Consider the following 270,920-nt stretch of genomic DNA (forward strand, 5'->3'; position numbering starts at 1 on the left):
ATTACCTTGTCACATTGTACATTTTCTTCTTTAACTACATATTTTAAGCAAAAAGACCAAACAAATGTTTGACTAATTGATTGCTCAAACATAGATAATAACATACAGTTGTGGAACAAATTATCAGACCATAAAAGTCATCAGAAACAATGGTTATGCAATCAAGTACTAACTCCTGTGTGTATCATGTGACTAAAACAGACAGAAAAGAAAACATGGAATGCCTAAAAGCACTGTTTTTGTCAGTACAATGCCATAGATATTGATATAAGAACTGAAGTGATTTTGGTTATTATCAAAAAAACATGGAAAATGGATAGATATCAGCTCTGAAATTAAACTCTTATGAGCTATTTTTGTTGTTATCATTATATTTGTCCAAACAAATGTACCTGAAGTTGTACCAGACATTAAAATGAACAAGAAACTGAAGAAAACAAGGGTGGTCTGATAATTTTTTCCGTGACTGTAGGTGCCTAAAGTTCAAGTAAATTTAATTATGCATGCATATGTTTAATTTAATGATGTGATGTTTCATAAAGCTGGCAGGCCAAACCTAAGAGAGAATACCTGAGAACTGTTAAATGAATACATTGTCAATATGTGCAAGGTAATATATAATCTCCTCACAAGACAGACCTGCATGCCTCTTGTTATGACTGTGTTTTCTTACACAGTACTGTACCTGCAATCACTGCAGGACATTACAATTTGTTATTATCCCTAAAAAAAAAAAAAAAAAAAATCATACAATTTTCCCCCTGTAAAGCAATGACTCTCATTCAAGAGTGCATTTACAGATGACTTAAAAATATGATATCAAATTATATTATAATATCATAATCATTATTATTTATATTAGATTAGCCTATATTATTATTATTATTATTATTATTATTATTATTATTATTATTACTACCCTTTTTAGCAGATAAAAACAACCAAGCATTTTTTTTTTTTGTCTGTTGGTTTGTTTATGTTATATTTAATTGCTGTTGTTTACTTTATTTAATAGTTTATTTTATTGTGTATTCATTTTGTATTGCCTTAAAGGATGTATGTGTGTATGTATGTATGTATGTATTTATTTATTTTTCTGTATGTCAATATAGGTGTGTATGTATGTGTATGTGAAAATGATAAGTGGAGTTAACTATTCACAAAAGATCCAAGGGAATTTAATATTAATACATTATGCTAACAGGAAGCTAAAGGATAGACTGTCATGTGGAGAAGGGGTGGGATTAAATAAGTTATACTTCCTCCTTGTCATACATGCAAATGAAGTAATATTTGTTTTCATATATATGTATAAATTGTTCATGTTTTCTTGCAATCTGTTTTATTTCTAAGGACTGAAGTACTATTACTTTCTTTCAAAGAGGCCGGTTTGTTTGCTGAAATTAAAGGCATTCCTGTGACGTGGCTTCAGTGTTTTCAGAGCCGAGTAGATAAAACAGTAACTGAGGTAGAGTAACGGTTCTCACTATTGTTATGACGGAGATGAAGATGGACCTATGTTAGAGTGAGGAGCAGCTGAAACACTGAACAGTTCTGGACCTGAAGAAAAAGACAAAAAAAAGAGAAATGGTTACCGCTGCACTAGGCCACATCACTTTGGATCATATGACATAGGTTTGTTTGCCAACACTCTAAGGCTCTCTGTTCAGTTACACACGGTGGATATTTTAAAGCAATAAAAATTCAATATTTATTCAACATTTATCCAAACCTAAATGCACTATTTTTATATAGACTTGAGTTCATAAATATACATACTGTTACATATTGTTAATATTGTGTCTATTCATATTTTACTTTTAGTTCTATTGTCATTTTACCAAATAGTAAAATAATATTTTCTTATCTCATTTTTAATTTTTTTTTTTTTTTTTTTTTTTTTTTAACAATTTTATAGTGACTCTATCCTTATTTTCTGATGTATTGTTTGTTTATTTTTATCAATATTGTTGCAATGTGTTGTGCAGATTACTGTCATAGCAGAAGTGGTCACACCCTATTCCAACAAACCTGTTTTTCATTTTGTTACTTCAATAATAGTTTAAGGTGATCTGTTGTTGCATTGCCTTAGTTGTACTGATGTATTGCTCCCATTCTTTTCCCTATTGGATATATTTTTGTTTCATATATGCTTCATGTCTCTTATTGTTTTTCAGTAATCACATCTTTTTTTACCTGAGTTTATGTCTATATATTTTTTACACATTAATAAATAACTTGTGTTTTGTAAATACTGGTGCATTATGCCTTTTCCTTGCTTGGAAATATCTTACATCATATCATAAAAATAACGTTTTTTCAAATACTACCACCTCAGTAGTAGATTGAGTCAGATTTAATCATTCATTATTTATTTTGTCTTCAGTTTATCCATCATTTAAGTTTATTTCATGAGAAGAAGTTAGTACTGGACTCACAAATCATACATTTCTGGCAAAGAGTGTTTTTGTGTTTTTGTGTGTGTGTGTGTATGTGTTCAAATTCTCTTAAATCTTTAGTTCATGACAGTGATTTTTTTTTCCTGTGGGCGAATTAGGTGATTACCTGTGTACATGCCTGAACTTTGAACATTTACCTGAGTGTGTGTGTGTGTGTGTGTGTGTGTGTGTGTTTACTCACCTGTTCACCTCAGACTAGCTGCAACCAATAAAGTTGTTCACCTACCTGTCCAAAAACTCTTCCTCTTGACATATTTAATCCAGAGCATCAAAGTCCATATTATTTTATAACAGTAAATCCAGTTGACCTTTCCTCGCATTGATGGATGTAACGAAAAAAGGAAAAGGAATGTTGTGACGTCTTATTGTTGCAGTACGGACCTTTTTGAGTGCGGACCAGACGGACCAATGAGATGTGTGTACGCAACACAGCTGTTGTCTAGACACGAACTGTCTGATGTTTTGTTGAATCAAGGTTCCTGTGCCTGAGAGTAATGTTTATGCGTCCACTTTGTATCTTCAGGAAAAAAAAAAACGAGCAGAAATAACTTCATTTTGACTGACACTGCGTAGCTGCGCATGCGCATCCTGATAGAACTGGGTAAGGTTTATGTGCCAACACCACTGACGCAGATTTACTGTTTTATTTCTTAATATTATTTTAGCTGTCACCTTATGGTTTTTGTGCTTTGTCAATTTAAATATATGAATGTGCTGTTTTTCGTGGGTTTTGTATAGTGTTGTAGTTTGTTTTTTATGCTAGCTCAGAGCCGCATTAGCATCAGCCTGTGGATCTAATGGAACTGTGGAGATGTTTACAGTTTCCCTCTGACTTTCCCTGTTTATGACTTTTCATCGGTATTTGTTGTCGTGGGACTAAGCCTCTGTTCCTCTACATTTGAATTGCTTTGTCCTGTGCATTAATGCATGTATATCTCCAACCCAATGAAATTACAGACTATTTATTTTTAATAATTAATTTTAATTAATTTTCGAATCTGACGCTTTTGCTTTTTCAGTGTGTATTATTATTTTTTCCTTCCTTGACTTTTCATTTCTATATTATGTTGTGCAAAGAAGTCACTTTGTAGCGCTCAGGAAGATTGTACCTTTGCCATATTTGGAATAAATAATTAAAAAAAATAATAATAATATGAAGAACAACGAAGGCTATAACAATATGTGTAACATTTGCTGCAGTGGTGTCACATTAGTCTGTCAGTAGTGACCATGTATGACCATAAACACTAAAGGAAAAAAAATCTAATGGAAATGAAATATCACAGGAAGACTGACAATAAGGAAAGAAAGACCGAACAATAAGGAAAGAAAATGAACCAGACCTTCATAGATGGAAATAAAATGATTCCCCGTATTTCCCCCAAGAGAATTCATCCAGGTTGTGGTGAAAAATATGACATGTATAAAGACTAAACAAACCAGCATATACAAGAAAATTATAAAATAATCCATTGGTTGATTAACTTTTGGCACATTTCAATGTGAAAACTCCAAATAAAAAAAAGTGGTCTGCTGTATGAAGGCTTAAAGCAGCATATTATTTATCTAACGTCATTGTTTCTAAAGCTGCTTCTTCTGTCAGTAGTTTAATGTTGGATTTGTCTCACAGGAAGTTTGTGTTTGTTGACGCTGCAGAAGAACACCAGCTGAGACATGACTTCAACACAAAAGGTGACTTTAACATGTTTACCTCCGCCAAGGAGGTTATGTTTTTGCCAGCGTTGGTTTGTCTGTCTGTCTGTCTGTCTGTGTGCAAAATAACTCAAAAAGTTATGGACGGATTTGGATGAAAATTTCAGGAAATGTTGATACTGGCACAAGGAACAAAGGATTACATTTTGGTGGTGATCAGGTGTGGGAGGTGGGGGCACGGGGGGGCCCACTGATCGGCCTTGGTGGAGGTCTGTGCTCTCTGAGTGGTTCTAGTTTCAGTATGTATTCATTTGTTGTTCTTGGCCTAAAGGCTGTTCTTGTTTATATTGGCTGGTGTTGGTCAGTGTGGCTTCCAAGGATTGGTGATCTGTCCTCAAAGTCCTGATTGGAAAGAGATACAACTAGAAATGGTTTTGAATTTTTACCTCATGGTGGCAGCAGTGTAAGCACTGAAATGATCTTAAGACCTCTGTTATCTGGGGCAGTTTGTCCTGGTAGGGTCTCTGTAGGCAAATTAGTCTTAAATGAAGGGTCGGATTAAGACTGATTCAGAACATGAGAGCAAAATCAAGGGACCAGTTAACCTCACCCAGGTTAGGGAGACCTGGGCTGTACCTTGGAGGCACGCCCAGGGGAGGGGCTTATTCGTAAAGGCTTTATGTTTGAATTGGGACGTGACTGATTCATGAAGTATTTGTATTATTTCATAAATAAGACCAGAATTTTCAACTGTCTTGAAATACTTTCAGAATGTATCTTTGAATATATCTCATTTAATATTATTATCATCTTCTACACATAATATCATAATATCATATATGAATATCAGCAGTTTTATGTCCTTGACTGATTTCTCTGTGGGGCTTTAAGGCATAAAAAATGGTTGAAGCAAAACATTTGAGCGTATATTTCAATGTTTAATATGAAGTTGTTAAATATGGTTGGTTGTTACTGATTCTTTGTCTTGTAATGCTGTTTCTCTGTGTCTTTGCAGAAAGCTCACTGCTGTGAGTTCTGTGAAAAAGAGTTCAAAACAGCTTTTAATTTGAAGACTCATCAGAGAGTTCACACTGGAGAGAGGCCGTTCAGCTGTGAGTTCTGTGAGAAAGCTTATAAAACCAAAGAAAACCTAACCATTCATCAGAGAGTTCACACCGGAGAGAAACCATATTCATGTGAGCAGTGCGGGAAGACATTCTCTCAGCTGTCTAACCTCAAGACTCACCGGCTCATTCACACCGGAGTGAAGCAGCATCACTGTAATGACTGTGGGAAACGCTTCACCCTGAGGCAAAACCTAGTTGCCCATCAACGTATTCACACTGGAGAGAAACCGTACAGCTGTGAGTACTGTGGGAAGAGGTTCATCCACTTGCGTGCCTACATAAACCACCGAAATGTCCACACCCAAGAAACAAACTTCCTCTGTGAGCTTTGTGGAAAGATGTTAAAGTCCTACAGTGCACTTCATTACCATGAACGCATCCACACTGGGGACAAACGCTATAAGTGCAAGTATTGTGATAAAGCCTTTATCTCTTCAACAACCCTGTCCAATCATGAGCGCATCCACACTGGAGAAAAGCCGTACTGGTGTGACTGCTGTAAGAAAAATTTCACATGGTCTGATCAGTTGAAGAAGCACAAGTGTGTGACTTGACATGGTTATCCACTCTATATTTACTGGCAGAGGACCATGTTAGATCAGTCTCCCTCCCATGGTTTTAGAATGCATGCACAGAATTCTTGCAGCTTGATTTTCTAATCACAATATAAAATACAGTTTTACAGCTGCTAGTACTTTCAAGTAATTGTAACATTTATTATTTCCTTATATCTCAATGTGGAGTGGCAGTAAAAGATGTGAGGGGGCGTGTTTAAAGCAGCTGATTGACACAGTCATGGCTTTGGGAGGAGCAGAAGAATTTGAAAAGCTTCCACTGTTTTACTGTAGGTGTCATCGTTTCTTCTACAAAATTCAACCGTGCTGCTTGTTCCAGGGGAAAGGGACTCCACTAACAACAAGACTGAGAAAAATATGAACTACCTAATGTTATCTGATGAGGACAGTAAAGTGGCAGAGGCCCCCCAGGTGCTCCAACGCCCTTAAAACAGTTACTCCTATGTTGTGTTTTGGAGCTCTGGGGCACCACTACCAGTTGTGAACCACATGAAAGGTAAACGTTGTGGGCCCGTCACTGCATCAGTGTTAAAGTTGATGCAGCTGAAACATATTAATCACTGCAGTATTTGTCCAATGGAAGGACTTTATGTATTTTCTTAGTTAAACCCAGGTATGGTTTATACTTTGGCTGCGTATGTAAATATACTGTGAATAGATCCTGTGGGAAGAACTGTCATCATCTTTTTAACTGAGTCAACACCGACCGGAGCAGACTATGGCATCTCCTCCACAGAACAAATCAGTCCATGTCTTTTTTGGGGAGAAGTGTGTGAGCCAGGACACAGACAGTATATGTACCAGCACTGATGAAGATGAGGTGGCATCTAAAGGGGAGTATTTAAAGTGGATACTGGTCTACTGGTAGCACATACAGAGGAACAACCATTGTAAATATCATCAAAAACATGATGGTATGACACTACCTCTGTGTACTCAGAAGGTCCAAGGGAGATGGTTTTCACAGCAGGAGGTATAGTGACTGAAAAGGTGCTTTACTGTCACCTGTTATGTTTTTCTGGACTAAAAAGACAAAGCAAACAGACTCTTATCATGAGATTTCAGTTTTCTGCAGCCATCACAGGCCAGGGTGAGCTGGGTGTTTTGTGGCTGGAGTCTCTATCATCAAAACTAATATTTATCACAAATTGAAAGTTTATTTAATAAATGGAGAGTAAACTGTTTTTGTCTGTTTCTTTTTTTCTAATCCAAAAATGACTTGGCTCATGACTCAGAACTTGTGATATCATCTCATAGGTGAGTTTTGTGACCTGTGATACTAACAGTTTGGTTTTTCTAACCCTTAAAGACCCAAACATCTATTAGCAACGAAAACCATGTACTGATGTAACTGTTTAATACCTGTGGATCCACTAATCCTATCAACCCATGTCAATAATTGGTGTAAAATGCAGGTTTTCATCTTTTCATGGTCATCAGATATGATCTATTTGGACTTTCAGAGGCTCTGTAGTTACCATGGAAACAGCGTCATCTTCTACAACATTGATTCACCAGTAAAACCCATGGAGTTGGATCAGTGACAGTGGATGGACACTGGGTTTACGTTCAATTAAAGACAGATTTGCTGAAAAAGTCTCTTTTTCTTCTGGACCTTATATGTGCAAATGTTGTGACGTAACTGGTTAAAGACATAACAAATTAAGAAGGAATTAAAACAGGTTGTAGAAATCCACTTGATTTTTGTCCAAATGAATATAAAGATAGCTTTGGAACACCTGGAGGGTTCAAATTCAAACTGTATGAACTATTAGGATCCAAATACACAAATAAATGAACCAAGACTAATAAAAGTGGGTTTAGGGAAATATGACCCTTTTAAGACTTACTTATTCAGACAGGCTTACTCAGTTCCATAGTTTCACTTTTATCTGCTGCCATTTTTATGTACTTGTTTGTTTTATGTATGTGTATAAATTTAATTGTGTCTATTTTAACAATTTTGTACAGTGACCTATAGTGTCCTAAAAGTTGCCTATAAATAACATTTATTATTATTATTATTATTATTATTATTATTATTATTATTATTATTATTATTATTATTATTATTATGTTTGTACCTGACATGTTTCCGTAGCTCACCGCAACACCCGTTTCTAACGCTGCGCATGCGCATCATTGAGGCTATAATGTATGTGGAAACAGGACGAAAATGGAATACTTTATTTGTAAATCTTATGATCGCAGATCTCTGACCTGTATAGTTCTGCATATAGTGTTCATTTAACTCCGTTACTCTGCTGGTTTGCGTCATTTTCCGTCGTGTTTTGGACGCTCTGATGCTCAGTCCAGTTTGGGTTGACTGCAGCCTCCTACTGTTGTGTTACTGGTGCAGGTCTACAGGAGACACCTGAGCAGAAGAGGACACAAGACAAGTGTTGTGTGTATTCTGTTGTCCTCTAAAGGTAAGAAACTCTTTGTGTTCCTAATGACGTGATATTATTATTTATGGGTTTAATGTTTCACATTGTCCAGCAGATGGCAGTGTTTCACCCTTTGTGTTTGTATTTACAGTCATGGAAAAAATTATTAGACCATCAAAAGTCATCAAAAACAATGGTTATGCAATCAAGTACTAACTCCTGTGTGTGTCATGTGACTAAAACAGACAGAAAAGAAAACATGGAATGTGTAAAAGCACTGTTTTTGTCAGTACAATGCCATAGATACTGATCTAAGAACTGAAGTGATTTTGGTTATTACACTGGTCAACAACAAATTTATTGTTTAAGTTTTTTGAGCTGATTTAGGATAATTTTGGTGCTGAATCCAAAAATCACATTCATTTTGCTCAATCAGGTCAGCTTTCTGAACTATGCTACATATTGGCTTTTTAACATTTTTGCTTACATTTATGGGCATTTTCACATCATATGATACAAAATTCTTTCATATTTCTTGCAATAAACGAGTTCTGAAGATTTTACTTTTGCCAATTTATGATTAATGGTTTTTTTAATATTACAGGTGAATGAAATGGCTTCGACTAGAAGATCTTGCAAAAATAAGCCTGACGTATTCTGCTACAGTTTGTAACACTTAATAAATACATCCTGTTAGAAAATGATTTTTTTTCTCTTAAAACCTATTTTGGGTGAGAACTATATAAAAAATCAACTGATAAAGTCACAAAATTGTAATCAATTTTGTGAGAAGATCCAATTTTTCAAAATCAAATTAGCAAAAAAACCTGACCTGATTGAGAAAAACAGCTGTCATTTTTGGATTTAGCGGTGCAAAATGGTCCTAATTCAATTGAAAAAACCTAGACAACTTGCAAAACACATTTTTTGTAACCCAGTGTAATCAAGAAAACCATGAAAAATGGATAGATATCAGCTCTGAAATTAAACTCTTATGAGCGATTTTTGTTATCATTATATTTGTCCAAACAAATGTACCTTTAGTTGTACCAGGGATTAAAATGAACAACAAATTGAAAAAACAAGGGTGGTCTAATAATTTTTATCTCGACTGTATATTTTAAGTACTGCACTCATCATCTGGTATTTTATACTAGGGTTCAGTCAATCCATGTCAAGAGTCTTGTTTAGGCTACTGTCATGGGAATGAAGGTCACACTAAAGACTAGAGAAATAACATTTTTAACAAACTATCCGTATCTGCAGAACTTGGTTGTGATGGCAGCTAGTGGTTACTATTTCTCAACTGAAATGACTGATTTTAAGGGAAAACAATAGGTCAAAAACAGTCACTCTACACCTAGATATTTACAGGTAGTCATCAAAAACAATGGTTATGCAATCCAGTACTAACTCCTGTGTGTTTCATGTGACTAAAACAGACAGAAAAGAAAGCATGGAATGCCTAAATGCACTGTTTTTGGCAGTACGATGCCATAGATGTTGATGTAAGAACTAAAGTGATTACCTCCGCCAAGGAGGTTATGTTTTTGCCAGGGTTTGTTTGTTTGTTTGTCTGTCTGTCTGTTAGTGTGCAACATAACTCAAAAAGTTATGGACAGATTTGGGTGAAATTTTCAGGGTTTGTTGGAAGTGGGATAAGGAAGAAATGATTAAATTTTGGTGGTGATCGGGGGCGGGGGGGCCCACGGGGGGGGGCCACTGATCAGCCTTGGCGGAGGTCTGCGCTCTCCAAGTGCTTCTAGTTTATTTATTTATTTATTTTTTTACCTTTATTTAGCCAGGAAGTCCCATTAAGATTAGCAATCTCTTTTGCAAGGAAGACCTGGCCAAGGTAGCAGCCATACAAAGTCCAAACAACATAAAACACATGCATGATACACAATTAACAATAAAACACAATAACAACTATTCAACCATAATGGCATCAAGAAAAACAGTGACATTCTTCCTTCACTGCTTTCTCCATGATACTTTTAAAATCATTAACAGAAATGAATATATGTAGTTTTTTTTTTTTTTAATAGTTTTTTGAAGATTATTCCAAGACCATGGTGCATGGTAAGAAAATTTTGGTTTTTATCAAGAAAACCATGGAAAATGGATAGATATCAGCTCTGAAATTAAACTACTATGAGCTATTTTTGTTGTTATTATTATATTTGTCCAAACAAATGTACCTTTAGTTGTACCAGGCATTAAAATGAACAAGAAACTGAAGAAAACAAGGGTGGTCTAATAATTTTTTCTGTGACTGTATGTGATTCAGTTTTGTAGTGGTGCATGCAGAATGTGTTTCTAATGATGGATTTTCCTCTCACAGGTGTTGTGTGTTTGTAGCCTCAGAGGAAGCATCAGTGTCTGACCAAGAAACATGACGTCAACTCAAAAGGTGACTTTATCATGTTCTCACTCTGTTTATGGGTGTGGCCAAGCAGAAGTGAACACCAGGGTCAGTTTCTTGTTTCTCTAAAACAATATTTTTGATTACTCAGCATGAAAGATACATATACCTCTAGTTTCTAAAACTGTGTTTATTTAGTTTGTATCTAAATTACAACTGGATGTAGAAGAAAATATATGAGGATACAGTGTAAATTAACCCATAAAAACCAAAAGAGCCACTGGAAACCAAAAGCATCTACTGATCTAAAATGTTTAATAACTTCTGAACTTCTAATTCTATCAATACATGTAAATAATTGGTGTAAAATACAGTTTGTCATCTTTTCATGGTCCCATTTGGATGTTCAGAGGCTCCATAGTTACCATGGAAACACTGTCATCTTCCACAACATTGATTCACCACTAAAACCCATGGAGTTGGATCAATGACAGTGGATGGTAATGCTTGGTTTTACATTCAGTTATTGATGTCTTTCTGAAAAAGTCCCCTTTTCTTCAGTTTCCTGTGTTTCTGACAGAGTAACCTTTGAATTTACATGATCAATAAATCAAATATCGGAAAACAGATGATTTTCACTGAAAAAAAAGGCAAAATACAGAGGATAATATTGTAATAAATGATGATAAATCACTTAAAAAAGGTTAAATCTACAGAAAAAAATCTTTTGGGAACAATCACAAAAGTAGCACTGGGTCTTTATGGGTTAAGAACAGTAAAAGTTGTAAATGTATTCAGAATAAATGAAGAATGCAAATAGCAATGTGTAAATAAATATGTTCAAAATATATGCCCATGTCTAATCTTACATTTCATAATCAAGTACTATAATGATTTTGATTTGATTTATAATGAAAAACAGCAGAAAGATGTGTATTAAATATAGTAATGAAACATATGTGGCCTAAGACTGATAATTTTATCAGTGTCTTAATAAAACCTTTGATTATTATTATTCTGGTGCATCACACTGAACAAACGCCTCACTGTTACTTTTTTGGATTCTCATTCTGTTTCCATGAATTAATGTCTTTTAAAACTAAAATAAAATGATATCAGTTTCATTTTTTGATATAATACTCTCATTTATTAAGAAAAGTGTGGTATGCTAAATATTTGCACTTTTTGTATTTTTTCTAAACCTTAAATAACTGCTGTATGTTTTTCCTCACTCCATTACTTCGTCACTGATGACAAATTTATGTTTTTATTCAATATTTAGTTATTATTCCTTAATGGTATGTTTAAGTGCTTACTTAGACCTACAATTTGAGCTATTATGGTTGCTGCAAAATTAATTTTTAAAAACAGATATGGAATGACAGTGCTTTCTCACTGCGTTACTCGCTTGGCCACACCCATTTATAACCATTTGTCTTTCCAGGACTGAAGTCTGTCCTGACGGGATTCTGATGCTTTTCCTTCTTCTGTCCCATGGACAGCTGTGGTTGGAGACATTGTGTTTTCATCTTATCAATCTGTTTGTCCCCTTCCTGTGATTGTGATATTTCAACACCTTGAGGAAAACTCTTCAGATTTGGCATAAACACTCTATAATAAAAAGTATCTCAGATGAATATGATCCTCTAACTCTGTTTCTGTTGGGGGGGTTTTCTGTGGAAATCTTGTGACTTGTCATAATTCAGTTAACTCCATCCTCATTATTTGTTAATACGTCCATAAAAGGTCACATTCAGTTTTGAAATCTAATTTATTTGTATTTTATTTTTCTGTGTTTTACAAGCAAGACAGTGTCAGTCCTGCTCTCATTCAAACTATATTTGAGTAACATCTTGATGATGATTTTTTTTTTTTTTTTTTTTTAATACAAGGCAAATTTCTGAAGGATTGATAACACAGTGAAAGCAGATAAATGAAGTCTAAATACAGTAATTAACCAATATCACATTATTAAATGGTAACTAACATTATTTTATCATCATTATCATTGGATTTATTTTCCCACACACTTTCACATCCACTAGATCAGTCTTTCCCAAATGGGGGTACATGCTTGGAAGAAGCCCAGGGGTACTTGCAATTTTTTTTGGAGAAATACATTAAATAAATCAGCATGTACTGAATAGAAAATAGATATTGAGAATTAATGCTGAAATACAAAGCCCAATAGATACATTTATACAATAAAATTAACACTCCTAGTTTTATTGTCTATCATTTTGTTTCAGCTTTGGTAACATTTTAAGAATATTTGTATTTTATATTATTCAAGATGAGTTTATATGACTAATGTAGTAATGACAGGTTCATTTATTCATTAATGACCAATTAATACATTTTTCTTATCAATGAAAGAGGGCACTATTCAGTTTATATTTTGCACCTTTGACTAAGGAGTACATTGTTCCAAATTTTTTCAATCAATTGGGGGTACTGGGCTAAAAAAGTACCTTTCAGGGGTTACTCCACTGTAAAAAGTTTGAGAACCACTGCACTAAATGATCTTGACAAACAAGTAAAGTCAGTTTTCTCTTGACTCAGTCATTTTAATATCAAAATATGTGTCTTTTGGAAAATGGATTTAGTATCTCCTTGAGTAACTATACTCACTGATAATCAATAAAAAACAAATCTGTAAATAAAGTTCTGTTCTCCCATTGGACAGCTAAGGGGCAGAGGAGAAACCATGTGACTCTGAAACAGGAAGTGACTCTTCAGTGAACTTTCTTCTTTCTCTCAACAGTCTTTGGTTTACAAGCTAATGTTAAGCCAGTTGTAGCAAAATTTAGTTTGATCTCTAGCATTAGCCACATGTGACTCAGATACTGATGTTGGTTACTTTTTTGGGGGGAGCAAATTTGTTTATGACAGAAATATAAAAATGGATGCATTTATTACTGTAAAATGGAACAGAGATGAATAATAATGAGGATGATGATGGTTTGATGACATTTTACATCCAAAAGGTAACTTCTGAGTGACATCCTGACGTTCTATCAAAGCTCTGTAGCCTACATAGAATAGAATAGAATAGAATAGAATAGAATAGAATAGAATAGAATAGAATAGAATAGGCTTTTTTGTTATTACACAGGTTGTGCAATGGAAGTGAAGGTGGTCTCTGCCAGCGACAGTGCACTTTACAACTAAATACAACACAACAAAACACAGACATGTATTAAAAATATATAAAACTGCAAGAGAAATATGTGCAAATTAGAGATATACAACAAGGTTAAATAGTCCCTAAAAATTAAGTTGAAAGAATATTTAAATGTCTCTAATATTTTGTTGTTAATGGGGTGTTTTCTGTTTCTTGTGTATGTTCTGGTGTATTCTAGCTGATTTTTTTCCCCTCTCACATTGTTTTCCTTTATTATTTTTGTATTACTTTACAGAAAACTCAGTGCTGTGACGACTGTGGCAAAGAGTTTGTTGCATTGAATAAATTAAAGATTCATCAGAGAGTTCACACTGGAGAAAGACCATTCAGCTGCCAGTTTTGTGACAAAAAATACATCACAAACGCACATCTAAAGAACCACCAGAGAGTTCACACTGGAGAAAGACCATATGACTGCGAATTCTGTGACAAAAAATTCAAAAGATCAGGACAACTAAAGATTCATCGGAGAATTCACACGGATGAGAAACGGTTTACGTGTGAACACTGTGGAAAAAAATTTGTTACTAAAGGAAATCTAGACGTTCATCTGAGAGTTCACACCGGAGAAAGACCATACGGCTGTGAGGAGTGTGGGAAAACCTTTGTCACATTAATTAGCTATCAGCGACACCATGACACCCACACTGGAGCGAGGCCTTTCAAATGTGACCAGTGTGGGAAAACGTTCTCAGTGTTACCCAACCTGAAGAAGCACCAGCTCATCCACACTGCACCCAAACAACTCTGCTGTCGTGACTGTGGGAAACGGTTCACGCTTCCGGAAAACCTAAGAGTTCACAAACGTATCCACACCGGAGAGAAGCCGTTCACATGCGAGTACTGTGGGACCAGTTTTGCCCGGCAGAGTACCTACAAAATGCACAGGAACGTCCACACCAGAGAAACCACGTACACCTGTAAGCTCTGTGGGAAGGTGTTGGGATCCTACAGCGGACTGAGGATTCATGAACGCATCCACGCCGGAGACAAACGCTACAAGTGCCAGTACTGTGACAAAGCCTTCATCAGATCCACAGACGTCTCTAAACACGAGCGTGTCCACACTGGACACAAACCGTACTGGTGCGACCGCTGCAAGAGGAACTTTGCCAGATCTTATGATGTCAAGTATCACAGGTGTGTGTGAGGGGAAAGGCCTTTGTGTGTGTCTCATCACTTTAATGCAGGGGTCTCAAACATGCGGCTTGGGGGCCAAATGCAGCCTGCCTAAGGTTCCAATCCGGCCCATGGGATGAATTTGTAAAGTGCAAAAATTCCACAGTCAAGGCTGTTGAAATCATTTTAGTTTGTTCCACATACAGACCAATATGATCTACAGTAAAATAATAGCATCATAACCTACAAAAAATAATGACTGCATATTTTCTTCTTGGTTTGATGTGAAAAAAATAATATTACATTATACCTATAAATAATGACAACTTCATAGTGCAAAAAATAGCATTAAATTATGAAAATATTCACATTTACAAACTATCCTGTCACAATAAAATGTGAATAACCTGAACAAATATGAACAACCTGAAATGTCTAAAAAAAATTTAAAAGATTTTCTGCCTGTTCCTCAGTGTTTAGTGTCTTTGTAGATCTGATCCATAATGCACATGTAGAAATGATAAATTGAGGCACAATGTTGTTAAAATTGCACTTATTTTTCTTGAGAAATTTCAGTTTTTTCAGGTTATTACCTCAGGAGGTTATGTTTTTGCTGGTGTTGGTTTGTCTGTCTGTTTGTCTGTCCATGTGCAAGATAACTCAAAAAGTTATGGATGGATTTGGATGAAAATTTCAGGAAATGTTGATACTGGCACAAGGAACAAATTATTAAATTTTGGTGGTAATTGGGGGGGGGGGGGACTGATCTGCCTTAGTGAAGGTCTGTGCTCTCTGAGTGTTTTTCTAGTTCACATCTTTTTTGTTTGGATCATTTATTAAAGTATTTTCATAATTTAATGGGGATTTTTTTTCACTAAAATAAAGACAAAAAATTGGAGTTGTCATTATTTATAGGTTGTTATTATGCAATTATTTTACTGGTACGGCCCACTAGAGATCAAATCGGGCTGAATGTGGAACCTGACAGAAAATGAGTTTGAGACCCCTGCTTTAATGGATGATTCCTGCCTAAGCGTCCGTACGGTCCTTTTCTAATTAGGGGTTTTCAACAGTCACAGTGTGTGACACGGATCTGTTAACCCATAAAGACCAAAAGCATCCACTGATCTGAAAATGTTTAATACCTGCTGATCCACTAATCCTACCAGTACATGTAAATAATTGGTGTAAAATGCAGTTTGTCATCTTCTCACGGTCATCAGATATGACCCATTTGGATGTTCAGAGGCTCTATAGTTACCGTGGAAACACCATCATCTTCTACAACATTGATTCGCCAATAAAACCCATAGAGTTGGATCAATGACAGTGGATGGACACACTTGTTTTATGTTCAGTTATTGATATATTTTGCTGAAAAAGTCACTTTATCTTCATGATATAAATAACTTTGAATTTACTCAGAGTTTTCATGAACATCTACATGATCTGTGAATTAAATATAGGAAAATACATGATTTACAACAAAAAATGCAAAATACAGAGGATAATATTATCCCCAAAAATGGTGATAAATCAGTTAAGAAAGGTAGAAATAGAGAAAAATTCATTTGGGAACTGCCACAGAAGAAGCACTGTGTCTTAATGGGTTAATAACAAACCAGTAATCTATCAAATTTGATCTATATTTAGCATAAGGTGGAACCTCCTCCACTTCATCTGCTTTTACCTTTGTGTTTCTTCTCTGCTGCTTTTCTCTTTTCTCTGTTTTTGATATAATAACTGTCACCTTTACTCTGAGCTTTAATGAACATCTACATGATCAGTGAATTAAATATATATTAAAATGGTGGTCTGGATGCACGAGATTAGTCTCCCAATAGAAGTGGGTGGTACTTTCACTGGAGGAGAACTCAACTAATTCATAGTCCATGTATGACTTCTATCAGTGATCAATCAGAACTATAGTCATATCTGTAACCATTTACATGTTATAAACCATCAAAATATGGACCACTAGAAGGAAAGGCACATTTTTTATATTAAAAAATTCAATTTTTCAAAATTGTGAACAAACTTTGTAGACATTGTCCCAAAGAAGATACATAGAAAATTTGAAATGAATCCAACCCGTAGTTTTGTCAGAGATGTTTGAAGACGTTTGCTGTTTTTTTTAAAGGTTATACTATCTGCTCTGAAAAACTCTAGTGTATGAGTTTAATTTATTTATATGTTTTAGATCATGACTAAGGCGTATATTTCCATGAGGTGTTTGTGTTGAAGTTCAGACATATATTAGCTTTAGTTCAGTTATTGGGTCTCCCTTGTCTTCTGTGTAAATAATAAGCATGGTGATGTCATAAAGGTGAGACAAAGCACATTTGTTAGTCCATTAAGTCTGTTGAAACACAAAAACCTGTGTATGACCCACTGGACTGATACTGGTAACACAAATTAGCAATAGATTTTTTGTAGTACACAATAGTACCATTATGTCCGGTGACTGAAACAGTGGATGTATTACCATTAAAAAAAAAAAAAAAAGTGAATTTGACACAAAGTTGAAAAGTTGCAAAAAATTATAAATCATGCGTTTCCATAAACTGGGTTGGACAGTGCACTTTAGGCAGAGTCGTGTCCTCAGTAGGTGACGCAGTGGACTATGTCACACATGGATGTAATAAAGTTGAAGAAGCAGAGCTGTCTGTTTTCCACCTAAAATACCTGGGATGTTTTTTTTTCATGGACGAAGCAGAGGAATCCTTTTGTCTTAATATGACAGGTGATCAATAGGGTGTCAGAAAATATCAGTTCTGCAATATACTGCGATACTTCATTTCATGATACTGTACTGATGTTAAAAAGTACTGTACTGATATTTTTAGGTATTTATTCAAATGCAGATATGGCTCTTTTTTTTGGTTTATATTCTATTATTATTATTGTTTGACAGTTTTTATTAAATAATGGTTATTTGAAACATCCTAAAAGCACTTTTTTACTGTCTGAAAGGCAGATATTAGTTCCTTTGTTGGGATTGCACTAAATAATGTTATTTACTGTATGAACTAACAGAATATGAACATTAGAGCAGGATCTTAAATTACTGTCTGTAAAGTTTCATGTTTATACAGAGGACAATCTTGTGATATAAATTAGATCCTGTTCTGAATAAATAAAAATTTGTTTAGTATTTGTGCATACTTCTGGTGTCATTCAATTCTTCCAGCAAATAATCTTTTACGAAAAGACCCCCACCCCCGACAAAAAAAAAAAAATCACTAACAGTATCATGACATATATTGCGATCCTAGTATTGTGATTTGTATCGTATCACCAGATTCTTGCCCATACACACCCATAATGATCAATCATGTTAATGTTTGATCAGAATTGGTCAGAATTTACTTTGTAAGATGTTCATTTCTTCCATATGCATTTACTCATATAAAAAGTGGCAAAAAACCCCACCTTAAGCCAGTGAAAAAACTATTCCAAATGTTCCAAATATTTTCCAGTTCAACTTGTAAAAACACACATTAAATACTTTTGGAAATGCACCAAGTGAAATAAAATGTGAATACCTTTTCTCTGATCTATGACTTATATTTGTAAATAAATACACTTAAATATAGACTAAAACTCAAACATTTCAACGTCCAATAAGAAATGTCCAAACCATAAGAACTCTATAGAGTCCTGTCGTGTTTTTCATCCTTTTATTGCCATCATGTTATCTGCAGGTACAGCCTGAGATTGGTTCCTGATACATCAAAAACAACAGACAACACAGCCAATCAGAGGAGAGCGAGGCTGCCATGTGACCATGTCCTTGTCCGTCTGTGTTCGAGTCCCGACACCAGCAGCCCACCTCCTCTTTCCAAACAAGGAAACTAAACGGCTGATTAGAAAGAAAACAAGACTAGATTATGATTATTAATGAACGAACACACACACACCCATAGACGTCCAACACACACGCACACACACACACACACAAACACACACACAGACACACAAATAGGCAGTTGCATGAGGGCACAGAAGCTCCCTTTAGCAGCATCCAAGAGAACCCAACATTAATGACGTATTATAGCTTTAGAATAATAATGATAGTAGTAATGATGACACAATATGACAAAGCAAAGGTCAAAGGTCATGTAGGCGGGGTTAGGATACTCAAACATGAAGCAAAAGAATAAACACACAAGAAAAACAACTGATCAGAGGCCCGAGCTGGAAATGAAAAGAAAAAAAAAAAATTCAAGGAAACATTTTTAAAAACCTTTAAAAAAAAAAAAAAAAAATTCCCATAAAGCCCGGCGTTGGCAGCAGGGTCATCAAGATTGTCCTGTGATTGGACGAGAGCAGAGCAGAGGAAGATGTCATGCTTCTCAGACCAATCACTATCTGTTTTGTCATCATCACCATCGGGGCGGAGTCCTCAGGGGAGCTGAGGCAGCGCTCCCATCGGGTGCTTCGCCTGTTTTCATTCTCTTCAAAGGACATTAAGTCACAGAGCACAAGACGCTCCACTCGTCATCTCCCACAATGCCTCAACGTGGATAGACCGGCTTTAAGGCAGTGAACGTTCTCCCAGCTCCCTCCTGGCAGTAAACATCTCATATAAAGTTTGCTGCATTCATGCAACACAGGAAACTGGAATTTGCAGCTTTGTTTCATTTGTCTCATCAGTGAAAACAAAAGCAACAACAAAAAAAAACTGTTCAAATATTGACCTTTTCATCAGGGGTGTAACAGTACTGGTGGTCAGCCTGAACAATTCAGTACACAATGGTTTGGTAAAATACGCAACGTTTTGGTTCACTTTAGAAAACAGTCATGTCTGCATAGTGAGATACTGAGATGTTCCAGAGCAGGGGTCTGTAACCCATGGCTCCTGGGCCAAATGATGCTCTTTAGCCTCTGTCTATGCCCCCCCGGTCAAAAAACATAAGGAACATTTTGAAATGAACTGAATGAGTCATTACTTTTTAACACTGTTACAGGCCTAAAACTACTCTAACCTTGTCTATCTGCACAATGTGCAGACTATCCATGGAATAAAATATTTTTTTGACAACATATAAACCAAAATGTTTTACTTTCTTGCCAAATTCAATACAAGACACTTAATTCGCATTTGTTCGTAGTTTGTAAGTAAGGCACTATACATGAAAGTTGAGCTTTTTCCCCATTACGTAACACAATTATGTTTTGGAAATAGTGTCCATCATTTAAAAACTTGTACAAATCTTGAATGTTTCTTTTCATGTAGTTGCATAATTTCATAAATGCACCAGACATTGCATTATTGTAATGGAAATACAAAGTTAAATAGCAAATTAATCACAAATAGGCATCAGCAGAGCAGCCACCTCATGGTAAAATGTAGATGGGTGTAAGTATTTTTTTCCATGTCTCGTCAGATTTCCTTCTTCTTTTTCGAGACAAAAATGGCTCTTTAGGTTGTAAAGCTTGCAGACCACTGTTCTATAGTATAGGCTCCACCCACATCATCCTGAAATGAATGCTAATGGGATTAGTCTTAAACTCCGAACCTACATGGGAAAAGTTTCCTATTTAAACTGCACTGTTGCAAAAGAGTCGACTTTAACCAAACCACACTCTTCTCCTAAACTCCACCAAATACGCAGATGCTTCAATCTGATTATAATGTAATTGTGTAGGCCGTGTTCCGCCAAGAATTTGAAATAAATTCTTTCAAATATTCTTGAATTCTTAAATTCAAATACTTAACTGCCTTTTGTTTTGTACTTTATAGTGTTTTTTCAACTAAACCAAACTGCAAAATACCAAGTTCTAAAAATCACAGCCCTGATCTCCTTCGCCAATACACTTCTCCATCTCTGGACCTTTTTACTCTTTTTCTAATCAAAATACTATATGTATATAGCATTATATATTCTACTCTTTTTTCCTCCCCTTTAAGCTTTTCTGTCAGAGCGCTTAAGGCTAACTCATAGATAACCAGTACCAATGCATTAACTCATACTACCTTTTTCTTCTTTACTTGAAAGAACATGCATAAACTCTACTTTTTAAACTACAGGTCTTCTATAGTCAAACTGGACTGTTCTGCTTATATTGTTCATATCAACTGTGAACACTGTTTACTGTTACACCCCTCCTACACAATTAAAGTAGCTTTAAATATATCAAATGCATCAGCAGGTAGGTTGGTCATTATTGCTCAGTAAAAGCTGTAATTTCCAATTTCCTGGTGTCTCACAAAGTTCGCATCATGTCAGTTAATTCATCCCTTCTACCGTATGTAGAGTCAGGAGAAAGACACCCAAAAATATGTTGTAGTGTTTTAAACTAAATCTTACTGTATCTCTGCTCTCTTTATTACGCCTTCTCTTATCCATCATCTCACCATTTTACTACATTTCCCATGATTCCTTGTATACACAGCCCTACATATCCCATAATCCATCGCATTCCTTGTCATCTACATTTCCCATTTCTATTGAAAAAGTCCAATATGTCAAAAGAGACATCACATGTCATGTTATCACTTACACTTCCCACGATTGCCAAAGATGGTGAAGTCACCATGGTTTCATATGTCGCAGCCTGTTTTCTAAGAACTTCATAAAAATGTCAAGACAAATAACACTTCAAATATACACACACAGCGTTTAAAAAGATTCAGCTCGGTTCAACGTGCCTTCTCCTCCTCCGCAGTCTGTCTGTACAGCAGTGTGTCCTGCAGGGGGCGCCACACAGCAGCTTTCTTTGGTTCGTAGCATCAGAGAGACACTCAGGTCACATGAGAGAAATTGGATGTATGAGCTTCTCATCAAACAATCTTATGGAAAGATGAACACCAGCTTATTATTTAAAGCCTCTGGAAATTTGTTAAGTACAGTATTTCATGAAGCATCCACCAAATACTTCATATTTTGTTAGCTACTAATGTTAGCAACACCATCCCTTGGGCCAACCATGCCAAACTTAGTTAGATCATCTTAGATATTTGATAATCTAAAATAATGTACTTACTATCTGTAGTCAGCAACGTAAATTGTCAATCTTTGATTTAAAAAGAGTGGATAGAACACTAGTTAGCTAGCTAGCAGCCAGTGGCAAACAATAAAACCCATGATCATAAAATTTACTCAAACTTAAATGACCATGTTTTGAATTATCAGTTTCCAGAGGTTTTAATGGTGTGTTACAACGGCAAAATTATTTAGACGTGATTCTTTCATGAATGACAGTGACGGTCAGTATTGATTGTTTCTTTAAACTGGAATAGTGAATTAGATAAGTACAAAATCATTTATTTAAAAAATAGTCACTGTAATGCATGAATAAGAAACTGATCCAAATACTTTTGATCACATGTGCAGTTAATTCAAAAGTTATACCAAAGAATTAATCACATTTAATGATGAGTGAAAAGGGTTGCAGAACTTAACTAAAAATGTAAAATACCAAACTACAGTTGGTGCAAAAACATGTTCGCCTGAACTCATACACATCGCAATTCTCATGCAACCTCAATGTTAGGCTAGGCTAATACTTGTTCTCTTTAGTCCTGTGTAGCACTTCACCACGTAAACACCAAAAAGCGCAATAACCAGCCCCTGCTCAGGCTATGTGGCTAGCTTAAGCTAAACCAGGCTAATTAGCCTGTTGCTAAAACTTCAGTCTGATTCCAAACAAACATCCTGCCCATAACAAACAAGCTTGCATCCTTCACTTCAGGTAAAAATACACCATAAAGAATAAACAGGAGCTTATGCTAATCATAGCTAGCACTGGAAGCTAACACTGCGTCTTAATCATGACTGACATCAGCAAATCAATAAAACCACTTGAACATAATCATAGCAGAATAACTTCGATCCTGTCAACAGCCAATTCATGGCTGAAAAATAAAAATTAAAAAAAAAAAGTTTGTTAAAACAGTGTTGCAATGGCAACAGCTAACCCGCGCTAAAGTAACGGTTGGTACTAGATTGGATTGGCAAGACGCTCTACTGTAACTGACTGTCACGCTGTTAGCTGTGTACCTGACCATACACACACAAAGAAAGAATCCCCCTGTAAGCAAAGAGGATCAGTGATTGGTTGTTAGATACATCCATTCAAGTGTTTACGTGGCTGGGAAAAGAGCTGAAATCTGCCAGGTTTGGTTGCAGCAATTTGGTTGCCAAGCAGTTAGCATGCTAGTAGTATTAACACATATTTCAATGAGTAGCAGACAATGAACAAATCACAGCTAGTCCTTGAAACAACCAGTTACAGCAGAGAAGAACGTCGCTCTGGCCAATCCAATTTAAGGACAACCATGAGCAAGCCAACACGCATACACACACACACACAGCAGGACTGAGGTTACAGATGTGTGTGATGGCTGACTAATGAAAAAGTGCTGAAACAGACACACACAGCCTTTTCTCTACAGCATTGACGAAACCCCGGGTCCTCCAGCCAATCAGAAACATCCATGTGGCAGACACTCAGGGGTCAGTTGGGGGTCTCCATGTTGGTACTGGTGTTATTGTTGTTGTTGTTGTTTTTGAGGTCCGGTGCACTGAACTGCCGCCTCATCCTGGGTGGGGTGGTAAAGCCCCACCCCCCCAGTGGTGGCGGCCCCGCCCCCAGCAGCATGCCGGCAGGAGGGGGCGGGGCTCCAGAGCGTGGCAGGCTGTGGTAGTTGGGGTGAGGTCCTGGCTGGAATGGTGCATTATGGGGGTTGTAGTAGGGGTGGTGGTGGTACTGATGTTGCTGCCGTTGGTTACCATAGTGAAAACCTGCTTCTCTGTCTCTGTCCCTCCCCCCTCCTCCTCCTCCACCTCTTCCTCCTCCTCTCTCCCCCCCTGGCCCAGGCGACACCCCCCTCCTCTGTCTTGGTCGCCCCTGGTGACCACCGTTGCCATTGTGATGCTGCTGGTCAGCATCGTAGTTACTGTTACCATGGGTGGAGCTGTCCAGAGAGTTGCGTCTATAGCGGTGTTGCTGGTGATTTTGGTTGCCACCCTGGTGATGGTGGTACTGAAATCCACCCTGGTTACCTTGGTTACGCTGTTGCCAATTGCGATGGGGGCTTGGTGTTCGCATGCGGGGGGGCGGAACCTGGAAAGGGAGGGGTAGCAGAGCAGCAGCAGGAGGAGGAGGAGGAGGAGAGGGAGAGCATTTCCCCTCCACAGCTGCTCCTCCCTCCTCCCTTTGCTGACTTGCTCCCTCTCCTCCCTCACCCAGACCCAGAGCCTGTAGAGCGGCACTGGCTGGTCCCCATGACAATCGGTGGGCGGGGTTACTCTTGAAGGGGAACTTCAATTTACACTCCTGAGGTGGGATGAAGCGGCCGGTCCCAGGGAGATGGATGGGAACAGTTGGGGTGTTCTGAGCTGCAACACAAGACGGCACTCATCAGACAATCAACCACAGAAAGTTGGGGTTAAGGAAGCAGTGAATTTGATCAAATCTGACTGTGTTTACCCACAGACCTTTTTTCACAGCCAACCTTCTGACTTGTTAAGGTAGAAAACACACATCTGTAACTGATATAAAAATAACTGCATCCCATTACGTTTTGTATATTTCACACTTAGGTTTCAGATTTAAGTCCTCATGAAAATGGTATTTGTTTTTGCATGTTTACACGTTTCCAGTAAGAACAGAATTCTAGAAAGGCTGCCTTTGGCCCTGATTGGTCTGTTCCTCTGTGGAGTTTGTCACTGCCTGATCTGCACCAGAAATTTGATTTGTTCTTTACGTGTGAAAAAAGATTTAATTACTGAAAATCACCATCTGGTTTTAACAGTTATGAAAAAGAAGATTCATATTGTTTCTTCCCAAATAAGAGCACATTTTTCTAACTACTATTAGTGCTATTAAATATTAGCTTCACACCACAAATGTTTTCTCATTAGTCCCAAATCTTTCTAAAATAACCATTCAAAAAATTTTTTTTTCCTATGTACTGGTGTATACAATAAGTGATGCATAGCACACTTGTGTATATAACAACACTTTGCCATGAAATTTGATTTCATGGGTCTTTCACTGAATATTAAAGTGTGTACATTTGCTGTTCAATAGTACTGACTGAATATGTAAAATAATTCACAGATACAAGTGAAAAACCCAAAAGAAGTTTTTAATAAGTTTCTAACAGTAAGGAAATATCTCCTTCTCACCTATAGGACATTTGTACAGATGTGTTGTCATTGGCTGGATTATGTGATCCAATGCGTCACTCTCACCTTGGTTCTGGTTCTGCCCCCGGAGCTTCTTGGTGATGTTCTGCTGTTGCAGGTTCAAGATCCTCTGCTGTTCTTGTTTGAGCCAGCGGAGGCGCCCTCTCCTGAACGCTGGGTCCTCGTCCATCAACCGCTGAACTCTGACCTCTGGCACATCCGTTTCCCCGGCCCCGATCTCCTCTCTCTGTGGAGATTCGCCTTCACCGTTCACGTCGTCGTCCTGAACAAATGAGATGAGCGGATATGAACCTGAGTTATTGATGAAGTTATTGTTGTGTAGGAAAAGTGGAAAAATGAACAATGTTGAATTAAATAAAAATGTAAATGTGGCTCTACAAAACTGTGTCTAAACTAAAATAAACTGTAAATATTGAGAATATGTACTCCCTACATCTTTATTTGTATTTTTTTTATACATAAGCCAGAGCTTTGGGTGTCCAGTTTTTTCTGGTTAATGGGACTCTAACACATTACTTATAGGTGTCCTTTCTGAATTTTTGTCAACTGTTCTACTGTAAAATAAACATCTAGGCCCTTCTGGGTGTCATTTTTGTGTTGTTGAGCTAAATAATCAGTAATTCCTGTTGATATATTAGCTATTGGCCAATATCAAAGGAAGATTTTATTGTTATTAATAGTTTGTAAAATATTCTATAAATGTTGTTTAGAGTTCAACCAGTAGTGGATTTTTAAAGGCTGATAAAATATCAGCAGATTCAATAATAATAGACAATAATCATATTATCACCCAGTATTTGAGTCAGGTTTGGCTGATACCAACAGTTTGCAAAATGTCCTATCAACCTTTTTAAATCTTACCTCTCAAAAAATCCCCCACATTACAAAAAAGATTCAAAATAACATTGTTAAAAAATAAATAAATCTAAGTATCATTAAAGACAAACTAAATACAAAAAGGACACTATCAAAATAGCTTTAGCTAATCTAAAACTAATGTAAACATCTAAACAAAACAAAAATGAACCCATAAACATGTTAGACACACACAAGCTACAAGCTGGAGTGGGTCATGTGATCAACACACCTGAACAGGTATGATGCTCTCCATCTTTATCATCCTGTCTCTCAGAGCTTTGATCTCCTCATCTTTCATGTTGTTCTGCAGCTTCACCTCCTGAACAGAACACATTTTAACATCAGCAAAGACTAAGACACACAGTTAAAAATAATTCTGTTACAGACTAAATAATAATTCCAATCAACAATATGTTTACTGAACGTTATGTGGTACACATGTACAAAACCACTTCACTAAAAACAGAAGAAAAAGTTGAAGGTCCAGTGTGTAAGATTTAGATGGACACGAGAATCCAATCACAGAATTCCATCTCCTAAATCCCTGTAAATATAACACACTGGACCTTTAATACACGATGCAGGAATGAATTGGGACAAATACAAACTAACGAAGCAAAAAACAAAGACTCATTAAAAATATAAACTAGTGGATATGTCATGACAAAGTGCTGATTTGAACTCACCTCTAAAATATCTGTCAGTTTATCAATATGTGCCTTCAGGTCATACACCTTTCCTTTCTCCCCTCCCTCACTGGGCTCTCCCCCTCCTCCCCCATCCTCGGCCGGGGGGCTCCTCTCCTCTCCAATGCCCACGGTGTCACACACGTCCTGGGCCACGGCCTTCCAGCTCTCTCTCTCGTTGTTGTCTTTCTTAGCGTACATGCGGCACAGCTCCTTCATCTTGACGATGGACAGCGCCTCGATCTCCTGACGTGAATGACGGAAATCTCCCAGAGCCACCTGAAGGGGATGTTCAAAATCAAATTCAGACTTTCACTTTGAATTATAATGATTTCACAATGTATATAGCTTGGATACTTCTCTGTAGCTGTTGCAATACTTTTATTAGTGCCCCAGTCTCTGAGTGGTGGCTGAAATGTCAACTCAAAAAAGCAGCAGAACAGTAGTTCACAGCTCTTACAGAAGACAATTAGGCCCAATCCCAGTTCTCATTTTCACCCCTACCCCTTGGCCCTTGCACTTGGCACTACCCCTTGAAACAGAGTGTCAAGGGGTAGGTCTCGAAGGGTTGCCCCATTTTATAGGGGAATATTTCGACCCCTTTTACATCATCAGCAGTCATCAATGCCGCTATAAACAGATGCGACAATTTTGTTTGCGAAAGAATTCACCATGCTGTTAGCAGCTGTAACCGTCTGTCGCATGGGCTTTGGGCATCTTTTTGCGGCTATCAACCGCAAACCGCAGAATTGCGGTCTACAATAAATTGCAAGGGCATTAAATGGACGATCAAATGATTAAGTTATTTATGAAGAAAATATGTACATTTGTGTGTTTCTTTCGTCACACTGCTGCACTTTTTTTTTGCTGTGTTTACCTCCATCTTGCCGATGATCCGAACAGAATTAAGGGAAATTTCTCATACCCCTCTGTTTGTAGTGGGGTTCTGAAATATCTCTGTTTCAAAGACAAGACAACCTTCCCAATTTCACTCATTGAGAATCGGGACACCCCTACCCCTTCACTTGAACACACAAAAGGGAGGGGTAGGGCCAAGGGGTGAATTGGGATTGGGCTTTAAACTAGACATGGCACAAAGTAAAGCCATACAGTTGTGTTTGATAGAACATGAATGATCAGTAATTGCATTCACTGATCACACTCCCTCCACAAAGCATCATTTCTAGTCTGAAAACACAGTCCAGAAAGGAGGTAGAATTCTTGTTTCCTGTCAGACCACTTGAACTACAATAGGGTTAGACAGATTATAATGTAATTTCTTCCTAATGATGCCAAAAAACTATCAAACACCATAGTTTTAAGTGGCACCATATTACAGAACTGCAAACCTGCATGGCCAATCAGTCTGGAACATACTGGTAGTATAGAAAAAGGCTTTTGGCCCCAACCCTATGTATGTATGTGTATTTTCTGTGAGACCTCGTAGCAGATCTCTTTGACCGCTTGCATGCGGAGGTCTTCCATGGTGACCCGTTTGGGGTCTTTGCTGATTCTCCTTCTCTGTGGGATCTGGTAGACTCGAAGAGGCTCCCTCCTCTTTCCGCTGCTGGGTAGACCACATCGCTTCACTATGGACTGAACCTGCACACAGACACACAAGTCAGAGGGAGATCGGTATTTACCTTCACATGCACAACTTAGTACAGCTACAGTTGAATCTACAGTTGCAGCTCGACTAAACCATTTAATTGGACTCTGTCCCAGTTAACATGTACAGGAGTGTGAGTGATTTATTGTTGAAATTATGTCGCCTCTGCAATGATAGGTGGTGATATGCACTCTTCCAGCTTATTAACCTACACCATCACAGACCACACAACAGTCAACAGCAAGCTAGCAACCCAGCGATAAACGGGAAAAACAATGGATAATATCGCAAATTTTGTACATAGCATACTTTTTGTCCACTCTACTATTTGTGCAGATGAGCACAGAACTGTTTCTGGTTGGTTTACATGCAGGAGTAGATCAACTTTCAGTCACATTATTTGGATGCTTTAGTCTAACTTTTAAAATTTTCAGTTGAGCTAACATGTTTTCAGGAAATTTTAAATTCCAGACTAACACAATAATTTGGTTTTCTGAGTGTCATGTACTCATACTGAGTGTCAGACAAGTGAAACAGAGAGACAGACTTGGACAGATGAAAGACAGATTATGACAAGTCTCCTTAATATCTTAAAATATGCTTAATTTCCAAAAACACAGTGCTCTCTGGAATGACACTTTAGATTTTAATAGAATATTTTTGAAGTTCAAAGTATATTCCTATAAGTAGGACAAATACACAGAGACAAAGTAAATGTTCGATATTTATCAGACAGACAGACGTGCATACCTTGTTGGCAGGTAATTTCTCTCTGAGAGATGAGATGAGCCTCCAGCTCTCCTCACAGGAGCGTTTGTCCGAGTCATCACCACTGTCGCTGTCTGCATACTGAACACACACGATACAACACACATGAGTTGGAATAAAATATTAAGGTGAACAAAAGGCAAAAAAAAAAAAACTAATTTAAACAGAGCACTCCAGAATATTGAAGGTAAAAATCTAAAAAAGAAAAAAAAGTCACACAATGTACAGCTATGTCATTGTGGCTCTTTAACACTTTATGTCCGAAAGTAGAGTAGAAAGAAGCTGAGCTTATATTGTCCTACCTCAATTTTACATGACTTGGCAAATCAGCTAATGTATAGAGTCCATAATAAAGAATAGATCAGTTATGAAATTATTTAAAAAAGAGAGCAAATTCTAACATACCATCAATAACTATTACTGTTGTACTGTTCATGTTGACAGCAACATTGTTAGTCACACTCAGACGTATTTAGAGACTGTTTTCCTATTTAAACCCTTTTCATACCATTGGACCAATGAATCTATGTGTTGTGCATGATTGAGTCTTTTATTTGTATCATCTTCAGAGTAACAGAGTATGTAATGAAGTAGCATGTATGTAATGAACGACAAACACAGATGAAACACACGTACCAGTCTGTGCTGCTCCAGCAGTAGGTCGGCTTCCTCCTTCTCCTTCTTGTACTGAGTCTCCATGTCCTGCAGTCTGAAACACACAGCAGCCGGTCCATCAACTAATCCCTTACATAAACACCGGCATCTTAAAACTCAAATAAACACATGTAGTTTTCCCCAGACACTAAGTGTTTTTTCTTGTTAAGTCAGACTGTTAAACAATTTACTTTTCCACTCCTGCATGGATTATTACTTACTCCTGCAAATGTGGACAAGAACAAGACAGCTAGTTTTTTTGTGAAACATATCAAACAAATCCTACCAGTACTACATGATGTACACAGCTCAATAATTACATATTAATACATTGAAATTCCACTACTTCAGCTGGTATTTTGCATGTATATTAACAGGAACAAATCCCTCCAGAAATTCAGTTTTTGTTTTGGGATAGTTGTTTTTTTTTTTGTTTGTTTGTTTTTTATTGAGATTGTCTTCTATTAACCAAGAAAACAAGTTACAAACAAATGAGAAGGTGAGAGTTTATATGTATATAAAAAATACACAATACACACACACACACACAAAATAAATATTATTACTGAACAAAACACAATCAAATAAATAAGAAAATAAATCAGTTTGTGTCATCCATCCAACCATCAACATATCTATTATCATTCTCAAGAAAATTATAGAAAATGGTCCACATTCTTGAAACTTGTCAAGTCTATTCTTTGTTGCATTATTTGGGACTGTTGCATTTTTAAAACTTTTTGTTGTTAAATTAATGGAGGATGGCATGAACCTCCTATGCCCATATAAACACTTCCATGCACACTGACCCACCTCTTCTCCATCTCCAGTTTGATGTCAATGCCTTGCTTCTCCAGCAGCTCTTTTTGGGCGTAGTTCCAGTCCTCTGGCTCCCCCTGCTGCTCAGCTGTCACACTGCGCTCCCTCTCCAGCCTTGCCTGCTCGGGGTGGTTAAACCGAAACACATGATTCTTCCCCATCACGATGCGGTTACCTAGAGGTGACAACAGACACAGTTAGTGACTCAGAAACTGTCAAAGTGTATGAGTCAGGCAGGTTGATGGGTTGGTTCCACTGAGCACCTTGTTTTAAAACAACAGCTTCGGTGATCTGCTTTCCATTAACGTAGGTCTCGGCTCCAATCAATGGCTCCAAAGTGACGACAACTGCACAAACACAAACACAAAGAAAGAGAATGTGTAAAAAAAACTTCAATCCCATGTTCAGTCAGGACAGGTGAGAAGATGCATATTATGTCCACTTGGAAGGGTATTTCATCATATTGAGATTTCTCTTCCTGTTTTTCCCTCATAAATAAAAAGGTAAATAAACAAGGGTACCCTTACTTAAATGACTTTTAATTAGGCCATTATTAAATTGTTAAAATGGTGAATCAACAGGCTATCACAACATGATCAACTAGAAAAGCACTCGAAGAGCACAGACCTCCACCAAGGCAGATCAGTGCCCCCCCCCACCAAAATTTAATCATTTGTTCCTTGTGCCAGTATCAATATTTCCTGAAATTTTCATCCAAATCCGTCCATAACTTTTTGAGGTATCTTGCACACAGACAGACAAACAGACAAACAAACCAACGCCAGCAAAAACATAACCTCCTTGGCGGAAGTAATAAGTTACTACCACCATCAGCATCATAATACTCAACTTTGTTTTTTTGTCTAAAAATCAAGAGATTTGTAATGTAAGTCAGACTGTGATTGTCCAATAAACTATACGAAATTATATATCTTTGAAGTTACTCAGTAAACAATTAGCTGCCTAATGATTATCATGCACTGTATGTGTGTTAGCACGATTAGTTTGTGCAATGACAATGAATGCAAATCATATCAAAAGCAAAAGATGTAACTCTGCTATGTTTCATAACCAGTTTGTGAACATAGATAATAACTTATGTTGGCATAGCGGTTAGCATGCCATCAGTTATTGCACTAGGCCAAATGGATACTTTCTTACCATGTCTAGTGTTAAGCTGCCAAAATACTACAAGATGGAGACGTAAATATATGTTTGTATAATAACAGCGAATGCATAATGTGAATGTAATTTGAGTTACACAACCAACAACCAGTTTGGTCACAGTGTTGTGTTCTGCCAAGTTGTGCACTTTGTAACTCAAAAATGGAGTTCTACTCTTGTGTAAGTATCATTCCAGCAGTACTTTTGCTGGTTATTGATGGTAATAATCTCATCAAGAAATGGTTTAAGATGCTGATTAATAAAGTAAGCCAAGTTTTACTGAAGAGGTGAGATTTAACAGATCACACAGGTGCATTAGTAACTTGATCTTGCCAAATAATGAGCCTGAATTAATTTAAGGAAACTGCTTAAACATATTTATGAATAACTTAAAAAAGTATCCAATTACAGCCCAATTATAAATCATTAATAAAGGTACCCTTGGCGTAAAATGACCTCATATGGTAGTGTTTTTGGTGCATTCCACCTGCTGCAGAGAGGAATAATATTAGTGTTTCAGCTTTTCTTTCAATGGAACAGAATATTAAATATGTCCAATTAAGGTTTTTGGTGGAGACTTACTTACATTAAACCATTGTGCTACTGTTTTTTGTATTTTTTTTACCTTTTTTTTGTTATTTTGGCACAGTTGCGATAAATAACAAAAATGATAATAGGAAAAGGGTGTACAGGTAAAAGCCAGTGCTGAATGTCACTTCACAAGATGTAAAATGTCTCCTGTTATGTGTTTACAGTGAGATGTAGCCACCAAAAATGATCAAAAGGAAATCAAAAACACAACACTGTCTCATTCCTGCTGAATTCCTTCGGACTCTTGTTTTGTTTGTACAGAAATAATTTGTGGCAGCACTGCAGAACAGTACGAGTTCAAGAACAGACCGTCTGGACAATAAAAAAAAACAAAAAACTGAGGATATTCGACATGAAGGACAACAAATGGGGAGGAGGCACAGGAAACATGGGTGGGTATATGAAGGTGGTGTTACCGTGGTAATTACTGATTCTTACACAAAAACTATACCTGATAGATTTCCTGGCAGCTTTTAGAAACACACAGAGAGAAAGAGAATCACTGAACAGCAGTTTGACCACCAGACGGTGATCTCAACACGCTCATTACAGCTGAGGACGGTTGCGCTATTTTCACAAAAGCAGCAATATAGACGATTAAAAATGTCATTATGAAGTAGAGTGTAGGGTTTAAAGGCAAAACTAACAATGAAGCAACAATATTAAGTGTAGACACATTTGACCTGAATATATTTATAAAACTACTACGGAGTATTGGAAAAAGATACACTATTAAGTGGTAATAACCTGTGGTAAAAGGAAAAGGTTCCTTTAATCTGATGCATAAACGTTTGATTTAAAGTAATATGTGTGTTCTTACACAGATCTGTAGCACTTATGGCTGTGCAGTATGTCAAATTATTAAGTATTTGCTGTATGTCAATATGAAAGATGCTTCAAAATATCATGAAGTAAAATAAATACTAGCTGCGTTTCCATGGGCAGGATTTGTTCAACTTGACTGAAATCATTGTGATTAGAGATTCTGAGAGAACACTTTGCATGGATACAGGATAAAAAGATCAGAGACCTGTATCAAAGCACACTGAGCTTTAACTCTGGGTTTTGGATGCCATGAGGGTAGTCTACTTTTTACCATCGAACACTGACAGACAGACAGATGTCTCACCTTCTCCTTGTTCGTTGACCTCACTGACAAACACACAGTGAATCTCTTTAATGAAGTGACCAGACAGTTTAATGTCCACATCCTGCTGTCCAACCCTGATGCATAGAAGACAAACAAAGGTTTTAATATTGTGCCCATTCAGTGATGCATCCTCCAGTGAATATAAAGGGATCGCTCTCACCTGGTGAATCCCTCTTTGATGTAGTAAAGCAGACACTCGGACATCAGAGGGTCTTCGTTCAAGTTGACCAGGTGAGGTGTCTGCACATTCACACACATGGTCACACACATAAACAGAAACTGAAGCAGCAGTATTGAACTTAACAAATCATTTGGATTTTGACATGACATCACTCCAAAAAAACTGGCATAAGTGAATATCAGAAGTCTGAAAGGAAATTAACTCAACTATAAATTATTGCAGCAAGTTTGAGCTGACTGTAATAACAATGTTTGATATTTGCTTTTTTTTTTTCAGTGGGGCTTCACATCCACAGATCCACTTCAGGTGAGCCACCACTCAGGACAATGGAAGCATCAGAGATCACCACATTTACAAAACTGGAGGAAATAGTCATACTAAAGCGTTAAAATGCTCCTAAGCGAAATGTGTAAAATAATTGTTTTTTCAAATGCGGTATACATAATTGTCATTTTCCTTTGTTGATGAGTACAAAAAGTAACATCTATTTCTGTTTCCAAATTTTAACTGACGTTACAGTCTGTTACCTTCAATAAAATGATATTAAGGTAAGGAAAAGCATGCCATAACATACTGCTGTTTTTGAGTCTTTAGCATGTTTCTAGCTTCACCAAATAAAAATTATACATTTTAAGCCTGTTATTACATTCTCTAAATTTAAGTCAGGCTGATGAAAATGAAACACCTGTGCAATAATCCTGGTTTTACACCAATACTTCACCAAAACAACAGACTAAAACACAAGATTAGAGATCTTGTGTTATGTCACAGTTAACTATAGTTTTGCTTCATTATGAAAATTTTTAGGGATGAATTTAGACAATGTAACGAGGGACAAGGAGCAGCCAGTAGTAAACATACTGAAAACATGGATGATGATGAGCTTTACTGGTCAGTAAAGAAGCATATTTTTAATGATGTTCAAAAATCGATGGTGCCATAAGAGAATGGAGGTTCAGTAGCCAGCTCTATCTTAGGCTAGTGTCTACATTTTGACACTATTCTATCACAACAGAGACACAGGCTCTTAACACGAGGATGAGACTCACTCCTTTAGGAGAGAAGACGCCCAGCGTTCCTCCATCTTCTTTAATGGACACGCCCATCTCTGCCAAAATGGCCTCTCTGAACACGAGACAGTGACAAAAACAGAGAAAGATATCAGTAAATGTACATGCATTGAAAAAAATTAAAAAGATATCAGATAAATAAGTGCTTTGGGAAGAACCAATAACAGAACCAATACCAGTGATTGTAAAATAGAAGGCTGACAGTCAGAACACCAAGAATGCTTTGATAAAGCGCTTTAATACTTTTTCTACCGTGTGAATTTGAGATATGTTGCCCCTCATTAAATTACGAACAAACTCAAATACAGCACTAAAGAATGTCTGCATCATAATTCTAGAGATCTTTTTCCTGAGTGCACACTAAAACTAAATTAAACATGTGAAAAAGTAAGCAGAACTTACCAATACCCCCACTCCGCCACACAACACACTGCCCCTCCTGCTAACTGATACCCTGGCTAGGCAGGGATTAACTTTGAATTTTAAATTAAATATAATTATAAACTACATTAAACTAAATTACTGTCATTTTTGGGTAGTTCAGTCAAACCAAGACAAACATTATTCTGCCCAAGTCTTAACTTTCAATCTGATCGCACTTTGTTGGACAAAATAGGTTGGACAAAAATTTACCAAAAAATAAATAAATAAATAAATAAATAAATCAAAAAATTTAAATTTAGCCATTAAACTTGGCACTGCACCTCTCCTGGTGGTAAAGAAAATATGTGTCAAATTTGAAAAGAATCGCGGAATAGTCTTTGAGAAATCGGTTGGATAAAAACCTCGTCCGGAAAGACCAGTGAAAGTCCTAGTTTAACCGTATAACCCATTGTTGTTGATGTTACCTCTCCAAACGAATAGATTCAGTCTTCCTCAATTTCTCCTCCCATGTCTCATTCAGTTCTGCAATGATCTTCTCAGTCTCCTACAAAAACAAAAGGGGTAACACGAAATCAACACTTTCTGCTCTGTGAGGGAATGTTCGTCATTGAAATCAGGCTGTGATTGTACCATCAGTCGCTCTGCTGCCTCCTCTTTACTGATGGTCTCTGTGGAAACAGGCTCCTCCCCTTCCTCTCCATCCTCGAGCATGTGGTCAGAGTTAGCAGATACGTCACCTGAAGACGTCGGCTCTGAACCTGCTGGTCAGAAAGTGACCATAATGAGAGCAGTTTGTTTGTGAAATGGCTGATAAAAATAAATAATAATAAAAAATGTGGAGAAATTCTATTGTTCATGTTAAACTTTTTGAAAAGGTGTGTTTTTAGTTTGTGTTTGTTTAAATCGACTCATAAATAAACTTGTTAAATATAAGAGGATACTGTAATGAAAAGGCCCTGAAAGACATCAGTCAAAATGAGGACTAGCCGAAGGGGAAGAATGTCCTCAGTACCCGTCTAAAACTCTGAAACACATGCAGATGTTACCTGGAGAGGCGGAGCCACTGTTTGTTGGTACCCCATTGGCTGTGATCTGCTGTGGGGAGGAGGACACCCCAGTGACACCAGTGGACCCAGTGCTGCTGTTGGCTGTTACCGGCAGTGAGTGGAGAAACAAGAGTCAGGTTTCACTTCTAACAGGCAGGAATCTTGGCAATGCTCGTTATGTAAAAACGGCTTGTAAATATCTGCACACACACTCACACAAACACACTCACCCAGCTGTTGCTGTTGTCTGCAAATACCCCCCCCTTAAACGGATGGGCAGTACATTCACATGCCATACATAGCAAATTCATTTAAACACACACCAGATATACACAAATACACAACACTCATTTCAGTTCAACACTCCTGATCTCTATTAAGAGTTCATACAATTGTGTAGCTGAAGTACACATAAAATTGTTAGCAAACACACAAAAGTCCACAATAGTGCGTACAAATTATTTCATTAAAGGCACTGTAATGCCTTTCAACTTTCAGTTCTTGTCAATGTAAGTTCTTTGGTCAACATCAGCTAAGGTGCTAACAGCAGATAATGTTAGCTATCAAAGTAACAGTAGCTATCATTAGCTTGAAGGCCAGCAGTAACTTCCCAAATTTACAAAAAGTTGAAATCATTATGAAACTTAAAATATTCAAAGCTTTTGAAAAAACATTCAGCTTGTGAGTTGATCAGTTTGTCAATTAACTTAATGTAAAATGTAGCAAATATTTTTCCATTAGGACCATGTATTGGACATATGTATATATTGATTACTCTAAAAATTATTATATTAATCTTTTATTTCACCGCTAGAAAAATGAAAGATAATTAATTCTAGAACATATTTTTCATTTCAAAATACTGGTAAAAGGAAGCAGTCAAACTTATATAATATATGCATTTACATAGAAATGCACACAGTGGTACATAAATGTGTAAATACCAGAGTTGTCGAGCAGCTCCTGAAGGCCCTGAGAGAAGAGCAAGTTTCTCAGCCGTTCTACCTCGTGTTTCAGCTCTCGGATCAGTTTAGCATTAGGATCTTCATTGATCACTGCATTGCAGCGGATCTGTTTGGCGCGGTCAGCATACCTGTAAACCATATGAGACTGGATTAGATTAGATTAAACCGGGTAGATCGCAGCCTTACATCACATCTGCTTGAAAGCCTTACTTAAGAAACATATGTTGAAGTAAATTTGTCTGCATTAAAAGATCAGGCTTAGTTTGATAAAGTGACATAAATGACTCATATTTTGGTTCCACCCTACTGAATTTTACTCCAGTGAACGTCAGTGTCTGACCTCAGAGTGCTCAGTGTTTCTTCATAGTTGATGTCAGCAGGACTAAGGGCAGCGATCATGGCTGTTCGAGAGTTTCCCCCTGAAATAAAATGCACACTTAATTTATAGTGATTACTTTCTGCCACTTTGGTGTTCCTCTTCGTCATGAATTTAGCTCTGATATAAAAAGATCAAATATTAATAGTACAGTTATGTAGCAGTGGCATACAGTACTGTGTCTTAGGAACCATGTACACAACATTAACAAAGAAACGGTTTCCACAGAACAAGGTATTAAGTATTGTGTCACATTCTTCCATATGTTACACCATAAACTCATTTGGACAGCATACAGTCGTGGAAAAAATTATTAGACCATCAAAAGTCATCAAAAACAATGGTTATGCAATCAAGCACTAACTCCCGTGTGTAACAGGTGACTAAAACAGAGAGAAAAGAAAACATGGAATACCTAAAAGCACTGTTTTTGGCAGTACGATGCCATAGCTACTGATGTAGGAACTGAAGTGATTTTGATTATTATCAAGAAAACCATGGAAAATGGATAGATATCAGCTCTGAAATTAAACTACTATGAGCCATTTTTGTTATCATTATATTTGTCCAAACAAATGTACCTTTAGTTGTACCAGGCATTAAAAATGAACAAAAAATTGAAGAGAACAAGGGTGGTCTAATAATTTTTTCCGCAACTGTATATGTTAAGTACTCCACTCATCATCTGGTATTTTATACTAGGGTTCAGTCAATCCATGTCAAGAGTCTTGTTTAGGCTACTGTCATGGGAATGAAGGTCACACTAAAGACTAGAGAAAAAACTTGTTTAGTAAACTATCAGTATCTGCAGAACTTGGTTGTGATGGCAGCTAGTGGCTACTGTTTCTCAACTGAAATGACTGATTTTGAGGGATAACAATAGGTCAAAAACAGTCACTCTACACCTAGATTTTTACATGTAGTTTGACATTTATGTCCAGATTTAATATGCTCATAGAAGCCATTAGGTTTTGTGTTTATGTGCTTTTAATACAGTGTAAAAATGTTATCTTAATAAAGAGCCTAAGAAATAAACATGTATGCAGGTTTTTTAAAAAACAAACAAAACACAAAGTTACTGGTGTCCTTAGGTTTTTGCACAGTCCTATATTGTATTACAATTCCAGAGAAATGACCCTTTGGTTTCAGCACTTACCCAGATTTTCCTTCAGTAGCCAGGTGAGGACAGAGTCTCTGTAAGGTATAAAATCACTTTTCCTCTTCTTATTGCTCTGCTGTGAAACACAATTGTATTATGTCCTCTTTTGAACACCTGGAATGTTGCAGTATAATTAATAAAACATGTTTTTCTTGTGTTGACTTACCATTTCAGCCAGAGCTGATATCACCTTCCCCAGCGTGGTGAGAGACTTGTTGATGTTTGCTCCTTCCTGTACAGCAGATGTCCGATAAATAAACAGACTGACAGACAGTAAACAGTGCCTGTAGATTTGTCAAAACTTGCTTCTGTCTAAACAACTCAAAACTGTCCTATACAATGCCTCTTTACAATTTCTGTTACTTAAGTATTTAAATATTTATAGCAATATATCATGTCATGTGACCTCTGACCTTGAGCCGGGTGCCCTTCGCTCCAGAGGAATCGGCGCGCTCGCTTCCAGCCAAGTCAACCAGACTGATCTTACTGACCTGAGGAAACACATTTTATTTATTTATTTTTTACATCTGTTATACATCATACAGCAAGTCAGTGCTGGTCATGGGTCTCAGCTAATAATACAAAGAGTAATGATGCATTAATACACGCTGTCTAGTCACTTACTATGGTTCAGTTAACCCAGACCCTCCTAATCCAGCTCTGGTCTATCAGAAACTCAACAAATCCTGAAATCTTTGCCCAGAGCTTCTCCACTGGCAAAACACTAAATATTTCCCTACACCACTGAGTTAAAAGATTAGTTCTTTTTCCACAACTCTTGTTCAATAATGAGAATTTACACATTTAAGGCAATTTCACACTAAAAAGTGTGTATACATTTGGTGCACTGCAGTTTTGGACTGCAAAACTTTGTACACTATTCCTACATCCTACCATCATCTACATGTGCTGCGACTCCTTGTATTACACATAAAATATCACGAAAATTGGAAGTGAACTTCAGAAAATTCATGAAGAGGATACTGAAAATTATGTGCTATTCCATGAATATATTAGTACATGATGCTATAGTCTATTTTATACATGGCTATAATAAACGCAGCAGAGCATTGTTTATCTGGAAAGACACTGGAGGATCAGTCAGTGTTCACAAGGTCACAATTAAAATTTAAAAAACGAAAAAACAAAACAAAAACCAAATTAAACTTTGTTTCATTTATGTGCATTGAGTCTTCTGTGAATGAGGCAAGCCTATGTAAAAACATTATCTTGCAAAATTGTTTCCATTTTCGTCATCATTTTCTAACCTGAAACTTCCAAATGCAAAACACTCCTACTAATTGTACTAACCAATTAGAAGGTGTGTTTTGCATTTTGAATGGACACGTATCAGACTTTGGCATGCTGTTAATTTGGCTCATTGTCAACCTCTTCCATTTGTTTTTTCTTTTCTTGTACACTGACAGCAATAGCCTTTGGTACAGGGGTCTTGGGAGGGTTTTATATTCTCAAACTGGTTCAGATCAAACTAATAAATCTGGGAACATGGGAAAGTGTTCTAAGACACTGTTTTTCCCATCAGCCCAGTAAAAAAACTGACTTAAATCTTAACAAATCCTGAGATCCAAATGTGTGTGTCTCCCACCTTTTAATTTACATAACAGTCCTAGCTCTCATAATCTGTTTTCTGCATAACATAAGACATTCAGTCTTGTGTGTTTGCTTGACATTTGTCGAAGATGTAAGTTAGAAAATTTTGAGCAGGTTTTCATCTTTAAACTCAAAAAACTTAATTTGGAAAAAGGGGACCTGATAAAAACTGGAAGAATACTTGACCTTTTAAATACAGTTGGATTTCTGAGCCCCCAGAATGACAGTGAGGTCTACATTACTCACCTTCTCAGTGTCCAGGCCTGTCAGCTGGTCTCGTCGTTTCTGTGTGAAGACAATGGTGAAAACGGCGTGTGACCTGGATGAGGTTTCATTCATGTTTGTAGCTGCAACTGTCCTGTAATAAATAGACAGACAGATGGAAAAAAATCAATCATGGAAGCTGGTAAAAAATATCTAAATACAATAAGCTGTATTAATCCTACGGGGGACAATTTACAAATAAAGTTAGATATGATTGTTGAATCTGTACAATCTGTAAAATCCATATATTGATAAAAAGGTTTACCAATAGTAAAAGGATATCTATGGAGCAATTGAAAGTTGAACTGGAGCAGGAATTAATTTGAGTTAATTTTACACACAGCTAAACCTTTAAAAATGTTCTTGGATGGTTAAATCAAAAGCAACTGGAGTTTGATCTTGGCTTGAAGATGTTTCACCTCTCATCAAGGGGGCTTCATCAGTTCTAAAGACTGCTGGCGTTGAGCCGGGTATTGATCCTCTCCCTATATAAATACCTTGAGAGGTCACATGAGACCTGTTGTGTGTGTTGAGTGCCAACGATTTAACCGTTCAATGATTACCATGACCTGGATGACTGAGAATCTACACAAATGTCTTAAATGTTCTAATAGCAACTGTGAGAATTCACTTGTGATCACATGTTCACTAGAAGAAATTGAGTGCGAGTCTATGGCAGCCTGGACCTCTGGAATCAGCATCAATTGGCCAACCATGATATTACATTTTAATATATATATTCAGCTTCAGTTCTTTCTCCCTGCTTCGATCTGATTGACTAGACCAGCGGTGGGCAACCTGTGGCTCTGGGGCCACATTTGACTCTTGGGGCCATTTCTAGTGGCTCCATGTGGCTTTGTCAAAAAAAAATATGGAAATGAACAACACTAAGCCTTTTTTTTATTGTATTTTTATACATTTTTCTATTTTTGTTGGAGCCATAAAGTCATTCTGATGTTATGCAGTTGGAAAAATATAAGCTATACTCCAACTGAATTAAAAAAAAAAAATAGAAGCAGTAGTAATAGCAGTAAAAGTAGAGTACTTTTTATTTTCTGACTGACTGTATTCATCTGTATTTCCTTTGCAAAGAAAGCCTTCACACGCCAGTAAATTTTTGCTGCACAACACAATAACGACAAGTGTTGCCATTTTCTTTAGTGTAGTTCTGCAATTTCTTTGCAGTTCTGAAAATGCAACAAAACTTTGATTTATTCTCAACATATTCCATACAAACTAGGGATGCACCGATCGGACTTTTTCAGTTCCGATGCCGACGCTGGGGCCTTGTGTATCGGTCGATACCCAGTAATGATACGTTATCTTCGTTGATTTAGTCTCTGTCGAGCATCTACCATTGTTAGCTGTGTACTACCTGGAGCAGCGGCGGCTCCTTTTGATCCACTGAGCTGCTGGAATTCTTTGTGCTCCTTTGCGTGATGCTTCTGCAGGTGCTTAATTCAATTTGTTCGTGTTGTATTTGGCAGTGCTACCACCACCCGTGGCAACATTCATTTTACAAGCATTACAAACTGCCGATAAGTTAAATTGGTGTGGTAAGGCTGAAATACCTCCAAATCACAGACCCCTTAATTAGCTCCATGTTGTCTGTCTGTGTTTGCAACAACTCCACTCAACTCTCAGCATGCATAACATAGCTTGTGTTGTGAAACTTTAAAGGGGAAGGATCGGTCTTAAGGATCAGTTGCTTTTATAGATCCCCGATCCAGCTAAAACACTGATATCAGGGCCAATATCTGATCCTAATATCGGATCAGTGCAACCTTAAAACAAACTAATCCTTGAGAGCTTCTTAAACAGTCACCACTTTGAGGTACAACATATGGGGATATGTTTTGGTTCAAGACAATTTTGTTTTCCCATTTCTGTCCTAAAATGTCTCTTTAGACGGTAACGGTCGCTGACCCATAAACTAGACTGACCGAGCTTTGTTTCCTGCATCCATCAGGTCTCTGATATCAATGAATCCTGTCACAGCCAGTTTGGAAAGATCCTCCACATAGGGTCCAAGGATGGGATGCTCGCGAACTCGCAGGGTACCCTGAGACTTTGGGTTCAACAGATCCCGAACTCGCTCGCAGTAAATCTCCATGTAAGACACCTAGAGGTGGAGTAGACAGCATTCAGCGAATCTTTGGCTGGCTCTTGTACTGAATAAAATACATTGTATAAAAAGGACTGAAGTGAGCTGTACCTCCACAGAGTAGTTGAGGTCAGGGTCTGTGTTTTCTCCCGTTCGCTGAAACAAGTCTTCACACAGCTGAAAATACACAGATCATTACTCACCACAGACAGTTGTGAAACATTACAGAGTCATGTGAAAAAGCAAATCTTTAGCTACTGCACCTGTGGTATAATGCCTTCCTGTCCTGGCTCCTGTTTGCCCATCATGGTGTAGCTCTTTCCTGCTCCCGTTTGACCATATGCAAAAATACATACATTGTATCCTACAAAAATGAATTCATATCATGTTAGAGGGACTTCCATTCATTAAATATATTTATTTTTTGTTTGATACTGAAAGCTGTTTAGAATATTTGATAAGGACTAAATTGGGTTACTTATTTCATTGTACTTGACTTCATAAGTAAACAAACCTAATGTCCACTTGTTTACTTGTTAGAGTAAACAAGTGGAAAATATAAAGAAATGCATATATACTTAGAACAGGATGATTAAGCCGAAACTGTAATCATGTTAGAATTTTCAGTCAATATCAAGTTTAAAGGCTGAATTTTGGTCCCAGATTATGAATTTTGGCATGAAATACAAAGAAAAAAGGCATCACAATCCAGCATAAAAGACAGGTTATTAGTGGCTTTAAAGTTTTTTTTCTGGTCAGAACACAAAAAACACTTTACACCTCAGCACAGATACATTATCCACACGGTCAGGATGGAGGTTTACCTTCGAAGGCATGCAGCAGCATCTCTTCTCCAATGTCTTTATACACCTGCTTCTGCGATGCAAAGCTGGGGTCATCAGCCTGCACACAAACACAACATCTTAACACCAGGCTGTCGACATTCACACAGTGTTTTCATGTGTGTCTTTGTGTGACAATACCGTTGTGTGTGACCAGTAGGAATAGTCAAAGGTGAAGTTCTTGGCTCCATCTTTGTTCTGTTGTTTAGGGTTGGAGATACCTGCAGAAAGATGATCAGAGAGGAGGATTATCACACCGAGTTATGAGACATTATACAGCCGAATGTATGTAGACAAGCCTGAATGAATTTTGAAAAAATGATTAAAAATGACATTTTTATTCTAACTGTTGTTGTGTTGTAATAATTTGATAAAATGCCTAATGAGGTTTGAACACAGTATGTAATAAAGGTTCTGTAATATCTGTAACGACATTATGTATTAGATTATGAAGATTATGACAAAGTGTAGGACTTGTAATCTTTTATCTTGAAATGTAATAGCACAGTACATTATGTAAAAAAACAAAAAATAGATGTCTTCATGTCAGACCAGTGTTACAGCTAAGTTTGTTCTGAGTCTAAAAATCACAAGAAAAACAGATACAAGATAAGCCTTTTAATCACCAATACAGCTAAACTCAAGACATTCAAGTTAAAAGTTGACCTAGAAATACTCATCCCTACTTCATGTCACTGTTGTGGTCTTCTAACAAGGCTATCCACATAGAACATCTTATTCAAGATGCAGGTGCTAGAGCTGCTAAAAGTGTGTCTCATATTTGAAATAACCATTAATATCCATTTTAATCCATTATAAATTGTGGGGAAGCTTTTTACTGGGTTCAGACTGTCCATTGTTATAAAAACAAAACCATTATTTACAACGTACAATGAAACTAAAATTTTCGAAATTTTGTCATGTTATGACATAATGTATTTTTATCTGGCTGAATGGGACCAAATCCCTGTAATCGGGTTCAATTTCATAAAAGCAGCCAGTAGACATGAAGAATGTCATTAATTCTGTGCTTTGAAAAGACGTATTGATCAATCACAGATCACAGGTTATTTTTGTTCAATTTATTTATTTATTTATTTATTTTTTTGTATTTTGCTCATCACCAAATGCATGGCATGGAGCACAAACATGTCATAACAGAAAAAATAATATACATTCAATAAAAAAAAAAAAAAAAAAAAAAAAAAAAATCATTGAAAAACAGTTAAAACCCTTTTCAAAAAGGTGCTTAATTTATGGATTGTTTTTGGTTGTTTGGAAGAAGCATTACAAGTTTATACATTGATGAATACTTTTGATTAGCCCAAGTACTATAATGGTTCTGAATGGAAATACATCCCTGCAGCCATGTTTAACATCTGGACCAAAACAGAAGCCGGAGGTGTGAAAGCGTGTTTGAGATGTTTCAGTCTACGTATGTAAACATCCAGGCCTAAATGTGAGCAAAACTCCCCAAAGATACCCACCTTGAAACACATGATGCATGAATGCATTTTTGACAAGCTCACAATATAAATATCTGTGGAGGAGTGACACTAAAAACAGTCCTGCTGCTGCACAGCATGGCTATGAATAACCTGTGTATTTAAATGGCAGCAAGGTCAAAAGGTCACATGACTGGTAGTGGCATTCTGGGATTGCTCCAGCCAGTCACATTAACTTGTAGGGCAGTAGGAAGTGTGTGTCAGTGCCCAAGGTGCACCCCAAATCTGATTACACTACTGTCCATCACTAGTTAAAAAAAAAAAAAATAAATAAATAAAATTATCATCATCTTTGGTTTTAGCGGTGATGAAACTATTATAGAAGATTATTCCTTAACAAATAAAAACATTTTTCGTTTTTTTCCTTTAATGTCCCCCAACTGGTAATAAGGGCCGTTAGCCACAAGCTAACTGTTCTGTGTGTGTGTGTTTTTGAGCATCTTACACGTGGTGTTTCCTTGCATTTGGATGACACACTTGGCACTGCGTCCAACCTCTCGGGAGTTGAACGGCCGCACTCGGACCGCCACCTTCACCGATGCCCCCGCCATAGCTCAGCTCTGCCCACCCCACCTAAGGACAAGTGATTAGAGAGCACGCTCAGAAATACACACAGACGTCAACATAACATATCATCCAAACATCATGAATAACAAACTAACATGACATGTAATCATTGATAATAATATACATTTAATTAAATCATATTAGTAAATTATCAATAAATTCATCAATCATACTTTTAGTGTTTTTTTTTTATTTTATTATTTTTATATTAATTCAAATATTTACAACTGATTACTCTTGTGCTGCTCACTTTTTAATCAGATATTTTTTTGTTTTTATTCACTTAAACATTCTTTCATTGTGTATATTTTATGGTTCAGAGGTTTATTATATACGATTTGTTCCACTTTAACTCCCCCCCTTTTTCTCCCATCTTTCCTGACCAAACATTTTTCTCCTCCTCTTTTTCCACCGCTCCTCCTTGCTTTTTTTTTATGAGTTTTCTGTCCAACATTCCCGCTCTTTTTTTTTCTTCCTCTTTCCACTGTACCTTTTTTCTTTCCCTGTTTGGTGATGTTTTCTCCCTTCCTACTCTTTTTGACTCTCTTTTTTTCCCTCACATTATCTTCTTCAACATTCTTTTTTTTTTCTTCTGCTTTGCTCTCGTCTGCCTTCCCCCTTTTTATTCATCCTCTCTTCTCTTCCACTCTTATGACTTGTTATCTCTCTGTTCTTTACCTTTTAAAACATTTTTTCTTTTTTCCCTCCTCTGCTTTTATCTTTTGCCCTTCTTTTCTGGTCAGGACTCACTCTCCCTCACCTTTTCCTTCCGCTTCATTCTTTCCTCTTCCCCTCTGACTACTCTTCTCTTCACATTCCTGTCCACTGTTATAGCTTTCATCCTGCTTGCCATGGTAACAACGCCCATCTTGTATTTCCTTCCATCTTTTGTTTTTTGTTTGGGTTTTCTAAACTTTACTTTTTCTTCCACTATTGTGTCTTTATGTCAAACGCCCCTCCCTCAGGCTGCTGTGCACTATAAGCCTGTTCTTCTTACTTCACAATGTTAAACTGTACATTATCAGCAGCTGCGTGTCCATCGTTTAGGGGCCAGTCTTGGATTTGCAGAGTTAGAGATATTTTTGGGAAACACATTAAGCCAATGAAAGTCCTGACAAAGACAACGAGACTGAGTGTGTGTCTATGGTTCTGCTCTGTAATTAAGCAGACAGCCTGTAATAAACACACATAACTTAAATTCCACCACACACAGTTTACAGTCACTAGTTCTTAGAGTTTATATACTTTCTGTCAGGGGTCATCGGCTGCTTTTCTAACTTTTTGACTTGGTGGCCGAGACAATTGCAGGGTTTCCATTACATGTATTTTGTAACTGACCCTAAATTGCAAGATTATTTAGCTTCAGGATTTTAGGAAATCTCATGAAGATGCAATTACATAATTGCGCAGAGGGCTTTACTTTGAAATCATGGACACAACAAGTGAAGACATAGTAACATTCTGCCAAGATGAAAGGGCAAGACAGAAAAAGAGACCTCAGCATCTTGATGAGCATTGTCTTGTTTGTAGTTCTGACTAAAAACGTTGATGAGTCAGCGATATTTTCTCATATTCTATCAGTGCATCCAATTGTTGCAAAATTCAGTGTATTTAAGCTTGTTTTTAGCTTCCCTCTGTAACAATTTGCTCATGTCTTAGCTTGTCATCTGCTTCTCACAGTAAATTTCATGAAAAGGTTTGGCATTTTCAGGTCGTTTGTAGCTTTTCTCTAAGCTGAGTTTTAGGTTGTTTTGGCTTATTTCAGCGGCAGCAATGTTTTCAAAAACGCTGATAGCACATCCTATAAAGACCTTTTATTGTTAAAAACACTTACATGTTGCAAACACTAGAGATTACACAGTAAAAGCTTGTTGGTTTCATTACATGTGGACATTTCTGACCATACACAATGAGTGCATTGCATGTGGTCACTGGTGCATAACAAAGGCAATATGTCAGAAATCTGGGTCCGATTCCAGACTCAGTCATTTCCTGCATTTTATCCTCCCTCTCTCTCTCCTGCCCTTCCTGTCCGTCTATACTTTGTGGCTATCCTACATAAAGCACTTCAAAAACGTTCACCATCACTGCTTGCTTAAATACAGGCAAACTGTTTAGGTGCAATTTAAATATGAAAAAGACAAAGAACATTAAATGCAACAGTAATCTGAATTTATTTGAACTGGTTAGCTTTGTGGGATGATGTGAAAAATATAAGTACATGAAAGCAGAACCAGGGTATTTCAATATTGTAATCAATTGTACAGAACTACTGACTAAACATAGTGCAGACCAACATCATGTTTACAGCTTTAAGGAGTGACGTTTTTCTTTCTTTTTTTTTTTTTTTTTTAATGGAATTATGCTTTTTGAAACATTTCCCTGTGGTCTACATAAACTGTAAATGCTATGCTTGGATCTGAATTCGTCATTAATTAAACTCCACAGGTCCATCTTCATCCCTATTTTTGAGTAATGACACGAAAAAGGTCGTTTTGAGTGCTGGCCCTTTAAATACACATGACCCCACCCCCTTCAGGTTGTTGACCATGCTGCTCTGTCCTGTTCAGCCACTGGAGTTCATTCATACAACCAACAACTGAACATTTTAGGTGATCAGCTCAAAGTTTGAACATATTTTCAGTATGGACTACAACCGCTGCTGCTGACAAACAATTATGGCATACTTGGATAAATGTTTGTCGGAAGTCTTGACCTTTTATGAGCAAATGTCGTGATGTAACTAGTTATAAAATGTAACGAATTAAGAAAGAATTAAAACAGGTTGTAGAAATCCACTCGGTTTTTGCCGGAATAAATATAAAGATAGCTTTGCAGCACCTGGAGGGTTCAAATTCAAACGTTACAAACTATTAGGGTCCAAATACACAAATAAATGACCCAAAGACTAATAAAAGTGGGTTTAGCAAAATATGAGCCCTTCAAAGTTTGTTGGAGTGGATTACATGTTTCTGTGTGACAACAATTAATTAAGTGGTCAGTTATTTATTGCTGCACAATCATATTTACTGAGCTGCTGCTTCTTTGCAAGTGAGAACATCAAGCAGCAAAGAAGAGCTGCAGTATGTTCACAAGAAGCTTTTTAAGAAACTATGAATGGAAGATTAAAAATCTCAACAACTCTAGACTCATGTTTCGATGTGCTTATTTAAGAATATGATAAAATGAGAAATAAATAGACTGCATTAAGTAATTTTTGGGCAAAAAAAGTGGTAAACTGTTGAAAATGGTCATGCATTAAATCAAACTTAATCTCAAGTGTCTATTCCTGATCTGCTTGGTTTGTACATGACACCTCATCACAGCTATTTAAAATAGATCTTACAGCTGATGGAATGGGTCTAAAATGTGGGGATTTTATGGTCCAAGTCTGGTGTTACAAATCAAGTAATGATCCACACTACTACAGTCATCCTGCTCACACCACAACCATGTATGTTAGGACATTTGCGTAACTTCACCAGGGGTTGGTCAAAGAAAACTATTTTCCTCTTTGTATGTGTGGTCACAAAGAACATAAATTTAATTGGATTTAATTAAATACACCATTGACCCACTCAGACCGGATCAGTGAATCAACAGACAAGGAGGAGATGGCGGGGTCACTGTTTGAAGTAAAGATAAGAACACAGAATATATCGAAACATGGGGGCGAGTGGGAAAAGGACTGTGTCATAGCAGTGATCATTTTCAGACCAAAGCTAATCACCGTCCTGATGATGTCAGTTCGGCTCCACATTCAAACTGTTAGTTATCTGTCTCAAAGCTCAAAGCACAGTGGAAAAAGTGATTTAAAGGACAGTAATGGTCTGTTTTTATTGAACTATTTGGTAAAATCTGGAGATTGTTTCAACATTGAAAAACTGAGCTCTGGTAATATTTTTTAAAAGGACATGAAAGAGCTTTCTTTATAGTCTGGCTTTTAATTTAGTTTGGCTTTATAGTTCATAGAAATTTAGCATTTTAGTCCCAGTTCAATAATTTTTTACTCCTGATGTTTGTGTTTTTTATATTATTAAAGGTTCTATTTTGCTTCAAGCTCAGTTTTTAGCACAGTTTTTGCACTTAATTTTACCTCATGTATTTCACTCAATTATTGTATATATTTTATTAATGATCTTTAAATATTTTTTTTGACTTTATTGAACTGTATCTTATTTGTTACTGACTTTAACTTTTTTAGTTCCTTTACTGTATAATTTTTATTTTATTGATTTTCATCATCGTTTACTTTACTAAATTGCACGTATTAAATTTTCCTTATTTATAGTTTTTTGTTGTTTTTTGAAAACGAAATTGATGTTTATTTATTGATTTTTTAAATATATTTCCATTTCTTCTATTGACTTGAATCATATTTATTTAGTTTTATTTATTTCAGCCTTTAATTGTTTTGTTGTAATTGTATATTTATTTATTTCAGCCTTTAATTGTTTTGTTGTAATCGTATGAAAAGTTCTACTGTACATAACTCACACTGGCATTAGAAACTGTATGACTCATTAGTTTGTTCTGAATGTGATCAACTGAGTTTTAAGTATTTTTTGGTTCCCAGTTTGTGATAATATGTTTACTTCCTTTGACTGAGTGACAAAACAGAGTGGGCACTCCCAGGATGTTCATGCAAAGCTACACAAATGCAGCAGTGCAGTGTGATGCGATCCTCAGGTGTGGTTTATGTGCTGCCTGTCAGATAATCATCAGTTTCTCGAAAGGATAATTACATGTCGCTTCATCGTCCAGATGCTATCTCAGTCATCTGATCCTCTGACATTCTTGGCTCATCTTTGATCTCATCTGCTTTTCTATTCATCTCCACGTTAGCAGGTAACAAAATATGTGCATTAGCAGCAACTTTGGTTCTTTGCATTTAAAGAAACAACATCTCTGCCATAGTAGGTCAATCAGTCAAGTTTGTATTTAGCTTCATTGGTAGCTTATTGCAGGCATCATGAATAAAGAGACAAGTTATAGAAGCTAATAAAGGTAGGATGAAACAATGCATGCATGACATCAAATGTAGAAAACCATGTGTCTTCATACATTACATTTGGACAGTGTTTTAACAATCTGGGTATAAACCATGGAGGAAAATGAAAATATAGCTGATTTTACCTGTAGTGCTAAGTGCTTTTTGGTTTGTTTTACAGCTTAATTTTTACTACAGAATTGTTTTTCCCTTTTAGCTTTAACTGTAACAGAAGGTGGAGGCACACAGGATTGACTGGGGAAAAGCCCTGGGCTGCTCTTTAAACATTCCATGTCACCTTGTGTCATTTTAAGGAGCAGATGAAACAGACGATGTTCTCAAACTCTCAGCAGATTCATGTTCAGGCCTGCAGCTCAGAAGAGCGCTTAGTTAGGACTGTTTGCACACAGGTCAATGGCATCCGACAGTGTTGGGTTAGAAGTAGAATTTAGTTAGTTTAATAAAAAAAATACTAGTATCACACTGTGAGAAAAATTAAATACACGTTCTGTATTGAAACTTTACCTCTGTAGAGTATGTAAATATATAGGTAAAGTCTGAAAAATCAAAGTAGTCAAAGAAAAATGTGTGACTGAGTACAGGGACATTAACTGTATTTGAGTTTAAAAGGAGCTGTAGGACACACTGACGTAACTGTCCTAGTCTGTTATCGTCTTTGTATGTCATGTCATGTGACTGCTCTTTGTCTCAAAATGTCAATATTCTTGCCTTAAGATGTCACTGTTATCAAAACGTCATCCTCTATGCTAAATGTCATCCTGTTTCTAAGCTGTTATCACAGTCATGTGTCTAATGCATCTGATAGAGTAACTTTGGGGTATAAAGGTGTCTTCCTTTGTACGGTTGACAGATCTCTCACACCCCGACTGTCCTTGATTGCTGTGTGAGCTCTTATCTGTACACAAATAAGGCCTTGAAATAAGCGCAGACACTAATATCACAGACACTGATGAAGAAGGACTAGTAGAATAAGGAAGAGGAGGTGAAGAAGATGAGGAAGAGGGAGGAGGTGGAGGAAATGGGGAAGTGGAAGTAGGAGGAAAAGTAGAAGGAGCTGGGGGGAAGAACAATAAGAAACTAGAAGAGAAGAATTAGAGGGAAAAGGAGGAGGTGGAAGTGGAGAACTGGAAAGAAGGAAGGGGAGTAGAAAAAGGAGTAGGTGGTGGAGAAATAGAAAAAGGAGATGGAAGACAGGAGGAAGAGGGAGAAGTAGAAAAAGAAGGTAAGTGAAGAAGTGGCAGATGTTGAAGGAGGAGGAGGAGGAGAGAAAGAAGAAGAAGAAGACACAGCTCATCTTCATATCTGAGAAGGTGGAATCATGACATGTTTTAACATGAAAAATAACAGTGGTATATAGTGGTAACTTGTATTTTAATTATTTTTATGCAAAAAATCTTTATACGTAAAGGAGCGAAAGATGTTAGACAAATACACTGGAGTACAAAGTACAATATCTGCCTCCGAGATGTGGTGGAAGTAAGAAGTCCATGTACATCAAATGTGTACTTTAGTACAGTGACAGTACTTAAATACATACCACTGCTGGTTGTGTTTGCTCTGTCAACATAGGAACACAGCAAACAGAAACAAGATGGAGGACACAGATACTGGACTCTAATCTTATTTTGTGTGTGTGTGTGTGTGTGTGTGTGTGTGTGTGTGTGTGTGTGTGTGTGTGTGTGTGTGTGTGTGTCTGTCTGTCTGTCTGTCTGTCTGTCTAGGTGAACAACCAGCCTACATACCACAGAGCACGGGCAGAAAGGCTGACATCACAGCACAGGCATGCCACACACACATATACAGACACACACACACAGACACACACAGACAGACAGATGGAGTGCTGTACAGTGTGTCTGGTTGAACAGGCCCGGCTGGTCCTGACGCTACCGTTAGCTAAACTAACCAGCTGTTTAAACAGACTCACAGACGCAGACCAGGTTCACGTTCAAAGAAAAAAGGCTTGGTTTAAAAAAAAAAAAAAAAAAAAAAACACGTGAGGAAAGTTCAGTCCAAACCAGCAGTAACAGTTATCTCAGCTCCACGCACACACAACCACAAATCTGCACAGCACACTAGTCGAGTTTCCATCCAGATGTTTTTATCTGCATTTTCACTTTGACTGTCTTTACAATGGCCGCTACAGTGAGCACACCCCTACATCTACAGGAGTCTGCCATGTAGAATATGATTAACTCGGATTTAAAGGTTTCATACAGACCCTACTGTTAGTAATGAGGCTTTCCATTTTTGTAATTACTTAAACTGTGGCAGCCCACACCCACAGCCTAAACTTCCGGTTACATGAAGTACTGAAAACATATTTACACTTCTCATAATAACAAAGATCTCTTTCAGCAAAGTGTAAAACCAGGATTACTGTGCATTAGATAACGCTGCAGCAAACTCATCATCTGAATTCATTTCACTTTTCAAGACTTCCCAGTTTCAGCAAAACATTACATTAACAAGAAAAGCACTCGGAGAGCGCAGACCTCCGCCAGGACAGATCTGCCCCCCTGATCACCACCAAAATTTAATAATTTCTTCCTTGTGCCAGTATCAACATTTCCTGAAAATTTAATGAAAATCCGTCCATAACTTTTTGAGTCATCTTGCTAACAAACAAACACGCAAACAAACAAACAAACACGCAAACACACAAAGAAAAGTGATCATAATACCTCCTGGCGGAGGTAACAAACTCCTGCAGATCAACACAAAAGTAACCTCACATGGTGAAAGACATAAAAAACATAACGTGCCAGCAATGTTGCAAAATAAACACATGAACAAGATAGAAAAAAAAGAGACAAAAATGACAAATGATGTAAGAGCAGGAACACAATACAAGAGACTTTACGAGCCAATAGTGACACTATAGACATAAGGCAGTGATGACGCAGCAAGACAAAAACAATGTGAAAGACACACAAAGACAATTACAACATAAAGACATAAAAACCAGACAAGACAATAGTGACATTAAAGGTGTGAGACAAAAACGACACAAAAAATGTAACAAGACAATACACTGTTAAAGACACAACAACAAATGAACATAAAAGATGTAAAAAGCTGGAAACAAGACATAAGATAAAGAACATGATGGAAGAGACTAACAAGACAATAATGTAAGATATAAGACAAGGGTGAGGTCAAGAGCGTCACAGATGGACAGCCCACTACTTTTTGATTCATAACTTTTGAACCAGACAAGTTTATTACACATAATTGGACAGGTCTAAATGCCATCTTAAACAAACTCAAAGGGCAAAATTTAGTTTCAAATATTTTTAAATGAAAAATATCAAAAACTACTGTGTCACGGATGGACAAAAAATTAACATCTATTTTTTTGCAAAAATTACAAAGTTTTTCAATAACATTATAACATTATATTCAAACGTATTTTGCATAGATTCATTTTGCATTGTATTTATATTGTATTTTGCATTTATTAATTTTAAACACTGTATGTTTAGAATATGACATAAATAACATAACAGTCAAATATCAATGTATTTGGAATAAATTTAGTTTATTTATGAGAGTTTATAAAATAAACCCAGAATGATGGCACAAAACTTTGTCACTTTCCAAACATTCACATTCCTAAAACTCCTCAAATTCTTTTTTCAATTTTTTTCTCATTTCAAAATACATTTTCCTGAAAATTTAAGTAATTACATACCCAAAAATGTAAGTTTGGTGTAGATTATTGTGATTTAATTTTTCTGACAAGATGTTAACATTCCCTTGACTTCGCCCAGAAACGATCAGGAGAAAACAATGTAATAGACACTGCGAGACGCAAATTATATAAGACATAAAAAAATGATACGAGACAGCAGACAAAAACAAGGTAGAAGCTGCGAGACAATGAAAACAATGACAAAATGACAAAATGTCTGACATGACAAGATGAAATAGAAGCAACACATGCAATAAGAGTAGATGTAGGACAAACAGCATCATAACATTTTAAGTTCTGTTGCTAACTCTGACGACTGATTTACTCACTGGAGTGAAGTAAACGTTCATTATTTACAGACTATTGTTTTTGATCAGATGTTAAATTTTGAGCAGTTTATTAATATTCATATTATGTTAATATGACGTGATCTTCAGGTTATTTTCACTCACACAGATGCTAGAAATATCCTTTAAAGGCACACTGACACTGATATACTTTGAGGACATTTAAAAATCTGGACTTTTTCACTTCTGCTGTGGTAAAAAAGTCCAATCAGTACTTCCACTTTTACCACAGTCTGTTTTCACACATCTGTGCTTCTACCGAGTAAAACAATGTGTGGAATTTTGACACCTCTGCATATATCACTATCTCTTACTGTATTGTTATTGATGAGGAGTGAACACGTCTGATCTGATCATAGTTATGTGGATTAACTCCCACAGGGGCTTAGTTCACATGTGGAGGCCTCAGTGGAGGAATGCGATAATGAATGGTCTTCATACCACGCACACACACCATATGGTAATGTACACAACGTCACACACACACAGCTAAAGATAGCCATCGGTTCGACTCGACGCCCACTTTGTAAAGAACATTTCACTTGGACTGTTTGACTCGCACTGACAGATGAACGCTTCCTTCATTACAATGAGTGGGTGCTGCCTTCAGGCTCAGTCAGAAATAAAAACACACATTGCCAACACCTAAGGAACTAATTGCCATGGCTCAGCACAAATATTTCATAAATTACATGCAACTCAACTTCACCACAGCTTCTAAGATGAATTTCAGAAAAACTGACCAGCTTCACATACTCATATTTCTACAGAAGTTACAACAGCTGAAAAACACTAAGCTGATGCTACAGAATGTACTTCAGAGAAACAGTCTGAGGTGTTTTCTCCATGGCAACAGCAGCTGAGGCTCATGGGTACTGTAGTTTACAGAGCTGCAGTGTAATTACAGGGTTCCTGCACATTTGACATTTCTAAATTCCATACATTTTCCAGACCCTAATTTCAAGATGTCTTGGTAAAAAAATTACAACCAGCCAACCGGTCTTTATATTTGGGATTTATGAGCCAGTCGTCAGGGAATTTACATCTGCACATTATGAGTTCTGCCAGTGATCATACAGGGCATGTTGAATAGCTTGAACAGTGTGTGGACATCACCTGTCCAGCAGCAGTGAAACTTGACGACACCTGGGCAGGCCTTAAAATGGGTTGCAGGAGGACAAGAGCAGAAGGCTGGGCATTCAACTTGTCAGTCTGCCCAAATATTTTCTGGGATGCATAGCCTACTGTATGTGCTCTCACACAAACATTTTAGCTGCACTAGCAAGCGCTTTAAAAAAAACAGATCGATCGATCCATGTCTTTTTTTTTTTTTTTAGATATTCATAACTTCATGTTTTAGAAAATAGAACAGTGGTAACAGTCTTGGAAACATGAATATTTGTCCATACATTTGTTTCCATCTTCCATACTTTTCCAGACCGGGAAATTCCATACTTTCCATAATTGTGTAGGAATCCTGTAATTAGAAACATTCAGACTGTGTACAGTCTGGGGGCACCTGTGACCGAGAAGGTTGGAGAATCAGCTTGTGACCGAAGGGTCACAGTTTGATTCCCTGGACTGGCAGAGAAATTGTTGGCTGACATGCCCTTGTGCAAGGCACTTAACCCTCATTTGCTCCCCTAACACCTGACACGGCAGCCCACTGCTCCTATTCTACAGTGTGTGATGTGTTCTAGCATGTTTTAGCAAGTGATGGGTTAAATGCAGAGGATCAGTTTCAGTGTGTGTTGCATGTCTGCATGTAAAACTAAACTGACAAATAATTGATCTCAGTCTAAACTCCTAGAACTTTAAACTCTCGGAACCTCATTTCCTCAGTAACAGTCTCAGTAGAACTTTTTCTGTTACAGTGGTCAGGGGTTAATATGATGATTCTGACCTGAAATTAGTGACTTCTGGGAAAAATAGCAGTCTCTAGGTATTTCTTCCTTTTACTTAGACATTTGTTTCAATAGTTGTAACACAGTCAGAAGTAATACATATAGTATACTGGCAATTTTTTAAGGAAGGCGGTAATATCTTTCCAATATCTTTTATCTTTCTTTTATCAATTAGTCATCTGTCTAGGAACTACTGCTAATTTCTTAGCATGTTAAGTCCACTACTGGTTGTCTTCTAAGTCTAAACATTAAATGAACACTTACAAAAAAAAAAAACTCCAACTACTAAAACTACTCAGTAAAACTACAACTACTTTGCACAAATAAAACTAACTCAAGCTAAAGTGAAAGACTAAATATAAGGAATAATAAACATTTTAACACAATAAGACCTCTAATTCCACATAGTTTCATATCAGAGTCCGTGTGAAAAACAACTGGTCAGAACAGATGGCACAGTTGGAGACGTCTCACCTTCTGGATGCTAACTCAGGTGTCTGCTGAACAGCACTAATGCTAATAAATTCACACAAACATACACAGTAATCATGAAATAATAATGACGGGTCCACTCTTGGTGTTGGCTAATAACGCCAGAGCAGAATCCAAACAACATGTGGCTAAAAATACTCAACACACACACACACATAGATAGCTGAGATGCCTTTAGCCACACAGGCTAACTTTAGAGAGAGAGAGAGAGAGAGAGAGAGAGAGAGAGAGAGAGAGAGAGAGACATTCAAAGTGTGTAGAGCTGAACTGGACTGTCATTACACTCACTTTGTATTTATCAGAGGAATTACATGTCTTAAGTGGGATTAGAAAGGAGCGAAGAGTCTTCATCAGCTCGATGAAACTAAAAACTTTAGCATTTCCAGGTACATTTTCTAAAAGCAAAATAACACTTGGTATGCTCTTGTTCAAACCAGATCAAATCAAAGTTCATCTATATAGCACTTTACAACAACATAAGAAGCCCAAAGTGCTTTACATCTAAAAGCATGATTAAATTATAAGATTATTTTCAAGATTATTAATTATAAAAATATCTTGTTTTCCCTCTTATTTAATGTACAGTTTGGAACTTCTTTTTTAGTTTGGAACTTTTTGTCCTTTCCAAGTCAACCGTCACTCATAATGTCCTGTCAGATATTCAGATCTGATTACTATTTTACTGCTCCCTTGGGCAACTCCTTTGTCATTTTTTTGTACATTTTCACATAGATGTCTTAATAATACCAGCGGTCTTGTGTACAATGTAACACTCTGGTCTGAAAGTCATTGTGCTATTGTAGCACAAATACTACAATATCTATGAGTCTCAGTCTCTGCTGCTGCAGCGATGGCACCCAGGATTAAAGCTGGACACAATGTAAAAAGCTGTGTAATTGTTTGTTCAATTACAACTGAACTGTGCAGAAACAGAGCATGTATTTAGCCATTTTGGGTTTAAAGTGCATCTCAAAAAGCACTATAAATTTAATATTTTTCTTCTAATATGTTTATCTATCCTTTCAGCTAAAGTCAAGATCTTATATTGATAGTTTATTATATGTTCCATGGTCAGATCAGCTAAACCTCTGCCGTTCCTCCCACCACTGAAAGAGCAAATTAAAGTGAACAGTAATTCAAACACAGCTGTTGTCCCAGCCTTGTAACTAAATACAGACAAAATGATGACAATGTCAAACTTTAATTTGACTATCTCACAATATGGAGCTACTATGACCTTCATCTATTACACAACCTACCGGAACATACCATGAAGCGATCCATGGACCAACAAGACAGGTGTGTTTAAGTAGTTAAAACTGTCTTCAAGTATTGTTTGTAAAATTACCATCCCAGGTTGCCTTCTTTTACCAAAGTCTAGACCAGATCCTCATTCTACTCTACTATTGTACAGTGTGCCCAAAGCAACATTAGCTTAGCCTAACTGTTTACAACTACATCAACATGAAAGAAACCTACGCTGGTGACATTTAATTCTTAAACTTTGACTTGTACCTTGGCTTGAGATTCAGTAGATTTTATTATTGTACAGTCTGCATGTGTGTTGTCTCCAAGTTTGTTAGACCCATGTTACTGTCAAACTTTTAAGACCACTCAGATATCAGAGTCTGTGGGAGCCTTTAGTTGTGACTGAGAAAGAAACCAATTGCTGGTCAGTATTAAGTACATTAGCATAACTGATTTGTGGTCACTTCTAAATGCAAACTGTTGTGTAATAACGCAGCAAATTAGATAGTTCAATGAGCAGTTTACAGCATTATTGGAAATTACTCTAGGTGCAGCAGCTGAAAATAGTTTTTAATAATTGTTGATTGTTTTATCAGTTAATCAGCTACTTATTTACTTGATAGAATGGCAGAAAATGATGGAAAATGTCAGTATGAATGTATCCAAAAGCTCAAAATGACATCCTCAATATGACTTGTGTGGTTCACAAGCAACTTATAACAATCAGAACACTTAGATTTTTATTCTTAATAGAAGAGTCAAACCAACTGATTGTCAAAAGAAGAATTGATTAATTCATTAGCACATAATCAAAGCTTAGGCTAAGTTATGCAAACTGTAAGTCAAATCTAAGTTCTGTGTGTGCTGGGCCTAACTGAAAAGCATTTTCTGTTGAACCTTTTAAACTTTAAAGAACATCAATATTTTACACTTATCCCACAACTGAATAAAATCTGCACCAGATGTCCTAAATAAAGTGTAGGACTCAACATGTCATGCCAAGTTTGAAAAGTATTATCAGGATTTGAAAGGATATTTGGAGATCTGACAAATTAGCCTGTGTGCTATTTTATTTAGCTTGTTTAATGAAAAGCTTGTTTAATGAAAAAAAAATGACTGGTTAAAGAAGTTTGTGATCAAGTCCTATATAAGAGTAAGAAAGACAAAAACACACTAACTCTGTCAGCTTGAAAAACACCGGTGTCATTTTCCCCAGGTGAGCTTCTATAAAGGGCGTTTTCACTCTTTTTTCACTTTTATTTACTTTATAAACTTTACATGAATGAACTCTATACCTTCAAACCTTCAAAATATCGTCTTAAAATGATCTGAAAGGTGTTTCCTTTGTTTTAATGATGTTATTGATTAGTTTTCTCATGTTAACCTGTCAGTAAAACACAAAAATAAGGATCAAATTCATCTGTCATGGTTTGTGCTTGAATGCTGGGAATCACAGACTAATCCTGTCGTAAACGTCATTTAAGTGTATACTGTACCAATCTGGGGTTGTTATTATTGTTATATAATGGTACCGGGATGACTCACCTCTACTGGACCGGAGGAAACGGGGAGTCTCGTGGAAGCCACGCGCTGATACGTTCACACAGTCTCCATCTCTCCGTTCACAAAACAGAACAAAACAAACAAATTAATAATAAACCAACTGCCGGTGTGTCCGCCCGTGAACCAGCCGTGGTGCTGGTCGTGGGACCGGTCCGGGCCTGTCGGTACCGGGACACACACACACACACAGACGGACAGAGTCACAAAGTTGGGTGGGGGCGCTGCTGCTGTTTCACACGCGCACACAAGAAAAGTTCAAACGTTAGCTAAAGTCGGTTCCTCCGGTGTAACGGCGGGTCTTTGTCAACTGTACTCGGAGCTGACGCCGGTAAAAGTGACGTCAGACAGGAAAAAAAGTGGGGAAAAAAGTTGGATCCAAATGAAGGAAAGTTGAGGCCCGCAGCTGGCGGGGCGGCGAATCACGGCAGGTCCGGCTGCTAGTGGCTACTACACGGTAATCCGGTGTCTGTCCGGCCCGGTGTCCACTTCTTTTGATCCTGTCCGGGCTGGGCTGGGGGGAAGTTTAACGGTAAACCGGGAAAGCTTTGACGGAAAGTGTAGTTTTAAAAAGGAAAAAAGTGGAGGGGGGGGAGAGTGGCAGAGGCTGGCCGGTGGCCTGGCCGCGCGGCGGTGTGTGTGCGTGTGATTGCGGGCGCGTTCCCGTGACGGAAGAGTGCAGGCTCCCATGGAGTCAGATCAGCCAACCAGTCAGCCGCGAGCCCCGGGACTGTGGGCCGCTCCGCCCCGCCCAGCTCTGCTCTGAGCCGGGCCTCCCCCTCTGTGACAGAGGTCTCACTCTGACACCAGCAAGACACAACTAATGTAAAACCAATGTCTGATTGCAACACACCAAAAATATTTTGGCCCGAATAGTAAGTTTACACTTATTCCTGACAGGCTTCTCTAGTGTAGGTGCGTTTAAGAAGTTTCATTAACAAAACTATTGAAGGATTATGTCATGAAGTCCTCTGGTTCTTATTTACAATGTCCAGCCTGTTTGCCAAGTATAACTATTCCTGATGTTAGCATGAACTCAGATTAGATCATATGGTTTTTCAGATCAGGCAGTACTTAATTGGTCTGTTTAGACATGGCCTCAAGTTGGCATAATTGTTAGCAAATGCAACTGTATCTGTATTCTGTTGGGTTTCTGTAAATTGACTTAGAGTCTGGTTTTGACCAACTCTATATATAAAATGTCAAGAGATAACTTTTTTTGTGATCTGGCGCTATATAAATAAAAATTGATTGATTGAGTGATTTAATTGGTTTTCCCCTGTAAGTCGCTTTGGAAAAAAGCGTCTGCCAAATGCGTAAACATAAACATAAACATATTTTATAATATGGCCAAGTGGCCTCTGTGTGTGTGTGTGTGTGTGTGTGTGTGTGTATGTGTGTGTGTCCAGGGATTCACACAAAATCTGTACAGAGCTGACTGCTGCAGTTTGTCATATTTATGTATTTTTGGTCAAGGAAGACAATAGCGAAAACGGCAAGTTGATAGGACCAATATTTTGGGAGATATTAGTAATTTTGGAATACAATAGCTTTACAATCATATTGCTATGGCCAGAACACTTCGGTGGTGACTGCAGGACAAATGTTGTATAGCATGCAGAAATACACAACAGCATAAAAACTGACACATCTGGAACCCATGGATCCCCATGGGTCAACACTCTAGTTTGTTATTATTTATAAGTGGCTTAAATTTCTTAGTGAGTTTTAATTTTACAGTGCCAGTCAGTGTTTTTGGTGTTTTCAATAAGGGAGCATTAGCTTGGCAAGTATCACCCCTCACTCTTCTGCATTCTCTTATCTGAATATGGACTTTTATTTCTAAAAAAAAAAAGAAAGAAATTAGAATGCTGAATGCCATTTATACTTTAGTGAAGTTAAAGCACCCAGTTACATTTTACCATTGAGGGATCATGTTATATAGTAAAGAAAATATAAGTCCTGTATTCACCAAATCATTACAATAAAATGGATTTTTAATACTTTTGAAGATACTGAAAGAGCTTCAACTGTAAATATTTGAGTGATTATTTGTGCACAAATTATTAATTTACAAAGTAATTTCAAAGTTGTGATGAATGCTAATTGTTTCAATTAGTTGTCAGTTTTCGTGGTTCAAGTATATTTGTAGTTTATTTGTTTTATTACAAGTCTTTGCCTGCTTAAAATGAGTCATAGACAAGACAGAATTTCTAACTACTAATTATACACAAATAATCTTCGCACATGTCTTGGTAATGCAGAGTGAGATATCGCCAGTTCAATTCTTCTGGATCATCTTCTCGTACACAAAAGATCTTTGTCGACATGCGACTTTCCATTGGGACTGGGGACACGCGCACGCGGAACGTTAAAGGAGCAGTCCGTCACTTTTCAGTTTGGACAAGTGAGACACTCGGCTGATGTCACTTCCCCCTCCAATCAGAGCCTGATGTGCTCATCTGAGGAGCCAATAGGAAGGCAGATAGACAGACAGCTTCACAGCACATTCACCTGTATGTGAATGTGCCATGTGTCAGGAAATTTACACTCAAAACAGTAAAAATGACTGAAATACTTCTGTTGTCATGATAAATGTCTGAGCTTTAACCTCCTCATAACTCACAGAAAAGTTATGCATGATGGTGACTGCAGCACTGTTCATATTTTAAAGGGCTGTGTTCAGACAAAACCAGATTTATTGCATTCATTTTCTGATGTTTTATACCATGTTCCATTCCATACATATCAGATATTTCTAATGTGCGGCTTCTTGTCATGTTGACAGGTCACAATAAATCATGACTTTAACCTTTAGAACCCATTTAGTTCAGTTTTTTGTGTGTCATAGAGTGTGTCCGATTCAGATTAATTTTATTTATTTATTTTAACCCTTTCATGCATGACGTGCTCATTTGTGGACATATAGGCCCTGTCCATACGAAGACAGTTTTGGTGACCCTTTTGCCGCATTGTTCGGCATTGTTCCTAGAGGGCTGCAGCTACCAGCAGGTGGACACAAGGTGGTTGCCTTCAGTACTCTTTTGGCACGCTGCCTTATTCTTACAAGGTGGAAGGAACCTGCTCCACCTTCTGTTGGACATTGGGTCACAGAAGTGATCTGCAATCTTAAACTTGAAAAAATCCGATACACATTGTGTGGATCTGAACAGAAGTTTCATAAAGTGTGGAAATCTTTCTTAAAGGTGCGGGAGACTTTCATGACCAATTTTTCATCAAATCTGTAAAACCTCAGTCATATCCTCAGTATCATGAATCTGTAAGTCTTTGTGTGATTACTCACCTGAATCTCTTGCATTACGGTGAACAATTTCTTAGTGCCATCCACCATAAACAAACCATGTGTTTACAAACAGAGCCGGGAGGGAACTCGGGCATCTTCGGAATTTTGTCGCAACGTGCATTGTGGGAAAGGGAGGTTCACACAGCTGCCTGCAGCGGCAGCGGCAGTGCAACCATATGACATTATATGAATGAAACAAACACAACATGAAAACGTCTGAAACGCGGAAACGGCTGGAGGAATATGCATAGAGGGAGGGGAGCTCCTGCCGTTTCCGTGTTGTGTCTGTTCTAGCTGCCTCTGTCAGGCGGCTGCGCGAGCATCCATTTCCCACAATGCATGTCGCGACAAAATTCCGAAGATGCCCAAGTGACCTCCCTGCTCTGATTATAACACATGGTTTATTTCTGGTGGATGGCACTAAGAAACTGTTCACCGTAATGCAAGAGATCCAGGTGAGTAATGACAGAAAGACTGACAGATCCGTGATACTGAGGATATGACTGAGGTTTGACAGATTTGATGAAAAATTGGTCATGGAAGTCTCCCACACCTTTAATCTTTTTTGACAATCCTACGATGCATGTACAAGGCCCTTAACACCGTGTGTATGTAACACTCTGGTATGTAATTTTATTTTTATCCACAGTGCCATATTGTATATCGTCGGCTTCCTGATAAAACCTGCTAAGTGACATTTTTGGTTGGGAATAAAAACCTGCTATCTCCCCTATTAAAGCTTCAAATTTCACTCTCCTGTGAAAGTTGTTTGACTTCCATCATAAGTACCAACATTAAAGGAACAGATTTTTTTTGTCATATTTCACAGTTTCCTGTTATATAAACAGTTTTTTTCTTTCTCCTGTAAAATTTACCAAAAGTCACATAGCAGGTTTTATCAGGAAGCCGACGATATGCACATAGATCTGGTGACGGCAAGGGGTTTGGGAGGGTTAAGTAGGTTTTGTTTGATTTTTTTTTTTCTTTTTTTTATGTGTGTGAATACCTGTGTGTATTCTGTATTTTGAAATTTAATAAACATATCTAAACAGAAGACGGTTTCAGTCGTATCTGCAAAAGTTTTGTATCGGATAGACATTTTGTCCACATGAAACCGGCATTTTCAGTCTCTGAAACCACAACTTTTTGAAACTGAGTCCCAAAGTGGATACATTTGAGAATGCCAGTTTCACATCTTCATCTGTGCGACCAAACTGCAACTTTTCTAAAACGATGATGTCATAGCCCCACCTCTATAACCTTTCACCCCTGAAGCAAGACACCACTTCACAACAACAACAACAACAACAATGGCGGACAATGTAGTGGTGCTCACGCTATAACAGCTATTGAGCTTATTGGAAATACTAAATCAAAATCTTCAGCTACTCTTTCATTACAATGAGTAACAAACAATCATAGCAACAATATTCACAACATGCTCTTGGATCTACTGTGGAGAGTGGCAACCAGAAGGACAACATGCTCCACATCTTCTTCTTTGTTTCGTATGAGAGCCTTACAACACCACATACAGGCCTGGCATTTGTATTACATCATTTTCAGTCATTTGCAGTGGGTTCATATGGAACCAGATATTCCTTGAAACGATTCTGTGTTTATGGTGCACTTTTTTGAAAACGACAAAGAAAAAGATCAGATAAGAAAAGACGTTTTGTGTGGACATGAGCTGATCTTAACTGTTTAATACTTGTTGATCCACTAATTCTATCAATCCATGTCAATAATTGGTGTAAAATACAGTTTGTCGTCTTTTCATGGTCATCAGATATGACCCATTTGGATGTTCAGAGGCTCCATAGTTACCATGGAAACACCATCATCTTCTACAACATTGATTCACCCGTAAAACCCAAGGAGTTGGATCAATGACAGTGGATGGAGACACTAGGTTTATGCTCAGTTAATAATACAATTTACTGAAAAAGGCCCTTTTAATTAAGTTTTCTCTCCTTCTGATATAATAACCCTTAACTTTAATCTGAGCTTTAATGAACATCTTCATGATTAGGAAATGAAATATTGGAAAATACCTGATTTTCACGTAAAAATGCAAAATATAGGTGATATTATTATAATAAATGGTGAGAAATCACGTAAGAAAGCTTAAATAGAAAGAAAAAAATCATCTGTGAACTGTCCCAAAAATACCACTGGGTCTTTGTGGGTTAAAATGAATAACCATCATCCAAATGTAAGACAACACATAAATAATCATTATGTCTGCTAGGGAGATGTAACAAAGGTCTGGAATCTTAAATATAATGCTTTTCCAGAATCCTTATGCAACATTCTGAACATTACTTTCATACTTCGAAAATACGACTCAGTTATTTTTAGAACTAATTTGAGAGCTTTTTAAGAGTAACAGTGAAACTGACATTTTGGCTTTTGGATATACTGCAGTGATTACAGTCTGTGATGTCAGTGGATATGGTACAAGTGGTGGCAGCCACACTAACGTACCTCACTGATGAATGGCAAATAGACAAAGGTAAGATGAGAATGATTTAGCTCAGTCTACTGGAAAAAGTGATCCAAACATCAAATATGGGACAGAACTAAAATACATGATTTAGTGCAAGCAGATATGTTTAAAAAAAAAAAAAAAAAAAAAAAAAAAAAGGAGATATAACATTCATATGATCTGATGAAATCATTAACATGTGGAATGAGGAAATTTTAACATTTTACTGGAAAAACCATGCAATTTTGTCAGAGGTATCACATTATTAAAGTGTTTCAGTCCATCGATTGATCCATTAATGAATCAGTAATTTCAGTTCTAAAGCTGTCAGATAAAGTGAACAAGTGGTGCCAGGTACAACAAACCCCGCCCCTTGCATGTCTATGCATATGGTGATGTCAGCATATCAATTGCCTCTATATATGTGGCAAGTTTGAAGTAAATTTAAACAAAACTGATGTTTTTACAGACATTTGAAATGTTGGCCATTATAAGTAAATGGGAGAACAAAAAAGACTATAAAAATTCATAACAAATTTGAACTTTGACCTATGTTTTCTAAAATGTAATGACATGTATTCTGGGTCACCAGCAATCTATAACCAAATTTGGTATGAATTCAATAAACAGTTTTGCTGCTACAGATTTTTGAAATTCTATTCATTTTAAGTGAATGGGTAAAAAAAAAAGATTTTAAAAATTCATTAAAAACATTTGAACTTTGACCCACTTTTCCCAAAACTGAATCAGATCTCTTCTAGGTCACTGGCAATCTATAAACCCAATTTGGTCTGAATTAAAGAAATGGTCCAGTAAAAGTCCCAACAGCTCAAGGTGACTTTTCAATTACAGTTCTTGACTAAATGCATTCACTCTCCAGCCTGAGAAAAGACATGTAAGTGGCAAACCAAAGTAAACCATCCATCCACAGGAGATATTAGAGCCCAAACAATGGCCTCTGAACAATAAATAAAACACCAATAATCACACTTAAACAGGAAACATCTGGTCATTTTGACAGAAGCCTAATTCACAATAATAGCATGAAATGAAATCTAGTGAAAAATATGGATTTTACAATAAAAAAAAAAATATTCAGAAAAAATCTCATTAAGGTATGTGTAAAAAGATACAGTCAAGGAAAAAATTATTAGACCACCCTTGTTTTCTTCAGTTTCTTGTTCATTTTAATGCCTGGTACAACTAAAGGTATATTTGTTTAGACAAATATAATGAGAACAACAAAAATAGCTCGTAAGAGTCTAATTTCAGAGCTGATATCTATCCATTTTCCATGTTTTCCTGATAATAACCAAAATCAATTAAGTTCTTACATCACTGTACTGCCAAAAACAGTGCTTTTAGGCATTCCATGTTTTCTTGTCTGTCTGTTTTAGTCACATGATACACACAGGAGTTAGTACTTGATTGCATAACCATTGTTTTTGATGTCATTTGATGGTCTAATAATTTTTTTCCGTGACTGTATGTGATCAGTGGTTGCATAAAAAATATGAACAAACTGACATATGTTGTTACAGTAAAAAACAAACAAACAAAAAAACAATTAAGATGCATTTAAAAAAGTTTATCAGTTCTCAAATCTTGTAAGAGTCAGCCACAAGTTTGCTGTAACATTCTTGTGGTTGATGCTTCCTCCCCAGCAGACAGTAGCATAGAGGAGTTCACTGGATACAGCTGAGTGATAAAACATGTGCAGCATCTTAAAGCAGAAGTTCCTGAACCTTCATAGGAAAAATAGCTGACTTTTTTAGATAGAGCGTATTTTCAGTTTATTGTTTTGGATTTGATTTGAAGTTAGAATTGTCTTAATATTATATTAATTTGTGGTGAGGTTCAGTTCACTTTGCACACAAACATCTACTTCAAATGTACCATCAAGACCTTTAAATTTAATCAAGAAATCAAAAAATGTAGTTCTGTTTTTTTTTTGTTTTGTTTTTTTGTTTTTTTTTACATTTCTGCACTTCTACTGGTGGAAACTAGTGTGGATTTCTTACACCTCTGTGCTGTTATCCTGCTGTTAATGTCTTAAAGCAGGGGTGTAACCAGCCCACCAAAGGGTCCATTCTGGCCCATGGGATGAATATGCAGAGTGTAAAAATTACACTGCAGATATTCACAGTCAAGGGTGTCGAACTCATTTTAGTTCATCAAGTAAAATAATAGTATAATAACCAATAGATAATGACAACTCCAAATTTTCTTCCTGGTTTAATGTGAAAAAATAACATTAGGCAATAAAAACATTTGCATAAACAAATTATACTTTAACAATAAAATGTGAATAACCAGAACAAATATGAACAACCTGGAATGTCTTAAGAAAAATAAGCACAATTTTAACAATATTATACCTGTTACTAAATGTTTTGGGGAATTTGTAGGTCCACGGTGATCTGTAAGTTGTACTACTACTACTACTAATAATAATAATAATAATATGAGATGTAATATTGTTGAAATTGTTCTTATTTTGGTTCCAAACTCCAAAATTTTAACAATATTTGACCTGTTACCAAATGTTTATGTAACATTGTGTATAACGCACATGTATAAATGACAAGTTCAGGCATAATATTGTTAAAATTACACTTCTTTTTCTTTTCATTTCACATTTCAGTTTTTTTAAGGTTATTCACATCTTTTATGTAAGAGATAGTTGGTAAGTGTAAATGTTTTCATAATTTAATGTTTTTTTATTGTACTGAAGCAAAGGGAAAATGGAGTTGTCATTATTTATAGGTTATTATGTTTTGTTTATATTTTTTTTTTTTTTTACATTTCCAGCCTGCTTGAGATCATATTGGGCTGAATGTGGAACCTGAACTAAAATGAGTTTGACAGCCCGGTGTTACAGAGAAAATCACATTTATTTTCAAAGCTGCTGCTCCCCCTGGTGTACATAGCCACCCATTACAGTCTGACATTGGTGACAATGGCCACTTAATTAAACATGATAAAGACAAGTTTCAGAAAATATAAAAATGAACATCAACTGCTTTGTCCTCTTCTGGTATAGATTGTTTTTTTTGTTTGTTTGTTTTGTTTTTTTACTCCCATTTCACTTTAAATATTAATGCTCAGAACAACACACAACTGTCTCACATACAGCAGGAAGACTGACTTGTGCTAACAAATGTTTGTTTGTTTTTTGGCTGAACTTTCTGTGACCACATACTCCATGTGCAGTGTAGTGGTCCCCGGAGAAGTGGGTATACTCTCAATTTTTGCCTTCTTTTTTTTTTCCCAGTGGTCCAGAAAAACGGTGACATATAAAGACTCCTCTATTTACTTTACCCAAAAATCTGTCAGTAGTCTTTGTTTACTATTATAAATTTACCATGACTTGATCAGGAGCAGTTTGTAGGTTTTACTGGTCACACAAGCAGCTGCATGAATGTAAATGTATTCAACATGAGGCAAACATAGAATAACATTAGCTTTTCATACACGCTAACCCACTCACACAGTTTAACTAATGGTGACAAAATCTCTTCTCTAAATGTGCAGTCATGTGGCCAGCAGTTTAACCCTTTCATGCATAGTGGTCACTACAGTGGACAGTTACTCTACAGCTTTACTCTTGTATATTCATGGGTTTTGTTGTTTTAGTTCCATATCAGCCAACACAGTGGACACTTATGCATCATCTCATAAACTGCAGTTCATACCATTATTGTAACTCTGCTGTTCTTGATTGGTTCTTGAGTGGAAATCAATTGTTAATATTTATTTTTTGCATATTATCTCCATGAAGTGAGTAATAACTAGTATTAGAATATGTTAAAATGTGAGGAAAACATCAGATTAGCTGCATTAAACATGGTTTCATTTCACTGTTTTCATATCACTTTATGATATTGGGTTTTAAATACATGTTTCTTTGCTTCAAGGATAAAATTCATGGTGTCGCTTTGTGGACATTTTTGTTACTCCATGAAAAACAGGTTGATTAAAAAAAAAAAAATTCAGTCACATTTTTTTTTTTTTTTTATGCCTAAAGAGGAATAAAAACACTCGGGATAAAAAGTCTTGATTAAGGTTCTCATAATTCATGCACGAAAGGGTTAAAACAGTGACTCATTTGGAAACAACCTTAAGACTTACCTCAGAAATATGTGTGTGCAGTGACCTGTCAATCAACTGGGGTGGTACTGGCACCTGAGGTGACTAATCAGGTTCCAGAGGTGTTCAGCGTTAATTAGCAATAATTTCCTCAGCATGACATGCCCTACTCTACCTCTGATTGGCTCATCAGTCCTCATGCCTAAAGGTAACCAATCTAAGCAGTGAAGGCAATGAATACTAGCCAATTAGAGGCAGAGTAGGGCGGGTCATGGCTTCACCATCCTGGGGAAAACATGGGCAATTTGGCTCAGATACGACTGAATGGTGCGCATCAGGGGGATTTAGAAGTGGGTATACCCAGTACTGACTGGAAAATAAGTGGGTACGCTCCAAATACCCCCATATACCCTGGACTACACCTCTGTCCATGTGGATCTGGTTGTCAAGTATAATTTTTACCTGCACTTTCCTCAAATAAAGTAATGCTGATATTGTCAGAAAAATCAAATCAGATCACATTATTTAAAGGATATTTTGGATGGAAATAGTTGCATATTATCACCGCTGCTTGATTGCAAGTTCTATGACAGATTTAACACCTTTATTTAGCATGTTGTACAGTAATAAGGTAGAAAGTTATGGATATTTTAATAGCTTTGAGAGGAGTTTTACAGTTTGGCTGGAAATATACTGCATAAAATATGACAGAGAAGAAAATGCAGAAAGGAATGAGAGACAATAATAAACACATACATATACAAGTGTGTATATCAAGGCCAAAACTGACTGAACATCTGTATCCCTGGTGTGAAAGAAAGAAAGAAAGAAAGAAAGAAAGAAAGAAAGAAAGAAAGAAAGAAAGAAAGAAAGAAAGAAAGAAAGAAAGAAAGAAAGAAAGAAAGAAAGAAAAACTGAAGGAAGGCAGGCAGATGATTGGAAGGATGGTCGGTAGGAAGACAAGAAACAAGAAAAAAGAAGGAAAGACAAATGGAACAAAAGTTTAGAAAGGAAGGAAAGAATGAAGGAAGGAATAGTGAAGGAAATAGGAGTAGGATGTATAGAAGGAAGGAAGGAGAGAAAAGAAAACAGAAGAAATGACTCACACATACTGACAATGACGATAAGTTTGAGGTTCAGATATTTCCTCAAACAGCGGTACAAACTCAGCACCTGTGATAAACAAACACAATAAATAGCAATAAAACTACCAGCATAAACCTCACAGATCTGTGCAAAAACGGATAAAAACAAGTGACTGGAGGAGAAAATGTTTTCTGAGGAATTTCTGTAGAAAACATTTCTTCTGAAAATGACAAGCACTGGTAAAGATATTTATAACAGCACAAAATAATAAAGATAGATAGATAGAGGGAAGGAAAGGTCCGTTTATGTTCAGTAATTTCCCTTAATGGTAATAGAAACTCAACATCTGTGATAAACTGACAAACCCTACTGGAGAATTTGCATAAACAGCGCAACATTTCTACAGAAACCATAAAAAAGGGAAAAAACAAACAACAAAAACTGTTAGAGGAGAAAATGTTCCCAGTGGGATTTTATAAGAAAACGTTCCCCAAATGACCTAAACTGGTCAAGTAATTTATTACAGAACAAACAAATGAAGATTTTTCAGTGGAAGCTCAGAGCCTGTTTACACTGAATCATTCACACTCATAGATACAGTCACATTCAGATGTGAACCAACAGTGTGTACATGTGTCATTCTTCTGCAGACGCTGGCAGGAAGTCATTCATATTTGGAATAATATAGATTTACACAACAGTGCTTATGTTAGTGTCAAATAAAAATGCTCCTGTGCAGGGGTGCAGATAGGATTTTAGAACTGGGGGGGACCAAGCTGTAAATATTTGTGTGTGTGTGTGTGTGTGTGTGTGTGTGTGTGTGTGTGTGTGTGTGTGTGTGTGTGTGAGAGAGAGAGAGAGAGAGAGATTGACAGATGGATTAGTGCAGCGTCTGCAGTGATGCAGATGTTGTATCAGTCTGTTGTGGTGAAGACGGAGCTGAGCCAAAAGGTGAAGCTCTCGATTTACCGGTCAGACTTCATTCCTACTCTCACCTATGGTCATGAGCGTTGGGTCATGACTGAAAGGACAAGATCCTGGACACAAGCGGTTGAAATGAGTTTCCTCCGTATGGTGGCTGGTCGCACCCTTAGGGATAGGGGGAGGAGCTCAGTCACCAAGGAGCCTTCTGCTCCTGCACATCCAGAGGGGCCAGCTGAGGAGGCTAGAGCTAGAAGAGCTGGAGGAGGTGTCAGATAGACAGACAGACAGACAGACAGACAGACAGACAGATAGATAAATAGATAGATAGGCTTGACACCATGAAACGGAAAAAAGAAAGGAAGGTAAGCAGGTGAAAGAAGTACATGCAAGAAAGGAAAGAAGATAGAAGGGAAGAAAACAGTGAAGGAAAAATGGAGGCAAATAAGTAAAGAAAGAAAGGGGAAACCAGAAGAAAAGAAGACTGTCAGAAAACTGAAAACTGACACCAAAAGAGGAAAGAAAAGGTCCGTTTATGTTCCATGATTTCCCTAAATGGTAATAGAAACTGAACATCTGTGGTAAACTGACAAACCCAACTGGAGAATTTGCATAAATAGCAAAACATCTCTACAGAAACACACACAAAAAAGGGAACAAACAAACAAACAAACAAAAAAACTGTTAGAGGAGAAAATGTTCCCAGTGGGATTTTATTAGAAAATTTTTCCCAATTGACCAAAACTGGTCAAGTTATTTATTAAAGACAAAAAAATGAAGATTTTTCAGTGGAAGCTCAGAGCCTGTTTACACTGAATCATTCACACTCATAGATACAGTCACATTCAGATGTGAACCAACAGTGTGTACATGTGTCATTCTTCTGCAGACGCTGGCAGGAAGTCATTCATATGTGGAATAATATGGATTTACACAACAGTGCTTATGTTAGTGTCAAATAAAAATGCTCCTGTGTAGCTTTTTACAGTGGCTTTTTAGATTTCCTATGTTGTTTTTTTACCAGAGTTAAATTTGTCTTTGTTTTTATAATGGTTGTATTTTTTTTGTATTTAGCCAACTCTGCATCTTTTGTCATCACTTTTTTACTCCCCCCCCAATTGTTTTATGATTTGTGTACGGCACTTTGGCCAACTATTAAGTTTTTAAAGTGCTTTATGAATAAATTGATATGGCATGGCACGGTATCTTATGGTATGGTGCAGTAAGGTATATAACAAATAGTGATAAATCGCTTAAGAAAAGTTAAATACAGAGAAAAATGATTTGGGAACTGCCACAAAAGTAGTACTGGGTCTTTATGGGTGAATCTTTATTATTATTACCATTATTATTATTATTATTAGTAGTAGTAGTAGTAGTAGTAGTATTTAATAATAAGTATCAGTCATAGTATAGTATAGATATGCTTAGACCAGGAAGGTTATTATTGTTATTAATTATATAAGGAGAAGAGGTGGGAGTTTATAAGTTATACTTCTTCTCACTCCTTTTCGAATATGTCTTATATGTCTTATGTTTAAGTGTTTTGTTTATTTTCTTCTGTTTTGACATTCATATTTGAAATAAATACATCAACCAACCAACCAACCAACCAACCAACCAACCAACCAATCTTTAACATACAAACTAGATAATACAACTAAAATTAGAAATGGCTGTACTCATCACTGTCGGGCAGAAACCTCTTATGTCCAAAACGGTTATTTTTCAGGAAACTGAAAAAACGATGTATATTCTAAATACATCAGTGGAGTTAAGAGGTGTAGTCACAAGCTGTTTTCAACACTTTTCATTGGTTAAATATTCCTAAAACCAGGCCCACATGAAGAATCACTATATTATATTATAACCTTTATTTAACTAGGAAAAAAAAGTTCATTGAGATTAAAAATCTCTTTTTTAAGAGTGTCCTGGCCAAGACAGCAGCAGCAGAAGTTACACAAAATGGAAATCACAGCCATACATCCACACTAAAAATATACAAAAACAAAATGAAAGTCAGTACTAAAAACAAACGTAAAACTCATAAGAACATACTTATAAAACATAAAAAACAGTATTCCTCAAAAGCATCTCTAAGCCACACCCAATTCAATCAATTAGAAAAACATCTGCACCCACATTTGTCCTTTTCCCATTGATTTAAAATGACTTTGTATTAAAAGAGACCAGTTCCATTAGTTTAATGTCCTTCTGTAAGTGGTTCCAGGCAGTGGGAGCAGAACACTTAAAAGCTTTCTTTTCCAGTTCTGTTCTGACTTTTGGAACCCGTAAAGAGAACAGATTTTATGACAAAAAAAAAGACCAAAAATGGACTTACAAGGTTTCCGCCCAACAGGGACTATATAATAGTATATACAGTATGTCAAATCTAAATTCCACTTTACTGACATGACAAATACAAATATTCAAACAGCAAAAGTTTAACATACAAATACAAAGTCAGAACAAAATGCAAACTTATAATCTTTAACACAATAAAAAAAGGAAAAAAGTTACACAACAAATAGAACCTTCAGTAGGCATTTCTTCTTCTTTCAAAAATAATATCAAATTACTATGGAAGAGGCATAAAAAACTGAATTAAGACAGTTAAATATTTAAATATGTTAAAGTGTGAAAAAAAAAAAAAAAGGGTCATTATGTTTTGTTGCGTTCACAAGCAAAACCTGCCTGTGACACCATGTTCACACTGGTTCTGCTCTGGAGCCACTGTGGTCTCAGTCAACAGATTCCAGAGGTGGTTAGTCCCCTCTCTCATTTCTGTTTTAACCCATAAAGACCCACTGCTACTTTTATGGCAGTTCTCACATGATCTATTCTCCATTTAACCTTTAAGTGATTTATGATCATTTATATGATCATTTATCTTCTGTATTTTGTTTTTTTTTTTCAGTGTAAATCATGTATTTTCCTATATTTAATTCAATGATCATGTAGATTTTCATTAAACCTCAGATTAAATTGTGAATTACTTGGGTAACCTACCACACGAGATGAGGAAATCTGACCGACATCTTTTGTTAATATTATTAGCAGGGGCAAAAAAAGCTACAACTCAAAAAAGGTTGTGCAAAGATCCCCCATCACTTCTGGACTGGACAACGGTTGTGAATGAAATTTATGACATGGAAAGGCTGAGCTTCTCATTAAGACTCACTACTGATAAGTGTAAAAAATACTGGGAAAAATGGAATGTGTATGTAAATCAAAGAAATCCTTGAACCTTTACAATCTTATCCTAATTTGTCCTGAACCTGTCTGTATTTTGTTTGTCTGGAGATTGAACCGGGATGCTCTAATTGTTGAAGTCTGTCTTTTGTTTTTTTTTGTTTATTTTGTCTATTATAAAATATGGAGACAAAAATAAAGTATATAAAAAAATTCCTCTGATTAAAGTTGAGGCTTATTATATCAGAAATGGAGAAAACTGAAGAAAAAGTGACTTTTTCATTAAAATATATAATTTACTGAACATAAACCCAGTGTGTCCATCCACTGTCATTGATCCAACTCCATGGGTTTTACTGGTGAATCATTGTTGTAAAACAGGAGTGCCCAATCCTATCCTGCATGTTTTAGACGTATCCCTCTTCCAACACACCTGATTTAAATGATTAGCCTATCATCGAGCTCTGCAGAAGCCTGACAACGACCATCATGTGTGCTGGAAGAGGGAAACATCTGAAACATGCAGGATAGTAGATCTCGAGAACCAGGGGTGGGCACCCCTGTTGTAGAAAATGATGATGTTTCCATGGTAACTACAGAGCCTCTGAACGTCCAAATGGGTCAAATCTGATGACCATGAAAAGATGAACAACTGTATTTTACACCAATTATTTACATGGATTGATCAGATTAGTGGATCAATAGGTATTAAACAGTTTACATCAGTAGATGCTTTTGGTTACCAGTGGTTGTTTGGGTTTTCGTGGGTTATAAGTATCTGAGCTGATTCTGGAACAGTCCCTCGCAGCTAAATGTAAAGGTCTTATATGCCCAGATAAAAGACCACAGGTTCAAAACACAAGCCAAAAACTTGTTGATCTACTGCAGGGGTGGCCAACCCTGGTCCTGCATGTTTTAGACGTACCCCTCTTCTAACACACCTGATTTAAATGATAAGCCTGTCATTGAGCTCTGCAGAAGGCTGATAATGACTGTCAAGTGTGCTGGAAGAGGGAAACATGCATCTAAAACATGCAGGATAGTGGCTCTCCAGGACCAGGGTTGGCCACCCCTGATCTACTGTAATGTCATGCTGTAGAATTTAAACCAAAATGAAAATGTAAATGAACATAATTTTTCCTAAGATGAATTTTGACCCAAGGTAGATTCCATGACACTGGTTTGGGTTCAGATCATCATCCTTCTGAATAATTTGTTGTTAATAAGTTCTATGATTTGACTTTTAGGGTGCTTTCACACAGTGTACTCGAGTCCGTACCGTACTTTGATACGTTCACACCTTTCCCGCAGATGTTGCATTCACAAACGTGTACCGCATCCAATGCCTGAGTACGAGTGGGTGTTACAGGACTTCTGTAACTTCTTGTTTGTAATCTCCGACTCATCCTACAAGAATTCTGTTGTGTTTTCAATGAGTTTAGCGTCTGTGCTAATGCTAGCATGCTAAGTTAGCCGCAATGCTACCCGCTGGTTGATGCCATTCATTGTGTGTGTTATCAGGAGATGCAATGTTTGTTTTAAGAAAACATGAGCATTTTACCATGTTTGTTTTTTTTATACAGAATGTATTGAAAGTATTTTATGTCTGTAACAAATTTCAATAATTTTTTCTTAACCAATTAATGAATTATCTTAACCAACTGGATGAATTTCAAACATACTCATTAACATTTTTGAAGACGTGAAATAGTTCAATTTTTTTTTTTTTTTTTTTAAATAAAAAGATGCAACCAAATTAACTACACTGTTGGAAAGTTGGAATAATTTTATTTTCAAACACATTTCTCTTTTTATTCCTATTTACATCAATAATGTGGATAATTAATTTCAGATATGTTCCACTTTCATAATATTTACAATATTCCCATAAAACATATATTTTCTTCTTTTCACATTTGAATTGGAGTAGGCAGAAGTATAACTTATATGTTATATGTTCCTACCCCATTCCTGTCACACACAACTCAATTTAACAATTTCTTTACCCATTCTTCCACTATTTACATAATATACATTTTTATCTAATGTTCTTTTTTATCTATACAGCAAAAAAAAAAAAAAAAAAAAAAGACAGAACAAAGCACAACAATATTTCTGGCTTTACACACATCAGTAATCACCTTTGACCTGCTGCAGTGATTACATCCTGAATCCCAGTTACACTTTAACTATCAAGAATAAATCGCATTGTCACAATTATTTCTTGACAAGAGATAAAAATAATTAATTCCAACTTTGTGAAACCATGGAAATACACAAACTGTGCAAAAATGACCTTTGTATGTGCAAATTTCAAATGGTTTTAGTGTTAACTGGGAAAGGAGACATGGTGAAAATTAGAATATTGTTTTTGCATTTATAAATAAATAATACATCTCAACCAGTTGAAGTTAATCTAGACCCCAACACAGCAAAGCCTTGGTTGGTTCTGTCAAAAGAAGGTAGTCATGGGTATGGACTGCCCGTACTCCAGCACGGTACGATGCTATGTGAATGTGATCCAACGTCTTTTTTTTCCCCCAACTTTATTAAGCAAAATCTGGCCATACATTGTAAAGATTTCCATAGTGAAACATTTTCCCAGACCGAGCATCAATATCAACCTTTTACTGAACAGTATTTGAATAGAACATTATATAAAATAAATAAATAAATAAACAATAAAATAAAATAAATAACAAAAAGGAAGTCAGAGGTCTAATCAGGCATCAATACATTCAAACAAGTTTGTTATTTTATTTATATAAATTGAGAACAGTGGATGCTCTTCATAAATCTACATCTGTGGATAAATTGTTTAGCAATAATAATTAAAGTGTTGTACATAATTTCCCATTTTTTGTTTTTCATTATCACTCCAAATGTAATGTCTTTATACTCCAGTTTGGGCGATTGAATGTCCTTTTCAGATGTCCAGTCTTGAGATGCCGTCCAAAATGTCCTGGTGTATGTGCAGTCAAAAAACAAATGTCCTAAAGTCTCAATTTCAAATTCACAAAAAACACAATTATTTTTCTCAATATTAAATCTTTGTCTCAGAAACTCATTACAAGGGTAGATATCATTTAAAGTTTAAAAATGTGTTTCATTTGCTTTCGGGGATATGGGTAGAGTCAGGTATTTGGTCCTAATCCTGATTATAATTTCTTTAGGATAATCTTTTGACACATTTTTCTGTTTTAATGGTAAGGGGAAAAGATTAGATGTGAAGGCACCACGCATGAATTTGTTCAAACATTTTTTTCCCATAAAATTAATATCATCTATAAAGAGTAAGAAGATCCTGGGTATTCTGTTATCATAAAGCAACACTCCTTTGACCAAATCACTTTGATCACCTCTGAGTATTGTTGTTTACTTACTTTATATTAAATTTATGAACAAAAACATCATATTCAAGAAAATTCTCTCTGGAATCCAATAAATGCAAAATCGACCAAATACCTGCCTCCACCCAGTCATTATAAAACAATGATTTTCTTCTGGACAAGATACATCTGTTTTTCCAGATAGGAGCAGAATGTGGGGTAAAGTTTTGATTATAAATTGGTTTCCAATACAGGAGGACCTGTTGAACTGGTAGCTTGGTGATACAACAACCACATCTTAACAGAAAATCTGTTCCACCACATTTCTCAAATATTTTAGAGGGAATATGAAACCAAAAATCATCCAAATTTTAAAAAAATTGTTACAACCATTTGATCATGCCGTTCATTGCTTCATAGTCAATTACATTTAGACCTCCTTCATCTAACGATTTTACCACATCTCCTTTTCTCAAATAATGATGTTTATTTCTCCAAATAAAATTCGAATTTGTTTGATTAATTGATTTAATTCAGTGATCAGGAACGGGTAAAGAGAAAGCTGGATATGTAAATATAGAAAGTGCTTCAATTTTAGCGACCAAAATCCATCCAAAAATTGACATATCTCTTTGTAACCAGGAGTTGAGTGTAGATTTACTTTTCTTTATGATGGACATAATATTTAATTCTTCTGTGGTTTTATAATCCTTTGTAGAATGGCCAAGTATTGTCTGTGAACAGAACAGTCACTCGGTTGATGACGTAAGGGTTGGTCTTCTTCTGACTTCCGCGTTTGTTGGATAGCAACAGAATTCCTTCCACACCTCCACCTCCTGTTTCGACCCTGTAACACCCATTCGTATTTGGGCATGAGCTGCGGTACACGCTTGTGAATGCAACATCTGCAGGAAAGGTGTGAACGTATCCAAGTACGGTACAGACTCGAGTATGTTGTGTGAAAGCGCCCTAAGGCAGTGGTTTCCAACCTGTTTTGGCTCGTGACCCCATTTTAACATCACAAATTTCTGACGACCCCAGACATTCAAAACAGAAACTTTTTTTTTTGCTCAAATTAATTTGTTTTTGATCATGTAATAGTTTGCTATACTATGTTGCAAATAAATGTTAATTTCAGATGACATTTAGGCTATATAATGCAGAAAAGCCAGGTGTAGATTACTGCACAAAGTGAGAATTTTATTTTCCTTGGTCAGGATATGTACAGTCAGTCCAACTTGGATTCACAAGGCTGACGATTAATACTGAACAAACAAGAACTCAAACTATGAATTATGAAAGAGCTGCAGCATCTGAAACTCACCACAATGAACATTTGAAAGATAAACAGTACCACAGTGCTTCAGTTTCAGCTTCAGAGTTTGTCATGTCTTTTATGGATTGTGATTGTCTCTGTCAACTTACCATACATTTTTTATTAGTACGTTTTTATTTTTATCGATTGCTAGAATTTCAGGTGACCCCATTTAAATTCCAGGCTACCTCATGTGGGGTCCCGACCCCAAGGTTGAAAAACACTGGTCTAAGGCATTATTAATCAATTTTCAGTAATATTTTATTTGGTACATGGTCAACTGCGCTTGCGTTACAACACACTTTTCACCCTTAATTTAACTGCTCAAATGAAAAAAAACCCAAAAAAAACAGCAAGACCGCAAGACCTTAAGGAATGAAAAATGCTTCTGTAAAGTTCTATTTCCTGTTGGTGTTCAGCCAATGGGTGCAGACAGCAGAAGACAGTCCACTGGTCACATGGACGTATGCTCATTACTGACCCTAACCCTGCTTTACAGAAGCTAGTTAACATGACCCCTGTGATCAGCACTGACAACGTAAGATAACGTTTCTATGACTAGTTAGAATTCTTCATGAACTGCAGATTTGTCTGCCAGCGTCCTCGGCCATGCCCCCTGTTTGAACACAGAAAATGTTGATAAAATGCAAGTGCTCCTGCTGGGATTCAAACATCGTAGACTGTAGTGTTACTTAAAGAGCTATCTGTCCACACGTACCTTCAGGGCACAAATGTATGCGTCCCAAGGCTCTCCTGTCACTTGTATTGGGGGAGGGGGGGTGTATTTGACTTTGGGGGGGTTGGGTTCTGCTGCACATGCCCCAGTTTTTTTGATGAAACTCAATGTATGTAACTCAAAAGTAATAGGTACAGAGGTCATGTAATCCATTACAATTCTTCATTCATTTTCTGAACCCGCTTTGTCCTCATTAGGGTCACGGGGGTCTCTGGAGCCTATCCCAGCTACTTATGGGTGAAGGCGGGGTACACCCTGTACGAGTCACCAGTTCATCGCAGGGCTGACGTACAGAGACAAACAATCACTCTCCCATTAACACCTATGAGCAATTTAGATGAACCCATTAACCTATCAGTGCATGAGTGTTGGGAGGGAGCCGGAGTATCTGGAGAGAACCTACGCAAACACAGGAGAACATGCAGACTCCACACAGAGAGGTCCCACCCCCATCGACTGGTGTTGGAATCAAGGCATGAGTGCTATCCACTGCACCACCATTACAATTCTGAGACAGTAAAATTGTAAGTTAAGGAATAACTTTTAAATAACAGTAACAAGAAATCTGTAATGGATTACAGTTTGAAAGTAACTTGCACAACACTGGCTAAAAGCAGCAAAACGTTAATAGAAGTGTTGTTTATTATTCGTGATGAATCCCTCGTTGCTCTCCACCATGTTGAAAAGTTCAAAGGTTATTTTTGTGGATCAAAATTTTTTCCCAGTTCTCCAGTGGAAAAACACAACATGAGGAGGCGTTCATGTGCAGTTTTCGTAATTGTAACTAGTATTTACCATGACTGCCACAGCAGGTGAAGGCAGGGTCAGGTGGTGTTCCTTCTTCTCAACCGTGTGAGTCCGGACCTGAACGATCCCCTGTTGGACAGCAGGGATGAGTGTGCGTCCCTCATGTTGTCCCTGAACGACCTGGTGGAGTAGTAGTACAGGAGAGGGTTCACCACGCTGTTGCACGCCGCCAAACACAACGTCACCACCACTGCCCGCTGCAGCGCCACCGTCACCACGCAGCCCCACCGACCGCAAACAGCGTGCAGGTGCAGAGACCGGATCACATGATAGGGCAGGAAGGAGACCAGGAAGGTGGCTGTCACCATGGTAACCAGGTGCACTGAGCGCCGCCTGTTGCGATGGCGAGTTTTGTTGGCTGAGCTGCATTGGAGGCCGGCGGGGGCTGTCAGCAGCTGGATGATTCTGCTGTAACAGACGATGAGGATGAGGAAGGGGAGGAGGAAGCCCAGGACCAGGGCCACGTAGTTTAAGATCAGGACATGTTTCCAAGAGGAGGGGCTGGAAGGTTCAAAGCAACGAGGAGACCCGTCCCTGAAAAACACACCACAAAGAACTTCAAAACCATCATCATCATGTTATTCTGTTGCTTTTTTCGTTTCTTTTTTTGTTTTTACACTTGTTCTTTGCCACCGGTTATTTTGATGTTGGACTATTCTGTTCTTCAGTTCACTGACCAGTTCTATTGTTGTTACTGTTTTGTTTTTACCTGTTGTTTATTTCTGTTTCAGTGTTTATGTCAGTGTTTGTTTGAGTATAACTTTAATATTTAATACGATCACTCCTCATGTTCCTGTTCCTGGACTGTAGGACACACACACACACACACACGCACACACACACACACACACACACACACACACACACACACACTGTTCACACTGCACTTGTACCCTTTGCACAGACTTACCTTTTGCACAGACTCATTCATTGCACAGACTCTGTAAACACTCTCTTGCACTGACTCTTTGAGGACATTTAAAGTTTTTTTTTTACTATTGTGTTTTTACTATTGTTGTTTTTAAGTTTGTGATACTGCTGGAACCTGAAAATTTCCCTATGGGATGATTAAAGAAAGAAAGAAAGAAAGAAAGACAGAAAGAAAGAAAGGAAGGAAGAAAAAAGTAAGTAAGTAAGTAAGTAAGTATCTATCTATCTATCTATCTATCTATCTATCTATCTATCTATCTATCTATCTATCTATCTATCTATCTATCTATCTATCTATCTATCTATCTATCTATCTATCTATCTATCTATCTATCTATCTATCTATCTATCTATCTATCTATCTATCTATCTATCTAAGTTTGTGCTGTTATAAATATCTTTACCAGTGTTTGTCATTTTCACAGGAAATGTTTTCTACAGAAATTCCGCAAAAAATATTTTCTCCTCCAGTGACTCATTTTTACCCGCTTCTGCAGAGATCTGCTAGGTTTACTCACTTTACTGGTAGTTTTATTGCTATTTGCTGTGTTTGTCTATCACAGGTGCTGAGTTTGTACGGCCATTTGAGGAAATATCTGAACCTCAAACTTTCACAACGAAATTCTCATGCACTTATAAAAGACGGTACTTCTTGAGTAAAAAAAAAAAAAAAAAAAAAAAAGGAAATATACAATGCAAAATATTTTTGAATAGTAAAAGCATTAAAAAACAGTAAAAAAGACACACTCCACCTCTCTAACATTCTGTCAAGTCACTCATTCACACATTCATACCTAGTTAAAGTGCAGAGGCCAGAGAGTGGTAAATATAGTAGTTATTGCACACTGATAAAGTAATAAAATCCAACCAGTAGGGGGACTTGATCTAAGCTTTTAAACTCTTTTAGATCAAAAGTGTCAAGTAACTCTAGTGGCACCAGTCCATGTTTATTGGAGGCCAAACTGCTGAACAGGACAGGTTTAAAAAAACAAAACAAAAAACCATCATCATCAGTATGGAGCACTTTTTAGGACAGGGGTAATAATAATAATAACAATAATGGAATAGATTTATATAGCGCTTTTCTATGAGTGCATACTCAAAGCGCATACAGAGGATCCATTATTCATTCACTCACACATTCACACTCTGGTGGTGGCAAACTACATATGTAGCCACAGCTGCCCTGGGGCAGACTGTCGGAAGCGTGGCTGCCAATTCGTGCCTACGCGCATACACATTCATACACCGGCAGTAACAGCAACTGGAGGCAAGGAGGGTGAAGTGTCTTGCCCAAGGACACAACAGCACATGACTGGGACAGAGCGGGATTCAAACCACCAACCCTTGGATGATCCGCTCTACCATCTGAGCCATGGCCACCCCAAAATTGTCAAAGTGTCAAACTTAATAGTCCGATGAGGTTCATACTGTCAGCTGGAACTTCTAGAGATTTCTTTTTCTTATTTGAAAATTTGAAAATTATCTTGGTAAGATTTCTTGAAATAAGATTTTCAAGATCTATTGTCTAATAATAAGTTCTTTTATCTCACTTACAAGTTACTCTTTAGGTGATTATGTCTTATTTTAAGTGTGATGAGATATTTTGACTAGAAATTAAAAAATACACTTAGTAAGATTTTGATTTTTGCAGTGAACCCACTATAAATGTCATTCACAGACTGTCTTTTGGCTTTTATAGTGTGACTTCAGTTCAGAGTCCGGACATTTTCCACCTTTACTGCATTAAAGAAGTTGAAGCCAGTACTTCTACTTCAGCCTTTTTTTTTTTTTTTTTTTTTTTTTAACACTTGTGTATATGGACCTCCTTCATGTATCCAAGCAGCTGTGTATGGACTGGGTAATATCACAGAACAGATATCTAATCCCATGGTTCGATCAATACTTTACTGAATAAATACTGTACTGTTGCTGAACGAATTTTCCATTACACCCCACGATTTGCTAAACAAATCACGTATTCAAATAAACAAGGTATTGAATGTTTGAACAACAGCAGCAGAGCAGTGCATGATGGTACTCAGAGGGTGGAGACCAACTACATATATGGTCAGTCACTGAGCTACATCAAGATATGTAGAAAAAATATTTCTCAAAACAAAACGTATTATCGGCTGCCTGTTTTTCATCACAACCGGACATTTACACTAGGTAAATCATGTAAGGCTACTGCGAACACTGTTGGTAACACACACGACTGTAACACAACGCTGAATGTATTCATATTTCACTCACATGGTCCTTCATAATGTTTAGAGAATCCTTCAGTAACATACACACACTGTGACGGCAGGAAAGTGTTGGGTTAGTCAGCTGCTGTGTTTGTTCCCCCAGAATTCCTTCTGATTTTCCAGTAAACACCACACTCCTCTGCATCTGTTAATTATTCATCAAAATCCTAATTTCTGTTTGACTTTTCAATTTAATTAAAAAGGAATGCTGACGAGTGGATTACACAGAATTATTATTAGGATACTGAGTCAGTGATTTATGAAGATATTCAATAGGCCAATTTTAACCCATAAAGACCCAAATATACACTAGCATCTACTGATAGAAAATGTTTAAGAACTTTAGAACCACTAATTCTATCAATACATATAGATAATTGGTGTAAAATACAGATATTCATCTTTTCATGGTCATCAGATATGACCCATTTGGATGTTCTGTGGCTCCATAGTTACCGTGGAAACATCATCATCTTCTACAGCATTAATTCACCAGTAAAACCCATGGAGTTGGATCAATGACAGTGGATGGAGACACTTTGTTTATGTTCAGTTAATGATAGATTTTACAGAAAAAGTCACTTTTTCTTAAGTTTTCTCTGTTTTTGATATAATAACCATCAACTTTAATCTGAGCTTTTATGAATACCTAAATGATCAGTGAATTAAATATAGGAAAATAAATGATTTTCCTGTTAACATTGTTCTACTACACAAGGAGTTGGAGAAGGAGGATTAAGGTTTAAAAACAAACCAAAACAAAACAAAACAAAACATAACTACACCATGTAAAGGAGCTTTGAAAATTAAAATAAACGCTTGAGTTTATTAAAATAAATTAAATAATTGTTTTCAGTGCTTCATTGTGGATATTTGAACATGTCAGGATCTGTGCCTGTGTGACTCTTTGCTCCTCCCTCTTGGTCATGGTCTGTGCCTGTGTGACCCTCAGTTCCTCCGTCTCTTAATAATCATCATCAGACTCACCTGCTGGCGCTGCGTGGCTGCAGCCAATTACCTTTAGCCTATTTAAGGCTTTGGTTTGCAGCCATGCAGCGCTGGTCCATTTTTCCTCTTCACTCTTTTTCATAACCCGGACATTATCCATTTGCATCTACGGACTCTGACTCTGGTTTTGTGTGTTTTTTTGTCTTCCTTTATGGACTCTGTTCTTGGTTGTGTGCTTTCCGTTGTTTAGTTTTTATTTTTGTTTAATAAACTTGTGTTTTTTTTTCCCTTCAGTACCGAGCATTTGAGTCCTCTCTTTTCCCCCCGTCGTGACAAAACATTTGTATCCCCAAGTATAAAATGATTTCTGGAGATATTTATTAAAAATTTCAGGGATAAGAGAAAACTCAATTGAATTCCAACTCGAGTTCAATACAAAAATGACTTAAATCAATAAGATTAATAACAAGTGGTGCCAGGCACAACAAACCCCTGCCCCTCGCACGTACTGTAGCATATTTTGGCATCGACCCACTACTTCATCCATATTCAATATTTGTTAAATATAAAAATGATATACGTACTAAGTTTGAAATAAATTGAATCAAAATTGAAGTTTTTATAGACATTTGAAATTTTGCCCATTATAAGTAAATGGGAAACAAACAGATTAAAAAATTTAACAAAAAATTTCAAAAACAAGCTGTCACTTAGAAATTCAGAGTGATATCTAAAATCAATCTTTATATCTCTGCAATGTTTTTTAAGTAAACTGAGTAAAAAATGTACATTTTTCTAGTGATTTTGAAATTTTGTCCGTTATAAGTAAAAGGGGGAAAAAAAAGATTTTAAAACTTCCTAAAACATTTGAATTTTGACCTACCTTTCCCAAAACATAATGACCTATATAATGGGTCACTGTCAATCTATAACCCAGTTTGGTTTGAACTGAACCAATACTTTTGCTGCTACAGTCTTAACAAAGAAAGAAAGAAAGAAACAAACAAACAAACAAACAAACAAACCGAACCAAAAATAATACCCCTTGCCTTCCCCTTCGGGGGGCGGGGTAATAAATAACTGTTCAAAACATAAACACACCAGCCATGTGACTGACCTGGTCGTCACCCCTTGGGACAGGAAGGGGGCAGAGGACATGCCCACAAACAGCCACAGCCCCACACACACCAGTATGGTCCGAGTGGGCGTGGCCAAGGAGCGGTGACGGAGCGGCTGGGCCACGGCCATCCAACGGAGGACGCTCAGCAGGGTGAGGAAGAGGATGCTGAGGGGAGGAAGAGGAAGTTAAATTCATTTTAGCAGTAGCCTTTGGGCCAGTTGATTTTATTTGTACTTCTTTTATTAATTTTCCTTTTCATCCTTATGTCTTTTGCCTGTACATAAATATTTAATGTATGGTTTTAGAACTGGAGTTTTACTATATGTTTTATGTCTGTTTTTAGTGCAGATTTATAGCTGTAATTTCTATTTTCTGTCATTTCTGCTGCTGCTGTCTTGGCCAGGACACTCTTACAAAAGACATTTTTAATCTCAACAAGTCTTTCTTCCTGGTTAAATAAAGGTTAAATTTTTTAAAAAAGTAGACGTGGCTGTGACGTGACTATGTTAAAAGCCATCGAGTACTTTTAAGACCTAGACAAATGTTTACACATACAGTTGTGTTTGGTAACAGTAAGACCACCGATGGCCTTCGCAGAATAGCTTTCAGGGATATACTTTACCACCAAATTAATCCTAACATTGGCTTCTAAAAAGCTCACAAACAGACTGGGTATTGTAATGAAGCACCACACAAAATCAGCCTACTATCACCTTAAGAACATCTGAAGGATAAAAGATCTGTTGTCTCAGCAGGACCTGGAAAAACTAGTCCGTGCATTCATCTTCAGTCAGCTTGGTTACTGTAACAGTGTTTTGACAGGTCGACCTAAAAAATAAATTTGACAGCTGCAGCTCATCCAGAACTCTGCTGCTAGAGTCCTCACTAAGACCAAAAAAGTGGACCACATTAGTCCAATTCTGAGGTCCTTCCACTGGACCACATTAGTCCACCTCTGAGGTCCTTCCACTGGACCACATTAGTCCACCTCTGAGGTCCTTCCACTGGCTACCTGTCCGTCGGAGGATAGACTTTAAAGTTCTGTTGCTGGTCTATAAAGCTCTGAATGGTTTAGGACCAAAATCCATCAGTGACCTCCTGACCCAGTATGAACCCACCAGACCCCTCAGGTCATCTGGATCCGGTCTGTTGTCAGTTCCCAGAGTCAGAAGCAGACACAGAGAAGCTGCGTTCAGCTTCTATGTTCCACATGTCTGGAACAAACTCCCAGAAAACCTCAGATGAGCTGAAACACTCAGTTTATTTAAATCCAGGTTACAGACTCACCTGTTCTCAGCTGCATTTGAATAGAGTTTGTATTCATCAGTTCAGCTCTGCATTGTTCCTTTTAAGCTTAAAGTTTTTATCTCTTTTATCTTTTTATCTGTTTTATCTGTTTTATCTGTTTTGTTTTTTTTCATTTGTTTTTCCTCATGCCATACTTCTTATTGCTTCCCTGCTGTAACGCTTTTAATGTTTTATGAGAAGCACTTTGAATTATCTTGTACATGAAAGGCCTTACATAAATAAACCTGCCTTGCCTTGCCTTACCTTTAAACTTCAGCACTGGCTTTGACTTTTAGTCTCAGTTTTTGGTCCAAATATGGGCTTCTGACTCCAGACAACCAAGATGGCAAGGGTCAAAATGAAAGGCTTTACCACAACAGTCCATGAGCCAGTGATCACTGCGGCTCTATCCACTTCTTATCTACAGTCTATCAAAGCTTTTTTTAGAAGGAGGCTGTGTGTGTTTTACCTGGTGTACAGGTTCACATAGAAGCCATAGACACACAGACGGCACAGCCAGTCGGGGAAGTCCCAAACACCATCCTTGAAATAATAAGCCAATCGCAGTGGCAGAGTGAGGGAGAAGCTGCCGTCCGATAGGGCGAGGTTCATCATGACAATGCAGGAGGCGGAGTTTCTGAACAGGAAACATCAACAAGGATTTTATGTTCTGGCAACAAGATAAAGCAACTCAAACAGGGACAATATTTTAAGTGTTATCTTAATTGTGAATTCAACAGTTAAGACTTCAGACTTCAGACTTGCTTTATTGTCATTCAATAAATGCACCATCAGTACTTTATTGAACGAAATATCGGTGCTTTGCTCACCACAGTTTCAGTTTATAAACAAAATAAATAAATAAAAACACACCTTGCGAAATATAAAGTAGCGTAAAATACTGTAATCATTTTAAATATATATGTTTAAAAAAAATTTTAAAGACTAAAAACTAAAGTGCATAGTGCAAAAAAGTGCTTCAAATTATTGCACTAATAGGGCAGCAGCAGATTTGGAACAGGTCCTGTTTTCCTAGGCTGTTCAACTGTCTTGATGCATTTGTCGTTGATAATGTAAATATTTTACAGTTGTGCAATGTGTTCAGATAGATTATCTCAGTAATAAAATAACAAATGATACAATTAAGGACTGTTTTGGCTATCAAATTTGAATACACAGTCATAAATTATAGGTTAACTATCTTTCTCTGGAAACAGTTCAGCCGACATACTGTTCCAGGAAACTAAATTTAAAACTGTAAAGCATGTGAGTGGACCCAGAATAGACTTGACGTCCATGCAGTGACGCATTACAGCTGGAAAATAAACAGGTTTTTCTGTGAGATGCTGAAGACACATTGCAAGCATCACCTAGAATGTTTCCCATATTACTTAGTTTACTCATCCAATTTCACATAAAGAAACTACATGGCACCGTGTTAGGAAAGTTAGAGAAAGGGTTGAGTGAACAGGTACCAATGGAAAGAAGGAGGGAAAAAATGCAACAATATACAAAGCATGAAACAGAACACAGGTCTCCAGTGTTTTACAAACGTTGGTGTTCCACTTTGAACACCTCTTCATTTTAGACATCATATAATTTGTCATTATAACTGCATAATTACCTCTGCCAAGGAGGTTATGTTTTCATCGGGGTTTGTCTGTCTGTTAGCAAGATAACTCAAAACGTTACAGACGGATTTGGGTGAAATTTTCAGGAAATGTTGATACTGGCACAAGGAACAAATGATTAAATTTTGGTGGTGATTCAGGGGGGTTGGGGTGGGGGTGGGGGGGTGACAATGACAGATTTTTACTTCCGCCAAGTGTAACAGCGGAGGTTACGTTTTCATCATGGTTTGTCTGTTACCAAGACAACTCAAAAAGTTATGGAAGGATTTTGATGAAATTTTCAGGAAATGTTGATACTGGCACAAGGAACAAATGATTAAATTTTGGTGATAATTGAGGGGGGGGACTGATCTGCCTTGGTGGAGGTCTGTGCTCTCCGAGTGCTTTTCTAGTTTGTCAGTCTGTTAGCGAGAGAACTCAAAAAGTTATGGAAGGATTTTGATGAAATTTTCAGGAAATGTTGATACTGGCACAAGAAATAAATAATTACATTTTGGTGGTGATGGGGGGGGGGTGTCTATGCTCTCCAAGTGCTTTTCTAGATTTTAATAACACAACTTTTTTGCACACTTATTTATGTGTATTTCTTTAATTATCATATTGATAATATATTGTCTAGTACATATGGTACAAATTGCTGTTGTAATTGTGTCTTAATAGAGTGTGTTAATATTACAGCTATTTGGTATATATAAATATAAATATGCAGTATATATAAATATGCGGCCCCTCATCTCGATGAATTACGACCACCCATTTCTTCTTCTCAACTACCTGCCTGTTCCACCTCATCCACCTCATCCACCTTCTCTCATGTGTTTTCTTTTCTGTATCTGTCTCTACCTTTTTGCTTGAGTATTTGTTTTTTGTTTGCCTTTTTGTATTAACTCTGTGTCTGTTTCCACCCCGTTTGTTGTGTGTTTGTCCCTTGGCTGCTTATTGTAAAGCGTCTTTGAGTACTTAGAAAAGCGCTATGTAAAACCAATGTAGTATTATTGTTTTTATTATTATTATTATTATTATTATTATTATTATTATTATTATTATTATTATTATAAATATTATTATTAACTAAATTTGAAGGAAAACCATGGAAACTTAAATGTAGTTGCCTTTTTTTATTCGATGTACATTGGGACACACAGCAGTGACACTTCGACGTGGCCTCAGCTATTGTTGACAAGTAAACCAGAGGAAACGATACACAAAATCAGCAATTTCAAACTGTTTCCGGGTCATGCGTGAAAAACCCCTATTAACCTTAACCTTGAACTTTCACTGCTTTCCTGTATATTTAATATTGATGATAAAGGCTAGCTCTGTTGCATTCACAGTGTGATATCCTTTTTGACATATATTTCTGTAAATTAGCTGACTTCAAAGTGAGTTCAAGTAAAGATCTGACTTTGATAGACATTCACGTTTGTGTGATTGCGTGTTCAGACCTGCGACCGCGGCTGCTTTGCAGGAAGAAGACCACCAGGGCCCCGATGTTGCAGATGAACGCCACAGGGAACACCAGCATGTAAGTGAAGGTGTAGGCGCGATACTTAAATGCATCATCGTCATGGAAACACTTCAGTAGATCTGAGGTATTGATGCTGAGGACAATGGAAGGGGTTGACTGATGTACTGCAAAGTCCAGATAAACATAGAGTTAGGTCACAAAGAGCTGTTGTTTGTGTTTCTTATTGTTCTACTGGAAATACTGGAGTTTGTAATGTTGTTGCCTATAAACTTTTAAGATTAAAATGACACCTATAGGCAAATTAGCCTAAATCTGAAAATGTATTTTATGTATCAACTATTCTATTCTATTCTATTCTATTCTATTCTATTCTATTCTATTCTATTCTATTCTACAAAGACACACTGAAGAAATGTTTGTGTACTCAGAGCTTAGATCTCTGAGTGAACATAAACACACCACAGACTAAAACCTAAAAACAAGGAAATGTGTGTGTGTGTGTGTGTGTGTGTGTGTGTGTGTGTGTGTGTGTGTGTGTGTGTGTGTGTGTGTGTGTGTGGTATGTAAACCAGGGTCTTCTGCTTTTAAACAAATCCATTGCCATCTGAAATGACCTGAGCAGCAGCAGCGGGTTATTTATGACCGATGAAAACAAAGAGCTCATCTGTTCCTGAACTGACTGCACATTTAAATAGAGGCTGGTCATCTAGATAAGCATTTCATAAAAAAAAATAAAAAAAAATACAGTGTATGTGGAGTAGTTGAACATATAACCAACCAAAACAAACGATAATAATAATGTATTGGATTTATGTAGCAGTCAAAGCACTTGATACTAAATCCGTTATCATTCACATACTGGTGGTGGTGGTTTGCTTCATCTGTTACCACAGCTGCCCTGGGGCATCGGCCCCTCCAAACACCACCAAATGTTCATACACTTCGCCCACATGTGGGCGAAGTGTCTTGCCCAAGGACACTACGGTGCATGACTGGGACAGAGGGGGTTTCGAACTGCAAACCCAGTGATTATTGGACCATCTGCTCTACCTCCTGTGCCACAAACACCACAATGACGACTCATAACTTTCAATTTCTGTCAAACTTTACTCTCATTTATGTCTTTAATAAATGAAGGAAACTAATACATTGACCCGTGGGGATCCACAGGTTCTAGATGTGGTAGTTTTTATGCTGTTGTGTATTCATGCATGCTGTACAGCATTTGGCTGGCAGTCAACACCAAAGTGTTCTGACCATAGCAACGTGATTGTAAAGCTATTGTATTCCAAAATTACTAATATCTCCCAAAATATTGGTCCTATCAACGTGACATTTTTGCTAGTCTGTTCCTCGACCAAAATTACATACGTATGACAAACTGCAGCAGTCAGCTCTGTACGGATTTTGTGTGAATCCCCGGACACACACACACACACACACGTACACAGAGGCCACTTGGCTTTTATAATATAGATTAAGTGAAGACAGGGTGTCATGATGTTAAGTTAGAATAATTTGTTGACTGATTGTTTAAAATAGTAGTTATTGTGGACCCATGGAAATGTGTTATTTTTATGGTTTTAGGATAACGACAACAGGAAAATCCAAAAATTAACGCAATTTGCTCTGAGGCAAAGCTGAGCATAAATTTAGAAAAGTCATTCTTTTCTTCATTTCAATGTCCACAACTGAAGTAACTTGATTTGGCTTAAGCACGCACGCTGATGACTGGCCAACAAAAATGTGTTTCTCAGGCTTAACCAGTTTCCTTGAATCTACTTTCTTTGTTCCGTGTAGGAGGGTGTTTCAAATCTTTGTGAGATTAGGTTCCGATGCCACAGTGTAAAAATAGTAACAGGTGAAAGTCCTGCATTCAAAAAGTAAAACTATGAAAGCAGGAAAAAGGAAGTTCTAGAGTGAATCATTTCAGACTAATCTGTGTTAGTGGATCACTGATGTATTACGGGTTCATATTTAAAGGGTACCTGTAGTGAATTTTCAGTGCTAGCTATTTCAAAAGATCACGTATAATCTTAGCGGTTCCGTTGGGTAACTTATGTTATCGCCTGTTGTGAAGTACATGTGAGTACTAAGTTCCTGCTCCGACAGTCAGGCATGGTCAGCGACAGGCTGTTCCAGCACCGGTAGTGACGCAGGCTTGTATTATACAGTTACCTGGGCTGTGATGGACTGGTCACTGACCCCATGACACCAGTCTAAGATGACACATTATCGGCCAGTGCTGGGTCATGTCTCTAGGACAATGGTGGAGGACTAATCTAATTGCTAGCCATAGTTTGCTTCTTGGACACGTGCTTTCCATTCAATCTTGCTCACTGACTGCTGCTTGTTTACTTGCTCGTTATCGCCCAGAATCAATGATGGTACATCTTTTATGTCTGGCAATGGCTGCTCCCCATAGGTTCTGCCCCCGCCCCTAATTCACGTAATAAAAAGGTCCGGTGTGGTGCATTTGTGGTGACTTTTTTTACCTCGCCCCCCCGACAGGAGAGGCAAGGGGTGTTGTTTTTGGTTTGGTTTTGTAAGGCTAATTCGTGTTCATCAATTGGAAGCTCCAAAGACGAGTTCAGGATGCACTTGGTCTCAGTTTCAGAATTTATTCTCATCACGTGTGAAATATAAAAGCCAGTGCTGGTCTCTCTGGACAAGAGCCCCGAATACCAGGTGTGGTTGACAATTATCTTCTTGGGTGACTCCACCCCAAACAATGGGTTGGACTTCGCAACGTCATCTGACTCTGTCTTCTGATTGGACCTCACCTATTGACATGACTTGCCAACTGTCAGTTCACGTCTTGTCGCTGGGATGCGCTACGCAAAGTGTCATGACTGTTGTTTTAGACGTGAATCTATTGGAATGCGAGGTCCTAGCTTCTGTAGACACAGCGTCTGCCTCAGTGAGCAGAACCGACCCTGAATCTTATTAGTACTGGTGTCCATGAGTTTACTGGGAGATGAGCTTCATCAGTGGAGAAATATGTGTCATTTTAGAGCAGTTCAGAGCAAGATCATAATTATTCTGTAATTATTCTTCAGTTTATTTGTTTCTATGTTTGTTTGTTTGTTAACACTTTTGCAGCATAACTATTGGTTGGATTCATACCAAATTGAGTTTGTAGATTGCCAGTGACCCCATTTACTTATAAACTTCAAATCGCTATAAGAATGTAAATTTTGACTCAATTTACTTAAAATGTTGCAGAAATATAGAGATTCATTTTAGACATCACTCTGCAAAAATATTTAAGTGATAGCTTGTTTTTGAATTTTTTTGTAAAATTTTTTTTTTCTTCTCACATTTACTTCAAATGGCCAAAATTTCAAATGTCTATAAAAACATACATTTTGCTTCAATTTACTTCAAACTTGGCACATAATTAATTTTTATATTAAACCCATAAAGACCCAAAATGCCACAAGTGACACAAACCTTCTACTGATCTAAACCGTTTAATACCTGTTGATCCACTAATCCTATCAATACATGTAAATAATTGGTTTAAAATGCAGTTTTTCTTCTTTTCATGGTCATCAGATATGACCCATTTGGACGTTCAGAGGCTCTGTAGTTACCATGGAAACACCGTCATCTTCTACAACATTGATTCACCAGTAAAACCCATGGAGTTGGATCAATGACAGTGGATGGAAACACTGGGTTTATGTTCAATTAATAAGAGATTTTGTTGAAAAAGTCATTTTGTCTTCAGTTTTCTCTGTTTTTGATATAATAACCCTCAACTTTTACCTGAGCTTTCATGAACATCTACATGATCAGTCAAATATTTATGTGTATCAATATTTTATGCTTCCTTGAATTTTCATTTCTATATTATGTTGTGCAAAGAAGTCAGTTAGTAGCAATCAGGAAGCTTGTAGCATTTCCATATTCGAAATAAATCAATGAAAAAATAAATAAATTAATAAATACAGGAAAATATATGATTATCACAAAAAAAGGCACAAATACAGAGCATAATATTGTAATAAATGATGATAAATCACTTAAGAAAGGTTAAAATAAAGAGAAAACTTCATTTGGGAACTGGCACAAAAATAGCACTAGGTCTTTATGGGTTAAACAAATATTGATATGCGTGAAAGAGTGGCTCGATGCCAAAATAAGCCACAATATGTGCGAGGGGCGGGGTTTGTTGTGTCTGGCACCACATGTTTTTACTGAATTTGCACCTCTGTTGCTTATAACACACAGAGCACACATAATACTGTACAGTAAGCATGACTGGTGGAGTTCCTTGGAATTACTGTGCATGTTTTTGAGTAGTTTCATCTATAATAACACATCATCTGTTTGTTGTATGGACTGTTAAAAATGTAGTTCAGTAAAAAGTGCATCATTTGTCTTCTAAATGTAGTAAAGTAGAGGAAACTGGGTCAGGTGGGGTCATGTGTGGGTTCACTCCTGGTACTCCAACTCCCTCCCACCATCTAAAAACATGCATCTTAATACATTAATCAGTCAGTCTAAAGCCCCCATAGGTGCGAAGGGTTGTTTGTCTGTATATGTCAGATGAACTGGTGACATGTCCAGGGTGTACTCCACCTTCCCCAGTCGGCAGCTGGGGTAGGCTCCAGCATCCCTGCAACCCCCTCGAGGACTAAGTAATTTGGAAAATGACACATCGGTCTGACCCTGACCCACTACAGTCCACTGTAAACAATGACACAGGGCTGTAAACCAGTCACTGATTTGTAGATCCACCCTCAGCCACTTATTCTTGTCTCAATATTGATGCTTAGGACATTTTAGCTCCAATAAGCCCAGTGTTTGGCTTATAAGTGTAATAAAAGCCTCTGATCCTCCATTACAGTACACAATGGTAAGATTTATCACTAATGTGAGACTAAAGCCTTGTCCGCATTAACCCTTTCATGCATAGGTCACTACAGTGGACAGTTCTTCTCCAGCTGTTCTCTTGTATATTAATGAGTTTTGTTGTTTTAGTTCCATATCAGCCAACACAGTGGACACTTATGCACCATCCCATACACTGACGTTCATACTATTACTGTAACTGTGCTGTTCTTGATAAACCTGATCTGCAGTGACATGTTTGAGTGTAAATCAATTGTTATTTGTTAGACAAAAAGTTTTTTTTTTTGCATCTTATCTCCATGAAGTGAGTAATTAATAGCATTAGAATATATTAAAATGTGAGAAGACATCAGATTAGCAGCATTAAAAATGTTTTTATTTCATTGTTTTCATATCACTTTCTGATATTTGGTTTTAAACACGTGTTTCTTTACTTCAAAAATTAAATGCATGGATAATTTTGTAACTTCATAGAAAAAAAACTCAATCACATTGTTTTTTTCATGGCTAAGGAGGAACAAAAACACTCCAAAAATAAATCTTGACTCAGGTTCTCACAATTCATGCATGAAAGGGTTAATACAGATATTTTCCTAAACTGATATACTGCATATTTAGTTTTGAGTAAAGTCTACACAACAGTCACTTTACAAACTCCCTCTGTACACACAGTCATGCTAAAACAGCTCTTTAACCCACAAAGACCCAGTGCTACTTTTGTGGCTATTTCAAAAATTAACATTTTCTTCTATTTGACCATTTTTAAGCGTTTTATCACCATTTATTATAATATTATCCACTGCATTTACATGTACATTTATACATGCGTTAAGACATTAGAGTATTAGGGAGAAATCTAGGTGTGTTAGTTAGTTAGTGTTAGATTTTTCTAATCAGAGGTCAACTGCTGTTAGCCAATAAAACATATCAGATTATATTGTTTACATGATAACTTGAATACTCTGATAACTCCAGTAATCGGATAATGATTAGAGTATGTGTGTCAGTGTGTCTACAAATCATATGTTGTTGTTTTTTTTGTCTTTCATTATTGTCGTTACGTCTTTTACATCTTCTTATGTCTTGTTGGATCTTTCATTGACATAACTTTCATCTTCTTGAATCTGTTACCTCATTTTTGCTTGTTCCATCTATCGCATGTGGATGGAATAGGAACAGCTGTAGTTTTTATGTCCACAGTTTTTTATTGATTTTTAATAAGAGAAGTAAATATTTTCTAACGCAACTCTGTTACGTCCAATGGATTAATAGTTATTGCAGGAATCAAAGAAGTTTAAATAACTTCTCTTAAGGTTAGTTTGTAATTTATTATTATTGTTGTTATTATGATTTTTTTTTTACATTTATTGCTCAAATGTCAAACTGGAGCTGAAGCAAAAATTCTTTGCAATCTTATTCCCACATAAATTTTTGTGATAATGTACAAACACTTGAGTACAATGTGACATGACTGAGTGATGTTTATAATGTTGCTCATGTGGGAGCTTGGTCTTCACTTGTGTTTGACCCCTTTGGTTTAAACTTTGAATGTACAAGAGGAGAACGCCACTTTCACCATGAAATAACACGTTTCAAAACACTCAAGGAAATACAGTGAATCCTCACTGTGCTCCAAAGCGTCACAATGTGAGTTTTCTGCAACCTGAGGAGGGTTTGATTATTTGAAATTTTTTTTTATTATTATTATTATACTGTTTATTTTCAAGGTGCAACAATTAATCTTTTGCCAGATTTGGTAAATTAACCCTTTCATACATGAATTATGAGAACGTTAGTCAAGATTTTTTCCTGAGTGTTTTTATTCCTCTTTAGACATGAAAAAAACAATGACATTGAAATTTTTTTATGAACCTATTTCTCATGGAGTTACAAAAATGTCCACTCAGCTGGACAGCATGCGTTTAATTTTTGAAGCAAAGAAACATGTATTTAAAACCCATCATCAGAAAGTGATAAACTGCGTGGAAACTATGAAATAAAAACATTTTTAATGCAGCTTTTTTCTCACATTTTAGCATACTTTAGCAGTAGTTATTACTCAATTCATGAATATACAAAAAAAAAAAAAAAAAAAAAAACAACTTTTTGTTTAAGAAAACTGTTAATTACAGTCTAATAACATTTAGCAACTGATTTACACTAAAACATGCAACTGCAGATCAGGTTTATCAAGAACAGCAAAGTTACAGTAATTGTATACATTGCAGTGCAAGGGATGATGCAGTGTTTACTGTGTTGGCTGATATGGAACTAAAACAACAAAACCCATGACTATGCTAGAGAACAGCTGTAGAATAACCGTCCACTGTAGTGACCAGTATGCATGAAAGGGTTAAAGTCACATCACCAAATATAGAGTTTTTCATTGGACAGAAAAGTAAAGATTCACTGTTAAAGCCTTGTATTAGAAAAAATTCAGAAGTAGCGTTTTAGTTCTGAGCAAAACAGAACACAGAGAAACCACAAGACTCTGTTTCATGGTAAGGCAAAGCTGTCTACAAAACCTGGACAGACCTGAATAAAGACTTTAATTATCAGGTTGTTACTCACTGTTCATTCTGTCAGAGCTTCATCTCATTAGCAGCAGGTCGGTCGCTCATCTGTCTGTTACTGCTGTCGTTCTGTAATAAAATTCTCTCCACAACGAGTGTCTGTGGGTGTGTCATACGAACACTATGAATTCCATGGAAGCACACACACACACACACACACACACGCACGCACGGACGGACACACGCACGCACGCACACCAGATCCAGGCATACAGCCAAAACACTCAACAGTGTTTTTTTTTTAATGAGGTCAAATACTAAAACACACACACACATACACACACACACACACACACACACACACACACACACACATACACACACACTCAACATTAACCCATACAGACCCAAACAGCCACTGGCGACTCAAATTATCTACTGATGTAAAATGTTTAATACATGTTGATCCACTAATCCTATCAATACCTGTAAATAATTTGTATAAAATGCTTTTATGGTCATCGGATGAAAAGCTGGGCATTTGGACGTTCAGAGGCTCTGTAGTGAACGTGGGAACACCGTCATCTTCCACAGCATTGATTCACCAGCAAAACCCATGGGGTTTGATCAGTGACAGTGATTAGGGACGCTTGTTTTTACCTTCAGTTAATGATAAATTTTACTGGAAAAGTAATTTTTTCTTAAGTTTTTTTTTTTGTTTTTGATATAATAACCTTCAAATGTTATATCAGAATGATGATTAAAGTACATGATCTGTAAATTAAATATAGGAAAATACCAGATTTTCACCGGAAAAACTGCAAAATACAAAGGATAATATTAAAATGAATGGTGATAAATCACTTAAGAAAGGTAGAATAGAAAGATGAACTCATTTGGGAACTGACACAAAAGTAGCTCTGGTTCTTTATGGGTTAAAATCTCTAAAACCTTCATGTTTAGCCGTTCATTAACCAGAAGGTACATCTTAAAACAGAAAGAAAATGGATGTCTTCAGATTCTTCCCGTCAGTAAAAGTACCACTAACACACAATAAATACCAAAGAAGTGAGACTCAAAACTCTAAAAGCACCAGCATAATACCAGTATAATACTAGCATGAGCACTGACTCTGCAATATAAAGTGTATTTTTAGTATAAACACTACAAATTTTGAATCAAAACAAATAAATAAAAAAAGCAGCACAGCACTGACTTGTATCTGTCAGTTCTTTTTCGTTCTTTCACAACAGCTTTTTTATTATATGCCAATATCACAACTATATCCCATCTACATACACAAACAAAAATAAAAATGTATATGTAAACAAAACATGACAATAGTTTCATTTAACCCCATTATTTTCCCTGTACAATAGATCTTCATTTACCTCTGTGATCATTTTCAGGATGTTTTACTGCAGACTTCTGAACAGTTAAATACTACATTCATACCAAAATAAGAGGGAATTTTGATTGTAGCCATACACCACAGCATTAGAGAAACATTCTGGCCATTGGACAAAAGTCAGTGATGAGTCCACATGTAAACTGTTTTAGTCTGCTAGTGATTATCGCACTAGATTAACCTACAAAACATGATGACAAAGTAAAGACGGACACAAAACAATTTCAGTCCAGAATCTAAGGTTTGGTGCAGCCCAAATACAAAGTAAGGTCCCCGATATTTCCAAAGTTAACTGTTCGTCATGTTACACTAATATTAATGACGACTATTACTATGATTCAAACTACTGTTAACCCTTTCATGCATAGTGGTCACTACAGTGGACAGCTGTTCAAAGGTGTTCTCTTATGGATTTTGTTGTTTTTGTTCTGTAGCAGCCAACACATTGGACGCTTATGCATCATCCCATACACTGTAATTTATACCATTACTGTAAATTTGCTTTTCTAGATAAACCTGATCTGCAGTTACATGTTTGAGTGTAAAAAATTGGTCATTTTTATTAGATTGTAAAGTTTTGGGGTTTTTTTGCATATTATCTCCATGCAGGTATGTTAAAATGTGAGAAAACATCAGATTAGCAGCATTAAACGTGTTTTTATTTCCTAGTTTTGACGCAGTATATTAGTAAATACATGTTTCTTTGCTTCTGAATTTAAACACATGGTGTCCAGCTGAGTGGACATTTTTGGAACTCCATGAAAATTAGGTTCATAAAACTTTTCAATTTTTTTCATGCCTAAAGAGGAATAGAAACACTCAGGAAAAAAAACTCTTAATTAAGGTTCTCATAATTCATGCATGAAAGGGTTAAAGGAGTGATATTTTGCCTTTTTAAATGGAATTTTGCATTTCAAACATGTCCCTGTGGTCTCCATAAACTGTAAATGTTCTGCTTGGGTCTGAATTCTTCATTCATTCAACTCCACAGGTTCATCTTCAACCCTGTTTCTGAGTAATGACACCAGAAAGGTGGTTTTGAGCGCTGGCCCTTTAAATGCACATGAGCCACTTCAGGCCCCGCCCCCTCCAGGTTGTTGGCTGTGCTGCTCTGTCCTATTCAACCAACAACAGAACATTTTAGGTAATCAGCTCGAATTTGGACATATTTTCAGTTTTTACTACAACCGCTGCTGCTGACAAACAATTATGTCGTACTCAGAGAAATGTTTGTCAGAAGTCTTGATCTTATATGTGCAAATGTCATGATGTAACTAGCTATAAAACATAACAAATTAAGAAGGAATTAAAACAGGATGTAGAAATCCACTTGATTGTGGCAAAATGAATATAAAGATAGCTTTGCAGCACCTGGAGGGTTGAAATTCAAACTGTATGAACTATTAGGGTCCAAATACACAAATAAATGAACCAAAGACTAATAAAAGTGGGTTTAGACAAATATGAGCCCTTTAAAGTATTTTAAATAAACAACCAATTACAGGGAGTTTTATCATGATTTAAATGTTCATGCACCCCCCAAGATGAATTACGATAATATTGGTAAGGCTCTGTTCCATGTATTATGTATTATGTATTACAGTGCCTCTTTGGCTTCAGTTTCCCAACTCACTATCTGCATCGTTTATTCAAATCTCCAAAATGTGTTCATGCATGTGAGAATGAGTTATAAATGAGAACTCTGGTCAAGTTTTTCTTACAGCAGTCACAACAGACCCTTTTTTTCCTAGTGGAGTGTTACTAGATAAACACTAATTACTGTATTTGGACTCAGTGTTCATTACAGTTAGTCAAAACTACACTCTCAGGATTGTCATTAAATGTGTCTTTTCTTAATTATGTCCTTCTAACTCAGGGCTCTCAAACTCATTCTAGTTCAGGTTCCACATTCAGCCCAATTTGATCTGCAGTAAAATAATAACAGAATAACCTACAAATAATGACAACTCCAAATTTTTGTCTTTGTTATAGTGCAAAACCCCCCATTAAATTATGGAAATACTCACTTTTATAAACTATCCAAACAAAAAAAAGATGTGAATAACCTGAAAAAAATGAAATTTCTTGAGAAAAATAAGTGCAATTTTAACAATATTCTGCCTCAACTTATCATTTCTGCATGTGCATTATGGATCAGATCTACAAAGACACTGAACACTGAGGAACAGGCAGAAAAGAGTTCAAATTGTGCTGAATTTTCTTTAGACATTTCAGGTTGTTCATATTTGTTCCGGTTATTCACATTTGATTGTTTCAGGATAGTTTGTAAATGTAAATATTTTCATAATTTAATGCTATTTTTTGAGTCATTCTTTTTTGTCGGTTATTCTGCTGTTAATATTTGACTGTAGATCATATTGGTCTGTATGTGGAACCTGAACTAAAATGAGTTCCACAGCCTTGACTGTGGAATTTTTGCACTTTGCAAATTTATCCCAGGGGCCGGATTGGAATCTTTAGCGTGACGCATTTGGCCCCCGGGACGCATGTTTGACACCCCTGTTCTAACTGATCATGCTTGTTCTGATGATGGATGCAACTCGCAAAGACAACCATCCTCAACTTAGATCCTGGACACTATTTCAAAGTAAGAAGGTATTTTACAGCCAAGTATTGCATTTACCAGTTGCAAATCTCTTATCTAGGAATCAAGCACAATTTTAACTTAAGCTTGAACATTGTCCATCTGGCAGTGCTAGTCTGGTATGGATGAGCTCATGTCTTGATAGATGTGATGCTGTGAAAAACACTCTGTCACAAAGTTTACACTGGAATGATTTCTCTCCGGTGTGCGTACGTTGGTGGACTTTAAGGCTTTCCGGCCGAGTGAACGATTTCTTGCAGTTATTACATTCATATAGTTTATCTCGTGTGTGCGTGACTTTGTGTCTCTTGAGATAAGCCATCTTACAAAATTTTTTCCCACACTCCTCGCAACTGATCAGTTTCTGTTTGGTGTGGATAAACCGTTCTCTGGTGTGAATTCGCTCATGTCTCAAGCGATCCGATGATGTCGTAAAGGATTTGCCACAGTGTCTGCATTGGAATGGTTTCTCTCCTGTGTGGGACCGTTGGTGGACCTTAAGGCTTCCTCGTAGGTAGAACGACTTCCCACAGTCACTACAACGATGCTGCTTCTCTCCTGTGTGAATGAGCTGATGCTTTTTCAAAAGAGCTTTAAGAGAGAATCTTTTCCCACACTGCTGACAGCCAAACAGTTTCTCTCCAGTGTGAGTATGCTGGTGGCTCTTGAGATAAGATGCAGTAAAGAATTTTTTCCCACACTGCTCACAGCTGTATGGTTTCTCTCCGGTGTGGAATCGTTGGTGTTGTCGATATGCACTGACTACTTTAAATTCTTTACCACACAATTCACAAGTATATGGTGTCTCTCCTGTGTGGGTACGTTTGTGGACCTTAAGGCTTCCTCTCCGGGTGAATGATTTCCCACAGTCAGTACAACAATGCTGTTTCTCTGATGTGTGAGTAAGTTTGTGACTCTTAAGGTGAGCCATGTCAGAGAATGTTTGTCCGCACTGTTTACAGATGACTGGCTTGTTTTCTGTGTCAGTGTGTTGCTGACCCTTAGATAATTCAGAAGAACTTACCACCTTCCCACAATTCTCACTGGAGACTGTTTCTTTGATGTGGGTTTTTCTGTGGATTTTAAAAGAAGGAAGGTGCCTGAACATTTTACCACAATACTCACAGCTGTACGGTTTTTCCCCAGTGTGCACAAATTGATGCCGTTGATAGCTGCATTTCCTGGTGAATGTCTTCCCACACTGCTCACACTTAAATGGTTTCTCTCCCGTGTGGCTCCATTGGTGGGCGATTAGACATCCTCGCCGGGCAAAACGTTTCCCACACTCCGTACAGTGATGCTGCTTCTCTCCTGTATGAGTGATCTGGTGAGTCCTGAGGTTTGTCAATCGAAGGAATGCTTTCCCACATTGTTCACAGCTATATGGCCTGTCTTTAGTGTGAATGTGCAGGTGTTTGCGATAGTTATCTACTGCTGTGAATGTTTTACCACACTGCTCACAGCTGAACGGCCTATGTCCAGTGTGGATGACCTGGTGTTTGCGAAAGTCAGTTACTCTGGAAAATCCTCTCCCGCACTGCTCACAATTAAACGGTTTTTCTTCACTGTGGATCAGTTGGTGTTTGCGAAGGTCAGTTACTCTGGCAAATCTTCTCCCACACTGCTCACAGCTAAACGGCTTCTCTCCAGTGTGGATGACCTTGTGCACTCGAAGGGTGTCTGCTCTTTTGAAGGATTTCCCACACTGCTCACAAGTGTGGGGTTTCTCCTCGTCATTGGCAGGGGCACCAACATGAATCTTGTGAATCAGGAGGCTTGAACTCTGTAAAAAAAAAAAAAAAAAAAGTGAATAAATGTAATTAACTTTAAATCCTGACATGGCTCACTGCCCTTAATACTCTGAAAGCCAAAACCTCAAAAAATGTACTGTGTTGCATTTGGAGCTGTGATCTGCTCTGTTCTGTTTAATTATTTTGTTAAAAAAAAATTTAAAAACAGCATAATGTTCATAAAAAAAACACAATTTAATTTGTCAACACCAAAATAAAACAAAATACTGAACACCAGTTCTGTCTTTCCTTGATTTTTCATTCTGGTTTTGGAAATTCACATAGAAAAAAGTTTTTTATATTTTATTTTGAAAACAAATAAAAGAATCATACTTGATATATGTTAACAGCATATTATTAATATGTTGTCACCTGAAGGCCTGAAGGTCCAGCTGATTGTCCTTCAACCTGCCCTTCAGCATCAGGACTGGATTTCTCTGTTTCTCCATCCTGTGTGTAATAAAATTATGCAATTATGAATGTTTATTTGAAAAAAAACAACAACTTACAAACATACAGTTAATATGGTCTCATTTATTCTTCTAATTATTACCTGAAACTGATCTAATGGAACAAATACTTCATCATTTATTTCCGACATAAAAGTCAAACTAAATAAGATGAGTTTTATGCTGTGTTCAGACTGCAGGTAAAAGTGGCCCAAATGCAACTTTTTGCCCATATGTTACCTATATTTCATTTTTTATGACAGTCTAAACAGCAAAAATCAGATTTTTTTTCAAACCCAGACCCATGGTCATGTCACATTTCATCCAACTTTTATGTAAATGCAATGTGACAGATGTCATAATTCTGTGCTGGAGGAGGCGGGACCTCTTGATACTTATATTTACTTCCATAAACACAGTGTGTTTGTGTGCGACATGATGTCTTCTTCTGTGTATGCGGGTCGCTTCAGGGTCGTAGACTGCTCACACATAAGTCTGATGGCAGTTGCATTTGAATTAAAATATGAACAACCATACAAAAAAACCTGATTTCCGGAAGAAGTCAGAGATAAGTTTTCAGACCTGCAGTGTGAACATAGTGTTAAAGACCATCCAGAGACTAAATTAAACACTAATGCCTACTAGTATTTGTATAATGCAGAATTAGGAGCTCACCTGAAACTCTGAAGATGAATAGTCTGTTTCTTCATCCTCCTCCTTTACTTCAGTCTTCTCCGGTGTCTCCTGTATAAAAAATATTCTAATTATCTACTGAAATTTGTCTAATAATTTGATATAGCCACTAGTTGTTTAGACTTATGTCTCAGATAACAGAAGCCAAGGCTAGTGGACCTATTCAACTAAAAATGAAACACTGGACACTATTACTGTATTATGTTCAATTTTTCTCTTAGGAAAAACGTGGCACTTTAATAAAGCATATTATTCACTGAATTGTAGACAAACTAGACTGTCAGCTCGGTCTATGTAGCCAACTAGACAGATGTTGCCATTTGTATTCATCCATGGTGTGGGTCATTATTAAAAGTGTTTATATTCTGTATACTTTAGTTAAATACTTTTTGACTCATGTAAATGACCCCGTCACTCAGACCCTCCCAAAGGCAGCCTCTGTATGTTATATTAACACTTATACCCAGACACGGGAGCCTTGTCCAGCTTTCAGAAGTGGAGGCTTAAGTGAAGTGTTTGGAGATCATCGTAAAAAATGCATTATGTATTTACTCACTTTATGCGTAGTGGTAATCAGTGTTTGCTCTTCGTCATCTATCACTTGATTGTCACTGTGATTGATTATCACTTGATTGTTGTATGTTTAAATTGAGAATGCCTGAGAAAACCTGTGAATAATAGCCCTACAATATCAAACATTCATAAACTAAATACCAATTAAATATGTGATGTAAGACCATAGACTGTACATAAATGGCGGACAAATCCTCTGTGATACCATTGGTTTGTGAACTGCAATTTTGAAGCCTAAAGATGTTAATTATAGCTATGACACTGGGTGGAGCTGGAGAGGAGTGAGGGATGAAACTTAACTGAAAACACCCACCACTTCCAATAATAGTCAGTCAGTTCAGCTCATTAATAAATGTTAACACATACAGTTGTGTTTGATAACAGTAATTATGAAAGCTGTAAAATGTACAAAAACACTATTAACAGCTACTTGAGATAGTCAGCAGGATACTGGGCAGACCCTATAATTCAGTACATATTAGTGTTAGTATCAGCTAATGCAGCTGAGACCCTGGCTACAATAATTAACTATCAGTAAACTTCATGACAGAATCCTCTGATGGTCTTGTTAATGAAACTCATTAAACATAACTATGGCAGAGCTGCCAGTAAAGAAGAATAGGTTTTATTCAATAAACAGGAGCTCTGAATGTCTGATTCAGGAACCAAGTTAATACTAGTAAAACATAAACACTAGAAATGACACTGGTGGCACTAACCTGTCAATCACAGCTGCCACTCCTATAAATATGCATGCATTTGTGTCTTAATGTCATTTAATCAGGTAAATTATATAAAAATTCACCACCTGTACAGTGGTCATCATGAGATAAATGAATTACAGACCCAAACTATTTTTGTACCAGGCTGTAAATATGTTTATTGCTGCTGTAAGGTCAGTCATTTTAACATAAGGGTCTAAAGGTACTGACTCCATTTTGGAGGGAGCCCCCAGTGGACACTGAAGTTACTGCAGATTTTGATACTCCCATATTGGTTTCGTACACAGTTGTTTAGTAAACAATGGAAGTATTTATTCAGCCTCAAATGATAGAACACCACCATAGAGATAACATGAACACATTATAATGTTCAACCAACGACTATGTGCTAATCAGCTGATGTTAGTGTCATAAGGTAGAGTTTTTGTTAACACTACTGTGGAGATAGCTCCGTTTGTTGTTTTTGTTTACTTTTCTCTAATTGATAATTGCTATTGAAAGCTTCCAATTGTTTCTTTTGGAATATTACTTGAAAAAAACAGGGAGTAACATGCTGAGGGGTAAAGCTTGAAAAGGGATTATGACTCTAATTAGGGAGGGCAGGACAAAATGACAACTGTAAAATGAGCATGACTATAAACAGCTTCTGTCAATCAGAGTTTTTTTTTCCTTCCATCAGCCTCCATTATATCAACACTTATATAAAGCACCTTGATGTACCTTGTTCCTAGTCATCATGCACAAACTGGGTAAATAAAGACACTGGTGTTCTACCTCATAAATAAAAACCACAGACTGATTCATAAATAGGTTTTGTTTTGATAATGGCTTACGTGACTATAATTCAAACTAAGGAGCTCACCTGAAACCCAGAAGATGAACAAAACGTGTCCTCATCCTCCTGCTTTACTTTAACCTGGTGCACACAAAATTATTCATTAATGGTGACATTTCAATTGTATTTAAACACTAAAACTCATCTCCTAACCTGCTCTACCTGCAGATCATCCCGACCACTCACCTACAGATGGCAAGGTTAGTTTTCTAGTGAAAGTTAAGATACAACACTGAACAAAATTCATGTGTTTTCTGATTTTTAAAAGACATGGTAGTGTAATAAGGCTTGGCATCTGAATTTACAATAAAAACACTCTGCATTAGTGAAATACAAACTGCAAAGTGGTTCCTCACCTATATCTGTACATGATTATACAAAAGAAATGCATGGAATTCATAACTTCAATACTTTGATATAACTTTAATAACTTTCTAATACCTCAGTCTTAGGAACAAATACAGCAGGTCAGCAGGTGTATGTCCGATAAAGAAAAACAAGAGGAATCAAGATTTGTGGGATAATCTTCCTCCTGTTTGTGTTACTGCTGATGTTCTCACAAATATCCCATGTAATTCACCTACACAACAGCAGGTAGTGCTGTTAGGTTCAAGATGAACTCACCTCTGACAAATACTGCTTTTAGTTTAAGGCTCATTTATGCTTGCTTTACGTACATAAATTGATACGTCCATTTCTAACGTTGTCATGCATCACTGCCTTCATACATGTGTGCGTCCAGTGGGTTGGAATGACAGTTTCTCAATCAATCCACCAGAAGGCAATGTAGAGTTCAGAGCACCCTTTGGATTACACCTTCAAGTTCAGAGGTCAGCTTCAAACAACAACAAAGGTGGACGCGACAGAGGAGCTAGTTTTCATGCACATCCTCAGAAAGAGGTAAAAAAGGAGGTAACAAAGGCAGCGGTGGTCCATGCAGCCATTAAACACATCCCTCCTCTGCTTAACTATCTCTGTGATGCAGATCAGTCCCAGTCAGAAGCTGAACGGTACATCAGTCCAGTGCTGATGGAAACTGAGGGTTCACCTGTTGAATGGAGACAGGTAGTCCAGGGAGACACCAACTTTCTGGACACTCTGTGTGTAAGTGTGGTTCGAACAACACCTGATGGCATCGCTGTTAGAGAAGCCTTCAAAGACTACTTTCTGACTGATGAGGGGAGGTTTGCTTGGCAGGATGTTGTCATCCAACGACGAAAAAGTACCAGTGAAGCCTTGGCAGCTCGGTACATGATGAACCAACATGTGTCTTTCCTTTTATTTAGTAGTAATGTTTTTAGTGTGCTCCCTGGACCTTTCTTTTGATACAGAATTTTTCATTTCCATTAAGAGAATATTGGAAATTGAACATTAGGATTGTTTGTGGAATGACACAACTGGAAGGTTCATATTGACAGTGATTTGATATAAATAGTAAGTAGTGTTTAATGGTTACAATAGCTAAGCATGGTTATGTCATAGTCAGTGGTTATTATATAACACTGGTCAACAACAAATTTATTGCTTAAGTTTTTTGAGCTGATTTAGGATCATTTTGGTGTGCTGAATCCAAAAATCACATTAATTTTGCTCAATCAGGTCAACTTTCTGAACTATGCTACATATTGGCTTTTTAACATTTTTGCTTACATTTATGGGCATTTTCACATCTTACGATACAAAATTCTTTCATATTTCTTGCAATAAACGAGTTCTGAAGATTTTACTTTTGCCAATTTATGATTGTTTTTTTTTTTTTAATATTACAGGTGAATGAAATGGCTTTGACTAGAAGATCTTGCAAAAATAAGCCTGACGTATTCTGCTACATCTGCGGTGAATACACCATTGTACCTAACAGGAATCCTGTTAGAAAATGATTTTTTTTCTCTTAAAACCTATTTTGGGTGAGAACTATATAAAAATCAACTGATAAAGTTACAAAAATGTAATCAATTTTGTAAGAAGATCAAATTTTTCAAAATCAAATTAGCAAAAAAACCTGACCTGATTGAGAAAAACAGATGTCATTTTTGGATTTAGCGGTGCAAAATAGTCCTAATTCAGTTGAAAAAACCTAGACAACTTGCAAAACACATTTTTTTGTAACCCAGTGTAATCATTACGCCTTTTGTTTTTATGTGTGGTGTACTACAGGACTTGTGCAACCTTGAAAGTAGTACAAATGTGCAGAGTGTTTTTGAAGACTTTTATTCTAATAAAGAACTTATCAAATAATGATTATCAAACTGCATTTCACTTATAAGAGGCCATCAGACCCTGGATATCCTTCATCAGGATTTTAGCCTCTGCTTCAGGAAGCACTTGCAGAAAACTGTCCAGGTAGTTAGTGAAAGAGGTGTACAGGTCTGTTCTTTTTGTCTGTCCCCCTTCTCTTATCTCTGCTGGTCGCTGTAGGATTGCTGCATCCACTGGATTGGACTCCTGGCAGCGCTTCCTCCTCCCCTTCTGTGGCGGTGGTGTTGATGCCCTAGATGGGCCAGGGGGAAGGGACGACACATCGGATGCTGTGTCTTCTTGGGCAGTGGAGGCAATCGGGCCCAGCGCCTCTGTCTCATCACCAGGATCTTCATTTGATGGCTAGGAATAACAAGCCAAGTGCAAAGGGTTGGCAGTGTGAATACATGGGAAAATTTCTCACAAAGTCGTTGAGAACACCACTAATCATTAATCATCTACTGGGTCAACACAGTATAGCAAAACACTAGTGGAAGAAATAGTGCTATGTTAATTAAGAAACTCACTATATCTGGCTTTGGATAGTTGGTAGCTGTCGGTCGGTGGTAAACCTAACTCTTGAGCCACCGCAGACACCAAAGGATTGGTGGATCGGTTGTGCCATCAGCAGTGTTGCCACTCCACTCATGATTTTGTTGTGCGCACAAACGAACCGGTCTCGCACAGACCTCCACTTCTCCTTCACCGCCTTCCAGCTCACACCCAACTCACGACCGATCTCCTCCCAACTGTTCTGTTAGAGCTGTCGGTCTCGATGCCCTGGAGCGCCGACGTCATATATGTGCTGGTATCCTCTCACACAGCCTCTCTTCGAAAAGTTGTGCCATTCTGCATTCAGGTGCTGGTCTGTATTTAAGGTTTGAACACACCACGATTTCCAGCTACGCACCAATGCCACTGCGGTTCCCAGTGGTACTGCTCCATTTTGTCCGTCTGGGTACGCATCCGCAAGTTCCCAGAAAGCAGACAGAATTACACATGCCATGTATGCACGGGATGGACAGAACACACTGTCTGTATCCATCTGTGTCTTTAACAGGGAGCATAAATGAGCCCTTAAGGTTTTGTCAGACAGTACACAGATGAAATGTATCCAACTACTTTACGTTAGTGTAAGCTTAAAAATGTTTAAATTATTATTTTTTGGCTAAAATTGTAGTTGGGCATGTTTCAACTTTTTTGCACTCATTAACACATTACATTGTTGTTATAATTGATTATTGAGAATTTGTTCATTTATAGCTGTCGAGACAACTACTAGCACTGCCCAGCCAAAAGAAGCCTTAAACTGTGATTACAGTACACATTCGCCATTGTGATCATTTATGCCACACAACACTTATTGAATGTCACAATAAATGTCACATTTCTATCCATAGTTGCATTAACTTTATTGGACCCCACCTCTCAAAAAATATGAGGAAATTCACACTTTCAAACCTTTAACAGTACTGGAGGATAGTAGAAGAAAAGGGAGGGAATTTTTTCATTGCTTTGCTGCAAATCAAGTTATGAAATTACCATATATGGTTCTTTTCCTTTTGCCTTTTGTTCTTTTTCTTTGCCAAAACATGTATATACATTTTAAAACATAGAGCCATAGTTAAAGGAATATTTATTAACACTTAAAAATGTGTCAAAATACAAAAATACTTTTGTCTTCAATATTGAACACATATCAAACTTAAGAACAGTCCAAACCTTTGGCCAACTGATTCATGAATGATTGAAATAAAAAATGAAAGACTGAACGAATATTAAATATATAATGTGAGTCCAACCCAGTACAGTCACTTAGATAATGGCTTCATGGTACTTGATGAAGCAATTGCGCACACCATTGAGGCACAGGTGGACCTTGCAGACCCTGCAGATTACATTTGACCTCAAGATGTGACCCTTCTTGCTGCAGTACTTACAGGTCTGGCGGGATGTGTAGACAGGGGCATGGAACAGGGACACGTCAAACCGCACACAGTCATCTGGAATGTGACTGCGGTGTCCTCTGATAGGTGTGGGGACATCGACAAGGGGGTTGATGCCTTGAGAGATCGAGGCCCCTCGAGGCCGTGACACAAGTGGCTTCTGGCTGCTGGCAGCCCTGAACACTTCAATCCTGAAATTTTTTAGTGACATGGCATCCATAGCAAGAGCCTTGCAGTCCCGCTTATACATTATCCAGGCATTTGTGAGGCTGACATCAATTGCAAATGCAAACAGCTGCATGTACCACCTTTTGGATTTCATAGGGGTACGGAAGAGATGGACCAGCATATCGCTCTTCTCAATTCCACTCATGTTGACACTGTAGCTTTTGATAACAGCAGGGCAACTCACTTCCTCTTTTCTCTTGGTGTCACTGCAGTAAAAGCAGACTGAGGACAGTGGCTGCACCCCCATGTCTGTTGAGAGCACAGTGACAATTTTGTTGTCCTTCCACCGAAGAGCAAGGATCCCATCATCACTGGTGACATAGTCAAAGGTTCCACAAGGCACTGCCTTCATCTCCATCTCCTCAATGGACTGGAGAGGAACCATACCTACTCTGTTATTGCTAGCTGTCCCTGTGTACCTGCAGTTCCTGTCCTTTAGGTACCGCACCAGCTCCAGGCTGGTGAAGAAGTTACCTGCAAAGATGGCAGAGATGCTGGGGGTAGACATTGTCTTGGCTAGGGCAGCAACTATCTGACTAGGTGCATCCATGGCTTCTTGTTCAGGCGTTATAGGGACATCGTGGGCTTCCAGTGTAGTCTTCCCCTGGTATAGCACTATGTCATGAATGAAGCCATCCTGAGAAGCCCTGGCAAACAACTTGATTCCCCTTTTGTCCAGCTTGTTCTTGATGTACTGCCTTAGGTTGCCTGTCGTCTTGTCTTTGTAGGCAACCATGATCTCATCCACAGATTGCTTTGGGGTCTGTGGCTCACTCCGGAATGCTCTATTCAAGAAGTTGAACAGCGGACGGATCTTGAAGAATCGGTCAATGGTGCCAGGGACCTGAGTGTTGTCGTTGAAGTGGACAATCCTGTTCATCAGCCTGAACCTCTTAGATGACATGAGGTTTGCAATTTGAGGGACCCGTGTGACTACTGCCCAGTAGTCATCAATGGAGGGGAGCTCAGCAATCCCCATGTAGATTAGGATTGCCACAAAGTGCATCATCTCCTCTTCAGTGGTAGTGAAGGTAGTATTGACGTCCCTTTGGCTTGCATATAAGTTGGTTTGGTATGTTATGTGGCTTATGACTTGGGGGCTGAAGTACCTCCTGAAGTAATGGAATGGAGTCCCTACAAAGTCTGGGGGGAAGTGAAGGTACTCAGGTAGAGATGGGTTGTCCAGGTCAATCTTCTTCCAAGTGGTTTGCCTGGCTGCTAACTTTCTCTTCTTGGTGGATGTCATAGGATGTGGCACTGGCTGGTCTTTGTCCTCATTGTTGTTTTCGATGTCATCGTCTTCCTCATCCTCAAGCACCTCCACTGCAGGCTGCATGCGCTTCCTCTTGGCAGAGATACCCTCATCACCTGGTTGTGGAGTGTACAGGTCATAGGTGGATGAGAAGAACTCGGGGTGTGGGTCTGGGTCTGCCATGTTGTCCTCTTCCTCCTCAGGGTCCTCGTCGTCACTGATAGCCGGGTGGGCAGGCACAACAACAGTCCCCCTCTTTGCATAGAATAACCGAGCAGAAAGCTGCAAAAGAAATGCTAGTAAATGTTTGTGTCAGGCCCATTTTGATTCATTTGTGAAGGAAAACAGTAACAGTGAAGTTATTTTCTACTGAAAACAAAGAGTCTTAAAATGTGCTTTAAAAAAATATATATTTGAATGAAAAGGAAAATTACAAATACTGAATTGATAGCAATTTTTAGAACAAGTGCGGCTCATGGTCAAAATAAACACCAATATATGTTGGTTTAAGTATAAAGAAAACTTATACGGTTATTTAAGTCACCATTTATTGATCAACATTTACATTATTACAAATGATTAATCTTCAATTGGATCACTGTACAATACAAAACCAGTGTCAACATCCAGTGCACTATAGAGTACCATGATCCCACGTCATTATGTGTTATATAAAAAAAACATTTCCTGAGAAACACTTGTCAAAATGTGCCAAAAATGGTGCACTCTGGCTGGTAAAAAAAAATCTAGCTATGTCTATTGCATGACCATAAGTAGACCTGCCTTAGTCTTAGGTGAATGGGGTAAATGATCAGTTATGATGTCACTTTGAGTTAATGCAAAAATGCCAAAGTGACACTCATATCAACATTTAGCACAAGTATTTAACTGTAAAATATGTGGCTTTCATCAACTAATTATTGTTACATACAATGTTAGAAGGGAAGCTGTAGAATAACATATGGAAGCATAACTACATTTTACAAGTTATCAAGTTATGGAGCGAGACTGACAGTTGAGATGCTCTGGGTCATTGTTGATTGGTCAGACTGAAAAATGTCACTTTCTCTGACAAAGCCTGATTTTTGCTGATTAGCTGCGATTCCTTGCCTGACAGAGGGGTATTTTTTCACTGGGATTTAAATAGGGATAACTATCATTAACTACTACTCTGCTTGTAGATACTATATTTTATCTGTATTCTTAATAATTCTTTTTTCAGGTTAAGGTTCATTTAGACCACGAATGAGAACAAAAGTATTTAATTTCTCTCCCTGATGACTGAAGCCACTCACTCCTCATGTGGGTTGGCTCAGTCGTCCCCAGGCCTCCTCCTGAGGCTGAAAAAACTCTGATTTGATCAGCTTCAGTGTTGGAATAATTTTTCTTTAATTTGGTTGCTTGATGCTTAATTCCAATCCTGATGGTTTACATTCTTTGATACACTTTCCTACACAATGTTTTTTTTCTTCTATTACATAAACCGGTGTAAAGACCACCAAATAAAATATTTTGTCTTGCTTCCACCTCTGATACAAGAACATCGATTTCACAAACAAAATCTTTGACATTGCTGAAGTATTTGTCACCGTTATTTGGATAGAAAGGTGAAACATGCCACTTTTCTACTCATTTGCATAGTTCTTCATGGGAGGAAACAGTATAGTCCAGGTGGGATGTGCAGCTACACTCAATTCAAGGGTCAATCAGGATATGTCAAGTAAATATGCGCAGGACCAAGAAAATGCACCGATTCATGCATCTGAAAATTTCTGGCAGTCTCTACTTTCCAAGTTTCAGGCATGCACCATCTTTCACTATGAAAACTTCTAAGTATATGAGGCCCCATCTCTCTTAATCCACCTGCTCTGATCTCTGAAACACGGACAACCGATCAGATTACGCCCTGACCATTTAAGATTGAATTCATGAACAGATCCATAGTGGAAAAAAATGCCATTCACTTTTAATCTCCAGAGTGGACTCTAGCATATCATCCATTTAATATTAGCACATTAAACATACAATAGCAGCCTTTTATACATAACACTCACAAGGCAGATCAACTAACGTTATCTGCTTAGCAGTCAAACTGTGCACTTCTCTGCCTGTACTTGGCAGACTCTCTCTGTTTTGTAATGGATCGCTCCTTTTCCCACCCAAATATGGAAAAGATTTGTTGCTCTGTGTCCAAAAGTGAAGTGTCCACTTTCCCATGTAGTTTTCATTGAACACCGGCCACTTTCCCCTGGATGTCTGTGCATTTGAGCTGCTCGGACCTGCAGTAAGAGAGAGACGACCCGCCTCTCATAGTGCTGGTTCTGGCTCCGTTCTGGAGTCTCACAACCTTGGTGTGTTCTGGTGAACCAGCCCACATTCACACCACTTTAAGCAGAACCAAAGTGGAAGGACTTTATTCTGTCTTTCTCCACTTTCTTCCTTTCCTTCCCGCTTGCCTTCACAACCTAGAATATGACACGCCCACTGATGTCACAGTTCGCAAGGAAGAACTAACTTTTTTTTTGGTTCCAGTGAGAACCAACTTTTCAGGTTCCGAACGAATTTTTATCCAGTGTGAATGTGGTGGCTGGTTCTGGATCAAAAACCGCACAAATAAATTACAGATGAATGTAATGGAGAAACTGTAATGGAGAAACTCTACAACAGTCAGGGTTTAAGAACTTGTTGCAGCTGAAACATATTAATCACTGTAGTTAAATTTGCTTTGTTAAATTTAAGAGGCATTTTTTTGGCCAGGCAGTGTATACTTGAGAATTAGAAACTCACCTCAAACCATGAAGATGAAAAGTCTTTTTCCTCATCCTCGTGCTTGACTTCAACCTGCAGCTGTGTTTCCTAAACATATAATAATTCATTAATGGAGACATTTTGATAATTATTGTAGCAGTGTTTAATAAAGCATCAGAATCACATTAGAACTTTAGTAGAGGAATGATAAATAGTTATAAAAACATAGTAGGAACATGTTAAAGTCACCTTTTATGCATGGTTGTATCTCTCCTACATTTTATAGGAAGTGAGAAAATAGTGATTGAAATAGAAAACAGCTCATGAGTCTACCTCTACCTCAGATTGCCATGACATTTTAGGAAAATTTCTAAAGCCTATGATCATGAGTAACAATCATCTTTTTAAACTTGACATTTTCTTAAACTTTAATGCTAATTCACCCTATAATTATTCTGAAAGAGGGGCTCACCTGAAAGCCTGAAGAGTTTGTTTCCTCCTCATCCTCCTGCTTTACTTCAACCTTTAACTCTGTATCCTGTACACAAAATAATTCATTAGTGCTGACTTTTTCCAGAGATTTACACAGGAATACATTTCACAATGTCACCTATCCACACACAACCCTTTACTAACAACATGACCTACAAATGTCGCATCACAGTAAGAACGTCCTGGCTGCAATCCAAAGACATTCCATGGGTTCTCTCAGAAATGAGGCTCCATCACCCTCTCGAGTATAAAGCGGTTCGAAAATTAATTAGCTTGCTACTTTATGTGCTTAAACACTAGAAACTCTTACTGAAGTCTGTTTAGTAATAGGTCCTGTAATAAAACATATTATTTACTTGGAAATGCTAAAAAAAAAAGTATGAGCTAATTACATTAGCAAATTTTTTGTATGAAAATTCTGGGTAAAAATCTTGGTTAAATAATGTTTTTCAGATGTAACTGTGCAGTGAGTATGTAATTTAGTCTAAATCAATATGTGCAACTTGACTAATCAGCCATGGGAGCTGCATATATAGTTAATGTATAGATAAAACTGCAGTTTTGTTTCATTTGTTAAGAATGAAAGATGTTCACACTGTCAATGTTGTGTTTTTATTTTCTGCCTTTTGGTTATTTTTGCAACCTCCTATTCAATCAGCTGGAGAAAATATATAGAAAATATAAATATAGACTCAAAGTTGTTGAATATTATTTGTCCCGTCTATCTCCTGTAGCAGATTATGGGCTTTTCCAGGTTTTATTAATAGTTATTTGATCTCTCATTCTCTAAAACCCCATTACATTGACTCTTATCCCATCTGACATACAGTATGGTACTGAGTCTTCCTATTTAACAACCATTCTCATAATATAAGAGCTGAGGAAACAAAGATGGTGGTGAGCTCTGTTCCAAATACAATAACGACCATAATTCTGAATTATGACCTCACCTCATACATGGAATACGTCCAGTCCGTTTCCTGTTCTTCTTGTTTTATTTCAGCATTCAGCTGTGTTTCCTGTGAATATAAATATGATTAAATTAAGTATCAATGGTAATATTTTCAATACACTTAATCAGTGAATAGCTTCTCATTATATGATTTTTCTACACATAAATATTTTCTCCTGATGCTAATCGGTATTTACCTAAACTAGACTAACAATATTGTGGTGAGGGGTGATGGCAGGGTAGTATGGATAACTTGGTTTAAACATAAAGTAAAGCATCACTTTATTCACATCCTATGTGTGCCAAGACGGGGCATGTCTTCAGGCCAGCAGTCAGCGTTACAGTTTTACTAATCTAACATCAAGGTAAATAAAGTAATAAACTGATTAGAAGGTTACCTGACACCATGAAGATGAACAGTCTGATTCCCCATCCTCCTGCTTTACGTTAACCTGTAGATGTGCTTCCTGTACACAAAATAACTCATTAAAACAGATATTTTTTCAATCAACATTCTTTTTCTTGTTTTTACAACACAAGTCTGACATTTAGTCCATTATATAGACAAAAAAGGAAGAACATTTCTGTTATATTAGCCATCATAAAGTGTTTTTACACGTCCCCAGGCACTTCCGTCATGTGTTAAATCTGTTCCTGTTAGGAAATGGGCCATTTTCTCTACAGGAAGAGTTGTAGATAGCTCATCTGCTTACTCTTGGTTTTCTGATGTTTCTATTACTCTTTTGCCAATAATAACCTTAAATCTACAAATATTTAATCTTCAAATTAGCTGGGAATAAACAGAATTATTAACAGAGACAATTTGATGAATATGACCAAGTGCAGTATTAAAAGAAACTGCAGGAGTGCCGTGCACAAATGATAAGTAGGTGGAATATGCTGATGTCACCTTTTGTGTTGAAGTCATGTTTTTTGGTCAGACAGCTGATGTTCTTCTATGACTTCAACAACCACACACCTGGAAGACAAAACCAGCATTAAGCTACTGACAGAAGAAGTAGTGACATATAATTCAGTTGACTTGTAATAGGGCTAAGTGATCTGAATTACAACAGTACAGCAAGTTTTCCCCAAGTTTTCACGTGGTATGATGGCTTTTTGTTGTTATCATTATCGGAGAAGAAACGCTACATTTTTGCATCATTTCTATATTGCGCCGTTAGTTTGAACAGGTAAACACTAGTCAACACCAACATCTGTGATGCTGCAGTAGTTCTTGCCAACTACCTAGACAGTGGGAGTTGCAAAGGAGTTTTAAAAATGAACCGAAAGAGTTTGTGCGCTCCAATGTAACTCTGAGGTACCCAGAGTTAAGGCAGACTAAAATCAAATGCTTAAGTAATGCAAAAATGCAGAAAGACTGAAAGAATCCCTATAAACATACACTTGCCTAGCAACATTAATGCTACAATCCCATAATGCACCACTGTTTGTAAGACACAGAAATTACCCATGTCCTGGCAATTTAAAATAAATGGCAGAAATGTTTAAACAGAGTTATTTGACACAATGACCCAATTCTGACAAGATATATAATAAAAACTAAGAATCTACATGGTGGAAAAACTCCAACATAAAAGTCTCAAATATATGATGAAGTGACTTTACCTTTAAGTTCTACAGTTTTTGTTCAGTGATGTAAGTGGTGAATGTTTACACATTCCAACCATCACACCTCAGATATTTAGGAATGAAGCTAGTGCAGAAGAGACGCATGTGAGACTTTTCTTCTGGTATTTCTCTGCAGTGATGCAAACATTTGATTTTTACAATGGATTGTGCTCAAGTCAAATCAATCAGTCTCTGTCAAATGAAGGAACACTGCGGTCAGGCTCCAGAAAGAAAGCCATTTGGAGATCTAAATGTAATGCCTTTACTTTAGAGGATATACAGAGGTAAAGATACATTTTAAAGGTTAACTTCTTTCATTAAAAATTTGGTCTCTGTATTTGACCCATTCTTCTATAGCACCTAGCATTAGCACATATCACAGAGGAACCAAGGGAAACCTGCACAGTGAGACAAAAAGCTAACTGAGAATCTAAACAAGAACCTTCTAGCTGTAAGATAAAAGTGCTGACCACTACAGTAACACACTGCTTTCTTTTCATTTTCACTCTGCTTGTTATCAAATATCCTGAACTCAAATGTCATATCTCATGAAAAATATAATACATTTTGCCAAACCATCTTTCCTCTACTTAAATAATACATCCTACCTCTGTCCATCACTCTCCTTCTTCGCTGCCAAAACCCTCATTCATAATTGCATCCCTTCCAGAGTCATCCACTATAAAATTATTCTTTATGGTTCATCATCCATGGACCTGAATAAGCTCCAGTACATCCAGAACTAGAACCTAATAGCCTGCATCCACTCTCATGTCCACATCACCCCTATCCTCCAAAATCTCAAAATCCTCCTTCTTACAAACAAAGCCCTCCGTAACTAAAACCCTTGCCCTCCATCATCACCAGACTCCCTCCCATAGCCTCTACTTTTCTGAATTGTGTCTTCTGTCTTCACCATCAAAGCCCGAGTACTGAACCCAGGGAGACCGAATCTTCTCCATAGCTGCCGCTTCTTTCTGGAACCAACTCTTACAACACATCTGTGATTGGTCTAATATGGCTTTATCATTCTGCAAAAGCCAACTTGTCATGGCTGATTTTAAACTGTTTGATGATTGTGTGCAAGGTGGGATGCTCATGAGTGTGAGTAACATTGAGTGTCTTTACTGTGATTGTTGTGTGACTGTCTTTTAACTTGCTCTATATTTAATGAATGTTGTTCATCCTTACAGCTAATGATATTGTTATAATGTTCTGTGATTGTTTTATCCTATGTAGAATATTTATAAAAATCAAAAAGTATCACTATTACTATCATTCTTTTTCTTACTGTTGTCTTAGATGCTTATCTAACTTTATTTTGAAAACTATTTGTAGATGCACCTAAGTTGTCACTGGAAAGTGGTAGAATAAAGTGGGGGAATCTGCACGTTTCCAAGCATTTATCACAAATGTCAGCATGTAGTTGGGCCTTTCCTGTTATACAGTGATGCTTTGACTTCATAACTGTCAGTGGGGAAAGTTTTTGCTATTTATAAGAATAATGACAATGGTTTAACTTTAAAAAAGGTTAACTGGCTTTATTATCCTTGTAGGGACATAATAATACTGAATGCACAGATCCTTTAAAAGGTGTCTAAAATACAAAATACAACTTTAACGTTTATTATCTCTGTTTAAATGTATACTTTAGGCAATTTGTTAAACACAGGTGGCTGGTTTTTGAAGACAAAGCCACTTCGTAAATCATAGAGATGTGAGGGGCAGCTAGCTTGACCACAGTAACTAGCCTAGTCAGTGATTTGCTAACTTCTATACTGAGGACATTCCGGCTGAGTTAGACTCCCGGGGTCGTTTCACACATCATGCAGCTGTCACATATTCAACAACCACATTGTTAAACCTATGATAAAAGTTGTAGTATTAGTCCTAAATAAGATGGCAGCGATATGGAGAGTAGCTAACGTCAGACGACAGCATAGTTGGCAGCGCGTGCTTCAACGTCAGCCTCCTTTGGTGCTAAACTTCGGACACCGGTTGAGCTACTTAAGTAACACTTTATAAAACAGACTTGAACAGATTCGAGCTTTAAAACTCACCTAAGTGTTACACCTTGGTGAAGTCAGACTGCTGTCCCTTAGTTACTCTTCCTCAGCCTGTTTTCTTCTTCCTCTTTTTCGAATGCATTTCCGCCTGTGGCCGCTTTCCGTCAGCTGAGGATCATGGGTAATGTAGTGTCTCTTCGTTGCTACAGCGAGAATGTAGCAAAGGGTCAAGGTTAGTGCAGATATACTCTATAAGGCAATACAGGAGAAGAAGAAAGAACCTGTGTGTGTGTGTGTCTGTGTGTGTGTGTGTGTCTGTGTGTGTGTGTGTGTGTGTGTGTGTGTGAGGGAGTGCGAGGGCAAGTCTGTGTGTGGAGTTAAAAAACGAGCTCACAAACGAAAATAGTCATTAAACTTGGTGTTAATATTAATGTTTCTCTGATGTGTTAGATAGAAAGCAACCCAAGTTTGGCTGACCTGTGTTTCTGTCTGTGTGTGTCTGTGCTCCGCTCTGATTGGCTGGCGTTCTGTGACGCTGCGCTCTCATTGGCTGGCGTTCTGTGACGCTGCACTCTCATTGGCTGGCGTTCTGTGATGCTGCGCTCTGATTGGCTGACGTTCTGTGACGCTGCGCTCTGATTGGCTGACGTTCTGTGACGCTGCGCTCTCCTTGGCTGACGTTCTGTGACGCTGCGCTCTCATTGGCTGACATTCTGTGACGCTGCGCTCTGATTGGCTGATGCTGCTCTGTGATGCTGCGCTCTGATTGGCTGATGCTCTGTGACGCTGTGCTCTGATTGGCTGACATTCTGTGACGCTGCGCTCTCATTGGCTGACGTGCTGTGACGCTGCGCTCTGATTGGCTGACGTTCTGTGTCGCTCCGCTCTGATTGGCTAATGTTCTGTGACGCTGCGCTCGCATTGGCTGACGTTCTGTGACGCTGCGCTCTCATTGGCTGGCGTTCTGTGACGCTGCGCTCTGATTGACTGACGTTCTGTGACGCTGCGCTCTCATTGGCTGGTGTTCTGTGACGCTGCGCTCTCATTGGCTGATGTTCTGTGGCACTCCGCTCTGATTGGCTGGCGTTCTGTGACGCTGTGCTCTCATTGGCTGACGTTCTGTGACGCTGCGCTCTGATTGGCTGGCATTGTGTGACGCTGCGCTCTGATTGGCTGACGTTCTGTGACACTGCGCTCTCATTGGCTGGCATTCTGTGATGCTGCACTCTCATTGGCTGGTGTTCTGTGACGCTGCGCTCTCATTGGCTGGCGTTCTGTGACGCTGCGCTCTGATTGGCTGACGTTCTGTGACGCTGCGCTCTGATTGGCTGACGTTCTGTGACGCTCCGCTCTGATTGGCTGACGTTCTGTGACGCTGCGCTCTCATTGGCTGACGTTCTGTGATGCTGCGCTCTGATTGGCTGACGTTCTGTGACGCTGCGCTCTCATTGGCTGACATTCTGTGACGCTGCACTCTGATTGGCTGACGTTCTGTGACGCTGCGCGCTCATTGGCTGAGGTTCTGTGACCTTACCCTCTTATTTGCTTTCGTTCTGTGACGCTGTGCTCTGATTGGCTGATGTTCTGTGATGCTGCACGCTCATTGGCTTGCATTCTGTGACGCTCCGCTCTCATTGGCTGATGTTCCGTGACACTGCGCTTTCATTGGGTGATGTTCTGTGACGCTGCGTTCTCATTGGCTGGCGTTCCGTGACGCTGCGTTCTCATTGGCTGGCGTTCTGTGACAGTGTGCTCCCATTGGCTGGCGTTCTTTGACGCTCCGCTCTGATTGGTTGATGTTCTGTGACGTTGCGCTCTAATTGGCTGATGTTCTGTGACGCTGCGCTCTCATTGGCTGACGTTCTGTGACACTCCGCTCTGATTGGTCAATGTTCTGTGACACTGTGCTCTAATTGGCTGGTGTTCTGTGACACTGCGCTCTCATTGGCTGACGTTCTGTGATGCTCCACTCTCATTGGCTGACGGTCTGTGACGCTCCACTGTCATTGGCTGGCGTTCTGTGACACTGCACTCTCATTGGCTGATGTTATGTGACGCTCCGCTCTCATTGGCTGCTCAAAACAAAAAAATGAATGAATGAAAAAAGCCTGTTTTGTTTAAATACATTGCTTCCTGGTGCTTTTTAAGGCTAAAAACTCAAAAAAGACTCTTCTAGGTAATTTGCAAATGCCCATGTTCCTGTAGATTTAATTAAAGAAGCCTCAAATCATCACAACTTTCACCGCAATTTTTTGGAAAAGCTGCCGCAAAATCAGGCATTTTAGGCCACAACAATCAAAAAACAAAAATAGTGCGAAATCCTGGAGGGACTGATTGAGGTTAGATACAGCAGAGAATGTTTTCCCACACTGGTCTCAGTCGAATGGCCTCTCTCCAGTGTAAACATTCTGGTGTTGTTGACACACATCTTTTCTTGTGAATGTTTTGTCACATTTCTCACATGTGTACGACTTCTCTCCAGTGTGAACTCTCTGGTGAACTTTTAGATTGGCTGCAGTTGCATATGTTTTGTCACAGAACTCACACATGTATGGTTTGTCTCCAGTATGGTTGCATTGGTGTGTAAAAACTCTGAAGGTTGATGAAAAGGGCTGATTTGAGTTGTAATAATTAGAACTTCTTCACTGGCATACGGTCAGATATGATAACTGGTCAGGGATTGAGTTTCATGCTTTATTCTCTCTTCAGGTTGATTATATACAGGTGAACAGTTGATGACATGGGTAGGATGATTTTAAGCTTAAACAAAGGGAAACAGTAAGTATTACAAAAACAATTCCAAACACTTTCAAAGATATTCAATTAACTATAACACAAAATACAACTCACTCAAGGTATGCATCCATCCAGTCTATGCATTTAAGTCTCTGTCTTCTCCAGGCCGCATGCTCTCAGTCTAACAAAGGGGAAAGAGCATGGTCTGGGCCTGGTCCTTCCTCTTAAATGGTTGGGTGTGGCCTGATAGGTGAGGCGAGGTCCTGCCCCTCCCCAACCAGGAAGTGGAGTTTTTAACAGGTGTCATTGATGATCACTTGATCTTGCAAATATTTTCCCACACCACTTATTACCTCCGCCAAGGAGGTTATGTTTTTGCCAGGGTTTGTTTATTTGTTTGTTTGTTTGTTTGTTTGTCTGTCCGTTAGTGTGCAACATAACTCAAAAAGTTATGGACAGATTTGGATGAAATTTTCAGGGTTTGTTGGAAATGGGATAAGGAAGAAATGATTAAATTTTGGTGGTGATCGGGGGTGGGGGGGCCCACGGGGGCGGCCACTGATCAGCCTTGGCGGAGGTCTGCGCTCTCCGAGTGCTTCTAGTATTAGTATGTTTTTTCCTCAGTATGAATTCTCTGATAAGCTGTTGGAGGTCCTATTGCTGTTTATGATTTCTCACAGTACTTGGATTTGAATGGCCTGTCTGTAATGTGAACCATCTGATGAATCTTTAATCAATACACAGAAATGAACTCTTTGTCACAGTCCTCACATTGATATGGTTTCTCTCCTGTGTGAATTGTTTTATAACTCTTTTACTGACTTCCTGAAATGAACTGTTTGTCACAGTCCACACATAAGGTTTCTCTCCAGTGTGAACCATCTGAGGAATCCCTAAATTTGCTTTAGTTACAAATTTCTTGCCACAGAGCTCACAGCTGACTGGCCTTTCTCTGGTATGAACTCTCTAGTGAGTCTTTAATAGCCTCGCTGATTTTAACTCTTTGTCACAGCCGTCACATGAAAACGGTCTCTCTCCAGTGTGAACTCTGTGATGAATACCCAAGTCTCTTTTTGTTGCAATTTTTTGTCACAAAGGGTTAGTGAGCCATAATCTGGTTCAGCTCAGGATTTTTGGTATCATGACGGTGGTTTACTTCTTATTTACTTCTTACTTAAATCACCTTGCTAATTTATCCTGCAAATCTAACCTGCTACCTGGTGGATCAAAAACTGACCAATCAGTTCTCCTATAAAGTTCCAACACACTTCAATGAGTGGATTACAAAGAAAAGTAAAGGGAAAACAAAGTGGGAGGTCTGTATGGAAGGAGAATTCCAGACCAGAAGAAGAAAATGAGTCCAGTCCATCCTGAACAAATGGCTTTATTAAGACCCAAATTCACAAAAACAGTGTGAATCTAATGCTGCTGATATAACATGGTGGTTTCAAATACACTACAGCCCATAAAGTTGGAATCATTTTGTTTTCAGACACATTCCTTTTTTATTCTTATTTATACCCATTAGTATTCACCTTGACCATGTGACATGATTACATACCAAGTCCCAGTTACACTTTATCGATCAAGAATAAATCGCATTTCACAATCATTTGAGAAGAGGTAAAAGGTATTTTATTCCAACTTTATAAGCAACAGTGTTCAAAAGAATATAAAATGTTACATTCAGCTTATACAGAGATAAATAATATACATAACCTGTTTTTGTACATATGTTTAAAAATGCTATTGTTATCACTAGAACATTTTCCTACATTAATAGTGAGTAGTTGAAAACCTGCAAGTTTTAAAATAAACCTTTCAAGGCTTTTTATGCCACTTCTGGATTACAAATGTATTTTTTCCCACATTTTGCTTTTAAGGCAAAGTGTTCAACTGCAAATTTGTCACATTATTATTACACTGGTCAACAACAAATTTATTGTTTAAGTTTTTTGAGCTGATTTAGGATCATTTTGGTGTGCTGAATCCAAAAATCACATTAATTTTGCTCAATCAGGTCAGCTTTCTGAACTATGCTACATATTGGCTTTTTAACATTTTTGCTTACATTTATGGGCATTTTCACATCATATGATACAAAATTCTTTCATATTTCTTGCAATAAACGAGTTCTGAAGATTTTACTTTTGCCAATTTATGATTAATGGTTTTTTTAATATTACAGGTGAATGAAATGGCTTCGACTAGAAGATCTTGCAAAAATAAGCCTGACGTATTCTGCTACATCTGCGGTGAATACACCATTGTACCTAACAGGAATCAAGTCACAAGTTTCATAAAGTGTGCTTACCAATCTTATTTTTGTATTAATTATTATATTTTGTGAGAAGATCAAATTTTTCAAAATCAAATTAGCAAAAAAAACCTGACCTGATTGAGAAAAACAGATGTCATTTTTGGATTTATTGGTGCACAATGGTCCTAATTCAGTTAAAAAAACCTAGACAACTTGCAAAAAACATTTTTTGTAACCCAGTGTTATTATTCCAATTTCCATTCAGAATAGTGTTTGGTCAACTTATATTTTAAGGCTATTCACTCATTTGGGGTGCAAGAAAATGATGATGCACTCATGGAATGTAATATCACTTTTTCCAAAACTGTACAATACTGCACTGATTAGAAAAAATACTGTCAAGATTTTATATGCAAAGGTTTGCTTTGTTGTTTAAACTCGGGCAGCTACATAATAATGTTGTAATTTATCTTCAGCCAGTTTAAGCTGACACAGGATTTAGTGAAAAGAGGCTAACGTTAGCATAACAGACTTAGCCATCTGTTAAGTTTACACAGCAGTTACTGAATGCTGAAAAGCATTTGACCAATTTTATTTTCCACAAGAAAGAAGGCAATCTGAAGATAAACATGAGCTTTACCCTTTGCAAAATGTTTCAAAATATTCCCACAGAACCCAATTCTGAGAGCAGTTAGCAAGTCACTGCTGTGATGCTGTCGTGTTACTAATGGAAAAGCAAAGCGTTAACATTAGACAAGTGAAACAGTTCACATATTTTCAGATAGATAATGGGTAAAGGAATAAAGTGGCTGCCTGCATTAACATGGCCAATCACTGATAACTGTTATCAACTTGGTTTGCTGTTTCTATGATGCGAATGCAAACCATGTGCCTACTAACATATCACAGCACAACTGGTCTAAGCATCAAACCACAAATTCAAGCCTGTATTTGTTTAATGAACTACCACAACACATAATCTGAGCCCACACTCACATTACTATATTTCCACACAATTATCCAAATGAAAATTTTCTGAATAGTCCTCCTTCTTTTATTTAGAAATATGTAGTTACATCAGTGTAAGTAATAGAGGAGAAAAGAAACATTTGTTTACATTCTGTTGTTTTTCATAACAGCCACCAAAGTATCCACGCATATAAGGGTTTGCTCCTTAACTTATTATATTATTATAATAATAGTTTATTACTATTATTATTGTTATTATTATTATATTATCCAATTGAAATACATCAATTTTCAGACAATATCATATTATATGTAATTTTGAACACTATATTTATAGTTACCAGTTTCTAGCCAATACACAGCCCTATTACACATTCCGCTGGATGATGTGTTTCCTTTTATCATGTAGGTTTTGCTTTAGTTCTCAATGATCTTCCATTAGTAGCTGTTGCTCTTTGGCTGTTAAGGAAATCAGCACCCATCTTTCCAGTTCAGCATCAGTAAAGCTGTGATCATACAAAGCTTTGTCATAGCTGCAAAAGTGCTTTTATTTGAATTATTTACACTGTTAACCTTTGCCCTACCTCCTCTTCTTGGCTTCACCAACATGGAAAGTCTTAAATCAGGATATACTAACTGGACTAGGTCAACCATTACTATAACTGTCATCCTGGATGTCTGAACTGTGCTACTGTGAAATATCCTGATGTCAAACACAGGAATAAATATCTACTATCAGGTAAAAACAGCGATATATCACCATGTATCAGAATCTCTTTCAAACACACACTTGTGGCTTTTCCATTGGTTACACCATGTGAAGTTTTTCTTGCAGCGATCACACCAGTAAGGTTTGTGTCCAGTGTGTACACGTTGGTGGACGATCAGGTTTATCCGCTGAGTGAAACATTTCCCACAATCATTGCAGTAATGCTGTTTCTCTCCAGTGTGAATAAGCAGGTGGTGTTTGTAATTTTGTAATCTGTCAAATGCTTTCCCACACTGCTCACACTGGTAGGGTTTCTCTCCAGTGTGAACTCTCTGATGAACCACTAGATGACTTTTATAATTAAAGGTTTTCCCACAGTATTCACAACTATATGGTTTCTCTCCAGTGTGGATTCGTCGGTGGGCAGAGAGGTCGACCCGCTGGGCAAAACATTTCCCACATTCATTACAGCGATGCGGCTTCTCTCCAGTGTGAATGAGCCGGTGCCGAATGAGATTAGCTAGCCGAGAGAATCTATTCCCACATTGCTCACAAATGTAAGGTTTCTCTCCAGTGTGTGTGCGCTGATGTTGACGAATGTTTTCTGCCGATGTGAATGTTTTCCCACACTCGCTGCAGAGATGTTGCTTCTCTCCTGTGTGAATGAGCTGATGTCGCTTAAGGGCACACAGCCGAGTAAATGTTTTCTCACACTGTTCACAAGTGAATGGTTTTTCACCAGTGTGAACCCTCCGATGGACCTTCAATTGCTCTTTTGTCGTATACTTTTTGTCACAGAACTCACAGCCAAAGAGTTTCTCTCCAATATGACGAACACTCTGATGGATCTTTAATTTATACGCTGTGCTGAACACTTTGTCACAGTCCTCACAGGCGAAAGGTTTCTCTCCAGTATGAGCTCTGTGGTGAGACCTTAGTTGTCCCTTTGTTGTATATTTTTTGTCACAAAGCTCACAGCTGAATGGCCTTTCTCCAGTGTGAACTCTGCGATGAATCTTCAATTGATGTGCTGTACTGAATTCTCTGCCACAGAACTCACACGGATATGGTTTCTCTCCAGTGTGAATTCTCTGATGAACCTTCAGTTGTCCTTTTGTTATACATTTCTTCTCACAGAATGCACAGCTGAACGGCCTCTCTCCAGTGTGAACTCTCTGGTGGATCTTTAATTTATTTGGTGCATGGAACTCTTTGCCACAGTCATCACAGCAGTGAGCTTTCTGCACAGATACAGACAAACAATATTAGAAAAAAAAGACAAAAATCCAAAACAGTGAGCAAAATATAAAACAACTTGACATGAAACTATTGAAATAGATCAGGTTAATGTTAATGCTAATATTCATTCAGTACTGCTGTTGGAAACCCATAACAAAATACCAAGTACCTGTGTATGAAATTAAAATAAGATAAGATAAAAACAATATGACCACAAGTTAGTTATATTCATGACTCCTGTATCATGTTTTTAAGAAGAGCTGCTGACTTTGCCACGCAGCCACTTTGAAAATTTTACCATTGATGAAAAATTAAGTCATGTAAGTGAGAAAAAAACCGAAGATGTGTACATGCCCTTAGCCCTAGATACCTGCCAGTACCTGTACATGTATAACCTCTGCTGCAGCCGTCAGGTTTAAAAAGGCTTTCACCTATGTACATTTTATTCAAACAGACCAATAGCGTTGTAGGGATCATGATTCCCAACAGGTCTTCTACTGCAGTTTGGCTTTAATGTAATTTCTATTTATGTGTTTATTATGTACATGGACTAAGACAATGGGCAATTATTCAAAGTGCAGTGAATGAGAGAATGATGTCCTTCTACTGTTATTGCTTTTAACTTTTTTTTTTAATGGATTCATGGACTCATATTGGAGTGGTACTAAGACAGTGGAGTGCAGTTAGAAAACCCACAGAGAACATTTTAAAGTCACCTTTTGTGTTGAAGTCATATTTCTTGGTGAAACAGCTGATGTTCCTCTGTGACGTCAACAAACACACACCTCCTGTGAGATGAATTCAGTATTAAAGCAATGAAAGAAGAAGCAGCAGCTTTAGAAATAATCACACTAGAAAGACACAACGCTGCTTTATGGGTTAGGGTTAAGACATGACAGACCTGCTGGCTCTGTATGAATCATCGTGTAAAAACTTTATGAATTCTCTAGAATAATTAGGACACAAAGAGCAGGAAATAATATGCTATACAGCTCTGGAAAAAAAATCAGAGACCACTGCATTTTCCTCTGAAATCAGCATGCGTGCATGTATGACAGACAATTCCATTCCTGTGTCTGTTGATATTCCAACACAAACACACCTTATTCTACTGAATAAACACTTGATCCATGTCTTATTTAAGAAGGAGAAGTATAAAAACCACTACTGTGTCCATCACTATCTTCTACCGCAAAAGTAACTAGAATCCAAAAATAACTATTGAAAACTACTGGACTCCTGCTCTGACAATGTTCCTAAACTCTGAGGACTGGCTCTTCTATCAGGACAATGCTCCTGGTCTCAGCTTGGTCAATAAAGGTGTGGATGAGGGACCACCAGATGAAGACCCTGTCATGGCCAGTCCAATCTCCAGACCTGAACCCACTTTGAAAACTTCTGGAGGAACATGGATGGTCACAAGCCATCAAACATTGCTGAGCTTCTTGAATTTCTATGGCAGGAGCTGCATAAAGTCATCCAACAGCGATGGTTTAGAGCCAAGACATGTGAAAGCTGTCACTGAAAATCTGGGTTATTCCACCAAATACTGATGTCTGAACTTTTCCCAAGTTACATTAGTATTGTGTTGTTTAGAAATGAATATGAACTGGTTTTCTTTGTATTATTTAAGGTCTGAAAATACTTGCATTTTTTTTTTTACTTTGACCATGTGTCATAACACGGTGGTGCAGTGGATAGCACTTGTGCCTCACAGCAAGACAGTCCTGGGTTCGATTCGATGGTGGGACTTTTCTGCGTGTTTGCGTGGGTTCTCTCCGGGTACTCCAGCTTCCTCCCACCATCCAAAGACATGCACTAATCAGCTAATCTAAATTATCCATAGGCGTGAATGTGAGACTGATTGTTAGTACCTATATGTCAGCCTTGTGATGAACCGACAACATGTCCAGGGTGAACCCTGCCTTCGCCCATAAGTAGCTGGGATCGGCTCCAGTGGCCCTAGAGAGGATAAAGCAGGTTCAGAAAATGAATGTTCTGCAAATGCATGCCCTAAATAACAATATTTTTATTTGGAATTTGGAAGAAACGTTGTCGGTAGTTTAGAGAATGAAATAAAAATGTTCATGTTACTCAAACACATACCTATAAATGGTCAAATCAGAGAAAGTGTTCATTTTGCAGTTGTACCTTATTTTTTTCCAGAGCTGTATTTGTTCATGTATGCATGTCAACAGGACAGAGCTCGGATTCTTATTTGTGGTGTTTATTGACCAAAACCTCACAGACAATCCACTGAGTCTCATTTATAGTAAGAAATAAGATGCAAAGAGTGTCTGATATAAACAACATGAAGAAGTGAACACTGTCTAAACCACACAAACAAATGTAGTTCAGCCATTTACAACCACCCACTGCATATGAACCACATATATATGCATTACATTGTAAATCCTGCACACAGTCCGCAGACTGCTGTAAATATGTGCACATCTGGGCTAACTCTGCATTAGCCCTTCTACACAGGAGGCTCCGCAGCTAATAATGGCGCTGAGCTAACTATAAAAAACAGCCACTAAAACATCTACAGAAGTCTAAAACAAAGGACTACCTGCTCAGCCACATGGTTGAGTCAACACTCAACAACACAGATAAAGATGACAAGTGAAATAACAGTATTAATAAAGAAAACAGTGCATTATCAGCAGCAGCGTTTGCACACAGAACGTACCCTCAGTGATGCGCATGCGCAGCTGTACCGCGCTGGTCCAAAACAAGCGATTTCAGCTTGTTGCGTTTTTTTTTTTTTTTTTTTTTTACTGACGGAACAAAGTGGACACAGACTTACTGTCATTTCAAGAAAAATGAGTTGAATTGAACAGAATACGGGCCCAGCACAGACACGCGCTGCCACCGGTCCGCACTCAAACCTGTCCGTGTTGAAAAAATGTCTCTTCAACAATTCCCTTATTTTCCTTCACAGTTAAATCCTTCTATGAAACTTCAGCTGGATTTACAGTTTCTGTGTGAACCCTCTGAATACTGGCACTATCCATATGTAAAACATATAAAACTACACCATTGGATCACAGTTCAGACGTAATAAAAATATAAAACAAACAAACAAAAAAACATATACATTTGTTTTCCTTTCTCTCTATCATTTCTTAAAATTTTCCATTTTCAGTTTTTACTATATATAACCTCTCCTCAGTCATTCATCACTAATATTGTAATGTTATACTTTGCCTTTTTCTGTGAAAATCATGTATTTTCCTGTATTTGATCTCTTATCCTGTAAATCTTATTAGCTCAAAACAGAGAAACCAAAGTTAATTTTCCAACAACATACATCACAACTGAACATTAAAAATAAGTGTCTGCAACCACTGCATGTCAGACTGCATGGGTTTTACTGATGAATCAAACATGCAGAAGACGACAGTGTTTCCATGTTCACCACAAAGCCTCTGAACGTTCAAGGAAGACTCCTCTGACGCTGCTGAAAAGTGTTTTTTTGTTTGTTTGTTTTTTTTATTGATTGATTGAAAGCTTTATTTTGAACATGTGGACAGTGAAATCAAAACAAAAATCAACCAACAAAATATCAGTAATGGCACATAAAAGGTTGATAAGTAAGGAAAAGAAAAATAAATAAATAAATAAAATTAAATTATAAATGCTCGAAAAGTTAAAAGGTTAAAAAGTTATCAAAGATCTATAGATTTTAGATCAATATGGGCTGTTCCTTGTGACAAAATAAATCTGAGAATTTGAGTATCAATAAAGGAAGCCTGATGACTGCAACAGCTAACTATCCTGTTAACACCATGTCTACTCATGTATAGTCACATTATGGCATTTGATTCTTTTGAAAAAGTTGGCATTGTAGGTTACATAACAAAATTCCATTGGAGCATTCCAGTTAGTGGCATAGAAAAGATTCATACATTATTACATGTATATAAAAAATATTTATCCATGTTTACATATTAATAAATACAACAAGTTCAAACACATCTCTGAGCAGTTCAAACTGTTGTTGAACCAAAGTTTCTGATTTAGGAACAGATCTGTTTTTTTGTTTTTGTTTTGTTTTTTTGCAGATTGTTGTGTAGAAGTTAATACAAAACAGAACTATAATGATGTGACCCTCAACATCTGGATGTTCATGGAGTTAAATCCTAGTGTCTGTTAAGTAGAAGCTGTTCAGTTCTGCTTTTTGTGTGTTTCAATACTGTGGACATATTTCCTGCATATTTCTTGTTGGAAATAAAGATGTTTGATATAATGTAAGATGATGACTCACATAACTATAAAACATAAGCCTTATCATCTGTGGATGTTTTCAGTTACTCCAGCATGTGGATAAATAAAACCAAATGAATATAACAATTATAATCATCTGAATACATTACTTCCTAAGTAGGTACTTAGTGGGGAAATTACATGATCTATTATGGAAACTATGAGGTTATTTTGACAGAGGGTTCATTCATGTGTGTCTTCAGGGAAGTACCAAGGCCTCTATCAAGTGAATCTCTTGTTATTTATACAAAATACCCATTGTACCCTTTCTATAGATGCTATAAGTCATGGTAACATTGTGCAGAACTACTGTATCTCCCAGACAGACCACACTTTGTTTTTCCACAAGTACACTCTCACCCGTAAAGTTGGAATAATTTTGTTTTCAGACACATTCCTCTTTTCATTCCTATTAATACACATCAGTAATCACCTTCAAGCGCGTGCAATGATAACATACTGAGTCCCAGTTATGCTTAATCTATCAAGAACAAATCACACTGTCACAATCATGTTATGAGAAGAGATTTTATTCCATCTATATGAGCAACAGTGTTTAAGAGCGATCCCCACAAAGGCAGTCCTTGGAGTTTTAACTTGTCAATCATTAATTATTCAACAATTCAAGGATTTTTATTGTCATACCAGCACACATTTACACGAGATGCCACAAAATTTGGCACTCGAGGTCCCAGATTTAGCCCAACAAGATCTATATATAAACATGTTCATAAAAAAGACTTTTGTATACAAATAAGAAATAAAGATTAAAAAAAAAAAAGACCTATGTATAAAAACACTTGTGTGTGTGCCAAATGCGAAGGGTGGAAATCTGATTAAGTACTGGACTTAATATTGTGTGGTAGAGTGTAAAGTGTTCATCATGCAGGGATGAGGGGTGGTGGTGGTGGTGGGGGGTGATGGTGTCAGGGGCTACAGGGGCTATTAGCTCTTATCATTATTGTAAGAATAAATTGCTTGATTTTTATTCACTTCCTATTTAAAGTGACATTTTTCCGAGCAGCAGTTTTACTGTACTAGCACACGGACCCATGTGGATCCACAGGTTCTAGATGTGGTAGATTTTTTGCTGTTGTGTATTCGTGCATGCTGTACCGCATTTGTCCAGCAGTCACCGCCAAAACATCCTAGCCATGGCAACGTGATTGTAAGGCTATTGTATTCAAAAATTACTAATGTCTCCCAAAACACTGGTCCTATTAACTTGTCATTTTCGCTAGTCTGTTCCTTGACCAAAAATATAAAAGTACGACAAACTGCAGCAGTCAGCTCTATATGGATTTAGTGTGAATCTCCAAACACACACACAAGGAGGCCACTTGGCTTTTAAAATATAGATGGCTTATAACATTTACATATTTATTTAATATGTGAAATGATATTATTTATTAATCTTGTATTGATTGGGACCAAATTGAATGATCAGGCCACTTGACGTTACTGTCCATTCTATGGTATTTATAATTAAAAGTAGTATTACTATTTCCTTTGTGGTTTTTCTTCCCTGTTGGTGTTTAATCATCCAACCCTGCCCTTTAACAGAATGTGTCAGATGTGGCTATAAGGTCATTCCCACCTCCTCACTGAGATGAAAGTTTTAGTGTTTTTGTTTTTTTCTTGCTCTGAGAATGTTCCTATACATGTCCAATGCCACGACTGCTCTTTCTAGGTTAAATCAGGGGCTTTTGTTTAGTTTGGTGTGTCCACAGAAAACACCACACTATCAAGTGGAGCTCACTTACAAATAATGCTTAATTATTAATATAGAAATACTTGTTGCTTCTGACGCTGCTTCGAAGTGAATGTGTCAGTGCATATGAAATGATGTGGTTTATTTCAAATTTTATTACGAAAAGCAGTTGTGATCATTTTTTCACTCTTGTTTATATGAAATATAAACGTGTCTATGTCGTGATTTAATGTTTCAGAAGAATGAATCAAATGATAGAGTCATAGATAGAAGATAGAAGAATGATAGAACTCACAGAAGTGGCTCGAAGGCAGAGATTTCAGTGCAGACCAACAAAGTCTTTATTAACGCCACAAAAAGCATACATGTAGACGAACACACAGACCCATTATGGCAGCATGGTATAGTCTAAAAAGCAGTAGCATGTGGTGGTCATGGCAGCCCCTACATATCCTACCACTGTTGAACCTTCCACCATCATCATCATAATAAAGGGAGCGTTTTCAACATCTATGAGGCCATTATCACACAACACTATAACAAAATACATTTAATACAATAACCAATAAATAGTGGACAAATACTTAAATATCCAGTACCCCCAAATAAAATGAATAATATCAGCAATCATACTATCAGCAACACAAATACAACCTCCACCCATTCGTCTTCATCTCAGTGTTCTCTCCTGGAATCTATGAACTGGGTTCAAGAAGCCAAGAGTGAACTCATTCTGACACAAGACTAATGAGACACAAGAGAACAAGGTACAACCCCACGTCCAAAAAAGGTGGGACATTGTATAAAGTGTAAATAAAATCAGAATGCAATGATTTGTAAATCTAAAAATAGACTTTATTCAAAATGGACCTTATAAAAGACATCAATTGTTAAACTGAGAAAATGCCATTTTTAAGAAAAATGTAAAAATTAGGATCATTTTGAATTTGATAACAGCAACACGTGTCCAAAATGTGTATAGGTAACATGACTGGGTATAAAAAGAGCAACTTAAGTAGTAAAAAGTAAAGAAAAAGACTGTAAATCTGTATTGGATGCCTGTGATCTGCAGCACTGCAGTAAAACCAGACATGATTCTGTGTTGGAAGTCTCTGCGTGGACAGAACTCATTGTCTGTGAACATAGTTTACTGTGCCATCAACACATGCAGGTTAAAGCTCTATCCTGTAAAGAAGAAACCATATTTGAACATGATCCTGAAAGGCTGCCTCCTCTTCTGGTCCAAAGTCATTTAAAACAGTAAAACATTGATGGTGATCAATGACAAAATCCTATATCATCTACAATCCTATTTTAGGTAAGAATGGGACAATATTCAGTCCCATTACAAACAAACGTAGTTTACCACCACCAGGGTGTGAATGTGAGAGCGAATGAATAATGGATCAATAATGTAAAGTGCTTTGGGTACCTTGAAAAGTGCTATAAAAATCTAATCCATTATTATTATTATTATTATTATTATTATTATTATTAGAATGGGACAATATTCCTCTCCCAAAACTCCAGTGACTGAACTGGTGTTAAAGGTAAACATGGGCTTGTCCAAACTTTTTCAACAAGAGTTGCTGCCATCAAATTCAAAAGTACCTTTTTTTTGTTAAAATGGTACATTTTATTAGCCTGGCCAGCCATCCGGTTTTCTCAGTGTATTCAATTCTGAGAAACCAGCCTGGAATTGGGCCGATCGCTGTGAAATATGCACAATCTATTCTATACCGAACCAATCACAAGTCTGGGGGGGTGGGTGTTTCGCAATGCGTCATATGCACCAACTTCTTTTTGTTGCAAGTCAAAGTCAGTTCCAAGTCCACAGATCTCGTCACAACTGTTGTCGGATAAGGACTGAATTCCAGGTTACACCCTGTATTCTTAAATTTCTCTGAAAAAAGCATCCCATCCGTCTTATCTGTGATTGCTTTACTCAGCGCCTGTTAGTCCTGCCTTCATATTTGGATTTAAGCCCCGCAATTCCAGACGAATTTCTCATTGAGAAAGACGGATGGCTGGCCAGGCGAACATTTTGTGGGTTAAAGCATTTGAAACATTTTCTGTGTTCCACTATGAATATGAGTTTAGAAGATATGCAGATCATTACATTATCTACACAGTGTCCAAACTCTACTGGAACTGAGGTTCTAAGACACTTCATCATCCTTTGGTCTGCACCAACTAACTCAATCATACACATTTTAATTATGCAAATGACTTGACTCATTTCTTACTCATGGGTTTGACCCTATCCAGTAGCGGCTGAGAAGCAATGGCCCACAAAGCACATCAATAAAAATATGAACCATGTCTATGCTAATAAAATCACATATCAACACTGCCTTCAAAACAGTAATAGGTCCTTCATAACCGCTTTACAAATAAATAATTTATTCTGTTCATCTGCAGCAACTTCATTAAGACTCAAATTCATGGAAAAAAATTACAATTTAATGGTGCTGATGAAACAAATAAGATAGTTTTTAAGTGCTTTTTGAAGGTGTTGTCACACCTGGAAACATTAAAGTCAAACAAATTACTGATTAATTTTACCTGTACTTCAACACTGTTTGAGTTTTAGAGAAATCCTTCAGGCTGAAATAACACCAGCCATTTACTCAGAAGTTATTCATTATTTATAGTGTTCTGTGCACATTCTGCGTGTGATTTTAAAACCTGCAAATGTGAGCTGCTTTATGGTAGAATAAACGAATGAAAAACAAATGATAGACTAAATGACGAGTCCAGACTATGAAGAATTCCTTTAAGTCTATGAGCTGCTGTTCTGATGTGCAACGGACAGTGAGTCTAATTTATGTAGGTGCTTTAGAATGACTTCAGAGAATGAAAACATCTTTGGTTCGTTAAACTATAAATCTCTCAGATATATTAGGGACATATTGTATGTGAGTAATACAAAACACTACAGCGTCACACATGTATGTACAGATAGGAAAATGTTAACTAATGTTTACTTTATCATTTAATGTAGAAATAGTGCAATAATAAATAATAATTAAGTGGTGCACAAATGCATGTTCTATCGGAACAAAAAATTCCATCAAACATGTCCTTCAGAAAAAAAGGTATTTTGATTCAGATCATAGATTGAGATTCTAACTCTAAAGATCACCATTTGATCTTTTGGCCAGACCACTCCCCCATGTAACTAGAACCAGGTAGACCTCTCAACTGAAAATCTTTGCACTTATGGTTTTTGCTACAGTTACATACGTGGTGATTTCTCAGTCACATATGTAAATAATTCCGCTAGAATCATTCACCCACACAGTAACAAAGGTGATAATGTGTTGGTGAAACTTTGTAAAGGAAAAGTAAAACTTAAATATAAATTAATGTCCTTTTACAGAAATATTCCAATCTTCTGGACTTAGTTTTAGAGTTCAAAAAAGTTTTTGTGGTTTGCGGTTACAGCATCTGCTGTTTAAAGAGCTTTGCTGAAAATCAGCAGAGGATTTTCTGTCAATAGCAGAAACTTGACAAATCTTTGACTTGAACAAGTGTCGTGGTGCACTTCTGCTTCGCAGCTAGAGGGTTTCATGTTTGATGGCCAGGTGGACTTTTAGTCCTCTGGTTTCCTCCACCATCAAAAACATGTAAATATAGGTTGGTTCCATTGACCAAGGTAATGATGAAGATGTGGCTTTGGTCCGAGTGCTTTCAGAGACAGCTCAGTGCTCTTAATGTGCTGGATGCTCTGCACGTTACCCAAGTTAGGATGGGCAAAAGGTGGAGAATTCCCCTATGGGAATAAGTGAGTTAAACTTAACTGTATATTCTGAGTCAGAACTGCTTTACTTTCTCACAAGCTTCCAGTTTTAGTTACTACTCATCTGATGTAACAGCATGTGACATACGGTTCAGTCAAACTGTGAATCTGTGATTGGTGTTATTGATGGTCTTTTGTAAAACACTGAATGCTGTGGCTTCACTTTTGTTAATGGGAAATAAAGCTGCTGAAATCACGGTTGTGGATCTGAATCCTCTTGTGAAGTGCTGAGACATGGAATGGACTCTTGTGTGACTCCTACACACTTGTGTGTCTTCACCTGATATGCCCAGGTGAAGTTCTTCTTGCACTGTTCACACCAGTAGGGTTTCTCTCCAGTGTGCACACGCTCATGAGCAGAGAGATGAGATGATGTAACAAATGCTTTGTCACAGTATTGACACTTGTACCGTTTTTCACCGGTGTGAATGCGCTCATGAATCTTTAGCCCATCGTAAGAACTTAACAGCTTCCCACAAAATCTACAGGAAAACACATCTTTTCTGATGTGGATGTTTCTGTGAACTTTGTAGTTACTCCCATTTGCAAAAGTCTTCCCACAGTACTCACAGGTGTATGGTTTCTCTCCAGTATGGATACGTTGGTGAATAACTAGACTTTTCCGCACTGTGAAGCATTTCCCACAATCACCACAGCGATGTTGCTTCTCTCCACTGTGAATGAGCTTGTGGTGACGGAAGGAAGTTAAATTGGAAAATGTTTTCCCACACAGGTCACAGGTGAACGGCTTATCTCCGGTGTGGACACGCTGGTGGTTTTTATAGTAATCTGATCTGTGGAATGTCTTCCCACACGTCTCACAAGTGTAGGGTTTCTCTCCAGTGTGAATTCTCTGATGGACTGTTAGGTGGGTTTTCGTTAAATACTTTTTCCCACACAGCTCACAGTTAAAAGGTTTGTCTCCTCTGTGGATTCGTTGGTGGACAATGAGGTTTACCCGCTGGATGAATCGTCTCCCACAGTCACTGCATTCATGCTGTTTCTCTCCAGTGTGAATGAGCCGGTGTCGCTTGAGGTGAGATGATGCTGTGAATGTTTTATCACACTGTTCACAGGAGAAGACAGTTTCTTTAGTGTGGGTGTTTACATGGCTTTTGTAGGCACTTCGGTCAGAGAATTTCTTCTCACAATGCTCACAGCTGAAGGGTTTATCTCCAGTGTGGATGCGTTGGTGGGAAACTAGGTGCTCCTGTCGACTAAAACGTTTTCCACACTCACTACAGCAGTGATGCTTCTTTCCTGTGTGAATGAGCTGGTGACGACTGAGATGAAACAACTTCACAAATGCCTTCCCACACTGCTCACAGCTGAATGGCCTGTCTCCAGTGTGGATGCGCATGTGGCTTTTATAGTTATCGGACCTGTCAAATGTTTTCCCACACTGCTCACATGTATATGGCTTTTCACCAGTGTGAACTCTCAAATGAACTGTTAGATGGGATTGTGATTTATAGGTTTTGCTACACTGACCGCAGCTGAACGGCCTTTTTCCAGCTTGAATTTTCTCATGAGTCGTTAATTGAGTTGCTGTACTGAACTCTTTGTCGCTCTCCTCACATTGGTTAGTTTCCTGCAGATTCAGAGAGACAAATAAAAACATAATCCAGGCCACAAAATCCACAACTAGCAATAAAAATATGTAATATTTTACATCAACAATTTACAATTAAATATTTTTTCAACTCTCTTGACATGACAAATTTGGACAAATTTTCACATGTTCTTGGAAATAGCACATCAGAGATATCCTTCCATACATTCACATTTATTTTGTTTCCTAACTGGTGTCGTTTCATCTGCAGGAATGACACAGATAGAAATACATAGTGAGAACATGTTAAAGTCACCTTTTCTGTTGATGCCATGTTTCGTGGTCAGACAGCTGATGTTCCTCTGTGATGTCAACACACACCTTCTGTAACACAAAGCCAGCATTAAACTACGGACATAATGAAAAACTTTAGAAGCAACAACACAAGAAAGACACACTACTGCTTAATGCCTTCATAAATGTTGAAGAAGAAAATTGAACAAATTATTATTATTACTCATGAACTTACATTACATTTTACTTTTATAGTGTTGTTGTTAAAATTATATATATATATATATATATATATATATATATATATATATATATATATATATATATATATATATATATATACCATTATATTCTAATATTCTAACATGATAAGTAACTTATTATTTATAATTATTACTACTTTGCTACTTGTTGTTTCTGCTAGTATTTTCTGATGTGCAATGGCAATTTTTCCACTACTGTTGTTTTTTTTTTTTTCTTTTTGCTATTTTCTTGTGCTATTTCTTGTGTGTATATTTGATGTTTGTGCTGCTATTGGAACCTCAATTTCCTGAGGGCTCTGCCCAAAGGATCAGTGCAGTTAAATCTAATCTAATCTAATCTAATCTAACAGTCCAAATGTCCTCTAGACATAAAAACTACAAAATATGACAACAAAATATGACAGTATATTACAAACTATATGAAAATGTGAACAGTGTCAAATTCACAGACAGAATTAAACCATCATTAGAAAATCATATATAGCATACTTCTGTAATAATAATAATAATAATAATAATAATAATAATAATAATAATAATAATAACTGACAAAGTTCCTGGCTAGGATCTCCTTCAGCTGTCAGACAGAGAGGCCCTTGATGTCACTCAGGTTGGAAATGTCTGACAGAGATGCTCTGGCCCGGCGACTTTGGCCAGCTGTAAAGTTCTTAAAGTGCATTATAAATAAAGTTGGTATGGTATGGTATGGTATGGTATGGTATGGTATGGTATGGTATGGTATAGTATGGTATGGTATGGTATGGTATGGTATGGTACGATACGGTATAACAACAACAACCAATTTTCAGAGAAATTTTGGCTCTGTCAGTCATTATATTTATATTACAAATAACATTATAAGGAAATGTTGGTTCTTTCCTTTTCCTACTAAACTAATAACAAGATAACTTTGACCCCTCTTAACTTAACCATAACCCTTAAAAAGACCAGGGACTAAGTCAAAGACTGCCATCTGGTGGACAATTTCAAAATGTGCATGGTGGCAGTGTGGTATAAATATACAGTACATCACAAAACATTACTAGGTCAGTGTTCGAGAAAGGAAACCCCGACTAACCCTAAACTCTGAATTATAGTTTATATGAGAAATAAGAGATATAATATAATATAGAAATCAACTCAGTCTATTCACTCTGAGTCACCACATGCCTGGTGAATTTAATACGCCAGCAAAGTTTAGAGATGATGATTCACCATGGCAACCAGTCATGTCAAAACAACACAGGTAAAAAAATATGTACAAAAAGTCCACATTAAGTCCATTCATATCAAAAAATATGTGAAAAATACTTTACTTTAAAGCATCAGTATATTGACATTAATAACTTTTTAACACTGGTCTTTTGTCCTTCATCCCAGAATTACTTGCCTATTATATTTTATAATTTTACAGGATCAAAACACACCAAAATGTACCAATAATTTACAGATTTATAGAATTAGGCTACACAGGAAAAATTACTGAGCATTTTATCCAGTGTCAAAAGTATTTTCCTCAAAAAGAGTAAATTTGGCTCCGTATTGAGTTTGAAGACCTCCACCCGAAGAGTATCTTTAACTCTTTTTAGAGAGGGACCAAATGTTATGTGAGTAGAGTAAAATTTTCTTCAATTTTAGTAAATTTTACTCAAATTTACCAAATTTCCCATGACGAAACAATATGATTTGACTCATTTCACAAAGTATTCTAAATTTATGAACATAGTAAATTGACAAAAAATTCAGATACTTAATTTCAGTGCAAAAAAATTCAGTGCTAGAAATTCAATGGCTTTTATAATTCAAAATCTGATGAGACTGATTTATTTCCATACACATGCACATTAGAATGTTATCCACTTACAGTCGGATGGTGTCAGTAATCCAATAACTGCTTACACACAGTATTTTTCGATGTACCGTTACCCACCCACCCATCCCTCTCAAACCAGCCTTAATGGGACCAGTAGGACACAGGTGTTAAACATGTGGCCCAGGGGCCAAATCTGGCCTGCCAAAAGTTCCATTCCAGCCCGCAGGATGAAAGTGCAAAAATTAATCTGAACAGTCAAGGTTGTCCCAATCATTTGGGTTCAGGTTCCACATACAGACATGTGATCTACAGTAAAAAATAACAACACAATAACCCATAAATAATAACAACTACAAATTTTCTTTGCGAAAAATTAAAGTGAAAAAAATAAAATTACACTGTGAAAATATTTACATTTACAAAGCTATTTTTTCACAATAAAATGCAAATAAATACATAAATATAAACAAAGATGAACAACTCAAAATGTGCAATTTTAATAATATTCTGCCTGTTACTAAATGTTTGGTGCATTTATGAATCCACTGTGATCTGTAAATTGGCTTAGGGTCTGGTTTTGACCAACTCTACATATAAAGTGTCATGAGATAACTTTTTTGTTGTGATCTGGTGCTATATAAATGAAATTTGATTGATTGAGTGATTTGATTGGTTTTCCCCTGTAAGTCGCTTTGGAAAAAAACGTCTGCCAAATGCATAAACATAAACATAATAATAAGAGATGGAATATTGTAGAAATTGTTCAAATTTTAGCTCCAAACTCCAAAATTTTAACAATATTCTGCCTGTTACCAAATGTTTATGTAACATTGTGTATAAAGAATAAGTCGAGGCATAATCTTGTTAAAATTGCACAAATTCTTCAAATGAATTTTTTTTTTTTCCAGGTTATTCACATCTTTTTTTTGTAAAATGTAAATATTTTCATAATTCAATTGGGGGTTTTTTGTACTAAAACAAAATGAAAAACTTGGGTTTGTCATTATTTATAGGTTATTAAGTCATTATTTTACTGGTCTGGCCCGCTTGAGATCAAACTGGGCTAAATATGGTCCCTGAACCAAACTGAGTTTGACGGCCCTGCAGCAGGACATCAGCAGATGACCCAGGTCACGTCACGGACCGCGGTATGACTGACATTCGGACCTATTTCCACCGTCACCGTGATCCTCCTCTACTCCAGAGTCATGAAGGTGTGTGGATAACGGATGCATCTGTGCTTTAGATATGAGGCTGAATGAATGAAGCGGCCAATCACAGAGCTCCTTCAGGCTACAGGAGGGAGGAGACACACACACACACATACACACACACACACACACACACACACATAAAACTAGGGTTTGATGAAGAAAAGCAGCAGACAGCAGGTTAGATTACAGCCGCTGTAACTGTGTTAAACTCAGCTCTTGTTGTGAATCACAACCCCACAGTTAGCCTCATTTCGGGCTGAACCCACTCACATATTCCACCAAAACCCGCTTTCTGGAAAAAGGGGCCCAGTTAACAAAGACCACATACCTGGAGAAGACAATAAAATAAACGCAGCACTTGTCTTCTGCTCCTTTGTGCACATGTGGCTCCTATAAAAATCTAATTTATGCAAAGCTACATTAGCCACACAACACAAAGAAGCTGCTGTGCTGAAAGATGGCGCTGGGCTATCATAATAACCTCTGTAGCATAAAGAAGAAGCAGAGCAGTGCGCATGCGCAGCTGAGCCTGTCCTACGTCGGGTTGGCTCTGTGTACGTAACGGGAGTCCGTACACAGCGGACTAATGTCGGGGACTATTTCATGTTTAAGACAGTATATTTCTAGCCGTATCATGTTTAATTCAGTCTCCTGTAAGTGAGAGTGAAGCTTATTTGTTCCAGTTTGTATCGTCAGTAAAAACACAACAAGCGGACACGACTCCTTTTGGACCGGTACGGTGCGAATGCGCATGCGCACCGCTGATAGTAAGTAGTATGTGGAAACGATGCTGGCGTTAATTTACCGTTTTCTTGTTAATACAGTGTTTTCTGTTGTCACCTGAATGTGTGTTGTTCCTTGCAAATGTAACCATATTACAGTGCTTATTTAGCATTGTTCTGGGGTTTTCTATATGTGTTAAATGTGTTCTTTAACTTAACTCAACGCCAGTTATAGCATAAACCTGCCTGTGTTGTGTTCCTAATGCTGCTGTTTCACACTATAACTTGGATTTTGTTCACGTAGCATCCAGGGGATTACTATATACTTGTTCAGAGCAGTCTACTGTTTTGTTTGTTGTTTCTTTTTGATATTTCTAATGTTTTCATATGCTGTTATTGGCTATAAATTGTTATATGGGTGTGACAGTGTTGACCTCTTCATGTAATTTATTTATTTATTTAGAACATGCAAAGAAGCAAAGCAAAATGAGACAGAAACAAAATAGCATTTAAATAAACAGAATCTATTTATTTTTATTTTATTTATTTATTTATTTGTACCAGACATGTAAATAGTTACAGTCCATAGAGTATAATGAGCATTAAAAAAATAATAAAAAGGGTTATAAATGTAAAAAACAACACGCATGCACACACCCTATCTTCAATAACGAGTATAAAGATGCTGGTGCCAGTATTTAACAAGTGTAGAATCAGCATAAAAGTCAGAGTTAACAATTGTAAAAAATCACAACATTTCTAGAATGACTTAAACGCTGTATAAAATTTAAAATTGCTTTCTGTTACATCTCATAATAAAACAGAACATACCACTAGCGCCACAGCTACGATAAAAACCATGTATAATACAGAATGCATTGTTAAAAGCAACTCAGACTGAGTGAGCAGTGCAACGTTTAAAATTAACCTATAAGTAACAGAGATAAATATTCGAGCAAAAAGATATGAACAATTTATTCTTAACGGTAGTGGAACAAAAATAACACCTGCGAGAGATAAAATTACTCCTGCCATAATCATTATCATGACTAAGATTATCAGATACAATATGTCCAAGGTACTTGTAGGTTTTGACATATTCTAATGGAAGGTTATCTTCAAGTACGTGCAAGTCTGAATTTTGCATGGTCGAAAAGGAGTAGGAAGAAGTATAAACTTACATGTTGTTTACATGTTGTTTATAACAGATCCTCATCGTTCCTAGTTGCTGCTGTAAATCAGGCTCAGAATGTCTGAGTGAATGGTTGGTCCTAGGCTTGTTAAGCTTCTATTAATAAACACTGCAAATGAGAATCTCAGCTGTGCTCTGTAGTACTGTGTCTTTATTTAATGTCATTTTTTCTAAAGCTGGTTCTTCTGTCTATAATTTAATGCTGCATTCGTTTCACAGAAGGTGAGTGTGTGTGTGTGTGTGTGTGTGTGTGTGTGTTGAGGAAAATCAGCATCTCAGAAGAGCATCAGCTGTCTGACCAAGAAACATGGATTCCACACAAAAGGTAATTTTAAAATGTTCTCACTGTGTATTACTAATTACTAGTTATCATTCATGAACTAAAGTCTGTTTTGATTGAATTCTGGTACTTTTATAAATGCTGCAAAAATGGAGCATCATAAAATGTTTTAAGCGGTAGATGGATACAAACCCAGCTGGTCCAAAAACACTGTCAATGCAACAATCAACCAGCAGATCCCTTGTAAATTTGATGGATGTAAAAATATGTGAAAAAATATAAATAAAATTATGTAGGGTATGTAAGGACATTTTTCTCAAAAACAAAACAAAACAAAAAAATAACAGCCACAAAAAATAAGACCCTGAATAAAAGTTCAGTAAAAAAAGTCACTATGAATAATGTATAAATAATGTGTTTGACACAGGCCATTCATCCACCCATTTCCTTTACTGATTATATTTATTTTATAACCTGAAAAACAAAATCCATTAGGCTCAAAAAGGAAATAATAGGATAAGATGATAACAAAAAGACCTGTGTGTGTGTGTGTGTGTCAAACATTTTGATTATACTTATATATTTAGGTAGAATTATGTTAATGACTTCCATTAGCATACTAACTTTAACATGCTACTGAAAAACAAGAGTGACACCATAGACTTAATATGCAGCTGAAGAGTAAGAAACAGTGTCCTGTTACCACGGTAACGCTCACACCTGCATCATACGATCGCTTGAAAGAAGAGAACATGAAAAGCTGCTGATTGAGATTCACATATGGGATTAAATTACAGTCTAACAACTTTGGATATTTCTTGTTTTTCCCCCTCTGTGCATAGAGGCCCAGTTAAGGCTTGGTTAGGTTGGTGGACATGCACATGGACAGGTGTGGACATCATGGACACTACAGACACTGTTTGGTCTTACATGTCTGTGTTTGCTACTGTCCATATTTTACCTTTTGACCTATAAGAGTCAGTTTTAAGAGTCTTGCACATAATGACTTTTGCAAAATATTCTATTTTTGGATGTTACTGCAAGAAAGATGAAATTGTTAATGCTGTTTACGGCCAATAAAATTACACTAACATTCCAATTTACACATAGATATTTACCCTCATTAAAAATAGTGTAAGTTTTCCAGTGATGAAAGACGTTCCACTGTGTGAACTTAGCTTACCCCTTTCATTCCTTCAAACATACCACTGAAAAGGTCAGTTTTTTGATATTAGCTTAGATCCAAAATCCTGTTGATACCTCCCATTATAATGTTAACTTTGTATTTTAGCTGGACTTGTAGTGTTGTAGATTTAGCTGTAGATAATTTATAAATTAATTCTCATTAGAGATATTAACTGTCATGTAATGCTTAGTATTACTACTGATAATATATAATATATGATATAATTACTAATAACTGTCAAATAATGCTCTGTATGTGTTAATGTTAAGAAATCATAAATATAAAAGAGGAAGTATTTTAAAGTATGTCAGCCCTTCATCACATTGTCTTTGAATGAGCTCAGATTCAATGCACAAATTTATGAAAAAAAACTTTAATATAACACAACCGTTAAGTAACGGCCACTGCCATCGATGAAAAGACGTCTTATGTGTTGATGCTGATACTGGTCAATATCAGCAAATACTGACTGATATAATGTCTGGCCAATATATTGGTCCATCCCTAGTTTTAGTCTCTACAGTACTTTTAGGTTGTCGTATATTTTGCTGGTTGTCAAGTTCGTACATGTACTGTGTCGTTTTCACCTCTCTCATGTTGTTCTCTGTATTCATGCAGGATGTTCAATGCCATGAGGCCTGTGTCACAGAGTTCACTACAGAGAGTCAACGACAGATTCATCGGAGACTTCACATTGACAGGCCGTTCAGCTGCGATCAATGTGAGAAAAAATATACAACAAAGGGACAGCTAAGGGTTCATCGTAGAATTCACACAGGAGAAAAACCATTTACATGTGAACACTGTTGGAAAACATTCATAGCAGCAAGTGACTTTAAGAAACACAAGCGCATCCACACTGGAGACAAACCGTTCGAATGCAAGGACTGTGGGAAAACATTCTCTGATTTATCGAATCTGAGTCGACACAAGCTCATTCACACCGGAGAAAGACGGCATCGTTGTAGTGAGTGTGGGAAACGTTTCATGCTGCGGGAACATCTGATCGTACACCAGCGTATCCACACCGGAGAGAAACCGTTCAGTTGTGAGCAGTGTGGGAGGAGCTTCAGCAACCTGAGCAACTACAGAACCCACAAGAACGTCCATACTAAAGACACAACCTTCCCCTGTAAGCAGTGTGGGAAGATGCTGAGCTCCTACAAAGCACTGCAGAATCATGACCGCATCCACACCGGACACAAACCGTACTGGTGTGACCGCTGTAAGAGGAACTTCGCCTGGTCTCATCAGGTGAAGAATCACAGGTGTGTGTGAGATGACTTTACATGGTGATTCATCTGTATGTTTACATGACACCAGCTGTTTTCTTTATTTAACCTCAGGTCAAATTGTTTGACATTAGCTGTAAAATATGTGGATATGCAGTTGGGATAAACAGAAGGGATGGACACACGACAATGAAATTATGTCAATCTGCAAAAGTTTAATGTCGTTTTGGCCTTTCGTCCACATGACACCGGCATTGTCGGTGCCCTGAAATGGTATTTTTGGAGAAAAAAAATCTCACAACGCCGACCTCACATTGCCGTATGGATAGGCAAAACACCACTTTTTGGGAATGACGACACCATAGTACCACGTGAGCAGAAGAAGCAAACCCCGGACATAACCTCATGCACATGCTCACTGTATTCTTCTGTGATTTGAGTGTGTCCTGCAGCTCTGTCTGTGTTTGTGTATAGCACCACATGTAGATGTGGCATATGTATTACACTGTTTTAACCCAGTTTTCCCGTTTCCACCTGGATGCTGATATTTCTTGAAAGGATACGTGTATGGACGCGAAACTTTTAGAATCCATAAAAGAAAAATACCACGAGTGTTGTCGTCTGGATGTAGCCACAGTCAGGTTCTAGTAATGTTGTATAAAGTTTTGGATAGTCACACTTGAGTAGAAGTACCTGTACCAAAAATGACTTTGGTAGAAGTTCATCACCAACTGAAATGCTACTCAAGTTAAAGTTTTTTAAGTATCTAGTATTTACTGTATTTATGTATATCAAGTAATCTACAAGTAAATGTACTCAAGTAATAAACACAAAAGTACAAGTAAATGTTAATAACAGCCAAAGGCAGCCAGAATTTGGAATATTACACTGCTGCTCACATACAACAGATCTCCAGCAGGTTGAGTGTGAACCATCATTTGCACTTGTTCACTACAGGATTAAGCCCAATGACAAATCAACTTCCTGACTTTGTTGCAGTCACCGGTAATCTCAGTGGTGAAAACACCAAATTTCCTTTAATTTTTTGTTTGTAACAAGTAGCGATACTGTGCATTAAAAATGTATCGGAGTAGAAGTATGTAATTGAATTAGGAAATGTAGTGAAGTAAAAGTGAAAGTAAACAGAATAAAAAATACCTAGTAACGTACAAATTCACCTTAAACATACTTGAGCACAGTAGTGGAGTATTATTACTTAGTTACTATATAACACTGTGCTCTAAGAGGGTTCAGCTTCAATAACTTGAAAAATTAAAAAAACATCAAAAATGGAAAAGAGTCATGTGATTGCATGGATAAACACCTAACTTCTTGGTTCTTGGTCTATTCAATTTGGTTGGAAAAAGTACAAGTAAGCATTGAGTCTAGTATGAATTCAGTTTGTGCTCTTTCCCAGCATCGAAATCAGGTATAAATGTATGTAAATGTAAGTGATATATAAATGTATTTGTCTCATGGCTGCTGGAACATTGTTAAAAATCATACATTTATTGGTTTCATTCAGCTTTTGACTTCTGTTTAAATTACTGACTTCTGCTGTTGCATAAATAAAGAAGAAAAGTGGGGAGCAAAGACGTTGCATTCCTGAGTTTCAGTTAAGTTTTGGGAAACAGTGTAAACATAATGACAAAGAGTCTTATTTGTGTCAGCTTTACCTGTTGTCATACAATTGAGTGGAGATGATTATCACTATCATACCAAATAATCACAGCAAAAATAACTGCAACATAGGTGTGTTAAAAATCACCCTTTACAGCATTTTTTGGCCATGTGCAAAGTTTAATGAGTTTTTGGGCATGTTTAGTCTTAAACAGTTTATTTGATCAAAATCCTCTACTAGGGACATTTCATTGAAATGACTTTGTATTTCCATGTGCTGTATTTTCTCCTGTCTATTACTTTTACACAACAGATTACATGTTAATGTGTCATCTTTACCACTAAAATTTACTAGGTGAAATCACCTAAGGTTGTAATGTAATTGCCAAGCTAATTTAGTGTTTCAAACACTGAGTTTTAATAAAGCCTGATCTGGATGGAGTGTTTTGGTTCTTAGATATCAAAGTTTAATGTCTGAGTCATGATGCAAAGATACAAGATAGAAGAAGACAGAAACTTTACCAAAGAAAAAAGAAAAAAACTACATCAAAGTTACAGTTACACACATATTACAAGTCTCCAGTGCCCTCCTCGCCACAGTGCGCATGCGCATAGTAGTGAGTTCTGTGTGCTTCTGTTGCTAATTTATTGTTTTGTTTGTTGATCCTGTTTTTTTTTAGTTGTCACTCTTATGTATATTGGTCGGTTTTAAATTGAACAGTGTTACTGTGCGTTTCCACCGTTATTTTTGAATTCGGGATATTTTTAATGTTTGTTTTGTAAGTTAGCACAGAGGCGTTTTTAGCAGAACAGCTTCCGTGTTTTGTGGCTAATGTAGCTCTGCAGAGGTTTAAGGGGCCATTCCCTGGAAAAATCTGCTTCGTGTTCATGAAGGAGCCACATGAGCCCAAAGGAGCAGAAGACAAGTGCTGTGTTTCTTTTAGTGTCTTCTACAGGTATGCACCCTTTCTTCATCTGGTGCTAAATGTTACATGTGTAGTTCTGTCCACTGACATGCACCTCTTCATGTTGTCCACCAGATGGCAGTGTTCAGGTTTGACATTGTGTTCATGGTTTATCTCAGGTTTCAACCCTCCAAGACCTAACCAGATGCCACTGACCAAATGAATCTACTGAGGTAAAATGTGTAATAACCTTGGAAACACTATTTTTCACTGAAAATGTGGCGGATAAATAAAAAAATAGAGATAAATCACTTAGTAAAGTTTTAGAGAAACACTAATCCCCACAAGAATAGTTCCAGGTTTTAAGGGTTGTACAGTATGAATGTTATTTTATCATAAATAAATGGGGGAATAATGTGTAAAATAAAGATTATTCTGATCGACTGATAAGAGGATTGTCTTTGCAGATTAATGTGCCTGTAACTTCATGATGCTTCATGTATTAATTTCTATTTCTATATTTGACATTGGTGGTGGTCACACAACCCTTAATTATGTCTGCATAAGCTTTGTAATTTTTACATTTTATTATTATTTTTTTTTAATCTAACTTGGAAAGAATAGTTTAGATTAGAGATAAGCAGCAGCAACAGTTAACCAGGTTAGAGTCTGTGACCTGTAATCCACACAGGGTAACAACAAGACGTACATATACACAGAAATCACATGAAAGTTTGTAGTTTGTGTATTTAAATTAATTAGACAAAACATCTGCAGTTACACGTCTCTGCCTCCACGTCATTTAAAATCCCTTTAAAAGAGTCCAATGACACCAGGTCCGTAAGTTTAAGGTCATTTTGTAAACGAGCAGTAGATTTAAAGTCTTTTTTTCCCCATTTCAGTCCAGACTTTTGGAACAGACAGAAGGAATAAATCCTCAGACCAAAGACTGTAACTACATTTAATTTCTTTTTGAAGATATCATGGTCAATAGATATCAATGTAGTTTGTTGCCAGCTATAAACCAGATTCAGTAGTGTTTGTCCTTATTAATAAACACCAGACTTTACAATCCAACTTCTGACATTTTAGGTGTGAATTTTGCTGTGTACAACACTGTTTTAGTAACAAATACACTACATAATCTGCAGCCAAGAGGCTTTTTACCAATCTCCATGATGGCCTGAAGATTCAGATCAATACCCGTCTGTTTGATTTACAGCACAACCATGTATTTGTTTATGATCAGTCTATGTAGTATATACACTGTAAAAACATGCCGATGATGTGAGACTGACAGCTCACAGAGGCTCAGCAGGTCTGTTATGTATAAAGGCAAAAATTAGCAGTGTGTTTTCATTGTCATTGTCTCTAAAGTTGCTTCTTCTTCAGTTCAGTAGTTTAATGCTGGATTCGTCTCACAGGAGGTGTGTGTTTGTTGCCGTCGCCAAGGATCATCAGCTGTTTGACCAAGAAACATGATGTCAATCGAAAAGGTGATTTTTTAAAAAAATGTAATAATAGTAACACTTTTTTAACAGAAAAGAAAACATGGGATACCTAAAACCACTGTTTTTGTCAGTACAGTGCCATAGCTGTTGGTGTAAGAACTGAAGTGATTTTGGTTATTATCAAGAAAACATGGGAAATGGCTAGATATCAGCTCTGAAATTAAACTACTATGAGCTGTTTTTGCTGTTATCATTATATTTGTCCATATAAATGTACTTTTAGTTGTACCTGGCATTAAAATGAACAATAAATTGAAGAAAACAAGGGTGATCTAATAATTTTTTCCGCAACTGTAGATAATTACAGTTGTGTATTTTGGTGTCTGTTTTTCTCACATTGTTTCTTTCTATAATTGCAGGAACCTCACTTGTTGGATGACTGTGACAAAGAATTCATTACAACCAGTCAATTACAGACTAATCAGGGAGTTCTCACTGAAGAAAAACTGCACACATGTGAGGAGTGTGGGAAAACATTCTCTCTGTTGTCTGACCTTAGTTGTCACCGGCTCGTTCACATTGAAGAGAAACAGAATCACTGCACTGAATGCGGGAAATGTTTCACCCGACGGATAAACCTAATTGCCCACCAACGTATCCACACTGGAGAGAAGCCGTACAGTTGTGAGTAGTGTGGGAACACATATCACAGGAAACTACAACTAACAATTCATCAAAGAGTTCACACTGGAGAGAAACCCTATTTCTGTGAGGAGTGTGGGAAAACATTTGACATATTTCATAACTATAAAAATCACATGCGCATACACTCTGGATATCGGCCGTACAGCTGCGAGGATTGTGGTAAAGCATTCATTACACTTTCTCACCTCAAGCGTCATCAGCTCATTCATAACGTAGAGAAGGAGCATCGTTGTAGTGACTGTGGGAGAAGGTTCGTTCAGCAGGAAAGCCTAATCGTACACAAACGTGTCCACACTGGAGAGAAACCGTACGCTTGTGAGCAGTGTGGGAAGAGCTTTGCAGATCGGAGTAATTTCAAAAGGCACATAAACACCCACACCAGAGAAACTGTCTTCCACTGTAAACACTGCCATAAAATGTTAACTTCCTACAACGGGCTGAAAATTCATGAACATATTCACACTGGGGACAAACGCTACAAGTGCAAACACTGTGACAAAGCTTTCAGCACATCATCACATCTCATGTATCACAGCAATATTCACACCGGACACAAACCGTACTGGTGTGACCGCTGTCAGAGAAACTTCACCTGGTCTGTGCAGGTGAAGAATCATAAGTGTGTCCAAGAGGTTCCATCATGTCTCAACACTTCAACATAGTCTAAACCAGGCTGAGAAGGAGAAGACAAGTGCAAATAACTCAGATGAGTTTTCACAGCTTTATATGTTACAGACCACACATGTTGATTTCAGGTTTACTGATGCAAAAAGAGAGTCCATTTAAATTTAATGAGCAACAGGTTTTAAAGGAACCTCATGAAGATGATTAAAACATTAGGCTGCAACTGACCTAATTAATATAAATCCTCAATTTCCTGAGGGCTCTTCAAGCTGCAGTTTTGGTCGATTGGATTACATTTTTTTTAAAACTCATATTCAACTCATTTTTGTTGCTTATAAATACATTATACTTATACATATATAGTGAGTCATCAGTGCTCTCTTTTTTATATTTATTTAATGTTTTTTTTTTTATAATTTTCCATTGACGTGCATCTTAAGCACATACTCAATACTCACTTTCAATATGACAAAACCTTTTGTATCAGATTTTAACCTTTCAAGGATTTTTATTTTAAAGATTCATAACAATGTATATTATGTGCAAATCTCACTCATGGACACTACATAATGGTGTTTCACATGGAAATATTTTGATGAAATGGTGTTACTGTTAAACATTTTAATGTGTTATTCTGGCAGCTGTGTAATTCTGTTATTCTTTGTTACATATCCATCATTTTCTGTTCATACAGAAAAGTATGAAGATTATAGGATATGAAACAAGTTGAGAATAAATAGAACATTTCCCCAGACTAGTACACCTCAAAATAATCTAGAAATGAGGTGTGAAGGTGCCTTGTCATTTTAATTTTTTATTTTATTTGCTGATTATTGGGGGTAAAGGCTTATGGTTGGGTCTCAGTGACTCCAGACTCTTTCAGCCTGAATGAAGAAGAAATTTAATTATAATTAATCATTTGAATGACTGTGTTTCCAGCTGCTGTATGCATTATTTTTATGTATTAGTACAGTTAAATGTTTAATCACTTTCAACACACCTAAAACACCAATTCATTTATTATAAATTGGAGTTTGATTAAAGAAGTTTGTTTTGGACCAGTCTTCCTAGTGTTTTGGTGCTGTGTGTATGCAGTCTGTAACACTGATTCTTTTCATATTCAGCTTCTTATACATTTTATTTAAGAGTTTATTGCAGTTGCTTTACATACTTTAAAATCACATCAGTTCATCTCCACTGATACAGTTCCAATACAGTTCCACCCTTAAAGGTCCTGCTCCCGATCTGTTCAAAGAATATATTTCAAGACTCCAGTCAAGTTGGTGCCATTTCTTAGTTTAACCCATAAAGACCCAGTGCTACTTTTGTGCCAGTTCCTAAATGATTTAACCTTTCACAAGTGAATTATCTCCATTTATTATGATATTATCCTCTGCATTTTACATTTTTCACTGTGAATCACGTATTTTCCTCCATTTAATTTTCTATATTTAATTTAGATTTTCATGAAAACTCAGACTAAATTCAAAGGTTATTACATCAAAACACAGAAAACCGAAGAAAAAAAAGGACTTTTTCAGTCAAATCTACCATTAACTGAACAAATACCCAGTGTGTCCATCCACTGTCATTGAGCCAACTCCATGGGTTTTACTGGTGAATCAATGTTGAAAAAGATGACAGTGTTTCCATGGCAACTGGAGCCTCTGAGCATCTAAATGGGTCACATCTGATGACCATGAAAAGATGACAAACTGTATTTTAAACCAATTATTTACACGTATTGATAGAATTAATGGATTAACAGGTATTAAACAGTTTATATCAGTAGGTGCTTTTTGTTCCTGGTGGATGTTTGGGTCTTCATGGGTTAAAAGTCCAGATTTAGGGGAGTGGTATTTAACAGTAAAGTATGCTGTCATCATCTACTATGTCTTAGTGTGGACCAGAGTTAATATCCCTGACATTAAAACAAGAACAGACAAAACAAACTGGTTCCTGGACATAAATTTGTATTTACTTGGTCTTAATCTGTAACTTCACCAGTACATATCAAATCTAATGTCATCAATCAAACCAGATAACTTTTTTTTTTAACTGTTAGCACCAGTAATCACAACACAGAGGATCTAAGGGGTGAAGTATTTTATTTGTGTGTTGTCATAATACACAGCATCACGGTGAGCACTAGTGAAGGAACATGTGAGCCTGGAAACTACAAGATTGTTAGTGAAGTATTTGACAGTGTAGCTCAGACAGAAAACAGTGATTCTGCAGATTTCAACTGAATATCTTCCTACTACAGTGGCCACGAAATACTCTGAAGTCCCTTATCGGTGTATGTGTGTGTGACTGTTTTTTTGTGGAGGTTCATAACAATAAAGGATCCTTCAAGATTCATTTACACAAGGCTACTCCATCAGATTTTGCCTGTTCTAATGTCGATGATCATTCCAGTCCTTCCACAAAGCAGAACAATAAAGACTTTATCACCTGACCAGTGCAAAATGCATTAAATATAAATTATTAGGCAAGGCTGGTTTATTTACATTATATAAAGTAATATATACACAAAGATAGATACAGTCATGGAAAAAATGATTAGACCACCCTTGTTTTCTTCAGTTTCTTGTTCATTTTAATGCCTGGTCCAACTAATAGTACATTTGTTTGGACAAATATAATAATAACAATAAAAAAAGTTCATAGTAGTTTAATTTCAGAGCTGATATCTATCCATTTTCCATGTTTTCTTGATAATAACCAAAATCCCTTCAGTTCTTACATCAGTATCTATTGCATTGTACTGACAAAAACAGTGCTTTTAGGCATTCCATGTTTTCTTTTCTGTCTGTTTTAGTCACATGATACACACAGGAGTTAATACTTGATTGCATAACCATTGTTTTTAATGACTTTGGATGGTCTAATATTTTTTTCCGTGACTATATGACATGGTGGGTTATATAAAGGGGTTATATAAAGCTCTGTAGATGTAGCTGTGAGAAAGTGAAAGTGAGCTCCACTCAACTTATCACTAACTACCTGCTGCCCCCCGAAAACGAATTTGTATCTTGGGGGGGTAGGGGACAATGTGCTGGACGATATGGCCCCCTACTCACAGATTGAGGTCCATGGGTGGGGGGAAAGTATGTGCCGAGTGATTTAAAATGTTGTGATGTACAGCAGTAGTCGCTAATGCACCCGCATGCAAGCCAATGTCACTCGCGACCCCCCACATGCTTGCGTCCCCCCGGTTGAGAACCACTGGGTTAATCTAAATTGCCCATAGGTGTGAATGTGTGAGTGATTGGTTGTTCGTCTCTATATATCCAGATTGTTACTGAAAATGAACAACTTTTGATGGTCTAATACTTTTTTCTGCAACTGTAAATGGAACATCCAGAGGAAAATAAAAACCCAAAGGTGCTCCTTCGTATTTACCACATCAACAATATAAGAACCTCATTCATTATGAGTGCAACTGATGAGGAAATCCTCATTGATCTGGCCACACACTTTGGATTAAAAGAGCACAGGAACATGTCTGGTATAAGACAAAAGAAGTGTGATTAACTGTAAAAATGTCTGGTTGTAACCTTACAGGATAAAAAAAAAAATTAAAAATGCATCATGTCACCAATATAAATTAAGACAAGGTATATGTGACATAAGGACGACATATCCTAAAACCAGTTGTGTAAGAGGTTGGATTGGCTTTACATGTCCAAACCTTGGCAACAGCAGCAAATACATACACACTGATTTATGTCTCACACACACACACACACACACACACACACACACACACAAACAATCTACGAATACATCTGTGTTGAACAGCAGTCCGTCACTTAAAGGTGATTGATAACAACAATCAACATCCTTTAAACCATACAAATAATACAAACTTCATTACTTTGGAGTATTTTGTTGTTTCTGTCAGGAAGTGACCATATTTGGACAAAGGGGTGGAACTCCACTGAGCCAATGCTAATCTAAGTGCTAGCTAAATGACTTACTTTGGTAAACTTTATCAAGCATTTGTGTAACAACGTCATGCATTGGTCTTGTTAGTGTCAATTATAAACCACAATTACATTAAATTAACAGAAACTCAAAGCTCAACTCAGCAGGCGAACGAGATGTCAGTCAGAGCTGCGCAGCATCCATAATACTGATTTACTCAGTATTCTTTTATATAACACATGACTATACCCATTCTAGTTCTAGTGTAATATTTCCTTTCATATCTGTGTTGAAACACCTCAACAAACTCAATACAAAATGCAGGATAATAATAAAATAAACAAATAATAAAAGTGTTAATTTATGAAAGACTGTGCGTGAACCAGCTTCATTTTCTAGAGGTGACACTCATCCAAAGATCGCGTTGTGCAAACTGGGTCATGAAAGCATCTGGACCGAAGATAGCAGATAGATTGAAGATCATTTCAACAGTTATTTACAACCTGTCACCCTGATTTCCTGGTTTGGATTTGGTGACAATATTAAGATACACAGCCTGCAGTGTATTTGATGTTAGATATTAGCTATTAACACAAACAGTAAGATGTTTATGACATTATACTCAACCTGGCCAAAACAGTCCCCAGCTGGATTTAACTCAACAAGCAGGTAAGATTCTTCCATTTGACACTTACTGCAGTGATGAATATGTTTCTGATGCAACAACTTCTTTAACTTTTACTGATGTTGGGACACCAGTTGGTTTAGTCATCACTACAAGATATACAATACAATGGTTCACATTGTGCATATATCTGTGCATTATACCATATTTACTGTTTTTGTTTTTTTTAAAAGAGGTAAAAAAAAAAAAAAAAAAAGGAAAGTGAGAGGGGGAACGTGAGAGCAAATGAATAATGGATTAATAATGTAAAGTGCTTTGGGTGCCTAGAAAAGCGCTATAGAAATCCAATCCATCATCATTATTATTATTATTATTATTATTATTATCATTATTATTATTATTATTATTATGTAATGAGTAGCTTCTCATTTTTTAAATATCACCAGTTTGATAGAGCATAAAGACTGGACTGGGTTTCAATGGAAAAGGGTCATGTGGTCCGATGAGTCCAGACTGATCCTGCTCCAGAGTGATGGGAGAGGGGGATAAAGGGATTACCCATCATGCCTAGTGCCTACAGTGTAAGTCTGTCGGGGCAGTGTTATGATCTGGGGTTGGTTCAGTTGGTCAGGTCTAGGTTCAGTAATGTTATGTCCAAAAAAATGATAGAAATAAATGTTATGACAATGGATAAGGTTATCAAAAAAATACTACGATAAAGGCATACTGTAATCAAAGCTAGGCAAAAACCTGTCAAACGTACAGGTTCAGGAAATCTGTCCTTTCTCTGCTCATAAATCCTTTTGCACTTAAATGTCTTTTTGCACATTCCCGGTTGGAATATTTCAACTTGTTTAACACCTTACCTTACAGTTATTATTCAGATTCTACCCAGATCTTTTATACTTCTAATTTATAGTGCACAGTGTATAGTGTTTGCTCTTGTGTTATATTTCACTTTACCAACGTCTGCTGTGATATTTTATTGTTATTGAATGTGTCATGCTGCTGCTATACTGTAATTTCCCAGTTTAGGATAAAGTACATCTATCTATCTATCTATCTATCTAGAGATCAGGACTTTTTAGACCAGGCTGTGTATATGTCATTGTACATTACTATTTCTCATATGTATATCACCAAATGAGCTCTTTAACCATATGGTGGTTATGGCTAAAAATTTAAAAAGATGAAATAAAAGGATCTGAAATTTAACAAATAGAAAATTATAAATATTTAGTGAGCAAAATATATATATAAAATAGTGTGCTGACATAAATGTTCACTGCTGACATTGTACTGATTGCACGTTGCTCTGGTCCATCTCACACCGGTGCCTCCTCACTTGGCTTAACCAGGTGAAGTTGGTCTTACAGCGGTCACACCAGTAGGGTTTCTCTCCGGTGTGAACGCGCTCATGAGTCGAGCAGTCCGACGATGTGATAAAAGCCTTGTCACAGTGTTTACACTTGTAGCGTCTGTCTCCGGTGTGGACACGTTCGTGTGACTGAAGTCCGCTGTAGGTTGTTAACACCTTCCCACAGTGCTTACAGGAGAAGGTGGCGTCTTTGGTGTGGATGTTTCTGTGGACTTTGTAGTTACTCAGGTTGGTGAAACTCTTCCCACAGTCCTCACAGCTGTATGGCTTCTCACCAGTGTGGATACGCTGGTGGGCAGTGAGGTCCACGCGCTGGATGAAGCGTTTCCCACAGTCACCACAGCGGTGTGGCCTCTCTCCGGCGTGAATGAGCTGGTGACGACTGAGATTCGACGACTGGGTGAACGACTTCCCGCATTGCTCACAGATGTACAGTTTGTCTCCGGTGTGGGTGAGCTGGTGTCGTCGGCTGTTGCTCGCTGATGCAAATGTCTTTCCACAAAGCCCACATGTGTGCGGCCTTTTTCCAGTGTGAACCCTCTGATCAGCCTTTAAGTGACCCGCTGCACTGAATTCTGTGTCACAGTTCGGAATTTCCTGGACAAGTACAAAGAAAAAAACAGCAAAGAGTCAAATCAAATAGGCTGAAATTGACTCCCTACATTTCTATCAGTACATGTGGATCAAAGACTTATGAGAAATTCAAGTAGAGAAATGCTTCAGACATGTGCAAAAGATCCTGATTGGTATTTACCGTTAAATAATGGACAGATTTAACTGAACTGAATCAGTTTACAGTATCAGCTTGAAGTCCTGTATGAGTCTGTTTGTCCATTTTTGGACATTCATTCATTATCTGAACCACTTAGGGGGTGCTGGAGCCTATCCCAACCACCTATGGGTGAAGGCGGGGTTTACACTGGATGTGTTGCCAGTTCATTGCAGGGCTGACGATGATGATGGAGATGAATAACCAATCACATTCACAGCTATTTTTTGATTAACCAATTAACCTGTTGGTGCATGGGAGGAAACCAGAGAACATGAAATCATGCAAACTCTGCACAGAAAGGTTGAACCCAGGACCTTCTTCTTCATGCTGTGGGGTAACAGTACTAACCACTGCACTACTGTCTCACCCCATTTTTGGACAAATGAGGTGTGACAAAAAAGAAACCAGACTGTGTCAGCCATGCTCATGATTCAATGCCTATTGGCTAACCACTTATTTCATTGTGTTGCGCAACTTCTTGCCAATAGTCTGCTATAATATTGCTCACTTATCTCACTCTGTTCTTCTGTTTCAGGCTTTTGTATATCAGTGCTGTTAGGCCTTGTCATGCCACTTTTGTGTAGCACAGTGATATCAAACATGAAGCAAAGACTTAATTTGAAATTCCTTGTTAAGTTGGGGAGGAGCCCAACAGAGTGTCTCGAACTTCTCCGTACGGCATACAGAGAAGATGCAATGTCGCGGCAGTGAGTCTTCGAGTGGCACAAACAGTTCAAGAGAGGCCACAAGGAGGTGGACGATGACCCCAAGTCAGGACGGCCTTCCACGCCGAAGACGGATGAGAACATTGAGAGTGAAGAAGCTGGTGCGAAGTGATCGCAGACTGACAGTGAGGATGATGGCGGAACAGCTCAGCCTGAACAGGGAGTCAGTGTGTACTGTCTTGGTGGAGGAGCTGGGGATGAGGAACGCACTGAGTGCGAGGCAGTTCCTGGCCAACAAGCAGATCACAGCTCTGGACCACCCTCCTAATTCCCCAGATCTTGCACCATGTGATTTCTGGCTTTTCCCAAGGCTGAAGAATGTGCTTGAAGGAGCTCATTTTGTCTCTGCAGAAGAGATCAAGACTACAGTGACAAGGGAGCTGAAGGACATCAAGGAGGAGGACTTTCCCACAGGCTTCAGTGGGTGGCAGAAGTGATTGCAGAAGTGCATTAACTCCAGGGGGATTACTTTGAGAGGGACAATCTGTGGGTTTTGCAATAAAACGTTTATAAGACTAGTCTCGTTTCTTTTTTGTCGCATCTCATAGACTACAGGGAAATGTTTTAAAATACATAATTCCATTTTAAAAAAGCAAAATATGACTCCTTTAAAGTAATGAGAATTTTTGTGTGATTTTTAAATATTATCCTATCATATTTGTCACACTAAAAATGGAAAGGTGTATTGCACTTGAGCTTGTGGAAGTAAATACAGTTTGGGACAGTTCATATCTACATTCAATTTTTGCCCCTTGACCATCAGCTTTGGCAAATCAGCCGATCTCTTTCATGTTTGGCATTTAGGTGCCACTTGGGAAGCTCTTGGACAGGTTCTTTGGGTGCAGAGGTGTTGCCCAAAACAGGTTCAGATCTGCATCTAAAACTTACAACAGCAGAGGAAACGCTGGTCACTTCTTGTGTTGAAGACATGTTTGTTGTTCAGACAGCTGATGTTCTTCTGCAGCATCAACACACAAACACCTGTAAGAGAATCCCGTATTAAACTACAGACAGAAGAAGCAGCTTTAGAAACAGTGGCTGTGGAAAGACATGGCAGAGCTGCTGACTCTAAACCAACATTACAAATATGAAAATAAAACCCAACATCTCACTACCGTTGGTATGTAGTTTAATGTGGCTCCCCATGTGTCAGAGGAGAATGGAGAATTCCCTTTGTTATCTTTTCAGTAAGAATAAAAGCAGCTTTGAAGATGATTCCCATGAGTGAGGACAGGATAAAACTGAACACATACATCATAATAAATAAAAACAGACATTAACATTTACTTTATCTACTATTTCTGTTTAAGTGATTAAAGAGATACATTTATAATTTAACCATTTATTAAAGCTTTGTGGCTCCTTTTCAAAAACTAAATAAATACATAAATAAAAATAAATTATTATTGCGTAATTTACTATCATAAGGGCACAAAAACTACTAAGACACAACACATTTACACTATAACCCCTTAAAAGAAACAGTTTTACAAACAACAAACAAACGTCGCAGCCTTGGCTTAAAAATACTAAAACATCTACAAACTCATAGCTGACAGAAAACCACGGTTAAATTCATGCTGAACAATATACACAAGGATGACAAATAAATCATGGTATTAATAAGCAAAAACAGAAAATTATCGCCGGTGTTTGCACTCAAAACGTACCCTGAGTGACGCGCATGCGTAGCTGCACCGTGCCGGCCCAAAAGCAGTCGTGTAAGTTTGTTGTGTTTTTACTGATGATACAAACTGGACAGAGACGCTTTACTTTCACTTAAAGGTCATCGAGTTGAAATAGTTATAGAACAACTCAGGACCAGACACGAACTGCTCACGAAACCCATCTCACTGGACCGGTCCGCACTCAAAGTGGTCCGTGCTGCAACAACTTCTCGTTACAATGAGTCCTATTCTTTTTTTCCCCCCTCATCAACATGAAAATTTCTGCATTAAACTTTTATCTGAATTTACCGTCTCTCTGGGATCTCTAAAAACTATCCCATTTCCATGAAAACATTTGAAGATTTGTATGTTTAACCCTTTCATGCACAAATTATGAGAACCTCAATCAAACATTTTTCCTGAGAGTTTTTATTCCTCTTTAGGCATGAAAAAAACAATGCGATTGAAAAATTTCTTCTAAAAAAAAAAAAATAATAATAATAATAGTAAAAATAATTTTTAAACATTCAAAAATACATTAAAAATAATAACAATGAAAGAAAAAAATTCTTATGAACCTATTTTTCATTAAGTTGCAAAAATGTCCACTCAGCTGGACACCACATGTTTAATTTTTGACGCACAGAAACAGGAATTTAGTGATAAATTATGTGAAAACTATGGAGAGGGCTTGTGATTCTGGGGTTTTATGCTGTGGAGAGATCTACATAATGTTACCAATTCATGTCAGAAAAGATATGTAGTGTCTTAAAACTTTAATAAAGATATGTGTAAAAAAAAAAAAAAAAAAAAAAAAAAAACAATGAAAAGAACAACAAAATCCATGAATATACAAAAGAACAGCTATAGAATAGCTGAATAGCTGTAGTGACCAGTATGCATGAAAGGCTTAAATTTGTTAATAAATATACTGAACAAAATATCAAATCCCATATAATCTACTGTGGTTTTGTCTCGATCACTGTTTGACAAAATAATGAAATTATAGCTGCATACTTTTGTGCTGTTCCATGTCAAGACTGTTGGCGATTAACTATTATTTTCATTCCTCATTGTATTATTCACCTCTATATTTATATTCAGCTGACTCTACACTAAAGCTCTTACCTTTACTGTTTATATCAGGGGTGTCAAACTCATTTTAGTTCAGGGGCCACATTAAGCCAAATTTGATCTGAAGTGGGCCGGACCAGTGAAATAATAACATAATAATATATAAATAATGTCAACTCCAGACTTTCCTCTATGTTTTAGAGCAAAAAAAAAAAAAAAACAATAAAAACAATGTAAATAACATGAACAAACTGACATTTCTTAAGAAAACTAAGTGCAATTTTTACAATATTCTGTCTCAGTTTATCATTTGCACATGTGAATTACAACTTACAGATCACAGTGGATCAACAAATACACAAAGCATTTAATAACACTCAGAATATTGGTAAACTTGCACTTCAGACATTTCAAAATGTTCATATTTGTTCAGGTTATTTGTGTTTTTTTGTGAAATGATAGTTTGTTTTAGTGTAAATACAGTAAAATGATATGAAAATGTTTACATTTACAAAGAGAAAAATTTGGAGTTGTGAGTATTTATAGGTTATTATGATGGGATTCTACTGATCACTTGAGATTAAATTGGTCTATATCTGGAACCTGAACTAAAAGGATTAATATCTTCAGTGTAATTTTTGCATTTTACAAATTCATCCCACGGGCCAGAATGGACCCTTCGATGGGCTGGATTTGGACCCTGGGCTGCATGTTTGACACCTCTGGTTTATATGTTAAAATTATGATTTTATATAGTGGCTGAAGTTAGTCCCACAACAGGGGTCCTTAAACATTTTTTGGGAATCGATTTATCTGTACTCGTTTAAGACAAGTAGCAACAGTGTAAAAGCGAGTGCGTACATGTCCTTTTTAATAACCATAACAGCACAAATAATTGACACGATGTTAAATATAGACGTAGACTCATTCACAGTTTTGCAAAAGCTTACACACTTGTTGTGGAATTTGACTCATTGCGTCACAACTCAGAACACATGCTCAATAAGACACAACCAACAATTTAATCAGTGACATTTTGGCAACAAAATCATACACACTCCATTCAAAGATCCCTTGAAGTAGCAACAACATACAATATCCTTCATAGAACACATGGCTGTGTTTAGTGTCAGTGTATATACATTTACTTTTTTTTTTTTTTTAAATACAGGCTTTAGTGAAAGATTGTTCCAGTACAGTATAGTCACGAATATTTAAATGAACACAAAAATATAAAGGTTAAAAGTAGTACAATATATGAAATAACAAACAAATACTGCTGCAGGTATTTACAACAATAAGACACAGAGAAAAGTACAATTACAGCACAATAATCAGTTAAGTCATGGGAACAACAAGAACTAAAACTGCAAGTAGCAACAATCAGGCTGTCACACCTCTGCACACATCCAAGCAGAATGCACAGTTTGTACAAAATAGTTACACATTACTTCCTCTGTCAGCGAACGACGGCTGGAAATGGCAGAAAATTGACACAGCATATTCAGAAGAGAAAAGAAAACACATTCACGGTTGAGTTATAGTACAGGTCCCAGAGGCTTGTGTGTGTGTGCGTGTGTGTGTGTGTGTGTGTGTATGTGTGTGTGTATCTGTGCATCTAAGTCAAATCTTCATGGGGTTTCAAATTCTAAGGGGGGCACAATTGACGCATTTCTGACATAACACTGAAATTCACTGTGTTGCCATAGCAATGACATTAATGTACTGCTACTGTTCTGACCCATTAAACCCATGAAATATAAAATGTTTGACCACTTCTGATAAGTTTGAATTACACAAAAAATTTCACCACTTGTAAAAAGACACAGAAGCCTTACATTTTCAACTCAGCCTTTTCCTTTGACAGTATTTTTTTTATTTTATTATTTATTATTCTTTTTATTACATTACAATTAAAATCCATTTGATGTGAATTTAAATTACTGTCCCATCATTTTCAGATTGGGTGTCTAATGTAAGTGAAATTGTCTTTTACATACACTTTTAAGTAAAAGTAAGTGGTAGAATTGCGAAGTGCAAGGCAATAAACGTGTAAGTGCCTTAGCTGAAATTTTGATGCTTTTGTTTCATTATTCACTTTTAATGTCTAATTAATCAGCAAAGTCTGTAAAGTAGGAGAGGAACTAAACTGCACAAACTGATATATTACATTCTCAAATCCCCCCCTAAAAAAAAATCTTTGAATATATTTGTGAAATTGCAGAAAATTCTGCAGTTTTCTCTTTTTTCAAGGCAGGGACTCACATTGTGTCCTTGTAGAATTATGACGCACCCTTGATGTCAAGTGACGAAACATGACGGGTTTGTCACACACACTTGTGCTTCTTAACCTGATCAGATGTGTTGAAGTTTTTCTCGCACCGTTCACACCAGTACGGTTTGTGTCCGGTGTGGACGCGTTCATGTCTCATGCATTCGGCTGATTTGATGAAGGTTTTGTCACAGTGTTTGCACTTGAAGCGTCTGTCCCCAGTGTGGATGCGTTTATGAACCTCGAGTGCTCTATGTGAACTCAACAGCTTCCCACAATACTTACAAGGGTAGATGTTTTCATTGGTGTGGATGTTTCTGTGGATTTTGTACACGCTCATGTGGGTGAACCACTTCCCACAGTACTCACAGCTGTACGGTTTCTCTCCGGTGTGTATACGCTGGTGGACTATTAGGCTTATGCGCTGTGTAAAACGTTTCCCACATTCACTACAGCTATGTTGTTTCTCTCCAGTGTGAATGAGCCGGTGACGCTTTAGGTTAGACATCAGAGAAAATGTTTTCCCACACTCCTCACAGACGTAGGGTTTGGCTCCGTCGTGGTTGAGCTGGTGGCGTTTACCGTTACTCGCAGACGAGAATGTTTTCCCACAAAGTTCGCATGTAAACGGCCTTTGACCACTGTGAATTCTCTGATGAACCTTTAGTTGACCTTTTGTTTTATACGTTTTATCACAGAGCTCACAGCTGAATGGCCTGTCTTTACTGTGAACGCTCTGATGATTCTTTAGTCGATACGCTGCGTTGAATTCTTTGTCACATTGCAAACAACGGTAGACTATCTAGAAAGACACAGAGAAACAATACAAGTGATAAAACCAAATCATCAAAATACGCAAACGACATTAAGATAAGAAATTTAATAACGTTGAACACAAAAAATGTAAATATTCTATCTCATTTTATATGAGCTACACTATATGGACAAAAATATTGAGACACGTCACATCTACAGCTGTAAGATGTCCTGGTTCATGCTGATTTGAGGTGAAAACATTAATATTTCCATAAAGTTTAATGGGAGATTTTTCTTCCTAAGTGAGATGTGAGGAAAGTAGATGGTTAGTTTTGGTAGAAAATTATTATTTAGAGTCAAAGCTTGAAATATATTTTAGAAATTTATAGGTAGGTCATTTAAAATCATAGTCATGGATTAAAAAAAATAATAATAATGTGGAGAGAAAAAACATCTCATTTTGGAAGCAAAGATAACAAGTGAAGCTAAACTAACCAATGCAATGATATTTATCCCAATATAAAACTATATTATGACATTTGTCATTATTGTTTTGTATCACAGACCCGTGTTAGAAAAGAAACATTTGAATTCAACATGTCCCATTACTTTTGTCCATATAGTGTATTTCTATGAAACCATTTAAAAAAAAAAAAAAGACCTAAAATTATCATCAGAGTTTGACGTAATAACAGGTCTGATGCTACTGAAGATGTAAATTTACTGTTTTACAGAAATAGTAATGTGCATCCTAACCAGGCAGCTTTGTACCAGGCTTTATTATCACATGCTATAATGAGCTGTTTTTATTGATGTCATGATGCAGTCATAGAACTACTACATCCATGTTTGGTGTTAGCTTAGCAGGAGTTCCTACTGCTGTGAGGAGGTATTTCAACACACATCTGAGAGGTGGTTCATTAGCTGCTACTATCTACAGTCGCAGAAAAAATTTTTAGACCATCAAAAGTCATCAAAAACAATGGTTATGCAATCAAGTACTAACTCCTGTGTGTATCATGTGACTAAAACAGAAAGAAAAGAAAACATGGAATGCCTAAAAGCACTGTTTTTGTCAGTACAATGCCATAGATATTGATGTAAGAACTGAAGGGATTTTGGTTATTATCAAGAAAACCATGGAAATCAGCTCTGAAATTAAACTCTTATTCGCTATATTTGTTGTTATCATTATATTTGTCCAAACAAATGTACCTTCAGTTGTACCAGGCATTAAAATAAACAAGAAACTGAAAAAAACAAGGGTAGTCTAATAATTTTTTCACGACTGCAAGTGCTATGTGCTAATATCACAAGGGCACACAAAGAGGCATTGAACTTAATTCCAATTGCTACTGCTATACTGCAAGAAAAGAATCTTCAAGTTTAACTGTCACTGACAAATGTACACTAGACACCTGATTTGTTCAACACATTTGCAAAACTACTACTTCCTGTCACCAGTATTTCAAAATAAAATATTCATCCCATTAAACTGAATACAATTCCCATTAAATACTAACCCCTATATTTAGATCATTAGCTAAAGTTAGCTGCATGTAGATGAGGTGTAATGATTTTGATAAGGTCTTATTTTACAACTACCTTTTCAGCTGATTTCTGGGACAGTGGGTGATTTTGTAATAGCATTAACCATGTTTTGTATCATGTGGATTATAAATTATATAATTTATGTTTCAAGGCCAAATTGCTTCACTGAGATGTTAAAGTTTTACTCTTCTCCACAATTAAGCCATTAAAACATTTTCTTATTCTCTATAAATGATTTTAAAACAAATCTGTTTCATTTCATATCGTTGCATGTTATTACAGTTTCTAAGAAGAATAAGACACACATCAAGTCTCAAATCCAGGAAAGACAAATACAGTGGATAGAACTTTGTAGTGAGAACATGTTGAAGTCACCTTTTGCAGTGAAGTCATGTTTCTTGGTGTAACAGCTGATGTTCTTCTACGACGTCAACAAACATACGCCTCCTGTGAGATGAAACCAGCATTAGAGTACTGACAGAAGAAGAAACTAATTTAACACATATGACACTAGGACAGAATGCTGCTTTACATATCTGCACATGTTAAAACAGATAATTTAAATAATGAAGGGATCAAAATATATGTGGAGTAAAAACAAGTCCATCTACTATATAAACGTATCATACCCCACCATAATGTAGCACAGTGGAAACCAAAGCTGTAGATTTTATATATCGTCACTGTTGGGTGGAAACCTCTTATGTCCAAAACTGTTATCTTTGAGGAAACTGGAAGAACGATGTATATTCTAAATAAATGTAGTTCAGAGATGTAGTCACAAGCCATTTTCAACACTTTTCACTGGTTAAACCATTAGGCCAACATGAAGACTGACCAAATGAATCATTTTATGACAAAAAAACAAAGACCAAAAATGGACTTATGAGGTTTCTACCCGACAACGACAATATCTATATTGTAAAAGTGAATTGGACTCTTGTTGTGTGTGTGTCTCGGGCATCTCACAAAATCCTGAAAGAGCCGACTGCTGCAGTTTGGCATACATCTTCTACAACATTGATTCATTAGTAAAACCCATGGAGTTGGATCAATGACAGTGGATGGAAACACTGGGTTAGACTCATTTGGACGTTTAGAGGCTCCACAGTTACCATGGAAACACCGTCATCTTCTGCGATATTGATTCACCAGTAAAACCCATGGAGTTGGATCAATGACAGTGGATGGAGAGACAGGGTTTATGTTCAGTTAATGATAGATTTTGCTAAAAAAGACATTTTTTCTTCAGTTTTCTCTGTTTCTGATAGAATAACCCTCAACTTTAATCTGAGCTTTTATGAACATCTGCATGATCAGTGAGTTAAATGTATAAAAATACATGATTTACAGTGAAAAAATTACAAAATACAGAGGATAATATTATAACAAATGGTGAAAAATCATTTGAGAAAGGTTAAATAGAGAGAAAAAATCATTTGGAAAATGACACAAAAGTAGCAGTGGGTCTTTATGGGTTAAAGTCCAAAAGCCCGACAGGATGACTGGACAAAATGATGAATTTTTCCAAAGAGCAAAAATTACACTGAAAATATGAACAGTTAAGGGTGTTGAACTGGTTTTTATTCAGGTTCCACATACGAGCCAAAATTATCTCAAGTAAAATATTAATATATTAACCTATAAATAATGACAACTCCTAATTATAACCCTGGTCTAATGTGACAAAAGTGAAATTACATTATTAAAATATTTACATTATGGGGTGGCTCAGGAGGTAGAGTGGGTCGTCCAATAACCAAAGGGTGGGCGGAAAGTTCGGTGGTGGTTGGAGGGGCTGTTTGGTGCCTACTGGCAGCCACGCCTGCCTCAGGGCAGTTGTAGTTAAGAACACAGCTTAGCACCACCAGAGTGTGAATGTGAGAGCAGATCAATAATGGATCAATTATGGAAAGCGCTTTGGATGCCTTGAAAAGCACTATAGTAATCTAATCCATTATTATAATTATTATTACATTTACAAACTATCTTGTCACATTAAAATGTGAATAACATGAACAACCATGAAAAACATGAAATGTCTTAAGAAAAATAAGTGTAATTTTAACAATATTATACCTGTTACTAAATGTTTTTCTTCATTTGTACATCCACTGTGTTACAGTATAGCTGAGACATAATATTGTTGAAACTGCACTCATTTAAAAAATAATAAAAAACTAGAAAAGCACCGGGAGAGCGCAGACCTCCGCCAAGGCAGATCACCCCCCCCCCCCCCCCATCATCACCATAATGTAATCATTTGTTCCTTGTGCCAGTATCAACATTTCCTGAAATTTTCATCCAAATCCGTCCATAACTTTTTGAGTTATCTTGCACACAGACACACAGACAGACAAACCAACGCCGGCAAAAACATAACCTCCTTGGCGGAGGTAATAAAAAAAAGATATTCAGGGTGCATATGGTTGTTCATGTTTCTATGCTGTAATTTAACTAAAAGAAAAAGACACATTTTGACTATTATTTCTAGGTTATTATTTTACTGGTCCCACCCACTTGAGATCACATTGGGCTGAAAATGGAACCGGAACGACAATGACTTGGACACACCTGCCTTAACGAGTAATAACAAAAAAAAAAAAAAAAAAAAAAAGGAAATATAGGTATACATACATACATACATACATACATATATATATATATATATATATATATATATATATATATATATATATATATAATCAAATGAACAAAGTGGAAAAACATGCTTTGCAGGAACAAATTGTATTATATAGTATTACAATGTGATTTTCAACCCTGCTTAAGAGAGGTGAATTTTCATTTTTTGTTACAGTATTTAGAAAAATCTATTACTAAAGCTGACTTTGGGAACCTTTTACTGCATTTGACATCATAACAGAACTAAACACATGATTTTTTGTCTTATATAGCAGTATTTTTAGCTCATAAACACAGCTAAGAGACGACGTTTATATCTTGATTTAAAAGCCTCTGGAGCAACAATGAAAAAGTGACACCGGGTAATTTCAAGGTAAACTGAGCCAAGGCTACACACACACACACACACACACACACACACACACACACACACACACACACACACACACACACACACACACACACAGAGCTTCATTATGTCGGTTAGAGGTGGGTTTTTTTCTCCTCAACAGTTCCACGAACACACAATCACCCCACGGTTTACCACCTAAACTAAGCCGGTACTTTACAAAAACAACAGCCTGACTGTGTGGGAGCCGCGGCGGAAAAGTGTTCGTACCTGGAGAAGTTTGTCCGGCAGCTGGTGTCCCTTTACAGCTGACTCCGTCGAGATTTTAAACATGGAGCTGAATAAACACGGCTCCTGTAGGTGTAGTACAGCCGACAACTTCCGCCGGAAGTCCTTCACAATAAAGGTGATTTCAAAATAAGAGAGCCTGGGTTTACCCCGAATAGAATAGAATAGAATAGAATAGAATAGAATAGAATAGAATAGAATTGGTGTAAAATGCTGTTTGTTATCTTTTCATGGTCATCAGATATGACCCATTTGGATGTTCAGAGGCTCCATAGTTACCATGGAAACACTGTCATCTTCTGCAGCACTGATTAACCAGTAAAACCCATGAAGTTGAATCAATGGCAGTGGATGGAGAGAAAGGGTTTATGTTCAGTTAATAATAGATTTTGCCAAAGAAAGACTTTTTTTTCCTTCAGTTTTCTCTGTTTCTGATACAATAACCCATAAAGACCCAAACATCCACCGACGAGCAAAACCATCTACTGATGTAAACTATTTAATGCCTGTTAATCCACTAATCCTATAAATACGTGTGAATATTTGATGTAAAATGCAGTTATTCATCTTTTCACGGTCATCAGATATGACCCATTTGGATGTTCAGAGGCTCCATAGTTACCATGGAAACACTGTCATATTCTACAACACTGATTCACCCACAGAGTTGGATCAATGACAGTGGATGGACATGCTGGGTTAGACCCATTTAGATGTTCACAGGCTCCAGTTACCATGGAAACACCGTCATCTTCTACAACACTGATTCACCAGTAAAACCCATGGAGTTGAATCAATGACAGTGGATGGAAACACAGGGTTTATGTTCAGTTAATGATATATTTTCTTCAGTTTTCTCTGTTTCTGATAAAATAATCCTCAACTTTAATCTGAGTTTTTATGAACATCCACAGGATCAGTGAATTAAATATAGGAAAATACATGATTTACAGTAGGAAAAATGCAAAATACAGAGGATAATATCATAATAAATGGTGATAAATCACTTAAGAAAGGTTGAACAGAGGGAAAATTCATTTGAGAAATGGCACAAAGGTAGCTCTTTGTCATCTGTTCATGGTCATCAGATATGACCCATTTGGATGTTCAGAGGCTCCATAGTTACCATGGAAACACCTTCATCTTCTACAAATATTGATTCATCAGTAAAACCCATGGAGTTGGATCAATGACAGTGGATGGAAACACAGGGTTTATGTTCAGTTAATGACATATTTTGCTGAAAATGTCATTTTTTTCTTCAGTTTTCTTTGTTTCTGATACAATAACCCTCAGCTTTAATCGGAGCTTTTATGAACATCTACATGATCAGTGAATTAAATATTGGATAATACCTGATTTTCACTGAAAAAAAAACACACAAAACACAGAAGATAATATGACAATAAATGGTGATAAACCACTTAAGGATGGTTAAATAGAGAGAAAAATTCATTTGGAAGCTGAGAGAAATGTCACACTGGGTTCTTATTGGTTAATACCTGCACTTTTCCTATCAATACATGTAAACTGGTATGAAATGCAGTTTGTCATCTTTTCATGGTCATCAGATATGACCCATTTGGATGTTCACAGGCTCCAGTTGCCATGGAAACACCTTCATCTTCTGCAACATTGATTCACCAGTAAAACCCATGAAGTTGGATCAATGACAGTGGATGGAAACACAGGGTTTATGTTCAGTTAATGAGAGATTTTGCTGAAAAAGTCCTTTTTTTCTTCAGTTTTCTCTGTTTTTGATATAATAACCCTTAACTTTAATCTGAGCTTTTATGAACATCTACAGGATCAGTGAATTAAATATAGGAAAATATATGATTTATAGTGGAAAAAATACAAAATACTGCAGGTCTGTCTGTCTGTCTGTCTGTCTGTCTGTCTGTCTGTCTGTCTGTCTATCTATCTATCTATCTATCTATCTATCTATCTATCTATCTATCTATCTATCTATCTATCTATCTATCTATCTATCTATCTATCTAGTTTCCATACTGCTTTTGCACCTTTTACTGATAACAGTCTCAATGAAACCATTTGAAACATGGACACTTCCTCCTTGTTTAACATTTTCAGGTTGCGTTTCTGGATGCAGCAGTCGACTGTTCGGTTCCCATGTGACTGTATTCATCTCAGTAGCGTGACAGTTTCTCATTTAACGCTGCCTGAAAGTCCAAGGTCATGCACATACTGTAATAATGTATCTGCACCTCAGGAATTAAAGTAGATTATTGTTACCTAATATGTGTGGATCACATTCATTTTCCAAAACTAAAAAGCCCAGGTGTGTTTCACATTTTTATCGACCACTACAGGTGAGGATGACTGTAGGGCTGGTTGGAATCTGCAGCTTTACCCCTGCATGTCATTAAATAGCACACACTGAATCTAAGGGTTAAAAATGGTTTAGAACCCTCGGGTTAAAGGAGTGATATTTTGATTTTTTAAATGAACTTATGCATTTTCAAACATTTCCCTGTGGTCTACATAAACTGTAAATGCTATGTTTGGGTCTGAATTCTTCATTAATTCAACTCCACAGGTCCATCTTCAGCCCTATTTCTGAGTAATGACACCAGAAAGGTGGTTTTGAGCTCTGGCCCTTTAAATGCACAAAATCCACTGCAGGCCCCACCCCCTCCAGGTTGTTGACTGTGCTGCTCTGTCCTGTTCAACCAACAACTGAACATTTTAGGTAATCGGCTCAAAGTTTGGACATATTTTCAGTTTTTACTACAACCGCTGCTGCTGACAAACAATTATGTCGTACTCGGAGAAATTTTCATCGGAAGTCTTAACCTTATATGTGTAAATATTGTGATGTCACTAGTTATAGACGTAACAAATTAAACAGGAATTAAAAAAGGTTGTAGAAATCCACTCGATTTTTAGCAAAGTGAATATAAAGATAGCTTTGCAGCACCTGGAGGGTTCAAATTCAAACTGTATGAACTATTAGGGTCCAAATACACAAATAAATGAACCAAAGACTAATAAAAGTGGGTTTAGCAAAACATGACCCTTTTAAAGTATTTTAAATAAACAACCAATTACAGAGAGTTTCATCATGATTTAAATGTTCACGCATGCCTCAAGATAAATTGTGATAATATTGTTAAGGCTCTGTTCATCATATGGTTTAAGTCATTTTGTCCAGTCATCCTGTTGGACTTTAACCCATAAAGGCCCACTTCTACTTCTGTGTCATTTTCCAAATGAATTTTTCTCTCTATTTAACCTTTTTCAAATGATTTATCACCATTTATTATAATATTTTTATAATATTTTTCATTGTTTTTTTTTACCTTGTACTGTCTTTTATGTATTTTTATGCTGAGCTCTTGCAACTCATTTTACAATACAGTTTTTCTGCAAATGGCAAAAAACTGATCCTGAATATTATCCTCTGTATTTTGCATTTTTTTCACTGTAAATCATGTGTTCTTATACATTTAATTCACTGATCATGTAGATGTTCATAAAAGCTCAGATTGAAGTTGAGGGTTATTCTATCAGAACCGGAGAAAACTGAGGAAAAAATTACTTTTTCAGCAAAATAAATCATTAACTGAACATAAATCCTGTGTCTCCATCCACTGTCATTGATTCAGCTCCATGGGTTTTACCGGTGAATCAATATTGTAGAATATGACGGTGTTTCCATGGTAACTATGGAGCCTTTAAACGTCTAAATGAGTCTAACCCAGCGTGTCCATCCACTGTCATTGATCCAACTCCATGGGTTTTACTAATGAATCAATGTTGTAGAAGATGACAGTGTTTCCATGGTAACTGGAGCCTCTGAACATACAAATGGGTCATATCTGATGACCATGAAAACATGACAAACTGCATTTTACACCAGATAGATAGATAGATAGATAGATAGATAGATAGATAGATAGATAGATAGATAGATAGATAGATAGATAGATAGATAGATAGATAGATAGATAGATATGTTTATTTGTCCTTCACAGGAAAACTGTTTTCACTATCCGTACAGCCATGAGAATACACACATATCCAACAAAGACATTACAGTCTCTTTAATGATTTGTTCAGCTGTGTTAATGCATTTGGAATGAAACTTTTGCTGAATTTAACTTTTGTTCCTGATTATTGACCTGTAGCAGTGACCAGAAGGAAGCAGTATGAAATATGGATTAAGGGGGTTGACTGGGGTCAAGTGCAATGGTGTGTGCTCTGTGTGCAGTGGCTGTGCTATTGAGGACTGAGAGGTTGGGGGTGGGGAGACCAATGATTTTAGCAGCTTTATGTGTGATCTGGATGAGTCTGCTCTTGTTGGGGGCTGACAGCATGGTGCAGAAGCAGCGAGAGCAGAAAAGGAGGATGGGCTGGACAATCATGGAGACGTTTATAGAAGCTCAGAGGGTTATTATATGAGAAACAGAGAAAACAAGAGGCATTTTCCAATATTTAACTTACTAATCATGTAGATGTTCATAAAAGCTCAGAGTAAAGTTAAGGATTATTATATCAAAAATAGAGAAAACTGAAGAAAAAAGTGACTTTTTCAGCAAAATCTGTCATGAACTGAACATAAACCCTGTGTTTCCATCCACTGTCATTGATCCAGCTCCATGGGTTTACTGGTGAATCAATATTTGTAGAAGATGACGGTGTTTCCATGGTAACTATGGAGCCTCTGAACATCCAAATGGGTCATAACTGATGACCATGAACAGATGACAAACTGCATTTTAATTTAGTTCCATTCCATTTTATTTATAGAGCCCAATATCACAACAAGGTCACCTCACATGGGGCTTTACAGAATTTGTTGAATAACAGAATTTGTTGAAAACTTACTTATTCGTTGAATTTTACACCAATTATTCACATGTATTGATAAGATTAGTGGATCAACAGGTATTTTTACATGGATGTTTGGGACTTTATGGGTTAATTGAGGTTTCAGGTCAGTCTGATTTGTCTGTGTCTTGTATTTCTTGATGTCACTAATTATCATACACTCAATCTTAAGGTTATAAATGGTTTAAAACCCTTGAGTTAAAGTATTAAAAAACAAACCAAAAAAACTATTACAGAGAGTTTTTTTCATGATTTAAATGTTCATGCACCCCTCAAGATGAATTGTGATGGTATTGTTAAGGCTCTGTTCATCATATGGTTTAAGTCATTTTCTCCAGTTATCCTGTTGGACTTTAACCCTTAAAGGCCCACTGCTACTTTTGTGTCATTTTCCAAATGAATTTTTCTCTTTATTTAGCCTTTCTCAAATGATTTATCACCATTTACTACATTATTATCCTCTGTAATTTGTATTGTTTCACTGTAAATAATGTATTTTCCTATATTTAATTCACTGATAATGTAGATGTTCATAAAAGCTCAGATTAAAGTTGGGGGTTATTATATCAGAAAAAGAGAAAACTGAAGAAAAAATGTCATTAACTGAACATAAACCCTGAGTGTCCATCCACTGTCATTGATCCAGCTCCATGGGTTTACTGGTGAATCAGTGTTATAGAAGATGACGGTGTTTCCATGGTAACTGGAGCCTCTAAACATCTAAATGGGTCTAACCCAGCGTGTCCATCCACTGTCATTGATCCAACTCCGTGGGCGAATCAGTGTTGTAGAATATGACAGTGTTTCCATGGTAACTATGGAGCCTCTGAACATCCAAATGGGTCATATCTGATGATCGTGAAAAGATGAATAACTGCATCTACACCAAATATTCACATGTATTTATAGGATTAGTGGATCAACAGGCATTAAACAGTTTACATCAGTAGATGGTTTTGGTTATCGGTGGACATTTGGGTCTTTATGGGTTAACTGAGGTTTCAAGTCAGTCTGATTTGTCTGTGTCTTGTATTTCTTGACATTCACCAGCAGATGGTATTAGACTAAGGCTGCCGTTTGTGAGACATGCACAGGAACCTGCTGGTAATTACAGGGTTAAAACACACACCACAGCAGAGAGAGTTAAATCACAGGTTTTACATTTAGCTCATAAACTCAAGAATCTCAGTTCACAGTAAACTACTCATCATGTTTCCAGCTGCCCTGAGTGTGTGTGTGTGTGTGTGTGTGTGTGTGTGTGTGTGTGTGTACTCTTGTGCGACTCTCGTGAGAACTGCTTTGAGTTTTTAGCTACTGAAGACAGGATATGACCTACAAATTGAATACATGTAATCTGGTCCTCATGGCTTTAAATGAAATGTGTGTTTAAGGAACCTGGACTTGTTAGAGGTTAGAATTAAGTTAGTGGAATAATAATAATAATGATAATGATCATTTTACTTATGCTGCACTTTCTAAATACATAAAAAAGTGTTTCACATCACACAAAGAATATAAATATAATAAGGAATTAAATAAATGCAAAGCACACGATAAAACAATTCAACAGAATTTATTATTGGACATTATTCATTCCAGTAGTAGAACACTGATTCTATTTGTGGAAAAACTGAAGGATGAGGTGTCTGCCGTCTGTTTTTCATGACATGGTGTGAAGTAAATCACACATCCAGCGCTGATATATGACGTAAAGGCACATGTAGGAAAAGACACTTGAGGGAGTGCATTTTGTCAGGGTCTGTCTTCACAATGCTTAAACATAGGTGTGTGTTTGTCTTCGAAAACAGATGTTAACAGAAACCTTAGAGCCATAAGGTGTCACCCCGTCTCTGTGGAGGTGATGCTGGAAATCACAGGTCACAGGTCAAGTGTTGGGGCGGAGCGTCTACACCTGAACTGACAGACGCCGTTTACGGAGGGAAGGGGGGTGTTTATTTTTTTGTGACTTGGGTCTGAAGTTAAAGTTGCTTTAGAAACAGTTGTCCCTATCACTCAGTTTTTCTGTTTTATATTTTGCAGTTTTGTGCTGCCATTTAAATTCCTTCAAAATACTATTAAAGACATCTTAACCCATAAAGACCCAAACAGCCACCAGCAACCAAAACCATTTACTCATGTGATCTGTTTAATACCTGTTGATCCATTAATCCTATCAATACATGTAAATAATTGTTGTAAAATACAGTTTGTCATGTTTTCATGGTCATGAGATATGACCCATTTGGACATTCAGAGGCTCCATAGTTACCGTGGAAACAGCGTCATCTTCTACAATGTAGACGATGACGGTGTTTCCGTGGTAACACTGATTCACCAGGCCATGGGTTTTACTGTAAAACCCATGGAGTTGGATCAATGACAGTGGATGGAGATGCTTGTTTTTACATTCAGTTATTAATATCTTTGCTAAAAATGTCCCTTTTTCCTCAGCTTCCTCTGTTTCTGATATAATAACCTCCAACTTTAATCTGAGTTTTAATGAACATCTACATGATCAGTAAATTAAATCTAGAAAAATGACTGATATACACTTAAAAAATGCAAAATACAGAGGGTAATATTACAATAAATGATGATAAATCACTTAAGAAAAGTTAAATAGAGAAGAATTCATTTGGGAACTAACACAAAAGCAGCACTGGGTCTTTATGGGTTACACAAACACAGAGATGAGTATCCTCTGCAGGTTTAAGACTTTTGAATGTAAATGCAATACTTACTTTATATTCCTACTGACAAAGAAAGTGCAAAAGAGTAACACAGGTATTTGTAAGTGGCAGCTTTATGATTTTATAACTCCCCACTCAATAAGTGAATCAATCACTACAGCTATTTTAGAATCTTACAGGATAAGGCACCTCCAGAGTACATCTTTATGAGAAGTGGAATCTGTCAGCTGGTCAATCTTCAATAGTTTTAATAGGTTTAAAATGCAATTATCTCAAGAATGGTTTGATAAAATGTCACAAACTTCACATCACCGAGGACTTGGACACAAGGATGAACTGAATGATTTTGGTCAAAGTCATGTTTGTCCATCTTCATGACCATGACACCTCAGTAAAAGCCAAAGCAGTGACCTGACAAAATACATTTTTGGTCATAACTGTATGTGAGAAGTACATGAGAAGATTATGATGCATCTAAAATGAACTTACAGTTCTTATTTTTTATATAAAGATGACAAAACCTTTTAGCTTGAAATAGATTTTAGCTTTAAAAAGGTCACATTTTATGATTATCTCTTTTCTAAATCATTTATTCATTGGTTTTTGACCATTGGTCTATTTCTGTAAAGTTACTGAACAACAACCTTTCACATGTTAAACCCTGAGAATATTTTAATCTGCAGTTGCCAATGTTACATCTACTGCTTCACTTTAATCTTCAGAGGAAATGATACCCGTTTGTTTGTATGAGCAGCTTTACATCAAAGCCACAACAGGATCAGAGACAGTCTGAGAGACAGGACAGAGGAACGTTCATGTAAAACCTTGGACTGAGTTTTCAGTTGATGATTTGTGATTTTAAAGAACAGCAGCATGAGCCTTTAAATTGTCTCTAACTCGTTTCCTGCGTGAGCACAAATTGGCGTCCTGTTACCAAACAGATGTCACCGACACGCTCCTCGTCTCAGTGTGACGTCGTCCAAAGCAATTTGTCCCCGCTGTCCTCTGCGTCGCTCGGCCTTTAACAACACCTGCACACACACCAGGGTTTATATCATTTATATAGCTAAGGAAAAATAAAAATACAACTCAAAGTAGCAGTGGAAAATTGAATTACAAATAACTGATGTAGGACAGCAGGTAAAATCACGTTTTCCTGCCAGATAATAATGGTTCATGGAGAGCAGGAATTAAGTATATTTATAATATGGGCCTTTAATTAAAAAAGGGTGTAAATCCACTGTCACTATTTCATCCAACTTTTTTAAGAGCTTTTATAAATCATGGCTTTCCTGATGATGTCCATGTTGACACAGGTTAAATATGATACGTTGAACCTGTATTATGTGTCTGTTATTCAGTGACAGTGTATCGTTGTTTTTTATGTATCTGTCAGATGTGCAGAATAGTGTTCATGAAAACGTATTAACCTCTAATTCAACACTGAGACATAATGTTAGAAATACCGTACATAAGAATGACATGGATTTGTTTTATTTAACACTATCTATTCATGTGTGGGTGTTTCTCACCTTATCCACAGAGTATGCTGTCAGGGTAACCTGAGTGTGTCTCCACCCATGTCCACCTGTTCTGGTCCAGAGGGCAGGGCCATATCTGCAACAGCCAATCAAAATAATCCCTTGCCTTCACATCCATTCAATCTGCTGCTCAATCTTCACTAAGTCTGATTGAAAAATGTGTTGAATTTAATAATTAAGTTGTCTTGATAACTTAGCTTAAACATGTTTAAAAATCCACTTTTTATCACTTTATCTTTAAGCAGGAACGTAGCAACAAAAAGTCACTCCAGACATAAAGTCTCAATAATTATCACTGCCCAGAGAAATAAAAAAAACTCTTTTACATTACATTAAAGGGATATTTCTATTGACTTGTTAATATGTGATTGGTTGTGATACCTTTGGTCCCGCCCTTTTTTCCTGACGAAGAGCTGCAGCACACCCACATGGTGTCCCGTCAGCCAATGGGAGAAGGAGAAACACAGGTCTCCAAAGCTCCAGGGAGGGACAATTAAGACAGACAGTCGAGCTCCTCTGATGCTCCTTTGTCCTGCCTTCAGCTGTGGGACGGACAGGTAACGCTCACCTGAGAAGAAAGCTGTCAGTGTTCATGTTGCTTCACATTAAAACCCATCAAACAGACAGAACAATTTACCTGCAGGACTGATAGATGTTTCCCAGTGCAGATCACCCTCTGAGTCTGACGTCCAGTCACACAGACCATGATCAAATGTACAATGAAGAACGCCAACCTCTGAAACCAAACACATAGTAAAGAATCGCAATAATTGTTCAACTCAAAGTAAGGTGTCACCTCCACTTGAATATGAAACAGATTCTGTGGGAAAGAATGCTAGAAATTACCAAAAAATGTACAAAAACTGAAATTCTTATTTTTTAAAAATTTTTTAAAAAACTTTTATTACCCAGTTAAATTGAACTACTTCTAAATATTTTAGGATGTTTACTGTTACTATGTTTTATTGGTTCTGTTGCATGACATACATGATAAGTGAATCTTCAGACATTTAAAATATGTTTATTAACAGGATATGCATGCCCCAGACCACTTCTCAATATGTTTTGAATGAGTAGCTCTCCCTGTAAGTAGTAAGTTGTAGTAAGTTCACACTTTGCATCAGAAGTGTTCACTATGATCAGATCTCTAAATATAAGGGAAGTCAAAAAAATTCCAGACAAAAGTTTATTTATTTATTTATTTAACAGACCTCTCTGCATTGAATTTCGCCTTTTGGATGTTTCTCTTTTTATTGACCTTTACTCTCTGGGTCAAACTAGTAGATCCAAGTTTCATCCCTAGTGACACAGTGGTTGTCTGAGAACTTTTTGACTCTCCCTCTTATGTACAGTATGTTAATGTATGGCTGAATGGGGCTATATTCATGCTTACCTGCATCATCTCTGAACTCCTCAGCTGTGTTTCCCAATTCGATGTCAAACTCCCACACCTGGTTGTGATTGGGGTGTCGTGGGACTGCAACATGCACAGACACAAAGTAAACACACACACCTGCAGTGTCTAGCTGTATGAATCTGCTTCACATCTTGTGCTCTTACTGTGTACGTCTCCTCTCTGTCTGTGTGTCACCTCCTTATTGATCCGATTGTTCACCGTTGTTGTTGGGAGGGTGGTAGTGGTGGGCATTGTGGTTGTTGGGGCAGCTGTTGTAGCCATAGTTGTTGTTGTTGTTAATATTGTTGTAGAAACCAGCTCAGTTGTGGATGTTGTGGCTCTTGTACTTTGAATAGCAGTAGTAAGCATTGTAGTGGTTGTCTCAATTGGAGTTGTAACTGCTGTAGAAGTTAATGGTGTTGTTATTGCAGTTGTTGTTGGAATGGTGGTGGTTGGCAGAGGTGTAGCAGACACTGTACTTGTGGTAGTAGCAGAGGAGGTAGTAGTTGTAGTAGTAGTGGAGGGAGTAGTACTGGTAACAGTAGTAGTCGGAATAATACTTGTAGAAGTGGTGGGAGTTTCAGTTGTAGTAGTAGTAGCAGTAGTAGTAGTAGTAGTAGTAGTAGTAGTAGTTGGAGATGTAGAAGTGGCTGTTGTGGGAGTTGTAGTCGTAGTAGTCACTGCAGCTGTACTTGTAGTAGTGGCAGTGGCGGTGGAAGGAGAAGTAGTAGTTGTAGTAGTAGCTGTAGTTGTTGTAGCTCTTGGTGTTTGTGGCTCCACAGTGACTTTGGGGACAGCTGTGACAGAAAACACACCCCACTAAAAACAAGAACCATTAAGTATAATCAGGTGCAGCAAGCATCCTGTTGATGACTGTTGTAAATGTAATGGGGGACCGAGCAACCAATAGAGGCAGACCGATACACTGGCCAGCTGATATATCAGGCCATTATGTTGATTTTTTTGCAATATTGGCCATCAGCTTTAATTTTTTTTTTTGAAAGCTGATATTTGATCAGTAGTAAAAATGTTTTAAGATATTTGATCAGGCACCTGTGTGGGCAGCACTTTAAGTTCAATAAATGTTAAATGAATACTGTGTGTACGTGTATTAATAATTTCATTTTTATTGTTGCATAAAAATCTTAATTATCAGAGTTTCAATTGTATTTTACAGGCAATGCGCTTCGGAAAAAAAAAAACAAATTGGCCTTAAATACTGACCTCAAAAATTGGCTGTAGATATCAGCCACTGGCTGACAAAATTTTTTAAAATCGACATCAGCCTTAGAAAAACCCATATCGGTCAACCTCAACGCAACCAACCTTTATAGAGAAAACGTTTATATTTTTACTTACACACACCCATGACAGTCAGAGGTACACAGGAGAATTTATTTGGTTCTTAACAGTAGAAAAAAATTTAAGAAAAGTACATCTGACGAGAGCTGCATCTTGAAAGTCTGACATATGTCTGACTCCTAGGCTGATGAAAATGAGAGAAATGCTTTTATAACATATATGTAAATGTTCAAAAATATGTATAAGAAGGAATGAAAAATATAAATTTCAGATAAATCTGATTAGAGGGGACATCTGATTGGTTATTTGTAGAGTCACACTGTACTAATGTTTAATGTGGAACCACCTAAAGATGGTTGTCATCATGTATCGCTTATGTGTGCATGTGCAACCACAATGTAAATATGTTAATAATATTTAACTTTAATTCTAATTCTATATTTATATAAATACCAAATTTCTTATTTTCTCCTTACATTTCATTTTTCACTCGTATGTGATTTTTTTTTGTCTTTTTCTTTGCACTTGCCCATTGTATGTTACTGCTGTTAACTGTGAAATTTCCCTACAGTGGGATAAATAAAGTCTTATCTTATCTTTATCTCTTACTTTTACAGCTGCCATCTTTACATCTGCACAGCGGAGCATCTGGATTCAGAGAACAGAAAGGCCGAGAGTCCTTATCTGTTGGTAAAGAGAGAGTGAATGAGTGTTTGCACCTTTATATCAGTCATTCATCATATACCTGGTGTTTAAAGGTCTTTATGCCACCTTTCCACTGGTGGTATCAACTGGACCTGCCTCAGCTCGGCATGGTTCGGATCAATTTGGCCACTAGCATATTGCATTTTCACTGCAGTCAAGGCAGGTTGTCATAGTGACTCAGCATACACTATTGTGAAATTGTTTTCAGCGTGACTTCAGCGGCTACGAGCAAGGCACCAACGGAAGAAGATGAAAATTAAAATTGTAAAAAAACCCTAGTTCAAGCTACAGAGGTTTAGTTTTTTCTTGTTAATTATATTTGTATATTTGTTTTGGTTTAATATATTCCCTGCACTGGTAACATAGTAAAACCCTGTTAGTGTAATCGGGCAAAATGTATGGTGGAAGGTATAGAACCACGAAGTCCCGGGCACAATTTTATTTTTGTACTTGGAAAGGAATGGTAATTCCCAAATTTGATTTAAAGTAAAAGAATGGGGATGTTTTTATATATGTATGTATGTATGTATGTATGTGTATGTGTGTATATATATATGTATGTGTATGTGTGTATGTATGTGTGTGTGTGTATATATATATATATGTGTGTGTATGTGTGTATATATATATATATATATATATATATATATATATATATATATATTTATTTATTTTTATTTTATTTATTTATTTATTTATTTATTTTGTCCTATATTTTCTATTTTTTGATTGTCATGATTAATTTAAAGATATTAAATGTGGAGGAGAGTGGAAAGAGATGGAAAAAACAAAAAACTCAGCCATTGTGTACCAGCTGTATGTGGAATTTATTTTATAATGTTCAATAAAAAGATAATTTAAAAAAAAAAAAAAAAGAAAATTAAAATTGTAATTTATAATTTCCAGGTTTAGATTTTTTCCATACTATAGTTGTACAGTTATCAACTACTTTGCATTATATGGGACCAATCAGTTTTGATGTCATGCGTTCTTTCATCCAGTGTTTTTCATCTTCTACAAATTAAGGTTTTACAATACCTGAAGAACTCAAACTAACACTACAACTGGATAAAAACTAAACCCATAACGACCCAGTGATACTTTTGTGGCAGTTCCCACATTAATTTTTCTCTGTATTTAACCTTTCTAAAGTGATTTCTCACCATGTATCATAATATTGTCCTCCATATTTTGCATTTTTCTCAGTGAAAATCAGGTACTCTCCTATATTTTATTTACTGATGATGTACTTTAATCATCATGTTGAGATTACATTTGGGAGTTATATCAAAAACAGAGAAGACATTAAAAAGTGACTCTTTCAGTGAAATATATCATTAACTGATCAGAAAAACAAGTGTCTCTATTCACTGTCATTGATCCAACTCCATGGGTTCTACTGGTGAATCAATGTTGTAGAAAATGACGTTGTTTCCATGGTAACTACAGAGCCTCTGAATGTCCAAATGGGTCATATCTAATGACCATGAAAAGATGATGAACTGCATTTTACATCAATTATTTAGCTGTATCAATAGGATTAATGATTCTAAAGTTATTAAACATTTTAGCTCAGTACATGCTTTTGAAGATTTAGATCTTTATGGGTTAAAGACTCAGCCCTGAGCTGTTTTAGGGTTTTTATTGTGAAGGACTCACCAATGCAGTTGTACCGTCCATTTATGTACGTCAGTTTGAATCCCAGGTGACATTTACATACAAAGCTACCGAACGTGTTCACACATTTCCTACGGTGAGAACACACACCTCCACCTGAAAAACACTCATTGATGTCTGTGGAAAGAAAAACAAAGGGACAGATGGATGATGGATGGAAAACAAAATTACAAGCAGATGAAGTTCTTTTTCCCAGCAGCTCACTGACCGACACAGGTGCGCTTGTCTGGTCCCAGCCGTAAGCCCTGTGATGGACAGGTGCATCGGACCTCCCCCTTCATGACCTCACAGCCATACTGACAGTTGGCATGGTAGCAAGTTCGGGTATCTGTTAAGACAATGTCGTAGAATGAAAAGCTGATTTGGTCAGACACAGTTCAAACTGTCCAAACAAGTGACACTGTAGCATACGAATTTTCACAAGTCTTCAGTTTTTAAATCCTTCAATAACCGATTATAATTTTGGCTAGCATTACAAGTTTGTGTCAAGAATTTTTGTTTTAGGTATTTTCAGGTATCATGTAGAACAACAGTAGTGAATCAAAAATATCACCTTTCAACAGATACCGTGTTATTTGTTTTGGCTTGTTGAGCTCCATTTCAACTGCTCTTCAAACCTAATAGTATAATATAAGATATTATAATATAAGATAATAAGCAAACAGTTGCTCTTGAAGTGTCTGAATTGCCTTATATGTCCCAAGCCCATGGTATTTGCACCGCTTTTGCTGGGGAAATTCGATGTCCTTTTTTAGTCAAACTACATATCCAGAGACAGTGTACTTAACAACAGACCTATATAACTGCATGGAATGTATGGAGGGGGAGAGATATTCATGTTGGCTAAATGCTCTCCAGGCAGACCATGGTGCCTGTTTGATACTGGACTTTTTTAATAAAATCTTTTCACACAATCAAGACAGTGTCAGCGGAGCCTTCTTCATCATCCTCACATCATCATTTTTTGGTAAACGACACTCTAATTAATTTGTGCAGCTCTTAAAGGAGGCGAACTAAAGAACAGAGGAAGACATTATAAATTGCAGACTGTTGGGGAACCAGAAGGTGTCCATTCTCCAGCAAAGTCTGCCCACTATTTTGTCTTCAACGTACTTTATGAGTTGTTAAACTGTAACTTGGACAGTTTAAATTGTATCTTGTGCCTGCTTTGGTTGATGGAACATTTAATGTTTAGCTTACTGTGTGTGTTTTTTGTGTTATGTTTGTGTGTCTACTCACTCCTGCAGCTGCCGTCCGGCTGCAGTGTGTATCCATCCATACAATAGCACTTGTAGCTTCCTGGCGTGTTCATGCAGCGATGCTTACAGGGCCGAGGCTTCAAACCACACTCATTCAGGTCTGACACACACAAAAATAAAAACAGATAGGGCAAAGAGCAAGCATTAAACATTAAACCTGGAGCACATTTCTCTCTGTTTTCAATCTTCTTGTCAACTTGTAGGTTTAACCTTTGACCTGCAGCTTTTCTCATCACAAAGAGTATGTTAAGTGCTTGTGAGTGTAGTGTTATATTACAGAGCGTAAAACCTAGGTTTAAAGCCAGATGTTGTTTTATAGTCAGGATATGAGTCATAATGTAGCCTCTAATCAGTGCATTAACTCTATGTGTTTCTGTGTGTGGGGGTGGGTGGGTGGAGTACGCCCACATGTATGTGTTTTGGTCTAAGTTTGGAAACAGCAGTGTGTGTATATGTTTTGGGGTTCTTCAGGTATAACACGCCTTCCTAGGTCAAACAAGCATGACAGGAATGTGTGTCTGCTGTCTTTTGCAGCACGATGGGAAATCAAATCTGTAGGAAAGCACAAAGAGGTATGGCTTCACACAGTGTTTGCTACCTTGGTTACAGGCTTTGCCAGTGTATCCTGGATGACACTTGCATCTGTCTGGCCCGACACACTTTCCATATTTACAGCCCTGCTGACAGTGAGCTGCACACAGAGAAAAACAGTTTTAAAAAAGTGTATTCAATTTCATTTTTCATTTGAATGAAAATAATCAGGATGAAACTGTATCTGAACAACAAAAACTGAGCCAAGTTCAAGTAGGAGTAGCTCCTATGCAAATAACTACCACTGGATACCACTGTGTCAGAGATTCTTGTTGGTTTTAGGTTTTTTTCAGTCTGTGATTCTGTTCAGAGTCTTTTCTAAGGTACAGGACTGTTTTCACACCAATCTATTGCTGGCTGCTTAAAGTCTAGTTTATTAAATCCAGTCTGGTGTCGTCTTCTCATAAAGCTACATCAGTGACACACTTGAGCATCAAGAGTTTCCCAGTACAAACTGAAAATGGTAACATTTTAGAACTAAAGTTCCCATAATGCATTGAAAATTGGATTGAATATTATTCACTTTACTGTTAGACTGAAGGAAACTTCAAAACAACAAAAACTCTAAGACAGATTCTGCAGCTGTGAGGTTTTCATTGTTAAGGACATTTACGAACATCTACCTAAAATTAGCATGAAGCATTTAAATGCCTTCTGAAGGTATACATCACAATGAAAAAATGTGTACGGTGTTTAAGAGTTCAGATTATGCACCATCAGCTCTGGATGCATTGCTCTCACAGATGCACAGACTGGTTTATTGTGCAACTAAAAAAACTATAAAACTATAGGGAACACCTGTTTAGCTAGTTTCTACTTGATTTATGGAGATCTGTTTTAAAATAATACATACTGGATGACAATAAATGTCTAAAAATATGTGCAATGTGTACATTGTAAGTATTTTAAATGCAGTAAGTTTGCAGCACTAGTATGTTACTTGAGTTCCTCCTTTTACTGCAAGTTTTTAAATTGCACTGCTCCTTATTACACAGTAAAGATTACTCCTTTTTTACTGCATTACACATATTTTTCTTACCTACTTTATAGACCTGTATATTAATGTTTAAAAATTTTGGACATTTACGTTGCAACTTTGCTTTATCATTTTTATATTACACTTTCTTTGGACCACAGAGAGGTGTTGCACTAAATTTCATTGTGCAATTGTGCAATGACCATAAAGGCAATGTATTCCATTACATTGTTAAAAAAAAATGGGATATTTTGGAAAAAAAATCACCAAAAAATTAAACAAAACATGTGACTCATTACAAATCTCACTTCCCAAATATGAATACTTTAGTACTTTTACTTCAGTTTTACAGTTTTGAATGAAAGACTATTATTTTTTCTTACTTTCAACGTAGTGTTACCTGCCACTTTTGCCTAAGTGAAAAAAAGGGACTTTTCCCCACATGTGCGTGCATTCAGGTGTATCTGAGTGACAGTTGTGTGTTGTGCATCCTCACGTTGACAACGTCTCCAGTCCCTAATCTGTTTCCAGCCCCAGCAGCACTTCACGCTGTTTCCATAGCGACAAAGACCATCAGATAACACCACCTGGTCTGTCCAGCTGAAAAAAAGCAAAAGCACTTACAGATCATTTATGCATTATCAGTTTTAATGACTTTCATGAACATATATTTTTGTGGCCATCTGGATGAGTTAAAACTGTGAAATTTGGAAAATTCTCTCTTGACACATAAAGAAGTGGAGTATAAAATCTGATTTCATGCATTTCTCTTCCGTCACAGTGCCTTTTTCTATCGTTTGGACCAGTTCAGACCGGCTCACTGTGTCTCCACGTTCTTGACATCTCCTGTTTCCATGTTCCTGTCTGAACATGACTGATATCAGACAGACAGCAGGGAGGTGGACCTCTCTTCTTTTTCCACTCCCCACACATACTTTCTCTTTCCCGTCACCACTTATTGTCCTCACTGCATTTTTCTGTCTTTAACATAGCCTTTCTTTTTAACTTTACGGTGTTAACAAGACTAACAATTTTATTTTTTTTAATCCTGGATTTTACTTTTTACCCCTCAGTTTAATGTCATGGGGAAATTATTTAATTTCATTCATTTTATTACCTGGAAAAAATATAGATTGGGTTAGTTACCTCCACTCATCTGTTCTTTGATCCCACATTACTGTGATTAAAGTTGACTTTATAGGCTATTCATTATACATGTTTGGCTAGTTTAGCAGCAAAATCCTCAGCTGACTATAGTTTCATGACTCTAATATACAGATAGGCTACATGAGGAGTAAAACACAAATAATCTAAAAGGTGAAATATACCTTAGAATATATATATAAGCTATCTAAGGTTCCACAGACCCAGACAAGCAGTCATATTTTTGTCCTGTCAGTCTGTTAACTCTGAAAAGTAACAGATGATAGGAATACAGATACAATATTAGTAATAAATATAACAAAGCACGTTAAAATTTAAAAGTTAAAGTCATCAAAATCCAGTTTGAAAACATGCATTACACATAAATGTAACATAACATCTCTTGTAAACATTAAAAAATAGAAATAACCCCTGACCTGTCGTAGTCCAAGCGCTGTCCAACGGTCCAAACGCAGAACAAAGACACCAGAACCAACCCAACCCGGGTTAGCATTTTACCCAACCCGGGACCCGAGCCAAAAGTTTGGGTCGGTTCAATTAAAAAAAAAAAAAAAAAAAGTTACTACTCACGTTCGGTTAAGGGTTGAAACACATTCTCCAAAAATAGAGACAATAAAGGAAAAAAAACGCGTATTAACCAACTTCGTTCGGTGATTAATTCTTTCTAATTTGAGTTTAATTTGTGAAGAAAACAAAAACAGATCAAATATAACACGAGGCGTCGGTGAATTCGATTACAGACATAAAATATTCGGTTAAAATTAGCTGTTTGACAAGAGAAAGACGTTACGTTAAAAAAAAAAAAAAAAAGTAACAAAAATAAAAGATTTATGTCCGCGTGCGTCGTGCGCTCGTGTCCGGTCCGCCGTCAGTGACTGGCTGAGTCAAACAGACTGCTGTCCGCGTGCACCCCCTGATTGGTAGTTGATGTCTGTAGCCGGGAGAGCCGTCGCGTGGCGGTGGGAGATCCGGGACAGAGCCAGAAGAAGAGCCGCCCGTCCGTGTTCACTGTAAATTACACTTTTGTCCGGACATTTACACACAAATGAAGCCATTACCCATGTAGTTGTCTGCTCCTGTTATTCTCTGCGAATTGTTTGAACATATTTTAGCAATTAATAAGCCGTTTGTCCTTTGTTCGTGATAAAATAATTCAACTTTGATTGAGTAGTTCACAGTAAAATGGACAGGCTATAGGCTAAGAATTAAGGGAAACGGAACAAGTTATTAGATGAATAAATGTAAGAATGCACTATGAAAACAAGAATGAAGAATTTATGAGAAAGCTGCAGTAAACAACAGTGTTTTCAGTCTCCATGTAAATGAGCTGTTTCACTTTGTTTGGTTCTGGTTCTGGAAACACACAGTAGACCTGTCCCAGATGACCTGAGGGCCCTGAATGCCTCATAGGGAACTAATAAATCCTGCATGTATTTTAGTCCAATACCATTTAGTGCTTTATAAACTAACAGCAGGGTTTTAAAGTTTATCCTTTGACCCACAGGACAGTCGGTGTAGTGATTTTTGGACCAGTGTGATATGGTGTAGTTTACTGATATTTGTAAGGATTCTGGGTCAACTGCAGCTGCCTGATGCATTGTAGTCCAGTACTTGAGTACTTGAGTATTTCTCTGTTCTGCAGCTCTATACTTTTTACTCAAGTACATCTCAGGGGCAAATATTGTACAAGGCATTTGACACAATAGGCAATATCAGAAGCTATTAAAATCCATCTGTAAATCTTTTGTCAGACATCTCCATCGCAGATGTCTGACTGAATGGTGACATTTCCCTCATTTCAGTAAATCTTTCAATCTTTAAATCAACCAAAGATAAAAAAAAAAAAAAAAAAAAAAAAAATCAGAGAACAAGTCCACAAAGTGAAAACAGATAGGGGTATTAGACTTTCGTTTTTCTGTCCATTGATGATGTGATGACTCCTCTGATTTACATAATATATCAGCATACGTGATTGTGGTCACACAGCCAGTGTATATTATGCATTTTTGGTACCTGATGTTAAAAGTATAACCTGTAACTGCTGAATTGTAGATAATCTATATGCAACAGGAATTTTTCATGTCAGAATTCTTTTGCACATATCCATTATGATCACTGTGAATATCTGACATGTTCATTTTGACTAGGAGGGACTGAATTACATATATATGTAATATATCCTGTCTAGCCTCTGAACGTTAAAATGTCTTGCTGAAGATACTTGACATTCCTCACTGACATCTCACTGTTCGGGATGTTATGTAGATACACAAACCCTGAGGGCACAGACCCTCACAGGATGGTTATGTGCATGTATACTACTGAATGCTGTAATACACACATAGGATTATGTGGCACAGGGAAATCAGGACATGTATAAATAAACAATGTCTGACATACACTACTATACAATGCAACTAGCCAAAACTGAAAAAAAAAAAATTAAGAACACTTCAGTTACATTACACTAAACTAAATTAGTTTGAATATATATAATCAGTAAATAACTGCAGACTATCTATCTATCTATCTATCTATCTATCTATCTATCTATCTATCTATCTATCTATCTATCTATCTATCTATCTATCTATCTATCTATCTATCTATCTATCTATCTATCTATCTATCTATCTATCTATCTATCTATCTATCTCTCTCTCTCTCTCTCTATATATATATATATATATATATATGTGTGTGTGTGTGTGTGTGTGTGTATATATATATATATATATATATATATATATATATATATATATATATATATATATATATATATATACCATAAAAAACAGTGGTAATGATTGTAATATACAGCACAGAATATTGAAAATATGCTTCAGTGTGTAATATGACACTTGTAGGGATTTTCTTTTTATCAACTTCTGAGGCTTAGGTTACCTTTGACAGACTGCAGGTTAACCCATTACTTGAGCCATAAAAACATCTACTGCACACCATATGTGCATATTACACATTGTTTTTCTTTATTTTTTTCTTGCTCATCTTCTATGAGCAATTTAATTTGCTCTTAAACAACAGAGGAGTAATATATTTTTCTGTTAGTATCAGAGTTTTGCAGCAGAGGATCAATATTAATACTCCTTTTCTCTCATGTAAGAAGGGTAATTCAGACTTCTGAAACATACTTTTATGTAGACAATTGTTGTTGGGTTTTTTTTGTTGTCACTGTAGTCACTATTTCAGTATTCAGTATGTGGTAATCAGTGCTGGCCATATTTTTTAAAAATATTTTAACCTGATTTTTTAATTATTTTGTAACAATTTTCTCTTAATGTTCATGTTTTCCTCTTTTCCTCAGAGAGGGATCTTCTCATGATCAATATTACATTTTCATTCACTGGTTTATTTTTGATATTTCTGCTGTTTTTTTGTATTTTCACTGTCAGATTTTTTTTTGCAAATTTTTATATATCATGAGCTAGTTTTTCAATCTTAATCAAAGTGATCCTAACCAGTGTTGTGTCATCACTGATTTAGATAATCAATACTTCTTTTTTATTCTCTGATCTCGTTAGTTTTTAGGTCTTTTTTCCCCCTTCTTCAGTAATGAAAGCCACCAGCAGAGGGCAGTAAATGTTAGAATCAGCTCAGAGTCTCTCTCTCCTCTTTGTTGTCTGCTCTACCCCCCTCCTGTTTCCCCCTTCAGCTTTACTCATCATTCATTTCTGTTCAGCAGCTCAGAAACAGCAAAAATCCAGTAACATCTATCGATCTTATAACAACAACATGACGAAACAGGAAACACTCTGTATTCTGATTTGGGTAAAACCTGGTCTAATATTTTTTTTTTCTAAATATCAATTCTTATTCACAGTTATGGAGAATTAATTAGAAGCCACCAAAATTAATGTCTTTTTTTAAAATTTGTGTTTATTTATTTTATTTGTCTCAGGTGTTGTGAATTTATTAAGTTATTAACCGGCACAGTGTCAAATATTTTAAGTGTTTTCTTGTGACTTGTTATGTTGTTTTCAGATGTGTGTTTGCAGTGTCGGTCCTGTGTTTTGCTGGCACGACCTGGACAACAGTGAGTACGACTGCTGGCCTCTGGACAGACCGAATGAATACAACATGATCGACTGTGGAGGTGAGACACTGTTATGAGATTTATCTTATTGGTTTTAGACACTTCTGTAAAAGTTCCCCTCTGCAATAATCAGACGTGGAAAGTAACAGTAAGTAAGAAACTACAAATACTATTATGCTGTAGTTAGTTTCAGGGATCTGTGATTTACCAGAGTATTTATTTTCCTTTAGTGTATTTCAGGGTAATTATCCATTCCTCTTATTTTACATCTTTGCATTTCAAAATAAATACATTGTTTTTTTATATATATAATTTTTAAAGGAGCACAAAAATAAATACATAAATAAAAATTCAAAATGACATAAAATATGTGAAATTATGTAAAACGTACAACATAATGAAAATATGCATTTAATGAACAATGGAAGAGTCAGTAAAAATTTATACTTTAAGGAAATATGTGATGTAATTCTGGTTCTGGGGAAAGAAGTAGATTTTTGGGGTTTTCAGATGAAAGATTTGAGAATCACTGGTTTATAAGAATAAAATGCATTTGGACCTGTGGTATGATGTGCCCCTCCATGTTTTTGTCTTAATCTCTGGACCAGGTCTGGAGATGGCCTGGGTGGTCCGACCTCCTGAAATGATAAAGAGTGGGGAGGTGTTCAGTGTCACGTACTCAGTAACGGCTCAGGACTCCTTCTACCACTGGGCCATTGACAACAACATCTTCACACACAGGTTAAGAAGACACCACCTACTGAAGTATACTGAGTGAGTAGGCTCAGATCCGGGTCTAAACTGGTTTGGCTTTTCTGTTTAGTTCCATAGTGACTGCTGAAGATGCTCGGAAGTTTTGTGAACACCTGGACTGTCCTACGAACTGGAAAGATGCAGATGGAGAAAACTGTTGCATTCATCATGCCAACATCCACTCCTGCCCACTGGGATACATGGTACTGCACTTCAGTCATTCTATTATATTTAAGAGAGGTTACTGCAAACCCTAATTACTTTTATGCTCTAGTATTAACATAATAAAACAATGAGTTCTTTTTTCAGACGACAGAGAGCATCTGTGGCCCATGGATTCCAGATGACGGAAAAATCTTCACACACACCATTTCAACTTCTGGTAAAATGACCCAGACCAACTGGACAGCAAAGGTAAAACACCATGACAAGCACAACTTCCAGTTTCCAGTTTCTATTATCACAGTCTTTTCCAACACTGACAAAATTCCTGAGATGTCTAATGTCTGGGAGGTGCTGGAGGATTTTTAAATCTGAAATCCTTTCAATGTGTGTAACCACTGACAGATTCAATGTCAGACATCAATGCAGGGCCATGCGCTTAGTGTTTATACTGAACCATTTCACAGTTACAGTATGTGACCTCAGAGCAAAACAAACATGGAGGCATCATCATCTGCCATCATCTCAATTTTGTTCCGTTTCGTGCCACAAAACAAAATATGAGGAAACAAAGGCTGAGAAGATAACATGAGCGCATACTTATACAAAGATTTACTCAAATATGATTAGTGTACGCTGCTAAGGTAGTCTTATACAATATCTGGAAGGCCTGGATGTCAAATTACGGAAAATTAATTCTGTAGGATTCAGATTCTAAAACCACTCACACTATAATTTAGCAGTAAATTGGTTCAGACCAGCCATGAATGGAGGATCCCCCCCAGAGTAGTTGGGAGTGTGAATGACACTTAAAATCTGCCCAATTCGCTGCTTTTGTGGTCATAAGCATAAAGAAAACTTAAACCATTTCAAATCCAATGACTGTATTGTTAAGCAACCATAAAATAGTCCATCCTATGTATTGCCAGAAACATGATTTTTGCGGTCACACTGATATTGACCTTTGATGCTAATGCTAATGCCTATGATAAACCTTATTTCAAACATAAGTGGGAATAAAATATAAAGGTGAACAAAAAGCAAAAATAAATTACAAATTTAAACGGAACACTGCAAAATATTGAAGGCAATAAGTTCACCCAAAAAAGAAATAAAATGTCACTCAATGTACAACTATGTCATTGTTCTTTAATGACACTTTATGTCTGAAATGAAGTAGGAAGAAGCCGAGCTTATATTATCCTACCTCAATTTTACATGACTTGGCTAATCAGCTAATGTGTTCATTCCACTTTACATACTTTTGCATGCCTTGATTTCTGCTCATTCAAGGGGACTGGGTTTCAGTTAAGTTATTCTATTTTTTGCTTATAATGTAAGATATACTTATTTGTTTCCCTGGCCAAAATATGAATTGATAACAATAAAAAGCAAAACAAAGGGAAAATAACATTAGCATCAGCATTGGCTATCACACAAATTATGCTTTTAAATACTGTATCATATCAGCCCACAATTTATCAATCAGTGGTTATATCATTGTACACAGATAACACACAAGTATACGTCTCTAATATTTGTGTCGGCCTGATGTTTTGGAGTGGCTTTTTACTTATTTTCTTCAATTTTAAAATTTTTAATAATAATAATAATAATAATAATAATAATAATAATAATAATAATAATAGACAAGTCATGAAGCTCAAGACATATTAATTCAGGATTTTAAATTAACAAACACCTCACAGAATATTACTTTCTTTTCATAACATCCTGGCTGTGGTGGTAGTAAACCCATTCCTCTGTCTTGCAGGTGGTTCTGTTCCATCCGGGCCTCACCTCACTCATTGCTCATATACGAGTCGGCCGCATGCAGGTTGCACTGGAGGCCAAGAGCACCGTTCTACCTGCTGTAGGTAGGTCATCTCCACTGCCTTCACATTTGTAAAAACAAATACAATCAACGTTATGTGGCCGACTATGGCAACTGAAATAAAAGGGCTAGCTTCCCTTCACACAAGAATCACGGCTAATTATAAACAAACCACTGCAACGCTATACAGTCATGGAGAAAAATTATTAGACCATCATAAGTCATCAAAAACAATGGTTATGCAATCAAGAACTACCTCCTGTGTGTATCATGTGACTAAAACAGACAAAAGAAAACATGGAATGTCTAAAAGCACTGTTTTTGTCAGTACAATGCCATAGATACTGATGTAAGAACTGAAGTGATTTTGGTTATTATCAAGAAAACACAGAAAATGGACAGATATCAGCTCTGAAATTAAACTACTATGACCTATTTTTTTGTTGTTATCATTATATTTGTCCAAACAAATGTACCTTTAGTTGTACCTGGCATTAAAATGAACAAGAAATTGAAGAAAACAAGGGTGGTCTGATAATTTTTTCTCCGACTGTACAAATATGTGGGAAGATACAGATTTAAAGTCAGTATCCATACTTGTAGGACTCCATGGATCATGACTACAAAGACCCACAGCCTTTTACATCAGGCTTTTGTTTTAATTTAAAGCATTCAGTCAGAAACATTTTGTCTTAGAAGTAGTTTGATTATAAGATTTTTACATATGTGTAATGCTGGAACACATTGTAATTAAACGTTGCTGGTAACCTCAGTGGAACAGTGAATTCAAAGGATTTTTACAGCGTGGGGCCAAAATGATTACAATCTGCCATTTTCAAATGAATGGGAATTCAAAATCTCAAGGATAGTTACAAAAGAAATGTTTTTTCTATATAACCCATCTGCTTATCATGGTAATTACTGTGTAGTTGCCAACCCAACTGATCAAAATAAAACTAAAGCTAACGTATAAGTGCTCATTAAACTAACTAATATTGCAGTGAAATTGGAAACCAAGCTGAAAGCAAAAAAATAAAAAACTTTTTCAAACTATAAAAATTCAAAAGACAGCTTGGTTTTTGCTACCTTTGTTTTTTATGTTTATATCATTATAATCACAAAGTCAGACATAACCCAGACTTAACCCTGTTTCTTCTTGTCTCAGTCTGCGGTGACGGTGTGTGTGAGGAGGCGGAGCATTGTTCCACCTGTCCAGCTGACTGTGGTGAATGCCCCATGACCACGACCACCAAACTGGCCATCGGTCTGCCATTGAGCCTGCTCTGCCTCTGCTTTATACTGACCGCTATGGTGAGCACAGACAAACACAAATCTACCAACAAAAAAAAAAAGCAATAAACACGATGTAATAAATCTATTTTTGATGTCTTCAGTGGCTTAGGTATCAGAAACAGAAGCTGCTGTGGGACGAAAGCTGGATTATAGACTTCACGCTCATTAAACAAGGTATCATGAAAGTCCAGGTAGCATAGTTTATACCAGGGGTGTTCAACTCATTTTAGTTCAGGGGCCACATTTGGCCCAATATGATCCAAGTGGGTCAGACCAATAAAATAATTACAGAAAAAAAGTAAAATTACATTATGAAAATGTTTATATCTACAAACTATCCTTTAAAAATGTGAAAAACATGAATAACTTTTAGTGCAATTTTTAAACAATATTATGACTGAGTTTATCTTTTACACATGTACATTACAACTTAGAGGTCAAAGTGGATCTACAAATACACAAAACATTTAGTAACAGGCAGAACATCAGTAAAAAAAAAAAATGCACTTATTTTTCTTAAGACATTTCTGGTTGGTCATATTTATTCAGCTTGCTCACATTTTTTGGGAAAGGACAGCTCATAAATGTCATCATCTTCATGTAATTTTACTTTTTTTACATTAAAACAAAGAGAAAGCTGTGGAGTTGTCATTATTTATAGGTAATTATGATAGTATTTTACTCATCTGATCCACTATAGATCATGTTGGTCAGTACATCCTTGATTGTTAATATGTTCAGTATCATTTTTACATTTCACAAATTCATCCCACGGGTCAGATTGGGCCCTTTGGCAGGTCAGTTTTGGCCCACAGGCCGAATGTTTGACACCTGTGGTTTATACTGTCTTTATATGAAACAGGTGTAAATCCATTCGACTTGTCTAAAATTCAAGCAAAAACTCTGAAATTGATTCAACCTTGGCATAGGGTTAACTCAGGTTAATGAAGAATAGGTCCTAATTAGGCACCAAATAATGGGTTATAACCTGTATAATCCAAATCCAAAGTATTTTCTAAGTACGGGACAATTCAACTCATATTATTCTGAATAAATGATGCTGATGTTTTCCATGTGACCTCCACAGATCAGGGAGCTCGTACGACCATGGGTAGCATCATGAGTGTACCAGTGGGGAACAGCGACAGTAATACCAGCTGTATCACTGCTCTCAGCACCTGTACAGGACAACCTGGAACCCGAAAAACACAGTTCACCTGCACTGGAATATAGTAAGAGCACCATGTTTGAGTTTAGTCCCTGAGTTCAGTTGTGTTTGAAGGACAAACATGGCAAAAAAAGCTCAAATCCCAGAATGTGGCTTTATTTGTACGATGAGATGAGATGAGATGAGATTAGATTTTATTGAGTTTATTAAATTAGTGATAAAGGTGTAAAAGCACTTGAGGGGAAGGACTAAATAAGTTTATACTTCTTCCTACTCCTTTTCGACCCTGCAAAATTCAGACTTGCACGTACTTGAAGATAGATTCTGTTCATTTAAATGTTATTTTGTTTTTGTCTTATTTTGCTTTGTTTTGTTTTATTTAGTTTCTTTGCATGTTCAAAATAAATAAATAAATTGATCCTACAATGGGGAAATTCAACAGTCAGCAACAGAATAAAGTGCAAGAAATAGTGCATGCATAAAGCTAGTGCAAAAAAAAAAAAAAATTAATAATAGTAATAAAAACTATACACACTATATACATATTTACAACAAGATATTATATTTATCTTCTTATAAGGACAATCATTTGACATGAAGTCCTTTGAGTTCTGATGTATTTGTAAGATAAATATGACAATGACAACATGATTCCTTTTACAAGTTCCTGGGATTGTCTGTGTTTGTAACATAAAAAGAAATGATTTAAAAAAAAGTAATCTTTTGATGTGAAGTCCTGGGGGATGCATTTGTGAGATAAATAAAAACAACAACAACAACAAAAAACCAACTCAGGGTTAAAGATTTTAGTCAACTCAGTTTAATTTATGCTTCCCAAAATCCCAAATGAGCCTCTTTTGGATCATCAGTTTACAGTATACGACCCCCCAGATATTAACAGATTAATATGAGAGATATGCTTAAAATTGGACGTTTTGGCTCAGGATGAAAAAAAAGAGAATTTTTATTTTTATTTTTTTATATATATATTTTTTATTTTGAGTTTTCATTCCACAAGTACTAAAACAAACACATATAATATAAAAAAAGAAAATTTCATTGAGAAAATCCATTATTAACCTCAAGTGAGCTAAACATTTACACTGTGTTTCGTGTGCAGCGATGGCAGGACGGTGGCCATCAAGAGGATCCAAACCAAGACTTTCTCTCTGTGTAAAACCATCAGACAGGAGGTCAAACAAGTCCGGTAACACACCTCTCTAACACTTCAGATACATCTCTTTTGTCCAGCAGATACTGTACCATTACTGTGTCTGTCTGCTTTCAGGGAGCTCGATCATCCCAACCTTTGTAAATTCATCGGTGGCTGTGTTGAGGTGCCTAACGTTGCTATAGTGACGGAGTACTGTCCCAAAGGAAGCCTTAACGAAGTTCTCCTTAATGATGAGATCCCACTTAACTGGGGCTTCAGGTTGACACACAAACTCTCTGCATACACAAAGATTTTTACATCCATCGTGTTTCCCATGGTTTTTTCAGCCGTGTTGAAGGTGGCACTCACCATGATGGCTCTCAGGAGCAGGAAGTGTCTATATTTGGACTAAAAGGGCAGAGCTAGGGGAAGGTGTGTGTGTGTGGAAGGGTGATGTGTAAGCTAATAGTAAATGATAGCATGCTAACATGGTTAAAATGGGAAAATTCACCAAATATCTGCGTAATAAAAACATTTGAGAGTTAGGTGCTTCTATGAAACTGGACCTAAAAACAGGACATGGGGACTAAAAATTCAAACCAGATGTAGATTAATGTTATAAAGAAAGTTTGGAAGCACTTTGGGTCAATTTTAAAAATAAATACTTACTGAGATAAAAGAGATATACAGTATATACTACTTTTCAGATAAAACAAATTTTTATATTTTACATTATATTTAATTCAAAAATCTGCATGTAACACAGTAAAAAGGACACAAAAATTACGTGTTACTATTTTTTTTTAATATCTCTTTATTCTCTCACAGGTACATTTTGGGAATTGAACTAATTATGCAAGGCAGATTGACAAAAATGACCGCTGTTGCAAAATCATTTGCTATTTATTTGTGTTTAAATGGGCAGGTTCTGCATGTAACGCAAGTGGACACGATGGGTTTCATACAAAACCTGGAATGAGATTTAGATTCATGAAAAACCCACATGTCTGGATTAGAAAAACCACAAGGACCATCAAATTTAACACTGCCTTTCTTTATAGTCTATATTAGACCATTTACAGCCATGTTTTCAGATCTAATGCACTGACATCTAGGTAGTTTTTCATGTCCCAATTTTGGTCCTATTTTTGGCTGCAATATTTTATTAAAAATTCATTAATTTTGGGATGGCTTAGAGCAAGAGTGTAATATTTTTTTTGCATTTATCTGAGGTCATCATTAGGTACATCCAGGGGGAAATATGTCTACATTTCTCTTTTATTATTGGGTCAAAAAAGCTGGAAAAGTGACAGGTACCAAAATGTACCCAGTTTCATAGAAGCACCAAGTTGTGTTTGTGTAACTTATTAACACAACTACAGTCAAGTTGCATGATGGGGGGAAAAAAAAGCAGATTTAACTTTTTGCTGCAGTTGGAATCATTATGTCTTTCTGTAATCCAAATAATTAGGTTGAAGAAATATTGTCCATATGACATAAATAATGTCCACATACACAGCTGGTGTAAAAAGCACATGTTTTGTCAGGTTTTCATTTGCCACAGACATTGCCAGAGGGATGTCTTACCTGCACCAGCACAGAATCTGTCACGGCCACCTCATGTCTCTGAACTGTGTCTTAGACGACCGCTGGGTTTGCAAAATCACAGGTAACAATAAGGCTGAAAATCTGAAGACTGTTCTTAAAAGAGGATCAGTCAGCTCATCATCTAAAGCCACAAAACAAAAGGACAGTACTTTTTTTTGTTGTTGTTGTTCCGTCTTTTCAGATTATGGACTGGCGACGTATCGCAGAGAGGATGCGGCAGAACCTCTCTCCACCTATCAGCAGAGACTCTTAGAGGTGTACATGCCACCTGAGTTCCACAGCTCTAACGTGGAACCAACACTCACTGGAGACGTGTTCAGGTAACTTACGCCGAACCTCACTTGATGTGGACGAATGTATTAACACACAGTCCGGTAACCTGTGTATGATTTTCCAGTTATTCCATCATTCTCCTGGAGATCGCCACTCGCAGTGACCCTGTCCCAGTGAGTCTCATCCTGATTGGCTGTCTGACTCTTTGTCCCAACTCTATAAATAAATGGATAAATAACTCGTTTTTTGTGCAGGCGGAGGAGTCTAACCTGGAGTGTGCCTGGTGTCCTCCTCTACCGGAGCTGATCTCCAGTAAAGCTGACAACACCTGCCCCTGTCCTGCCGACTATGTAGAGGTCAGCAAACATGATTTCACACAGAATTCATAAAAATATCGAATGAAAAAAGCATTATATGAGGTGTAAGATTTGCCACATTTGTTCTTCCTATACAGAAGTCATGCATTTTACCTACTTCTTAGCTTATGATTAGCCAATACAAATAAACAGCAAACAGGACATTATTCTATAATTCTATGAATGGGATTATAGATTTTAACCACCACCCTTCAGGGAGCTGCCTCCTGCCCTACCTCCAAAATACAAAAGTCATAATTATACTTTAATTAGTGTGTGACAGAAATGTATTTTTTGTACGGTAGCTCAGGATGGTCTTTCTCTTCCTTTTTTCTGTTTTGTAACGTATAACAGTTGACCAAATAAATACTGACTTTAAAAAATAAATTCTTTTTTTTAAGGTGAGGTGGGGGATATTTAGTTGGCTGTGTTCACCTCCACTACTATCACATACTGAACCTTTAAGATATAATATAGTTAGAATAGAATAGAATAGAATAGAATAGAATAGAATAGAATAGAATAGAATAGAATAGAATAAGCTTTATTGTCATTGCAATTAATTGGGATTAAATACATTTTTCTTCCTCCCTCTCCTTTTCAAGTGTAGATGAATGATTTTGGAATTTTGAATTTGCATGTATTCTGTAAATGCTCAAAAAAAAAAAAAAAAACGAAAATGAAAATGAAAATACTATTGTACAGTGCGACAAAATTTGGTTTTATGTTTTGTAAGGTGCTGAAGTAAAATACACACATCAATTATAAGATAGTCAAGAATAGAAAATATAACTATTAAACAGTCAAGTTAAAAAAAACCAAACACGCACACACACACGCATACATAGAAAAGCGAGTCCAGTGCCAAAATGTGCAGAATATACAGGTGACAGTAACAACTGTAACTAGAAGTCTTTTTGAGTAAAGTGGGTAGTGTAATGTCCTGAGTAGAGGTTCTGTTACTATTTGCATAGTTTATTTTTATAAGGTTAAAAATAAGAGAAAACAAAATAAATGCAAACTGTATTGTTGCAGAAATGGCTGTTGTGCAGTAAAAACTGCTAGAAAAATAGAACAGTCATACGCATCCACTTTTCCCCTGATGACATGTAATGCCTCTCCTCCTATAGCAAAACTTGTTCTGTTTTCAGACTTTTTAAATATCTGGAATAACCATGACTAAGATTTGCAGAGAAAACATTAGCTCCAATCTGTTATCACCTCCTTACCTTTCCTGCCTTTTTTTCTCCGTGTTTCCATAGCTAATCCGGCGATGTCGATCTCAGAACCCCGCCCATCGGCCTACGTTTGAGCAAATCAGGAAGTTTGTTCATCGGATAAACCCCATCAAAGTCAGCCCAGTGGACATGATGATGAACCTGGTACAAACAATAGACTTTTAGTGCTGATCTGATAGGTTACAGCTTGGTTCAATATTCATACTGGGTCATATTACTGAATGAAGACATGACATGAATCAAAAAGTTTGCATTGACGTTAATAATGAGCTTTTATTACACTGTCTGTTTCAGATGGAAAAGTACAGTAAACACCTGGAGGTGTTAGTGGCCGAGCGAACTCAGGATCTGATGCACGAGAAACAGAAGACAGACCGACTGCTTTATAGTACGACACACAAATGGACACAGAAAAAAACCTATATCCCAGCTGCCTTTGGAGCACAAGTTTCTATCTTTCATTCATTCATTTATTTTATAAACTCCTTAATCTTCGAAAGGGCTGTGGGTGTGTTTTTTACAGGCCAGTAAAAAACTACATGAATAAACTTCACCTGCCTGTCATGTAATAGCCTGTAATAGCTTTATTTAATACATTCAACAATATAATTTGTTTATTTTCAACACTTAATTTTTCTAGATCTGGTTTCAGCCACTGCAGGTGTGTGTTTTCAGAAACTGCTATTTGTCGCACAACATGAAGATGATATTTACCCAATAAAAGTTCTGTTAAACAATGACTCAGTGATCAAGTAGAACACTAGAGGGCCTTTATTTTGAAATTTAAGGGAGTGTTATGTTTGTAGAAAAGCATATATTAACATTACAAATGGGAATGGATTAAAAATTAGGTTTCATGCTAATTATGACCATTAAAGGCCTGACCTTAATAAAACCCACACTCAAATACAGGCCTGGTCATCTCTGAAGTGGAGGGAAATAAAGGCCTATTTGAGTTAATATGGTTACTATTATAATTTTGTGTTTTTGCAGGTATGCTCCCCAGACAGGTCGCTGATGATCTGCGCCAGGGGAAACCATCAGAGGCCCAGAGCTACGTCAGTGCCACCGTCTTCTTTAGGTGAGAGACACTCAATGAGAGCAGATGACTGACTGGTGTTGTGACCTCCCAACTACATCTGTGTGTGTGTGTATGTGTGTTTTATAGCGACATCGTGGGTTTTACTCAGCTCTCCAGCAGCAGCACTCCTTACCAGGTCGTCGATTTCCTCAACAAACTGTACACAACATTTGATGACATCATCGACAACCACGACGTCTACAAAGTGGAGACCATTGGAGATGCCTGTGAGACACACAATATAAGAAATAGAGTGGTGGAGAAAAGTTTTTGGACACACCATATTACATTGAGAATCACTCTTCAGTCACTGAACTCTGCCAAGTATTGTTCTATTCTCTAAACCCACATGCTTCCTTCTGCATGTACACTTTTCTGTTGGATGATTCAGCAAAATAATGCACCTTCCCACACATCCAGAGCATGACATGTTGAAACTGTCCACATTTTTTTTTTTCTTGTTAACAATAAACAAAAAATAACAATTTGCATTTGTTTGTGTCTGTCTGATGCAGTCACACCATTTGAAACACGAAAAAACTTTCAAAAAATCATGGGAAGGAATGCTTCTAGGACCCAAAAAAAGAGTTTGTTTGAGGTGCACTTTGGAAAAGGGATTCATAAAGTAGATAAACAGGAATGTTTATCTTCAAAAAAGACTTTTCTGCAAATATTTCATTATAATATTTGAGACTGAATACCTTTTTTCAGTCCTTTCTTATGTCAAAGGGACAGTGTGTGATATTCAGTGACATCTGGTGGTGAAACTGAACATTGCAAGAAATTAAAAACTACAGCTACATTATCTGCAAGAAACACTCATGTCTCTCGTTTGTTTTGATTATTTGCCACTTGCTATAAAACAGAAAAAAGAAGAAAAAAGTTGGTTCTAAGATACCGTAGAAACATTGTAGTCCTACTCCCTTTACTCATCAATCAAAATCTAATTACCAACGTTATGAGTTTTCAACAATTACCTTCTAAATGTTAGACACTGGACTTTTGAAGGAGAACACAAAGGGCAGCACTGTAAAGACACTAGTCCAAAACAGTTGAACCTGAATATTAATTGTGTGTAGATATGGTGGTGTCCGGCGTGCCTCGAGAGAATGGGATCCTTCATGCATCAGAAATCGCCAGCATGGCTCTGGACTTGGTTGTCGTGTGTCGCACATTCAGGATCCCCCACAAACCTAACACCCAGCTACAAATCAGAGCCGGAATCCACTCTGGTACATGCACACTAACACTGACAACACTGAAAAAAAACATCCTCAAACTGGTCAAACATCCATCTGTAGTAAATAATAAATGCTCTTTGTCTTACCTGTTCAGGTCCGGTGGTGGCAGGTGTTGTTGGGACCAAGATGCCTCGTTACTGCCTGTTCGGAGACACCGTTAACACAGCATCACGGATGGAGTCCACCAGCCTGGGTAAAACAAAGCAGACTTTAAAATCCTAACTGACATAATAATGAATAGTTGGGTTTAATTCATGGTGCTGAACTGAAATAAATGAATTTTTGTACAGGACAATAAGAACACTTTGGAAATCCTGTCAAATAGGGTAGAAAATAAACTTGAACAAATTTAGGATGAGTTAAAAGAATCTGAAGTCATAGGTAGACAGTCGCACCATGTGATATTTTGAGAATAAATCACATAAAAATTATAAAAAACATTCTTGAAAACAGAAGTCAGTATGTATTGTATTTGGGAAAGGTGTCACGTAAAGTACAGATAGATGACTTTTTATGTGATAGAGTTTCAGTTTATTTAGACCTTGGTAGGTTTTAAAATGTCAGTGCACAAGTAAAACCTAAATTAATCTCTGAACAGATTGATCAATTTAATTTATAAAAAAAAAAAAAATGGATGGATGGATGGACTTTTTTGATCCCAATCTTGGAAACTGCAGTGGAAAAACAGCATCTGACACAGTAAAAACAGAATACACAAAGACAAAATAGAACACAAGCGCAAACACACTATCCATAATAAATTAGAATTAAGTACAAATACAACTGGGTAAGACATCTGGATAATTTAAGCTGTAAGGTGCAATAATAAACTGTAATGTGCAAGTAAAATGTAATTTTCCAGTAGGATAGAGGTGCATAAATAACAGTAACATTGTGGTCATTCTACAGTATGTCTGTCTGTACTACTATTTATTTGCAGATGTAAAAATGCCTCCACTAACTCTGTGTTTGTTTGTAGCCCTAAAGATCCAGTGCAGCTCTAGTACCTTCTACCTGCTGGAGGAGATCGGAGGTTATATGTTGGAGTGCAGAGGGACACTGCAGGTTAAGGTGAGGTCCGGTTAAGCCCTTCACACTGGGAGTGCTGAGGACACTTTAACACTGTGCTCTGTTCAAACACAGGGGAAAGGTGACATGGTGACTTACTGGCTGGAGGGGAAAAAGAAGTCCTCGGCCCTGAGGGATATCAGCCCTGACCCCAAGACCATCAGACATGTCATCACAGAGACAGAAACCGATGGAGAGGCATACGCGTCCATGCCAGGAAGTCTGAACCACGACCTGCTCCTGGACTCAGTCTCATAAATGATGGATCTCAAACCTCAAGACAGTAACTCTGGCACAAATGTAACCACAAATATTACATTAATATATGACATATTTATGTAATTATTACATAATTATAATATTGACATATTACATAACACATTTGAATTTCTCCCTCAATGAAGTATATCTTATCTTATCTTATCTTATCACTGCTAATCTGACTAACTGACGGACAAATCCACAAGCAACACTTTAACTGCTCTATATTGATCGTTATTTATTGTTTAGATTAGATTCGAGTTTAAATTAGATGGAACTTTATTGATCCCTTGGGCAGAGGCTCCAGTAGCAGCACAACACTGAATATATACATATGAGAAATATTACACGAAAATATTAAATAACAATAACTGTTAAAACAATTGTAAAAAACAAAACAAAACAAAAAACAGTGAATTGCACATTAGAAAGTACTAGTAGGACAAAGTAAGAATAATAAAGTTGTAATAATAATCACAGGATAAAAGTTTTAATAAAGTTATAATAAAATGATAATAGTAACAGTTGTAACAACAATATATAATTAATATAAGTATGTAAGTAATAGTAATAAAATAATAATAAAATAATAATAATAATAATAATAATAATAATAATAATAATAATAGTAAGCAATAAGAAAAATACATTGACAATGACAATAAATAACATTGCACAACTCTAATCAAATCTGTGACTGTTCTATATTGACGTTTATTTATTATTCAAGATTGTAAGATGTACGGCTGTGGCTGCTTTTGTCTATACTGGGATTAGTAGATAGGAAATACTATTTTTTTTCCATGCTCAAACTAAATAACTGAAATGAAAGACTTTAAAATGCTAAATATATTTTTGTTATCTAAATGTTTGGCCTCTTTTTTGAATGAAAAGGACTAACCCTACTCATTAAATGAATAAAGCCACTACACACTGGAGCTGTTATGGCTTAGAATTCGAGACTGTGCATAGAAATAATGATGTGAGGAAACTCATTTCCACTGTTAGAGTTGAACAATAGCCTCATCTGTTTTGGCCGGTGATCACAGTGACCTTCAGTGACAGTCTGTGTTTTCTAACATCTATTATATAAATGTTTTCTGTGATTATTTCTCCTGTTAAAACCTGTGTGTCTGTAATTGACTGTGTGAACCTAAACTAATTTGTGTCCATTCTTAAATAAATGTCTGCCAGTGTACTGTATACTCTTTCCTGTCTGCTTATGTGACACATTATTATTATTTATATTACAGACCATTTAAACTGAATTATCATTTTCTCATGTGTTCACTATTGGTCAAATATTTTGCCTGAAGGGTGACACAACGCTTTTAATGGTTTTAATGGTCTGACTTCCTTTGTTTATCATGTTTTCATTATAAATACTACTTCCTGTATTGTTATGTAGTTCAGCTCTGTGGCTTCAAATCTTGCCTTTGTCACTAAACTAAAATAAACTTCACAGAATGTTTAAACTTTAAATAAGTGTTTCAGTCTCTGAAACAGAACTCCATTATTACAAGTAATGTAACAAGGATGAAGAACAGGAAGAACTGGTTTCTTCTTTTTTTTAAATTCCGCTCACATGCTGTGAGATGCCTTCATTAGCTTCAGGTACAAAATAATTGCTCAAAGGTGTTAATAGAAACTCAGCAAAACAAGGTAAAAAATATTAAATCAAGGCAGAAGACAGGGTTTGCTGGTAAATACAGCTATTAAATACAGGTATTAGTATGGCACAAGTCTCCAGTGTTTTTAAGAACATGTTAACCATCAATTCAATCAATCACATTTTATTTATACAGCACCACATCAGAGCAAAAGTTATCTTTTTTTTTTTTAAATTATTATTATTATCATTATTATTGTTGATACAGTTAACAAGACACAGTGAAAAGAAAAAGAAAAAAACAAATAAAAAGACAAATCAAGCAAGTAAACAAATTATGGCAAACAACAACAATCACAATATCACATTACAATGAAAATGATAAAAAACGTTAAGAGCAACTAAACTATATTGACTGATTACAGCAATAGAGAAAAGGGAAGGGGGGAGAGTGAAAGAAAGTGAGAAAGGGATAGAGAAAGGAGGGGTGAGAGAGCAAATAATTATTATAATAATGATAATAACAACAACAACAACACAACAATATATATTAATAATACAAATAGTCTTATTTGTCAGTACAGTGGCAGAGGCAGCCACAATAACAGTAAAACTGGGTTAAATAATAAAATATTTATAATAATTTATATCAATTCATATAAATTAGAGTTTATTATATTAATTAATTTAAACTAATATGGTTGTGAGGCGTGGAGCCAAGCACACAGCAAGCATAGCAAAGGTTATCTCATGACACTTTACATTTAGAGCTGGTGAAAACCAGACTCTTAAGCCAATTTACAGAAACCCAATAGAGAGAGAGAGAGAGAGGAGAGAGAGAGAGGAGAGAGAGAGAGAGAGAGAGAGAGAGAGAGAGAGAGAGAGAGAGAGAGAGAGAGAGAGAGAGAGAGAGAGAGAGAAGAGAGAGAGAGAGAGAGAGAGAGAGAGAGAGAGAGAGAGAGAGACTGGGGGAGGGGACAGAAGAGAGGAAATAGGTGGAGACACATTTGCACAGCAAACGAACTAGAACTGTTAAAACTAGAACGGCTGTTACTAGTATAACTACCAATAACTATTACAAATACCCATAAATGCTATACGACTACTCCAAATAACAGAACTAACAGTGAATATACTACTGCAGCTGTCAGTACCAATAATAGGAACCACTACCATCTATGTATAAACACTATCACAACTATATGTGTAAATGAATAATGATAATGGAGATATACTAAATTCCAAATATTTTGTTTTGATAACAAAAAATCATTCAGTACCTGTTCCCTTTTGATCACATAAATCATAAATGTATATGTTTAATGTATGTAGATAAAATATGCAATATTTTAGCATTTTTACTAGCAAACTTTTTAAACTGCTAGAGATTAAAGAATGAAAATTACAAAGTAGAAATGAAAATTATGTAAATTTCAGAGTTATACAAAAGGCCTTTTACGAAGACAAACTCCACCTTTGGTCTTTTCACATCCATGAATGATCCAGATGTGACCGTCTGTGCTGGCATTGGTGATGTGCATGAATATTCATGTAACACTGTTGAGCAGATGGGAGACTTGAGGACTGAAGGGATGGGATTAGTTTTTGTGTTTGCCGCCAAGACTGACAAGATGGACAGGAGGAAGAAGAGGAGTGAGAGAAGGAGGAAGAGTTTAGGTCTGGAGCTAAACTCTGTATTTACACTGCGCTTCTTCAATAAAAGAATCTTTGACAGCGGCACAAACCTGTACTGTAAGTACATCTATAAACATCATAAAATTACAGTTTCCATGATGCTTTGCTATATATGATACAACCTGTTTTTACAGTGATTGATGGAAATAAAACTCTAATATTGAAATTGCAAAATATTTTTATATTATTATTTGAGATTAATGTTATTATTAGCACAAACAAAACTACTAAGGCGACACTGAAACTACTAAAATTGTAAGAAGTTTAAAAATAAATAAATAAATAAAACTTCTGATATTTGAATTTTGATAAGACCCTGTAAGTGTTTGTTTACAACAGTAGAATTCATGGCAACTTTTAATGGTGAAATAAAAGCACTGACTGGGAGTAAACAGCTGTGCACCCTCAACAAATCCACTTATCAATGACGCGAATCAGGATAAAAGCTTTGACTTGCTCAAGAGCACAAAGACTGGACTGTGTTTAAAAAAAAAGTCACATGGTCTGATGAGTCCAGATCCCATCATGCCTAGTGCCTACAGTAGAAACCTATTGTATTCTATTCTATTCTATTCTATTCTATGATGATACACTTGTCTACAATTCTTTTTTTTTAATCTACCTCAGAGATTAAATGTGCTAAAACTTACATACAAGATACATTGTAAAACAAATGACAAAAGTACAAAAGTGCTGGTTAGATGATACTTTCAATGTATATGATAAAGTGTTACTACACATATATATTGTTTATGTACATTTGAATAATAGACTTATAACCAGAAAGAGCCTGAAAAATTAATGTATTGTAATGTAATGTAATCTATTGCACACTATTTATATATATATCGTCACTGTCAGGCGGAAACCTCTTATGTCCAAAATGGTTATTTTTCAGGAAACTGGAAAAACGATGTATATTATAAATAAATGAATGGAGTTAAGAGGTGTAGTCTCAAGCCATTTTCAACACTTTTCATTGGTTAAATATTTCTAAAATCATTAGGTCAATGTGAAGACTGACCAATAGAATTTTAAAAAAGAACAAAAATGGACTCACGAGGTTTCCGCCCGACAATATGTAAATCTTTTTCTTCTTTTAACATATGTTTGCGTTTTATTGTGTTGTATATAGTCGCATAGTGCACTGATAGACCACCTGTAATTTCATTGCAAAACCTGTGTAATGACAATAAAACCCGTTCTATTCTATTCTATTCTATTCTATTCTATTCTATTCTATTCTATTCTATTCTATTCTATCTTATATTATATCTTGGAAACTACAGCCAACCAGTATTTTTGACTTAATTCTACTTTATTAGTGACTCAAACGTGGTAAAGTTTCATTACTTTTATTCTTCAACTAAGCATTTTAATTGTAAACTCTGGCTGTTTCTATTTTCTCTCATGTCTCAATATATTTTTAAATTACCTGTTTCTTTATTGCAAAATGTATATGTTGTCTTATCATATTCATTTTAAAACTTTTTGTTGTTGTTGTTTGCATTGCATAATGTCCTTAAACTGAGAGCACTTTCTTCCATCACAACACAAACGTCGCAGCCTGTCTGTGTAAAGCATTGGGTCTTGACCACATTAGGATTCAGTGAAAGCCTGAAAATGCTCCTGTTTTATCCTTTCTCAGAGCCGTGACACAGAGGAGGACACACACAGTCTGATGCTGTCCTGGTTTTTAATTACAGATGAGCCTGTGTGTTTGTGTTTGAAGTGGGTTTTTGTTAATAGGATGAGTACTCACCTCAAGAGCCTCTCTCCTTCTCTCTCTCTCTCACTCCTGAGTTACACTGTGTCTTAGGCTCACTCGCCCTCCCATCCCTCGCTCACCCATTCTGTTGAGAACATTTACATTTGTGAGCACATCAAACAGCATCTCATTTACTGAATACATCAGATGACAAAAACCCACAGGCGGTTTGATTTAGAGTAAATATATGCCCCCATGTGTTCACAAACAGCTTCTTCTTTCTGATCTGTGAACAAAACCAGTGAAAATAACATATTTTCATCTGAGTTTGAAAACATTTAGAAAATCACTACAATAACCAACACGCAGTACAAATGTGTGCTGATGTGAGCTGTGTGTCTTTAAGGCATTGGATAGTCAAATATAAGCAAAAACAGGCAACTCTGATATGAATGTGACAAAAAAAAAAAAAAAAAGAATTCAAGGCCAAACAAAAGCAAGACAGTTTAAGATGTAAAGGAGAAAAGGTTGAAACAAGACGACAAAACACGAATAACAGGGGATGTTAAAAAGATAAGGTAGATGCAAGAAAGCTAAGTACAAAATAACAATAGGAATAAATAAAGAAATACGCATAAGTAAATACAGAAAAGTGAAAACAATAAAAACTTCTGTTACCGGAATTTCTGTATTTACGGTAATGTGACTCAATATTTGAGTTGAGACTAAAATATAGAATAATATAAACCAGGTTTCATGTTATATCGAGATGCATTTGATGATTTTGGCTTCCCTTTTTAAAAACAGTTTTACTTCTAAAGAAAGAAAGAAAGAAAGAAAAAGAATAAAAACTTGGAAAAATAACTAGCCTATTTTTTGAACTGTTTTTGAATTAACCAAGTTTCTATAAATGCTCTCAGTGCATCAGTAAAGGAGGCCTGTTGTTTTAAAACTACAGATGATCCTGTGAAGGATTGTGAACCACGTACTCTAAGACCATTATCATCCATCCACGTTCTGAACCACTTAGTCCTTTTGAAGACCAGAGTCCACCTATGGGTGAAGGTGGGATATGTCCTGGATATGTGTCCAGTCTTTCTCAGGGCTGCTCATCATCACTAGTTACTTAATGTTTTGCTAAAGGATTTTTTTTCTCTCAATTAAAACCCTGTCATTTAAAAATATAATTTATTTCAATTGACATGTACCCACCCAGGTAGCACAAAACCCACTGTCTGTCCACTGCTTAAAAAAAACACTAGAGCAAACACTGATAATCATAAATCATTTAAAATGGCAGCAGTAAAAAAAGAAAACAGCAAGGACAGGCTTTCCAGGGACAAACACTCACTCACTGATAGTTTCATAAGGCAGATTCACGGTTCAGTGGATCTAACACAGAATTCTGGGAGAAAAAAAACCCCACAACATACAGGGAGTAAAGGATTACATTGTTGATCTGTTTATTTATAAATTAATTTATTCATGTTACAAAATTATAGCTCTAGTCTAATAGTGCATTATTATACAGTCATTGAACTTCCTAAAAACATTAAACTGTGGAATGTGAATGAGTACATGGAGCACCGATGAGTGAATGACACAGTATCTGCACATGATATGATACTGGAGTGAATCAGCCCCAGCTCAGTGTCAGACACACTGTGAATGTGTGCACCTCAGTATTACATAAAACATTCAGTTCAGTCATCAGGAGAAATGGATGGTGACTCATTTAGACCAGTGATGCCATCTTCTACTTCACAATGAACACAACCCGAGCTGAGTCCTGTCCTGTTGCTCCGCCCCTTTCACATCCTTTACCGGAGACACTACCAGGTCTCACAGAGGTCAACAGAAAGCAGGCTCTTGATGTGGGTTAACATCTGCAAAATTCAGCACCAATCATCTGAGAGACATCACTTCCTGTTTCGTCCCCAGGGTCCCTTGTTGTTGTCTTACATAAAGGGGTCCTTGTTTCCATTCAGATCCTATCAGGGCTGATTCAGGAGTCACGGGTGTAGGAGGTTGAACCTCAGCAGCATCTGTGTGTCTGACATGAAAATAAAACATGGATTAAGGAGTCAGCTTCTTCCCCACAGTAGCCACTTCAATGAACAGCCAACACTGTATTTACATCAGTGGTTCTCAACCTTTTTGAACCTTTTTTGAACGATGGTGCTGGTGGTGGTGGTGGTGGGGTCACAGATATTCGCCATGAGCACATAACATGCTGCTTGATATTGATACTTATACAGACTAACGCCCCCCTCTCAGCTTTCTCATTCCAAACACACTTCAACGGTGTCTCAACACTCTTTGGGGGGTGGTACCACCCCTGTTGAGAACCACTGATTTATAAAATGACAAATTTCTTATTTTTCTCTTTAAATTTCATTTTTCACTTGTTTTTCTACCCGTCTTTCTACACGTGCTTGTTGTACGTTGCTGCTGTAAACTGTGAAATTTCTCCACGGTGGGATAAATAAAGTCTTACACTCTTCCCCTGTTGTCCACAACTGCGCAAATAAACTGCTCTATTACTGTATAAGTTGATATCCTTGTGACTTATGTATATAGTGTTTATATGTGTATAAAGTTTCTTTTTTTTTTTTTTTATTACATTTGACTTTTTTCATACCATTTAGAACAGGGGTGTCAAACTCATTTTAGTTCAGGGGCCACACACAGGCCAGTGTGACCTCAAGTGGGCTAAACCGGTAAAATAATGACACAACAACCTATTAAAAAAATTACAACTTTGAGTTTTTCTTTTTATTTTAGTGCAAAACGGTAAAATTACATTACGAAAATGTTTACAACTACAAACTTTCCTTTAAAAAAATGGTGATCAATCTTTGTCAAAAGTAATCATAAACAACATGCCATTAAAAAATAAATAGCACATGCTGTCTAAACTTTACTGCTCCAGTAACATTCACTTTTAATAGCCTGTTGGTCTGTGTAATTATGGAATTTTACAGAGTGTTGCACTAAGTTATAGCAAAGATGCTTATGGATTTGTAGTGTTAATGTTCCTAGCACAGGTTGTTTTCAGTTTCTTGACAGTGATAATTTTGCATCTGTCTGCACTTAAGTGTTCGGCTTTAGTTCAAATTAACTTGAAAGCTTGTGAAATATGTTGTTTTGCTGCTACTGACTACATGATGACATTTATTTTAAGTCCAGTAGGTACTGCCTGCCTTCTGAACTCTGATATGCTGTGAGTCTGATGCACATGTGCTTTAGAGTTACGTTAGAGGATGAAAGTTTTGGACTCACAGAGCTTGAGCAGAGAAGTAGTAACATCTTTAACCAAAATGAAATGAAAAAAAAAAAAAAGATAATAATTTGTTCCTTGTACCATGACCAGCATTTCCTGAAAATTTCCTGAAAATCCGTCCATAACTTCTAGAGTTATCTTGCTAACTAACCAACAAACAAAACAACAAACAAACCCTGGCGGAGGTAATAACACACCAAGGAGTTGAACTTCTGAGTCGATCCTATCTTAGAGATCTTGGACCTCTCTTAAATGGTTTCTTTTGCAGGGTTCAGTTGTACTATATCCACAGTATTTCTTACCCACACACACAGAGGACCTCACATTCTAGGTGTCAGTCTTGCTGCAGCTGAACGGCCCTCTCCTCCAGCATCCAACGAGCTGCGATTCTGCTGGCATAGATCACGTAAGACCAGGACAAGACGACGATGAACAGCGACAACTGAGAAGAAACACAGTGGATTCAGACACTAGAGGAGTTGATTTCATTTGGCTTGGTTTGGTTTAGTTTGCACCTATAGTTGTATGAACTGAGGAATGAATGTTCAGTAAAACACTCAAGAACGGAAATTTTGACAGAACATTAAAAATTAATTCAGACTTATAAAGTAATGGGAAATAGGAACAGAGGTTGTATTTTTTATTGAGACCACTGACAGCCTCTACATTTTCTCCATTCTAAACGGATTATAAAGACCGGACCTGTTTGCTAACCTGGCGGCCGTTACAAGCTAGCAAACAGTTAGCTTAGCATAACACCCCGGCGAATTAAACACAGCTTTAAACAGAAAACAAGTGGAAAACCCGGAAATAGTAAAATGGCTGTATTACTGCTGCGTAAATTCTGTCCAGAGCCCGTCTGCTGAAGGTTAACATCATCCTTGTTTCGGTTCGACACAACGCGTTGAAATTCCCCGAAACAGCGGCTGTGTAGTTTGTGGTTTGTTTACACCGCGTGCGTCCTTTTTCTTCTTCTACTACTACTTCCTGTATTTGTCAGACTGAGAATAACACTCCCCTCTACTGTTTGCTATTAGGGATGCGACAAAAATAGCATTTACATTGGGTTTCAAGTAAGGGTCCAAGAAGGTTATTTTAAAAAATTTTATCCTGGTACGTGTTCTTAAGGAATTTGGTATGCTAAGGTAAAATTTCATTAAGTTTTTAAGAATTTCTAAAGTGGGTAATTGAGCAATTTCACCATACCAAGACACACATATAACACATTCCCAAAGTTTCATGAATTTCAAAGAACGTTTCACACAATAGTAAAAATAAATGCAGTGATCTATTAATAAATAACTTAGGAAAATTGGATTAGTTAATTCCCTCTTAATGCTGTCAACATGGTTAAGGAAGCTAAAACTGTTGACTGCAGGTGTTTTTTTTTGTTTTGTTTTTTTTTGTCTTTTCTAATTTTCTGATATACAGAATACATTGGAAATATAAAGAATACAGTACAATATTGATATAACAACAGGAACAGAACAGAATATAGCCAGGGGACAAAATACACAGGCAGAAATAATGCATCAGTTTATGTAAAGATTATAAGTGCTGCATTGATCAGTGGTTCCAATGCTTTTTTTTATTTTCAGAATATTGAATACTTGAAATATATTGTTTAAACTTAATTTTAAAGACTGAAAAAGAAGGTTTGTGTGTTGAGAATTTGGATTTATGAATATGATATTTTGCTAAAAACAGAATCAGATTGATGATGTAGTATTGATCTGATTTGGTAGCAGGATATGAGAAAATTCCAAACAATATTTTTAAAACAAGTAAGAGAAATATCAGAATCAATATTTTTGTTGACTCCAGGTGTTGTTTCGAGTGTTCTGCTGTGAGTGAGTCATCTTCATTATTGACAATCTTTGGCTCGACGAAAAAAAAAAAAAAGAAAACAACACACACACAAAAAAAACCCTTCCATTTCCCATGATCCTTCGCGGCTCCTTCACATTCCAGCTGTGTGTAGTGTAGTTGAGGTTCAAACGACACCACCGAACAAATGTGTTCACTTGTACCAGGAGTTTCGGTGTGAAGGGATCTCAGTTGTGGAGCCTGACCGGACCGAGCATCGAGCTGAACACCGACCACGGAGGAGTTTCTGTCACGGAGGAGGACAGAAAACCCGGATGAGAAGCTGCCGGAGTGTCCGGAGCTGCTGCTTCTGCTCAGGTTAGGCAAGCTATGGGTGTTAGCATGCTAGCAAAGAGACAGGAACCGCTTTCACTTTGCTTGTTTATTTGTTTTTCCTTTTATTTGTTCTGCCACATCACAAGGAGTGTATGCAGGCATGTATATTTGTTAAGTTGACAGAATAAACGCAAACGGATAGAGAACAATGAGACAGCGTCTGCTAGAAAATTGCTGTCACTTCGCTAGCATGCTAGCCGGTGTTGTTTTGTAACCGGAAAGAGCAAAAGCTAAACAAAAACATAAACAACAAATGTCAAACATGAGAAACAACGTGAGCATCTGTCTGAGGCATACGTCTAAGGATACTGTATGAGACCGTGCTTCTTAACTGATAGCTTATGCTGTTAGCACCCTACGGCTAAATTGCTGCTCTTTGCACCGCGGAATGTTTTTATCAATAACCTTATCAATATTCAGTGGTAAAAGGTCTTTTATCCTTGACTTACGTACAAGTATTTTGAAAATATTTAAGTAATAACTAAAAGTAAAGCGTACATTGTTTTATAGTAGGATTACCAACACAATGTAAGTCACGTGTAATAAGCCAAAAGTAGTTATTACGCAATGAAATGATAATTTAATAATATCGTTATATATTTAATAATTATTACCAGTTTATTCATATTTAATCAGGATTTAATGTTGTAGCACCACATCAACAAACTACATTTGAACTACTGTTGACTTAAGAGATTGAATTTCCTTTAATCTCTTTTATGGTCATTGTCAAAAAGTGACTTCAAGTGAGTGGCCTCAGCGAGTTGATACTGACTAGATTCTGTATCTGTATGGTAGAATGCAAAGTGTTGGTCAAATCACAAAAGTATTGTGTTAAAGAATATGACTTGTAGCACAAATGTAGCATAAAATACCTGGCATTTTTCATTCATCACATGCTACAGCCCTAGTGGAATCTAAGCCCAGATGAAACTTTTAAATGTGAGATCCATTTTATTATAATATTTGTAATCCTTTTGTGTCCTGTTTGTGTGCTCAGGTGATGGCGCCCACGCGGATGAAGCTGCGCGTGCGTCGCCGTGACAATGCTGTTGGGGGTTCAGGTGTGGCCACAGGGAGCGGTCAGCCTGAAGAAGAAGAAGAAGGGAGGAATCGAGAAAGTGGAGGTGGGCGAAGCAGTAGGCGGAAGAGTGCCCCGGCGGCTCCCTCATCATCTCCTCCCACATCCTCAGCCGCCGCCTCGGCAAGGGCTGCACTTGCTGCAGAGGAGGCATCGCCTGACTCAAAGTGTCCAATCTGTCTTGACCGTTTCAACAATTTGGCGTACCTGGACCGTTGTCTGCACCGCTTCTGCTTCCCCTGCATCCAGGAGTGGTCTCACAACAAGGCTGAGTGCCCGTTGTGCAAACAGCCCTTTGCCTCTATCCTGCACTCTGTCCGCGCTGAGGACGACTTTAAGGAGTACACGCTGCACCCGCCACCCGGCAACGGCAGTGTGGCCGCCACCGTCGCCATGGTGGCAGCAATGGCAGCAAGGAGTGAGCACCAGATAAGGCTGATGCTACGGAGGCACCGGGCAGCGGATGGCAGTGAGGCAACTGCAAGGAGACGCAGGCGGGAGCGTGGAAGCTGGCGAGCGGAGCAGCCAGGTGTCTGGGAGTGGTACCTTGACTCACCCCCTCTTCATCTCCCTCCTTTTCCTCAGCAGCCCGCTGCCTCTCCACTTGTGGACAGTGAGGATGGAGAAGGTGTGGAGGAGCAGAGGAGGGGTGGAACTGATGTCGCAGAGCGTGGAGTCATATTTGAAGGCTTGACGGGCCTTGGTGGGGCAGCGGCTCCTTTGTCAATCAATGACCGAGCATCTCGAAGGCTCATGACCCGTCTGGCGGCGAGGCAGCGGCTACAGCGAGAAGGTTTGATTGACTGATTCATATTTTGAACTAAAAATGAATAGGAAAAATGCCAACATATGAAGATGTGCACAGTACAAAACATACTAACATGAATAGATGACTAAGGACGTATAAGGCATGTAAAAGTCCAAACAAGCAAAACATAGAGTGTTGACAATACAAGGTGTTGGTTAAAGTCAAAGCTCATTACACCCACCAGTATCACATGCAGTTACCTGAGTTATCATTTATATAAACAGTACAGTTCAAACACTAACCTGAAAGTAAATAGAGATTTGTTTCTAAATCTATTATATATGTTAAAAAATGGGTTACTAAGTGAATTTTATGTAGTCTGTGCGTTATTTTATTGGCGCTATTGGTTCAAATTGTTCGTGCTTTATTGTTAAAATATAAATTTCCTTGGATGTTTGTAGGTGGGACTGTGCGGCGGCTGAGGGAGCGGGAGACAGTTGCATTCCGTCGTGCCCTGTACCGCAGCGGCATATGGGTCTGTGGTGTTGCCATGGGCTACCAGGGGCAGCAGCAGCGTGACATCACAGCTGAGAGTTTCCGCCGCAACCCTGCCCACCTGAACAGACTCCGCCCTTGGCTGCGTCGGGAGCTCACAGTGCTGTACGGTGCCCACAACTCGCTGGTCAGCATTGTCCAGCGCATCATCATGGCACGACTCGCCCGGCACGGTCTGGAGGACACACCCACCATAGAAGAAGAGCTGCGGCCCTTCCTTCTTGCCCGCACCGACCATTTCCTGCATGAGCTGGTGAACTTTGCCCGCTCGCCGCTCAGCCTGGACAGCTACGACCTGCAGGCGGTATACGAGCCACCAGCCACCGCCATGGAGCTGGATGGTGTGGAGAGCTCCTCCGACAGCAGCTCCGTCATCGCAATTTCGGAGGGCGAGGAGGAGATGGAAGAGGAGCGGGAGGCTGCAGGTAGGGCTGCATGTTGGCAAGAATTTCCTGATGTGTGTCAATGTTTTTGTTTTTTCCATTTCTGGCAATACATTTTTACATTTTCACTTTTATTGGGTGTTCTGTTATTTTTGTCATTATGTCTTTTATATCATATCATGTTATTATTCCTTTTACGTCATTGTCGTGTTACATGTTCTGCATTATTTTCCATTTTGTTACATTTTTACGTATTTGGTTTTTGTCCTGTTTTGCCTTTGACGTCATTGTCTTATCTTTCTATTTCTATTTCACTTCTTTGTCCCATTGTTTACATTATTTCATTCTTGTTATATTTTTTATGACAATGGTAACGCTACTCTTGTCCTATGAATTCCCATCACTACAAGGGGAATGTAAACCCTTTAACGTGTTGACCCATATAGCTGTTTTCATTGTGTGGTCATTCTGGACCTTGCTATAGTTTTTAGACAATGACTCAAAGACATGTGAAACACATCTGCTTATCGATTAAGTCAACACATATTCCAACCTTGCTTAACACTTTCAGTGCCATGGGCCGATTAAATCGGCTTTACGAAAACAACCTGTAAAGTGCCACGGGCCGATCAGATCGGCTTTGGAGAACACGCCATATTTGTGTACAAACAAACCATCCACCCCCATTTCTTTCTCACATTTCGATGACGTTCTTTCTGTGTCCCCCTTTTGAGACCAAGCAGACGGGAATTTGAGGTCACGCGACCGAATAATATTTTTATATCTTTTTAATGTTTCTTATTCTCCGGTGTTTCATCAGAGGGAGCCCTCCATGCCGGGGGGCGGCTGTGGACTCCGGGGGCTGTGGCGCCTTCTCTCACTGGGGTCCGCTCCTTTCTGGTGGGTGGGGGTCCCAGTTGGCCCTCTCCCACTAGTTGGGATGCGGGGCTGTGTTGCTGGTGCCTGGTCGCCGGGGTCGGCGGCTGCATCCTGGTGCGGATGGCTCCCTGAGACAGCGCCTCCTAAATTGATGTTTTACTTTTACTTGTACATTTTTGTTCTGGTCTACCCGTGCTCAGTCAGTCTTCTTAAGTATGTGTGAGCTTGTGGGTTTGCATGTATATGTGTGTGTGTGTGTGTGTGTGTGTGTGCAGGTGAGTGGGTGGGTGTGGGTGGGGGGCGGTACTGATTTTTAAACTGATATGTAAAGCACTTTGTGCTACAGTTTTTAATGTATGAAAAGTGCTATATAAATAAAGATTATTATTATTAATATTATTATTATTATAAATTATGCAAATTACGACCAATAATAAATCGGCTGCGTCCGATGCGTTTTGGATCTAATCAGCAATCGGTCGGATGTTACCGAGCGGTTTCCTGCAGGATTCTTCAAATATTATTAAAACGACGCGAAATACTGAAAAACGGCCAAATTCTGTGGCACTTTTAGGGCTTATTAGCCCCTTAACTGTCTGGCACTTAAAGAGTTAAACAAGACAAACCCTGTTTTGAAAAATTTTCCACACGCAGACTGGGTAAATATGGTATCTTTTCTCAGTTTTTCAGTTTCTTGAGCTTAGGTCTTCTAATGATCAGGAAATCTTTCTTATTGATCTTTCCTCTCGACTTCAGCAGAGGGAAGGCTGGAACCGAGCTCAACTCAGGCAGACGTGGACGATGTCATCCAGACTGGAAGCTGTCTGAGTCTAACGGCATGGGACGATGAGACGCCAGGCCCCTCCTACTCCAGCGCTGAGCCGTCATGCTTGTTTAGCCCCGCCCCTCAGGAGGGAGCCAGTGAAGAGCGAGTGGAGAAGCAGCAGCAGATGGAGGGGGAGGAAGAGGAGGAAGAGTGTCTTATTGTTGGGTACAAGAAACCCATTGCTGAGCGCACGCCGGAGTTGGTCCAGTTGTCCTCCGACACCGAAGAAGAGAAGCAGCAGCAGGAGGAGGAGGAGAAAAAAAAAGAGGAGGAGAAAACGGAGGCTCCACCCCTCACTTACGTACCCACAATCCCTCCCTCCACGTCAGGCGCCTTCAGAGAGGAGAGAGTGGGCGCTCGTGCTCGGTCATGGTCAGGCAGCTCCGGCCGAAGCCACAACTCAAGCAAACGGCGGCGAGATGGAGAGAGAAAGCACCCAAGTGGTGAAGCAGTGAGGAGGAAGAGGGAACAGAGGAGGAAGAAGAGGAGGAGGTAGGCCTGAGTGATGAAACCATAATTGCAATATTATTTAATGTCACGTTAAGTTACAAATTTTGCATTCATTCATTTATACATTTATCAAAATGAACATTTTTACTGCACACAACAGGTACAATCTCAACCCAAAAAGTAGGCATGCAATTATGAAAGTACATAAAGTCAAGGTGTGGGAGAAAAAAATAGCAGTTTGGAAAAAGTCTGGAATTTTTATTTGGATAAAGAGCAAGCATCTTGTGTTAAAGTATGAAAAATGTGAAGTTTCTATCATTATATGATGACATAATGACTTATCTTTAATCTCCAGTCCTAGGAGGAGGCAGGAGAAGAGCGGCACACTGTACAACCCAAACCGCTCCATCTTCCCCGCTGCCATGCTCCGCCACTCGCGCTCGCCCTCACCCTTCGACTCCAGCGTCGGGTCCAGCTGTCCGGACTCTGACTGGGAATACTCCCACGTGTCTCCTCTCATCTCGTCTCCATCTTTGCCTTCCCGCTCCTCCTCTTCCTTCTCATCCTCACCGCTGCCTTCACCGCTGCCTCCACAAACACCGGCAACGCCTTCCGACGTCCACAGCATCGAAAAGCCTGGAGGAAAGAGGAAATACAAGAGCCGGCACCTGGACAGCAACGACAGAGACCCGACATGGAAGCCGAGTGGTAGCCAACGGAGGGAGAGAAAGGAGAAGAGGAGGAGGGATGACAGGAGGAGGAGGGATCCCCAACGGGAAAGTGGTGGATACAATGCTGATAGGTGAGTTTCACTTCCTGTTTTGATGTCTGCTGTTGTCATAGTTACTTGCTGACATTGTAAATGTCGTCAAAACAGCAGGAGAGACAGAGAGGAGCGGAGTCCCAGTGTGGAGATTATCTATGAAGGCACCATCACCTCTGACACACAACCACATACCAGGAAGCGCCGCAGGAAACGTCGCCGTAGGGCAGCACAGAACAGGTAAGTTATTCTGATGTTACAGACATCTGAGTTCTGTGAATGTGCAAAAATACTACCTCTGTCACCATTTATTGTGAGTTAAAATGTGTTCTAGTGTTAAATTATCCATCAGTCCATTTTTTTGAACAGCTTAGTCCTCATGAAGGTCATGGGGAGGTGTTGCCAAAAAACAAACATTCACTGTTGACCTACATTCACCTAATTAACCCATTAAGGTGCATGTTTTTGGGCAGTGGGAGGAAGCCGGAGTACCTGGGTCGAACCCACACAAACATGGGGAGAACATACAAACTTATGCCATCCATTCTGAAATTAATTCTCATTAAATAAATCCAAAATTTTATGATTGTGCCCATTACCTCACAAACTTCCTGGTGAATGTTATCTACTCGCCAGCCACCTTGAGCTAAATTTAGATTGCTAGTTATTGTATGCTGCTGACTAGTTAATGTTTGCTAAAATGTAGTCACTAGCTAATGTTCGCATAACAACATTTTTTGCTTATTTTCTCTAAATCCCACTGGTGGCAGATGTGGCATTTGTGCACATGCACAGAACAGATTAGGTTTCAGGTACATATCAGGATGTGCCACAACAGTAGTAAATGATACTGATGCTGAATTAAACTTTTTAACAGCTCTCCAGTTATCATCACACTGGACAGCGACAGCAGCCAGGATGATGTCATCGACAAACCGAGCAGCAGCTGCAGCAGTCCATTCAGCAGCCAGCAGACGATTGACTTTTCTGACCTTCCCCCTCTGCCATTGGTGCACTCCACTGGTGTGGGCGGGGCTTTGGACGCTGAAATCGGTGAGCTTCCCGTTGACATCCTGGACAGGGGGTCCGACAGGTCGGAGACAGAGCCGGCATGTCAGTCTAAGGTTTCTGACCCAATCAGTGTTGACAACAGCGATGACAGCGATGCAGACGTGGATGTGGAGAGGCTGGACAACCCGGGGCTCTCAGATGGACCAATCAAAGTTCAAGTAGATGGTCGCTCACATGCAGTTGGAGGCAGGCCTGCGTCCCTGAACAGAACAGATCTTCCATCAGACAGACGCCTGTTAGCAACCATTTTGAATGATCTAGAAGGACTTGCAGTGCCAAAATGTGACCGCTTGAACTCAGAGCCTGGGTGTCATTCACCTGATGCAAAATCAAAGCCTGTGGGCGGGACTTTGTCATTTGAGTCCACACAGCCTTTTGTTGACAAAGCTCAACAACCGGACCTCCCGTTGTCACTGCCTGCTCTTCACAGGGATGCCCCCCCACTCCTCAAACAGACCAGCCCTGTACGTTCATACAACAGAAACACACCACCGCCATTAAAACACAAAGATGACTCCGCCCACAGCGATAACCCAGCTGAACCGGGCAGCAGAGGCCCCCCAGCGAACTCCCAAACCACCATACTACCCTCCTCTGTTTCCTGCAGTTTGACAAGTGTTGCATTCCCTCCCGCACCTAATCCACCTCCTGTGAACTCCTGCACACAGAGTCCAGATCTGAGTCCACATCCCACAGAGTCTACCTCGGGTGGTCTTAGGAGTTTCCGCCCGGCCTCCTGTCCGGTTTCACCCGTAGACCTCCATCCCGCCAGCAGTACGGCAGCAGGAAGTGACGCTTTCTCAGGAGTCAGCACATCTGACACGTCACCCGCCGAGTCCAGAACTCAGACTCCGCCCACACCCACCAACTCTGAGTTTGCCACTAATGTTGGTGTGAACCTAAACTCTCGCGTTGATCCACTACTGATCAATCACAGCGACCGCTCTCCTCACCTGAACTGTGACCCCACCCTCCCACCCCTAGGACTCCGCCCCCGTTCCCCTGACGCACACTTGAACCACACCGGCCTCTCTCTCGAACCCGCCACTGCTGTGACCTGCTCCACGGATCCAGATTCCAAAAACCCTCAGAGAGACGTCCAGCTTCTCCAATAGGGCTCCAACTCATCCACTCCCACTCACAAAATTCCTGAAAAAACAGACTTGATTTTTCCCTTCCACTGTTCCCCTTGGTTAAACTGTTTATTTAAACTGTAATGTGTTTAAAATTCACCGCTGTTTGTATGTGAGCCAAAAAAACTGACTTTTTTGGAGGAAATATTGATTGAAGTATTTAACTTTTTCTATTTTTTTAATAAAAAAAAAATAAACTTTTGTATGCAGAGGGGCATCGATACAATTGTTGAGTAAATGTAAAATTTCAGTAAGAGTTTGCTTTTTAAAGTTGGTTTTAAAAAACAGGTTATTATTTATCTCCGTTAAAATGATAAATATTGACATTTTTTGTTTTCAAATAATGCACTAGCAGAAATAAATCAATAAGATGCAGATATTCAATCCAATCATTCATGGAGGAATGCTACAATTAAGGGTAAGATAAATTCTAGATATGTGTTTGTACACATTCTGTAGGGAAGATTTATGATTAAAGAAAACCCAAATAAAGCTTTGGTGAGTGTCAATCTGTGTTTTGTATTCATAAGCCCTTTTAAAGCTAAAAATTAAAAGCAAATTTTTATATATATATATATATATGTAAATATGATATAGTGCAACAAAAACTCAACTTTTGAAAAGCTGAACTCGATTTAGGATATGTATCAGTATCTTTTTTATAATACAAATTCTTAAACTGAATGGTTTCTTAATTAACCCAGTGGAAAAAAAAAAAAAATATATATATATATAAAATATAAAGTGTTATATTAACCTTGTGATCACCTGAAGGTAATGTACAACTTTTGGTTCTTTTATGCTGTGAAATTTTTGGGGTTATTTAGTGTTACAGTGCATTACCTCCACCTACTGTTGAGGAGTGTGAAATTAACATTATTTTTTGCCCAGGCTAAGGCCCACGACCCACTGAAAAGGGGTTTGTGACCCACTTTTGGGTTGTGACCCACCAGTTGAGAATCACTGCTCTTGAGAGATAATTGTGCCAAAATGAGGATACAGTCTCTTCAGGATACTCTGCTCTGTGCTTCATTCCAGTTTTCAGAAATCCACCTGTGGTTCATAAGTCCAACATCAGATGATAAACTTGACTTGTTTTAGGAGGAAAATGCCACTCTGTGGTTGTGTTTCATAACACCAGGTGGCGTCAGAGGACTGCAGATGCCTCCATTTCTCCTCCTCTCTCCATCCTCTCCTCCTCTCTCCATCCTCTCCTCCTCCCTTTGGTCCTCTTTCTCCTCCTCCTTCGCTCCATGTCCCAGTCTTTTCTCACAAGAGGCAAACGAAGAGAGAGATAATGAGTCTCGAGGGAGCCAGAGAGCGGCTCCGGCTCTAATTAAGACCATCAGGTCAAATTAAATGGCTGTTAAGTGGCTCACACACTGTGGTGGAATCATGCCAAGTCCTGGCTGTGCTGAAAAAACAGAGAAACTGTGAAGAATTAGAAGGAAAAAAATAAAAACACTGAGTAATAAAGAAAACTGACTGATCACCGCATTAAAACAGTAGTTCCAATGACTTCCATCTCCATTCTGCTACTACCAAAGACATTCAGGAATGTTCAGCCACAATACTGGAGTCAATGAAGTTACAGATGATCGAGTACAAGTTTTTATTATTTACTTTACAATTATTCATTTTATTATTTAACCAATGAAGACCCAGCGCTACTTTTATGTCAGTTCCCAAATAAAATTTTTCTCTATATCAAACCTTTCTTAAGTGATTTAGTGACAATTTTTTTAATAATACTACCCTCAGTATTTTATATTTTATCAGTATAAATCAGGTATTTTCCTATATTTAATGTACTGATCATGAAGATGTTCATAAAAGCTCAGACTAAAGTTGAAGGTTATTATACCGAAAGCAGTGAAAAGGGACTTTCAGTGAAACCTATAATTAACTGAACATAAACGAAGCATCCATCCACTGTCATTGATCCAACTCCATGGGTTTTACTGGTGAATCAGTGTTGTAGAAGATGACGGTGTTTCCATGGTAACTACAAAGTCTCTGAACGTCCAAATGGGTCATATCTGATGACCATGAAAAGATGGCAAACTGCATTTTACACATATTATTTACATGTATTAATAGGATTAGTGGATCAGCAGGTATTAAACAGTTTAGATCAGTAGATGGTTTTGGTCGATGGTGGACGTTTGGGTCTTTATGGGTTAAAAAGTAGTTGTAGTAAACCAGCTTAAAGGATCTGCCATTATAGGCTGTCTGGACTCAGAAATGAGTTTTACGGCACCATGACATCAGAATTAATAATTGAATACAGTAATTAATGATTTTATAGAAACAGCTATCCTGTCCTCACAGTGGGTTTGGAAAAGATCTGGAAAAGATGACAAACTGCATTTTACCTGAATTATTTCCAGGTATTGATAGGTTTAGTAGATTATGAAACATTTGAGAACAGTAGATGGTTTTAGGCGTCAGTGGAAGTTTGGGTCTTTATGGGTTAATAGTATTATATGGTCTGAGGCTAATTTTATTTTATTACCTCTGCCAAGAGTAATGGTGGAGGTTATGTTTTCATCAGGGTTTGTCTGTCTGTTAGTAAGATAACTCAAAAATTTATGGACGGGTTTTCAGGAAATTTTCAGGAAATGTTGATACTGGCACAAGGAACAAATGATTAAATTTTGGTGGTGATCGGGGGGGGCTGATCTGCCTTGGCGGAGGTCTGTGCTCTCCGAGTGCTTTTCAAGTTCTATTTTTTTAAACTTTGGAGATTCCATCAAAGTCCAGTAGATGTCTTTTAATTGGTCTGTGGGTCCCCATTATGTCTGAAATGCAGGATCTCAACAGACATTGAACACAATGTCACAAAATTTGGAACAAACCCAAAGATGAGATGATCTGATTTATGTGGCCAAAGGTCAGAGTTACTGTAATCTCATCTGAGGCCGTTCTTCTGTGCATCATATCAGGAACACCTCCCGGGATTTTCATCAAGTTAGCCAGACATGTTCACTTAGGTTTAAGGACTAAGTCACTTCAACCACTTTTCATTCTGCAAAAAACAGCAAACAGAATCATTCACAAAGCTGATTTTCAGGTTCACACGAATGACTTCTTTCTAAAATCCAAAACTGTAAAATTTTTTTGGCTTGGTGGAACATAAAACAGCTCAATTACTATACAAAGCAAAGAATAAATTATGACCGAAAAACATTCAAAAAATGATTTATGAAATAGAGGGGGGATATAATTTAAGGGGAAATATAAATCTAAAGGTCAGAAGCGTACGTACAGCATTGAAAAGCTTCTGTATCACTGTTAGGGGAGTTAAACTGTAGAGCAGATTGAGTGCAGAAATGAAACCAATTTCCAGTATGATTGTGTTTAAAAAGTGGCATAAAGAAATTATTTTCACGAGGTACACTGATAAATAAACTCCAAAAGGTGTTTGTTATGTGGATATCACTTTTGCAATGTGTTGGTGAATGTGTTGTAATATGGATGAGTGACTAAATGTACATGTTTCAAAATTGCTGATAAATTTGGGACAGTGTTTTTTTTTCACTAAGTATGGGAAGGTTTGAAGGGGTCGGATTAGATCAGTTTAGACTTTTTCCTACTCCTTTTTGCTCATGTAAATTTTGAGGCTTAAGACGTTGCAGTTTTCAGGTACCATTTTGTTTTGTTCTCATTCTCGATTACCATTCATTTGCATCTCTGTTTTTAAATTGTCATTTACATGATTGAAACAAAGATATCACTCAATCAATGAAGTGCAACCATTTCAGAGGTCAAAGGTCAAGGTCACTGTAACCTCAGTTGTTTTCATGTGAATACTGGAGTCCAGCTACGAGCTGACAAAGCCTGGGTACATTCCAGTTCAACACTGTGTACACACATAAGGGTCCACACTGACCGGTGCTGGAACTGAACAGAGGACTGTCCTGCTGTGAGGTGACCATGCTGCCCCTGTCCGTCCATTTTCATGAGCATGATCTCTCAAGGACCTCTTGAGGAAATGTCTTGAAATTTTGGCTCAAACTTTTACTTGGACTCGAGGATGATCCATTTACATTTTAGTGACCTGTAGTCGTTGTTCATCACCTTTTTGGCCTTAGCTGTCAGTTATTGATGTAATGCATGAACAGATTTTAATACGAAGATAACTGATGCATATGATGGATCTCATAGGTCTTACATCATAGTAATGTCGTGTTTGCCATATTTTCACAAAATATGTGTATCATGTATATGTGAGATCAGGTGTCAATTGATGTTTATTTTATATACAGTACCTGTTGTCATATTTCTACAAACTCATTTCATCTGCATAGATATCTATTTGTAATTAATGCACTTATTTTTCATTATTATTTTTTTTAATTTAGGAGTCATAATTTATACTATTTACCTATCAGAATGCATGCCAAACTGCATTTTGTTGTTGAATACTTCAACCACAAAGATGACTCTAATCTAATCTAATCTAATCTAATCTAATCTAATCTAATAAAGGTAAAGACCTGCAGAAAATGTACACATTACATTCCTGGTTACATTCCACAACTGTATTGTACACACAAAGGTAAGAAAATGTGTCCAAAATTATAAACATATTCCTATGGCTGATGAAATGAAGAGTAAAAAAAAAGTGAACACTTCAATGTGATCAATAAATGAGCATTAAATCACAAAAGATACTATTATTATTACTTTCGTATTATTATTATTATATTATATTATTATTTTTCTTCAATCTGCTGCTCGTGCTTGAGTTCTAAGGCCACGCCCACATTCTAGAACACTAGTGGTGGGCCATTGTTAGCGCTGTTGCCAAGCAACACAGCACCGTCGTCAGGGACAACCAGCCTTTCTCTCTCTCTCTCTCTCTCTGTGATAGCAACACCATTACTGAGATGACAAGCCCGCACGCATGCACACACACACACACACACACACACACACACATACACTGTATGACGCAACTACCTCACATCCATATTCGGTGTGTAACACACACACACATGCAGACACTCATCTTTGAAATGCTTTATTATAATTCAGCACATGAGGAGGTCACAGAGACAGAATACATGAGGGGGAGGGCAGACACACAAAGCAAATGCACCCCTTCCTCCTCTTCACCCACAATGGGGAAGAAAGGGACATTTGGTTTTAGTTCCCACAAAGAGACAGGGGAACATTTTCCTCATGATACTCAGGGAAAAAACAAAAATATAAAACGAAAAAAACAAACAAAAAAAAAACAGGAAAAAATCAGTTGTAATTTCCAACACGTCTGTGATTTCTACACAAAGCCTGAAAGGTTTAGTCTGCACAAACAGAAAACGACGAAGGAAAAACGAATAGTTTGTTAAATACAAAGGATGTCATTGGAATCTGGTTTGTGCTGTACACTTAAACTAGAGAAAACCGTCACTTTATTGGGGACTATTTTCACTGGCGGATTGCTCCACATTTAGAGTGTTTGCAGTAGCAGGAGGAGCTGCTTTGCTGCTTTTATGACAACCTTAAATGGGCAATTTCTTATGTTTTTCTTTTAAAGGTACAATATGCAACATTCATGCCATTTAAACATATGTAATATTTCAAAACCATATTGTAAACCTCAATAAAGTACAATAAAGCACTCTGGCAATGTTAGGGGAGTGTCATGCAAAATTCTATTTTGACTCTAAGGACTACAATAACCATGAGCCTTAGCTGCTAGTGCCTTAAAAGGATGCCTCATACATGAAGCTACTGTTTGATTTGATGTTGACTGAAATGCATCATGGGAATTGTAGTTGTAATACATTGTAACATGGTTTTATTCTTTGTAAATGAGTCAGATACCAAAGTTTGCATTAATCTTTCTTTCTGCAGCTGTAACAGTAATACTAAACAAAACTTTTGCATTCTTCAAAATAGAAATAAATTACTTAAGTGCTGCGTTAATACGGAAGTTAACTTAAGTATACTACTACAGTACTGATTTAATAGCAATTTACCAAGTTTAGCTATGATTGCACTTGCTAATGATTTTTATTTTTAATTTTTTTTTTTCAACAATATATTGATAGGGCATTTTGATAATATTTGAATATTGGGTTGGCAAGTGGCTCCCAGCATAAAACAATCATTAAGGTGTATTCTAATACGTAACAATGACTAATACATGTGAACTTCTTAAATGTGTTACATATTGGAGTTTGAAAGAGGCTATCTATAATTTTATACATTTCCAAAATATTGAAACCATTTCAAATTACAAACAGTAAAGATGCCTGTGAAAGGTATCTAATGGGGTTGTCATGCTAACTGGCTTTGAATCCTTAACTGGGTGTTTACTTGAAGACTGTTCTGATATGGGTTGGAGCCATCATCAGATCAAGAGCAACATTTATGGATATTTTTTAAAAACATAACAATCAAACTGTAAAATTGAACAATTAGTCACAGGTTTTGGCACTGGTTCCTGTCCTTTGCATGCTAATTGGATAGCCAGAAATTAGCTGATCACTATATCACCTTTAGCAACAGAAAATCACATCCCGTGCTAAAAATAGAAGCAAAATGAGTGAACTTGCTTCAAGGCAGCATTTGATGCTGCACTTGCAAAGCTTTTTTTTTAATCTGTAGCTGATAGAATGTAAAGGGAGCTAACTGCAGCCTATAGTGATGTACTACTTCCCTCTGTTGATAATGTGATGAGTTGATTATTCAATTTTCATCTTACAAATTGTACCTTTAAAAAACATTGCGGTTCATTGTGGTTACAAACTGATGTGCATCAGGTGTACAGACGTGTTGGAAATAAGATGTTTCTTTTAAGGTGGAATGTTGTGTACTGTTCCAGATCAGCTCAGAACTGCAGAGCTTCTCCAAAAGATCCAAAAGTTCCATGAGAGTTCCTTCGCTGCATTTGAATTGCAGACAGATTCTCCAGTTCACTTCCCTTTTATCACCATGTGGTACAATCTGCAGCAGTAGCAGAACACAGAGGCTGATTCTGAACTCTCTTTGAGGTCCATCTGATGGTCTGCTCGTGACAGAACTTGGAACTCCATGTTTAGGGCTGGAGGTGACATAGACCTTGTATAAAAAGCATTGCCAGCTATTTTCAGTGGAAAGTAGCTAAAAGCTGCACAAGAAGTTGCCACTTGGCATGACGCCATTGCACGATATGACTGCAGCTATTTTTATTCTCAGTTATTTTCTAAATTATTTATTTGTTCTGTAAAATGTTTTACAATGATTAAAAAAATGTCAATCAGTGTTTGGCAAAACTCGCAAAACACTGATTGCTCACTTATTTGTCCCATAATTCAAAGATATTTAGTTTACTGTCGCAGAGGAGCAAATAAACCCAAAAAATAATCACATTTAAGAAGCTGGAAGTAGAGAATTGATTTAATTTGACCACTTTCTTTAAAAAAAATTCAAATCAATTAATTATCAGCTGTTGGTGATTAATTTATTAGTTAGCAGCTCACTGACTAATTGAGTTAACAAAATAAAGGAGGGGCTTCCCGCAAAAGTAATGGGGCCAGGGACTGATCAGTATATACATTCAGGTGTAACTGGTGGAGTTGCCAATTAAATAAGCCACTGCTCTATTCCAATTATTTAACACAAACATTGACTGAATGAGGTGAAGCCATTATATGTGTTTTGCCCCTCGGTGGCTGGGTGCAGTGTAGGTTAGAACTTTAGCTGAATGACAGTATGTGGGAAGAAATTAATTGGATGGATGACGCCATGTGCTTATGTCTAGACTGATTGAAAACATGGTAACATCCCTAACTTTGCTTCAATTTTACATTCGACTAACTAGTTTCATACAGTGATCTTTATAGACAGACTCTCTGAATGGACCTGATATTTCCCCAAAATATTGTTCATAGCTAGCTGCTTCTTTTTGAAAAGGTCGTTGCTAGATCCGCCAGAAGGACACCATACTGCACTGTGATTGGTTGTTACGCTGTCAATCAACTGATGACGCGCTGTGTATTGGAAAAGCTGGCACACTAGTTAAATGTCAAAACAATATAAACATATGGATCCACTGTGCACTTAACGCAGTCGCTGAATGTTCTGTCTTCTCTGGTTTGCTGCCAAGTAGACGGAAGAAGTAGCACAAAACTGTGAAATGGGATTTTACAGCACAAATGGTTCAGCAGATCTCTGTGCAACCTAAAAGAAATGGCACATCGTAGTCTCAGAGGTCACATCCCCTCCTTTACAATACTGTTTTGTCCAACCAGTAGCCTAGACATGTAAATAATCAAAATGAATTTAAGAAAAGTGGTAAAAATTTTGTATTTTTGCTCTGAAAAAGGAGTTAGAATAAAAACAAAACAAACAAAAAAAAACAATAGTTTCTAATTCAACTGTTAATTTTTGGTGTTTTACATACAGTTTAATGTGTAATAAAACATTAAACATTACTGCTTAACTGCTCTTCATCTGAAAAACAAACAAATTTCTCTGTCAACTATATTTAAGTCCCTACTGTTGAATAATCACATAACAGAGCGTCCTTCCGGCAGATCTGGTCTATCCAGGGGGTCTTAAAAAGCGCCACATCTAGCAAAGAAATTTACAAAGAATTGATCATCCCATCAAGTCATCATCAGAGACATCAGAACAGACAAATTAGACAGTCAGCTGATTGCAAATATGTCACAGAAAGAAGATGGCGGCTCTTATAACTGTAATGTTGTGTTGGTAGTTTACCACATCAGGAACTAGTATTGATGTCTTTGTCTACAGTCTATGTTTAGAATCCATATTTATTTAAACTCCCTTTAAGACTAATTACAAACCTTCAATTGCTGCAAAAGTAATTTTTTTCCAAATAAAAATGGAATTGTGACTGCACCCTGAGAACTTTCCATTAGCAAATAAAAAGACTGGAGATGTTTAAGTGCATTTTGGACAAAAATATATAAGAAATTTGGACCACTTTCAGAGTTCAGAAGCAGATTGTTTTGTACCAGCACGAGCACAACCCGGTAAAAATCAGTAAAGGTGCCTTTTAGCTTCTTGAGGAGGAGGTAGACAGAAGACAGGTAACAGTGATGTGGTAATTGTAGTCCTACTGTGGTGAAGGTGTAGTCCTTTGTAACAGTCCTGACTCCCTTCGTAGTGAGGTCACTTTGTAGTCCTTATACGCCGAAGTTTGTCCTTTGAGGTGGAATCGTTTCCTGAATCTCCCCGTTTGGCTACGATGCGTTTAATTCACTGAGAGAACGAGGAAGAAGGTGGAGGAGGAGGAGACTGTTTGATCACAGATGGAAAAAGAGGGGGGGTCGCCAGTGGAGGGGACGACAGAGTTGTGAGGGTTAAAGACACGGAGCATCGACAGTTTAATGACCTCACATAGGAGCCTTTAGCAACTGTTAGGTTTTCCAATCAGTCTGTTTAGTCTCAGTTTTGTCACCTCTATACTTCCGAACTTATACATAGATTTCAATAACATAAATAGTGCAAAGACCAGAAGGAGAAACACCATTTGAATATACTAACACTGTACGCTCAAGTACGGACCTGCGAAGTTTGCATGTCCTGCACAGAATCGACTTAAAAATTGGAGATCACAGCTATATTAAGTCACTAGTGGTAGTTACCCTGGGCTCTGTCTTGGCTCCCTGATTTTTTTTCCATCTTCTACCTTTCTGCTGTATTTTGAGGGACTAGGCTCATCAATTTCACTGCTACAGATGTAAAACCTACCTGTGTGTGTCCACTACTACTTCCACATTTCCACCCTCTTCCCTTTCAGATTGATTATCGGAAGTTGTAGTATCACGCAACTTTCTAAAACTAAGTACTAATAGAGCTGCCGGTTTCTCTGCACCACAACCTTCATAACCTTGGCTCTCTCCACCTTCAACGCTAGTTTAAACTCCATTTTTACACGTCTGGTCTGACTTGTTTCAGTTTTTTTCTGTATTTATTGTTTTATTTTTGTGGCTGCTTTATTAATTTTAAGATGTCAACATAATATGTTAAGGCATAATTGTATTCCAAACTTTTTTTTCCCATTTTCACATAAACCATTCCTGCAGTTTATCGATTGAACAACTATCAATTTGACATTTTTTAACACAAAACTGATGAGACTAAATTTGTGCAATGTGCAGTTTGGATATAAGGACATGACATAATATAAAAAAAAACAAAAAAACAAAAACATTACATTACTACTGTTTAAAATCTGTAAGTCGTAATATAAAAGAAGCAGCCAATAAAACATAATTCAAGCTTTTAAAGGCTTTAACAGTCACCATGAATATTAAGTTTAGGATAAGAGATCAGTTTTAGGGTTATATTTGAGTCATGTTTGAACTGATGCAGCTCGTTTCAACCACATATTAAACACACATTACAGAATATGTTCCCTTTTACAATGAAGTCTAATACATGCAAACTGGTCTTACAACTCTTGTATTAAGTCTAGGGTTAGAGTTCCATGAATTATAGGACATTCAAATGTTAACCTGTTTAAAATTTCACAATTGTTTTTACAAGATTTGTCCTACAAGTTCTCGTTCTTATTGGGTTTGAAGAAATGGGAAGATCTGAACGCCTTTTAAAGGCACGTTTGTTGATAGTGTCAGTGCAAACACTCAACTGGTTCAATATAGATCTGCTAATACTGGACCACTAATAATTGTCTTTTTCTCATCAATTTTCACTGAAATAGTTCCTTGGCATCATAATCCATATGGTATACTGACCAATTAAAATAAGTACCCCCAAGATTTTTGAAGGAGCAAAGACAGGAATTATTTTGTCAATCACTAGGTGAACTAAAGGTTATAGAAAGATGTCTGAAAAAAAATCAACCGTTATTTGATGTGTCAGACTTTTGTTGTGATAATACTTTTGTTTTGGACCAAAAAAAAAAGGTAAGGTAGGTCACAAACCAACCAAAACGTACAGGACAGACATAGGTAGCTGTGGCTTGTATTACCTGTGTGCATTTTTACTTATGTGTGAACAGATTCAGGAAAAACATGCAACTATGGCATCACACAACATGGTAAACTATTGACTGTGACCAAACTGTCTCCTTTTCCTCTGTTCTCTCAGCTATTGTTGTTGCAATTGAGGTGGGATTTGTAGTCCTAAACAGTCATCCACGCTGCAGTGTTTTTTTAGAATATATCCAGTCTGCATGTGTTGGACACTTCCTGTTGGTGGAGAACGCTAGAAGAACCAGCGGAAAGCTTCGCCAGACGGAACAGAAGGAGGACGCTAACACAGAGACAAAACAAATAAGCAAGATTATCACATGCTCAACACAAACAGCTACTGTCTTTGTCAGACCTGTTATAATTAACTGTTAAAATCCTTTAATTTATGTACTAGTTCAGAGAAACAGTGTGACTCAATCTGCAACCACTATCTACTGTCGAGGTGTATTAGGAAGACAAGTGACATGGCCAAAAAATGTTATCAGTAATTCTAATGATACATGTTAAATCACTGTTTTGTTACAGTTCACAGACTCGGTTTTGGATCTGAGTCAAAGCTGGAGAAATCACATGGTTATTTGTTGTCTTTATGGTCAAATGTGAGATGAATGTGTACAAGTAAAATTAACTTTTGTGTCAGTTCCCAAATGAATTTTTCTCTCTATTTAACCTTTCTTGAGCGATTTATCACCATTTATTATAGTATTATCCTCAGTATTTTACATTTTTCAGTGTAAATGATGTATTTTCTCATATTTAAGTCACTGATCATGTAGATGTTCATAAAAACTCAGATTAAAGTTGAGGTTATGATATCAGAAACCGAGAAAACTGAAGAAAAAGTGACTTTTTCAGTAAAATATATCATTTACTGAACATAAACCAAGTGTGTCCATCCACTGTCATTGATCCAACTCCATGGGTTTTACTGGTGAATTAATGTTGTAGAAGATGACGGTGTTTCCACGGTAACTACAGAGCCTCTGAACGTCCAAATGGGTCATATCTGATGACCATGTAAAGATGACAAACTGCATTTTACACCAATTATTTACATGGATTGATAGGATTAATGAATCAACAACTATTAAATATTTTAGATCATTAGATGGTTTTGGTCGACAGTGGCTGTTTGGGTCTTTATGAGTTAAATAAAACAAATATTGAGACATTTGGGGTTTTAACTGTAAATTCATCTCTGTACCATTAACATTTGTTATTATTTTAATGTCCAGCCCTAATACAAAGTTCAATCACTTTTTCATACTTTGTGAATACATCAGGTCAGTGACAGACCAGAAAAGATGTGGATTTGTGCTTTTATGTAACCAATGACAACTGTGCAAAATTTGTGTGATGGAAAAACAACCACCAAGAACAGAGAAAAGATGAAATTACAGTGATAGACTGTGACTTGAGATGGGCAGACTGTTTTAATCTCCCATCCCATCCAACTGTCCACGTTTGAGCTGGAGTTTGTGGTTCAATCAAGTTGGGATCCTGAAGCGGCCAAACCAAACATTCTAGAGCAAAATCTGTGACCGAGGGCAGTACTGGGGTTAAAAGGCCAGCTCCAGGGTACAGCTCTGGTAAACCCACCTTTGGCAAAAGGAATGTGATCCCTTGATTCCTTTCAAATGAACCTCATTATGTTCCTTTAGGTTTTTCTACTTTTTCTGCTACAACCCTAAACCTAACCTCAGCTCAAGGTTGGTGTACCATGAAAAGAGTGGATGTTAAATGGTTAAAATAAAAAACACTATGCAGGGATGATTATCTTCTCCCAAAGCAAAGTTTCTGATTGGCTGAGAGTCTGTCAGGTCGTCTTCAAAGAGAACGGAAGAGGAGGAATGAGGCAAGAGTGTGAAACCAGCTGCTCACACATACACCGTGCTGTCACTTGCAGTTATCCTCCACAGGTCCAATTAGTGTGTAATTTAGGAAGATTAGGGCTGCTAATTCACTACCAATACACACAAACACACACATTGTTTTGTGTGTGTGTGTGTGTATGTGTGTGTTTGTGTGTGTGAGATGTATGGAGTCATCAGACAGGTTGAATGCCAATGTCAATGAATTATTGATCTGCAATAATTCTTATTACACACACACGCAGCGCAGTGGATTTTCTCAGCGTTCTCCCTCTCTTGAGCTCGTTTTATCGCTGTGAATCACTGGAGTGTGTGTAAGGCTGTGTGTGTGTGTGTGTGTGTGTGTGTGTGTGTGTGTGTGTGTGAGTTGGCTGCCTGCCAGACCTCAGCAGGGACCGGCCTCTCTCTTTTCACCACCCACCATCTGCACAGCGCTCTCTCTCTCACACACACACAGCGGGGTGAGAGATGCCTTCCAGCTCGTGGCTCGTTGGCGATGATCTGGGTTAAACAGGCCAGGACACACACACACACGCACACACACACATATATACACACACACACACACACACTCGGAGGAAACACACAATCTTGCAAAGCCTTCACAGAAAGCTCGATGAAATTTTGCTTAATGTCGCCTTCACTGAACATTTTCGTGTGTGTCCTCTGTAGGTATGCATCTTCCTGTAGCTATGAGGACATACAGTCACGGAAAAAAATATTAGACCATCGAAAGTCATCAAAAACAATGGTTATGCAGTCAAGTACTAACTCCTGTGTGTATCATGTGACTAAAACAGACAGAAAAGAAAACATGGAATGTCTAAAAGCTCTGTTTTTGTCAGTACAATGCCATAGATATTGATGTAAGAACTGAAGTGATTTTGGTTATTATCACGAAAACATGGAAAATGGATAGATATTAGCTCTGAAATTAAACTACTATGAGCTATTTTTGTTGTTATCATTATGTTTGTCCAAATAAATGTACCTTTAGTTGTACCAGGCATTAAAATGAACAAGAAACTGAAGAAAACAAGAGGTGGTCTAATAATTTTTTCCGTGACTGTATGTATTTTAGTTTTACAGACCCATTGTGAGGACAGGATAACTGTTTCCATTAAATCATTAATTACTGTATCCACTTGTTAATTCTGATGTCATGGTGCTGTAAAACTCATTTCTGAGTCCAAACAGCCTACAATGGCAGATCCTGTATGCTGGTTTAGTACAAATACTCTCTAACCCATAAAGACTCAACGTCCACCGTTGACCAAAACCATCTACTGATCTAAACTGTTTAATACCTGTTGATCCACTAATCCTATCAATACATGTAAATAATTGGTCCAAAAATACTGTTTGTCATCTTTTCACGGTCATCAGATATGACCCATTTGGACGTTTGGACTAATTTCCCCCCGTTGATTAAAACTTATAACTTATCAGTTTCGTCTACTTCCTCTGATCATTATCATCACATGATAAGTGGTAAAATGACAACTGGATGTCTTTTATGGACTCACAGACACAGTACTGCAGCAGATTGAACACAGAAGAATGAGAATTGCACCCGGAAGAAGGAAATAACATCATAACTTAAGAACCAGATATCTGTGGTTTTTACCTGTGTGGGGCTAGGATGTCTCCAGATAGAGGCCAATGTGGCAGTAGCTTAAAGTAATATTGCCTTGGCCTGGTTTGGTTTGGCCACCAGTGCATTGCATTTCCACTGCAGGAATAGTAAATGCCTCAGCTCATCATAGTGAAAGCTACTGTGATGTGACTGCAGCTACAATAAAAGGGCTGAAACTAAAGAAATGTAAGCTATAATTTGCAAAATTAAATGTAATATTAAGATTTTTTTGAGATGAGAATCAAATCTGTGGCTTATTTATGAAGGGAGAGCTGAGTTTAAAATTTGTTCCGACATTTTTTGAGATTTCGTTTGGCTCAGTGACACGATGACACACTGACAGAGTGACCTTTGGACTGACCAATATGTCACATGCACGATTTAATGTCACATTAACCATTCCTTTGGGTCGTTTGGGATCTCAGAAAGGTGATACTAGAAATAGTATCTGGTGGGACTTGTTCTAGCGCAATGGAAAAAAAGACTTGTGGATGTTGTCAGGGGGAAAACCGCATTAAACTTATCCATAAAATTCTCTATAAAAATGCTGAGTCAATATCGTTTCCAGCCGTTACCCTAGTCTCATTTGTTGTGTGTGTTCTTTTGATCCATCGGTAAGATTTTAGGGGGAATACAGTCTACTCTTGTTAAACCGCCCGCCGTTATACCGCCATTTTCGCTCACCGCCAACCAAAACCATTGCACAAAAATCCCCAATGCGTTATTCCATTAGCTACCGCCATTTCCGCCTATCACCATCCGCCAGCCCAGTTCCATCCACAAACAGCACTTATACCATTGATTTCCCGACCGTTATACCGCCAGTGTGATTGCCATCAAATACACATAAATTTTAACAATGCACTGAAACAAACGCGCCAGACGCTGATCGCGGCAAGCTACGAGTAGGTCTACGGAACGGCCACCGTTCATTTATCGCAGAACACTCAGTAGGTCAGGATGTCGGGAAGAGGACGTGGGATTAAGCCAAAGCCTCAAGATGATGGGGTGTCATTTCCCGACACGGTATAATAATGCTTAAAATGTTTCCCCACTTTAAATGATCCCTTACAACATAACAGAATCAAGATTTATTTAGAAACGCAATTAGAACGGGTTAACGGAGGCAGCATAGACATCATATAGTAAAGACATGCACATTATGGACGCAACCTGTTGTAACGCCATTTTCGCTATACCGCCAATTTGGCCGTGAACGGAAGTTGGCGGTATAACGAGAGTAGACTGTATAAGGCTGTGATTTTCCCTGTGATGGACTTTGATTGACAGGTAAAATAAAATGTTATAAATACATAACGTGATGAAAACAACTTCAAAGACGTGACAAGATGACACAATTGTTTCTGATGTTAAAAGATGAAAAGTGAAAAGAAGTAAAAGACAAAAGTGACAAAAGATAAAAACGACACATGTGGTTCTATTCCCATTGAGAATGATTTCATAAAACCTAGACTGGATAGAACCAATCACATCCATTTCTCTGATATTGGTGTGGAAGTGTATTCGGTAAATATGTTTGAATTTGCTGCACTTTAAGAATATTTGGATGGACAGATGCAGGACTGAGCCAAATACACCGTAGGAGCATGTCATAAGTGTGGAATGGTGCAAGTGTGTTTCACCAATCAGCATTATTCAACACATAGCCCCGCCCCCAAGAATTCTACCTACCCCCTACCAGGAACTTTTTTTCAGGTAAAGTTTAGGGTTGAGGGAAAGTTTTTTTACTTGGGTAAATTTGGTGGAAATGGGCTACTGTTTTTCAAAATCCCAGATAAAGATAAGTTCCTGGTAAAATTTCTGGTAAAGTTATTGGCTAATGACTTTGGCCCCACACCTTTATTCTGATTGGCTCTGATTATTGTGATAATGCACTTTTGAAACCAAAAATGATCTGAAAGGGCCTAGACTAACTCTCATATAAGAGTTAGTCTGGTAATATTCTGGTAAAGACTACATAAACAATAACAAATCAAAAGACCTAACAAGATAAAAATGGTATTAAACATGTGCCAAGATGAAACAATGAAATATTTCACGCGAATTGATGTCCATTATTTTCAGTGTTTCTTTTGGGTTTTTTTATGTGAAATTAGAATATCATCATCATCATCATCATCATCATCATCATCATCTTTACTGGCAGACTCAGGAGTCCATTTAAAAACAAGAATATTCATTGCACAAAAACATGGACTAGAAATGTCCTTCAAAGGCTTTGATTTCAGAGCCTGTACTTTATTTTATTAAAAAAATTCCACTTTTTAGAGTAATAAATAGTCTTTTTGCACACGTATCTGTTTTTCTACTAGAGAACAGACTGTGTAGACTTTTGTCACCTCTGAGTGTGGGACCTACACTGTGTCAGATAAGAATAAGGTGTGTATGTGCTTCTGAGCATGCTCACCTCCAGTGCCACTCCCCCTCCTCCACCTGGTTTCTTCTTTAACTCCTCACACTTCCTGAACTTGCAGATCTGGTGACCCGTCTTCCTGTTGCGGCAGGATGAGCAGACGCCGCAGTTGATGAGACGTCTGCATGGACCGCACACGCCGCATCGCTTCCTCTTCCTCTTAGCCACCGCCCCTGATGATGATGACGAGGATGACGACAAGGCCACACCCCCTGCTGCCACCCCCGATGACGAGGGCGAGGAGGAGGAGGGGCAAGGGGAGGAGTTTGTGTGCTGTTGGCAGTCCGTTAGTGCCCGCTGCCCACCCGTCATCTGGAAGGCGCTGCCAGTGTCTGCTGACCCCATTGCCATGACAATGACCCCAGGGGGTAGTCCAAGCCCCCCCAGAAAGCCACCGCCCATCACCCCTCCCCCATTGCAACTGCTGCCTTCTGATAGGCTCATCATGTCCGGGTGGGCGTGTCCCTGCTTGTTTATGACACTGCAGTCAGCCCCACCACTGTAACCAGGAAGGAAGTTCCCGTTGCTAGGCGCCATGGGGTGATGGTGTGTGCCCTGTGTGACAGGAAGTGAAGGTGTGGCGTGTTTTTCACCTCCACCTCCTTCGCCACTCCCACCACCTCCACTTCCTCCTGCACCCCCGTTGCCCTGGTGCATGCTGGTACTGTGGGGGTGTGAGGAGGTCATGTGACCTGCTGGCGACGGATGGTGATGATGGTGAGGTTTGGGCCGGCCCCAGAACATGGCCGCTGGATGGTTCATATTCATGTTCATATTCATGTTCATGTTGTCGTGGCAACCCCAGGGAGCTGTCGCCATGGCACCCAGCCTGGCAGCAGCAGGAGGGAAAATAGGGGCTGCGGCCGCCAAACGGGCCGCCAGTTTTGCGGACTGAGGAAAGTTTGTGACGTTCATGTTCATGTTGACATTAGTTTTGTAGAAGTTGGCGATGGAGGAGCGGTACCGGTCCATCTCAGAGGTGTAGTCCAACATTGGTGCCAGACTGGACACCTGCAACACACGGTAGAAAGTAACATAGTCCTACATCTCAGGGGGTAAATGATACTTTTTATTGCATGAAAGATCAACTTGCTTTATTATCCCTGTAGGGAAATTTGGTTTCTGCATTTTACCCATCCTAACACACACAGTACCTAGCATTAGCATTAGCATCAGCATTAGCACATTAGGAGCAGTGAGCTGTTACTGAAGGCACTCAGGAAACAACTCCAGATCTTCATCAGCACTGACAGGAGAATTAACCTATGTATCTGTTTTTAATTAATTTTAAGTAATAATTTGATTGTGAAGACTGGTTTTCCATTAAGTATTTTATTGGCATTAGAAGAATGAATCTTCAAGGATATTTTTCGAGTTGACATCTTGACAAACTAATCCAATAATCACAAAAAAGTTACCCGTTAATGAAACTTATTATTTGTCATTAATTGATGATAATATGTCGGCAAAAACAACAACAAAAAAAAATACCTGTCCCTGTGCACCATATCCATGGTGATTCGGGTGATGGTGGGAGGGGGCGGAGCTTCTCTGGAGCATCGAGGAGAGATCGCTCTCCACACACACGCCACTCGTCATGCCCGACATGACCTCATACACTCACACACTCATTCACACTCACAAAGACCTGCAGCGAGCGTTCAGATCAGAACGGCCAACACACTTTTCTCTGTGGATGAAAACAAACACAGCCGTCATAAATCTGTTTCACCCTGTGATGTCACACAGATGAATAATACAGATAAGTCCATTTTTTTCCCTTAAATAATATGAAATGTTCCTGATTATTTTATTTAAATATGGATTCACATGTAGACATTCATATACAAAAGCAAGTGCCCCTCCATTGGCCAACATTAGTAAAATTACCAAGTAAATAGAACTGGGATGTAGACTACATACAAGAAAGTGCTTACAGGCAACTTGACCCTAATATTGGTCAGTATTTCAGGGAGGACTACTTCCCTCAAAGAAAACACCAAAGTAAAACACCTTCCCTTCCCCACAGGAAACAGGGTGAGGCATCAAACATGATCATAAAAACTATGTTCTGCTCTGTAGGATGATCTTCCTGCTTTAGGCTTGGACTGGCAGGGAGGTCCTGAGGCAGAGTGATAATGTAGTGCATGGTACAAAAACTCTAACTTCAAGCAACTGTTTACTTCTGCAAAAAAAAAAGGCAAATAGTACCCCTTCAACGTGGCTGGTCACCATACTGATAGTACATTTATCTGCTGTGATTAACTGCATATGTATCAAGCATCAGCCCCTTATGCCGCGTTTCCACTGGGTGGTACCGACTCGACTCGGCTCGACTTGGCTTGGCCTTTTTGTGTTTCCATTACGAAAAAGGACCTGGAATCTGGTACCCGGTACTAGTTTTTTGGTATCACCTCCGCCAAGGTTCCAAGCAATACTAAACCGTGACGTATAACACTGCAGACCACTGATTGGTCAGACAGTCATCTCTGTGACACGCCGTTTTACAAAAAACAGATGCGGAAGTTTACAGTATAATAGTGGCACATTAATCCACATGATAACAGCCCAAAACTACACCATAGTCAGTCGAGGAGATTCAGTCTTTGGTGGCCGACGTAAAAATTCAGACGAAACAACACACAAGTGAGTTTTCAGCTACTCTCTGAGCAGACGACACGGAAATAACGCGCCGCATCGCTATGACGTCCAGGTACTGTAAAGTCAGGAGTATCCTGTAATGGAAATGGTCTCCAGGAATACCGAGTTGAGCCGAGCCAAGTCGAGCTGGTTCCACGTAGTGGAAACGCGGTAATAGTTAGTCTGATGGAAACTCCAAAGGGAGGTAGACTTGCATGGTAACAGACAAACATTTCTTCTTAGTGGCTGTAAGGTGCACTAGTTTCCGTCTTCACACATTGGCAACACTTCTCTGATAACTTCTGTGTTGAATTTAGACAACCCTACCATTATCATTTAACGTAATTACTCACAAATGAATGGCCTTCAAAATATTACACATAGTAGGTAAAAATGTGTCACTCATTTCCAATATTCAGACATTTCTGCAACACTAAATCCTGTTTAGGAATATGGAACATGTTAGATAGAAAAGTGTCAATTGATGGACCCTCTATAAGGCTCTAAGGTAAGTCCAAATTGAAAGACTGCCAACTTCAAATTGAATGCAAAAACTATCTTAAAATGCAATGCAATGGACGATCATCACTGGACGATCCTGTTCCAAACAGCCCTTCAACATTTACAACAGAGCAGTTAGTTCCACTTCAAACCGACCAGAGTTCCTTGGAAAGTCTGGTTCGTTTTGGGAGGTCTGAATGCTCAGTCTAACTCTGATGTGGAAATGTAAGCCTCGGTTGGCTTCAAGTCAATCAAATGCAGCTCTGTGTTTTGTTTTCATGCGGTGAAAACGGTTGCCCGGTATTAACCCATAGATGAGTCTCGTCTTCATTCTTGATACCACTTCTTCATAGGTGAGGAGGGGAAAACACCTCAAAAGCTCTGGTTGTTTTAGTAAAGGAGTGAAAGCAAACTTGCACCGGCTGAAAGTTGCAATGCAATCGAACCCAGTCTACCAGGCCTGAGTCAATGGTTTTTACAGGAGACATTCTGATTTCATGTGTTTTATCTGGACCCTCAACTAAATGGTCCATCTTTGAATTATAGCTCAGTCAATATTTTGGGAAAAAAGAAGGCTTTGATTTCTGTTGTGCCAGGTTTTGATTGACAGGTGTACAAGCCAGTTCGCAAGCACTCAGAACTTCTGTTTATTATCTAAAATGTATAGAAACCTTTCTCTGACAGACAGTTCAGTTGGTTGTGGTTAATAAGTTAGACTCTGAACAGTGCCGGCTGACTTCATTATGCAAAGGTTTGATGAAGTCTTGCCATTCCACTGCGCCTGTAAGCTAGTGTTTTAGCATTAGCTCACCCACTAGCGCTTGTGTCTTTTGTCACTTCTTGCTCCAAAGAGCCAAGATGGTGACGGCTGAAATGCAGACTCCAAAACAGCAGTTCAACAACCAGTCAGAGATGTCACATGAATGCAATCTACCCATTTACTGCACTATATTCTTGAGAGGTTTTCATCTCTGGCAAAAGCATAAATAACGTTGAATGCTCTCTTGAATTTTCACAAACCCTGCGGGGAACCCATGAGCTAGATTGCAGTTAGGGGTCATTATGGGAGTTTGCTCCACAGGTGGCATTGACCAATCAGAGCCTTTTGATAGTCCTTCCAAGATTGCTGTTTTTACACACCAACCACTCAAAAGAAAATAGCACTCAGCTTGACTTTACATCACACCATAAAAACATACAAAAGAAAAAAACACACAATACACTGGAAAGCCCCAGAAAATGAGAACTGAATAAAAGCCTCGAACAATAATTGAACCTCGAACCCGGCCATGAATGAACATGAAGCATTTACAAGTTCAGACAATGGATCAAAGTTTGTGTCCAACAGGTCAAGTGTCCTGAAGCAAGACATCAGACCTCTGACCTCTTTACACACACACGCACATACACACTGATGGACACACCTCACGTGCAGGTGAATCCACTGAGAAACCAACGTGTTAAATGTGTGAGAAGGAAACAAAAAAAAAGTGTGTGTGTGCGACTGAAAAGCCAAATGAGTGCATCAGTGTGTCTCTGCGCTGTGTATGTAGCCTGTGTGAAAATGTGTGTTTCAGTGTGTGTACCCCCCCCCTCCCCTCCCCTCCCCCACGCTCCCTCGAGGCGTAACTAATTACCCTGTCTGGTCAACCGGGCCGGCGCGAGCTCCGACAGAAGGTCAGGGTGGCCACCGGCCGCGAGGGGAAAACAGCTCTCCCACGCGACATTAAACCCCCCCCTCCCCTCCTGCTCCTCCTCCTCCCTCCTCAAGAGGATGAGAAGGAGGAGGAGGAGGAGGGAGGAGAGGGAGGAGGAGGGGGGGTCAGTAAAAAAAAAAAAAAAAAAAAAAGCCGATAACAACCGATAAACAGCGTGAACACAGCATGCAGTCCGACACAAGAGGAGGAGAAATTGGGAAGATGGACGGCGCTGCTGCTGTACTTACCGGGCCCGCGAGGAGGAGGAAGAGGAGGAGGAGGAGGAGGAGGAGGAGGAGAGGAGGAGGAAGGAGAAGAAGACCGTCTGGGAATTAGCCCGCCACGGATCATGGCTGGCGGGAAGGAGAGAGTGGGGGGAGAGGAAGAGGGAGAGGAGCACCGGGAGGGATTTGTCGGTCTGTCGGTACCGAGGAGACGAGGAGGAGGAGGAGGAGGAGGAGGAGGGGGGTAACGGATAACGGGGGGCGGATGGATAATCACCTGGGCTTGGCACGAGTGAGTGCGAGGCGGGAGAGGAGGAGGAGGGGGGAGGAGGAGGAGGAGGGAGGGGGGGCGTTAAATTAGGCAGGTCGAAGAAGGAAGCGGCGGCGAGGAGACCCTGCAGGGGCGGGAAACGACGGCGAGAAAAAAAACAGCACCATGGGAAGAAGGGGGGGTGGGGGGTGTTGAACGGATATGTGTCGTCCTCGCGACACAGCGGAGGGGGGTACGCACACACACAGGAGGATGTTGGGTAACGGCAGGAGGGGTTGGGAGGTGGGGGGGTGGGGGGGGCTGTGATGTGATGTGTGTCGGCTCGTGCCCTCCGCTGTGTCTCCAGCTGTCGGCGGCGCCCGTGGCAGCGTGCGGTGCGCGCAGTGTGAGCCGTCTGATTGGCGCTGAGGGGAGGTGAGAGGAAAACAGGAGGCGTCAGAGGCGGCAGCTCATTGGACGGCTGCCGACAACAGCCAGAGAGGGCGAGAGACCAGACAGAAGCATGAGGAGAGAGAGAGAATTGGAAAGGATGCCATTTTTATTCTTTGCTTTTTTTTTTTATCTATTTACAGATTTTTTTTTCTTTACTGAAATAATTGTATTATTAGTTTTGTTCTAAGTCTGTTTTGTTGTTTATGCTGTTATTGTTTTTTTTTTTTAAATTATTATTATTATTGTAAACCGATGTGAATAAAGGAAATTGAATTTATAGTGACAGAAAACAGAAAAAAATAATTGAGTTTTTTTTTTCGTCTGGTATTTTTATGCTATCCTACACATTTGTGATGATATATTTTGCTTTTGTTCTCATTTTAAGAAAGTAAGTCATTATTTTTATATATTAATTACACTTTTGCCCATAAAGTTGGAATAATTTAGTTTTCAGACACATTCCTCTATTTATTCCTATTTCTACCCATCATCAGTGTTCACTTTTGACCAGATGTAATTAATGATTAGAGGATATCAACGAAGAATAAATATCCTAAATATTTCATGAGAAGAGGTGCAAATATTTTATTCCAACTTTATTATCAACAGTATAAGTCACCGTTGTTCTTGTAAGACACCAGTCCTCAGAGACCCGGGACAGTGTTAGTACTTACATAATTTAGTTTTCTATGTTATAGTATCAGTCAGAAACAAATGTCAAACATCATCTGATCCAGAAGCCCCTCAAGGTTCATCTGCTTCGTTTAAAGTCACAGTTTTACACATGAGAATGAATGAATTTACCAGGGGGAAAAAACTGCAGTGCAATGCTTTTTTTTTTTTTTTTAATGGAATCTTCAACAAGTTTGCTATATTTTATTTAGAAAGTCATACGTGGATGTTTTGACTTCCAAATGATTTTTTTTATGTCTAAATATTATCTTTTCTAAGCAACTCATAGCCATTTCTTGGTTCAAATAAAGAAATTACAATAAATTAATGCTGCAGGCTGTTGTTGGGCTTCTACACACTGACTGTTTATGAACTATGTGGACAAAAGTATTGGGACACATCATGTCTACAGCTGTACAGATGTCCTGTTCATGATGATTTGAGATGATAACATTAATATTTTCTTAAAGTTTAATGAGAGATTTTTCTTCCTAAGTGAGATGCGATGAAAGTTGATGGTTAGTTGTGGTAGAAAATGATTATTTACAGTCAGGGCACGAAGAATGTTTTAGAAATTTAGAGGTAGAACATATAAAATTATGTCGTAAATAGAAAAAAATCAATATTGAGAGAAGTTAAGTAAAAACTATCTCTGAGGCATTTTGGAAGCAAAGATAACAATTTAAATAAAAGTAACTAATGTAATGATATTTATCCCAATATAAAACTATATTATGACATTTGTCATTACTGTTTTGTATCCCAGACCCCTGTTAGAAAAGAAACACCTGAATTCAACGTGTCCCAATACTTTTGTCCATATAATGTATGTGCTACCACTGGAAAGCCAGCCTCTTTTTTTTTTTTTTTTTTTTTTTTTTTTTAACCAGACTTTCTCAAGAGTAGGGGTTAATGGTTCAGAAGTATTAAACCTTTTTAAAAAACATCCCTTGTAGCCACAGACCGTGTTGCTGGTTTTGGAGAGTTAAAGCTGCAGGAGCTGAAAACAAGGGGGAAAACACCTTTGTTCTGCAGCTTTGTCCTCTTGGTCCAAATCAAAAAGCTAAATATAAATACAGACGAACATGACACTGTTTCATGCTTTTAGGAAAAAGTGACACTACACATGAATTGGACCCAGAGAGTCCCATCCAGGTCACATCTGATGGAATTGAAACAGTGATCAGTAAATCCATTCAGCCCTCCTACCTGTCTAAAAACACCTGTAACAGGTGGTGCCAGGCACAACAAACCCCGCCCCTCGCATGTATTGTAGCTTATTTTGGCATGGATCCAGCTGATGTCATCATGTCTATGCGTGTGCTGATGTCAGCATATCAATTGCCTCTTTATATGTGCCAAGTTTGAAGTAAATTGAAACAAAATTGATGTTTTTATAAACATTGGAAATTTTGCCCATTAAAAGTAAATGGAAAAATTTCAAAAAATTTGAATTTTGACCTACTTTTCCCAAAATGTAATCAGTTCTATTCTGGGTCACCGGTAATCTATAAACCAAATTTGGTATGAATTCAACCAATAATTTTGCTGCTAGAGTGTTAACAATCAAACAAGCAAATTGAACCAAAAACCGTACCCCTTGCATCCCTTTTTTTTTTTTTTTTTTTTTTTGGTGGTGGTGGTGGGGGGTTAATAACACAAAATGAAATCATCACAGGTAGATACTTTTCCTCTCAGAGGAATAGAATAAGAAAATGCTGAAATGTCATTGTAGAAGTTTTATTCATTGAGAGCAATTCCTTTTAAGAAGTATCTACTCTTTTTTTTTAATTTGCGACTTACTTTAAAAAGTAAAGAACAGTAAAATAAATAAATAAATACAAGTAGATAAATGTCACTTGAACAGAGAGACAAAGATGGAGGGACAGAGTAAATGAATTTAAATGAATAAATTTATATTTTATTTTTATTGAAAAATATATTGTAATGTTTGATGTTGTTGGGACTGCACTTTAAAATGGAATCTTGCAGAATCTTGTAGGTGTTACCTATTAATTGACAATTTAATCGATTACTTACTGACTTTTGCAAAACCTTAGAATAATTAAAACATTTTCATATATGAAAATACAGAAAAATCATAGTCATTTTAATGTTCCATTTTTATTCGCTATGTATTTGACACAACAAAAGTACTTTCCAGTAAAAGATCCTCTATTTATGTTGATTTCTTTTGGTTGCCATTATTGAAAATGAAAATAAAATTGTTTAAAACCAAGCTGTAAAGAAAACTTTATTTTACCGTGTCTGTACTCTCATATGAAACTAATAAAACAGGAACAGCAAGTTGATGATGCTTTCACTGTCCTTGCATCTAACCTTCCTGTCGAGGTAAAATTTAATTTTATGGAGCTGAAGATGAGCTCAAATTGCTGTAGTCTGCAATGTGACATTTGGCCCAGTAACTGTAAATTAGTTGGGCATGTGGTGGGCCTGTAATAAAGGCCTAGAATTCCAGCTGACTAGAAATTTAAAGGAGACAAGGTCAATGTGTTCAACAAAATTCTTGGCTAATTTGTATATTGTGTAAAAAGCACAATATATCTTTTATTGACTGTATCAACAAGCAAGGCTCAGCTCCACCATGTGAATGCAAATAGACAAAATTAATCTAATCTGCCAAAAATCTGGAGGAAATTAGCAAGAAATTCACCATAACTCATTGATAATTTGTTCAAACACCCTGCATTGGCACCAAAATTACACACATAATGTACCAATGCTCCACAAAAAGTCTGATCTTGATTGGTCTGATAGTGGTGCCATAACTAAATAAACCATAAGAAAAAATGAAAATTGTGAGTTCTACTGATTACACATTCGATTAAAAAAAGCTTCTTGAATAATGAATGCCACAGTGGAGTGTTTTAAGGCTGCTTACTGGTCATAGCTTTAACTGTAGGTGAGCTCGATCGACAAACTGTCTTAATGTAATGTATTTTCTTTCTTTCTTTTTTTTTTTTTTTTTGTAGAACACTTTGGTCTGCATTTCTTGCATCAAAAGACCCTAAAATGTGTGGCAAATTTGGGGTGGGGTGGGTAGAGAATTTGAGAATAGGCCACTCAAGTAAACAAAAAGTTTATCAAACTAAAAAAGCAATAAGCACAGTGACTTTTTTTAACAGCTAAAAGGTATTGTTAGGCATGATATGAAGTGGACTTCATAGACACATGGGGTTCGGCTGCTCAGAATCACAGTATTACTCACAGTGGAGCGTTTTCCGGTTGTGTCTGATAATGTGACTGCAGCAGATCTTTCACCACAGATGATCCAGTCTCACAGGGTTCAGGATCAGGCCCCAAAGTGACATGACGATAATTAGCCTTCAAAGCTATAGATCTGTAAAAAAAAGAGGGGAGAAGGAGAAGAAGAAGAAGTAGAAAAAGAAGAAGAAGAAGAAGAAGAATGCAATCAGAAATGTACATCTTTTCAGTAGTGTGAAAGTTGAATGAGTGCCAGTCAGATAATACTACAAATACAAGTATTTTTCCTGATAAATTAAAAGTCTCCATCTAGTGGACAACAATGAGAAATACATGTGCAACCGTAACCTATACAGCGTTTTTTTTTAAACAACTTTATTAACAACATTTGAATATACAATACAAAAATTTAAACAAACAAGATGTCAAAAGGGAAAAAGCATTTGAACATATAAGTTTAAGAAAAATAATGCATAGATTTATAGATACAAAGCATAATATACAAATAATAGTATAAAAAAGTAAATAAATAAATAAGAATAACAAATCTGACAAATATAAATAAATAAATACAACAGAGAGTTCAGTCATTATTAAAGAACTGTTTATAAATAGCCAAAGCTTTTTTTTATTATAAATAAATTCTAAAGATTTAATATAATTTTCAAATTCTGATTGGAAGATTTTAAAATTTGGGTGTGTTTTAGTATATTTGTTTATATGTATATGACATTTTCCAAATAATATCAACAAATTTACAATAAATTCTAGATTGTTAATATCATGTTTACGTTTACAGCTTTTCCTCAATCGGGCCAGCCGCATGGACCCGCAGAACTGTGACTAGCCAATCAGAAGAGAGAAAAAAAATCACATGTTCCTGCGGATTTAATAATCGCATTCTCCACTGAAACATTGGTTCGATTCCCGGTTGAAGTAAAAATGTAGATGTTACTTTTACCTTTAGACCTGTATATTGAAAGGACTATAATCAAATAAGAAAAACTTTACTTTCATTTTCTAAAAGGAAACATAAGTTTCTGTCGCCTGAATCATTCAGAAAATACTGTAATTTTGTTGCTGACTAATCTTGCATATAGTGTTGTACATTACACATCTCAGTTCTGGAAACACTGGTATGACTGCCTCTTGAAAGTATAGAGGTTTATTATTATTATTATTATTATTATTATTATTATTATTATTATTATTATTGTGTTTGTATTTGTAATTTGTATTTACTAATTTGTAATCAGGTTATAGGCTGTGCTTGTGAAAAAATTTGTAGTATGAGCAGCATGAGCTTTTCGGGTTTTCAGTAAAATCAGCTTTTAATGAACACAATCATTCACAAACAAACAAATAGTAAAACAATAACAACAGTAAAAAAGAATAGTTAGTTCAAATGTGTGGGCTAAATACATGACATGAGAGGTGACATTAGGCAAATGCTGGAATTTGACCAAAAACATTATGGTATATTATGTGGACTAGTCCGTAGCCTAAAAATGAAGAAGAAAATAAAACATTTCCTTAATAACATTTTATTCTCCTCAAAACAAGAACAATAAATGTGTGTAAACATAAGGAAAAAATTGCACAAAACACAACAGTGATTATTCACTGCAATTATTTAAATACCTGAAATGTAGTGCAATTCTCAGAACAAGAACAGTATGCTGGTAAACATACAGAAAAAAATGCACAAAACACAAAAAGCGATTTATCATTGCAATTATTTAAATACCTTAACAACTGTCGTGCATTTTCCCTCAGAACAAGAACAATAAATGTGTGTAAACAAATGGGAAAAAATTGCCCGAAACACAACAGTGATTAATCACTGTTATTAATAATAAAAAAAATTTAAATAAAAAAAAATAATGAACGGCTCTTTACAAAGACTCGGTTCCCATCGTTCATTTCAAAGAGCCGTTCAAAAGATTCGATTCGTTCGGATCAGTGTAAAATAGAGTTAACGTGGGAAAACTCAAATATCGAAACAATTTATTGGATAGTTCAAAGACTGTTTACTACCATATTTATGACGCTAGCAAACATCGGCTATCGCTTACTCGAATGAATTAAAACACAAAATTAAAACATTGCTCAGTTATCACAGAACATCTAAATACGTGACGTAGTAAACAAAAAAAAATCTAAATCAGTTGATCTAGACTTTTTATTTTAGCAGTTTTATGTGCGTTGGTGGTATAGTGGTTAGCATAGCTGCCTTCCAAGCAGTTGACCCGGGTTCGATTCCCGGCCAACGCATCCGTTTTTTCCCTTACAGGGGAGTAAAAATCTCCGACACATCGTCATGTTTTTTTTTAAATCAATAAGAGCTGTTCATTATACGTACGATGCCAGGTCTGGAAAATGTGCAACATAAATATACTTAACAAATTTAAAGTTCCCAAATCACTGTGGCTGTTCTGTGCCTGCACGAGTTACCTGCCTTCGCAAAACCGTCACAATTTGACCTATGTCAACTAAATACCAAACATAGCAAATAACAAACTAATTCATTTGCTTAATTTGTAAAATGAAATAAAACACGAGTCGAATTGGTTCCACGTCAAGTGTCTGTTTCTACTCGGATGATATTAATGGACGGACCAAAACCGGAAAACCCTCCTGTGGCAGGTCAATAATACAGTGATGAAAACTGCTCTGTAAAATAAAAAAAGAGACGGTTTAACTGATGGATACGGATTCGGAGAGCAGTTTTAGAAAAATGTCTAAAGCGGACGTCCTCAGGGGCTTTGTGAGTGACAGACTGGCCGCCGCTACGCAGGAGATCCTGGCGGTGGTGGAGAGAACCGTAGCCGGGTACGAGGAGGAGGCGTCGGCATTCAGACAACAGATCGACCGGCAGAGGAGGCAGCTGGAGGTCCTCCTGCAGCCCCAGGTCCCACTCAGCAAAACCGGTGAGTCATTCATTACTGACTTATTATTAGGATCAACACATTTTATATTCTGCACTGGATATTGTGTATTTAAAAAATTTGGTGGTCCAATGTAATTCTCTTTCATTTATTTTATTCTATTTTATTTTATGTTATTTTTTACTGCATGCTTCTTACTTACTCCATGTTCTATGTATGCACCAAACCGCTGAAGCAAATTCCTAGTAATGGGAATCCTGTTTACTTACATGATTCTGATTGTAATTCTGATTTTAAAATGTAATTCTGCATATCATCAGTTATCCTCCTACCCCAGCTTCAAAATTACACATTAAAAGTTTTACTGATGAATATGACAAAATGTAAAGGATGTTTTTGTTCTTTTTTTTTTTTTTTCATCCAGGCGAGGAGTTCACCAGTGTTGTGAGCATTGACGAAGAGGAGGACTGTAATAAAGAGGAGACGTCTTCACAGCAGCTGGAGAATCTAAAAGACTCCACTCATTCAACTCCATCAAGGTTTAGGAAAATATACTGTTAATTACTTCACAAATATACAAAAATGACTCAGTTTTAAAGCAGTTGAATTCATTGTATTGTCCACATACCTACACTGCATTCATTTGTTTTATATATAAATCTGATACCTTTTACCCTCAGTCCAGCAGCGGTTTGGGTAATATTTTGCTAATTCTCTTTCAGTGCCAGAGTTCATCCCAACAGAAGGCGGCCTGGCAGACCTCGGAGCAGCAAACTACCAAGCCACATAGACCTGAGGATCCAGATCCTGCAGGACCCCCATACCACTGTGCTGTCAAAGAAAGGTACTTTTCATTAGGAAGAACAAAATGCTGCTATAGTCAGGAAAACATGGCAATACTGAGACTCAAAAACCAAAAAAAAATCTCATCTGCTTCTGAAGTGAAATAATGAGTCTATGATCATATAGAGCTGTTAATTATCATTTAACAGTAGTAGTAATTCATGGTTAATAATAAGTGAAAAATAGTATAATTAGGAGTTACCATGATTATCTTGCTTGTAAATTGGCACCAACATGTAGATTGTCAAAAAGAGTTGAGATTTCAGATAGATAGATAGATAGATAGATAGATAGACAGACTTTATTTATCCCAATAAGAATAAAGAATAAGAAACTGAACACAAGAACAAACTCACTGTTTAGTTGTATGTAAGTATGAAGGAAGAATGTGAATGTACAGGCTAATGCCCCTGTGATCATCCTATGTCTATTTGTTTTTTTGTTTTTGGTGATGCCTATATCATCATTTTGTGTATTTTTAATTTTTATAATTTATAGCGAAGAAGTGATATAGGTGGGGTTCATGTGAGTTTCTGCCAATGGGTCTATGTCTTAATGGACTGGTTTCAGTATTTCGTTGGTACATAGTTGTTTATGTGCACAGGGCCTTTAACAGATTAGAGAGTTTTGTATCACAGTAAAATATTTCATAGTTCTTTTGACCTTTTTCTCATCAGTGTCCAAGTCCAGTCGTCTGCTGCAACTCCGGTGTCCTCGAGGTCTGCAGGAGTCCGACTTCTTGAGCCTCGTCAGGTCCTCAGTGTCTCAGCTCAGCAGACACAACGAACCGTTTGACATCTTAACATGTGACAAGAGGAGAAGACTCCGACCTTTGAACCCAGAGGAGATCCAGAGCGCTGTTAGGTCCACGGTCTACCTCAGACTGCAGGTATGAATAGAATAGAATAGAATAGAATAGAATAGAATAGAATAGAATAGAATAGAATAGAATAGAATATGATGTGAAGCTATATAAATGCATTTGATTTGATTTGTGATTTAAGTTGTGTTTGTGATTACAGACACAAAATGACCGTCCAGCCTATAGAGACCACACTCATCCTCCTCTTAGAGAAGATGAAGGTGTGTGCAGCAGCTCAACATCTCCAACAGTAGAAACTGAGGAAACAGAGGCAGCTGTGAGGAAGGATGTACAGGATGTTAACAGTAGTGACACTGACTGGAAACCAAACAGAAGTGACCAGGAACTGAGTGAATCTGAGCTGCATCAGAAGAAACCGAAAGCCAGGTGTTCGGACACAAAACCAACCGAGACTGATGACAACAGCGGGCGTTTGTCCTGCAAAATTTGTCACCTCGTTGTCCAGTCAGAAGCCACGCTGGACCAACACGCATGGAGTCACGCTGATGACCCAGGGAGTGTTTGTGGAGCGTGTGGAGAGCGTTCAGAGTCTGCAGAAGCGCTCAAAGATCATCTGGAAAAACATCATCAAGGCCATTCAGAGACATTTGTGAACAGTCAGCTGAAGGACCAATGTGAGATCTGCCAGGAAGTCTTCACAGAAAAGGCGGATCATGAGTGTCACCTGAAGCTTCGTGGAGTGAAGGAGCAGCTCAAGGCTCGTCCAAAGACCAGCACCAAAACCAAATCGCACATCTGTGGAGTCTGTGGAAAATCCCTCTGTGACTACAGGTCATTATCTCGTCACAAGATGACCCACTCCGCAGAAAGGCCTCACAGGTGTGACATCTGTGGGCGGAGCTTCAAACTGCATGGGACTCTGAAGCAACATGAGAAGACCCACATGGCACGAGAGCGATCGTACCTCTGCGATATCTGCTGCAAAATGTACCTGACCAGTAAGCAGCTGCAGATCCACATGAGGTCACACACCAATGAGAAACCATACGGCTGCGGCAAATGTGGGAAGCGCTTTGTTACAAAGGGGACTCTGGCGGTTCACATGGTGGTTCACAGTGAGGAGGCACGGTACCGTTGTTCTGAGTGCAGCTGCTCCTTTAAACGCAAATATAACCTGGAGAACCACCTGAGGCTGCACTCAGGCCTCAAACCCTTTGTCTGTGTCATCTGTGGAAAAGCCTGCGCTCGCAAAACCTACCTGACCATCCACATGAGAACACACAATGGAGAGAGACCGTACAAATGCTCTGTGTGTGACAAAGCCTTTACCCAGGGCCACTGCCTGAAAACGCACATGAAGAGTCACCAGGGAGGAGGAACTACAACGTGAACACTTCCACAGTTGTGTTAGAATAAAGCTTTTAATGTATTACCGAGGCTAAAGCCTGCAGTGCCTCGAATGGTCACTGGAGGCTGGCTCCAAAAATGATCCATAAAGCCACTTTTACACAGAGATCCCGGATAAAAGGTGAGATGCTGATCCCACCTTTTTCCACCATTGACCCATTTCCACAGCCAAGCCAAAAGAGGACAGAGGTGAGACAGGCCGGACTTTTACACAGCGGACCTGCGTTCCCGTACCCAAGGGGCAGTGACGCAGCTCGCGGATTTCGGCGTCTCCCCAGTGCAACATCTTTCTGGTTGCGTTGATATGTTTGTTTACTGTACACAGCCCATGTTCATTTTTAAATCTCCCTGGCGCGGGGGTCACACACACAACACATCATCAAAACATCACACCTTGGTTGCAGAACGAGAGGTGTTCCTTTTACATAGCGTTCCAGAATCCTGATTCCACCTTTATCACGGCTCTGTTACTACCTCCTGAGGCATTTCAGAGCCATGACAGAGGTGGGACTAAATAATCCACCATTTCGTTTACACAGACGTCATTCCAGAATAAAGATGAAATATTCTGGTAACAGAAGTGGTGTCTAAAGGGACTTATGTTTAAAAAGTAGACGCAGCCACTGTGAAATCACCCACTGGCTTATGACCGCTGTTTTAAAGTACTGTACTGCCCATGGCCTTCTCATTGTTTTGTTTTGAAACAGAAGTGATCCTATTTGGACAAAATGTTGAGCTGGAGAAAAGCAAGTTAATTGTAACTTATTGAAAAAAATAAAACAGTGATACTGCTGATGGACACTTGAAAGGAACTTGATAAATGTTTACAGTAATTTCGACTTCATGTGTGTTTAACTTCTTAATTAGGGAACTAATTAAAGTTACAGCCCAAGTAATTTTACTTATGGTAGTGTAGCCAAATGGTAGCGGACAGCGTATTTAGATAAAAGGAATAAGAGTAGAGGGTTTAAGACCATAAAGAGACATAATTGCAAAGAATACGCACATGAAACTCAAAAAGGTGAATGCTATTGTGTGTGTGTCTCATCTCAACTTTATTTATAAAATACTTTAATAACAACCACAGCTGAAACAAAGTACTGCACATCAATCATAAAATGATCAAATAAACACTTAAACAAGAGCAGAGTCTGATGCTGGGCCAATAGACAAGGAGTAAAAATAGGTTTTTATAATGGAAAGTGAAGGGGCGTGTCTAATGCACACAGGTAGGTCATTCCATAATAGAGCAGCAACAGAAAAGGCTCCGCCCCCTCTGCTGGTCAGCTGACCTGCAGGACCAAACAGGAGCATCAGGGTGAAAAGGAGGTCAGCGAGGTACAAACAAATGAAAGAACCTTAAAATGAACCCAACAAAATGCCATAGTTAATTAGCATCTTCATACATAACTGATATTACTACTATCAGTCACAACACAATCTTTATCATTTTACAATGTTCTGTGCTGCTTCTTGGACCCAAATAATAAAATACTGACATTTCACAGTCCTGAGATGTATCTGATTTTTTTCTTTTCTTTTTCAATCCTTCACAGATTTGCAAGCTCTTCTGTCATCATCCTTAAAGAAGTGATATTTAGCTATTTTAAATTGATTTATGAATTTTCCAACATTTCCCTGTGGTCTACATAAACTGTAAATGCCCTGCTTGGGTCTGAATTCTTCATTAATTCAACCCCACTTTAACATCACAAATTTCTGGTGACCCCAGACATTTAAAACAGAGACATTTTTCACTTGGAGATGTCTTACCGGGACCAGGCAGGTGAAGTAATCATTCTATTCTTTGTCCAGTCCGGTTTTCTGACTGCGACTGTGTCCGGGCAGGTTGAAGCGTAGTAGCTAACGTACGTGGTCACATGATGGGGTCAATGAAGATATACCCTCTTAGATATTATATCCTGCATTTTATTGGAACTGGATATTTATTAGGAAAAGTGTGTGGTGTTTTAATTATAATGAAATATACACTGAACAAAAATATAAACGCACCACTTTTGTTTTTGCTCCCATTTTTCATGAGCTGAACTCAAAGATCTAAAACTTTTTCTATGTACACAAAAGGCCTATTTCTCTCAAATATTGTTCATAAATTTGTCTAAATCTGTGTTAGTGACCACTTCTCCTTTGTCCTTTGCTGAGATAATCCATCCACCTCACAGCTGTGGCAGATCAAGATGCTGATTAGACAGCAGGATTATTGCACAGGTGTGACTTAGGCTGGCCACAATAAAAGGCCACTCTAAAATGTGCACTTTTACTGTATTGGGTGGTCCAGGGGGGGTCAGAAAACCAGTCAGTATTTGGTGTGACCACCATTTTCCTCGCACAGTCTTCTTCATGAATTCTCTGAAACAGCTTTGGAGATGGCTTATGGTAGAGAAATGAACATTCAATTCACAGGCAAAAGCTCTGGTGGAGATTCCTGAAGTCAGCATGACCACTGCATATTCCCTCAAAACTTGTGACATCTGTGGTATTGTGCTGTGTGATAAAACTGCACATTTTGGAGTGGCCTTTTATTGTGGCCAGCCTATGGCACACCTGTGCAAAAATCCTGCTGTCTAATCAGCATCTTGATCTGCCACACCTGTGAGGTGGATGGATTATCTCAGCAAAGAAGAAGTGTTCACTAACACAAATTTAAACAGATTTGTGAACAATATTTGAGAGAAATAAACCTTGTGTGTACACAGAAAAAGTTTTAGATCTTTGAGTTCAGCTCATGAAAAATGGGAGCAAAAACAATAGTGGGGCATTTATATTTTCATTCAGTGTATATTGAATCATTAAAAAATATTTTTATTGGTGATTTTTTTTTTTTTTTTTTTTTCATCATTAGAAATTTAAGGGGACCCCAAGGTTGAAAAACACTGTTTTAGGTAATCAGCTCAAAGTTTGGACATATTTTCTGTTTTTACTACAACTGCTGCTGCTGATACACATTTATTGTCGGAACACTTGACCTCATATGTGCAAATGTCGTGACGTAACTAGTTATAGATGTAACAAATTAAGCAGGAATTGAATTGAGTTATAGAAAACCACTCGATTTTTTCCAGAATGAATATAAAGATAGCTTTGCAGCACCTGGAGGGTTCAAACTCTAACTTTTGGAACTATGAGGGTCCAAATGCACAAGTAAATGTACCAAAGACTAATAAAAGTGTGTTTAGCAAAATATGAGCCCTTTAAACCATTTCCCTACCAGTAGATAAGTATGAATGAATGAATATTTTAATTTCAGTTATGTACAAAAACACATACATATACAGAACATACAATTAACACAAATGATAACTGAAAAAGGAAGAAGCTGAAGCCAGATGCTTATTTCTGCTTCTCCTTCTCCCGTCCTTACTCCAACTCCACACCTGAAGCAAATAAAACCTTAACACAAATTAGAGATTATTGTACTTTAATAGCCCTTGAGAATTTAACAAATTAAAACTTTCTTAAAACTCTACAACAAGCCACACAATTTCACTTCATCATTCAACTGATTCCATAATATGAGACCAATAACAGAAACACAGCGATAGTTAACATTTGTTCTTGCTTTACGTGTTTCAAACAAAACACACTTCAATTATAATTCCCTTCTCTTAACTTAAAATTTTTTGGAATACAAACAGGAAGAATTTTGCTCTGAGCACAAAACATAATTTGCATTGTTTTTATATATACAATATCAGGAAATTTTAGACATCAGACTCACGTCACTAGAAAACCAAGTGTCAAACTATATGCAGGAATCATCAAAATTCATTGAATTCATGCTAAGATCCTGTATAGAGCACACCCCACCATCATGAACGGTATAAAATAGGCTCCACTGGTCATTCTGTACACCAGTCAGACGGTTCTGGTCAGATGTTGTGGTAGATCTGTCCATGGTCCTCAGTCCCAGCGTCCCTCAGTCCCTCCACATAGTAGATAGAATAATAGATCTAAGTAATAGAAATGGCTTCTGTAAAGTTGGAGTTAAACCATCAGAGCCTGATTCTGCTGAAACATCTGCATCTGCTCATGTTTATCCTGAAGCTGAAAACCACAGAGATAAAATCATCTGAGCCTTTTTATTATTATCAGACTGCACACATGCACACTCTGACGAACAGGGCGGCATTAAATCATTCCTACGTCTATCTACAGGGAGCGTCATGTGATGGACAGAGTGATGAGGAACAGTTAATGACATCCAGGAAACAGTTGGGGAATATGGGCGTAGAGTCGTCAAACAGCGGACAAGGAAGAGAAGAGTGACGTAAACATGGAAAAGACTGGGCTTTATCTTTATTATTACCATATAAAACAAAGGACAGAGGGGCCCAGCGCACACCGACCACAGAAAAGGAAAACACAAATGAGTTCTTTAAATATTCATAAAAATAAAATGGATATTTGGGAAACTTTAACCCTTAAGGACCCAGTGTGACTTTTGTGGCACTTCCCAAATGACTTTTTTTTCTCTCAGTTTAACCTTTTCTAAGTGATTTAGCGCCATTTATTATAATATTATCCTCTGAATTTTTTTATTTTTCCAGTGAAAATCATCTGTTTTCCTATGTTTAACTGACTGATCATGTAGATGTTCATAAAAGCTCAGAGTAAAGTCAAAAGTTATTGTGTCAAAATGGAAAAAAACTGAAGGAAAAGTGAGTTTTTCAGCAAAATATAGTATTAACTGACCTTAAACCCAGTGTCTTTATCACTGTCATTGAACTCCATGGGTTTTACTGGTGAATCAGTGTTGTTCTATTTTGTTCATTGTTCTGTCTCGAAGTCAAAGGACAGGAGTGAGTATTTAAAAGTTATTACGTTAAGTTATTTGAAGATGAGAATGGGGGTGGGATTAAATAAGTTTTTCTTCTTCCCACTCCTTTTCGAGTATAAATGAATTATTTATTTATTCATTTATTTTATTTTTTTGGAATTTTGAATTTGCATGTATTCCGTGAATGCTCGAAATAAACAAACAAATGAAATAAATGAAATGACAGTGTTTCCATGGTAACTACAGAGCCTCTGAACGTCCAAATGGATCATATTTGATGACCATGGAAAGATGACAAACTGCATTTTACACCAATTATTGGCATGTATTGATAGGATTAGTGGATCAACAGTTTAGATCAGTAGGTCCTTTTGGTCGACAGTGGATGTTTGGGTCTTTATGGGTTAAAAATAAAAGTCAAATTAAAACAGTAGCTCCAAAACGTGAGTCCATCCAGGGCACTTTCATCCCTGTAAATGAACCAAGTATCTGCATTAGGCCTCAGGTCCATTTATAATGTGGATATATTTATTGGTTGGAAAAACCAAAATGTGGAATGTCCTCCATGAAAGCCTCCTCTCGCAGATTCACAAATGTTCTGTATTCCTTCCATTTCTTAATGTTGGCCTTTTTGAAGTTATTAATATGTTCCAGGATCCATTTCTCTGCTGCCTGAAGTGTCCTTTTGTCGTCATACTTCAATCATAGATGGTAAAACTGATAAACCGGTTACTGGACCTCCCAGACAGAACATGAGACACATTCACTGCACTCAGGTCATCTCCATTTCACTGTTAACTGATTTTATATTATGTTCTTTTAATGCATTGAGATTTGCTCATTTGTGAAGTCTTGCCAACTCAAATTTCACTATATGGACAAAAGTATGTGGACACGTTGAATTCAGGTGTTTCTTTTCTAACAGAAGTCTGGGACACAAGACAATAATGACTAATGTCAGAATGTAGTTTTATACTGGGATAAATATCATTGCATTAGTTAGTTTAGTTTAAATAACACTGGTCTACAATTTTTTTTTTTCAGAGATTAAATGTGCTAAATGTTACGTATTTTAATCAGATTACTTGAAAACAAATGACAAAAGTGCAGTTTTGCTGATGTTTCCAAGTTATGTGATAAAGTGTTATTGCACATATATATTTGTTTATGTACATTCATATAATAGATTTATAAATCTTCCACTGGATAGAACCTGTAAAGTGAATGTATTGTCATGTGCAGACAATGTTTACCTCCGCCAAGGAGGTTATGTTTTTGCCAGGGTTTGTTTGTTTGTGTGTTTGTTTGTCTGTCCGTTAGTGTGCAACATAACTCAAAAAGTTATGAACAGATTTTGATGAAATTTTCAGGGTTTGTTGGAAATGGGATAAGGAAGACATGATTAAATTTTGGTGGTGATCGGGGGTGGGGGGGCCCACGGGGGGGCCCATTTCCAACAAACCCTGAAAATTTCATCAAAATCTGTCCATAACTTTTTGAGTTATGTTGCACACTAACGGACAGACAAACAGACAGACAAACAAACAAACAAACCCTGGCAAAAACATAACCTCCTTGGCGTGGGGGGGCCCACGGGGGGGGCCACTGATCAGCCTTGGCGGAGGTCTGCGCTCTCCAAGTGCTTCTAGTTTGAAATAGTTCTGGTAGTTCTGAGACTACTATTCCTTTTGGGTAAAACCCGTTCTGTCATTATTTCTCGAATTTCACATTTTGACCCAAGACTGTATCTTGGAAACTTCAGCCAACCCACATTTTTGACTGGATATTTCTTTATCAGTGACTCACATGTGATAAAATATCACTACTTTTATTCTGGAAGCATTTTACCTGTAGACCAGTGCAAGGTTATAATAGTTTTGGATTTTTAATTATAGTTTAGTTTTAATTAGTTTTGACTTTTTTTTCTCTTATTCAGTTAGTTTTAATTAGTTTTTAGAGCAGGTTTGTTAGTTTTTATTAGTTATCGTTTTTTTTCTGAATGCTTAGTTTTAGTTTAGTTTAGTTTAGTTTTAGTATTAGTTTTAGTTATTTCATATATTTTATCTTCCTCATCATCCTATTCAAAGAAATTAGTGAGGCATGGATATGGGTTACCCTGGACACTTTATTTGGGGGTCGGGTTAGGGCGGCTCATGGACTGAGCAGAGACACAATGTACCGTACAATGTATAAATTCCCTATAGCAGGTTGAGGTGGGGTGCAATCCATACACGTCACTTACGTGAAACAATGCGAAGATGTGCAAAGCAGGAGAGGAGATGCACAAAGCAGCCAGCAGTTAAACCAGATAGAAACATATATAACTAGCTAACCAGCAGTTAAAGCAGATAGAAACATATATAAACCAGCTAACCAGCAGTTAAAGCAGATAGGAACATATTATAAACCAGCTAACCAGCAGTTAAAGCAGATAGGAACCTATTATAAACCAGCTAACCAGCAGTTAAAGCAGACAGAAACATATATAAACCAGCTAACCAGCAGTTAAAGCAGATAGGAACCTATTATAAACCAGCTAACCAGCAGTTAAAGCAGACAGAAACATATATAAACCAGCTAATCAGCAGTTAAAGTAGATAGGAACCTATTATAAACCAGCTAACCAGCAGTAAAAGCAGATAGGAACCTATTATAAACCAGCTAACCAGCAGTTAAAGCAGATAGGAACCTATTATAAACCAGCTAACCAGCAGTTAAAGCAGACAGAAACATATATAAACCACTTATAAACATATATAACCCAGTTCCTCATCAGTAAACCACACCTTAGCAGATATCTCATCTCTTAATCATCTCCAGTTCCATTATTAGCCAACTTTGCTTCAGTTCAGTTCAGCTAGCTGTAGCTAGTAACATCAAACGTTTTTTAACATTCTAACAGGTTCCATACCTCTGTAATTGGATTAGTTTTCATCCTCCTCTTTTCTCCTCTTCTAAACTGTGCAGTTCAGGGCTTGGAAGGCCTTTTCATGGTGATAAACTCTCCAGTTTTAACCTGGATGCTAGTTCAACACTGACTGTCATTTAGCTCTGCTCTGTTTCTGTCACTCACGCGCACACACACGGTACGCCAAAATAAAAAAAAATAAAAAAAATAAAAAAACCCGACCCATGTATCACTACAGTAAACCTCAGACAGGACAGTGCTGCTGTGTCCCAGCTTTAGTCTGTATGTTCCAGGTAGAGTGGGGACCAGAAGACCACTGGAAACCACCAGTGACCACACATGACAGACTGTGAAGTGTCGTATGGTGTCACCAGCTCAAACTGCTGGAGCCAAATAAATCAATTTCATATCAATCCGACATTGACAAAGACGAAAACGAAGGGAATTGTATCCATAATTTTTATACGTTTTAGTTAGTTTTGTAAGCTCACGATACAGTTTCAGTTAGTTATCGTTTTTTTCTTTTAATTAGAGTTTTTATTAATTTCAGTTAACGAAAATGTTTTTTCAATTTTAGTTTTCGTCATTTCGTTCGTTTTCGTTAACGATAATAACCTTGGACCAGTGTTATCTTTGCTTCTGAATGCCTCAGAGATGGCTTTAACTTAATTTCTTCTTTTTATCCATGACTATGATTTTAAAACCTCTACCTCTAAATTTCAAAAACAAAACAAAACAAAAAATGCTCTGGCTGTAAATAATTTAATACTATTGATGTTTATGTCTAAAATCATCATGAACGAGACATCTTACAGCTGTTATGCTGTATGATGTGTCCCAATATTTCTGTCCATATAGTTTATACACATCGATATTTCCTTAAAGTTTAATGGGGGATTTTTCTTTCTCAGTGAGATGTGAAGAAAGTAGATGGTTAGTTGTGGTAGAAAATGATTATTTACAGTCAGAGCATGAAACATATTTGAGAAATTTAGAGGTAGAACGTTTAAAAACATAGTCATGGTTAAAAAAACCCAAAACAATCAATGTTGAGAGAAATTACGTAAAAACTATCTGTGAGGCATTTTGGAAGCAAAGATAACAATTTAAACCAAACTAACCAACAGAATGATATTCCCCCCAATATGAAAGTATATTCTGACATTAGTCATTATTGTTTTGTATCCCAGACCCCTGTTAGAAAAGAAACACCTGAATTCAACGTGTCCACATACTTTTGTCCATATAGTGTATATTGATCATGGTTCCATTTACAAAAGCAATAACAGGAGGAAACATCCAATGGGGGTGAATTCTTCTTAAAGCCGCTGTGTGTTCTGTATTCTGTCACACACATGTGCTCGATTAGAGGACAGAAATGCCCCGACTGATATGTAAATGACTAGACTGTTCACATATCTGAGCTGAACTCCAACGTATTTTCCTCTTGACTTTTATCTGATCACCACCCAGCAGCTACTGGGAAACATTCACTAGCATGTTTTCAGATGTCCACCACAGGCACGACCCACAGACTTCAGCTGCATACACATTTAACCCACAAAGACCCACTGCTTCTTTGGTGGCACTTCCCAAATGAATTTTTCTCTCTATTTAACCTTTATCAAATGATTTATCCCCATTTATTACAATATTATCCTTGGTATTTTGCATTTTTCCACTGTAAATCATATGTTTTCCTAAATTCAGTTTCCTATACTTAATTAAGATGCTCTGGAAAATAGAGTAAATTCAAAGGTTGTAAAAACTGAAGTAAAAGTGACTTTTTCAGAAAATATATCATTAATTGAACATAAAACAAGTGTGTCCAGCCCCTGCTAATGTAAACAGGAGAGAAATGATGAAACACTTACAATTAGAGATCGGACATATTTTCATTTAGTGAGTGGAAACATGAGTTTTACAAGACATGATTCCCTTTTGAAAGGCATCCATTATTTCCTTATTTTTAGCTGTCTGCATTAACCCATAAAGGCCCAGTGCTACTTTTGCGGCAGTTCTCACATGATTTTTCTCTGTATGTTGCCTTTCTTAAGTGATTTATCACCATTTATTATTAAATCATCCTCTTTACTTTGCTTTGTAAAGCTGAGTCTGAGTTTTTTCAGTGAAAATCTGGTATTTTTCTATATTTAATTCAGTGATCATGCAGATGTTCATAAAAACTAGATTAAAGTTGAGGGTTATTGCATCAGAAACAGAGAAAACTGAAGAAAAAGTGACTTTTTCAGTCAAATATAGCATTAAATTACATAAACCCAGTGTGTCCATCCACTGTCATTAATTTAACTCCATGGGTTTTACTGGTGAATCAATGTTGAAGAAGATGATGGTGTTTCCACGGTAACTACGGAGCCTCTGAACGTCCAAATGATCACCATGAAAAGATGACAAAATGCATTTTACACCAATTATTTACATGGATTGATAAGTTTAATGGATGAACAGGTTTAAGTCGATGGTAGATATTTACCTCTTTATGGGTGAATATACTACACTTAAAAGTAAATTTAAAAAAAGAGGCGGATATGTACTGATTCACAAATCCTTTAATTAGAAACAGACTGATTACTGACAAACCTCCAACTCGACCCCCCCCCCCCCCCAAAAAAAAAAAAAAAAAAACACAAAAAATTAACATAAAACTATTTATTATTATTGGACCAACATCATGATCCCAATGACTCAGGAACCAGTTGTAGAAAAATGCAGTCATGAGAAAAAAAAAGTACAAGATGATGTTTTATTACATCCTGACACATAAAACCCCAGAATTCAAAGAACGTGTACTTTGTTTTTCTCATGACTCTAATTTTTCACATGTACTGTTATTTTTTATCCTCTAATGCTTCATCAACCTTTAACTTAAAAGGTTTTCCTCTCTTATCTGCCATTGTTCCAACACAGACAAATATAACATATATCCATAGTGACATACCTTATACAGTATGTTATTTATAAGTTAATTATCTGATTAGCTTATTATTACATAAATATACCAACTTTTATGGGATTCTGGTCAAAAGCAAATAAGGATTTTCAATAAGAACCTCCAAAGCAATTGTTCAAAAGTTAAGAATGTTGAGAATCCATTTTAAATATGTCCTGTGGTGTGGTGTCTTCCTTATTATGCTTAATATTAATAAAATAACCAAGTGTTTTAAAACAGTTTTCATATTTTTTAGTTTTTGTAAGTATTATCACTCTCATTTCTGTTCTGTAAGATTTAATAGTTTAAAATAACAGACTTATTTTACCTGTAAGTCACATAAAACAATAAAATTTAAGCACATTGTAAATAAACTGAAACAGAAAAACATGAATAGATTTTGAGTGATTTAAAAGGCATTTTCACTGCATGATATACAGATACATATACTGTATTTACAATGTCCTCATCACATTCCTGATTCATATAACCTGATATGAATGACATAATATGAACAAATACATTTTGTTTTTCAGTATCAGAAATTCATTATAATGATGAAGTGACTCAAGATGCCAAAATTCAACCACGCGTAAAGGTGATTAAAAAAAATTGTGAAAAGTTAAGATGTTCTTTAGGAGCGGAGCAGCATCAATGGTTGTAGGTTGAGCTCATGTTTTCTTCATATTAAAAACTTCCTGGTAGGTTTAGAATTTGAATTTTGTACGCATTCATGCAAAATTTTGTTTTAACAGGGTGAAACATACCTAAAGATTTGTAGGAGGAGGAGGCATTGAGCCATTTGAGTAAACCTTAAGCTCAAAAACATTGAACTAGTGCAACAAAACTGAAGGTCTGGTTCATGTTTACACGAAATTAAAAGCGAATGGTCCCAAAATAAATACATGAAAATAAGAAAAAAAAAGCATCGAAATTTTCACTACGCTCTAACTTCCTATTATGTATTTCAGTGCAATCAAACTCTTTTGTCTTCTTAAACCTGTTGGAGGTGATTCCATCTGGTGCATATCATGTTTTGAGTAGAAAAGCTCTTCCTGTTTGTGTAAATGGGGTCAAACTGGATTTCAAAGCGGTTTCTGTCTGTCTAGACGCCCCAGGAGGAAACCAGATCTGAGGCACAAAGAGTATCACATCCTGCTGAGTTTGTTGGTGAATGCAGCCTGACAGGAAGGGGGGTGGGGGGGCTCATTAACATTGAGATACAGGATGGTTTTTGAGGAGTAGAGGAGGGGACTCAGGTGTGAACAGGTGCCATGACCCCCCCCCCCCCCCATTTAACCCTTTCATACATAGTGGTCACTACAGTGGACAGTTACTCTACAGCTGTTCTCTTGTATATTCATGGTTTTGTTGTTTTAGTTCCATATCAACCAACACGGTGGACACTTATGCATCATCTCATAAACTGCAATTCATACCATTATTGTAACTTTGCTGTTCTTGATTGGTGGAAATCAATTGTTAATATTTATTTTTTGCATATTATCTCCATGAAGTGAGTAATAACTAGAATTAGAATATGTTAAAATGTGAGAAACCATCAGATTAGCTGCATTAAACATGATTTAATTTCACTGTTGTCATATCACTTGATGATATTGGGTTTTAAATACATGTTTCTTTGCTTCAAGAAAAAAATTCATGGTGTAGCTGAGTGGACATTTTTGTAACTCCATGAAAACAGGTTGATTTAAAAAAAAAAAAATTCAATCACATTGGGTTTTTTTTTCATGCCTAAAGAGGAATAAAAACACTCAGGAAAAAAAATCTTGATTAAGGTTCTCATAATTCATGCATGAAAGGGTTAATTCTTAGTCTCAGTCTGAGCCCAGTCAACAGCAGACACACCAGGGCCCAATCCCAGTTCACCCCTTGGCCCGTCCCCCTTACCCGTCCCCCTTGACCCTTGCACTTGGCACTACCCCTTGAAATAGAGTTGCAAGTGGTAGGGGCTGAAACATTCCCCTATGAAATGGAACAACCCTGAGAGACCTGTTACGTAGGGGTGTAAGAAAATATCGGTTCCGTAACATATCGTGATATTTCATTTCATGATACTGTATCAATATTAAAACGTACAACATCGATATGTTTAGGTATTTATTTAAATGGGTATTTTGCTCTGTTGTTTGTACTAAAAAGGTAGTATTGTGATATTGCACATTATGCATGTAGTTTTTTTTTTTTTTCAAATGTATAACACTGTTTTGTTAAATAATAGTTTTTTCAATCATCCTAAAAGAGCTTTGTACTGTCTGAAAGAGGCAGATGTTAGTTCCTTTGTTGGGATCGCACAAAAATGTTATGATGTTGGATGATTCAGTGATTGAACATTATACATTCATTTCACAAC

At 37.4% G+C, this 270,920-nt stretch overlaps 13 protein-coding genes, 2 long non-coding RNA genes and 1 other non-coding gene across 35 annotated transcripts; 7 read left to right on the forward strand and 9 right to left on the reverse strand.

Annotated features, from left to right (window-relative positions):
- Nucleotides 1-2,857: 2,857 nt before the first annotated feature.
- On the forward strand, nucleotides 2,858-7,554 carry LOC115438650 (zinc finger protein 253-like). Of its 3 annotated transcripts, XR_003938119.1 has the most exons (4): nucleotides 2,858-3,060; nucleotides 4,090-4,151; nucleotides 5,128-6,582; nucleotides 7,543-7,554. XR_003938119.1 is itself a non-coding variant. In XM_030162410.1 (3 exons), the coding sequence occupies exons 2-3, from the start codon at nucleotides 4,134-4,136 to the stop codon at nucleotides 5,791-5,793; spliced, it is 684 nt and encodes a 227-aa protein (XP_030018270.1). In that variant the 5' UTR covers nucleotides 2,858-3,060; nucleotides 4,090-4,133; the 3' UTR covers nucleotides 5,794-6,995. The 3 variants fall into 3 exon arrangements, 2 of the variants coding, with proteins under 2 accessions (XP_030018270.1, XP_030018271.1); XM_030162410.1 differs by lacking the exon at nucleotides 7,543-7,554 and having other exon boundaries at nucleotides 5,128-6,995; XM_030162411.1 differs by lacking the exon at nucleotides 7,543-7,554 and having other exon boundaries at nucleotides 2,858-3,050; nucleotides 5,128-6,995.
- Nucleotides 4,954-148,078, forward strand: LOC115438644 (oocyte zinc finger protein XlCOF15-like). 3 transcript variants are annotated; one of them, XM_030162400.1, is made up of 3 exons: nucleotides 4,954-4,964; nucleotides 10,563-10,614; nucleotides 147,333-148,078. In XM_030162400.1, the coding sequence occupies exons 2-3, from the start codon at nucleotides 10,597-10,599 to the stop codon at nucleotides 147,990-147,992; spliced, it is 678 nt and encodes a 225-aa protein (XP_030018260.1). In that variant the 5' UTR covers nucleotides 4,954-4,964; nucleotides 10,563-10,596; the 3' UTR covers nucleotides 147,993-148,078. The 3 variants fall into 3 exon arrangements, with proteins under 3 accessions (XP_030018260.1, XP_030018258.1, XP_030018259.1); XM_030162398.1 differs by lacking the exons at nucleotides 4,954-4,964; nucleotides 147,333-148,078 and adding exons at nucleotides 7,946-8,243; nucleotides 13,986-14,928 and having other exon boundaries at nucleotides 10,546-10,614; XM_030162399.1 differs by lacking the exons at nucleotides 4,954-4,964; nucleotides 10,563-10,614 and adding exons at nucleotides 143,924-144,101; nucleotides 145,468-145,573.
- On the reverse strand, nucleotides 20,247-60,285 carry kif1ca (kinesin family member 1C, a). Of its 3 annotated transcripts, none has more exons than XM_030162335.1 (28): nucleotides 59,644-60,285; nucleotides 45,281-45,408; nucleotides 43,472-43,551; nucleotides 43,313-43,391; nucleotides 42,752-42,852; nucleotides 42,600-42,665; nucleotides 42,328-42,506; nucleotides 40,367-40,478; nucleotides 38,923-39,000; nucleotides 38,676-38,741; nucleotides 38,507-38,582; nucleotides 37,315-37,393; nucleotides 36,954-37,102; nucleotides 36,010-36,111; nucleotides 35,594-35,724; nucleotides 35,428-35,507; nucleotides 34,559-34,634; nucleotides 33,489-33,568; nucleotides 33,308-33,402; nucleotides 30,687-30,770; nucleotides 30,418-30,598; nucleotides 29,587-29,659; nucleotides 28,933-29,031; nucleotides 28,014-28,175; nucleotides 26,574-26,852; nucleotides 26,117-26,206; nucleotides 25,075-25,291; nucleotides 20,247-24,216 (listed from the first exon to the last, which is right to left on the reverse strand). In XM_030162335.1, exons 2-28 carry the CDS (start codon nucleotides 45,384-45,386, stop codon nucleotides 23,333-23,335), a joined length of 3,804 nt encoding a protein of 1,267 aa, XP_030018195.1. In that variant the 5' UTR covers nucleotides 45,387-45,408; nucleotides 59,644-60,285; the 3' UTR covers nucleotides 20,247-23,332. The 3 variants fall into 3 exon arrangements, with proteins under 3 accessions (XP_030018195.1, XP_030018194.1, XP_030018193.1); XM_030162334.1 differs by having other exon boundaries at nucleotides 35,594-35,721; nucleotides 38,507-38,585; XM_030162333.1 differs by having other exon boundaries at nucleotides 38,507-38,585.
- On the reverse strand, nucleotides 79,660-98,075 carry LOC115438640 (cysteinyl leukotriene receptor 1-like). Its single transcript, XM_030162390.1, has 5 exons — nucleotides 97,993-98,075; nucleotides 90,539-90,725; nucleotides 87,932-88,099; nucleotides 86,173-86,340; nucleotides 79,660-81,459 (listed from the first exon to the last, which is right to left on the reverse strand). Exons 1-5 carry the CDS (start codon nucleotides 97,997-97,999, stop codon nucleotides 80,943-80,945), a joined length of 1,047 nt encoding a protein of 348 aa, XP_030018250.1. The 5' UTR covers nucleotides 98,000-98,075; the 3' UTR covers nucleotides 79,660-80,942.
- On the reverse strand, nucleotides 101,848-120,652 carry LOC115438618 (zinc finger protein 345-like). Of its 7 annotated transcripts, XM_030162352.1 has the most exons (10): nucleotides 120,558-120,652; nucleotides 117,776-117,844; nucleotides 117,264-117,332; nucleotides 116,864-116,932; nucleotides 115,894-115,959; nucleotides 115,461-115,529; nucleotides 107,037-107,090; nucleotides 104,862-104,930; nucleotides 104,110-104,187; nucleotides 101,850-103,730 (listed from the first exon to the last, which is right to left on the reverse strand). In XM_030162352.1, the coding sequence occupies exons 2-10, from the start codon at nucleotides 117,791-117,793 to the stop codon at nucleotides 102,024-102,026; spliced, it is 2,199 nt and encodes a 732-aa protein (XP_030018212.1). In that variant the 5' UTR covers nucleotides 117,794-117,844; nucleotides 120,558-120,652; the 3' UTR covers nucleotides 101,850-102,023. The 7 variants fall into 7 exon arrangements, with proteins under 7 accessions (XP_030018218.1, XP_030018217.1, XP_030018214.1 ...); XM_030162354.1 differs by lacking the exon at nucleotides 115,461-115,529 and having other exon boundaries at nucleotides 101,849-103,730; nucleotides 115,945-115,959; XM_030162358.1 differs by lacking the exons at nucleotides 115,461-115,529; nucleotides 116,864-116,932 and having other exon boundaries at nucleotides 101,848-103,730; nucleotides 115,945-115,959.
- Nucleotides 125,723-131,179, reverse strand: LOC115438636 (zinc finger protein OZF-like). The gene is made up of 3 exons (XM_030162383.1): nucleotides 131,109-131,179; nucleotides 129,133-129,178; nucleotides 125,723-128,418 (listed from the first exon to the last, which is right to left on the reverse strand). The coding sequence occupies exons 2-3, from the start codon at nucleotides 129,148-129,150 to the stop codon at nucleotides 127,225-127,227; spliced, it is 1,212 nt and encodes a 403-aa protein (XP_030018243.1). The 5' UTR covers nucleotides 129,151-129,178; nucleotides 131,109-131,179; the 3' UTR covers nucleotides 125,723-127,224.
- Nucleotides 148,079-150,202: 2,124 nt separating the features above from the next.
- On the forward strand, nucleotides 150,203-153,534 carry LOC115438654 (uncharacterized). The gene is made up of 3 exons (XR_003938123.1): nucleotides 150,203-150,522; nucleotides 151,869-151,967; nucleotides 152,342-153,534. It is a non-coding gene; the product is annotated as an uncharacterized LOC115438654 (long non-coding RNA).
- Nucleotides 153,535-158,227: 4,693 nt separating this feature from the next.
- Nucleotides 158,228-162,537, reverse strand: LOC115438649 (gastrula zinc finger protein XlCGF49.1-like). Of its 3 annotated transcripts, none has more exons than XM_030162409.1 (3): nucleotides 162,352-162,537; nucleotides 161,594-161,662; nucleotides 158,228-159,781 (listed from the first exon to the last, which is right to left on the reverse strand). In XM_030162409.1, exons 2-3 carry the CDS (start codon nucleotides 161,609-161,611, stop codon nucleotides 159,089-159,091), a joined length of 711 nt encoding a protein of 236 aa, XP_030018269.1. In that variant the 5' UTR covers nucleotides 161,612-161,662; nucleotides 162,352-162,537; the 3' UTR covers nucleotides 158,228-159,088. The 3 variants fall into 3 exon arrangements, with proteins under 3 accessions (XP_030018269.1, XP_030018268.1, XP_030018267.1); XM_030162408.1 differs by having other exon boundaries at nucleotides 161,570-161,685; XM_030162407.1 differs by having other exon boundaries at nucleotides 161,570-161,664; nucleotides 162,351-162,537.
- Nucleotides 162,538-164,276: 1,739 nt separating this feature from the next.
- LOC115438648 (gastrula zinc finger protein XlCGF49.1-like) lies at nucleotides 164,277-171,370 on the reverse strand. Of its 2 annotated transcripts, none has more exons than XM_030162405.1 (3): nucleotides 171,264-171,370; nucleotides 168,377-168,448; nucleotides 164,277-166,496 (listed from the first exon to the last, which is right to left on the reverse strand). In XM_030162405.1, exons 2-3 carry the CDS (start codon nucleotides 168,392-168,394, stop codon nucleotides 165,750-165,752), a joined length of 765 nt encoding a protein of 254 aa, XP_030018265.1. In that variant the 5' UTR covers nucleotides 168,395-168,448; nucleotides 171,264-171,370; the 3' UTR covers nucleotides 164,277-165,749. The 2 variants fall into 2 exon arrangements, with proteins under 2 accessions (XP_030018265.1, XP_030018266.1); XM_030162406.1 differs by having other exon boundaries at nucleotides 168,377-168,475; nucleotides 171,264-171,357.
- Nucleotides 171,371-178,711: 7,341 nt separating this feature from the next.
- On the reverse strand, nucleotides 178,712-190,307 carry LOC115438625 (nephronectin-like). The gene is made up of 13 exons (XM_030162370.1): nucleotides 189,853-190,307; nucleotides 188,769-188,872; nucleotides 187,304-187,396; nucleotides 186,686-186,805; nucleotides 185,655-185,774; nucleotides 185,429-185,563; nucleotides 183,674-183,748; nucleotides 181,927-182,559; nucleotides 181,760-181,843; nucleotides 181,004-181,102; nucleotides 180,748-180,934; nucleotides 180,358-180,442; nucleotides 178,712-179,856 (listed from the first exon to the last, which is right to left on the reverse strand). The coding sequence occupies exons 1-13, from the start codon at nucleotides 189,927-189,929 to the stop codon at nucleotides 179,770-179,772; spliced, it is 1,899 nt and encodes a 632-aa protein (XP_030018230.1). The 5' UTR covers nucleotides 189,930-190,307; the 3' UTR covers nucleotides 178,712-179,769.
- Nucleotides 190,308-193,141: 2,834 nt separating this feature from the next.
- On the forward strand, nucleotides 193,142-206,976 carry LOC115438362 (atrial natriuretic peptide receptor 1). The gene is made up of 23 exons (XM_030161937.1): nucleotides 193,142-193,225; nucleotides 193,439-193,550; nucleotides 194,099-194,231; nucleotides 194,314-194,446; nucleotides 194,553-194,657; nucleotides 196,180-196,282; nucleotides 197,405-197,550; nucleotides 197,634-197,706; nucleotides 198,620-198,764; nucleotides 199,821-199,907; nucleotides 199,989-200,132; nucleotides 201,401-201,522; nucleotides 201,643-201,781; nucleotides 201,859-201,907; nucleotides 201,989-202,090; nucleotides 203,353-203,472; nucleotides 203,623-203,716; nucleotides 204,322-204,409; nucleotides 204,497-204,636; nucleotides 205,489-205,641; nucleotides 205,745-205,843; nucleotides 206,630-206,721; nucleotides 206,794-206,976. Exons 1-23 carry the CDS (start codon nucleotides 193,190-193,192, stop codon nucleotides 206,974-206,976), a joined length of 2,598 nt encoding a protein of 865 aa, XP_030017797.1. The 5' UTR covers nucleotides 193,142-193,189.
- A 6,454-nt stretch (nucleotides 206,977-213,430) lies between these two features.
- Nucleotides 213,431-216,242, reverse strand: LOC115438652 (uncharacterized). Its single transcript, XR_003938120.1, has 3 exons — nucleotides 216,106-216,242; nucleotides 215,577-215,716; nucleotides 213,431-214,044 (listed from the first exon to the last, which is right to left on the reverse strand). It is a non-coding gene; the product is annotated as an uncharacterized LOC115438652 (long non-coding RNA).
- Nucleotides 216,243-217,229: 987 nt separating this feature from the next.
- LOC115438608 (E3 ubiquitin-protein ligase Topors-like) lies at nucleotides 217,230-225,871 on the forward strand. Of its 3 annotated transcripts, none has more exons than XM_030162330.1 (7): nucleotides 217,230-217,458; nucleotides 218,477-219,350; nucleotides 219,767-220,285; nucleotides 221,879-222,440; nucleotides 222,754-223,200; nucleotides 223,276-223,401; nucleotides 224,039-225,871. In XM_030162330.1, the coding sequence occupies exons 2-7, from the start codon at nucleotides 218,480-218,482 to the stop codon at nucleotides 225,345-225,347; spliced, it is 3,834 nt and encodes a 1,277-aa protein (XP_030018190.1). In that variant the 5' UTR covers nucleotides 217,230-217,458; nucleotides 218,477-218,479; the 3' UTR covers nucleotides 225,348-225,871. The 3 variants fall into 3 exon arrangements, with proteins under 3 accessions (XP_030018190.1, XP_030018192.1, XP_030018191.1); XM_030162332.1 differs by having other exon boundaries at nucleotides 223,279-223,401; XM_030162331.1 differs by having other exon boundaries at nucleotides 221,882-222,440.
- Nucleotides 225,872-226,713: 842 nt separating this feature from the next.
- LOC115438637 (atrophin-1-like) lies at nucleotides 226,714-247,645 on the reverse strand. Of its 2 annotated transcripts, XM_030162385.1 has the most exons (4): nucleotides 247,354-247,645; nucleotides 243,759-243,957; nucleotides 242,262-243,278; nucleotides 230,376-236,606 (listed from the first exon to the last, which is right to left on the reverse strand). In XM_030162385.1, exons 2-4 carry the CDS (start codon nucleotides 243,873-243,875, stop codon nucleotides 236,559-236,561), a joined length of 1,182 nt encoding a protein of 393 aa, XP_030018245.1. In that variant the 5' UTR covers nucleotides 243,876-243,957; nucleotides 247,354-247,645; the 3' UTR covers nucleotides 230,376-236,558. The 2 variants fall into 2 exon arrangements, with proteins under 2 accessions (XP_030018244.1, XP_030018245.1); XM_030162384.1 differs by lacking the exons at nucleotides 230,376-236,606; nucleotides 247,354-247,645 and adding an exon at nucleotides 226,714-226,774 and having other exon boundaries at nucleotides 243,759-244,012.
- A 6,486-nt stretch (nucleotides 247,646-254,131) lies between these two features.
- Nucleotides 254,132-254,203, forward strand: trnag-ucc (transfer RNA glycine (anticodon UCC)). The gene has a single exon. It is a non-coding gene; the product is annotated as a tRNA-Gly (tRNA).
- Nucleotides 254,204-254,560: 357 nt separating this feature from the next.
- LOC115438626 (zinc finger protein 567-like) lies at nucleotides 254,561-259,009 on the forward strand. Of its 2 annotated transcripts, none has more exons than XM_030162371.1 (5): nucleotides 254,561-254,859; nucleotides 255,242-255,356; nucleotides 255,540-255,661; nucleotides 256,338-256,549; nucleotides 256,683-259,009. In XM_030162371.1, the coding sequence occupies exons 1-5, from the start codon at nucleotides 254,634-254,636 to the stop codon at nucleotides 257,871-257,873; spliced, it is 1,866 nt and encodes a 621-aa protein (XP_030018231.1). In that variant the 5' UTR covers nucleotides 254,561-254,633; the 3' UTR covers nucleotides 257,874-259,009. The 2 variants fall into 2 exon arrangements, with proteins under 2 accessions (XP_030018231.1, XP_030018232.1); XM_030162372.1 differs by having other exon boundaries at nucleotides 255,546-255,661.
- Nucleotides 259,010-270,920: the final 11,911 nt, after the last annotated feature.

This window comes from Sphaeramia orbicularis, chromosome 18, assembly GCF_902148855.1.
Source record: "Sphaeramia orbicularis chromosome 18, fSphaOr1.1, whole genome shotgun sequence".
Lineage (NCBI taxonomy): Eukaryota > Metazoa > Chordata > Actinopteri > Kurtiformes > Apogonidae > Sphaeramia > Sphaeramia orbicularis.

What these genes read in the sequence shown, in the direction of transcription:
- LOC115438618 (XM_030162352.1), bottom strand. An exon ending in GTTCATCTTCTGGGTTTCAG is followed by an intron (nt 104,931 to 107,036) that starts GTGAGCTCCTTA and finishes TTTTTTATACAG; the next exon opens with GAGACACCGGAGAAGACTGA. An exon ending in CTGGACCTTCAGGCCTTCAG is followed by an intron (nt 103,731 to 104,109) that starts GTGACAACATAT and finishes TTTTTTTTACAG; the next exon opens with AGTTCAAGCCTCCTGATTCA.
- kif1ca (XM_030162333.1), bottom strand. Translation starts at nt 45,386, where the DNA reads ATGGCGGGGGCATCGGTGAAGGTGGCGGTCCGAGTGCGGCCGTTCAAC. An exon ending in GAAACACTGAGCACTCTGAG is followed by an intron (nt 37,103 to 37,314) that starts GTCAGACACTGA and finishes TATGGTTTACAG; the next exon opens with GTATGCTGACCGCGCCAAAC. An exon ending in TCAAAGAGATCTGCTACGAG is followed by an intron (nt 26,853 to 28,013) that starts GTCTCACAGAAA and finishes CATCCCCTTCAG; the next exon opens with GTGGCTCTGGGAGATTTCCG.
- LOC115438625 (XM_030162370.1), bottom strand. Translation starts at nt 189,929, where the DNA reads ATGCTAACCCGGGTTGGGTTGGTTCTGGTGTCTTTGTTCTGCGTTTGG. An exon ending in TGGCAAAGCCTGTAACCAAG is followed by an intron (nt 186,806 to 187,303) that starts GTAGCAAACACT and finishes TGTGTGTGTCAG; the next exon opens with ACCTGAATGAGTGTGGTTTG. An exon ending in ACAGAGAGGAGACGTACACA is followed by an intron (nt 181,844 to 181,926) that starts GTAAGAGCACAA and finishes TGCATGTTGCAG; the next exon opens with TCCCACGACACCCCAATCAC.
- LOC115438649 (XM_030162408.1), bottom strand. Translation starts at nt 161,611, where the DNA reads ATGTCTTCAACACAAGAAGTGACCAGCGTTTCCTCTGCTGTT. An exon ending in CCAGCGTTTCCTCTGCTGTT is followed by an intron (nt 159,782 to 161,569) that starts GTAAGTTTTAGA and finishes GTACTTGTCCAG; the next exon opens with GAAATTCCGAACTGTGACAC.
- LOC115438640 (XM_030162390.1), bottom strand. An exon ending in CAAAGCAGCCGCGGTCGCAG is followed by an intron (nt 88,100 to 90,538) that starts GTCTGAACACGC and finishes TTTCCTGTTCAG; the next exon opens with AAACTCCGCCTCCTGCATTG. An exon ending in TATGTGAACCTGTACACCAG is followed by an intron (nt 86,341 to 87,931) that starts GTAAAACACACA and finishes TCCTCCCCTCAG; the next exon opens with CATCCTCTTCCTCACCCTGC.
- LOC115438626 (XM_030162371.1), top strand. Translation starts at nt 254,634, where the DNA reads ATGGATACGGATTCGGAGAGCAGTTTTAGAAAAATGTCTAAAGCGGAC. An exon ending in GGTCCCACTCAGCAAAACCG is followed by an intron (nt 254,860 to 255,241) that starts GTGAGTCATTCA and finishes TTTTTCATCCAG; the next exon opens with GCGAGGAGTTCACCAGTGTT. An exon ending in CACTGTGCTGTCAAAGAAAG is followed by an intron (nt 255,662 to 256,337) that starts GTACTTTTCATT and finishes TTTTCTCATCAG; the next exon opens with TGTCCAAGTCCAGTCGTCTG.
- LOC115438362 (XM_030161937.1), top strand. Translation starts at nt 193,190, where the DNA reads ATGACGAAACAGGAAACACTCTGTATTCTGATTTGG. An exon ending in GGAGACCATTGGAGATGCCT is followed by an intron (nt 204,637 to 205,488) that starts GTGAGACACACA and finishes AATTGTGTGTAG; the next exon opens with ATATGGTGGTGTCCGGCGTG. An exon ending in GATGGAGTCCACCAGCCTGG is followed by an intron (nt 205,844 to 206,629) that starts GTAAAACAAAGC and finishes GTTTGTTTGTAG; the next exon opens with CCCTAAAGATCCAGTGCAGC.
- LOC115438608 (XM_030162330.1), top strand. Translation starts at nt 218,480, where the DNA reads ATGGCGCCCACGCGGATGAAGCTGCGCGTGCGTCGCCGTGACAATGCT. An exon ending in GCAGCGGCTACAGCGAGAAG is followed by an intron (nt 219,351 to 219,766) that starts GTTTGATTGACT and finishes GGATGTTTGTAG; the next exon opens with GTGGGACTGTGCGGCGGCTG. An exon ending in CGTAGGGCAGCACAGAACAG is followed by an intron (nt 223,402 to 224,038) that starts GTAAGTTATTCT and finishes ACTTTTTAACAG; the next exon opens with CTCTCCAGTTATCATCACAC.
- LOC115438637 (XM_030162384.1), bottom strand. Translation starts at nt 243,875, where the DNA reads ATGTCGGGCATGACGAGTGGCGTGTGTGTGGAGAGCGATCTCTCCTCG. An exon ending in GATATGGTGCACAGGGACAG is followed by an intron (nt 243,279 to 243,758) that starts GTATTTTTTTTT and finishes CGTGTGTTGCAG; the next exon opens with GTGTCCAGTCTGGCACCAAT. An exon ending in GAGGGGGAGTGGCACTGGAG is followed by an intron (nt 226,775 to 242,261) that starts GTGAGCATGCTC and finishes TTTTCAGCACAG; the next exon opens with CCAGGACTTGGCATGATTCC.